Consider the following 287653-nt stretch of genomic DNA (forward strand, 5'->3'; position numbering starts at 1 on the left):
AGCGGTCGCTCTTCGGAGAAAACCACTCACGTAGGCGAGCTTTTTAGTCTTATGCCCGCGTGTAGTGGGGCATTGTGCAGCATCCTCTGAAAACGCTCACCCAGTCTTCTGAGAACTTGTTACGGGATGTTGTAAATTGATAAAGGTAAGTTTCTGTCACGTTAACTTGCACGCAGTGAGCGTTAAGTCTGCCTGATTCATCTTCAACTTCAAGTCACCCTTACAGTTCTGAGCACCACCCGCTTTAACATAGGAACAAGAGGAAAATACCGCTTCAGCTGAGAATTCAAACTACTTCCTCCTTACGCATTTAGAAAGAAAAATGCGTGTTAATTGAGATGTCGTCACTGGAACACTACCAACTACAGAAAGCAACCTCAGGCCTTCTCAGCGTCTGGAAAGGCGAGGATAACAAGGAAGTACTGCGCAGAACCTCATCAATTAACGACGGCCAAAGAACGCGGCTTTCCTTCCCAGCATCGCATATCGCACCGTGAGGCCAAGTGAGAACGCCTTCGAGACCGCGGGAACAAAAAGAACAAACGAAGATCGCGATGCGAACGCGCGAGGGTAATAAAATAACGATCATTAACGTCGCATTTAAAATTACCTTCTCCGACCCGAGCCGCGGATCGACACAGTCAGCGCCGCCGCGGTGTACGACCTCAGCGCCGCAATTAAAACGGCACGCGCTCAGGTTGACCCATAATCCGAACGAGCTCGCTACACGCTATTAGATTACCGCCTCCGAGACGAGCATCGCGCGGCGCGCGTATAATCGATGACGTGCCAATCCGCGGTACGCCCACGCCGGCCGCGCCGGGAGGACGCGGATGATGTTCTTCTCCCGGTGTGTGCCGTCGGAAATGAAGACTTTGCGTAGCCGACCGGCCTTCGGAGGCGCGCACACAACAGCCACGCGCGTCTCAGACGGCTGCGAGGTAGGCGTGACGGCGGGGGTGAGTCTTGTGTGTGCGGCGCGCGGTTGCCCCGCTAAGCGTATTCGTAAGCAAATAGGGCACACGCTCGCTTGTCTCCGCTCGCGAACGTACGCATGCCTTGCTCGTGCGCGCTTGCGTGCGTGTAGGCTCGACCCTGCGGAAAAAAGGCGCGTGGTTGGGCGAGCGTGCGTCGCGTGCGACACCATTGTGAGTATGCGCGACGCTTTGCCACCTGCCCCACAACCGTGCGCCGTATGCCTTCGTCGTTTGCAAGGCGGTTCCTGCAGCAGTAGAGTGCATGGCCTCCGACATCGTTTCGTGCCCGATCTTGGAGTCCAGGCTTCGCGGTCCAGAAACTGCCGCTTGTCCGAGTGCTACGGTGGGCCTATATACCAGAGGTATGCCGCTCATCAGGCCGTCCTTCCGCCTTGTGCAAGGTTTCCTTTTGGGGTCACCGTGGTACGGTGGTGCATTACCGCTACCCTACGGTGCTCAACAACTGCAATGTATCTACGAGGCACCGACGCAGTAGAAAGTCCAGCGAAATGCGGAGTGGCGCATATTAGAGCAAACGAATCTTTCTCCGAATCTTCGTCCCGCTTTTCAGGTGCCGTGTTGTCGAGTAGACAGCTTGGACCACTGGGTATGTGCTCTTGCTTGCCCAATGCCCGAGAAACGGTATGCACATCTGCATCATGGATGCGATGGCAGACAAGGAACCAAGCTGCCGCTTCGATAGACCGTCTCTAAAACACCGGAGGGAGAGAGGCCTACATAAAGCTCACACGACACCTCGAAGAAACGTCACTGAAACGACCCCTGCACGAAACGCATCTACTACAATGTGTTTTTGGCCTGGAATCTACGCTCCCAATGTACACGCTGCGCGATGAGCCAGGTGGAAAACGCGGCCAACCATCGTTTCATGCAGTTGACTTTGATAGATAATACGCCATAATTTTCCCTTATGCGATGACACCAACGTGGTTATACTATACGCCGAGTTAGACGAACACGCAAACGCCGGACGACGTCGCGCTCAAGGAGGGTCGGAAGTACATAGCGCCATGTGACATAAAGAGTAAAGGCGCTTTTCTTGTTCTACTTTTCTTTCTACAATGCAAAACCAAAAAAAACGGAGGAGAAGGGGTTTACCACCAAAATGTTGGTTGCTTGACTGCTACACGTAATGTTGTTGTTGTTGTTGTCTGCCTGCTCATGGTGCAAGAGGTGTGAATCACGGAGTATGTGCTGGTGTAATGGGACTGAGTTGTTTTGCTCCTGACGCGAAAGGGAGTGTTTCAGTGTATAGGTAAAGGCCACGTTACGTGTGACGTGGTGAAGAGTAAGTAATGGATCGAGGCTTCCTTTCTTCTGTCACCCCACCATGACCACACTAAAGACAAATTTAACCGGCCAGCTATTGCTTTACTTCTCTACTCAGTGGACAGATTTCTCTGAGTACAAAGCCCCTTGCCGTCCCACCCTCATCTTTAGCGAATGTATTTACAGCACGATGCAGGCATTATTTGGCATTGACGTCAGTGTACTTAAGTAAATAAACCCTGTGAGCGGGAGAACCGTATTTCAAACACCTTGCCTCAGCTAGCAGGGGCAGAAATGATCTCGCTGGCTGTGCCTTCGCCTTTCAGTATTGAACAATTCGCTGTCATTGAGTTCGACATGGCATAGGTGCTGCTGTTGTGAATGATGGTCAATTACGTTTGAAAAAGATAAACTCTTCATGCGAACGCCGCTACAGGGAAGAAAGCGGTGTACCAGAGGGTTTACGATGCTTTGTGTTCACCTTTGATGCTTCACTTCCTCCTGTAGGTACAATATAACCAGCCAAGCGGAAAGTCATACTAAAGTACAATGCCGTCTTTTAGAGCTATTTTCCGCCTACCAAACGGCAATTGTAACGATGTGGCCTGAGGACAAAAGCTCCAGATAAACAGCCCACTTCCGTCAACAAAATAGATCTCTTATGGCCGAGAGAGCGAGTGAAAGAGAGAGAGAGAGATCTAGAGATTTATTTCACTTGAAGTCTGGATTATAGATATTGGTGTAGTCGTCTCAACGAAGTCCCTTTTTGTGTGCTGAGCCAGAAGGGTTCCACAATGTTCTTGATAAGCTTTCAGTATAGGAGTGATCGATTCACCACGAATTAGGCTCCGACGTTGAGGACAGGAAGCAAGTCTCGCCGTGTAAGTTGATATGGGTGCAAACGCTCAGCTCGTGTTCAGTGTTGATACAGCCCCGGTAGTGAAAACAGTGAAAACTGCCAGGGATACTGAACAAAACCTTCTCAGAAGCCCCCGCTGGGAGAAAGACACCTTGCTGAAAAGTGAAAGTGTCAGCCCTGGTACGTGCAAGCAAGGCTTTCTGCTTCGGGCGGTGGTGATTGAAATGATATGAAAGGAACCCGAAGTGAGCAAAAACGAGTAAACAAATTTCAGTGCCAACATCACTCACAGCGCGTACATAGACGGGGACCAAAAGAACGCCGAAGACAAGCGCTGACTTCCAACTGATTTTTATTTTGAGTAACACGCATATATAGCAAGACACCAGGACAAAAGCGCTCCCCCCCCCCCCCCCCCAAAGCCCAAAACCGACATAAGTATGCATTCAAAATTCAAAGGAACCATGACCACCTCCTTAAGATGAAAGAACGCGCATGTGCGACCTCAGAAAAGCAAGTTCTTTTTCTGTTAATGCAATTGACGGCTCCCTAACCGAGTCACCTTGAGCGATCACCTGCAGTCACCTGCGGTGATGTTTGCAATGGAATACCAACTAGATCGTACCCAAAACCCTGCTGCAGTAAACAAATTCCGGCAGAACCTATCTCACGACGAATGCCGAGGTAAATGCGATTAGCATTAAGGCAACGTGACAGCACTCCGTGTTGCCAACGCCGACACGCGTCATGCACGAGGCACGTGTGCAACTGGGCTCCTCTCTCGCGCTTCACACTTTGGGTTGCCAACCGTCCCGAGTTTACCGGCACTGGTCCGACATTTAAGTAAATGCCCCCTTGTCCCGACATCATGACCAACTTAGGACGGCAAATGTGCCCACTATTATTTTATCGGATAGCATTAAATAGATCAGATTTCATCTTTACAGTGCTTGACACCTCATTCTCACATTCGATTTTTTTTTTTTTGCTGCATTGTCATGAACCTAAACGCGGTTTCGCTTTTGTCGTGGTTCTACCCCTATGAAAATGATCATTGCCTTTATGTTTCTTTTATGTTTCCTTCTTGTGCCCTATGTGACCTTTATGATTCCTTGTCCTTTGTGTGACCTCCGGGACGCCAACTTTGTGTGTACCACATGTTTACTCATCCTAACGTATACCTCGAGGAAGTGACCTTTATTATGCCTCTAGGATGTGTCCTTTATGTTTACGGCAGGATGTTAACAGGGTGTGTACTATGTGTTACCTGAGTGTACACTTGAGTGCACATGTAGGTGACATAGAGTGCACATAACAACTGCCTGTACATATAACACAGGCAGATATATCTGTACAGCGTGACAGCCATTGATACACTCTGCAGAGTCATTGTAATACTAAATCTTGACTTATCCTTTCATTTGCCCCAAGAAAACAACCCTTATTATAATTATTGTAGGGTGTGCCCTTTGTGTTTACGGCGGGATGTTACCTAGGTGTGCACTTCAGTGCATACGTAGGTAACATACAGCATTAATTCATGTATGGTGCGCATGCACTCTATATATGTTACCTACATGTGCACTTGAGTGCACATGTAGGTAACAGAATGTGCGCAGTGAGCATCTTTTGCAAATAGTACAGTTAGATCTATCTGTACTAAATGTTAGTCACTGGCAGATTCAGGGAAAAGGCACTGCTTGCCCCCCTCACACTAGACATGCCGACCGGCACTAATTGTGCCTATATGTGCGGAAAATTGAGCATGCCATGAAATAGGATGGTGTATATAATGATTTATGTTATGCATTCTCTTAGTATATAAAGTATTTCTTACATTTTCAACCTGCTATTCTCCAGTAGCAAGCCAGATGCAGAAATCTGCAGTATTTAACCTAATATGCAAGAATTTTATGAAAGTTTTGTGCCAGCTAGACCATCAAATATAGTTGATTGAATGTTTAAGACGCTTCTCATAGCAGGCGTCTTTCAGATGCTCCGCTTCGCCTCCAGTTTGGGAAATAATCTGCGTAATTTATATATCTGGCTTATATATAAGCACTATGTTACCTGTGTGGGCACTCTATGTTACCTAGCTGTGTACTCCCTCGAGTGCACCTCCAGGTAACATAGAGTGCGCCCAATGATTATCTTTTTACACATGCTACAGATAGATCGTCTACATGAAAGATGTATTAACTTTAACTACTGGCGTATCACAGTAAAAGAAATGGGGGGGGGGGTGCACCTGCCTCCCCCTCCCTATCTATCTTGGCTGTATTGATCACCACGCGCCATCAACAGTACATACGTACACCAAAGACTCATGCAGCGAATAATCTCTCACGACAAATAACAATTGCGCGGCGGCTGGAGACGCGGTGGCCCGACGCGCAGTGTTCGATGGCTTGCGCTACATGAACCGAAAAAGAGGCGGACGCCTCCGCGGCCAATCCGCCGTTTATATATATGATTATACAACCATTTAAGTAGCTGTTCGCGGTGTTATATTGGCTTCATGATAGCCTCATTACACATAAATATCTAATACGTACATTACGATTGTCTCTATAACACCCTCGTAAGATTTCTTTGCAGCCGTCAGCAGGAAATGCAAGCGCTGCCACCTCCAAAGCTGAACTGGAGCTGCCGCTAACTTTCATAACGCTTAGTTCGAAAGAATGCGCTGAAATTGATTATCTATAACGTTTCTGATACTCTAAACTGAAAAAAAAAAAAAACTCGAACATTGGGAGACGCTGCCACTGCTCCACCTCAAAACCATGGTCTTCGAAGCACTTTTTGACATGTTGCTTTTTCTACGCAATTTTTTTTTCAGCCCTCGGCCTTGTCATGATACCTTTCCTCTACTACTCACACAGATTATACACAAAAGTATGGTCACTAACCAATGCAGAACCGGCGGTTGATGCTAAAAGTGCCTTTCTTTTCGAAACTGCGTGTGATTGCTGTAGCGAGATAGCAAAGTGGGCGAGTTGGTTACGATTCATCGTACCTTTAGCAACAGCACAAAAGCAATGCGGAATCAAGGAACAAACACTCCGAAGAAGCAGCGCCGTGTTGTTGTGTTTCTTCCTTTTGTCCGTGTCGCTTTCGCGCTGACCACAAGTACGAGTAACTGCTGTGTCGATATTAGCACGCGTAGAAGTAGGGCAGCGCGGATTCCGTAAATGCTAGCTTGGGCGTACAACTGAATAACTTATAATTGTGAGTTAGCTGAGTATGAAAGTTGTGTGCGGAGTATGGCCGTATTTGATTACGCGAGCATGCAAGCAGTACGCCTGTTTCACTTTGGCCGAAGTTCCGCTGCCGCTGCAAGCCAGCCATCGCCACATTTTGTCGCCTTTATTCCTTACGCTACGAGGAAATATGGTTCCACCTATTCAAGATAAGGCCTGACATTCTCAAGAACACGCCACTGGGCGCCATAAGAAGCGTGTATATGTGTGGTGATTCCGAATTTCTGATCGGTGGGTCTCACAGCTATCGCGGCTGCCCGCACACCGTCCGCCAGCGCAAGGAGACGGAGCTGCACATGATGCGCGCTGATTGGCTCGTGTCCGTCGGCAAAAGTTCGCGCATAGTTCGTCTGAAATCTCTGTATATACTTTAAAAGAACAAGGCAGTGTACCAAGACACTTTAAGGTCAATAATTTGTGTTTAAATACCAGTCTTCCTTCCAGCTACGACTTTTTTCAAATCTCGAAGGCCGTGCTTTTACGAAATGCCCACTCTAAAAGAAAATGTAGATCTCGGAGGCTAAATTCACTTGTTAACCGCAGCGCGGCGCTGCCGCAGTGTGACGGTTGGGCCACGTTGTGTTGGAGTGCGCGGTGAGAGTGCTCGTTGCAGTTACACGGTAATTGAATCATATTTTCGAACTGGCTAAACAAACTGTGATCCGTATCGTGTGCATTAACCATCAGGAAACCTCTGGACTCGTGTAATGCCATTCATTCGCCTTATGTTTCCTGTGATACGCCTGTCTTATGTGCACTACAGCGCCCGTCCGAGCTGCCTTTGTTCTCGCCTGTCCGCGTTCGCTCGTGAAATACCTGGTACTGTGGCTTCGAATTCTGGTGCGTGAAGAATTTGTTGAAAGTTGTGCTTTCGTGCGCTGGTGTTCATCGGCAATTCGACCGGATTCGCGCCGGGAAGAGCGTCGTCGCGTGGTGCCTGCGAGACAAAGGAGCCGTTCGCCGACCGCATTGAAGGTAAGCAGGTCTGACGCTTGCGCGCATTCTCGCAGCTTATGGTTCATGTAGTAAGCTTTGTGGAACGACAACAAAACACTTTCGTAGCGTATGTTGGCCACGTTGCTGTGCACATTGAGCAAAGCGTTTCACGAGGGGAATTTCTGTGAAATGTATTATTTCTCACCGCTTACTTGCTTTATGCAGTGATGTGCTAACACCGCCGATTGTTGGGACTCAATGGGCAAATATTTACGTAAACGCTGAAAGTTACTGTTTCCTCGGTAGTTTCCCAGCACAAAATTCTTCCGTAGATATGCATTTCCGCAAGTTACGTGTGTAATGCATGTCGATGTGTCACGGGCATCGCGAGTTGGCACTCGACTGCGGTGTTTTACACTTGAGCAGATGTTAGCTTATGTGAAGATTATTTTATTGATGCAGTTCAGTTAGAAGTTCAGCTTCGCGAGAACCTGTCTGCATTGTTTCTGTTCTTCGGCGTGTTCGCTTATTTGTCTTCTATATTGCACGGCAAATATAGACCGATATTACAACAGCGAAATTTCTTTTTAATCGAGGCATGTCAATCAGACGCTCGTTTTCATCAATATCTTGATCTGAAGAACAGGATGTCAGCTCCTGCTATTGTTGTGAAAGTATGTGGGTTGTAGCACTGCGTAAATAGGGCTGCGATTTTGTTGCGATGCTTTCCACTCGATGTTTGCCTCTTTTATAGCCCACCATTCACAGCTGGCGGTTCTAGTCAATAACGATGGCGGAGTGTCAGTCAGACCACTGAGGAAAAGGAGTAGCATAGGAAAGGGCATCGCTACAAAATCGCGGCCTAGGTTTTAGACCGTTCATAAACGATTGTTTTGATTCTCTACATATTTAGGTTTTGGTGATAATTTCACAGATATTCTGATGTTTGCTGCTGGTTTTATTCCCGCCTGAATTTCAAAATATAACAGTGTAACCTCGTGAGATATAACTACGAGACATCTGTACAAGCAGGCACAGATTGATGTGAGAGTCCCTTTTTTTTTTTCAATTCCACATGACACTAAATCACACGCTTGAAGTTTCACGTCGGAATAAATTAAACCTTTCTTACTGCTGAAGGTTATGCGGGCTCTGGAGTCAAGCCTACAACCTGTAGGAACCTGCTGCACTGCTACATACTGGATCGCACAATGATGCACTTGACCTGCATGCTTTTACAAGGTGAGTAAAAAAACTAGCTGCACTGTGAGTTGTAGGATATGCTTGTGTAATATGCAATCATTTTACTGTGTATGTGTGCCATTTCCAGGATTTCTAGTAGCAGATCACTTGCACAATATCTTTTATTTATCTAGGGAGCCTTCAGTTGAAGCAATGTAACCAAATTAAATTCTTCTGAGATAAATATAAACAGGGCTGGAGTGACTATGCAATGTATACGCGATACAGACGGTATATTATTCGAGCCAGATTGCTTTTTGAGGAACGTCATTGAGGAACACGAGGGTGTCTATGAGCCACCCGAGAGAAACGGAAGGCTTTGGTTACCTTAATTATTATTAATCACTTCTCACACTAATACCTGCACACCTGAATTCTTCCCTTTTTTCAGTCACAATTTTGTATTGCATACCATAGTTCATCTAAAAAATACCAGCATGAAGGCAGTAAAATATTCTGATTTATTAGGTAGCTGCCAAATTACTAGTCACAGTATGAGTGCTCAATTTTTAAAGCAAACAACAAGCCATTAACCTTTTAATGTGGCAAGTTCAATATGTGCCTCAAGAGCTCGTGGGCTTCCGGGTGGAAGCGGGTCTCCTTTATAAGTCACAGAAGCTTAATTGGTGATAATGTGGTGTAGAATGCTGCTGAATCATAAAAGTCAGCCCAGTAGACTAGTTGCAAGCCCACCATGGCAGCACAGCTGAAAGCAGAGCATTCTCTGTTGCATTGCATTTTTTTCTCCGTTTCGCTGCACTGGTTCAGTTGATAACACAAACTTGTCCTATGCTGTCATTTATCTCAAATCTTTTTTACCTTCTCTTCTTTATTACTTGTCAACTGCCTAATACACAAGCTTCCCGTGACACGCAAACAATGCGGAGTACTACCTAGAACTTATGCATACATCTGTGGTTTGTGGTACCATACGTTTACCACCTCAGGTTTTCGATATGTTACAGGGAGGCTTGCTCCACACTCGAGCCACACTGCACTTGGTGCAATTTTGAAACAGCCACTTTTTGATATAGTGTAATTATTTGTTGCACTCTCACTGAATTGAGGTTTTCTACTGTGAATAATGTGCTCTCGATGGTTGTACGAAAAGGTTTTAACAACCTGGGTTCTTGGGCCATTACTATTTCTAATATACATTAATATACCCAATAACATTTCCTCACACGTGCGCATTTTTGCAGACGGCATTCTCTATCGTTCCATCAAATGTGCCGATGATCATGCAATCCTCCAAAAAGATCTTGAACTTATTTCTATTTGGTGTAACACTTGGCTAATAAAGCTTAAAGTTTCTAAATGTAAAATTATCTCTTTTAGCCGCAAGCATACTAAACCCACGTTTCCTTATCACATAAATAACATCAGTATTTTGCATGATAGTCAAATAAATATCTTGGTGTTCATATATCTTCGACTCTTTTATGGTCAACCTACATTGCATACATATGCGCCAAAGCATCAAGATCATTAGGGTACATAAGACGCAAGTTGCATAATTCTACTAATCACATTCGTAAATTGGATTATCTAACATTTGTTCTACCTCAGCTTGAATACGCCGCATCCGTCTGGTCTCCCCATCAGAAATACTTGATCGAAAAACTCGAATCTATCCAGAATAGGGCTGCGAGTATTATTTCACGTTGTTACGACTATAACAAAAATATCCTTGTTTCATAAATATGTCCCTAATACACCACCATCTGTCCTGCCTCTTGAACCTCCTCATTACAGGTCACACCGGCTGTGCAGTCAAATTTTATGCGTATCTATGAAACGACTAATTCATTTATTACTCCGCTCTTCCAAGAGCCATTCGCCTTTGGAACAATCTTCCTAATGACATTGCTTATGAGTGTGACCAGGAAAAATTCCGACATCTTCTAGCATCGCATTTTTTTAAGCTCTCCATAACCTAACATGTTATATTTTCTTTAGTTTCCTGTTATTATTGTGCTACTACCCCTTAAGTACTGTTTCATTATAGCCAAATATTGTCCCGCTCCCTTTAATTTTATTGGTCATATTTTACTTTGTGAAAATTTTTTGTTCACTGACCTCTCGCATTCAAAAGCATTCAGTTTGTCATTTGCACGATTTTTTAATGCTACCTTACTGCACGTTAGCGTATTTCTTACAGTGTATATTTTTCATATGTATTCACATATGTATTCTAATTATTGTATAACCTTTGAGTGTACTCGCCCCACTTACACAATGCCTCTAGGGTCCTGTAAGGTATCTTTAAATAAATAAATAAATGGTTTAGGCAGAAAGCCTCCTAAGTAATGCTGTCACACAAAAGTTGTATAACAGTGCGGTATGTCTTAAGATTAATCATAACTAAATTTGTGGCCTTCAAGCCCTAGCTTTTTCAACACAATTGTGTGTCCAACAAACACCGTGCTTTTTAACCACTATTCTTATGGTGACAGACTTCTGTCTGTTTAAAGTAAGCGGTCCAATATGTCTTACTATTTCTGGTTAATGCCACTGCATTCTTGACTGTTGCTGCAATGATGGCGGCTTCAAGGCCAACTAGCCAGACTCAGCTGAAAACATGGACACAGTGTTTGTTTCTTTTGATGATGGTTGTATGTGTGACTAAAGCCTAAACAACTCGCCACACGAATAACACCTTTCTTGCTTGTGAAGCAGATGCTGCTACATACACAGAATGTTTGCCTCCCACCTTCTGTGGCATGCTGAAGGTAGTAAAGTGTTGTGCTAAAGGTTCAGTAGAATGCACACCTACAGCCTGCAACTGACAATAAAGATGTGTAAGAACTACAAAAACTTTGTGAAAATGTGAAAAATGCACAGGATATTGTAACGCCTTTCAATTTGGCATTAGAATGTGTGCGCGGCTAACTTTTAACCACATTACCTTATGGCATCGACAGTAGCGTTGCGCAATGGGAGCTTTCCTGGTAGATACTGGCAAGTTTTTGCTCGTGGCATAGTGAGGGCCTCAACTTCGGGAACCTCGATACTTGAGGTACCACACAAAGGTTTATTGGCCAGTTGCCTACTCGTACAGTTCATGTACTACTTAGCAGCTGCTGCAATAATGATTAAAATAATTTGTGAGCAGTTTCATACCTGAGTGGACTGGCAAACAGTGCAGTCTGTTTCAAACAACTAGTTAAAAGCTTCTGTGTTGCCCTGATGTTTTTATGAGCTATTTTTGACTGCTGCAAGTTTCTTAGCTGTGCATACAGGCCAAGCTGTTCTTGCTTATATGAATATTTTTGAATAAGTGAGAAAGATTGGCTTTTGTTTCGTTTTTCAGGTGCCCTGTGAGCTCTCATCCAAGCACCGCATTCCAGAGGTCTGCTGTGAGCAGACGTGGCAAATTGAAGTAACATGCAGATAGTCCAATAAACTACTCGTAATTTCAGACTTTACAAAGTATAGTCAAAACTTTCTTTTAAAAGTGTAAGCACTAATATAACCTAATTTTCCAATCAAACATTACATTTTATATTAGTAAGAAAGACATAACTAGAACAACAGCAGCACTGCAGTGAAGAACGTACAATGGTACTCAAGTGTTATACTGAAATATTATATGAAGGCCAATTAGTTTGTAACTTTAGAACGAATTGGCATGAATTTCTATGCCGTAGCAGTGTTCCAATCCGTATACTGCATCATGTAGGGAACAGTAACCTTACAATGAAACCAATGCAAAACTTTAAAACTCACAAAAAGTGCATAAATATAAAACGGGCACAGGGAACTTCATCTATGCATGTCTACACAAAATAGAGGATTTAATCACTGGGGCTACATTAAGGATGCATAAAGGTGGGACATACGAAGGAAACATAAAAGCAGTGGCCAAATTTCAACATGGAGGAAATATAAAGGACGGTAACGTAAAGGATGCACAAAGGAAGGACACATATAGGAAACATAAAAGCAGTGGCCAAATTTCAACATGGAGGAAACATAAAGGACGGCAACATAAGGGATACATAAAGGGAGGACACATGAAGGAAACATAAAAGCAGTGGCCAAATTTCAACATGGAGGAAACATAAAGGACGGTAGCATAAGGGATACATAAAGGGAGGACACATGAAGGAAACATAAAAGCAGTGGCCAAATTTCAACATGGAGGAAACATAAAGGACGTTTCCTCATGTGAACTCCGGGAAACATACAGTAAACATAAAGGACATAACCATTTTCATAAGGGTAGTTCTGTTGTAGGCAGTGCCTAAAATACGGTGGGGGGGAGGAGGGCTTGGGAGGGGGGCTTGCGCCCCTCTTGGCAGGTCAACTGTAGCGCTAATTGGCACCCATTCAACTAGTGCTGGAGGTGATTCTGTCACCAGTGTAATGTCTTGTGCGGGGCTATTCTCACGCTCCAATATTTCAATTAAAGATTTAATTGTAACGTATCGGTTGATCTGGCACGCCATCTTCCCGCTTGCCCTGTGTTCAGCGCAATAAGGGGGAGGGGTGACCTGCGTCTCCAACTCCGGCGGAGCCACCACTGCGCGTGAAGCGTTCGAGCACGGCCTCGCACGCCCTATCTTAAAGTTAATTTGCGGCGCGGTACAATGGCTAGTGAGCAGATATCTCTTGTGGCTTCATGCGCGCTTTGTTCTCGCGTCTCTAGTGTAGAAAGTTGCGTAATCTCGAGCTTCAGAGACGCCTTAAAGGCATAGAGGCAGCATGAAGTGTTCTTTCCCCACTGCTTCCACTCTTCACTACGCCATTGCGCCGACAGAGAGTTTCCACGCTCATCTAGTAAGGTGCGTTCTGGTTCGCCTTTGCGCGCGACTGCATGCTTAGTAATTTATTTAGTAAGGGAGTGCTTACTGGAATTTATATGTCCGATAAAACCCTACACCTGAAAGATGTTTAGTAACGTGATATTGGAGCCAATGCTAAGAAACTGCATTTTTTCCCCTACCTACTTTTTGTCCTTTTTGCCTCCTCTACTGCCGCAATCCTTTGATCCGCAATCCTTTGAGTACGTGATCTCAGAAAGGATGCTCCACATCCGACACCAAGGTTTGTCAGTGGTGGCGCTGGCTAACACTCCCAGGATTCTAGTAAAAAACATAAATACCTCAGAAAGTAGTTGGGAAGACGGCGCCGCGGTAGCTCAATTTGTAGAGCATCGCACGCGTAATGCGAAGACGTGGGATCGTTCCCCACCTGCGGCAAGTTGTTTTTTCACCCCCTTTCATTTTTCATTAATTTATCATTTCTTTAATTCATTTAGTAAGTACAAGCAATATCCCCTATGTTATCCTTGGTGTTAATGTTTGTTGGCTTCTTATGATGCTTAATAAAGATCGGGCTAATTTTTTATTAGGTGAACTTATGCCCACAAAAGCAAGTTACACTCAAAACACAACAATAGCGGCGAACACGGTCGGCGATGATCGAAATCTGATCAGCAGATCAAGCGCGTCGGCTTCTATACATCGATCATTGAAGGTTCCAGGTAATCGCTCGTGCCCGCTAGTCATCAGAGAGTTCTACACCCTTCGCGTCGCACAGACATGTAATCAGATTACACAAGGTTCGGTGACAACTGACAGCGGGTAGAACCATGGATAACGTTCACCAGAAGCTTCTGATGACACACACGCGCGTCTTACGCTGAGCGATAACATTTGTTAGACGATGAATCGCGGTCACCTGATAATCAAGTATTCACGTGTCTATACACACACACACACACACACACACACACACACATATATATATATATATATATATATATATATATATATATATATATATATATATATATATATGTATATATATGTATATATATGGTGGCAGTGTTTGTTGGCTTTTCATGATATGACTAATAAAAATCGGGCCCCTCGGTTAACCCCCCTTCTTCTCGTTTATTACATAACGAGGGTCTCGAATCCGGCAACATTGATGCCTTCAGGTAGCATGCGTGGGTTTATTGACCAGTTGCCTTCACCCAAAAAGATCACGTTCTCGTGACGCCTGCCGCAAAAAGGGAGTTCCACGTCCGCCGCCAAGGTCTGTGAGTGGTGGCGCTGGCTAACACTCCCAGGGGTCTACTAGGACACAAATACCGAAGGACAGTGGATGGGGAAACAGCGCCGCGGCAGCTCAATTGGTAGAGCATCGCACGCGAAATGCGAAGGTTGTGGGTTCGGTTCCCACCTGCGGCAAGTTGTTCATTCATCCAATTTAATTTCCATTAATGTATCGTTTCTTTACTTCATTTATTAAGCACAAGTAGTTTCCCCTATGTTGTCCTTGCATGGTGACAGTGTTTGTTGGCTTTTCATTATATGACTAATAAAAATCGGGCCCCTCGGTTAACCCCCTTAATTCTCGTTTAAATATATATATATATATATATATATATATATATATATATATATATATATATATATGTATGATAAAGGCCGGACCCGAAATGACACTAAATCGCTGCATAAGCGCTTTTACTTCGCTGTGTATATACAGGGCGTTTAAGCGACCACTTCAAAATTTAAACAAAGAGTGCTTGTGACAGATAGCACAATTCTAGTCCATCAGCTGGTTTACTCGTAAAGGGGGACATTACTTGAAAAAAAATGCAAATGCATATAATTGACAATTAACAAAAATGTACTAATTTGGTTTGTGACTAATTGCCTCATAACACACATAAACGTCAATGAAATCCTGCTATTTTTCCTACACACTTTTATTCTTTGACCTGATTCGCTGCCGGATCCTGTGATTCAACGCTTCACTGATACACGCACATATGAGCGTGTGCGAGTGCACGCCTGCTATACATGGGTGCCGCCCTACGAGCACCCCCCCGCCCTCCCCCTTTACTGAAGAGAGACTTTAAGGTCTGGTTGTAGGCACTAACCGTTCACAGTACATCTATCCGTACTGATATCCGTTTTAATCAGTGAACGATAGAGCACCTTTCTTGAAAATCGTAGCACGTTATGACCACGACAATTATTTTAAAATCTTTGTTGCACTTAAGGTCTCGAGGTTCTCCCAGCACATCCAGCCTGATACTCTACCCATAAAACTATGGACTATCCAGTGACCTTTGTTGGCCTGAAAGAGGTTAGTCTAGGACAAACGTACAAATAGACATACCTCAAACTGAGTGAAGTTGCGAAAGAAAGCTAATCGCTTAAAAAAAAATCATGTCCAGGCATTCAGATGCGAAGACGTAACCACAGTCCTCGCCTGCTTGGGCAAAGTTGGAAGATTGTCTTTGTGCCTGCAGAGTATACCGCTTGCGTATCTCCACCTCGGGGGCCCAGAAAATTATTCAACTGAATCTGCCTGCTACTTCGCACACCGAGCAATGGGCGAGTTGGTTCGCATTTGCAATGCAAGGCGCGGTGCCAGACATGGTGCAATCCGTGAGCTTGTGCCGCTTTTTCACGTTTCGTCGAATCTAGCAGCTTCCGGGCAGCACCCCGTAGGCAACATAATTGCAGTTTTAGTTCCTCATCGCCCGACAATACTAATTAGTCTAGAAAAGCCACACTGATAGGGCATTTGCTAGGCAATCCTTCCTGGTTCCAAACACTTTTCGTCTCTTGTTTCTTATTCTCCCTGCGTTCGTACGCTGTCGCTTCCCTTGAGTAGCGCGGAAGCTATGCTCCTTGCGCGGAAGTGTTCTTTCCGTAACGAGAATTCCGTAAATTCCGTAATTTCCGTAAATTTCAGAATTCAGCAATCCCGTAACGAGCGTAGATGTGGTCCGGACATCACTTTTAGCTTCTTTTTACTTTCTTCTTCTTTTTTTCCCATCCATGACTGTAAAGGGAACTTCATCACTTTCATGACGTCCGTACTCGCGGTTATCAAGGTCATTTTTACGAGAAATTCTACTTGGGCTAGTTTGTGCATCTCTTACATGAGACACGGACACACGAAGCAGCGGTCGTCGCGGATACGCTGTGCGTCAATCCGAACAAGGCAGGAGTTTCATAGGAAGCTGAAGACGACACCCCCGTACAAGCGAAGATTCAGCTCACAACGGCGCTTGTCCTCGTCAGGATGAAGACACGTGTCCATGTCGAAACGTCGTGGTCTTCAGGCTGGGGGCTTCTCACATTCGGCGATTGTAGATGAATGTGCTCGCGGTGCGCTCGCTTGCTTTGCGCTATATACCCGTCACGTAAAAGATATCGACGTCGTGTTTCATTGACAGCTGCCAGAGAAGAAACCTCAAATTGTCTCGTATCTCGCGTCGTCGTTCAAACGTCAACGCTCTCGTCGTCGTGCCGTTGTGCCCGTCACACCGTCGTCGCTAACCTTGCCGTTGCACTAGCTACCGCTTCCGTGGGTCACAGTTCAGGCTTTTCTTTCAATGGCCGCGAATTTGAATGGCCAACGGCCCCGGAGAGCGGAAGAGGTCGGGCTAATCAATGCGATCTCCGTGTGACAACTCAGCAGCGTCCGCTGCCTCCTCGACCGTAACGAGGATGACCGCAGCAAGTGTGCGTTCGGACACACAGGCACGTAGCCCGTGAAAGCGGGCGGTGTTGGGCGGTGTGGTGAGTCGCGGCACCGCGTCTCTGGCTACCCGACTGGGGCCATCTTCCTTTCTCTCTCTCTTCCTCTCTCTCACAGCAAAACCCGGTCTTCCGTGGGGGCAAGTGCGTCCTCTCCATTGGCTCAGCGCAGCTCTCCCTTTCCCAACGGGAATTTTTCAGGAGCGCCTTCGTCCCCGTCTCTGACGGATGATACGGCGGCCTGAGCAGCTGTGTCAGTTGTACCCGCCGGTCGGTCGCACAGCACGTACCCCTTAGCCGCGACGAGAGCCGGTCGCGTGCATACCGGCGAGAGGAACCTCGCAACTTACACACTCTCGCGCCTCGAGCCAAGACGACAAGGGCCGAGCAGCCGCGGTGGCAGTGAGAGCCTTGCGCGCGTACCGGCTCGCCGTGGGTGGTTTCCTTGCTCGCTGGCTGTGGTCCGCGCGCGCTCTCCATCCCGTTACTATTGCCGATGCGTCGCGGCATTCATTAGCGAGAGCGCGCGTCAAGCTAGGGCGCCCGGGAGATATCGCACCATTCGTTCATCTGTGATCGGCGAGTCCTACCGTCCCCCCCCCCCACCCGGATTATACGTGATCTTCGCAAGCTCTTCTTGCCCTTCGCCGGATGAACTTCTCTCCGTCCTTCGAGTGGGCCCTGCGTGAGTCGAATGTGTGATCAGTGAGACCACGGTGCTACCGAGTGACCATCTGAGGAAGGCCAAGCAGCGTCGTCGTGGTCAGTGGATTATACGGGTGCGTCTTTCCTTCACTCCTGCGTTCTGTTTGTTTTGGGGTCGGTGCAACCGCACAGTGCCGGGGGAGCTAACGCCGAACGCATCGGGGCGCCCTCGCCCGATGGTCGATAACGATCAGTGGCCCTCGCTATCGATCAAGGCGACGTTCTTGTAAGGCGTATTGATTTAATCCGACCCATTCAAGAAAGGACCTCTTCGGTCTTCTTCGCGATCGCCCATAGCTGCGTCAACTGACGCTTTCACCTCGGAAGCGGTGCTTGTTTACATCGGTAGTTCCGTGTACGCTGTTATTCACTGTAGCGCTACGTCTTCATCGCGCATTTTGATGCCGCTAGATTTCAATTTTTTTCTGAAGCTGCTTAGGAATGTTTGACCTTCGTGTGAAATAGATATTGCAACTGCAGCTAGAACTCTTAGGTTAATCGGGCTTAAGAACAAATTGCGACATTTACGCTTTTTACTCTCGTCACGAAAGAAGATTTTTCGCGTCGCCGGTGTACGTAGTCGCAACTTGAAGTGACTGAAGTAACGTTCTTTTGTTAGGGGTGTATTGAACTGTGGAGCACTAGTTCTGCACCGGCCTACGTAACTGACTCTGCGATTAGAGTGTGCGGGGAGCAAGTAGCTTTCAATGCATCGCAAGCCGTCTTCGATAAGTCCCTCCGCTGCACTGTCAGCTATCTTAAGCGTACCTGGGCTTGCAGTTCTGAGAACACACATTAATCAGCGCTGCGTGCACCTCCACATATAGCGTCCGGCTATCTGCAAGATAAGCTTCGAAAGTGATAGCTCTCTAGAAGTTGATGATTACGGTATTCACGAACGAAATAACGGGACACATTTTGCGATTACCATTTCCCTGTGCCGCTGTCGGACCAGTATAGGGATGGGATTCCGAACCGGCTCTGGAGACCGACGTCGGTTTTCATGCAAGTTTTCTGCACCGCGTGACCGCGGAGAGCTCAGACAAAGAATGCTTCGCAGAAAGCAGGGGCCCATCATTAATAATCGAAGTCCGCATACATTACTTGTCCAAAGAGCGTGGGGCTTCGATGATTTAGTCGTCCTTTCGTGACTTAAGCATCTTATTGCTTGGCCAGCGCTTCTACACGAAGCCAAGAACATCGCTATTATTTATCAGCTACGGGCTTGCTTTCCATGGGCTTGTTAACGCAGCTGAAAGATATTCCTTTCGCAGGATTTGTTTAACGACATGGTAAATAAAGCCCGCCATGCAAGGCGTTATTGATAAACGATTACTTCACATTCATACAATAGAGAACTGTTCGTCCACAAAGGATAGTCGTGCGCCTGTGTAATTTCTTTGGGCCAGCATTGCAATTGTTCATAACTCGTGGTGTCCGCCACCCGTTCGTAGCCAATCGGTTGTGAGGTCTTCATTTTCAGCTGGGTAGAAGCGAGCGGGAAACGTCATTACCAGGCCGACTCAAGTGCATCGCACGACGTCAGCCTTCCTCTCATATCTCCGCCTGCCCTGTCGTGTGTGAGGCGAACCAGTCCTATGCCAAAGTCGTAGCTTATTCTTCTCAAAGCAGTGATAAATGAAAGTATGTGCGGGTCAATAAAAACTCATGTGAAAGCTGTGATCGCGGATACTATATTTGGCATCCATAATAGAATTATGTTGTAAGCTCATCCACGTTTTCTCTTTCTTTTATTTTTTCTTTTTGAGACGATATACGGACATATTGGCGCATAGATGTAGCGCCGGTTACCCATATAACATATATAGCTACAACACATAACGATGTACAACGTACAGTCAAAACAAAGTTGTGTTGTCACACACAAGTCGAGATAACAGCACGACATTACACAGACACACTGAAAGCAATAATGCGAACAATATCGCATAACAGAGGAACACTCAAGCAACGATGCGAAAAGTGTACTGGTTGAACATGAACATTCAGCGTGCAAATATTTTGCATACAAAACTTGGTAAACAGAAATGTCATGGCACAACAGCGATAACAATCAGAACTTCTTTCTGACACACATACATAGTGTTGTGGTTGCGGTGTCTGCTGGTGCAACTGTAAATATCCCAATTCGATAACTCCTGTTAATCCCCCGCCTCTTTGCATTGCATTTACTTTTCCTCGGAAGTTATTCTGTTACTCAAGAAGACCAAGTGCTTACTGATATGTGTACTATGTAATACACGGACCGTCCAATTCTCTGTTTTCTTATCAAAGGTTAACATGGATATCATCTATCGCCGTTTGCGATCCAACCCGTACTGACGAATTTCATTCTCTTTAGCTGCGCCTGTCATTTTATGGGCTACCTTTGGTTTGCTTAAGAGGTCTAACCGTAGTAAGCTGCAACCTGTTTCCGTCACTTCAGAGATAAGTCACCAATAAGTTCTGCGTTATTCTCCTACAAACATTACTAAAGGAATCTGACGCTAGTGTCTACGGAAGCTGCAAAGTATACATGGCTGTTCAGTGAGAACGGTGGTGATGGGCATTGCATGTATTTGCCTGAGCATCGTCTTTATGTAAATTGATCGTTCTTAACGAAGTATTGTGTTGTGAATGGGACAACTCGCTTTGAGTACGCATGTGGGAACATAATAAATGCTTGCCGTGCCTAAAAAACTGCGAGCGTTTGTAAATTTTGAGAGATAAAGCGTAATAGATAACGTCACAACAACGTTTGAAGCGGCAAATAAGAAGATTAGGCGAATCCATCGACTAACCGTCATTGCCACGGTAGTGAAAACGATCGCAGCGCCGAGTTCCCTCTAGTGATTTTTCTAGGAAACTGTCATTATATCGGTGTTATCATCTTCAGTCGCATTGAAACAGATTATTTGAGTTCGATTGGCTTGGAACTGCCGTTTCGAATGCACTGGGAAGATCTGGCAGTTTCAGTACGCAGCAAGCGACAAGTGCGCGTGCCACAAAGCGTGCTTGTGCAGGTCGTTGCTTCATGTATGCTTGCGTTGCTTCAAGACATATAGCATAAAGCCAGAACGTGTAAGTTAGGCAGTCTTACTACTGCGTATGCGAACACACCTACGTAGGCAGGAGCATTACAGGTCCGCAGTATGTCTGCGCAGTACATTCAGCGCACGCGGGTCGGACATTTGTTGTTTTACGCGTGGACGCTATATCGCACGCTATATATATATATATATATATATATATATATATATATATATATATATATATATATATATATATGGAGATTACGAGAAATCAACGTGTATAATCGACTAATTAACGATTACTTACTAACTTTTAAATTAATTACGTTACAAACAAATTGCAGTTTGCGAATCGTAGACGGCGAGTTCTCAAGGCGTATCCACTTGGAACGAATTTTCAGGATAGAACCAGTTTCGAGATATTCATTCACAAGGTGTGCAACAAAACACGTGGACATTCCAGTTCCTTTTGTGTTTCAATGCATAAAACGACGGTTTGTTAGCGAAGTAAGTGGAACGATAAGGCATTTTCTTCGGAAGTTTCACGGCACCTTAAAGTCGTTTCAAGTGGATATATACGCTCTGCGATCTCACCGGCTCCCACCAATATCGAGTGGCATCCGCCGGTTATTCTCGCGATTGACCTTTTTTTTTTCTTACCTCGGAGGTACTCCACAGGTGTGGTTTCAGACCCACGAGGAATGGATCTGTAGCTTCATTCTTTTCGATGAGAAACTCCGCCGTCTTTTCAACGACTCGTTTAGTAGCCAGCTCGCCGCAAAGAGAACACTCTCGCTACCTGCGTGCAGGCGTCGACCGAGCCCTATGTCCCTTACATTCTCAGTGTCTTGGCTCTGTGTCGCACAGCCGACCAGAGCATGTCGCAGGACGATAAGGTTCTGAATGTCCTGAAGGATGTAGCTGACGACGCCTTCAATATACTTGCATTCAACAACGGTGCAAGCACTTACGACATTATCAAAGAATGCCGCCGCCTCTCCCAGTGCTTCACGTGCCTACCCAAAACGGCTGCGACGTCGCATCGTCTTGTCTTGCGACGAGCTCTCACACCAGCCTTTCCGATACGACAACCACAGCCACACTGTTCGTCGTGAACTCGAGGTGGCCTAGTAAGCATCCAAACCAATAATGTTACGTGTAATTCAGGTACGAGGTTATATACGAGGTATGTTTGCATATTTATTCAAAACGCGACCAAGATTGGGATCGTCATTGTTGTTGTCATTGTTGGTGTTGTTGACCTGAGTGGTCGTGGAGCATTGAAGGATTGGCCATGAATCGGGTGATTAAATTAAGCGAATTAAAAAAAAAAGAACAAGGGAATTGACAGTTTCAATGCTAGAACTTAGAAAGTGGAGTTTTTGTGAGACGAAAAAAATAATCAAAACAGTCATAAGAAAACCGCGAAATAAAATAAGAAGGAAAATAACTAATTATATATATATATATATAAATGAACATGAGAACTATGGTGGGGAAGGGGACGATGAGTCTAGCATCGTAATCGATTAGTTTCAGTGAGGAGATTTTGGATTGTCAACCACACATTTCTGTGGCTGAAACCATATAGAGGCTCCACTAACTAGTGGTACTACTTCTCGTCTTTCTCGGTGCTGTTGTAATCGCACCGCTGACTCCCGTCATTGCAATCCCACCGCTGGCACGAGTTGTTGCAATCTCAGCGCCGACGCCCGTTGTTGCAAATGGGTCGCAAGCCCCAAGGGTAGCGTTGGCCTGGCGGCCTGGGGCACAACTGGAAGCATCCGAAGGTCCTGGCAAAGCATGAGTCGACTGCTAACAGAACAACTAGTTTATTCTAGCATCGCAAAAGAGCGGGCGGTCAGGTCGACCGAAGTGGAGAGACGGGAGAGCACGTAACTCGACGGAAGAAATCGGAGCCTCTCTCTTGGCGTCCGGGGGCAGCTGCTCTTATACTCTCGGAGTCGAGGGCAAGAGGAAGGCCTCGTGACGAGACCACGTGACGGCGGGCACGGACAGGCTGAGAGACACGTTGAGACTAGTGTAGTGACGCATCCGCCAAGCCGGCGCCGTGGTCAGACCTCCTCGCTTCACACTTGGGGAGCTCCTCTCCCCGGCTGCCGCACTTTGACAAGCGTGGGCACACACACACACACGCACACACGAAGACACGTGGCACTGAAACACGCCTGGACGCGCTTGGCGGGGAGGCTTTGCGGCAGCTCCGAACGGGCCAAAATGTCCGCCGTTTTGAACGAAGCCCCGGCGTCCGTTGCATCCGCGCCGGCTATACCGCGCGTCGTAGGCGAAACGTAACAGTGCCTTCACCGCAGGCCCGCTGAGGCGGCCTTTACCTGCGGTCGTTCAGTGTCAATACACTATGAAATACGTGATGTCACGCTTATGTACCAGGGCTAATGTATTGTAGCAATAGGCAGGACAGTACGTAAGAAATGCAGACTGATGACAGAGTTTGAGATATGATGAGATTCGATTCTCCTCCGCTCATTATCGACATTCCTGCGGCTCATGTCAAATGTAGATGCACGTTTGTATCGTGGCTGTTTTTGCTTTTCGAGAAATGGAGTTCGTAGTCTTTGCGAATCCTGTTTTCCGTGTCCCTTCTGTGTACGTGTTTCTTGCGTGCTGCCCTGCGTAGACTTACAATATGAACAAACTAAATTTAAATTAAAGTCGGGTATATTACGCTCCGAAACCACGACATGATTGTCAGACGCGCCATAGCGCGCGACACCGGAATGAATCTGACCCCCTGGGGTTCCTTAACGCGCACCTAATTCTAGGTGCACGAGCACTTATCTAGTTTGTCCCGATCTAAATGCGGCAGCTGTGAGCAGGATCGAACCCGCAACTTCGAGCTTAGCAGGGCAACGACATTGCCGCTAAGCTACCACGGCGCCTAATTAGCGGCAAGCCAAAATTTTACTCAGGCTGTCGTCATGAAATTCAAAGATTTAAGCTTGATCTTCATCTACTGATGTATTAATCATCCTGTTTCCATCGCACTGTTGAAAATATATTTTTCTAAGAATACTCTACCACCTGGAAATAATTTATTGTTTAACTGAAATGTCCCGAAAGTTCAATTAATATGCTCTTGCAAAACTTCTGGCAACCATAAGCATACAGCATTCAGTCAATATTAGCAAATCGCACTTTCGTGGTGCTTTTTAGTTAGTTAGTTAGTTAGTTAGTTAGTTAGTTAGTTAGTTTGTTTTTTTGTTTGTTTGTTTCCCTCCAAGGGTGGCTCATATCCACTATGGATGATTGGCTAAGAATCGGGCGATTTAAAAAAAGAAGGATTATACGAGGCTTAAGCACTACTGGGAAATGTTTAATAGCTAAAAATAATGAAGTCTGATAAAATTTCAGAATTCAGCAAGGAACTCGTCCTGATTGAATTGTACACTTCTCAACAGCTGCACCAACATCCCTATGATAATGTCCTAAAGAAGAGGCTCCCAAAGATAGAATATCGCGAATTGTTACATTCAATCCAGCAGCATGAGATTTTCCTACGAATGTATTTTTCCTTAATCGTGAAAAACAGCGACATGACAGGAAGACGTGTTCTATTGCTTCGTCCTCACCACAGTATGAGCACCAGGAGGAGGGTGCCAGACCAGATCCACGCAGATAACAGTTTAACGTAGGTATTCGACATCGGAATTTGGTCTGTACAAGGTGCCTTTCTTCTTGTTCTTTGTTGGCTATACAGATATTTTATGAAAAGGCCTTACAGATAAGGCCGTTGGCAAGGCGAATACAGTGTGCCGCTATAACGTGGCTCTCAGAAGAACAATTACCGAAAATTCGTTCACTAACTTTTTATGGTAACTTTGGGGAAAGTTGCTTAAATTTCTACCTAGGAAGCAGTCACATTTAACATGGCCGTTCTTGAAAGCGTGCCGCAACCTTTAACTGAGCACTACTGCACTTGCATTCTTTAGCGTTCACACGTGACGTTACGTGACCTCGCCGCGGAGACACAGCTGGGGCGAACGTATGTGAACAGAACGACGCGAACCTATTTACTTTGAGTGTTCAAGTATTTAGTTGTTCTAGACATTAGCATCGCATGGCTGAAGAGACGGGAACAAGAGGGATTGCACCACAGCCTCACAACACAAGGCTCCCATCTCCCAAAAGTATATAATGTGCAGGCATTCTGAAAGATAATTCACTCGACAAATATCACGTAGAACTGTATATGTAAATGAATGGAGCTGTAATGTATATCACCATGTGTATATATATATATATATATATATCATAAGAAGCCAACAAAAATTGACACCAAGGACAACATAGGGGAAATTACTTGTACTTACTAAATGAATTAAGGAAATGATAAATTAATCGAAATGAAGTGAAAACAATATAATCCATGTTCATTTCCATTAATTTATAATTTCTTCAATGCATTTAGTAAGTACAAGTAACTTCCCCTATGTTGTCTTCGTGTCAGTGTTTGTTGGCTTCTTATGATATGCCTAATAAAAATCGGGCCCCTCGGTTAACCCCCTTTATTCTCGTTTTTTACCATGTATATATGTAAGCTATACGTTCAGCTAATGCGACAAGGATATCAATGACGTGAACGTAACAATTAACGCGTGATAAAAGAAAGCAACCACGTCTGGTACAGCAGGAAGGCACTACACTTTTAGAACAAGAAGTTTTTATCATACTGAAGAGATAGAGAGATAATTTAATTGAAAGAAGGCAGAGAGGTCGGCCTGAGCTAAGGTGCTCTAGCCTGCTACTCTGCCCAGGGGGAGGGGGAACGGGGACATAAAGATGTGATGAGGGATGATGATGACATAGCAAGAGGGATACGCAAAGATGAAAGCAAGTTCAACACTCTGATGATAAACATTCACAAATGTCATCCATGAAGCCACAATCAGGTTTCGCCTCAAGTCTGTAGTCACCAATTTGAACTTAAATATAGAGGCGTTAGGAAGAATCATTCAAAGAGCGCTTACTTAAGAGTTGAAGTAATACCACATTCGGGGGGCTGGGGGCATCCCATAATTTTTGCCTGGCCGTGGGACATACCAGAATCCTGAGCGCATGCCTTACCTGCATAAGTCACACATTCAGCAGGTAAATGTCCGTTTTTTTTTTTCAGCCGCAATCGCTAATTAAGCAAGATATCCAGGGCACAACCGAAACAGGACACGGCACCATTCACTTACTCACCAACGCTGCCACAACAAAAAAGCAGTACCGTTTATAAGTCAGCGTTATCCGAGGCGCAGCTTTCAACGGATATATTATCTCAGCGCCAACTCTCCACCGGAGTTCTCAGTTTCTCTACGTCTTCATTTCACGGGAGAACAGGAGACTCCAGCGGCCCACAACCTCCCTATTACAGCCAGCGGCACGGCGAACACTGACGTAACATATGCCGCAACAATTCTCACCATCGCATCGGCCCACGGTATCGCTTCACCCTTCCCTAACGCTCTGGCACGTGAATGAGACATCAACAGCCTCTTAAGCGCCGATAAAAGCGCATCCAGGGAACATTACGAACACGCGCCTACGACCCCGTATGGCGCGTACATTAAATACAATTGAGCTGCAAGGGTGGCAAGGCAACGAAATTGTAGTGGCAGTGCTTGCACGACTCTCAATCTCGCGTCCGCTATTTTTTTTCCCCTGCCGCGATCATCCCTCATTAACATAATTCCTCCGAAGACAAGCTCTTGAAAAGCGCTAATCGCCTTCCTATCACCTGGCGCCGCTTCATCGCTCCCAGCCATGCAGCTGCACTTACGGACCACAACAGCAAGATCGCCTTATATCCTATTGCGTCACGACGCGAAGAGGCAGCAGTATTTACGGCGCTTCCCTTTCCGCCTCATAAAAGCTGTCCCCGTTTAGACGGATTTTTTCCTGCCTTTCATCCAGGAACATAAATGCCGGCGCCGCTGCCAGCTTTCGTGTACCCTGCTCTTCCGCGCCGTTAAGACTTTCTCACTTTCTTTCAAACTGTCGTATTCCCTTTTTATTATTTAGTGTTCCTTTTTTCTTTTAGTTCTTTTTACCTCCGTCGGTGCAAGCAAATGTGTCCTCATTCGACAGGTCCTTGCGCTTGCAGGAACGTTTGAATAAGATGCGCCGTACCGCTTCCAAACGTACGCCGCAGCGCCGTCCAGGCTTTTGAGACTCCTCTCGTTTCTTTCCTTCCTTCTTTCTTTCTATCTCCCTTACTTACCTACTTCCTTTTCTCTTTCTTTACTTTTCTCTCTACCTATTTCTGAAGCAGTTGACTCCGTCAGCTCAAAGCCAAATAGCTGCTTGCTGAGCCGGCCACACACACTTAGCGATGCGCTATGGAAGTCTCGTAACCGGTGCTTCCGCCGATGCGACCTTGCTTTGCTATGCCGCGCGCGTCTCCGAATGCGTGCTTGTCAAGGACCGCATGGCGCGCAGCGATTATTCAGAGAAAGAGAGACCCCGTCCGCGCCGAAGTACTAAGTATATATACCCACGCCCGCAGCGCATCGCGCGGTAGAGGAACCGAAGAAGCCGAAAGAAGAGCGAGAGAGGTGGGTTGCACGAGGACGTCGCATTCCGGAGTCCGTGGGACCGAGCTGTTGCGTGACGACGCCGCTATGATCCCGCAGGAAAGAAGCTCTTCGAGCAGGAAAACGAAGGGGGAGAAAAAAAAGAAAAGCAGCGTGCGAGCGAAAACGAAATGGAAGGCTGACCCAGACTAATCGTTTAACGTGTCACGAGTCCGCAGTTTCTCCGAAACGCAGCTTGATGTGCCGCTCTTCCTGCGTCTCTTTCTTTTGTCACTGCTCTTTTCTTGTATCCCTGTTCGTTTTTATTTACTTTGTCCTTTTATTTACTTATTTCCTTGTCGATGTGCATTTTTTTCCGCGGGCAGCGTAAATGCATTACGTGCGTCTGCCAGCAGGGTCACGAGGGAGCGTGCCCTTTACCCAGAAAACGAAAACTTGCCCGTTTGCTTGGCTAGGCATTTAATTATTGTTATTTTTATTACTATTGTGATAGCAACTGCACGGACACTCGAGGCGCGTTGGCGCCGCCGCCGTCGTGCTGTCCTGGTATACCGACGGCGCATGCGCAATGCGCGCGTGTGGAGGGGAGACGCGCCGTGGGTTTGACTGTCCAAAAAACGATGAAACCAAGTAAACGCACCGTTTTACGCTCTGCTCTCTGGGCTCTGCAGCGGAACCGAGGCAGCGTCCCGGCTGCCATCGTGAGCGTTGCGCGCACACAGATTGGTGTTTCTGCCGAGAAGTCACGTGCACATCACACCGTAATGCATATACACTAGATGAACGGACTGGATAGTAAACGTCAAGCTAAATCTATCAACATTTCCCTGCTTCCGGCGCAGACGAGTGCCGACGGTTTATAAGTCGGTATCATCCCGTGCACCACCGAACCGCGACCCCTGTAAGGCCGCTGCCGGCGTTCCTCGACGTGCAAGCGTTGTGAGGCACCTGCTGCTTGTTGTTGTTGTCGTTGTTGCGGTCAAAACGTCCACCTGCTGGTTTCTGCCAGGGCTCTATACTTGCTGCAAGGGAGCAGTTGCCCCGCGGGCTGCATCACCCCGTCGCCTCGGCGTATTGTTAGAACACCGCGTGAGGAACTCGAGCGCAACGCCTAAACCTTGTCTAGCAAAACTGCACATATTGAGCAATCGCGTCTGTCAGTGCGCGCGCGCGCGTGTAGAGAAACAACGGAGATTGAGAACACAGTGACACGTAAACGATGTTGCGTATAGTAGGCCGTGTTGCTTTGTACGTTTCGAAGGGCTGCCAGTTTTGCGTTCTCTCTCAATCTTCCTCTCGTTGTTGAAAGACAACCTCTATACTCGAGATGGTGGGGCGCGAGAGACGGAAGTCGAACGAAAGCAGAGACCGCATTTAACGGCCTCGCTTAACTGACGTATTTCGAAAAAAGAAGTTGGAGCGACGAACTATATAAAGTGGGCACCGTTTCTGAGTGGCTATGCGAAGCGTTTTAGAATAGCCTGTAGTAATAAAAAAACAAAATGTAACCAGTATCCGAGCCCAGGAAAGAGAATCGGACGTTTTCAAAGCAACACTTGAGGACTGTACGTGGTAGGGGGGAAAAAGGAGGGGGGAAGTGTCCTTTCTTGGTTTGCAGATTCTGCAAGCCAAGTGGCCATCTTAATTTCGCTTCATGTCGCAAGTTGGGATCCGAACTTCGTGGCCAGGCGTATCCAGCGGCAGAAAACAATGGTGATCAAAAATGTCATATACAACACACAATCTTCAAACAAATTGCAGCGCTGTTTAGTGAGGCAGCCTTGCAATGGTAGTTCGACGAGCATGGTAATGCCACTGCTGTTCACATCGACGGTGTAACCGGGTAGCAAACCGGTTAGGCTAAACTGGTTAACCTCCCTGCCTTCCTTCTCCACTTTTTCCTTCCTTTCCTTGACGGTGTGAATGAGATCGGTAAGATTCAGGCTGTCGCCGTGTATGATACGTACATGATAATCCGCCGGCTACGCGTCGATGCCATATCGCACTCTCAAGTAACCGCACTTAACATATATTATAAATCACTGGTTTTCCCATTCGCAGCAATGTTACCGATGCTGGCCCATTGTCTCCAATAGAAGCGGCTTCCCAACTTGATCTGGGGTTTTATACTAAGCGCCTCGAAAGCAAGTAATTTGCATTATGTTGCTTCGACAGCCTTTGAAGAAGCCACCTTAAGTCCCTAAAAAACAAAGTCCGATAGGAACCGCTGAACTACATATCGGATTGCGTAGCACAGAATTAATACAAGCTCATTTGTTTTGATCTGCGGTGAAACATCTAATGGAATGGAAGGGAAGCTATGACGCAGACAAAAAAAAAAAAAAAAGCCATAAAGGAGGGCTGTAAGAAAAGTCGTAAATGCGTTCTGTCTGAAGCCAGGTCAACATCGCCATAAATCGCTGGTACACGCCTAGATAGAACTCTTAGCTATAGCACGTAAGCAATTACTGCAGTGTAAATTAAAGGCCAAATATGCCAGTTTTGTCGCGAGTTCATATACCGGGTGTTGCACGAAATACGTTGAAAATACGTTAAAAAATAGTAAAGCCGTGATAATTAAACGATTTCCTCTGGATTGCTTTTACGACAGAGTCATACGTTTGAAAATTACTCAATTTAGTAATTAGGCTAGCACTTATGCTAATTAGGCTAAATAACATTTCAACCAAGGGGGATGCATGGTTGATCCCAATGATAGACTTGAGGCGTGCCATCCCAGGAGCTCGTAACCGTTTCCAGAAATACGAGAAGTCCACGCTGTTCATTTTTACGGCGCGACGGACACATTGACGGTGTGAATGACACTGCACGTAGATTACCTGCAGTGTCATGTAGTGATACCGTAGTGTCACGCTGTCAATTTGCTGGCGCGTTCTGCAGTTTCTTTTCCTTTTCTGTTGCACAGTAGTGCGTACAGCTAGCTACCATGGAAAAGATATGTACATAATATGTCTGGATTTGTCTCGTGTTTGTGGCTTCAGATGTCCACGCGTCGCTATTTATTGCGGCTTGTCTTACTGAATTACCACGGCAACTATACAGCTTTCCAAACACAGCAAGGCAATCAGTCTGTTGCGCGCATGCGTAAACATTTCGAATTGTTGCGGTTATGGCGTATTGTTTTGTTGAATACATATGATCAACTTGCAAAAGTCGCAAAGCCGTTTCAAGCCACAAGGACGAAGTTGAGGCATATCTATGTACTGTCTCATGATTTCCACGCTGGTGCGCCGCATACTTGAAGCTGCCGAAGACACTATAGCACGAGTGCGCCCTCTGGTACTTCTTGTAGGAAACTCTATGACAGGTAACGCAGGTGGCGTTGGTAACGTTTGCAGCGTTGGTAGCATTGGAAGCGTTGATAACGTTGATTGCGTCGGTTTAGCTTTGTTGGTTGACATTGTGTCTAAGGGGCATTCGTCGGTTGCGTGCTCGCGTGTGTGGTGTGCCAATGAAACTCTTCGAAATGAAACACTGAAACCTTCCTAAGTGACCACAGAGTGTTTCAATGTGAAAAAAAAAAAGAAAGCGAGAAACACTGCATATGAACCTCGTTTGACCGACCAAAAAAACAAACAAAAAAAAAACCGATGGAAGTCGCAAGTGGTTAGCAGTTTAGAAGTATTTTCTTCAAGTATGGGCCAAAATTTACGTTCTATCGTATTCATATGGCTGTTGAACGGTCGGACTGCCGCAGTGCTATCCTTATATTTCCGCGGAACTATACGGTACAAGGTTCTGTGTTTTGTCTATATATATTATTCAGCACTATAGCCCCCTCTATAGCAATCGTTCCAGGAAACTCGATTATCGATCCGCAATCATGGTTTTTCGCTGAGCCGGGCCGCTCGGTTTCAGGCACGTGATGAGGGAGCAAGTCGGCACCGAGACGACAGCGGCACGCTGGAGAGGTCGAGAGCAGAACCGCCTTAGACTTTTAAATCACAACGTGACCGAACATCTCGGGCCGCGGAGTAGTGGACTTGTACACACGCCTGCAGTTTTGAAAACATGCGGTTGCTCAGGCATGCAGCACGCGTCGCCGCCACAGGTGTGAACTAGGATATGAACAACACACTCATTGCTATCAGCATTGTGCATAAAGCGCGTCGTGACGAAATTATTCTCGATGATAATCTCGACAGCGATTTAGCCCGAATGTAGAGAGGGTGAAAGTTTAATGATGATCTGGAGAGGATGTAGCCAAGCGATACGCTTTGCATGCTGGCGCATTTCGCATGCGTGTATGCATTAGCCGAGTAGTAGCAGTAGTCAATCCAAACTGTCAGATTAATTTATCTTGGAAAGGATCAGCGTATTCGACCGTCTTAAGGGTAGAGGGGGCAGGCTTTTATTTCTCTGTGATCGCTTCCACACACCAAAATGTCTCAAATGATCGCCCACCTGAATGACAAATCGCCCACCCCGCTAAAGCTGTGACGGCTGATGTGGACACATTAGCATCGGCCTAAACGCTGCACCGGGTTTGCTCCAGTCCGAGTTCTTACGTGAAATTGAAATTATGGGGTTTTACGTGCCAAAACCACTTTCTGATTATGAGGCACGCCGTAGTGGAGGGCTCCGCAAATTTCGACCACCTGGGGTTCTTTAACGTGCACCTAAGTCTAAGTACATGGGTGTTTTCGCATTTCGCCCCCATCCAAATGCGGCCGCCGTGGCCGGGATTCGATCCCGCGACCTCGTGTTCAGCAGCCCAACACCATAGCCACTGAGCAACCACGGCGGGTAGTTATTACGTGAAATGCTGCTTTCGAGGCGTTTGAGGTAAGCCACTACGAACATTAGTTAGATTTGTATCTTTAAAGCGAAAGCTTTACTAACCGCGTCAAGCCGAGTTTCGCCGTCGCCAGCAATTTGACCTTCATTTGACCGCAGCTGCACCGTAGCTTTGGAAACGCATCACGTGACTCGCCGCGCCGAGCTCCACCACCGCCACTGGCTTGGCGCATGCGCTTTCCGCGGCTGGGTCGCCGCCTGACCACGTGACTCTCCACGCACCTGGCTAAGAGGAGCGCCGCGCTCACCTAGTCAGTGCGAGCTTGGCCATGGATGACAGCAAAGCCTCGCCGTCTTCTCTGATTGTTGCGTGGGAGCGCGAGGCCGGTTGCCTCGCCGTCGTCGTGAAGCGGCGTCTGACCAGCCCGCGGAAATCGCCAGGCGAGCTGCTTCACTGGAGAGGGTCCGGAATGCAACAGGCGTCGCACCGTCGAGATCAATGTGGCGACCGCGTTCGCGAACACTCCGTTTATGCTTCGACGCTTGACATGTTCGTGGAGTCTCTTTGCATGTCTAGCACTTGCGCTTTCCCTGTGGCACAACAGGGCTGGCACCGTCGAAGGATGCGTGTCTACCCAAGCCTAATCAGAGTCGTGTCTAGCCACCGACCTAGGCCCAGCCGTCATAGCTGGCTTCACGATGATTGTGTACCTAAGTATAATAATTACAGCTAAATTAAAGGTTAACCATGTGAAACTAAGACTTAACCAGGCTAAACCAAGCTTTCGCTTTGCATGTCCAGGGTTTGCTGAGCTAAGGCGTTGCCAATTTTTTTTCTCGATCTCCGATCATAGTTCGCTTAAATCCTCAGAACTTCTTATTTACCTTATTAGTCTTACTAGAAGACATATGTAATTACGCTGCACCAATGGTAGGAACTTATGCTGGTTTGCTTTCTTTGTCCTTTGTTTACTATACCTCGACGTGAACCATAGAGGAGCTCATAGACCTTAATGTCCAGGCGGTGTGCAAGATGCAGAAAAAAAAATTGAAACGTCTGATAAAACTGTGAATATAATTTACGACAAATGATAAGACGTATCCGTGCACGTGCGGAATGTACGTGTTCTGTTTGTTGAAACACGAAAATTGCCTTGTAGCGGTCAATAAAGCATTCACAGAAGCATTTTGTTCCTGTGATTATACGCATTGAATGCCTACAATCTCCGTAAGTTTCTACCAAATATTTATTGGGGTACCCTTAGTCTCCCTCCTGCCTTTTTAAAAAAAATGATATTCAGTTTGTCAAAAGCAACAAAGTTCTATGCACGAAGGAGTGAAAACGTTTCTTGGGTGAGATGGAGCAGTAAAACATGGCCTCCCCGGTTCGTATGAAATTGCGCGTCTTGTGAAAGTGACGGTGTATAGGATTTGCGTTATACATAAATTATTTTAGTGTGCTTGCGCTGTCGCTTCCTTATGTTACTTTGCCCCTCAGTATGTCGGTTACTTTCGAGTCTGTGGGCGCCTATCGCCTTTATTACATCATTGACGCCGTGATCTGTGGTCTTTAGGCGATGCAAAGGACGCATCCTCGTAGTAAAATTATTAGCCTCCACAGTATAGTGTTCGAAGTTTTGTTTATAAGCCTTCCTCAAGAGCTGTTTATACGCCCTGTTCATTAGCTTACATTACCTTACAGTGAATAGTTGCATACCGCCCATCAAGCGTTCGATCGTCCTCAGTGTCCGTGCCAGTGAGACCTCGTATTGCTCATATCGGACGACATACAGCGAAAGGTGGGACACACGCCTGAAATGACCGTGACCTGAGCAAGCCATGCGAGAGCGCGGACACGGCCGCTCTTCCGCAGCAAGATGCCGTGGCATCGTCAGCAGCAACGCAGATCAGCAGAAACGTCCTCAGACGCCTCCGCAAGCAGCAACAACCAATCAAAGTGGCATTTTGCCGTCTCAGGTGTCGCTGCTTGAGCAGTCGTCAGATGTCGGTGAACGAAGATCACCCTGAGGTTACGGCCCATCTCTATTCTTTCTTTTTTCAGGCTAGCTGTTTCTATGCATTAAGCGGCGCGAAGACCGAAAACTGTTTTCTCCGGCAAGCGTTAAGTGCTGCTCAACATTTGGCCGATTTTCGTTTTCCTATCAAGCTTGGGCCATGCCAGCCGTGGCGGCGCGGTTTGGCATTGCGCTGATAAGCGCCAGCGCATCGGGATGAAATTCCGGCAGCGGCGACCTCATTTCGATGGGGGGCGAAACGCAAGGACGCCCGTGTACGGTGCAGTGGGTGGATGTCCCAAAACCCCAGGTGGTCATATTAATGCGGAGTCCTGCGCTACGGCACGCCTCACAATGATATTGTGGTTTCGGCACGTAAAACTCCAGGATTTCATTAATTTTTTTTTCCAGGCAAGCTCTCCCCATGGCCACGCGCTGCAAGGAGCGCATGCGCTCCTATGTTCTGGCGAGCAGGCGCCAAGTCAGGTGGTAAGCTGGACATGTGAGTTGTTGAGTTGAGTTGTTGTAGGCTACTGGTGGGATTAGCCTTGCAGTTGCTGCCGGCAATTGCTCCACCGTAGCGACACTTAAAATAAATAAATCGCATAATCAGACACAGACCTCCCAATTACAAATGGTCACTCCTCAGGACACAGATTTGGCTGGACATGTGCTCCGCAAGATGAGCTGTGAATGTGCTGATGCGAAATCACAGCACGTGCTAATGAAAACTGATTTTGTAATTATTTTTCCCCTCGCTAGGTAGTGTGCTATGATGTTCCGGTTGGCGCGCCAAGTTTCGGCGCTGGTTGCCCATAGTGATACCAGTGCGACAAGTTTTATTTTCTATATTTCAGCACTTTAAATAAGTTTTCACGCACGTGTGCGAGGCAGCCCGACGCTACAGCACCCAACTACAGTCATCTTCAAGTTGGTATATAGCGGGGCCCGATGCGTCGTCTCAGCCAGACGGTCTAATGGCGCTCGATGAATCTCGACCCGCTTTGATAAGGCGCTATGCACGGTCAACGGCAAATCAAGGTTCCTCGTTCCCCCCTCCTTCTCTCGTTTCCCGGCTGGGCCTCAACGATGGTCCGGTCGGCCTTGACGTCTCGCTGGTCCGTGCGTGTCCAGGCACGTCCCCGACATCGCTCGGTTCGCAGTGAGGAAGCGACGACGACGCGAGCCATAAAAAAAAAAGTGGAACACCCCGTAGAGGAAGAGGAGTACAGAGACGAGACCGACAGGGCTACACACAGAGCGACCTCGACCACTGGTAGCTAGCTGGCTGTCTGCACGCAACGAACGCGCACGCCGGACAGAAACAGCGCTGCATCCACGGCGATAAGCGTACGACGACGGCGTGCTCCAGGGGGCTTCGCGACTCGTGCACGTTAAGTGTCACGGGAGTTTGGCCGCACCGAGAGGCACCGCGTGCGTGCTTTGCGTGCCCCACGCTGTGCGTGACGCGCGCGCCCGCAGACGCGAGCGAGTGCGAGTCACGTGTCACGCGCTTGCTTTTTGTTGAAGTTCACCGTCGTGAAGGCGCATCGTAAGGTCCATACAACACGACAATTGTGGGCGCGCAGAATCAGAGCGGAATTGTTTGAGAACGGACGCGAGGTGGTAGCGTCATAATCAAATTAGGGGAATGGGCGGGGATTGTGGGGGACGTGTCATGCGTGGAACGCACATCGTCGCCGGTAGGGTGGATGCCAAGGGCAAGAAAAATATAACCAATTGTAGCGACTTACGATTTGTGTAATGATGACACTAGACGGTTTACGCGTCTGAGGTGGTTTAAGTTGGAGCGGCGCAGCAGTAAATAGACGTTCCTGCGGCAGGCCCTTCTTCTGCAATGAACCGAATGATGGTGTTAGGGAAAAGATCATAAACTGTAAAAGAAAAAAGACGTCTCTCACACGGCGTGAAGGATATTACGTAAACGTGCTCGGATATTGCTGTGAAAATTATGAATGTAACATTCTGGTACAACGAAAAGCTTCTACCCCCCCCCCCCCCCCCACATATAACCTTTAATCTACGTAAGTTTCCCAGCTCAATTAAAATTTCTTTTGATGTGGTGGTGGCACGTTTATGAAATCGTCAACTGCACCTCCCAAAGTGGTAGCGTTTGTCAAAGGTGTCATTCCTGCAGCGCATACTCTATGTCAACGAATGAATTGAGTAACCTTACACCAACGAAATAACATATTAAACATGGTTTGCCGGCACTGAGGGGAAACAGAAAGTACGCCTCAACATGTATATTTACTTTTGATCCACGTCAGGTGCACTGGAAGCACGAATGCTAACCAGGTTGTCGCTTCTCGGCCTTTTCGCTAAGATTAAAGTGCCACTTGAGCTCATTCGGGGACGCTAGCTACAATCTCGAGGCGCCGCACCTCGTTTGGGTCAACAAAACTTATCGGTACTCAAGTTCGAAGCTACAGCATTTGGTCGTCTATTGGTAAATTTGCAGGCATCGGATGGGAGTCGGATGACCGAACAAGGGCTAATCATAGGTCGCTAGGACAGGATTTCGTCGTTCATTGAACTGAATGCTGAAGCCTGACAATGATGAATCTACCTATATGCTCATCATCGTGATTTTGTGGAAGAGGTAGTAGTACTCTATCAGAAAATCAAAATGCCGGCAACGCCCATTATGGCAAAACCCGCTCTCACCTTATCGCCGTTGGGCGGATTCCACTTGGCGAATATTATGGAACAGCTTTCAGAAAGATTCTGGGGTTTTACGTGCCAAAACTACGATATGAGTGCGAGGCAAGCTATTGTATCTGGTATAATTTTGACCACCTGGAGTTACAGAAGGTGCACCGGATGCACAGTAAAAGCGGGTGCTTTTGCATTAATTTCGGCTCCATCGAAATTCGGGCGGGATTAGAACCCGTGACCTCTAGCTTAGCAGAGCAACGCCATAGCGGCTAAACCATCGAAGCGCTTTCAGTCACAAAGCTTAGCTTGCTAAGCATTTAGTGAAATAACTCATTCCTACAGCGCTTTCTGAAGTGGTATCATCTTTTACAAATACTTCTCAAGGGCTGTCCTAGAGATAGCGATGATATGTACTCTTCCAAAAACACTCTTGATATTTGTTAATTGAACATCTGATGTTCTGTGCACGCAATAATCCTTTGCTGATATAGCTATAATCATGAAGATTATCACACCAGACGATCCCCGCAGAAGCATCAGGCTACCGGATGCCTGTGACCTTGCAAGGGTGGCCTACAGCAAGCCATTCCTTGACGGCTTCATCACATTGCGGTTCAGACTCATTCGCTCATGAACTGCCGGTGAAGGCTATGCATAAATTGTCGATCGTTTCTCCGCGTAATTAACTCTCTGCCTGACCTCGCATGTTGAGATAGCCGCATGTCTTCCTCCGTGTTCAGGAACAAGGCAGTGGCTGGCTGGGACGACTGCGTTGAAATGAAACGGAAACCTCCAGGAGGTGGACGTTGGGGAGCGCAAGGTCGGGGACGTGAACTTCGGAAGCAAGCACCTGCCACTTGACTTGTTCATCACACTTGTTCAGACCCGTCTCTTATACTGTAAACTGGCCTCCGCTGCCACGATCGGACATTATCGCTGGGTATACATGACAACAGTTAGCACAGAGCAAAACACTGAATAAATTCATACACAGAACAGATCTTATGGCACATACTGCAAGATAAACATTATGGTTTTGGGACAAGTATCCATCGCGATAAAATAATTTAGATTTCCTTCAATTTTCGTAGCTGCGAGTGGTGTTTCGGTTCAATCTTTCTGTCCTTTTATAAGCATTTGTTCGTGGGGCCAAGCAAATCTCATTTGTGGTTTTTTTTTAATGTTTAGCGTAGATCTGCGTAAATTAGGAAAAAAATAAACCTTTTGCATGTCACCCAGTATGACGAGCACAGAAACACAAAACACGGGCCAAATTTCAAGGCATTTAGTAGGATCTTCCTGTCGCGAAATGTCTTTAAACCGATTTGCACGTTGCTTTTCAAAATTCGTGGAAACGACTGAGAGGTTCTTCTCATGGACACCTCAGTGACTCAGCAGCCACCGAACCGGCACGTGATATCTTTAGTGAGCTACGCAATTACGTTTCCCCCCCCCCTTTTTTATGTGAACGAAGGCTAGGTCATGGGATCGCCTATCGCGGGGAGCCACAGATTAGCACCTAGTATTAACAATATCTATATTTACAGAAGTTCTCTAAATATTTTGCATAGATATTCTGTACGCTTCAAAAGATGCATTTTATTTAACACAACGCAGTACAAGTAATGTTGTTCTTTTACTTCCTTTTTTTTTGACGGCACATTGTTGGCAGTGAACAACGTCAGTAAATTTGCTACAAAAAAAAGAAAAAGCTTTGCAAATGATTGCGTTAGCGCACATTATTCCACTGTGTAATCTAAGCCAGTCACCGCAACGCGCATGTCCACTACAATCAGTTCCGGCTTCGAGATATATCGCGGCCAGACTTCGAGACATGTAGGTACTTTGGCCCTCGTTCTACTGATTATCTCCTCTCAAGACGTCTGCTTGCGAACTGCTGCATAAATCTGCGTGACACAACTGCATAAGGTCGCACATCTTGGAGGCACACTCTCGAAACCGGTGGTACAGTCCCATAGACTCCACCTAAGCGGGCATGCCCTGAACACTGAGCAGTTGCGATTCCGCAATCGCAACAGCTAATTTGCAGAGCTGTAGACCCAACTAGCTATTTCGTTGGTACCACACATTTACCGCCTCCGACAATAATCTGCTACCGAAAAAAATGGCGTCATCACGTTCACCGAAGAGACATAGTTCAAGTATGTCAGCACAACCATTTATTCTTGCAGTAGCGCTAAACAAAGAGAAAGAAAGAAAGAGAGAGATGCAAATGAGAGAAAGGCAGGGAGATTAACCAGAGTTAAAACCTCCGGTTTGATACCCTGCACTAGGGGAAGGGAAAGGCGGAAAGAAGAGCGTGACAAAAATAAAGGCTGAAAAGAAAGGGAAAGGGACGAAATGGGATCATTATAGTCTTTCTAATAGGCCACTCTCTCGTAAAAAGGTCAACAAAGGATGACCGACTTTCGCTGCGACGACAGTTCATGTCGGCATTCCAAGACTGACTTTTCTGAAAGTGGCCCGTCGTCAAGGTGTGCCAACGCGGTCGCTAGTGACAGCCGGTGCGTGCTATATTGAGGACAGTGGCAAAGCACGTGTTCGATAGTCTCCTCGCCGCCGCAGTGACTGCATGGCGCGCTGCCGTCCATACCGACTCGGAAGGCGAATGATCTTGTGTAAACGACACCAAGCCACAGTCGGCAAAGTACTGCTGTCTCGAGTCGAGAGAGTCCAGATGGGGGTCGAAGTCGAAGGGATGGGTCCAGTCGGTGTAGACGTGTGGGCTTCAAGCTGGGTGTGTTCCATAAAGTTCTGATGGCTTCATTTGCAAGCACACGAATTTTCATTGCAGCGTCTGTTCGCTAAACAAAGCGACGAATCGGGCTAGTTCGTGCTCGTTCATCGTCCTCGGGCTCTGTACGGCACACACTAACGGGTCCAAGACGCCACCAGCCGACTAGGACGGAAGCCACAAACGGACGAAACTGACTTCTCCGAGACAGTCTGTGTCTTGCTGCTTATTAGTCTGCGTTGCTTTTGGCTCCGCTATAGTGTGCGCCCTACATAGAGCAATAGCGATAAGTGAATTTGAATTAGCGCGCATATGACATGTACTTAGCCCAGCTTCCTCCGCCCCATACATGCCTTTATATATATATATTCCACGGCGGAGGTATGCACGGGGCGGGGGAAGTTGAGCAGAACAACAAAGCAGGAATTGCCGTAGGATCCCACTAACGGCAAGGCAGGTCGAGTGAATGAATATGAAAGAGCACGCATCGGATAGTACATCGAGAAAAAAAAATGCTTCGCGCAGGACGAGGCGGGAACAGTGGGGGTCGTCACGTCCGACGCGCACGCGCGCGAATGCTGCCGGGGTCAAGCACGAATTCGTTTCCCGTTGATAATGAGCCGGATCACGTCGTTAGAGGTCAGCCGTTGCATAACGCCCGGGAACGACGGCGCGCGCTGGTGGACGCCCGCACATTGAACGCCGCGGCGGTCGCGTGGGTTTCCGCACTAAGCTTATACTGCACGAATACCTGGTCCTCGTACAGTTTAAATGGCGTGGGAATTACGGACAGCTTCATGACTTTTCTCTATGCTGGCAAATCTTGCTCGAGACAGCATGGATTGTGCTCCTGTAGCGTTTGAGGCTCGTGGCCAATAAACGTCCGTCGGCGGTCCGTCGTTCTATCTATCTATCTATCTATCTATCTATCTATCTATCTATCTATCTATCTATCTATCTATCTATCTATCTATCTATCTATCTATCTATCTATCTATCTATCTATCTATCTATCTATCTATCTATCTATCTATCTATCTATCTATCTATCTATCTATCTATCTATCTATCTATCTATCTATCTATCTATCTATCTATCTATCTATCTATCTATCTATCTATCTATCTATCTATCTATCTATCTATCTATCTATCTATCTATCTATCTATCTATCTATCTATCTATCTATCTATCTATCTATCTATCTATCTATCTATCTATCTATCTATCTATCTATCTATCTATCTATCTATCTATCTATCTATCTATCTATCTATCTATCTATCTATCTATCTATCTATCTATCTATCTATCTATCTATCTATCTATCTATCTATCTATCTATCTATCTATCTATCTATCTATCTATCTATCTATCTATCTATCTATCTATCTATCTGTGCGCGTGTGTGTGTCTCTCAGTTAGTCAGTAAAGTCCGTCAGTCATGCTAGTAATTCCAAACACGAATATTGCAGGCCCCGCAGGACAAAAGCATTCACGACAACTTCAAAGTGCCTCACATATTATGAAAATGTTGTGTGCGTATTCAAAACATATCGTAAGGCAGAAAATACATTCCAGCTCTAGACTAAAGCATTCTACTGATTTGTTCTTCAATAAACCCATCAATTTGGCCCCTGAGGGCATGCTAGTCGCTATATATTGAGAGAAATCAGACTGTAAACTTAGGTAAATGATTTCGATATCCATTGCATTTTCCTCCGTAATGTTCTAGAAGCAGTAGAGAGAAAGAAGCTATAGGTAGAGTCTAACACTGCTATTCAACGAATTTCCAATGATAGTTCATCTTCAGTATCCTTAACGTAAGAAGTCACGAGGACGTTTCTAAGCCACAGGAACAAAGTTTAATCTAGTCTCTCTATCTTATCTTACGCTGATTCAGCCGCAGTTGTCATATCGCATGCAGACGCTGGATTTCCTTCTGAAGTAAGCACAATGTGAAGCTATTTACTGTCTGCACGTGGTCAATAAAAAAAAGAACTAAACTAGAAGGTCGTGCAATCAAGCTTCCCGGTATGATATAGTTTGACGTCGCGTGCAGTGAGTACACCATGAACACGGAAGCTCAACACTGGCCGGCCCGTATAACGTCTAAGATCCCAGGCGATGCTTACATCTGATTGCACTTCAAAGGAGCCGGCGCTCGTGTCAGAAGAAGGCACTCAGATCGGTGTGCATTGATTGCAGCGAGCTTCGTACACGAGTGCAATAGAAACGCCATCAGCAGGGCTTCGGCGAGCGATGGGGTACGAGCATGGACGGTGGTTACCACCTTCCACTTCACGCCGTGTACACACACACAGATGGTGCGTCGATCGACCTCTCTGCCCTCTCTGTACGAATGTCTGCTGCCCCGAGAATGTCTTCCTGGTAGCAGAAGTGGTGTTGCTGACATGTTTTAGCAATGGCTCTGGTAATTCACATCTAGTACCCACAGAGTAACAGACGGCGCGCGAGAGACAAGTGGACGGAACGTAGAACTCTTCGACTCGAATATCGTGTTGCGAACATCATCGGGCCTCTCGTTAAACGTAACCACGTGGTAGTGCTAGGTGCGTTTGCTGCTTGGAAAAGAATTATTATACTTTGTCTTACAGGGCCGCAAGAATAAACGCCACGCAAATAACGTGACACAGACGTGATCTTGCGTTCGTCGTGTTTTATGTGTGGTGCCTGTTTTCGGGCTGTGTAAAAACGAACGCATAATCAACTCCCCCCCCCCCTCCCCCAATTTAACTAGCAAGAAGTCCCTTAGAAAAAGATAATTTTGCTAAATGATGATCAGAATTTTTTGAGACAGAACGCGTCGGCACAATACCACCAGGATGGAACAATGCTTAAAACCGGGCACTGCATACATTATATTCTTCAAGTCCATGGGTTGTTCTAGCCCGCATAGACGAGAATGCGGCATTGAGCTCAATACGGATCGAGCTCAATGCGGATCGGGCCTGTTCGCGATCAAAATTGACCCTGTGACACCACTATTAATTGCACGGTTTAGACTGTAGTCGTACGTCACCTACGATATACCCCCTATTTCAGCTAAATACAAACAAGGCGCCTTCTTTAGATAACCGCATAGAGCCCGAAAACCTACTATATACGTGTTATTTTGCAAGAAAATGTAAGGGAAATAGGTATTCAGTAATTATTTATCAAATCTAAATTTGCCTGCGAACTTGAAACTTTCGACGCATATTACCCCGATATAATATTGCTAGCTGTGGCCTTTGTTTCTCCCAGGGCTGCGGGATAACTCGGTAAATAGTCGCGTATAATGGCTCCAAGGCAAAAAATGAGCGCTTAGAAATTTTCGCCTAACTCCTAGTGAGTTATTGCTCAGGCCCTTCAGAATTTGCCGTTACATCACCCAGGCACCAATTTCGTGATGTATCATTACCGTACGGAGCAGGTAGTAGCGTCTTATTATTTTTTTTTTTTCGTTGGAGTGCAACAAATAGCTCCCCATGACATGCTGAAATGAAATGCTCCCCATGAAATGCTTCCCTTGACATGACATGACATGCAATAGCTCTCCGTGACCGTCGTACTACGGTTGTCGTCGTCAAGTCATCGTCGTCATTGTTGAGTTTTCGCGTTCACATCAACGCCACAAACACGCTGACGCCCCACACACAGCTGTTCGCCTTTCACTATTTTATAACCATTCTCTTTAACCATGCGCTCATTATCTTATATATGCATGCATGCCTAACGTCATCTGGTAACATTTCGCGCAGTTGCAAACGACGCTATCTACAAAATTGTTCTCCATATACTTATTGCCGCAGTATGTTGGACCTGCATTATTTTCTCCAGTGGATTTCTTGCCGAGTTCGCAATCGTGCTCAAAAGAAAAAAAAATAGAATGTGAAAAACCAGTGAAGGTGATTTTCACTGCACGCAAATTATCACCCGAACGCTAATGTTGTCGTTCGGCGCAACGTTTCGCAGCACGTGTCTGAGCCGTTCTTGCTCGGCCCGGTGAGCAGAACGTGTATTCTCAGGTCCTGCTCTTCACAAAATGCATGTTACCTCTCTCCGTCTCCTGCATACAAGATAGCGTCGGCATATCTTAATTGCACGCTCAGGCTGGCCCACAGCCCCTCCTGGTCAATGGTGGTTCGCCAGATTGGCTTTGAACTAAAAGGAGGAGGAGGGAAACGAGGCGCAAGAAGAAGAAGATTTACGCTTGTTGACGACTTGGTCTCAGCGGGGTTCCTCCCACGAAGCCTCACGACTGCTCCACCGGCCCCCTGGGGCCCCCGAGGTCCGGAATGCAATTCCCGAGCAGACGACATCGAGCGAGAGTAGCAGGCAGCGTTTTGATCACTAATCAGCTAGTAGTGCGTAAAAAAAGCTGACGAATACAACCGGAATTCATGTCCAGAGCCAGGAACCGTGATACAAGCTCTGTTTCTGTGCGTCATATCCGAGGGCTTTTGAACGTTGCGCCAAACAATCACGCCGAGCATCGGAGGAGACGCAGTTAGGACACGTAGGTGCCGCCACTGAACTGCTTCGCGGGAAGCTCACAAAGCGACGTGCTAGACAGAGTCTTTCTTTTTTCCTCCCTCAACTGGTAACCGACAATATTTCTCGTTCGAAATGTTTGCGGAAATGTAGAATCAGAACGCATATCCAGCACACACTCTCGGAATCTTTTCGAAACTGAAAGTTTTGAGAAGCGGCTAATTAAACGCTGTAAAACTGTTCCTTTTAATTCGTTACGGGGCATAGCAACAACGTGCCAGTCCGGCAAATCAGCAAGACGCGGAGACCCTCACCAAGCGACCCACTTGGTCCACGCGACCGCGTATTACCACCTCCGGAATACCACCTCCGGAATCCACCCGGAATACCACCTCCGGAATCGGCAGCTTACGCCCTATCTTCAGGACCGGCTTCCTTTCGATGACGATCTTGGTCGATCTTGATCGCGATCGTGGGCTGACGACCGTGTAGTCCTGAGAGTTGCAGACGATCAGCAGACGATGACAGCCTTACCCGCAATGACGAAAGAAATAATATAGTATTGAAAAAAATTATGTTGGGATTTTTACGGAATGTTTGATAAGTGCTTTGGACCGACGCCAGTGCGCTAGTGCTCACGCAGACTGTAGATGCCCAAACTCAAACCGGATCGTTGTTGGACTGTGTAGCAGCGATCATTGTCGATCACGATCGTGAAATTCGATCCGAATAGGGCCCGATCGCTATGAGAAGTGACCGTGTGACACCGGTGTTAACTTCAGGCTTTTTTTTTGTCAATATTATTTATATGAAAGTTCCAGAGCACTGGATTTGTATTTACAAACACTCTAGGAAGTTTTTCCCATTGTCATAGAATAACACAACGCGCCACAAATTTGACAATGCAAGAAAATGGAGGCATTTTACTAGTGAACTGTAGGGCACACTTTCAGGAACATCAGATAACTGATGACATTGTGAATAAATTCCTTAAGAAAATGCTCGAAAGTGTTGCATTGTATTTATCCACCGCATTCTGGAGGAATGCGTAGGATGATAGAGCTGGTGCTTGAAAAAGTTTTGCGTCCTTGTTTTACGTATAAGCGTTGCAAATAATTACTCAAGACTAGTTTCTTTTCCTATTCTCAGGTGGTCCCTATGATTTTTCTCCGGTTTCGTCGAAGAACTAAGGAAACGTTAGGTTGGCTAAGGGAGATGGGCGAACAAACCTCAAAGTTGGCGGGTTAACTATAGCCGTTGTAGTAAATTGCTTATTCTAGTGCTCCAGGGGGTTATGACGCGTTTCACGAGTGGCGTATTACTTAGCCAGCTGTCCTGGAAAAAACAATAGTAGCCAACGAGATAAAGTTTCGTGAAAATTCGACCATTATTAAGGTTGACATGCATGCAAAGATAAATGCGTGCAGGCGAATCGCGAATTGCGCAAACAAAAATTTTTTTTTCTTGAACAGCGGCTAGAAACCAGCATACGGCCATTATTCGCAGTATTCGCATTGGTCATACCAAGAAACCAACAATGGTTGTACCTGCCAAAAAATCGAGCCACTCGGAATCCCTTCGTCATTTCGCCAATTGTCCTGAGACAAGCTTACGTAAGGGAAAGTTCAAGCTCAGTGGAAATGGGAGGCATGTTAGGGACAATGTGTGGCAAAACTTTAGTGCTTCTGGCTCAGATGTGCGATTTCCAAAGAATTATTGTATATTCATTTTATATATGCATTTTCAGGCGGTCTACCAAGCGTTTAGAGTGGTACACTCGCTGTCCCCGGAGAACTGAGAGTAGCCCCGATTTCATTCTTTGTGAGAAAGGTGGGCTTGGTATGCCAGAGGGTCGTGTGAAGTTTATTCTGTATACGGTGATTAATTACAAACACAAGCGTTGCACGGTGTCATGAGAAGGCGAAGTGCGAAGCCGAGTTTAAGTTAGCACGAATTGGAGTCCACGTCACGACTCATATGCGAAAAGCGTTTTAATGTCCTTGGTCTGCATCAGAAAACTGAAATTCCTTAATGAAAGTGCTCAAAAGAAGAAGTTTTCTTGGAAATTTGGCACGCCAGTGTGCGAGGTCGCTTAAGTCTGCCATTTTTCTTTATTGAGGGACAGCGGCTGTGACACCCCTGCCGCCTTGCGTGGACTTGGCAAAAACAGCTTGCAGTAGCCAGCAACTGCTAAGTGGGGGAAGAGGTGAAGAATTTTTCGCCTTATTACACGGCGAAACTTGCTTTACTGCTCTAATTGGCCTTGAACCCTAATTACAGCGGCATAGCGGGCTGAACTATACCGGTATTGTATTTGCGTCAAGGCGGAAACGCATGCGCTGTGGATGTGTTGAGGCAACGAAAATTGTTCATATCTGAAGCGTTTTGAAATTTGACCTTACGCGAAGGCACCTAGGTCGACTATCCAGCATCCTTTGGGGCTGTGTAAAGCGTAACCAAATGGCCCCGCGTGTTTGTGCAAGGCGACCGAATGTGTGTGTGCGTGTGTGACGACAGCGGCTAAGCGGCAACGATAGCATCAAGGTGACGGCGATGGCATGACCACGGGCTTATTGTATTCTGGCGAAGAAGCGTTACAAACTGTACGATGTGGGGGAAACCGGCGTGCCGGTTTTCGCTTTTTGCAAGCAATTTGTTGCTACGTGGACGAGACACGCACGCGAAGGACAAGGGTTAGATCGACAATTATCTCAGCTTTCCATTCACACTTCCGCGTACCAAGCAAGCGCGCGTGCTCTCACATTCCTTTCTTCAAAATGAAATGGTTGCTATGAAACAAAAAGCCCTACAGTTGGGAAAGAGAGAAAGAGAAGGACAAGAGTTGTCAAGAAAAGAGTAAGCGTAAGCGTATAGCTGGTGGTGTAACGCGTAGAGTATAGGCTTTCCTTGCTGGAGATATCGACTTCGTTCCGCCGTTTCGTTCGTTCCTTAACAAACCTTCCCGGTCTTCGCTGACCGTGGCTGCTGCTACTGCTGCGGCTGCCTGCTTTGCTATCCTACCCTTGCAACGTGCTCGTTGCAAGCTTCAGAACGCCGTGCGCGCAAGAAAGAAATATGTGCCCATGAGATCGCAAGCGAGACACGGTGAACCCATTCGCTGCGCGCACGCCGGCTTTGTCGCTGCTATGGGTACTGCGCAGGTCAACAGCAGCATATGCGGAAGTGATCCAGTCGCTTCTCGCGTTCGAACGCAACGGCAACGCAGACAGACTGGATGTATGGCTTGTCTATCCATCGCCCATTGTCTCTCGGCAATTGCACCGGGTAGCGTCTCCGCGCCAGCTCAACCCTTCCGCTGAGACGGCCGTCCGACTCGTTCCGACCAAGCCCAACGCTAGGTCGACGCCGAAAGAAAACAACAACACCGCTCCGAAGCAAATGCCCACGACATTCAAAGCACACGTGCGCGGCTAAGGTGACCTCCAAGCACGTCGTTACACGCAGTCGAACAGAGACGCGGCTAAACGGCTTAGCAGCAACAACAAAGCGCACAGCGGCGGGCAATGAAACAAGCGATCATTCGGGACCGATCGTAGCACACGCTACACAGCCCCAACTCAGTCGATGAGATGGCCGGGCCTGATTGGCGTAATGGTGTCGGAACTGCTCCCCGCGCGATCAGCGACCGCCCCGCGCTACTCGAGCTGTAGTCTCCCCCCCCCCTTCGCTCCCCCCCCCCCCCCTCCGCCGGCGGTGGATCACACACCCGAAAACGTGACAGACCGTAGCTGTGATACGCAGAGCAGCTACTTCTTTTTTCCGTCTTCGTCGTCTTCTCTATTATCATCATCTTCGATTTTTTTTTTATACGCTTGTTCTTCAATAGGGGTGGCGCGCAAGTGGGCCGATCGTGGCCTTCTGTGCACGGTCTGACACGTCGGTCAGACCGGCGAGACGAGACGAGCAGAGAGATGAATCTTGGCGGTTGGTTCCTGCCACCCTCCTCTCCTTCCATCCTCTTCCTCGTAGTCTCTTTATCTCTATCTTCCCTTTTTTTTTTTTCACCCAGTACGCCGCATTGCACTTACCTCGTTTCTGGCGGTCGGTCGGGCGGCGCTTATTAGGAGGTTGCGCGTTGGGGAGCCCTCGCCCACCGCTGCTGCGTAATTGAGCATGGCTCGTAGACGCATGTTGTTCGTACACTACGCGAGTGTGGCTTTATCTTTCTGTGTGTCTGTGCGCGTGTATGCCGCGCGTACGAGCTACAGACACTGCGGAAGGGGGGTGTCCACGTCACGCGGTTGGCTGTCGTAGATTTATGTGGGGGGGGGGGGGGGGCGTTTTTCATGGGGGGGCTCGTAATAGAGCATCGTTGCTCACGATCGCGAAGGAAAATAACTGAGGAGTGGCACGGTTTGAAGACGAGAGACGGACACACTTTTTTGTACTTTTTTTTTTGCTTTTCTGCGTCCACTACCGGATAAGCCGGGCGATAACGCGAGATCAAAAGGTGTCTGCTCTACGTCTCACGATATAGGGATAAAGAGCCGGTGGTCAGTAACAATTGCGCAACTCATTCGGGATGCAAACGCAGTACGTCATCATCATCATCATGTCGCGCGCAGCGAGCTTATAGCGGCAAACGATTAGTTCTGTTGAGTAGACGGCGTCTGTAGTCTTCGCAGTGGGATTTCATGCGTTACAGAGTGAATGCATTGTAGCTAGATACTGGTTCCTAGATTCATTCATTCATTCATTCATTCATTCATTTCTAGTGATATGTACGCAATGCCTAGCGCTGCTGTCGCAATCTGTAGTCATACGTATAGAAAGGAAGATTGCTGGAAATAAGCAAGCGCTGTTAAGACGCCAACTTTAGCATTACTTCCACAACACACAGTAACTTCTCTGTTATATTTTCGCAGGAAAATTACCTGCACAATTTCTCCTGTGCAGTCATTGGAACTTGCAAGTTGGTAATCTTTTACTAGGATCTCAAACATGTGAAGCTTTATGCCTACCATACGATTATACCATGTGATTGAAACTGCTAATGTCATATAACCTAATCGGATGTGGCGCTGTGTGCTGCATCTTTTTACAGATAACAGCAAAGAAAATGTTGAACCCGCTGCATAAAGAACGTGGCCGCGCACTTTCCTAGACAAAACCGGGTCAGTGCGCTACCGTAATTCGTCAAATAGCCCGTCAAACATTTTAGGGAAGCATATACACATCTGTTATCATACTTTTGTAAAAGCTACCAGCGCCCTGGTTCATCGAATTATATCTGTGATTGACCTTCATGCACTTTGTGTCTTCGCTCCCCATTATTATTTATTATTTGACAAATGCCTCATGGGAGCCGCTGCATTCTGACCTCATGACATATTAACAGATATAACAGTGGCGATGGCATACTAGCGTAGACACACCCAATCCCCGGGAGCCGTATCGCATCAGAACCATCTTGAAGTACTGCGCAACGGCGCGGCACAACAGGAACGAATACGAACACAGGCGCACGTGTGTTCGTCTTCCTTTCTGTTGTGCCATCCCGTTGCGCTCTACTTCAAGATGGTTCTCACGTCAAGATACCAACTAGCACGATATTCAACTGTTTATGTATCGGATAGCAGCACCGTATAGCAAACAGCGACGCCTTAAGATGCTGTGACAAACCACAATGTGAAAAAAAAGAAGACAGAATGGAATACGTTTATGTCCTGCACGACAATTCGAAACAAAGCGACAAATCATTTTCCTCTCGTATAGGCCGCCATTGATACGTTTTTGTCAGCAAATAATAAAATACTGTAGGCCGATATAATAAGATTAAAAACTTGGAAGACGATCAAGCTTCGCCTTTAGGAGTGGAACGCCCGACTCACGCTTCCCGGTAACTGCAGCTTATGTAAACGCTATGTTTACCGGCAAACGCTAGCGGCGAATGCTATATGCACGAAGACCATCATTCAGGTGGAAAAGTGGTCTCTTACGTGGATCGATCCCGGACGCAGTGCACAGCCGCGCAAAAAAACAAAATACATAATTTTCAGGCTTCCGTTATTGTTCCGCACTTTTAATATTTAAACCTGAGAAGATTTAACATAAATGTCATGCGTTATGGGTGCGTTTTGTTTCATGAAATTTGTTTGTGGGCTGTCATCCTCAATATTCCGAGTAATAACGTTGTGGAGAATTTAAGACAAGGCATGAGCAACTTTAGCGATAGAATGGTGTGGCAATATAACACGCATATGCCGCACGTCATACAATAAGACGTGGCATATACGTATACCTAAGCATATACGGTAATTTTCGCTCACGGACAACTCCGCCGACGCGGATGCCGACACCAGGTTTTCTGCGACACGGGGACCTTAACGATAACGATATCGCGTTAATAAACCGTGTGTGCATTCCTTTGTTAAATTCATGCGTCGGGAGATGTCGCCACCATCGTTGTTGCCCCTATCTGTCTCCCAGTGTATTTCAGAGGTACAGCACGCCTCTGCGCTAATCTCTGGTCGTAGTGGACCGGTACATGATCTGGGAGAGTTTCGATTCCCTTGGTCTCCAAATTGCAGAATGCCACCTGGTGGACACCCTGCGCACTCGTCCCGTCACCGCTATCTGAGCTGCGTCTGAACTCGAGTGCGAGCATAAGACAACCCCGAGGCGTGCGCGACTTTGAGGTGTTACGTGGCCGGTTGCAAGGCACTCCGTGTGTGTACGTAAACTTTCCTATGCCAGTCGGGCATTTGCTCTGCTCCAACCCCCTTCGTGGCGCGGAAGGGAAGCAACAAGCTGCACCCACATCCTGGTGCCTAACGTGGGGACTGAACCCATGATATTGAGTTTCAAAGGACACTAAAGAGAAACACGAATTCAGTTTATACTCACGAAGTATGCTTTAAAAACTGCGTTTTAATTCATTTCGTCGTAAGATAATGTTTGTTGTAAAAGAAAATGAAGGTGAAACTTCTATTTTCTTTTCTTTTTTCTTATGCCATCTTCGGCTGGTCGTTTCTGAGCGCTCTGGAGCGCTCTCGCGAGCGGCGTTGTCTTCGGCTGGTCGAAAGAGGGCGCGCGTCCTGCGTTCGGCTGGTTCTTCTCGATTGCTCTCCTCCATCTTCGAGCGCTCTGAGGCGCTCCGAGCCCTGTCGTCGGAGCAGTCGTCGAGATTGAAACGTCATCGCAGCGCCGCGTCGCTGCTGCTGGCGACGGCCCACCGTAAGCTAGGCAACCTAGGCCGCTGCATGCTGGCGTCTCGACGAACGCTCGTCCCACCGGTGCGTCCACCGGTTTTCCCGGCGGACGCACCGACGAAACATCGGACGTTGGCCGTAGTCACGTGGTCACGTAGTCACATCTGCCATTTCGTCCTCCGAGAGCGAGTCGCACGTCCACGGCTTGCGCGTTTGTCCTCTACCTCTGAGCTCGAAGAACGCCGTATCTGCCCGACTCTGCTTCGGGGGATGTCGAAGATACCAGTCGAAGATACCATTAATTTCGCTCCGACACCTCAGCGTCGGTGCTTCAGTGTGGCGTCACTAAGTTCACCTTATTCTCTTACTTGGGACGTTGTGGTGCAGTAAACTATGGGGCAGAATAAATAAATAAATAAATAAATAAATAAATAAATAAATAAATATTGCCGCACGAAGTCGTTGGCGATAAGTTGACGCCGCGCGCGTCGAATTATAGAGGTGATGGCATTTTGGCTGGCGCAATGCAAGCGGCGTTGCGTGACTAGCCGCAAACGACGCTTGCCCGCGCGCCGATAACGTGGGACTTGTAAACACGCCTCACGTGCCGCTCTGAACCTATGTCCCCGCTCTTCAACGAAACTCTTGAAGGCCCAGGTGGGTCACTGGGGATCATCATCAGCCTGGCTACGCCCCACTGCAGGGCAAAGGCCTCTCCCATACTTCTCCAACAACCCCAGTCATGTGCTAATTGTGGCCGTGTGTTAAACTTCTTAATCTCATCCGCCCACCTAACTTTCTGCCGCCCCCTGCTACGCTTCCCTTCCTTTGGAATCCAGTCCGTAACCCTTAACGACCATCGGTTCTCTTCCGTCCTCATTACATGCCCTGCCCGTGCCCTGGGCATGGGCAGGACACTGGCGATGCGGCACTGCATATGTGGCACTCAGTATGAACCGCTCTTCAATTATCCTTTTGGCACGACATGCGTCACTGCGTATGTGCCACTCGACCTATGCAGCTCTTCGATGAAAACCTCTTTGATACAAGCTTGGGTCACTGCAGTACGTGCCAGTATGTGTGTGGCGATCTTCAATGCACCTTTTATGACGCCCACTTAGGGTAGTTAGGCATAAGCCACTGGCCATGTGGCCACTCTATAAGGACAAAAATGATCATTTAAATTTTTGCTAATGCTCGGCGGAAGTGCAATCCACGCCACGCTCGGTCCTTACGGTGGCACCGCTAGGTCGCGCAGCGTGCGCAGTAGTACGCGCGAGTCGGAGGAGCCTGCCTGCGTACATTTTTCGGCGTTGGCAATACTATGCGTCGCTGCATTGCTACAACGTTATTCGCATGTATCGTGAGATGAATTCTGCGGAATGTTTCCCTCTCATTGCTGTTGAATTTCAACTGCGCTTTGTTGCACGTACACCGTCATTCTCTTAATTGTACTTTTATTTTTAATGCGCTTCTTTCTTCGCAGTGCGCCCAGCTTTCTTCTATTTGTGTTCATCCTCTCCCTTTCTTTGTCCTTACATTCTCTTATAATTGTTTTTGTTTCTTTCTTTTGTTTTAATGTTTGCGTGCGCCAGCATGTATAGACCTTATCCATGGTTGTTTCTGGGCACGTTACATATATTATTAATTGATTCCTTGATTGATTCTTGAACAGTTGAATCCAGCGACAGACCTCGTTCTCAACATCAGTACGTCACAGCTGAATCACCGCGGCGAAGGGCTTTCTGCATGTCGACAGCGTGACCGCCGAGAGCGTACAACGAAAAGAGGGCTCACCGACTACGAGGCATGCGAGGAAGAAGTACGCGACTGTCCCAGAAAACGCAAGCGACGCACCGACTGCGCTGCCAGCTGTTTTTTTCCCTGTCCCCTAGTCCTTTGTGCTCTCCGGGCTTCCGTTGTCTTTGTCATGGTGACACTTAACTGCATCGCTTCAAATTGATTCGCTCGAAGCGCTCGACGCTGAACTCTAGTTCTTTCTTTTTCTTTTGCGAACAATGGCCGCAAACGCTCCGGCGACGTCTTAATCGAAAACCGACCAACGATTGCGTTGCTCGTCACAACGCAGTCGCAGGCCCCATCTCGAAGTGAGCTGCGCAATTTCTCAAGAGTGAAAGCACAGTGGTGAAAGGGTTCCGCGAATCAGAACGTAATACATTCAGACAAGTTGGAATCGGAGTTTATACATATGCTTGTTTTCGTATTTTTTTTTTTTAAGTTTAGAAACTGCAGGCTGATTTTCGCTAGCGAGAAAAGTGCGGGCTACTCGTATAGGTACTGCGCTTGGCGAATGATGCCGTTTCTCCCGGTTGCAATGTCTGCGCATCTTTTGCCGTCACGTTCAAGTGCTGTCGACAGCTGCCTCTATGAGCGCTGTGTTATTGCATCTACACTGACGCAGGCAAAGATTTTAAAACGACGCTTTTGGAGCACGCCAACGCATGTCGTCCACTGTCTTGCCGTTCAGCCACCATGGGTATGATAGTTATAGTGAATGGGCTTTTATTATATTCGTGCTTGTGCCTTCACACGTTCTTGTGGCTTCGTTTATTGCGCTTTTTCTGGGCCTAAATTGGCCTAAATTTAAAAACAATATGTATTCTTTTAAGTGTAAAAGGTAATACGACTCTGTTAACACGCACAATCGCTACTAATTGCGGTCGTTCCATTCGCGTCCATGCGCCCGTGGCGTAACGGCTTCAATATTGGGCTTCAGAGGCAGGGGCTCTCTGTTCAATTCCTTCCGTCGGACAACTTTAATAGTCGTTATTTTGATAAGGGGATTTATCGACGGCAAGCGGCAGGCGAAGAGCCAGCACAGCAACAACGCAACCACGGTCTCGGCGCCACCAGCTGGCGATCTACGCTTGCACCTTACATCTATGATAGCGCCCCACTACTGCTTGCTCCCTGTTCTTCTTCATTATCGCTAATTATTTATAACGCAGTACTCTCTTTAAAACGAACGCTTTGCAAAATCACGAAGACATTTTTAAGGCCGGTAGGACGAAGTTTAGGCAAATCAATATACTGCCCCTCATTCGCATGCTGCCTGAACCTTGCCGCTTGCAGCTCCCCCGTAGACACTAGCGCCGCGTACACTTCCCTCTAGTAATTGTATGAAACCTTACGCCCGGCAGGCGCAAACGACACGCGTCGCCGACGCAGCGTTTCCCTAAGTAAGCACATTGTCGTCGTCTTTCGGTCGCACTTTCCTGCGGCACCGTTATCGGAGAGCACACAACGCAGCACACACACAGAGGGATTCCGACCCACCCGACGCTCTCCACGGCTTCCGCATAACACGAGAGAAATGCGGCGCGACTGTGGGAACCTGTTTCGCGTGCGGGCCACATCAACGGCATACACACACACACACACACAGCTTTCACAGAAGGCCTGCGGGCCGCACCTCGCACAGAATGGCGTGTTGCCACTGGTCGCGATCACCTTTCCTCTTCATGACGCGCCAATATACCACCGTCGTCGCGGAAGTGCGAAAAAAAAAAAAAATCGCACGATCGCCGTTGCATACAGACGGCCCAGAATGCGACAACGATCGTGCACTTTAATTGAGAAGATAATGCGGGCATTGTAACTCACTGTCGTTCCAGTGCCGGCCGCGCGCTTCTCTGGACGCTGTTGAAGTAAGAAACGCGGAAGATCCAAGAATGGTGCCTCCATCCGTCGTAGTGGCTGAGTAGATATCACGCTTCATTGCTGAGTACGAGGTCGCACTCTTGACAGCCGGGTACGATGGACTCATTCCAACGGGCTCAGCATGTAAAGACACTCATGTACTAAGGGCGTGTTCCAGTTCTTGCCAGCCGCGAAGACGCTGTACGTATTGACCCTTTCCACGGAGCAGCTTCTTCTAGAGAATCGAGATGGCGCTTTCGGCGGCCCGCCGCACGTTGCCCTATAGCGACAGCGCGCGAATACGACACCATTACCGCTTCTCCCTTGCTTCTGGGCGATCAGCTGCCGGAAGTGCAACTTAGTTTTCCCTAACGCACTGTGCTCCAATCGTGCTGGAAATCGTGGAGCGGTAGATTGAAGATGCGTGCATTGGTTGGCTGCGAAAATAGTGACTGGCATATTAAGGCATGGAGTGCATCTGTGCGACCAAGCTCACGGACCCTTGCTGCATAAGGACAGCCTGTGTTGCCGGCCTTTCGCGATGCGCGATTTTCTCCGAGAGTAAAATACTTCACTGATCTGCCAGCGCTTCATCGCTAACGTCCAAATAAAGGACTTCAACCGCGAAAACTCGGCAAGAGTGAATGTACCGCTAGTTAAACATGGACAAAGGGAGTAGCGCCGCTTCCTGTCATAGTAAGTTTCGCGCATGTTATCTGCACACATCTACCACAACTGGCACGCAAACTCACCCACGACCACCCTGTCGCCAACGTATCAAGAATAAGTGGATTGGTGCGTACTTGAATATATGCACAATATATACGCACAATAAGTGACGGACTACACTGACAGCATGCGAGTGGTCGAAGCTGAATGTTTCGTGAGGGTGCACAAGAGTAATCGAGTTACTAGCGATAATAGATGTTTGCTACAATGTCTTACAATGCAGAGGACAGCTACGTTTCAAGCCTTGTGCGCAGTAAGAACAAATCTATCGGAACTGAGCATACCCGTGAGGATTAGGCAGAAAATAATTAGATAGTGACCTCACCGAGAAACTCTGCTGAGTCAGAAACATGACAATCCGCTGCTTCGATGTGTTTAAGAACGAAGAGGAAAACGCGCTGATCTTGATTCTATTAAAAAGAAAGTTTTGATAGCTTGGGACACATATTTAACCCCACTTTTGGAACAAGCACCATATACCTGCTCGCGCCGTTTGGACATAGCTTAATCAGCTCCGGAAACGCTTTCACGTGTTCTCTGAAGCGGTGGCTAAAGCTTCGTGTCGTCCACCCAGCCCACCGTCTACGATATCTCTCGAAACGGAGGTTCGCCAAGCCGCAGCAGTGTCATACACATCCATTGTAAACGCGGAGGCAACGGAGGCAGCTAAGGCAACCAATGGACGCGTCACCGCGGGATCGAACATGGCAACGCCTGGATCGCAGTGAAAAGGGTTAGCAGACAGCTAAGGAGACGTCTTCGAGTCCACGAAATGGTACGCGTCCAGAAGACGATGACTGTGATGATTCATCGGTATCTCGTTTGAAATGACGTCAATGAAAAATATTCACCTAGCCTACTTGACCTAATCATGTATGCTATACATGCCTTTCAGTCTAGCATTTTGTCTGAATCTCCTCAATATCTTTCTTTTCTTCCTTAAAACTTCTATATCAACCTTGTGTGATTTCCTATTCTTGTAACGGATCCGATTCTATCAATCTTTGTTATGCTCTTTTTCCCCTACCTTGCCGCCACACGGCGACATGGAAAAGCTACGAAATCACAATATATATGGTAGTTTACCTCTTTGTGTGTTTGAACCCATGAAAAGCAAAACATAGTTTACATCAGGCGCAAAGGACAGTGTGCTACGCTGTCTTGTCCGGAGACATGTTCCCCGCCGAGATTTCAAGCTTCCTGATCAGTCGCCAAATTAAAATCAAGAGTTCGACGAAAACTCGTCTGCTCGGGATTGCTCATAGTCAAGGGTAAAACGGACGCCGACCAAAAACATTTAAAAACAAGAAACCAAAACTTTTCAGCTCCCATACGGGGGCCTTATTCACAATGACAGTAAACGAAAGGGGGGAGATGATTATGTATGTGTGAATAGATGGCGCAAACAGCGGGCATAAACGGAAGGAAGGCTGCCGTCATTGCGGTTCACTGTGGTATCAGTAGTTTGGATTACTAATCACTCGTGATATATACGTAAGGTTAGATTACATTCAGTGGCTAGCACATGCGCCCTACTCCAGTCAATATCATTTCCTACTATTACAGAACGCTCGGCAAGAGCGTTAGAAGAGACTTTTTGTTTTCTCACATCATGGCAGTGTTCCTTGATGCGCCTTTGAATATTGCCCCTCTCGCAGATGTAGACAGTCTACACAAGGAATACTTGGGCCCCTTTCTTTCGGAAGGTTGTCTTTGACATTTACAAGCACGTTTTTCAGCTTTTTCCCTGGCCCATGCGCGACGTGCACGTAAAAAGAACGAAGTACACGGGCTAAGGCTTCACTAGTACCGGGAGCATAAGGTATCGCAGCACGTTTACGAGGAGCAAACGTGGCGGGGGAAGGAATAGGTGGGCGGGCAGTGGCGTAGCTAGGTCATCTGGCACCCGGGGCCCATAGGTCTTCTGTCACCCCCCCCCCCGGGTGTAGCCGGCGAAAGGGGTATCTTCAGACGTATATGACACCCCCCCCACTGGCCCCTTGCACCCGGGGCCCACGGCCCCCCGGCCCCCCCTGTTGCTACGCCACTGTGGGCGGGATAGGTGGCACTGCACTGAAGCCACAAATAAATCCCCTTAAACTTCGTAAAGTAGCGGCACGCTTTGCAAAATGCTGCCTCCTCCTCGCGCGCTCTGCCCGTGGCCGACGCCACGTCGCTATTGGCCTAATAGCATCACGTGGGCCCTCGTGCCATGCATCAGCGCCATTTTTGCTCGAGAAGCGTCTACGGAGTGGCGAGGAGCGCATGTTGGCGCCGTTGCTACGCTCGAGCAGTGTAGGCGGCGCCACGGTCGAGGAGGGAGCGTGAAAGAGAGGAGAAACGAGGAAGAGAGTGTCGCTACTTTACGAAGTTTAAGGGGTTTTAGCGACAAATGAAGTAGGGTAGCTGCGCCGTGAAACTTCAAGATGAATAGTTTCGAAATCTTTTTCTAGGTCTTTAGGATAACTGCAGGTTTGTTGCGTACGTTGTATGAGCGATGCGGCGACGGAACGTTTGTGGCAAGCAGGATGAATTGACATGAAGTTGAAGTAGAGTTCCGTGTGCGTGGGTTTTCTAAACACATTAAAATGAAGTCCTGTTCCTTCATGTTGCACCATAACATCCAGAAAGGGCAAGCGATGATCCTCCTCCAATTCAACGGTACAACTTATGGCGTGTTCTATCGAATTTAAGTGCGACGAAAAAGCATCCAGGGCATCATTCTTTATCACACAAAAGCAGTCATCCACATATCTAAGAAATATTCTTTGTTATGGCAGGAACGCCCCTATAGAGCTCCGCGTTCTACTGCTTCCACCGTGAGGTTTGCAGCGGTGACCAACAGGGACACACCCATCGGCGTTCCTTGAAGTTGCTTTACACGACCCCATAAAACAACCAGCCTTAATTCTCATAGCTATCCACTAATCTGCAATTGCAGTCGATGCTCCGGCTTTTGGGCGAAACTGCGACTTTTTTTTACAGCACGAGACAGCCAAATGCTTTTTTTTTCTTTTGTCATGCCTATTATCCGTCTCTTAGGGTGAAATATTGTCTTTGCGCGTATAGCAATTTTCTTTTAGTGGTATCGATGATGTACTGATGGATGATTGCCCGCTGCTGCCAATGGCCATGATTTCTAAAATTTCGCGCATCCGCTTCTCCTTACTTTCTTTCTTAAACGTTGATGTCGTGAAATTGTACAGTGCAATTGAAATGGCGAATATGAAATTTTTGTTTAAAGCATAGTCATCGACAGAAGCGGGCAATCATGGATCAGTACACCATCGACACTATACTAACAGAAAAGCCACAGACCCGCGCGACACAGCCAGCACCGCTACAGTGATACTGGAGGAGAGGCTCCATAGGAGCTCTATTTGCGGGAGCACACCCTAGAGGGTCTTGGCGGCGAAGCCTCTTTGGTTCGTTTTAACGAGAACGATCTTGAACTGTCCGCCCGGCGTTGACGGTGGTTATCGGCTTGTGCTGCTCTCTGCACCGCGGTCTGCTGAGCCCGACGTTGCCTGGTTGTAGCCGCGCGCGTGGCTGTACGATTCGCTTCTTCAGCAGCGGTTCGTACATAGAGAGGAGGAGCCAATAAAAAAAATTAAATTATGGGGTTTTACGTGCCAAAACCACTTTCTGATTATGAGGCACGCCGTAGTGGAGGACTCCGGAAATTTCAACCACCTGAGGTTCTTTAATGTGCACCTAAATCTAAGTACACGGGTGTTTTCGCATTTCGCCCCCATCGAAATGCGGCCGCCGTGGCCGGGATGCGATCCCGCGACCTTGTGCTCAGCAGCCCAACACCATAGCCACTGAGCAACCACGGCGGCTGGAGGCGCTATGAAGTGTACCGAAGAGTAAACACAGGTATCGAGACTATGCAGCGCATTTTTTGATGACCTTTTTGATGACCTTTTTGATGACTTGTTTGATGACTTGTTTGATGATGATGCTGACGATGATTTATTGGCATCCCCTTTGATACGGGGCAGCACGCTTGAGTTAACCAGGTCCAGCTACTTGCAATATGCAACTGCTACATGTCGAGATACCTGGTGGAATACAACGTAACATTAATGCAAAGTTTGCCCCTATTCACGCTACGCGGCGTGCCTGCCACATTGCATGAGAAATGGCACGCTTTGATGCTGATGATGGCAATGATTTATTGGCGGACCCTTTGAAATGGGCCGGTGACAAAGAGTCACCTAGCTTGCTTGATGTAATCAGGTATGCATACAAGTTTTTTAATGACCCAGTGCTTTCTTTTTCATGCCCTTCTTTCTGTCCCTGCTATTCTTTCCGTTTTTACTTCTCATTGCCCTTCCCCTAGCAAACCAGATGGTTTAACTCTGGTTAACCTCCCTGCCTTTCTGTAATTTGCATCTCTCTCTCTCATGCATGTTTTTGAATCTAGCATTTTTTGTTTACATCTCCTTAAGATTCTTTTTATTCCTCAACACAATCGCTCCATTTCTTCGCCAATCCTCCATAATGGGTAAGAGGCTCATACTCGATCGGCAACACAAACTGTGCTGTACCGCTAACTATACAACTGTTACATGGCGTGCCGCCTGGTGTAATAATATGTAACTGCAATGCAAAGTGTGCACGTATGGACGCTACGCCGCGCGAATCCCAGATCGCGTGAAACAAGTGGTACGATACGATGCTAATTATGATGACCATGATGATTACGATGATTTATTGATATCTCCTTTGAAACGGGGCGCTGACAAGCAGCCCTAGCCCGCTTGATGTAATCAGGTATGTCATACATATTTTATTGCTGTAGCAATTACATGATCAGTCCAGGCGCATTCCTGCCTTCGCCGTTGTCGTCGCAGTGGTGTCCCGCATAAAGTACAAGGGTAATAATACCGTCGCCGCGCGGCGCATGCTGTAGGTGGGAGTGAAAGAGCGCGAGATGAGCCGACGACCCCGGCTCAATCCCGCGCGTTCAAGGGAGGAAAGCGGGTAGAAAACGCGCCGTCTTCCGTCGCGCGACAGACCCGGGGGAGGGGAGGGAGGGGGAGCGCCGTTGTACTCGGGCAACAACTGCGCATTGCGCGGCCGCACGCGCCCTATCTCGGAAGCGATCTCCATCGCGGGCTGTGTCTAGGCGCGGTGGCTGCTCAGACCTTGCGCCTACTGCGTTCTCGCCGCTCAGTTAGCGTTGAAGCGATACACAGCACGAAGGTCACTTCTCTCGCTGCTGCTGCCGTGCTTCCTCACGCCAGCGTTTTGACAGCGAGCGTCAGCGGTCATCGAGTGTGATGAGTTCATGTTTGCCTGTGCGCGCTGACTGCATGCTTCTTAATTTAGAAAGTAAGAACATGTTTGCAAGTTTATACGGCCGGTAAAGCTACTATCCTTATTTCGTATAGCTGTCTACACATTTGCTATCGCAATCGAGGGTTCGCCTTTTGGTCGAAACTGCGACTTCTTTCATTCTAGCATTTTTATACATCTACTTAACCTTCCTTTTCTTCTTCGAGACAATATAACCACTTCTTGGCCAATCCACCGCACTGGGTAGGAGCCCAGCGATAGCTGCGACGGACACCAAGGCGGCCGAGGGGGCGGCAGACAACATCGGCAACCGAAAGGGCTATTGGAATCAACCCACAACATTTTACGCTGTAAAACGAAAAGGGTTACTTGTGCAAACAGGATCTTTCAATATAAGAGACGGACAATCGGCATGATAAACGAAAAATAACCATTGGCTACCTCGCGCTATAAAAAGCCACCTAGGGAAACGATTAATAAACATTCAACTGCTAGGCCAGCATGTGTCGTCGTCCCTTTCTGTCCATGTCAGTATGTTCTGCTGGAAACAATTTGTGCTACGATAGCCTACAAGCTAGGGCAAACACTATTCTGAATAAAGGCATACACAATAGAGACTTCTGTCTCCGTCTTCCTTTGTGTTGTCAATTTCTCGCACATGTTTACAACTGGGCCACCAGTTGGGCTTTAGCGCTTGCTTTCTTATCCTATACCCGCGACACATACAGTGTCGTTAGGAAATGTTCAGCGCTCTGAAGAGCGAGCTACGCTGTTCGGTGAGCATATCGAACGAGGCGCGCTTGAAGCCTTATTTTCTAATGTTGTGCATGCATACTTCTATGTTCTATTCTTTTCTATTTTTGTGAAGTCTTGCGTTATTCCTATGCCTACGTAGTGACCATGCAAAGCTATCTCTCAAATATACAATGCATCCGCTCGGTATTCGCTTCAGCTTCAGTTAGCCTGCGATCGCCAATATATCATGCTGTTTCACGCTGGTAAACCGGAAGCTTGGGCGAGTCGATAAGCCATACAGGGGATTCTAAAGCTACGGAGAACGGCGGGAGCCCAGCCTAAGAAAGACACAGCGCTGACTGACAATATATACGACAGTCGTGGCGGGATGGGAAATGTTGCCTGCTCCGCTTGTGTTTGCGAGCCTCGCGAGCTTGCTTGCGAGCCTTCGTCTCGTCGGCACTAAGTGCGCGCTTCGGCGCCACTCTGGGCTGTACCGTTGTAGCTCACGAAACTGCCTCCCCCCTATCTCTCTCGCTCTCTCTCTGTATTCCCTCGCCAACTAAGCTTTATTCGTCGCAATGGCGCAATATATACTTGCGCCCTCTGGTCCTTTTGGCATTCATTATCGTGACTGCGGCTGCGTGCTTTGGTTTCGATAATGTCAGGTTCTTAACGTCACTGGCACCAGATAACACAAGAAATTTTCGACGCTTCTGAAATGGCCAGGTTAGGTTCCATGTTTGCCAGTAGGCTTTAGGCTTTTGGGTGAAACAAACCGATAGATTTTTTTTTTAATTTCCTGACCTTGCTTGAATTGTGCGTCCGCACTGTGCAGCTATATCGCAATGGTGTTTTCTTATTAATTTTACTTTTCTTTCTTATCTTGATTTGTCCTTTTGTTGGAGAGTGCGGAAGCATATATTGCGCTCTTGCGACTAATACACCATCGTTTAGAGTAACACATTCCCAGCGTTACATAGCTAGCTACTCAAGCTGGCGTCTAAGAGATTCACTGAAAAGCGGCACACACTTACTGACACATGCCCACTTACGCAAGTAGGCATCGAAGAGGTTAATTGAAGACCAGCACAGACCGAATGGCACGTATACCCAGTGCTCAATGTTGGCGTCATAAGATTTCTTAGAACAGCGGCACCTACCCCATGCCGGCGTGAAAGACGTTTGTTGAAGACCAGCGCATGTGTATTCATCGCCAAATGCTCCGTGACCCAAGTTGGTCGGACGGTTCATTTCGAACCCTGTCCCGTTATCCCAACAGCCCGATGCGCTACCCATTCGACTACGGACTACCCGCGATCCAGGTAACTGGGAAAATGGTTAGATACAAACAAACCAATATGGATATATAGATGGCCCCCTGAAAGTGCAAGAAGTACCCTAATAATGCTAAAGAATTAAAAGAAAGCCCTTATAGCGATTTGCGCCAAAAATGCATCGAGTATGTGCTGCTTTTAATTGAACGTCCCTCACGCCTACTTGAGCAGCCGGGTATGCGCCACTGGGTATATACCGCACCCCCCCCCCCCCAAAGAAAAAAAAAAAGAAATACGCACCGGCTATGCATTTCGAAGCCAAGGCCCGGACTTCGCATCGGAGCCCCTAGATGGCGCAGCGTGTCCAGAGGGACGTGGACGTAAGCGCCAACCGGACAGCAGTCGGGATAAGCAAGAGAGGTTTAGAGTATTACTGAAAAAAAAAAAGCGAGGAAGAGACTGATACGACCAGATCCGTTACAGGCATAGGTAGTGCTTTCAAGGTAGGTTATGAAGTTTTGAGGAAGCTAAAGAGGATTAAGGAGATTCACAGGAAAATGCTAGAATGAAAAGCATGGATAGCATACCTGATTAACTCAAGCAGGCTAGGTGGCTACTTGCTACCTCACCGTTTCAAAGGAAATGTTGATAAACCATCATCATCGAAGTGTCATAGGAGAGGCCAGCTGAAGTGAAGACCTCATGCATGACGCGTTTCTCAGTGTCCGCACGCACCGGCGCATCCCGCATCTCGGAAGCCACGATCGGGCTTCGCGGTGGCACCACTAGATGGCGCGGCGAGGGCAGAGGGGAGCATGACAGATGAGTGCGGATGCAGTACACGCCTTCTACATGACTCGTTTCAGTGATGGCAGTATGGTGTGGGTGTGTAAATGCATTGCTTGATTGATAATCGCATCAAGGTCGGTATTCATTGCGAGATGGGCTCTGGCGAAGTCGTTAGTGTCACTAATATTCACAACCGACTAACTCAAGTTCAGTGCGCTCCTATCTTACCGTTATCTGGTTCATAACAACGTTCATTTGGGTTAGATGGTGCAAACTTGAATTAGGAAGGAACAGCGCCAAATAAGACGATCACGAGAGGGAGGACGACACTGGACAGCACGGCGCTTTTCCTGTATCGTTCTCCCTCTCGGGATAGTCTTAGTTGGCGCTGTTCCTTCCTCATTCTTACCGTTATCGTATGCCTCGTTCAAAAAACATCGCCAGCAGTTGGCTTCGAACCTGGTTCCCTCAGCACAGCAGCCCGCAGGCCTACTTTTAGGCCACGGACATACACCTAGAAATTCTGCAAGTTACAAGCATCCTGTCGCCATGATACCGTCACTGCCATGCCATGTCGCCATGCAATCTTTGTATTGTGGTAATTCCATCGTCGTCATTCCAGCTCGATCATCCGATTCACATCATGTCTTCGTCATCACGACGTGCCGTCGTCACCGAATCGTCATTCTATTGTCTTCAGTATGCCACCATCACGCCGCCTTTTTTTGCTCCAGCGACGTCATTCCTTCTATTTCATCGTAATAATATTGTCGCCATTCTATCCTGATCGTGGCGCGTTTGTCATGCCGTCGTTGTCATTGCCTCCACGTGATACAGTCGTCGTAATGCATTCGTTGTCATACCGTCGTCATGGTGCCGTCATCATTCCAGCTTCCTCATGCCATCCTCGTCACACAGTCGTATTCTTCCCACTGTCCTCAAGTCGTCGTCACCATACCGGCTTCGCCGTTCGATCGATCGGCCGCCGTCATTCCTTCTTCATAATTCCATCGTCATTCATCCTATCGTGGTCATGCCAGGCCTAGGCGAGTGAGTGTCGTAGCAAAGTAGGCCAATCCTGGAAAAAGCGTACATCGCATTATTCAAGGCAATATTATTCTGAAAATGATCTCAGCGGACTGTAAGTAAAGGTGCCTTTAATGTGTTTTCAACAATAGGGTGCGCTGCTACATTGCTTGAATGCTAATCGCATTGACGTCAGCAGTCATCGAGAAGTGAGTTGTGCCGGAATCCTTTTTAAGCGAAGGTTTCTTTCTTTCTTCCTTCCTTCACTTTGCGCGTGCTAGCATGTTGTCTTGCAAAATGGGCCAGTACCGGAGGTACCGGAGCCCTGCCAGCTCGACGCGGCATTTGATGTAGTGCACGTAATCACATACGCAAGCTCAAAGACAAACATGCCATCGTCGTCATGCTATCATTCCATCACCTTCATTTCATCATCGACAAGAGCAGGGTTCCTCGCCAGCAACAAAACAAGCTTCGCTTAAACCGATTACCATAATGCGCTTGGAATAGGCATACATTTTACAAGAGTCAACTTGAGAGATGGTCACTTTATTTGAATGCATGGAGACATAAAATGCGAGGCATTTCTTGGCGAACATTTGCCACTTTGATAGTACCTATCTATCTGGCTAGCCGCCTACACCTTGGTGCTCTCACGGTCTATTTGTTGACTTTGTATGTACCAAAATTGGCATAGTATGACAAGAGTGTGTGCCGAACATAAATCATAAGTCATGACTCGAATGTCATGAATGTGTGTCATGTAGGTTATGAAACAGCCACCCACGTCTTGGTGCTTTCATGTTCGTTTCGTTAAGTTGGTAAGCTCCCCGCACACTGCTTCGCATAATGTCGATTCCGACAGGGCGTGGGATTTGCCGTCTTTTTTATTCTGCGCACGTATTCGTAGCTTACATTCAAACAATGGCCTTTTGCTTTTGAGATTCGTACCAGAGCGCTTTGGAATAACAACGGACAATGTCGACTTCGGTGTCGCGAGACTAAACGTACTGCCTTTGTGTGACACATCAATGCCTATTGCTTTTCACCCAGGCATTTCCTCGCCGTCGCTGCTTCGTAGCTGAACCGTCCTTCGGCAACGGCGATGCGCTGCCGGCTACTGCTCGCGGCTTTTGCGACGCTCTGGCTCGCTTCACTGCTCAACACCGATGCGGTCAGCGCAGCCAACGTCTTCTCGTCGGTGGCGCATATGAACGACCTGATGTCCCTGGAGCAAAGGCTTGTTTACAAGGTCAGCGACTTCCTACACCGCATGGAAACCAAGCTGGGCTACCTGCGCAGGTGAGAAATTGCCAGTGTATCTCGATGTGCGCACTTGTCTAGTTACGCACGTTCCTGTTTTACTTGACCGTCTTCGCCGAAGGTTTTGCGAAGCTCTACACTGACTTTCTTCAAACCGGACATTAATTGAAGAACAGGTCTGTCCCCTATTAGTTGGTGGCACAAACTAGAGTGGCGAATATCGCTGTTTATTGAGGATGCGACATTGCTGAGACTTGAAAACAAACGCCGAAGCTTCATGAACCTCCGCTCGTATTTTTGACGCTTTATCAAAAACGTTGCCTCTGTCATCACGCCTTTGACTCGGCTCCGGGGCCCCGCCCTTCAACAACTGGTGCAGAATACACAAAGCTTTTCGATCACAATAGCTCGTTTCCATTGGCTGACAGCGTTCGCTAATACAGTATGTCCAGCCATAGGATTGGCTGGACTGTGCTCTTACGACCAATTCTAACGTAAGAGCTTTCTGTGAATACGCACTCACGTCTCAAACGTGGGTACGTCTTCCCCAAAGCGTCGAGACGTGCTCCCTAAAGAGCTCCCTGAATTGCCACGCGACTGACCGCTCGAGGCACTTTACGTGCATTCGTGGGCTTCTTTCACGCTCGGAAAAACACTTTTATGTAGCACGTACTGAGCAACAGAAAGCTCTGTCGGGAGTTTTTCGTGTTGCTCTACAAATTTCTCATTGACACTTTTCACCTAACTATAATAGTTGAGAAGTTGAATCATTAATTTAGACTAACTATGTCATTAGGCGGAATGCAATAAATAAGCTGAGTATCTCCAAGCGACGGCAAACAACTTTACCTTGGTTCTGTTCAGCTACATGACATTTTCATGTATTAAAATCTTGATGCATGATAGTTGGGACACCCTATAGAGCTAGTAAAGTATTATAGCTTTAGTGGCCTACCATCTACCACTTCTTTTCCCGGTATCTCCTTGTTATCGCTATGAGGAGAGGAAGGCTAGAGATACGCTTTGCCTGCCAACCTCTTCTTCTTTCTCTTCATAAAACCTCCTTCATCCTCCCCCAGCTGAATTGTGTGTTAAAGCTGAGACCCTGCGACGGCCAGTTTCATAAAAGAACGGTTCGTCTGAAACCGCCATGGTCATGCACTTAAGTGTAGCACTACGCGAATACATTCTAAGGCGTTTTGAACACAATGCATTTCCAGTGATCATTTTTTTACCCTTTTTTGTCCCCAGAAACTCCCTTAAATCGGGCCGACGTTAAGTTCATTACGATGATTCGCGGTTTTCGTCACGTCATGCCGCATTAATATATGTGCCGGGCAATCTTGAACGGCACTTTTGTTAAATCAAAAGCTCCGAAAACGTGTTTCTGCACATATGAGCGTACTGCCCTATTCTCCATCGACTGCAGCTTTCTGAACGACTACTACGAGACGACGGCGTCCAAAGACCGGCAGCTCACGCACTCTTCCGCCGACCACGAGTACGACACCCGCACGGCCAGCCCCATCGATGCGTACAACACCATAAAGCGGCTGTCGGTCGACTGGAACGAGATCGTGCACCAGTTCAGGGAGCCCGACTGGATGGGTGAGCAGCCCATTTATTTTATTCATTTGCAGGAGTGACTGTACCAGCCTTACACGAAACCTTCTGTGGGAGTGAGCGGCGATGTCGTACTCGTTGTGACAGAATTGCGAAAGTAAGGAAGTACAAACTATAGAAGGTCTCGAAGGTCTCGCATAGCTAGCGGTGGCGATACGTGTTCCACAGTAGATAAGCGAAATGCAAGCATAAAGCGCGAGCCACAGATAATAACAATAAATAAGTAAAGAGAATGCGAACAACACAGTTTGTGGTTCTCAACAGAGTTCCTCTCGCACAACTACCGGCGATAAATTTTGATTAAAGAGAACTTTAATGGAGGGGGAGAGAGAAAGAGGTATACGCTGTAGGTCTCATGCATTCGGAAGTACCATACTTAAAGCGTTTATGAAAAAGTGAAAGTGAATAAAAACAAAAAAGAACTTGAGAGTTTGGCCAAGTTGGTGTTTACCGCATACCATACTGACCGCCACTAAAGACGAAGACACGGGAAGAGAACACAAATCGACGACATCGGCGGCATCTGGAAGGGAATATTGCCATTTGCTTCAAAACACATCTTGACCGCAACAAACAGGTCTTTATGAGAAATGGAGTAAAAAAAGGTATTCTACATCTACCTAAAAGGCTGGGCCTATGTCCTGGTTAGCCCTTTGAAAGTCAACAACATCGTCAGAGCTTTCTGTAAAGGAAGGGGGTCGGATATAACAAGTGTCTTCAAACTCTTTAAAATGAAGCGGCTATAACTTGAACCTGCCACGTTCCACGCTGCCTAACAAATGTCCTGAACAGAATGCCGGGCTTACGTGTCTTCGTAGTGGAGAAATGCAGGGAAGACACGGGGAAGGAGGGAGATGGAAATCCTAGACGAAGAGCAGAACGAGTACAAGGTAAAAGCGGGAGCGAACGTTCCGACAAGTGGACTTGTCTTCTTCAAGGCTTTAAATATACAAGTCCATTTGTCGAAACGTTGGCTCCCGCTTTTACCTTGTTCTCGTTTTGCTAATCATTTCGCAGTAACGAGAACACTTAGCGCTGCTCCCGAAGCGCTAATGATGTGCTTAACTAGCCTATCAAGAGCAACCCTGTTTTTTACTCTGGCTTCAAAGTTTCTAATAGGTCCCGTGTCGTCGTTCTGTGTTCTCTTCCCCTGTCTTCATCTTTATTCGCAGTCAATACTATATGCAGCGAAGACAACAAGAATATAACAGTACGACAGAGGGGGACGACGAGGACAACATAGCAACATCGCTCATTGCAAAACGAAAAAGAAACAGAAAGGACGGGAAAAAAGAAAATGCCGGAAGGCCAAGCAAAACAGTAAAGGATTTCTGACTGATAAGGCATTATTTCGAAACTCTAGCTTCGGTATTCCATGGAGAAATGTTGGCGACAAGATGTTATTCATCGTCACTACAGCGGAAAACACTACAACAACGCCAACAACAAGAGCCAACAACAACACACTACAACGAAAAAGTGGATTTGCTCGATTCCGTGCAGGACTGTTAGATTTCATGAAAACACCGTCTATAGTCGGCAAGGTGTTGTCACGCATTCTGCTCGAATTTCTGCGAGAGTTCGAACCGATCGATTCATGGTGACACATATTCATGACACGCACAAAAAAAGAAAAAGACACGCTCAGGCGCACCGACTCCCTGCCCAAACGGCCGGGAAAATTCGGCCGGCAGCGAACTTCTTAACAAAATTGCCTTCGAACGCATATAATGATGCAAATTTAGAACCCGGTTATGCAACGTGTGCAAGGCGATGTGTCACAACACCTTTTAAACGAATTAAAAAGCCACCACGAGCTAAAAACCTTTGTTCTTTCGACAAGCAGGGCGCCTTTAAAGTAGTGGCATGAAAGGCCTTGCTTACAAGGGCGGTAGATTTTCGATTAAAAACAAACAAGAACGTACACGCACGAGGTTGGGGAAACAGGTGAACGCACTTGGCCACCGGCTCCGTAACAGTGCGGCATACAAGAAAGCGGACGTGCCTCCTCCCTTCCTTTACGACATTTTAATGGCGCGAAACACGTTCAGCGATTGTGTTCCCGACCTCATCACCAGCACTGCGCGTGAGCCGCGGGCATCGTCAATTCACTCGATGGGCGACTGTGCGAGGATTGATGCTCGATGAAGCACTATACTCACGTCCGAGACCTGCGTATGCAGCAGCGTTGAAACGATGTGGCCGACTATTAAGCAGCGGTGGAGCGTGTATCTTTCTATTCGCTAATGAGTAACGACAGCGTAATTCGGTAGATGTAGGACGGAAGATTGAGGAACTCGGGCGTACTTGCGTCGGTAACGTTGTTTCCCAAGCCCCTCACCTTTGCCTCTCTTGCGAAAAATGACAAATAAGAAAAGGCTTGATCCGATGAGCGAAGGCCTAAGACAAACTGAGTGCTCCAAGGAAATGTCAGTGGTCGGATCATTCCCATGGAATTTGATGAACATACAATAAGCCGACGCGTGGATTGAATTGAATTCTGTGGTTTTGCGTGCCAAAACAGCGATTTAATTATGAGGCATGCCGCATGTGGGAGACGCCAGATTACTTTTGGTCCCCAGAGAAATCTTTAACATGCCCCCAATGGACGGGACACGGGCTTTTCTGCATTTCGCAACCCATCGAAATGTCGCCGCCATGGCGTGGATTTGATCCCGCCGTCTCGTGCTTAGCAGTGCAACAGCATAACCGCTAAGCCACCCCGGATGGCGACCCCACTCGTGTTAGAGCGCACGCAGGGTATCGATAAACGTGGCGGTCATTTAGACCGTGCAAGTGTATATCTGTCTTTCCGTTAACGAAAGGGGCAACTTAGGTCATCAGATCTGACAGGACGTCCCCTGGTATGAAAACAAAACCAAAAACAAAAGAAAGAACTTATTTCGATAAAGTTGCCTACTCACTCACATTAGTGTTCCCTCTTTTCAGCTATAGGTGATCTGTCGCGCAAGCCTCAAGCTGTCGACAGTTCAACGCTTTGCCTCAACCTTCTGCCCATCCATGCCCTCCCGATTCGAGCAAACAACTTTCATATAGCCAGCAAGAAAGGTTGGAAGAGTCACGAGAGCGGGAGGGAAGACAGCCGTGCGGACTATATAGGAGGAAGTTGACTGAAGTAGGTTGACACTAGGAGGAAGATATGGAGTTTGGCAGGTCATATGATGCTTAGGGCAGATGATAACGGGGGCTTAGGAATAACCGGTGGTCTACCGCAGTTACACAATAGGTGTCACGACAAGAGAAGCGCAGTCGAGAATGGCAGGGAACTACGCAGATGGTGTGATGAAATTAGGAAATTCGCCGGCGTGAGATGGGGTCAGCTGGCGCAAGACAGGGTTGGAGGTCGCTGAGAGATCCCTTTTCCTTGCAGTTGGCAGACTACTACTACTACTACTACTACTACTACTACTACTACTACTACTACTACTACTACTACTACTACTACTGCTGCTGCTGCTGCTGCTGCTGTTGCTACTACTACTACTACTACTATTACTGCTACTACTACTAATAATAATAAGAAGAAGAAGAACAACAACAACAAGCAAATTATTGATGACGACGTACCAACGAAAGCGTTGGATATGTTTGTGGAGAAATTTTCGAATGCCAGTACCTTAATTCTACCTTGCCGACTCGCATTGTATTACAACGGCCATACATTGCGTTGCTACTTCCATACGAAAGCTGAGGTTTGAAGCTCATGTCTCGCTTTTATAAACAAATAAAAAATAATAAATAAATAAATAAATAAATAAATAAATAAATAAATAAATATCCTTCACAACAAGATAACGCAGTCACGCTGCGTGCGAACATTACTGCGAAACAGCGCAGAGCTCGGCGCGAACAGCCGAGGTCTTCGTCTTTGTTTCGCACGTACTCTGTCATGACGTGAGCTGCTTTGAGCGCGGCCGCGGAAAGCCGTTCGCTTGACCGAGGGCTTGTATTGTATGAAAATCTCCCACTCGAGTACAATCCCAGTTCTAGTGCCATACGTAATCCACTGCTTTTCCTCTGACGTGATGGTGGCACTGAACGCCTGAAATTTCTGAGCCTCGCTAACGACTCGCCCACCCTTACGTCAGCGGAGCCGGACGGAGGTTTCACCATTCAATAACCTTCTCTCTGTCTCTCTCTTTCTCTGTTACGCATGTTGCTTCATAATTAAGCATGTTTTCTGTGAAAAGCAGGACGATAGGTACTCGTTTATTATTATTTTTTTGTTAGACAACCGCATAAAGATAACGGGCAATGAAGTCATGGAAATCCGTAAGGGAAACCACCGCGATATTAATGTAGAAGTACTACTTTTAAGGTAAAGGGCAGTGAAAATGGACGAAGAAAGAACTTGCCGCCAGTGGGAGCCGAACCCACAACCTACGCCGCCATGTCCCGGAGTGACGCTGGCTAACACTCCCCTTGTCAGATCCTGTGCACCGAAGAAAGTGTATGGAAGAACAGCCGTCGCCGTAGCTCAATTAGTAGTTGAACACACGCGTAATGTGGAGGTTATGGGTTCGGCTACCATCTGGGCGGCAAGTTGATTTTTTTCGTCTGGTTTCACTTCCTATAAGTAGCTTATCATCCCCATACTTCAATTAAAACCATTAAAACCGTAGAAATCTCCCTGATGCTTTCCTTGCCGGAATTGTCTGTTGTCTTCAACTGGACATATCTTCTGTACCACCCTTACTGAAGTGGTAAAAATGTTGGTGACAGACCTTTTTTTTAGTGCAGTAAGAAAATATAATCCGTGATTTTTCTCGTCACAAAGAGCGAATGCAGACAACAAGAAAAAATAGAGTACCCTGACATATCAAGTGCTCGAAATGGGTGCTAGGTTTTTTCGCTTTCTTTTTTTTGGATGGGGTGCCGCTCTTGCGGAATTTCATTTTTCTTGTCGCGATAATTTTAGGGGGCAAAATTAAAATAACTACAGAGACGGACTAAGTCGCCTCTTGCACTTTAACAACTCCCCCTCAACCCCCACCACGCGCACACACCCAAATGCCGTAACAAGTAAATAAAAAGTGTCTGTTCAAGACCAGCGTCTGTGAAAAAAACTAAATGGCGCCTTCTTTTCGCGCAAGGCACTTCCAGCGCTGCTCTGACGCCCAACTATACATGGTGCAACTCTAAGGAGCTGGCACGTGAATTTAGGGCGGATACTTCAGAGTACACCCCCGTGATGCCGCATAGCGCGTACAGAAGCACAGAACTTGATTTAAGTGACATTGCACGCATTTCACGGTGGCAAACGCGTAAAGTTTCGGTTTGTGCAAAACAAAAAAAGACGTACACTAAACGTCTTGTTCGTCAAGTGCAACCTCTCACAGCGACGCTCTCGGGCTATGCGAGACGCCCGATATGCATCTACGGATTAATTTAGACCGCCCTAGTGTTGTGCAGCGTGTTCCTAAATCTAAGCCCACGAGCTTGTTCTTTTTTTCTTTTTTCTTTTTTTTTCCATCAACTCCGGGCTGTCCAGAAGGCCCACGATGCGGCTGCGAGGCTTGGCCTTCCCGCCCCAACGTGGGAGCGGCCCGTAGTCTTGCCCCTATAACAACGGCGTGGAGATTCTTCCGGACTTGTGTAAAGTTTACTACCTACCTACCTATCCCGTCCCCTTCTAAACGCGGTGGCCGCTGCGGGCATTCGAACCCGCGACCTCGTGCTCAGCGGCAGAAGCACCAAGCAGCCACTGAGCTACACCACGGCGGGTGCATAACGTTAAACCGCACACATGTGTATACACCAAGGGTGTGCCTGTGTTACTCTCTCTTTCAGCAATATTCCAGCAGCATATCGGCCTTACCGTATTGCATGCAACAAGTGCCAGAGATAGCGCGCCTTGACTTTTGGCGTTCCTATCGTCCCTCTCTAATGGCAGAGATCGAGAGGCTGATGGTGGAGTCGAACGACACGTTCCCGCGCCAGAGCGACCTGCTGGACGCCGGCGAAGCGCTCATCCGCATCCAGAAGACTTACCGGCTCAACCTCACCGACATGGCCAAGGGAGTCATCATGGGACACAAGGCGACGGCGCAGCTCACCGGTACACATGCCATAACCTGGCCGTCGATATATTCTTTCGTAAAGCCCTCATAAATAAATCTAACGTTCCTATGGCTCGAGTGAAAGAGCCTATTTTTTCATGTCTTAATTTTTTTTTACCGTAGCGTGACTACATGTTTATTAAAAAAATTTCCTCGTTGAGTTACCGGAGATTCAAAAGTGTCTCAACTAAGAGATTACTACGTTATACTAGCATGCTTCTTTTGCAGTTGTCTGTTTCGTTTCGAGTTGTTTTGACCTTGCATTCTAGATTTTCTTTCATTCCCGATGAAGAAAGTGTGCAGGGCTTCTCGAGGACTGAGCCTGGCTGGCTGCGCTACGCGCAGTAGTCTGGGAATCGGTAGAAAGATAAGAAGAGAGACGATGTAACCAAGCAAGCCGTACGTTCAACTTTTCATCCAACTATCGCAGACGCTCACCCAGAGCGATTCGAATCATAAACCGCAGCGTTGCTGTAGTAGATATTTGCAGCATCAGCGTAGGGTCGATCAGCGAATGTCCCAACATCGCGTTATAGACCTTTTCATCGGGCGAGGAGGAAAGGGCTCGCGTCGGCGCTGCGTCAATGTGTTGCCATCGCGTGCTCCGGAACAATTCGGAGGTGCTTTTCTCGATCAAATCGACCAGGCTTCAGTTGACACAAGGTCGTCGAAGAAGCACTGCGTTTCAGTGCAGAATTAACTACAGCACGAGGAAATTTCTCTTGGCCACGCAAGCATGCGACGCGCATCCGCAGCCGCGGTGTGTGTGCGTGTTGAGAACTATTTTGGCTGTATCGGTTATTTTTTTACTCAACGAATAGCAGCGGCGTATGCAAACTGCCGGCGAGAATCACAAAACATTCTCACCATCTCAACGCTTTGCGTGGAAAGTGAAAGAAAATATAAGAGGGCATGCTCGTGTACGGCCAACCCAAGGCAACCTTGGAACATCTAAGCGTCAATCGTTGTAAGATATTTGCGTCAGCCACTGGCCTCGTTCTCATGCATTTAAGATATCACGATCACAATGCTAAGTTTACAATCGCAATGTTATGTCGAAATCACAGTGCTGTGTCTACGCTGGCCTCCTGTATGAGGCCGATGGCGTTGCTCAAGACAGTGGTCACTGCGGTTGGCCAAACATGATTCGTGTAAGCTTTGTGCTTCGGCATTGCCTTTGTGCTCTGTGAACCAGTAATATCCAAAGGGGATCACATATAAAGAATCCGATGGCTATTTGTCTAAGACAGGTGAGTGCGTCTTATAGAGATCGGGACGAACAAGACAGAGAAAATAAGAACACTGGCTAACGACAGCAATGAGACCTCGCGTGGTCATGACGCAGGGTTGGGTGACGCGCTATATAAAACAAACAAATTTATAACCCAGCATTTACGCCTGCTTCGGACGCTCGCATACTTCAGAGACAGTCGCTCGACCACTCCTCAGGTGTGATTACCACTATACGGTATGCTGTTAATAATAACCAAAACAACTTTATTCATGGGCGGACTCTTCGTTCAACAAGCGACGTAGTCGCAGAACGTATCCTCAGATAACATTTTGAGCGCTTTTCAAAGTAAACAGCACAACTTATTCCGCTGCAGAACGGTACCCACTCTGTTGGAATCGTCATATGTTTCACAACTACTCATTGCTGCAAAACCACGGCTTAGAACTACAGAAAGAATGCTGCAGTTATGTCACATTAGTGAGCGAACTTTCGGAAATACATTAATAAGTGGAAAATGAGACATCCACCCAAACGTAGCCAAGTTCTACAAAGCTAACTGCTTTGTAGCACTTGGCTACGTTTGGGTGGATGTCTGGTTACCGCTTTATTAATTAGTTCTCTCCACCTTGTGGGTTCCCGCAGAACTATTACTTCAGAAATACAGTTGAAACACGATTCAACGAAGTGATGACCACGTTTGAATTATTTCGTTAAATCGAGAAAGGCATCTTTCGGTCCTTCAAAATCTAAAATTGTAACGTAGAGACATGCAAAGTCTACCGCGGCATTGTATTTGCCGCTAATCCAGCCATCTGTCCCATAAACCATGAAATAACGAAAGCAACCACCACGCGCAGCCTCGTCAAAATAAAGCTAGGGATGTGACCATGAAGCGTAGATGTTCTAATGCGATGGCTTTAGAGCGCCTGCCCCATGATGAACCCGTCTGTGTCAAAATTAGAAAGAAATCACCGCTTTTTTACTCATTTATTTCAGGAAAAACTTCGTTAAATCAAGTTCGGCCAAGTCTGTTTCGTTAATTCGGGTTGACGACAACATTGAACCGTATGGGTACCTTCCGGTGAATGGAGATTTCTTCGTTGGATCGCGAACTTCGTAAAATCGAGTTTCCTTACGTCGAGTTTTAACTGCACACAACTGATCTCAGAGACGGATTGCAAGCTCAAACACGCGCGCACACCTAGTGCTTGGTGCTCCCTGCGCCTCAACGCCGCAGAAACTCCGACCATGCTGGCATAAATCGCTTTGGCGCGCCCCACAGAACCACTTCCCAGGCAGAAGACGGCACATAATAAGGAATAGACCGCGCGACGCCAAAACAACCACAGGAAACTGCCGCCGAGCGGAGCCGAACACAAAGCGCCTACGCAAGCCAGCTTGCCGACTGCCCAAAGATGGCGCCACTGCCTATGCATTATGGCAGCGCCCATGAAAAAATGAAATAAAATAAGAATAAAAAAAAACGGTCTACAGTAATTTTCATGTTTGGTATTTTCATATTTTGACTGGTGGGAAACAGAAAAAGTAAAGGAGAATGTTTAGCAGTATCGCACTTTTCCAATAGCATACACTGGCCTCTGCAATGCAAGGTAAGTATAGGTTTCTCTTTAATTACATGATCCCCAGGAGACGTTGGTGCCTCTAAGCCACGACGGCTCCTGCATTTCAAATAGAGCGAATGTATTCAACAAACCTGCACTGAAAAAAAAAATAGAGAAAGGTAACAAGAACGAGAGAAAAAGAAAGAAAGCTTTGCCTTCTACTTTTTACCTCCGATGCGCAGCGCGAGACTGCCTGTACTTCGGCCAGCTGCTCTACAGCAAGTCTGACTTCGAGCACGCCACCAAGTGGTTCGAGGAGGCACTCACGAGGCTGAGCCTCGAGAAGCAGCCGTCTATTACGCCGAAGACGGTGCACGCTTACCTCGCCAGCAGTCTCGAACAGGTAGGCCCCATACGACACGTGACCGTGAGTGTGCGCGCATTCGCAAGGAACACGACGTCGGAATCTCGGGAGTGGACCTGCGGCAGAAACCGAAAATATTACTAATTCATATTTTAATCGTGTAAGCGCATACAAGCGCCACAAAGAAGTCGAAAAACGGGCTAGCAAGTGTCTCTTAAAAGGGACACCACGCCCATCTGTTGGAAGAGATATCGTGCCGTTCTGTCTGAAAAAAAAAAAAAAAGGAGGACAAAGCCAAGAAGGAGATCAAAGAAGAAAAAAGAAAAAGAGAGAGAAACAAACGAAACTTAATTCACACAGTCACACGCAGAGAACCAGCTTTACAGACGAGAGTCAAGTCCTCGGGTTGGCAAGAATTCAAGTGCAGCTTTGCGAGCCTCACATCAACTTCAAGCACGACCTCTTGGGAAACAAATTGTCATAAAACGCAGTTCGAGGAAGATTAAGGTGTTGAAACGTGCTCACCACACAGGGACAGCCGAGGACAGTTGGATTGAACACTCTAACAGCAAGTGCTCAAGCGCTTTGCCGAAGCCAGACATTTGAGCATAAACCCACATAAAAAAGACGCAAAGCAAAGAACTCCATTTTCTAACCGACTTTTCTCTTTTCGAACCTAAAGCAGTCACCATTTTCTCACGAAGAAAATTGTTTCCGGCAGATGCGCTCCTAAGTTCGGCCTACAAGGTTCTACTAAGTAAGTGGTACATTTGCTTGCAAAGTTATTGAATTAGTTGGCGTAATCTGTGTAGAACAGGATTAACACGCTGCACTTACTTATGTTATGCGGAACGATATCAAGAGTGGTGTACAGTAACAGTGGCGAGAGGTTGGACAGAAGGAATGGCGACCCTCAAGGCCGTTCGTTGCACAGAGGTTTATAAGTAAGCGTAACATTCCTATAAATATGTTCCACTTAGGGCAACGTAGACTGAACGTGCAAGAAAGAGTAGAATGGGTTAAACTTTTTTGGTTAAGATCGAGCACATTTTGAGCAAACGACACCGTTTTTGACAGGATTGTCGCGATTTTTGTTAAACTTAAGAGTTTTGATGTAATAACCGTCGGCGAAGTGATTTTCTTTCTCCCTAATCTTGTTGTTACAGTTTGTTGCTACTGCGCAGCCGATTCTTATCACACTTGAGCAAGCGCTGTGGACCTTGTGCCTGAAGTCATTATCTTACGGTTGTTTGTTCGCTCCTGTGACAGTATTACGTGCATGAATTTATTTAGGACTGAGAAACATATAAAAGGTTTATTTGGAACCGTAGGCACCTCGAAAAAGCAAGCTGGTTATCTTGGACGATAAGGGACACGTGTGCATGATGATAGGAGTTGCGTGGTGCAGTTTTCTACCCTCTGTAACCTCTTGTCTAGATAATGAAAGTTGTAGATGAATGTTCGTGGCAAGCGCTTGAAGTATCTTTGCTTTGTTAAATTGTAATAACCACTATGTTTCACAGCTCTGTCATAAGGCTAGCTTGTCTGCAAGCATTAGCTGCGTTCAGTTAGGTAGCTCTTGTCGCAACTAACCATTCCTGACCTCCGCGACTCTCAAAGGGATCATTGGTTGTTTTCTAAGTTCTGGATTTCCTGGGTGTAATACAATATATAAAGAAACATTTCATGTAAACCGAAGCAGTAAGGCAGATTGTGCACGATGAGCTGTCACTTTAAAGAATTATGCACATCCTAAATAATTTGTGGCGCTTCTTCTAGTGTATTGTGCAAATAAATAGCCACCTTTCTCTCGATAATGCTTAGCACTTGTTTTATCACTGAGAACGAGTGAGCTAACCAAGATTTGGACGAAAATTCGTCAGGTCCAGTAACTTGTTAAGGGTTGCCGTGATGGGTTGCGGTGGTGTATAAATTCTGAATGCAGTCAAACCATATCTTATGTTTTACGAGCAAGTATACGAAATCAATTATGTATTATTGAACAAAAATTTATCGAGAATCACATGGAAAATGTAGGTATGAAATGATTTCAAGGCCGCACGTTCACGTTTCAGTGCATTTTTCTTGTTGGTTGATGCATGAAACTGCTTGCAGCGCAATTATTTAAACCCTGCCATGAGTCTGATATGTTCAGTCTTGTCTAGCTGGAGGAACAGCAGCGGCTGCAAGAAGAACAGCGCTACAGCACGGGTAAGTGGCACTATTACGTCATCATTTCATTGTTCGAAAAGGAGCAACTGCTACACTTTGCACTTACACAGGTCTGTCTTTGTCTTGGCTTTTCCATTTAGTCGCCAGAACGGCGTTCGATCAAGAACTGAACGTAATTAAATTGGCGAGCGCAGTGAGATATTTGCTGAACTCTTCGCCATACAAACCTTAACTGCATTATTGTCATGTTCCCTATATAGGAGATAGATTATCTGAGATATATTTCTACCTGAATTCGATTTATATCCAAACTTAATAGAACCCATTTTATAGCAGTGAGGTCTGTTTTTAAAGAATATAACAGGGCAAAGCTTGTGAATGAGGGAACTGGGCGTACTTATTCTGGGAAATGGAAGAAATTTGCTTTTTTATATTAACCCTGCCAGTTAACGCCAGGTATCTACCATACAACGGGAACTCCTCAGTTTTTAATGTTTTTGGCGGTGCTCTTCCGAAGATTTTCTGACCTTCTCCATACCTCCCCCCCCCCCCACCCCCTCCGTCCGCCCTTGCATTACAGCGAGCCATAACATATATATGCTCCATGGTAGTTGCTACCTTATAAAAAAAAAAAAAAAAAACTGTTGCACATGACGCAGCGTGAAATGCATACACGAAAAGTCGCGAACGACTGAACCTGCGTTCATAACTTTGTTAGCGACTTTTCTTTAAAACCATAGGCCCTGCCTTCATTAAGGTTTTTACACAAAATAAAGGAGGGGGAAAAGTCGATAAAATTGTGTTAGGTGAAAAATTTGCTTGCCACAACTCCAGTTGAGCGCTATACGTAATGCGAAGCATCGTTGTTTGGTTGTATAGAAGGGCATTCACGAAACGGTGCTAATTTTCGGAAGCGAAACATACACAGCAGGTTGAGAAAATGAGATCTTTATATACCATTTCATAGTTACAGATGATGATTAGGCAAAATTTTACAATTTTGCATTGTTAGAGCATGCACAATTAAACATATGTATAGAGTATTCAGAAATTCAAGCCCGATACCCAGCTCACGTTGGGGCCGGCCCTTTTTCAGCCATCAGTGAAAGCTGGGCAATCGCTGCGGGCCCAAATACACTGCCAATGCGTCGCAAAGGTTCTCCCAGTTATCGTATATCGTAATGCGCCAGCTCGGTGTCCCAAGATTCCATTGATTGCGCGAAAATCGCCGGCAGCGATACCCTCCGAGTGTCGTGTTTGATCCAGTGAACGCTGTACATCACATGACGTACTCAAAATCCCTCGGTTCACTTATTGTGGTTTCGACCGTGTCTTCACTGGTGGATTCATGGGCTAGGATGAAGCAAGTCCAATGTGCATCGCTGCTGACGTCAATGCACACTTGTGGAAGAACCCAAGCGTGCTACGGCTATAGAATTCAAGAGCAGATGTTTCGGGCCATAAGTGATTGCACATTGCTTCGTCGGCGTCATACCGCGCCCTACAGCTGCGCGCTGCAAATGCAGTTTTAAGTCCCTGTTCGAGAAGCGGCGTTATGCCGCACTGCCTCTGGGATTGGCCCACGATAACAGTCACATACCTGGCAGGAAAAACCGGTCTAGATTCACCGAGAATGGTTCGACGTTTAAAATAAAGGAACAAGATATCTGCGAAAAAGCAACACCTACCCAACGACTTACACCTTTCCCGCGCCGGTTTAGCGCAGTGATTCTGATACGATGCGCTAATTTCGTTGGACAGCGCATGGCAGAACCTTCTTTCACTTGACGCGCCTCATCGATGTGCGGCAATGAAAGACAGCACCTCCTCTAATAGAACACAGCGCGTCGGTAACCATCTTGCCCATCCTCACGTTGCCACGTGCAGCGCCCAATCGAAGGTCGCTGGTACAAGAAACGACACTTTTCAAGCAGCAGGTCGACACGACAGAGCGTGACTGGTGGCACAAACACAGGAAGAATGCGCTACGAAATTAACTATACAGGTCATTCTTAATTTATTTCAGTTTAAAAAGAAATATAAAAGACGCAACAGAACGATGACATGTTCGGTGCCGCCGTTCCTGCAACATCCATCCTATTCATTATGTCATTCCTACACGGATCCTCTCATTAATACATTCACAGCCGTGAACGCGGCGCATCAAGGGTAGAAATTTTTGTTATTCATGTACTAAGATATAACTTTAAAGACGCTCTCGTAACTATGCTACATTAGGAAGGGGCAGGGAGGAACAGTGATAGAAGTTATGACATAGAAATGTTACATTGATAACGCTAGGTCGTATACACTGGCCTAGTAAGAGTACATGCGGTTTCGGATACATTAAATAGAGACGTGTCCACTAATATAGGGTAATAAACAAGGAGCTAGGCTAACCTACAAAACCTTTAGCAGCGTGCTAGAAAACCATCAAAGTAATATAAGAGGGCATCGACTTGTATATGCCGCCTGCGTGTAACGTGAAACGATAAAAAATCATTTTATTGTGCTTCCCAACAACATGCAAAAGTTTCACATCATTAGAGTGCAATACAAAGCAAGAAACAGCGATTTACTGAGTGACTAGGCGAAGAAAAAAAAAAGAACCGCAGTAAATCGGGAAAAAGAAAGGCGAACATAAGTATTACACGGTCTCAATAAATTGTCTCGTTGTGTTTTGAACTTATACCGATCGTGTTGCTTCTGTTGCCGCGCGTATGCATTGGTGCAACCAAGAACCTTACGCTGAAGTCAGCCCGAAGACACCCAGCCTTGCAATGCCCTATGCCGAAGGATACCTGGAGACGTACAACAACCTCTGCCGTGGAGACAAAATCCGGGTGAGTCGCTTAGAAACTTTCTTGTTGCGCTCGTATTTTTTTCATGGCTTCCTTGGTATTCGCGCTTGCTGCATCTTTCTTTGTATGAGCAGCGCCGTGTCGTTGCCCCGTTTAACATACCCCGGCCGGAGATGCACATCAAGTGGCGAAGTAAACCAAATTATACAATTCGGCGCCAGCCAATAAGGCAGGCATGAAAAGAAGTCTTCGCAATAAAGCGCGCTTTAGCAAGTGACAGTGCGATAAAGGCCACGCAAATGACGGAAAGTAATAACTTAGAGAAAAGAGCTAGGGATGGCACTTGACCAAGATATCGGCGTATCTTCTTTAACGAAAGTTTGCTGGGACTTGTGCAAAGGTAGTAAAAGTTTCCCATAAGCTGTTCCTCGTGTCTGTAACGTTTTAATCGGCAAGTGCTATGGTTTATTCATTCAGTGCACTGATGTCGCCACCAGTCTCGTACAGTTATTCAAGTGCACAGCTTAAATACAGTAATATATGCGAATACCAAGCCTGTGCTTCGAGATGCCGTTTGTTTGAAGGCCTGGTGGTTTTTATGGTATAGCTAGTGATGGGGAACAGATTGTAGCCGCAACCTAGTTGTTAGCAGTAGCCCTCCTCGGTGTAAGGAGAGTTCGAGGACCTTCTGCCGGCCTCGGTTAACACCACGCAGACAAGCCTATACTGCAATTGTATACGCAGAGAGACACCGATGCGCATGCATGCCTTCTTGAGACCACCTCTCGAGCAACTCTGAACGCTTCTTCTCAACTACTAAAAGTCTGCGTTGCTAACAACGAAAACAAGACTTTTCACTGTCTAACTCTCTTCTCTCTCTGTCCGCCCCATGTTCCTTTGTTAGGTTTTCTACGTAAAGTTAATAGCTGAAAGGGAAAACAAGCAATTAATGCGAATAACTTTTGCTGATGGTATGCGGCGGCTGAACAAAGGAAGCCTTAGCCCCGGAGCCTTGAAGTCAGGGCAGCACTAAATTGCTGCCCTGACGAATACAATTGCCCTTGTCCAACCGAAGGTTGTACGCAGAGGTTTTCATTGTTCGGCCGCTGTTAGTAAACTCAAGCAGACTCCTTCAATACGTACTTCAAGTCTTCAATACAAGTGTGAGCCTTTTGTGCGTTTTCGGGATTTAGTAATGTTTTTTAAGCGAGTGCGCCATGACGTATAGCAAATAAATTTACCAGGAAGGCTCATACCTACGTGGGAGACCACGACATTGAACAAAGCCAAACAACACGTTGTAGCCAATTTACTGCAGCTGAATGTGGTAAAGGCTACGATAGTTAATGAGAACCAAGCCATAGAATTTAGAGTCCGTTCGTTGTAATTGTTCATTACTGTTCGTTGTATATTATTCCCAAGGAAACTAAGGCCCCAGTCTGGGTCTCCTGCATGGTAGGCTCATGTCTCTTTACTCATCCCATTATTGACGTGCTGCACCAGGAGTGGCCACCATAGTCCGTTCATTGTGTCACGAAAAAAGCACAACAGACGACGAGCGTAGGATTACGCATGACGAGTGTTGTTCTGTGTTTTATGTAGCCGATGCATATTATAGGATCACACGGGGCAGGGCTAATCTTGCCTTTACAAAGGTCGTGTGAGAAATTTTGTTGCCTTTCTGATTACGTTTCGTAGCCTTCACTAAACTATCTGTTGAAATGCGAATGATTATCATGTGTAAGTTTTAGAAAGGTGTGTATTCGCGTTGCTATTCAACCACAATAAACAAAACTCTTCAGCATACATGGAACACCCCTAGAGCCTATACATAGCTGACAGCTTGCGTTCCATGAAATCGTGCTACAGAGCTTATACTTATTCTGCATTGTATGCACGTCACCCTGACCCTGTGCCCAGAATGCTACCGAAGAGAAGGACCTGCGCTGTTACCTGAGCGTTCCGCACCCATACTTCCGAATCGGCCCGGTCAAAATGGAGGTCATGAGCCTAGACCCCTACATCGTCCAGTTCTACGACGTCATCTGGCCCAAGGAGATACGAGCAATTCGCAGCATTGGAGATCCCATAGTGAGTCAGTTTCTGATATTCCGCGGAGTTAGTGTCACGCCCGCCTGTAACGAACTGTTTCGTTTTCTCGACAAAAATCAGCGGAGGCAACTTTCTTGCCACTAGGCAGCCTCAGGATGCCATGGCATCGACCGTCTCTTCACCGCATTACTGAAAGAAACTTTATCATTGAAGTGTCATGCACAGCGTTTTATCAGTAAAGCCGACGAGAAAACTTGTACCGCTGCACTCACTTCGTGGTCACAGTCTCTGTCAAAAGTGGCCAGTTGCCCCTGCTTGCGTCGCCAGTCTGCAAGCTTAACTTGCCAAACCTTACCAGTGCATGTTTTGTTTTTCTCATTGTTCCCGAATCTTAAATGAAGAGCACGTTCCGAAGTTGCTTTGCCGAGGCTATTATTTTGCCACCACTACCCTTCCAATAAATTATTAGAAAGTGTAGTAGGCGACCTTGCTGATACATCACCGATGCGAGCCGGCATAGACATTCCCACTCGCTGCTTGCTTCTATAATTCTTGGGAATTCAGAGTTCTCCTCAAGGGCATTATTCAAGTAAACTCCGAAACTAAAGGGACGGGTTCATATACTGATATTCTCAAACTAGCAGAATCAAGCAGCACGTGTACTCAAGCACGAATCCGGCATAATTCTGGAGTGAGCATTTAGGCAGCAATTTCCCGGATTTTCTTTCTTGTGCATATGGAAAAATCCGCTCAGTGTTGCTGGTCCGCGCTAAAAAGCTGTGCCGTCCTGTTCCCACAATCCCCTCCAATTCTCACATACTCATAGGATATCTCATCGCAGTCGCATTTTCATACATTTTAATCGATCTCAGTTGCATATAACCTCGCGTCCAGTCAGTAACACCATGATCACCGACGCTGTAAGATGAATGAAACTTCTCAATAATGGTGGATCGGCTTGCATTTCTCGCTCAATGGAACGACTTCATCTGCAACGAAAGTGAATTCACCGCAACTCATTCATCTGTAAGCGGGCACAGGCCGTTTGCGCACAATTGCGATAGAGGAGACACGACTTAGCCGTCTTCTTTAAGTAGGGCTACTCAGGTCTTCTCCTTTTGCATCAGACCCTGCTACTATCTGTGTGTTTATGTGCCGAGGACGGACGCCGCAGACGGATCGTGGGATCCCGTCCTTGCAGGCGTTATAGCCTCGCGTTCACGCGTCCATTGTGCCCGGTTAAATTCAAGCCATAGACTTCCGGAGGTTAATCGAAGCCCACCTTTGTGCTTGTCGAGGCGCTCCCCCCATCGGCGTGACCGACGTCCGAACGAAAGCCTATCGCGAGCTCACGAAGCTCGCGATCTCGCAATAGCGAGCGGCAACGTCCTCGGCGTCGCGTTATTACGAGGGCCGCCGTCAACCGTGCCAGCTTCACGCATCGTCATCGACAACGATGGCACGTCGATTACCGGTGGCCAGTCTTGGCAGAGCGTGCCCGTAATAACGGTCCTGTAAATTGGGATCGTCGCCATCTTTGAGGAACGCTTGCCTGCGCACTCACGCACACAGGCACGCGCTACGCAAACACAAGCGGGCGCGCACATCTTGCTGCATGGCACGAAGCAAGTGAGCACGTCTGTAAAAACCGTTGGCAAACTGGGACGCCTGATGCCAGGCTCTTCTATAGACGCTGTTAACCCCTTCGAGAAACTACCAGTGACTGGTAATGACTGAGTATACAGCGAAAACGCAACGTAGTTTTGAAATTTTATGGTAGCTGGGGTGAACGCTATAGCGCTGCACTGTACTTCAGAGCCATTGCGCGTGCGTGACCTCTCTCTATTTTTTTTTAATTTTTAGTTGGCTTCTTTTACTTCCCCTGAATTTTGAGGTCCCTTTTCGTTGATGCCATGTGGGCGATGGGATTGCGCAAGACTCTTTGTGCATTTGTTACATCACTGTGTCAGAGCGCTTCAATAACATTGTTTGAAAAGCAACCCCCCCCCCCCCCCCCTACCCTCCAGTCATATATGTTTCACCCATATGTGAGGCAATAACAAATTAGGTACTTGAAACGCAACCACCCGTGGTCTGTTTTCACAATGAAGAATAAGCTCATAAACTATTGACTCATAAACTCCTAATGAATAAATACATCGTTGAAAATTTTCAACCTGCAATGTCACAAAGCCGTCTCAAGTCAGAAGGACGACGTTTAGGCAAATCTATGCGCTGTTCATCATCCCTGTACTGCTATTCTAGCAGCATCCTGTAGACACCAGCGGCAGAGTCACCACCGGTAGTTTTCTTCTTTTGTTTTGTAGGAGTTTCTACGGTCGTTGTATAGCGGACACAAAATATAGGCTGGCGATGATATTGTCAAGCTGTCGTGGAGCTGAAGACCGAGACAGCGGCACAGACTATAGAGCCACGAAACTATCTATATAGTGGGCTGAACTTGTGACCACAAACACAAGTGGCGCTCGGGCAGAAGGACAGAGGCGAGGGGGATAGAGAAAGTAGGGGATTCTTCGCAGATGTATGCCAATGGAGGGAACTTTTACATCAGAGACAGCGCAGCTCTACGACTTCTCACATTCCTCGGAAGTGCTGAGCGTTTGTTTGTCGGCAGTCCTTACTGTGAATCGTGACTGGTCCCCCGGGGTTATACCACTCTGCACAGTGTCAATTTTCGCCACGTTGTCAAATTGTATACATACGACATCTTCAGTCAATCGGAGAAGCCATAGTAGGTCTCTCGGCCAATCAGAGCTGACCAAAGTGCAAATTCCACAATATAGCGGAATTCTACAGTGCCCGAACAGTGCTCCTAGTCGTACGGCCGCATCGAGAATCCCACTCCCATTATTCACCCGTTTCGTCAGGACGTTGCCTTTACGCCTTCTCTGGCTCCTCTTTCTACCATACTGTCTCTCCTCTGGGCAGTTGCATGTGAGTACAAAAGTAAGCGCTGCAGTTTCTAAAATGCCTTTGAGAAGGGATAACGGATAACTACAGCCGTCCAGAGGACATTGGGTCGATAGCCAGGGACTTCTAGAGGGCATTGTGACAATAACCAGAGAGCTCCGGAGGGCACTGTGGCGATGCCACAAAGCCCTCTGGAGCCCACAATGCCCTCGATGCGTGCAAGACAGCGACAGCGGAAGCCGCAGCAACAGCAGCAGTGGAAAAGTCGAGAGAAGAGTCACAGAAAGCTTCGCTTTAAAATTAGCATACATAGGTTGTTGCCTATTCAACTGATTTATACGGAAGGTAACTTTTTATATTATAATAACTTATTACTACGTTTCAAAGCGAATTCGGGGGTATATACGACACGCGTTTGCGTTGCGCTCACATTTGATACCAACCACGCCGTCTCAATGCGGCCCTTCACCACTGCGCGAATACCGTTGCGGATTTTCACAGCGCCACGAAACCCGGTTTCTCCCCTTCGCAGCTGGCCCGTGCCACAGTTCGCGAGACGACCGAGAACACGGTGTCCCACGGCCGCATCAGTCAGGTGGCGTGGGTGAGCCCAGACACCCACCCGCTGCTGGAAAGGGTCAACCAACGGGTGGCCATGCTTACCGGACTGTCGACTGACTACGAGCGCGGAGACTCCGAGATTATACAGGTGAGCATGCATTAAAAAAAAAAAGATGCATTTTCGCATGTATAAGCCAATGCGAGCAACTCGTACATCAAAGGCAGCGAGGCTGCGTAAGGAAGTTCTCGTACTCTTGGAAGCCCTAAGAATTTAGTTTGTATATGCCGTCTATCAACCCAAGACTTTTCTTGGTCCTCTTGTCTCTACATCCGAGCTCGCTACTTCTATAATCACTCCGCTATGTCCGACGCAAGAGTCGCGAATGATGAAAACAGCGAGAGAGAAAAAAGGAATGGAGCTGTGCAGACCATGTAATGCGTAGGGTAGATAACCGGTGGACCGTTAAAGTTACAGAATGGGTGCCAAGAGAAGGGAAGCGCAGTCGAGGATGGCAGAAACTAAATGGCTTAATGAAACTAGGAAATTTGCACGCGATCATGGGAATCAGCTAGTGAGACAGGGGTAATCTGAGATCGCCGGGAGAGGCCTTCGTCCTGCATTGGACATAAACAATATACTGATTATTATTATTATTATTATTATTATTATTATTATTATTATTATTATTATATCCGATGATTTTGATTATGATGTTGATATCCGATGAATGTTCCCTGTATGCTTCACCGGTTGTATATATCCTTTCGAACATCGCATGCCATACGCTCTGCCTCGCTCGCTTCGAGTTCTCAACCTCCCCTTGCTGTTGTGTTTTTCCTGCACGCTGTTCCCGACGAGCAGTACAACTCCTACGGACCCGGAGGCCACTACGAACCGCATCACGACTACCTGCTAGAGGGACTCACGAAGGAGCAGGTAAGCTGGGGACCACCGCAGTGGCGCTTGATATGCGTGCTCGAAATGATGAACATAGTGAAAGGTGTACGCTTCAGCATTAAGACGAAAACATAACTGCCGCATTGCAGGATGAAACATTTTAAAATGTAATGCATTTTAGCGTATCGTTACCGTTATGCCGTTGCCAATACCGGTTGCCACTAAATGTCCATGTGCATTGCTTTAGTCCGCATGCGCGGGGCTTACAGCGCGTGCGCAATTCTGACGAAATGCTCGCAGTAACGGCAATGGTAGCACGGCAACGTTACGCAATAACGTACTACTAATGGAGAAGCAATTAGGATGTTTCTGATTGAGAAAATGACACAAAGAATATTCTTCAGATAATCATAGGGTCTAACGTGTCAAAACCGCTGTGTCCTGATAACGCAGGCAGTAGTGGGACTACTTAACTAATTTTGACCGCCTGGGGTTTTGTAACGTGCGCCTAAATCTAAGTACACGAAGGTCTTTACATTTCGATTACATCTAAATGCGGCCGCCGCGGCAGGAATCAAACCCGCGACCTCGATCTCATCAGCAAAACGTCATAGATGGCGGCGGGTAACCAACAATAATCACACATGTGATTGTGAACATGGCACATTAATTAAGGGAGGCATAGTTTGGCGGCCGTCTAAGCCCAGAGGGCGCAGCCGAGGCCGCATACCAGGCGTCGTTTAAGGAATTTCAGGCTGAATTGCCACATATTACGCTTGCATGCTTTGCATGGGCTTCGACATTTAATGTCATGCTGCGTTCATTGCGTAACTCTGAAATCTCCGCGACTTTCACGATTTCAAGAATTTTACTAATTTAAAGAACCCGTGAAAATTCTTCGGCAGGCAATATCGACGCTCTATGCCAAAAATAAAAAAAAGAAACTCGATATCTATGAACCGTGGCTGCGGCCCAAGTGCCGGTTTTATAAACCCGCAAGATGCATGAGTCAAGATGCTGTGCGATTATACAGTAACTAAAAAAAAATCGCTACCGAAAACCGTATACGACCCGATAGTAGCGTCATTAATTGCAGGCTTTTCATGTATCCACGCTGGTTAATCTATGAGACTTCTCAAAAGAAAATGTTTGAAACATTCGAGACGGCGTACGACACTTACCCGGAATTTCGCACCGATGGCTCGAAGACGCTCATTTATGTCGGAAGCAGCGTGGTTGAAGGGACGTGGGAACACACAGTTAGACTACCACAGTTTGCATCAATTTTCACTCCTGAGTGTTATGCCTTGTGGATGGCAGTTCAAAATATTAAAAGCGCCAAACATGAACAATCAAATTTATACAGATTCTTTAGGCGCACTTAAGGCCCTGAATACACATTCAGAGTACAAACCTGTCATAGGCGACATCCTAGACATAATAACACATCTAACTAAAGGCCCGATCATTCGTTTCTGCTGGGTCTCAAGCCACGCGGTAATCCCCGGTAGTGAAAAGGCGGACCAATACGCAGCACCGGTAGGAAATCTGAATATTTCAAAGTTAATACACCTGTTAGGAATGGGATTCAAGCTGTTCGCAAGGCACTACTCCCTAAGTGGCAACGCGAATCGAGTTTTGAAAGACAACAAACAACTTCAGCTAATCATACCTGCCCTTGGGGAGTGGAAGACATACTATCATCAAGAACGTTTCGTCGAAGTAATTCTCTGCCGACCAAGGATAGACCACACGAGCATGAAACATAATTACTTATTGACAGTGAACGAACAACCAACATGTGACAAATGCCATGAACCTTTAACAGTAATGCATATATTAATCGCGTGTCCACATCTCGAAACGCATCGACAAATACACTTCGCCGTATTGTATCAATCACACACTACGCTTGATCCAATACTGATGCTGGGAGAAAATGCACTGGTACCTCTGATTGACGTCATCTATTTTTAATGCGAAGCGGGTTTTTTTCAGGTAAGCTTTAATTAGTGCAATGTATGCTGCATTTACCAACTAAATTTTATCGCCCTGCATCTGGCGTCGCACAGCGATAGTCGCATTTGCGCCAATAAGCCCAATTTAACTTACTATGCAATTATGCAAAGTGCCTCTGTCCCATCATCACATCATTATTGTACGTAATTTTCAAGTGCTCGTACAAGTTCAACATCACCGTATATATTGTAACAATTTGTTTAGGTGTAACCGTGTGTTTTGGTAGGTCTAAGTGGTGATAAGTTAGTGAAGCCATGTGGACTCACACATTTCTGTGAGAACTTGCCGTGTATATAGTATAAAATGCTCAGCAATTTCTATATGCAATCGTCCTGATGGAATTATTCAGTCATTGTGACTCAGGATATTTGCCCACACTTTTATTGAAATAAACCTTTTTCTAAACACGCGACATTTGCATGTGACCAGCTGACTGCGCTAGACGGTTACTGTGCGGTCAGTAGCATCTGCCTTCTTTCCGTCTTCTTTAGTTAATTACGTCAATATGCAACGCTCCAATTGCTACAAACTACTATTTGCAAATTCCCTAATTCCATGTTTGTAAAACACAGAAATATGTGAGATTATTGGGAAGCATTCGAAAATCTTTCGGAAAGTTTGTCAAGTATACCTTGAGTGTACCCCTTTACCTGCAGTATACCCCTTTAAGCACACCCGTTTAAGTATACCCCTTTACCTGCATCGCCTAGGACAAAGGATAGACTATTCCCGAAAAAGCCAAGCGCGCGAATCACGGCTACCTGTTCCAATTATTTCTGGGTTTCGAGGTGTTCTGAAGCCATCCCTCTATTGCTTACTATAGACGAGACTTCCGTGCAATGGCACAAAGAGGGAGTTTCGTTGTTTCTGCACTAATACATATAGCATTCTTTCTTTCACTTACTTTTTTCTTTGAGCTACCCCGCGAGCACGTCGCATGTTTAGCGCAGTTCAGGATCTGCAGCTCCATCTCCTTGCAAGAAAGCAAGAATAAATAAAGAAACAATACCGGGAATTCGAGGAAACGAACTGAGACGCGAGTACGCTGAGTGAAAGCGACGGCTGCGTCATTGTTCATGTTTTTTTAATGTTGATTTTTACTTTCTGCCTCAATGACCCCAAACGTGAATAGTCTCTTCGTTTTTCATTACGGCGTGCCGGACTGCGCCAGCATGAAGCTAACACGCTTTTGTGCTGGGTCTTTTTTTCTTGTTCTTTCCACCCGGTTCGCGCAGCAAGAAGAAGTAGACGAAGAGGACAAAAAGTCCGGAGACCGCATCGCCACCTTCATGTTCTACGTGAGTTTACGGCAGCCAACATCGCACTGCTGGACGTCCAAGACGAAAGGCGTGAAAGTGTGCGGTTTGGTTTACTTTCTCGGAATCTTGGCCGAGCCATTTTCTTTCTTGCATGCACTTTTCTTTACAGTTTGAAAAAAGAAAAGGCAGCATTGCGGCTCTGAATTTCCGGACTTCAATGATATCGCCCGAGACAGCGGCAGTCAAACAGAATGACTTACCGGTGGCACATTTCTGAGCAAAATTATTTAATAGACGGTTTTAGTTTGTGCGTCAACGTATTACTGTTCGCGCAATACCTCGTACCGGAGTGAGGCATGCGGCAGCAACAACGCTGGTGGCGACATCTCTTGACGCAGAATGTAACACCATGGTGCCCATAAAGCTAATAGCGCAATGACCTGGCATATTCTACTTAATGGCTGGTGTAAGACATCAGTTAGAGTTACATAACCAATTCCTTTCCGTCCCTCTATAGCTTTTATTCTACAAGAACACTCACCGAACACCAACAGGTTTAAATGCATTATAGTTGGGCAAAACGTCACGAGATGTCTCTACCGAATTTGCTGCTGCCGGTCATGGCACCTGAAACCCGGTAATCCGCAAACGGTAAGAAGTTTATGGCAAGAAGTTTATAAATTCAAACTCTCTAATACGGAACGAAATTCAGGTGTGGGTGGAATATGGACAAAGGAATATGGAACACGGTACTTGCCGGCGTTGCTGCGGACACCTTCGTGGAGTTCAGCATTCGTAGTTAAAAATAATGTTTCGCTTATTCCACATTCATAAACCTCGCCTATGCGGCAGTGCGGATTGTAATGACGCCGTTTCATTTTCCTTTTTAACGTAGCTTTGAAGGGCTAGATAAGACTTCAAAGAGCCGTGAAATACTAGTTATGAAAAGCGCCCAAGTACAAATGATGACAGTGTTGAGTGGTGCATTGAACCACTTGATTACGTTCATTTCTAAAAGTGAGAAGCTTCAGTGCCTAACACGAACGGATAAAAAAAAATGGTCTTCCAGAAAAGGCGTGGTTTAGCAAAGTCAATGGATTTATTTTCCTATATTTTTTTTTTTTTTGGGGGGGGGGATAAAGGCAGTACTTTCCTGCACAATTTATTTAGTGGGATAACTTTCCGCATTATAAACAATGCGCAAGAGATGTTGCAAAATAAAATATCTGTTTCTGTTAAGCGTATATGGAATTGTTTGTTATATAGAATTCCTAGATTTCCACAGGGTGCGATATTTCGTCTTTGTTGGTAAATTAACGAGTAACGTTGATAATTACTGTTTATCATTTAAGTCAAAGATTTCTTCCCACTGCAAGGCTATATCTTCTTGTTCTACAAACGTTCGAATCATCGCGCAAACATTTCACCTCAAAATTCCTAATTTTAATACCTTCCGGCTATTTTTTAAATAAAAACATTTGCGTACCAAAATTCCTGGCACATCTGGCACTATATTTAGTCCTTTTGTTATCAAGGGGTCAAAAATACTTTCACACAGTGCACTTATTGCTTAATGATGTCATTATTTTCTTCCCAATATCCGTGCAAACAAGGCTGGAATTGTTTGCGGTGCAACTTTTTTCATAAAAAACGCACGTATGGTAAATGATTGCGTTACATCCGAACAGAAAAGTACCTAGTTCTCTTAAAGTCATCACGTGCTCCTACGAAGCTTTCTTCAAAAAAAAAAAAAAAAAAAAAAAAAACACAACAAATAAGCGAAACATTGTCTTTTATTCTGAAAGATAAAGACAAAAAAAAAAAAGAACAACCTGTTGCAATTAAATGAACAATTCACCACGTGACCATTATTGTGGACCTGATGGGCGACTTTAGTTCAAGTAATGCCTGAACACTTTCTTATTCTTGTGTCCTAGAGTGAGCACCCTGTTCTAGCCATACGTGCTTTCTTCTAAAAGTAGAGTTAATTTGCTTAAATCACTGCAGTATCAAAACTTTGTACTGCAGAAAAATCAACCTAAGGGAAGTGCAGCTCCGATATGCGTCAATATTCTTAGTGATCGTGAGCGCGAACGTTCCATATCACGAATGACCTGCATCACTATATTTAGTTTTAAAGTGGGCACCGAAAAAATAAATAAATAAACAGAAGAAATGGGATTCGAATGTTTCGATGTTTTCAGTTTCTATTCTATTTTAAATGTGCTTCACATTGCTTCGCGCGCCCTAAGAACGTCTGCAAGAATATTCGCTCCATCGGCAGTGGCCGACCTCAGATTTCTTTATTACTGTAGGCGTAACACAAGCGTTTAGCAGTTACTCCCTAAAATATCTCAACTTACGTTGTTAAAGACGAACAACTTACGTATTGAGGAAGTCAAAGCTCATCCGAAAAGAGGAACAGATAACTCAGCATACTTCTTTAAACATTCCAAGCAAAAGAAATGTTCACAGGGCGATGAATGCTTGAAAGGGTGAACACTGGGCAAAAAAAAAAAAAAGATGTCGCTTGAGCCAAGCTTTCGACAAGGGGACTTGCCTTGATCGGGGCAGAAACTGCTTTCCTTAGCAGCGCTTTTATGCACACGAAGTTCACTCTCCCCCAGCGTCAAACGGGCAAGAGGCGTAGAATAGGCTTATGCGTAAGGTAGCAGGGAAGTCGAAGTGTTCAAAAAAGAACAAATAAAAATGTATTTCTTGTTTAGTTTTGACAGAGACGGGAAAGGCAGGGGTATACTGCGCTTCTTTTTTCCAACAATAGTGCCCCTGGAGCACTTTTAGCACTGAAGGGTACTGCTGTTGGTTATACCATGTTGTAAGCTGGGGAAAGTTCCTCGACAGGAGTATACTTACCTGTGCGATACCCATGGCAACTCAACACCAACACCCTATCACCCCCGTTTTTTTTTAGCACTTCGAATTTCCTCTTCCTACACTACGCACCGGCCTAATCTCCACCTCATCCCCCTTGAAGGTAGGGGCGAGTGAAGTACGCGTACTTAAAAAGAAAAGTCGTATTTTCTCCCGAAAGGCGAAGAATAGATTGCGATAGCAAATTAGTGCACAGCTATACGAAGTAAGGATAGTAGTTCTGTGGGCCGTATAAACTTGTAAACATAGTCACACTGACTGAATTAACAAGCGTGGGGTCCCGCGCGCACGAGCAAACATCAACACATTTCACTCCATGACCGTGGAAAGTCGCTGTCAAAACGCTGAAGTGAGGAAACGCGGCAGCAGCAGCGAGCGAATTGAGCTTCGTGCTGGCCGTTATCGCTGGCTAACCTTTGCACGCTTTCACTCTCACACACAGCACACGGCGCGCAGCGACGGTTTTGTCTCCCTTGGGACTTGATACGGAACCTCACGACGACGCGGATGGCGCAAATGTACCTGGAATGTCCATACAATTTCTGTCAGAATAAAGCTCCGCTATGAAAAGAAGTTGCTGCTCTGACGAAGACAAGTGTCTCCTAGTCGAAAGACTAGCTGTAGCGACATTCCTCGTAGTACCATTGTTAATCACTTCCTTAATCGCTGTTATAACATTACATTCGATAAATCATCTTTACCAGAAGTATTAAACAATACTTAATTTGTTTTCCCGTTGTCGCTTCCCATTCTATTTCATGAAGGTGGTCCTTGCCTTTTGATGATCGTTATAACTGTGCTGACTTAATAAATCGCATTTTCTTTTTTTTTTCACCGTGACAGCTTTCAGACGTGAGTTTGGGAGGTTCGACTGTGTTCCCCTACGCCAAGGCGGGTGTCTCTCCGCGAATGGTAAGAGTCATGTATTCATGTGAATCGTAATGTGAATGAGTCGTGTGAATGGTAAGAGTCATGTGATCAATCTATTTTACGTGGCAAAACCAGGTCGTACGAAAATGTTTGCAACACACCGGGACTCAAAGAACAGAACCTTCGTAGATCTGGAAATGTATCAGAGGCCTCCCTAAATGTATAGGAAACAGCAGAGCTGGGAGATGCTCCTCAAAGAAATGCGTAACTCAGCATTGCATTTACCATCAACTATAATATGTTAACAAAGTACGTAGTCAGCTGCACAAGCTCATTGTTTTTTTTCTCTTACATTTCTCTAGTATGATAACACAGAGTTTCCTTTCATAACGCGACGCACAATTCTTCCTATCACGTATTCAAGACAACTTTAAGCTTGAAGTAAACGCCGCATGTAGCGCTTATTTCTTCTACTGGCAGCGCGAAATTTTAAGGTAACACCAATCCTTAAATATGCAAGTGCATGGCGCAGTTCGGACGCAATAGAAATGTACCGCGTAGCTTTACACATAAGGATCGCTTGGAAGGATCGCTTGGAACCTTGTAGGAAATAAGACGCCTCGTGATGCAAACTGAAGTGATGTTTACGGAGTGCCCTTTCTGTAAGGTTTCTACGGCAAAGGAACAACCATGTCGTAAAGAACGACACAGCTGAAAATTCGAAGAGTCAGTTCACGTGCGCCCGGCGACAAAAGTTTACGGACCACGCGATCTGCGAAGTGGCTCAATTCCCGAGCAGCCTCTAGCAAAATCCAGTAAAACTGTGTACGACAATGTTGTTAGCATATCGAGGCCCTAAATGCAAATACGAGACTGCATTGTGAGGCTGCAGAGATATTCAGCTTTTTCTAAGATCTCGTGCACCGCAATATTTTGTCGCTGTGCGTACGTAGCACGACCGCGCGTTGGAAAACAGGGAGCAGTGAAACACACAGGGACAGAAGAGCGAAGTCATGGTGACAACCCGTCTTCATGCTTTTTCATATAGAGCCGGCTGTCGGACCGTGTGTCCCGGCTAATTTTATTCAAGCTGTTCGACGAAAAGAAAAATTGAAAAAAAGAACACGGTACAAGATGTGATTATAAGACATACGTTGTTCTGTCGTCAGAGGTCGGACGATTTAACACCACCGTAGGTCTTAAAACCGTATCTTTCTTTTCCTTAAGCAGCTTGGCTAACGTTAGTTGGCGGGCCACGCTGTGCATTTAGTCTATAAAAAAGCACAAATAAAAAAAAGTTCCAAAAATTTAAACGAAGGCAACGCTAACAAGCGAAAGACGGGATAGGAAAGACAATGAAAAGGCTGGCGTCAACTCCACTTAGAATGAAATGCAGTGACCGATCATGTCAAAAAATACAAACATGATGTTTCAATTTTCGTTTCACCTCCGCTTGCTTTCCAACAGGGAGCGCAGCTCTCCACAAAAAAGGAGGATCAGTCGACATTGAAGAAAACGTTTTCTAGTCGACTGTTGTAGAAAGCGATACCAGATGAAATAATGCAAGACCTGCAGCTCTTAATATTGCGCCAGATAAAGCGTCACTGCTTACGATTAAGGGTGAAGCTGCATTCTTTTTTCGTATTCAACAGGACTGTCGACATAGGTTTGCGAAATTGCCTTACATTTCTGCGGTTCGTTCATTTCTTATCACGTTATCACTGTTGATGCGTTCAACATTACATATAGTTTCCGGAGACGTCAGGAAAGAAACAAGTCCGAAGTTTCCTATTATATCCAACTAAATCATTCACCCATTTACTCCGGAACAATGATTTCTATAAATTATAACACCCATTTCTTTATTTAGCATTTACATTTTATATTTCTATTGCGCTGACTCTCATACTCACGACATGATGCTAATTTCAAATTACACCGGCGATCTTCAAAGCCATTCATGGCAGCGATTGTAACATTGCTACCTTTCACTGATAATAACCCTGCTGATGCTAATTCGCTTGCGTTTATGTTACGATGCCTAAGTATAAAGCGAGCGGCCTAAATAAGCTTGGCTGAAACCTGACAACAGAACTCCCTGTACCCTACTAACTTGACTGCCCATTCGTGAGCTAAGTGTCCTTCTCGGCAAGCACCCAAATTGGTAGGGCCGGAAATCGTCGAGGTCAGATTGAAACTAAGAAATCGACTACCGTCATCCGTGGGTCTGCGACACGAAGTCAGCAGGCAAGAACTGCCGATGGTAATTATGACGTCTAAACTGTCAAACGCTCCTCGTGGGCGCCTGGTCTCAAATCAATAGTAGCTATTACACAAACAAAAAACAATGACACCAAGAAATGAGCTACATAGGAATTCAAGGAGCCAGTATGTACAAGGTGAAAAGCGATTTTAGAATCCTATGGCTCGTTTGACTGACAGCTGACGCACCAGAAAGAAACGCGGACGACGAGGTTGACACACCCTGTCAGACGGCGCTAACATGGCGAGACCTTTCACCTTCATGGTCCTTCACTTTCCGGTGTTTCCTCTTTATCGTTTCCTTATCGCGATCACTGTGCCAGGAAGTTCACATGATGACCTCCCGCTTCACGAAATTCAACGAGCTTCCTTTCCGTTTTGTACGGTTGCTTTTTTTCCTGGCGTCTGTGTCCAAAGCTATTACATTTCCCATTACCATCCGTACTAAATAATAGCAGGCACACGGGTGTCGGGTTTTTCGAACGCTTCCTTCGCGAATGTGTTGCCTGCTTTCATAGTACTAAGAAAAATAAAATCCGCCTTCGTTCCACTCCGTGAAAGCGGATGTACAGCGAAGCTGCTGCGGACGTTAGACACGTGCCACCGCCCCATCTGACCTTAGACGACGTCAGATAAACACCAACACCACAAGCGACGTGCGGGAGTGCGGCATACATCCTCAATCTTCTATGCCCTCCGGCAAGCGCAAGTGCGTGCTTGAACTAAATGAATTTTGCAAAGCGAATTTCGAGAGAAAATTCATCAAGTACGACTTACACAAGCTGCATACATGATAGCTTCAGAGTGTAAATCGAATGTATGATAAAACATAATTCTGTTAGGCGGAAACTGAAAGCCCTTTTCAAGCTGCCGTTTAAAGTCGGTGTGAGTTTTTCGATGAGCACGAGCCCAGAAAAAATCCCGAACTAGAAGCTAACAGCTTAGCTGTAAAATCGTTGAGGCTGCATCAGGGAGGCCGTTGCAGTGGAGTATAAGAAACGTATTGCACGTGCTACAGAATAGCGTACGGGCCTGAGGGTACAGAAATGACGTAACCAAATGTACAATTCACATTTATTCACGCATTAGCAAGCTTGCATACCTAATTTATGTTACAGCTAATAGGCGTACGTACGGTCTCCTCTTACCAATTTAAAGTCGTTTCAGGTCAAACTGAAAGTGAATTCGCGTTTTTCACGGTGCGACGGCGCATGCGCCCTGCTCTAGCGGATTAGTCGCGAAACATTTAGGGAGGGTCACGCGTGCGCCTGCGCGGCCTGACATCGAGGGAAAGTCTCCAGAACAAAGAACGTGCATGGACGCGCACTGCAGCAAACACTCGTGCCTTGTACAGCGTTGGAACTCCAGCGGTATATAGCTCTACGTCGGTGCGTTTCTGAAAACGTGCGTAGTATGAGACTTCAACTCCACTTAAAACTGAAAGGGGCCAGGGCATTGGCCAGACTGCACCGGGAACCACATAACTTCCGCCTTGCATTATTGGCTAGCAAATTTATCGACAAACCCCTGTGTTACACTTGGCCGACACTTCAAGAACATGACGTTGCTGACGAAGCCTTCTCGCAGCGTCGGCCCTCTCTTGCTGATGGTGGCAGCGCGTGCCTGACCGGACGTACTCGTTTGTGGCGTGGTGACACTGGGTCGATACGAGATCGACAAGACACTGACGCCAACGGGTAGCCATACTATTCAGCACAGTGTTTCGTTGAGAATGTTTTATAATAGGCGGACACCGACTCAACCGATGTGCACGAGTTGTCGTAGCGCGACGGGCTTTCTTGTCGACGGCACAGACAAAATCAGCGTGCCGACCATGATTGTTCGACTCAACCCCACGCAATCGGCTGTCCAAGAAATAACGCGATAACCGTAGCGCCTTCGCTTGTACCTATAATTTAATTAGTCGCGCTCAACATGAGTCGAAACAGGCCTTAGAAGTTGAAATGCACAAGCTTCGGTGCTGACAAGCCGCGCACATGAAGTTTGAGCCAATGTTGATCCTGTTTAGCGAAGGTTGGATTAGGCCTGACCCCGTCGAGGTCCTGCACCCGCTGCCGATGGACCTGAACTTTCAAATAAGCAGTTACAACGAAGGAAACTGCCCTTATAGTTCAGTTGTGGCACTATAACGATTTGGTATCAACTACGGTTCACTTCGCAAGGTGCGCACACAGTAAGTGACAAGCGGCGACAAAGTTCTGTGCCAACATCTGTACGTCACCGTTCCCGAAGGCTGCCGGTCGCATCCGCTACGTATATGGGTGGGTCTGTACGTGTTAAAAAAATTATGGGGTTTTACGTGCCAAAACCACTTTCTGATTACGAAGCACGCCGTAGTGGAGGACTCCGGAAATTTCGACCACCTGGGGTTCTTTGACGTGCACATAAATCTAAGTACACGGGTGTTTTCGCATTTCGCCCCCATCGAAATGCGGCCGCCGTGGCCGGGATTCGATTCCGCGACCTCGTGCTCAGCAGCCTAACACCATAGCCACTGAGCAACCACGGCGAGTTGTACGTGTTGTTGTGCTCACACATTTTTTTTAACTCCAGAGAAGTACTGTTTACATCTGCGTCAAACGGGAAGCAAGAGGCAGTGCCTTCGGCACAGCAGCATAAACAACCACCTCGCTAGGTTACCAACCGTGTCAGCGATGACATCCGCGTTTTCGTGAGAGCACTGCACGTCCTGTAAGTGAGCGCCTATGCCAAACACCGTTTTCTCTAATAATACTGTATGGCACTCGCGAACTATAAGTATGGTGAAGCTAAAGAAAAGCGAGAATCAGTAATAACAGCCCGTAATATGTGTGTCTAGATCACATGTTCCCGTTGTTCAAGTGGCTCGGTGGCTCATATAGACTCGTCTCAGGGTGGAACAACACGGCAAATGTGCACACATATGTATGTTTTGCTATGTTTTGACGTTATTTGCGTTATGCTATATTTTGACGTTATGATCCACAATATCAGGATAACAGTGATTTGTGGCTGCAGATGTCGATGCAAACAAGCACACCACTGTGGCAAATCCGACGCGGAACGCTGAGCTCGAAGACTTTCTTGAATATGCGAAATGTGTAATGAATGTGAAAGAGAAATGCAAAGAGCGAGGTGCAAGAGCATACAACAGCGACAACAAACTCAAAGGTAGCCGCGACGGCACACAGAACTCAGAGTGCCTTTATCGGCCGTAGTGTTAGCACAACAGCGCACTAAGACCTGCGCGCACAGTAGTTGGTGAGCGCTGGATCACTTCCAGGAACGACATGCTGCCCCGGAGAAGCCATTATAATTTATTGCAATCCACTTGATTTTAAAAAAAAGCATGAGCCTGGACTGTAGGCTTTAAGCTGTCCAAACAACTTACTATATGCTTTACATCTTTTCTCATCATCGTCACCCATCAGGCGCCTTTTCCTCCCTCTTTCTTTCCCTCTTCCCCTTCCCCCAGCGCAGAGTAGCTGGCTAGAGGAATGTACCTCAGGCCAACCTCTCTGCATTTCGTATCATTAAACCTTTATCTATTGCGACCACGAAACGCACAGCCGACGCACGCTCAACATGGGCGCCGATACAAGTAGGGGCGAAATGCGAAAACACCCGTGGTACTCAGATTTAGGTGGACGTTAAAGAACCCCAGCTGGTCCAAATTTCCGGAGTCCCCCACTACGACGTGCCTCATAATTATATCGTGCTTTTGGCATGTAACACCCCATAATTTAATTTTTAAACAAATCAACCGATGAAAGCCCCGGCACCCTTCCAAAACGTTTCCTGCGGCGCGCGGTACAGGGCAGAGCAGGGGCCCTATAACGTAAAGCTATTCCAATATGTTTCTATTCCAATCTCCTGACGTCAAATTTGCGTAACCACCGACGCAAGCACTGGGCGGTCACCCAGAGGGTTGTCTGTACAGACCAATCAAACACTCTTCTCGTTCATAGGAGGTCACATTTGTTTGCTTGATAAACGAATAACATTGCCTACACTGAGCGGCTTGTCGCATCTAATTGGCTGACAAGAGGAGAGGAGAACGCTCAAGTGGAGAGGGATCCGCTGGGGCAGAGCCAGTACACTGAAAATCGATACCCGGATGAAGAGGGTGGTGCAGGGGTCTGCGATTAGCCGGCTTTCCCTTACTTAGCTTGTGGTGGCTGGTCGAAAATCGCAGCGGCATGCAACGGAAGCTTAAGAATGACGCTAAAACTGACCCTCAGCAAAGAAAAGTTCGCAGAATGAGGTGGTAAACGTATCGAAAGTGCTCGAAAACGTTACACGGCCGCACAAGAAGTTTTATTATACGCAAATACACTCATGCTCTCCGGCAGGTGCGAGTAGCCAGCGTCTCAGCGATCGGTGGCAGCCATGTTTTATTCCTTTCGGAACGGGGCAGCCTGCGGCTATTCCGAAGAAAATTCAGTTTTTTTCGGCATATTAATGCATCTTTATCGCGTACACGTCACTTTGACGCGGTGAGTTTGTGCGGTTTTGAGACGTCGCGTGACAGGCAGGTGAAGTGGGTGCAGCCCGAAAACTTTTACCAATAGCCGAGGGCTAATGGCGCAGAGGGGTCGAATCAGAAATAACTATTTCTTTTTTCTGTTAAATCATGCATAATCAATGTGCACGCATCATATCAGATGGGGGGCTATCGCGGTTTTCGTGACGTCGCGTGACAGACAGGTGAAGTGGGGGTGGTCGAAAAAAGTTTTTGACCAATCTTGGAGGGCTGATAGCAGAATTGGAATAGAAAAGTTTGGAATAGTTTTACGTTATAGCGCCCCAGGACTATGAAAAAGACGGATTTTATAATTTAAGGTGCCGAAATAGCACACTGGCTTCTGAAAGGCGCGGTAACGTGGGGCTCCAGACCATACTTGACCATCTGAGTTTCTCTAACGTGCGTCCAAAACGCGATACCCGCGCGAGCGTTCTTGCGTTTTACCCCTACAGGAATACGGCCTACGTGGCGGGGATCAAACCTACAACCTTGCGCTCAGCAGCTCGACGCCACGGCCACCGAGATACAGCGGTGCATCATAGTACTGAGGGGTCGCTGTTTGGTGTCAGGGTGAAAATGCACGAGGCGCGGGCACATTTCTTAACATTTTACTGTGTCTTGCTATGCGAACATCACCAAGTAAATCTTGCTGAATCAGGATGAAATGAAGCTGAAACGGAAATTGGGATCACCATTCACATGTGCGTGTCCTTTCTTGCAGGGCTCGGCTGCCTTCTGGTACAACATGCGCGAGGATGGCAGCTACGACGTGCGCACATTGCACGGCGCATGCTCCGTGCTACATGGCACAAAGCACGGTACGTTCTACGCGAGCAGCGATGTATCTCTTCGCTCTACAGTCGTACGGCCCGCAGTCATTCGACAAAAGCTTACGGACCATGGCATATGAAAAAAAGAAAAAAAAACAGAGACGAGAAACTGGCCGTTTCCTCCTTTTTGGCATGTATGCAGCGCGGTTTTCGTACATTCAGCTTGTAGTAGTGTGTGCCTGCAACCAGCATAGTGCTTTATGGATTTACTGCTTACGCTCGCGAACTGCTCCGAAATCGAATTCTTTCTCACGTCCCGTGGTCTCCAAACTTCTGAGGGCGACTGCACCTATGGGCTTTCAGAACCAGAGGCGTACTTTATCGTGAGCAAGTGGAATGTCTACAGGAAAATTGAAACGCTAACGCAAATTGTGAAAATATTTTTTGCTAGCAGAAACCATAAACGAGGTGGAATGTACGCCAAGAGCTCCGCATGGTCCAGATAGCCAACCCCCGTTTACCATTACAGCTAAATATAGCGTGGGTGGCGGCGCGAAGAGGTATCTGCCAGTAACCACGGTTTATTTAAGTGCAGTAGGACCTCGGGTGCGGCCGACACCACTCAGGTCGAGCGCACTAGCGTGTTCTATTCTCGCGCTATCTGCACGTGATCCTATCTTCTTCGCCTACTTTGGAGGCAATCGTCGCGCCGCTACAAGACCCCCCTCTTAGTGCGAAGTGCGATTGAAATAAAGTCAAATGGTAAAGTCCAGGTAAAATGTGCAGATGGTGTCGTTGTTGTTAGTGTCGGACTCACGCAATCCGAGAAAGATGTACCAGGCAGCAGCGGCAGCGTAGGTTGCGAGCGAGGCGCAGCCACAGTGATAACGTAGTGTGAAATCGCGAGCTGCCGCAGGTTCTCGCAGGTGCCCGGGCCTGTAGAAATCGGAGCTCTAAAAGTAGACAGTCTGGAAGCTCTGGACTTGCGTGGAGATAGCACTATAGTGTCGGTCACTAATGTTGGCATGATGTAGAAGTCATTCTCGAGCTCAAGAACCCAATGACAGAGCTGCTCTTGCAAAACTTCTGTAGGCCGTGCATCCGCGGAAGGTGTGAACACCGAACGTAGGAAGGCTCGCCTGCTGCTTGAGGTGAAATCGCGAATGCCGATAGCATCAGGGCTGCAGTGGTCGCTGAATGCCTCGCGAATGTTGTGGTTGTGGCGTCGCCGTGTCTGCGAAAGTGAAGGTTGCGCCTAGTGGAGCCGAACGCAGAGCCTCTGTACCCGTGATGAGTGAGGTGACCCCGAACGGATAGCGGACAGCTTCTGGGAACGTCCAAGGAATGAAAGCGGCGGGCCGTAGAGTAGCCGAAAGCGCTTACGTTTGACCCAATGAATTCGTCGGAAAGAGTCGTCGCGCAGCTGCTTTTGAGCTGGGGATGAGGCACACGAACCGAGTAGAGGTCTGATGCTGGGGCCGGCGAGTGATGACGATCGGCACGGGTGGACGCAGGCGATGTGAGAGGACAAGACGCGGAATGACGCGACGGCTCAAATGGCAAGGGCAGTTATGACTGAGTGCTCGAAGTTACTTAGTGAGCAAGGACGGCTGCCCCTAATTAGGTACCGTGCTGTACTACGATTACTCCTAACTGGTTAACGGTAGCACATCCTACACCATAAGTTCCTGAGGGAATAAAATGCACGGCTTACTAAACCTAACTATTTCGTTCCGCTTATCGATGTTAGCTTATATACTCTGTTGCACTATCTTTGCTATTGCAGTTGCCAACCTATGGATTCGAACCAATGGCCAGATGTTCAAGCGACCATGCCCAGCGGCGAAACGGAAACGGACGCTAGATTCTGTGAAGCTGTGATAGTTGTTACCTGTGTTACTTTATTTCTTGTTCCTGCTGCTTATTTGTTCCTCCTCCTTGTACTTTTCTCCTCGCGATTTTTTTCATTGGGAACGACGGGTCGTCCCTGTTAGTGTCTATTGTTTTTATTTTTAAATAAAGAGAAAAGAAAATCAAATGATTGTTTATGTAAAGGAACGCACGCCACCTTGAGGGTGTTAAGAAGAAGGTCAAGGTGCGGCACATACCAAAAATAAAGCACACGACTTTGAGCATGTTGAAGAGTCAAAGGATGGTCCGTGCTTTCTACAGCACACCACCTTGAGGATGTTGGCCCTCCACCGACAGTTGATATCGCTAGCGCTGTAATTTGCACGACTTTTATTGTGACACGATAAAAGCTTCCTGGCAAATACAGTAGCCACGTACGCTGAACTTCAATGTCTCTGTACGCACTTTTTTATTGCTTAACAAGGAAACTCAAGCTTGGCTCCGACACGACGCTGTTTACTATGGCCGAATGCACAGCAGTATGGATGCAAAGGTAAAAGAAATGCTGCGAAACATGTCGCGTCCTTCTTCATCGCTGAGTAAAAGGTAAGTAACTGTAATAGAAAAAGAAACGGCGTGCTTCAAGAATAATAATGCTGAAGTAAGTCTAATAAAAGTACTAGCGCCAGTACTATGATGAATTATGATGAATGTGACGGTAAGTTGTTTCAATGCTATAAAGAGTCGGTATCGTATGGTCGATGAACCCTTACGATGTGCGTTGCCTTGGATTCCTTGTGTGAAGGGCTTGTGGTGCCTTAGGCCTGTAACAAGATACATATAGCGCAAATATACTAGAGCTCGTAAACTGCATGACGTCTGCGGATTACGATAACAAAAAGAAAACGCAAGAAAGCAAGAATGCTTGCAGTGAGCGGATGAAGAAAGTCGACAAAAGAGCTCACATGTAAGACTAACAGCTACCTGTCAAATACAAGCGGTTTACGCCGAAGTCGACACAGTGGCTTCGATCACCACTACGCACGCGTTAAAGCGATGGGTAGGAGTAACTTCGGTGCGTCGATCAAGTTTGTGAAGCAATGGAGCGTTAAAGTTATGTCTTGGACCAGCAACGCTTCAAAAGTATGCATCGACTGAAAAGTGCACCAGTGACACGCTGCTCAACGGCTCAAACCTCGACTTCATGACCGTGGCGAGGAAAGTAACAAATGAAAACGAACAACGGAAGGTAGTCAGGTGCACGCAGGTCGCCCACTTCAAACGATGCATATCATTAGTTGAAGTGAGCATTTCTACAACTGATCGATGAGGGTTTCGTTCAACGAGGTACTTATAATTATCGGGTGTGCACATTCATGATATCCGCAGCCACTGCGCACCCTCGAAAAACATTATTGCTGAAGCTTCGTAAGCTCAATAAAGTAGATATGAATTGTACGTTGATTTTCTTAGGCAACACAGTGTCCGAATATGCATATCTCATTTTATAATTAACGAGTACAGAAGTTTGACAATAGCGTGAACTGTATGTCTGGCGCCGATGCGCCGATCGACAAGCCAAAAAATGTCTGTGAAAGTAAAGCATCCACAGTATGTCTTACTACTGACAGACGATTCCCCACTTTCATCATATTTTTTACGACTACTCTTCATGACACATAGTACTAGCACTTAGTCCTTCGCGGGTAAGGTTGGTTGATTTTATTGGACCACTTGGCTCAGCATAGTTCTTTGATTCCACAGTTGCTCCTGACGACACTTTCAAAGGATACAAAGGAACTCGTTGTACGCAGGACACAGGAGGTCTTCGGGATGGCATTCTCAAGAAGGTGTGAATTCTTTGCACGTGCGCTTCAGTTTAAAACCAGATGGCTAGAGAAAATCTCTCAATAAATCAAAAGACGCGTAGTTGCAGCAACTGTGACCAGGACAAGTTTCGCTTAAAACCCTGTGAGCCTTTCCTGACACCACCCATACACGGTCAACTACAGTGAGCAATGGATGATCTTCAAGAGCAATCGGCACCGTAACGTGGCCACTCTACTTCGTGCTCATATTCGTCGAAGTCCAGGAAGTGTGCCAGTCGGTCCTTCTGGCAATCGACGTTTTCTCCGACAGCGCTAAAGTAAACCTCTCCTTCCCTCAGGTTCAGCTCCTCACCAGCCTGCTGGCGAGTACGCTAAGCGTCCACATCTTCATGTCGTCGGTTGGCAAGCTCCAGCCCCTCCGGCTGAAAAGTCACGCCGATCTCAAACCCAGCGCTAAGCATCAGTTTCGAATGCCCAGTCTCAGCAGAGCACTCCTAATCTGTTTCTTCATCGTCTTCACCATCCTCGACGTTTGTACCCAATCCTTCAAGCCATTCAAGTATGCAAGTGCAGTACGGTCCAGACGCCCAAGCCCAGCCAGCAGCGGCGAAAACGCCTTGATGCGCGTGTTGGCGCTCGCGGCCAGGCGGTCCGTGCACTTGGACGGAATGTTCTCCCTGTCGAGCTGGCAGCTGGGAGGCCTCGTCTGGTTCTAGGTGGCAGATCATGGTCAGTTACGTGCCGTTAGCGGAAGACGTTCAGGCGGCCACACGCAGTCTGGCCCTCATATCGCGAGAGGTGGGGACCATCACCGCAAATGAATTAAGGGAGTTCGGCGCTGCTCTTCTCGATGTCTTCGAGGAGGTGCATTCCCTTGAAGTGGCCTTCTCCCTTGTGGTACTCGGAGCCCATGCTCGCCATCGTGGCGTCTATCAACAAAGGGTTCAGGGGATAGGGTCGGGGGCTGCTTCTTGAACTTCAGTGTGCGGGGCGGTTAGCATGACCATGAAAAAAAAAACTTTGTAGGAATGATTGAACGACTGGGTAATTTCAATAATTTATTGAAAAGAGGTAGTTCTCAGCACAGCTTGTGGAAAGGTTTTCTAAGTTCAGTATTAAATTGCTGTGAACTATGGTCATTACAGCCATCGTAGTTCTACATATGGCCCAGGTCACAGGTATTCAAATCTAGTTCTGATGATTTGTCGGGGACGTTCGAATTTTACTTTCCTCAACTAACGTGGATATAAAGGTCAGTGTGACCATCCTGTTTTGATTGTGTTCACTGTAATCGTCAAAGTTCACAATAGGTTTCAGTAAAATTTGCCGCCGCACGCACATGCTTAGACTTTTATGCAAATCTCGCTCTCGTAATAACGAAATCAGTGACGACCCTATAGAAAATTTTCTTAGATGTTTAACTAGCAAATTGCTGATCTTAGCAAATAGCCCTCTTATTTTTTATGGTGGCTTCGCTTCTTCGCAATATTCCCTAGTAGCTAACGCTAAAATCACGCAGCCGAAGGCGCGGTGCGACTATGGGCTGGCTTTCCAATGCTCGACTACAGTAGATAGCTAAATGGACAGCGGCCATCTCAAGTCTCGTTCCAATCCTGACGAGGATGTCAAAGTAGACAGCCTCGCAAAGATAGCATCAAAGTCAAAAACTCTGCAGGCTACATTGTTCTTCATGGAAGATAGCGGCCTGGCAGAATGTGTGGAAACTCGACGTGAACGTCATCAGCGCACGAGAAATCAAATACGCTCAATAGCAGTCACGTTGTGTACATCATAGATTCATAAGCGCAAATAGTTAAAATACAAAAACAATATGTACTTTCCTTAGCTTTGTCTTTCCATCGCGAGGTGGTGTAATGTCGCAAAGGCACCTGAGACGTGACGCCACGTAGCTGTTTATGATGAGCATGGTAAGGATGGAAAGGGCGCTAGAAGGAATCAATATTGAATTTAACGTCTCCTACAAACAAGCTGGCACAATACTTGAGCAGCAGCTACCATGTTTATTTAAACCGGTCGACATTGTGCTTCTTGCTAACGAACAAAGTAATATGCAATGTTTGGCTGATATCTGTGGACAAGAAGGTGAGACTTTAGGATGAAAATTAAGCGTTAAAGAAAAAGGTTTTATGATATTCAACGAAAAAGTGAGCAGACAGTATTAATCCAGGGCCAGGAAATACCTCTGGTAAACGGGTTCCAGGACTTTCACTCAGAAAATGCAGTTGTTTGGTCAGGGGTGCAATCACGACTAGATGAAAACCAAAGGTCACTGGCAAGGCTCGCACTGGGCGCTCACAGGAAGGCTACTAAAGAAGCTGTGCAGTGTGATTTAGCGTTAACTATAAGGTTTCATGGTATTAGGTAAAAACAATAAAGAGAGAAGGTTATTACCGGACCAGGGCAAAATAATACAAACATTTTGGTGTATGGATAAACGAAGGCGATAGATATCTGGATAAACAGAAAACGAAAACAAACCGGCAGATGTCACGCCCTGTGGGAATCAATGTTATGCGAAGCAGTGTGCGGGTAACCTACCAAGTTAACGAAACGACCTTGAGAGCACCAAGACGTAGGCGGCTGTTTCACAACCTACATGACACACATGTCATGATAATCAAGTCATGACCCATTATTTATGTTCGTCATACACTCTTGTCAAACTGTGCCAATTTTGGCACATACCAATTTACCGAAACGACCATGAGAGCACCAAGACGTAGGCGGCTATGTAGATACTCTCAATGTGGCAAATGTTTGCCAAAAATTGAAAGGCATTTCAAACAGCAATAGCAAAAGGGAAGACAAACGCGGCCATAGCAAAACACAGAGCGCTATGGGGATGCAATAGGTACGAGGTGCTCCGGGGTATGTGGTAATGTGTTACGTTTCCAGTACTTACATTTGGAAATGCGGTTGTTTGCTTGAAGTCGGGGGTCCATTCAGGACTCAATGACAACCAAAGCTCAGTGGGACGCCTCGCATTGGGCTATCACGGGAAGACTACTAATGAAGTTCTGCAGGGGTGATATGGGCTGGACAAGTTTTGGAGTGAGGGAAATTCAATGTAACATTGATTTTGAAGAACAACTGAGGAATATGGACGAAAGTAAATTGGTTGCGAAAGTCTTCTGATATTTGTGCAGGAAAAACATTGACTCAAAGTGGAGGAAACGAACTAGGAAGCTTACCAGGAAGTATGCGAGCGGTATGGTCCGCAACGTGGCAACAAATAGCGTAAAACGCAAAGTGAGAGGCTGAGACAATTTCATGGGTGGCCGAAATGGAAAAGAAACCTGCTATGAGTAACTACCTTAGAGGTAAAAAAGAAATCAGGGAAAACACTTGGTAATAGTTTAAAGAGAAGCTAATTTTCGAAGCGAGATAGGCATGCCTTAGAACGCGAAGTCATAAAGTGAGGTGCACCAAGGACGAAGAAGCATGTGCTTGCTGCGGTAAAGCTAGAGAAACGAAGGAGCATGTTTTATTAGAATATGACGAGAACTGCAGAGCGGTCGATTTAGGCACCACTGGCCTCCTTCAAGCCCTTGGGTTCGGCGAGAGCAGGGCAAAAGTAAACATGTCCGCAATAGAGGTTAGTAAGAGGCGATTGGAAGATTAGTGGAAGAAAAGTAGGGAAACGACAAAAGAAACGTAGACGTACAGCAAGAAAGTTCAGAATAGGGTGAACTAGGGTGGTTGCTTGGGCTTGTTGGTAATTCATGATAAAAAATAACGTACAGCGCGAAGGAGAAGGAAAAGAAAGGACAAGGAAGGACAAGGAAAACTGGGTTGTATGTGCGTTAGTGCCCCCTCTATCGCGCTGACCCCTAGTGAAGTCTCGTATCTAAGCAGATAGAAATCGTAATGTTCGTTTTTTTTTTGACAAGTGACCATGATCTTAGTGCAGCGACTTACTGTTGGAACACCCCTTGTGACTGCCTTTCATTTTCTGCGCATGTCCCCTCTTGTATATATACACGCGATGTGGAAATGCAATAAAATATTGTTGGAAGTCAGCGCTGTGTATGTCGTCTCTCGCAGTCCTTGTCCTTGGCGCTGTACGTTACTTTTTATCACAATAGGTGGTCAGAAAATTTGCTTATGGGAATTCATCGCGGGCTTAGTTGCCCTTTTCTTGTTCTCTTTTTTAACCAAGCTAGGATAATTAGGCAGTATAATAGCAATAGTTTGGCGGTGCAACCCACCGCTCACGGGATGCTCACAACATCGATCCATCGTCGTCGTCCCTTTCTGTCCATGTCAGTATGTTCTGCTGGAAACAATTCGTGCTATGATAACCAACGAGCTCCGGCAAACACTATTCTGAATAGAGGCCTACACAATAGAGACTTCTGTGTCCGTCTTTCCTTGTGGTGTCAGTTTTGTGCACATGTTTATAGCTAGGCCGCCAGTTCATCTTTAGTGCTAGCTTTCTTATTATATCTTCGACACACACGCACACGCACACGCACACGCACACGCACACACACACACACACACACACACACACACACACACACACACACACACACACACACACACACACATTCTCCAGCGCTCGGAGGAGTCAGGTGCGCTGTTCGGCGCGCACATCGAACGAGACGCGTTTAAAGCTTGACTTTCTAATGTTGTACATACATACTTCTATGATCTATTACTTTCTATTGTGGTGAAAGCCTGTGTTATTTCGATGCCTACGCAATGACTATGCAAAACCATCGCGCCTATATACACGGTATTCCCTCGATATTCGCTTCAACTTGAGTTAGCCTGCAATTGTATATCTGTCGTGCTGTTTCACGCTGCTGAACCAGAAGCTTGGGCGAGTTGCTAAGCCATACTGCGGAAAACGACGGGAGACCTGCCTAAGAAAGACACAGCGCTGACTGACAACTAAGCTTAATTCGGCGCAACAGCCCCATGTATACTTGTGCAGCCTGGTTACCTTGGCATTCATTGCCGTGACTGTTGCTGCGGCTGTGTGCCTTGATTTTCATGATGCGAGATTCTTAACGCCAGCGGCACCAGACAACACGAGAAATGTTGTCTATCTGTTTTTCAGTTAGTTTCCGGCTTTAAGGTCAAACAAACCTATTGATATTTTTTTTTTCATTTCCTAACCTTGCTTGAATTGTGCGCGCGCTGTGTACGTACAACTATATCGCAATGGTATTCTCTTAGTCAGTTTACTTTTTATTATGATCTTTATTTGTCCTTTTGTTGGAGAGTGCGGAAGCATGTATTTCGCCGTTGCGACTAACAAACCTTAGTTGTGAGTCAGCGCGGTGTCTGTATTTTTCTTCGTCTTGCGTCCCGACGTTTTTCATCCGGTGGCTCATCCCATGTACTGCTTCACCTTTTCTTTTTCTTTTCGCTCTGCGCGGGCTCTGTATGCTAGCGCTCTAACCTGGTTCAAACTTGTTACAGAACAACTGAGGCCGGGCCAAATGCTGGCAAGAGTGCTGCAATGTTAGCACTACCTGCGCCAATAATTGCACAGCCCCCTTAGCCTCCCTAGATGACACCCATCTATCTATCTATCTATCTATCTATCTATCTATCTATCTATCTATCTATCTATCTATCTATCTATCTATCTATCTATCTATCTATCTATCTATCTATCTATCTATCTATCTATCTATCTATCTATCTATCTATCTATCTATCTATCTATCTATCTATCTATCTATCTATCTATCTATCTATCTATCTATCTATCTATCTATCTATCTATCTATCTATCTATCTATCTATCTATCTATCTATCTATCTATCTATCTATCTATCTATCTATCTATCTATCTATCTATCTATCTATCTATCTATCTATCTATCTATCTATCTATCTATCTATCTATCTATCTATCTATCTATCTATCTATCTATCTATCTATCTATCTATCTATCTATCTATCTATCTATCTATCTATCTATCTATCTATCTATCTATCTATCTATCTATCTATCTATCTATCTATCTATCTATCTATCTATCTATCTATCTATCTATCTATCTATCTATCCTTACACGCCAATCAAGTGACCCAATTAAGTTGCCTACCAGCTTGGGCCACTAGGTATGTGATCGTGGTTGTGATGCCGTCATGGTCGTCTGATCGTCGTCATTCCCCCGTCGTAGTTTCACTCTCGTCATGCCGTCGCCGTCAGAGCTTGTGCGCCGACCAGTGCTCTGAATTGTCCAATAGCGTGAGCAACTATAGATATGCGCTCGTGGTCGTGATGCCGCCATAGTCGTTGTATCAGCGTCATTCCCGCATTGCCGTAAATGTACCTTCAACATTACGGTGAGTTCCTACATTGCTTGACGGCTCATGACATTGACGTCAACAGCCATCGTGGAGTGGGTTCTACAGGAATCTACTTTTAGGCATAGCTTTCTATCTCTCTTCCTTCACTTCGCGTGTGCTAGCATCTTCTCTTGCACAATGGGCGACTACCGCAGATAGTGCAAGCCCAGGCAGCTCGAGGCGGCAGTTGTAGTATACCTGATCGCTGACGCGAGCCCCACGACAAACATACCGTCGTTGTAACGCCATCATGCCATCGTCTTCATTTCATCATCGATACGAGCAGCGTTCCTCACCATAAAGAAAGGAAGTTTCCCTTAAACCGATTCCCCTATTGCATTTGGGTACGCATAAATTGTACAAGAGCCGACTTGAGAGATGTTCACCTTATTCACATGTATAGAGATTGTCTTCTGCGCACTTACTAGTAGCATTTGCTCAAACAATGGACTTTTGCCTTTGACGCTCTTATGAGAGCGCTTTGCAAAAACAACGGACAATAAAAAGGCACTTTGTCGCTAGGCACTACGTTCTACAGAGACTAAAAATAAGGCCTTTTTGTGAAAGAATGACTCCTTTCTTTTTTTAACCAGGCATTTCCTCGCCGTCGCTGCTTCGTAGCTGAACCGTCCTTCGGCAACGGCGATGCGCTGCCGACTTCTGCTCGCGACTTTTTCGACGCTGTGGCTCACCTCTCTGCTCAACCCTGATGCGGTCAGCGCAGCCAACGTCTTCTCGTCGGTGGTGCACATGAAGGAGCTGATGTCCCTAGAGCGAAGGCTCGTTTCCAAGGTCGACGACTTCCTACACCGCATGGAAACGAAGCTGGATCACCTGCGCAGGTGAAGAATTGCCAGCGTACCTCGCTATGTGCACTTATCTAGTTACTCAGGCTCGTGATCTATATAGTCGTTCTCGTGGAGCGTTTTTTTTATAGCTTTATACTTACTTTCTTGAAAAAACATTAATTAAAGAACAGAGATGTCCCCTATTAGATGATGACACAAGCAAGAGTGACAAATTTCACTGTTTATTGAGGACGCGAAACTGCTGAAACTCGTAAACAAAATGTGAGGCCTCGTGGACGTCCGCTCGTATTTCTTACGCTTCATCAAAAAAGTTTGCCTTTATCATTGATAGCGAATCTGACTCGGCCTTTGAGCCCGGTCCTTCCACAAATCGTGAAGAATTCACAAAGCTTTTCGATCGTAAATGGTCTGTGTCATTGGCTGGCAGCCTTCGCTAATATAGAATGTCCAGCAACAGGACTAGCGGGATTTTGTTCATACGAACAACTGTAGCGTAATAGCTGTTATAACGCAACGCTTAGGCGCCCGTTCTTGTGGCCAGCGTCGGCTTCCTCGGAGTAACCGATCCAACGAGCACAGCGAAGTATGGAAAATGGAACGCGGAGCGCAGCGGAGTTAAGGAGGTTCTTAAAGAAGGGAGGTGAAAGTGGGGTAAAGTGCAGCGCGGTAACTGTCTCTCAGTAGAGGACACCTCAACCGCGCTGCACAGGGGGAGGGAGGGGATGAGAGTAGTTGAAGTACTTTCTCGACTTCGTGGAAAGGTAATTAAGTCCCCTTTAACGCATCCATTACTGCTACAACTGAACCTCGACTTAAAGAACTCGAAGGAACCCAAACATACATCATTAAATTGAGAACTAAAACCCCTCTTGCAGTTAACGTTTATAATAATCAAGAGAAAGACAAGTGAAAACTTTTCCCGAGTGGGTATAGTCAGCAGAAAGAGTAATCAGCTGTCATAAAAAGTGGACGTTTCCAACACAGATTTGAACTCTGCTGGGACAGAGCGCCTGGAGCCCTTTGGAAGAGCCGACGTTGAGCTTGTAATGTTGAGCAAGGCCGGACTGAATCGCGTACTCCAAGTTGGCATATTGTGTGGACACTCCTGCGGGCGCCGTGCGTCCATAGCACACGTATATATAATGCTGCATTATAACAAAGTCACCTGCCATCTACCTCTTCTTTTCCCTGTCTCTCCCTCCTACCCCGATAAACAGTGGTAGCAGAGACAAGCTCTCGCGCTCGACCTCTCATCCTTTCTCTTTGTGAAACCAGCTCCTCCGGCAACGGGCAGCGTCGAAAGAGAACGGGCCCGTATGGAACCGCCATGGTAAAGCTTTTTATGTAGAACAACGTGGGTCAATTTCAAGATACATTGAACATAACGCGTTTACCGCGATTGATTTCTTTAATCCTTGTTTCCTATCCAGAAACTTTGTTAGACAGGGCTGACGTTGAGTTCACACCGGTGATTCGATGTGTTCATGCCCTTAGTTTCCTCGAATATTTGTAGGTGGATTTCGAACGGCACTCTGTTAAACCGAAACTTTCGTAAAATTTGATTTGTTGAATCTATAGATATCAGCATACTACACTTTTCTCTATCCACTGCAGCTTTCTGAACGACTACTATGAGATGAAGACGTTCAAGGACCAGCAGTTGACACCCTCTTCCGCCGAGTATGAGAACAACACCCGCACGGCCAGCCGCGTCGACGCGTACAACACCATAAAGCGCTTGTCGATCGACTGGAATGAAATCGTGCACCACTTCAGGGTGCCCGACTGGATGGGTGAGTATTCCATTTATTAACGTGATAGCGTTAAGGAGCGAGCAGAGCGAGTGTCGGAGAAAATCTGGCGTCCCACGTCGAGGTCGTATGGGCAAACTGTTTTAAACCACCCATAACCAGGCACTCCATGTGACGCAAGGAATTTACTGAACAAATTGAATTTCCCAAGCGAAACTACGTGGAAAAATCGTAAACTACGACTTACACACAGCCTACACATATGATACCTGTCGGCTTGTAATTTCGCTATACAAGAAAACGTAATTCTGTTAAGCGAAAATGCAAAGAAACCCCTTCACGCACACAAACCGGCCACGGCGTACCGACTTTTGCGGGCTCCGGCGCGATGGGTGTCTTGTGGGCCGAGGGAAAGTGGCGGGGAGGAAAACTGGCGGAAAGTGGCGGGGAGGAAAAGGACTGATGAACGATCATGATATGTGCAGGAGGTGCATATACACAAGTTGGCAACGTTGTGACATCCATAAAGCACTGCGTCCAGCCAAGTGGCTTGTACAAAGGCTATAGCGGCGCTTGTTATCAGGGCTGCACTGTTTGCATTAGGCCAAGGGCCTAAAAGAAATTTGTCTGATAGTGACCTCTTATCGACCTTTGCGGTGGAGGAGACCAGTTGCTGTCGTTCTTGCACGCACGTGGGACAAACGAAAAATATACGAACAAGTGTTCCTGGTAGCTGACAGTATTCGCAATTCGGGATAGAATCATTGCAACCTATGGGGTGCCGATAACGCTAGGCGGGTGCGACACCAAGGCGAATCCGGTGCACCATGCTTGTTTGGCTTCTTTTGAGCTTCTGAGGCACACGGAATTTTATTTCTCGGTCCGACACATGCTCTCGCTTATGTCATCGGTCTGACTGGGTCCAGTGTTCCAATATGCGGCTGCGCATTGCGCAACGAAGTAAAAAAGTGTTTTTGCCATTTCGTGTGAGCGGAATGCGTACTTGAGAAGCATTAAACCAGTTTTCGATTCAGCGTCTGCCTGTTCGGTCCCTATCATGCCGAAGTGGGAATGTATCCTGTAAAAGGTGATATCGTGGCCATTTATTTGCGCATGGTAGAGATGGTCTGCAATTTGTATAGCCCTTCAATAATAGGGGCCCTGTCTGAGGATGCAGTCAATCGTTTGAAGAGCTGGTTTGGAGTCGCAGAAAATTGACCATGGGTGAGGAGGCCCCTCGGTGAGACATTGAAGTACCTCCCGGAAACAGGTTCTGCTGCAGTTGATGTTAAACTATGGTCTAGCTTAAACCTCCGAGCGATGATCATATGCCCCATGACGAAGGCTGCAGTCGAGGCATATGGTGTGACAGAGCCCATAGGTATATACATGTCTAGGATCTTCGTACTCTACATAACTGTGAAACAAGGTAAATTGCTTGAGGTCAATGGATGCAACGGATATTTTTTTTTTTGTAATTCCGGGGATCTGCAGCATAACGTAAGATTTAGGGAGGACCAACGGGGCTGTTCTCGAAATACAGGCGGGAGGAAATTTTGACGGTAGGATGTTCTGATGACGCGATATATTGCTTCAAAAGCTGCAACCTGGGTGGGTGGCAGGGAGCAATGATAAATCATGGTATCTGAGCAGAGTAAACATGCGAAGAGGCTCGCAGAGCAAGTATACACTATTGGACAAGCATGACCTTCCGCTATTGTTCCATTCGTTGACGTCCATCGGGGGAGGCCCAAGCATGTGCACAATGCTTGAGCTTGAGCGCTCTCCAGCGTGCGCACACACCTGAGTTACATGCTTGAGAGCGCCGGAATGCTGTACCGCATATAACCCAGCGAATAGTGCTTAGTACAGTTGGAGTAATCATGTCTCCGTGGAGCCCCATCTTGTTCCTGCAATGACGCGAAGGACATGAACGAAACTCCTCAGCTTTGATTTCAGTGCGGCGACGTGTCTTGACAAAGATAGTCACCGGTCTATTACTGCGCCAAGGAATCTGTGGTGCGTTACTTCAGGGATCGCAGTTCCGTTAACGATTGGTGATCTGGTGCCTGCGTGCACCACCGATTTATTTGGGGCCCAGTAGATGTTGCTTCATCATCATCCGTTAACGATTAGGTATACCTGGTCCTCCATTTCCCCGTGAAAGCAATCACAGAAGATTATTCTGTTGAGAGCTGGAGGCCTTGACGCCGCAGATACACTTAGCTGTGATTGTGACTGATACATGCATACGTCGTCCTCAAAGGAACTAATCTCCAGCATGTTAGGAGGTTCAGATGCAAAGCCAATCAATGTAACAGTGAAGAGAGTTATTGAGAAGAAGAAGGATTTGCTCAAGGCCTTGCAGGACACTTGCATTTCATGAAAAGACTTTCGATAGTTGACAAGGAGTTGTCGGGCATTCTGCTGGCACTTCTGCGAGAATCTGAACAGATCGATTCATAATGACGCATATTGACGACAAATAAAAGAGACGCTCAGGCACTCCGAGTGTCTGCCCAGACGGCCAGGCAAATCCCGCCGGTAGCGAACTTCTTAACAAAATCGCCAACGAAAGCACATAAAAAGCACATTTACAAGCCGGTTATCGAACCTCTGCAAGATGTTGCACAACACATATTAATCATATTAAAGGAAACTACCGTGAGCATAATGACCTTTGTTTTTCTGACAAACTGCGCCTTTAATATACTGGGGGGAAATGTCTTGTGCACAAGTGGGAGCAAAATTTTTGGTCAACAAAAAAAAAAAAGAACGAACGTACACGCACTAGGTTGGGGAAACAGGTGAATGCACTTGGCCACCGGATCCGCAATAGGGCGGCATACAAGAAAGCGGACGTGCTATCTCACTTCATTTACGAGATTTTAATGGCACGAAACACGCTTTGTGATTGTGTTCTCGACCTCACCACCAGCACTGCGCGTGAGTCGAGGGCATCGTCAATTCACTCCATGGGCGACTGTGCGGACACTGATGATCAATGAAGCACTATACTCTAGTCCGAGACCTGTGTATGTAGCAGCGTTGAAATGATGTTGTTTACAATTAGGCAGTGATGAAGCGTATATCTTTCTATTCGTTTATGAGTAAGGACAGCGTAATTCGGGAGATGAACTTGAGCATACCTGCTTCGGTAAAATCATTGCCCAAATGCCTCATATTTGCCTCTATAGCAAAAAATTACAGATACGAGTAAGAAAACGCCTTAATCCGGTGATCCGGTGATCAAAGGCCTAAGTCAAACTGAGTGATGCAAAGAAATGTCATTGGCCGCAGCATTCGCGTGGCACTTTATGACCATAGAAGAACCCGAAGTGTGATAAAGTACAGTGTATTGATAAAAGACGGCTGTTATTTATACCGTGCATGCGTGCCTCTGATTCCGTTAACGAAAAGCCGCAACTTCAGTGAGCAGACTTGGAAATACGCCCTAGGTAGGAATAAAAAAAGAACTTTTATTCCCGCAAAGTTGCCCTGTCAGATGTTTTACCCCTCGTTTAGCATATATGAATCCTCTGTCGCGAAAGCTTAAAGCTGTCTAGAATGTGCTGCGTGGGTGTATCCCATGTTATTCTTCTGTCCGTGTGCGTGTCAGCCCTACAACTATTTCTCTAACAACAAGCCCGCATTGCTTCTCTTAGAGAGACAACGCTTCGCATCTACGTTCTGCCCATCAATTCTATCTGCACTCAAGCGAAAAAGTTTATATATTTAACAAGGAAGATTGTAAGTCATGAAGGAGGGAGAGAAAACCATCTGCGCTGTATATTGATAGCAAACGGTGGCCGATCATATTCTTGTATAGGGAGAATTGCAGGGAAGATCATGTAACGCGCAGGGCAGATAGTCGGTGGTCTATTATAGTTACCGGATGCGCGCCATGGGCACAGAAGCGCAGTGTTGGACGGCGAAGAACTAGGTAATCTGATGAAATTAGGATATTAGCTTGCACAAAATGGGGTCAGCTATCGCACGACCGGTACAATTGTAGATCGCTCGGAGAGACCTTCCCCCTGCAGTTGTCATAAATAGGCTCCTAATAATGATGATTGAGGAAGAAAAACCTATATATGTTTGAGAATAAATTTTCGATTCCCATCGCCTCAGTTTTACTTTGGCACTTCGCACTATACAATGGTCACAAGATGAGTTAATATTTCCCGCCGAAAGCAGAAGTTTTAAAAATCTTGTATTCCGCTTCTTTTTGTTCTTTTTTTCTGCAAGAATATGATGCAGACACACTCTATGCGAACACTATTGGGAAAGAGCGCAGCGCCCGGTACGAGCAGCCGCGGTCTTTGTCTTCGTTTCCCACGTGCTCTGTGATGACGTGAGCTGCTTCGAGCGCCGCCGCACTAAGTCGTTCGCTTGATCGATGGTTTGTATTGTGTGAAAATTTTTCATTTCACTACAACCCCACTTCTAGTGCTGTACACCATCCACTGCTTTCTGCTGACGTCATGATGGCACTGAACGTCTCAAATTTCTGAGCCTCACCCCGACCACCCTTGCCTCCGTGTAGTCGGACGGGAGTTTCAAAATTCAATAGCTCATTGTTATCTCTCTCTCTCTCTCTTTCTCTGTTACGCATGTTGCTTCATAATTAGGCCTGCTTTCTGTGAAAAGGGGAACGAGAGGGGCTCGGTTATTATTTTTTTTTGTTAGACTAAACCGCATAAAGCTAACAGGCAATGAAACCAAGGGAAACTATCCGGGGTTTTATTTGAACTGTAGATAAGGAGAGATGCAAATGGATGAATGAACAAGTTGCCGCCGGTGAGACGCGAACACACAACCTACGCTGCCATGCCCATGAGTGACGCTGGCTAACACTCGCATGATCACATCTTGCGCACATGCAAAAATAGCCAAGTAGACGGCAGAATATCCTGCCCTGTAGATAAATTGTTAACAGCATCGTGCGCGTAATGCAGAGAACGTGGGAATGCGGAGAACCGTAAAGGCCGCCTCAAATAACCCCCTCCCTACAAGTCTCTCAACAAGCATAAATCGACCACGTGGCGGCTCTTACATACTCCCATCTTTATTACACCTTCCCCTGTATCATCACATCTACCCCGATGCCTTCACACTCAGCTGCAAAACATGCTACGCGCCACGCGCAAATCTCGACCCCATTATTTGGGCATGCCCCGCAGCACCTCACACCATCAAACACAACAACAATCCTACATTTAGAATCCCCACGCCCAACCAGTGGGAGGCCATGCTGCTCAGTGAATGCTTGGAGGATCAAATTTGGGTAGCCCGGCTGGCCGACGACGTCGCCAATTAAGACTCAAGGTCTGGCCGCCGCCTGAGGAAGGGAGGCTCCGGTACGGCTAGGCTCCCGGCCTTCCGCCTCCCTTGGCCCCAGCAAGGACATTCAATAAAGTTATCTCTCTCCCTCTCGGCAACACATGAAAAGTAGCAATTCGTTGTGCTTGCAGTCTCAGCTAGAAATTCCGCATTGTGAAATCATGCCGGGAAAACTCTTAATGAACCTTACAATGATACTGCGGGACTCTTTTCAGAGTGATGACACAATCAGCTATTCAGACCTTTTAGGTTTCATTTCATTAGGAATATTAGCGGTGGTTTTTGTTTGCTCATATTGAGCCAGATGATCGATTTGATAACTGCCCTGATGCCGTGCTACGAAAGGATTCTTTTGCATGGATGTCATTCATTTCTTGTCATCCTTCCGCAGCGAGCGGTCGATAATTGCGATAACGAATAAGTGGCGCCATGCCAGCAAATGACTCCAGGCAAAAAAGGAAAGGGAAATGGAACTTATCTTTGCGTAATTCAAGTATCAATCATTACGTCGATGAAAAGCAGCGCTGGGCCCGTCACTGACGTTTGCCCTTATCACGCGCAGCGTGTAATAGCAGGCAGAGAGAATGAGAGAGAAACATTCTTCATTGGATGTAGGAGATGTTAACCTGGCCGTACGCCTCGCGTACTATACGCCGAATGACCAGGGTGACATATGAAATTATGCATTAGTACACAGTAAATACGCAACCTATACAAGGCCACACAGTAACAAGTAACTAAAGCGTCTGAGAAAGGCTACGAATGCCTTCGTTGCGCGCTAACCAATAGAATCTACGACGATTTGAGGTCTAAGTATACAAAGCGTGACTCTAAATAGCTGCGGCGCAAATTTAACGTCGATTTCGAGCAGCCACTAAGGCCGCACAGCAGGTACAGAAGCATAAAACGTGACTTCAGACATCGAACACGTTGAACGCACGGTGCTGATAACAGCACGTCAATAGCATGCAGCTTGAGTAATTATATTAAACCGCACGTGCACGTATGCTTAACCTTAGTCCCATTCAGCCATGGTGTCCACATACGTCTGCACGACTTGTTCTAGAGCGCAGTTAGGTGCCCGTTACTGAGGCGAGCGTCGGCGTCCTCCAGCGTAACCGAGCGAACGAGCACAGGGAAGGATGAAAGAGCGAACGCGGAGCGCAGCGGGCCGTGAAAGATAAAGCAATTTAAACTTCGTAAAATACCAACACACTTTGAAGAATACCGCCTCCCGCTCGCGCGCTCCGCCCGAGGCCAACGACGAGTCGCTATTGGCCTCATAGCATCACGTGGGCCCTCGCGCCGGCTTCGTTTGTTTACAGTCGTGCTTCAGCGCTATTTCCGCTCGAGCGGTGTAGGCGGCGTAAAGTCGAAGAGGGAGAGTGAAAGAGAGGAGAAACAAGAAGGACTGAAGGGCGGAGGAGGCTATTTTACGAAGTTTAAGGGGCTTTAGTGAAAGACGGTGATAGCGAAAAGAGCGCGAGGAGGAAACTGGAGGAGGAGGCTATGACGAATGCTTGAGAAGAAAAGCGTAGTGTCGGCAAGGCGGGCTCCCCGGCGACGACGGCTACGACATGGCGCCAGAGTAGCGCACGTCGTCTAAGGCCCGATGACCGGTACTGATGGCTTATATGGATGACGGTACTGACGGTACTTGTTCACCGATGACGGTACTGATGGCATATATGGAAACAAAGCGCTGCATGAGTGGAGGTCCGTCTGCGCTAGCTGCTGTGTATCACGCCCACGCATCACTCACGCGCTGCGTCTCGCAATTTCCCGATTAGCGAGGCCGTCGTTCCACACTTGGCTCCGTTTGCAACGCGCCGCACGAGACATATTGTACGCGCCAGTCAATATATCGCGAAATAAAAAAGAAAACCTATAGAGCTGCGCCCACATTTGGAATTAGGAAGTATCGTAATTATGGGTGAACTTTGTCATTTTTTCTTGATGGTGGAAAGAAAAAAACAACAACGGACATTGAGATTCTGGCAAATTTAAGCCTCTGTGTACTGAATGTGGGTCGGCTTTACTTTAATGTCTTAACTAAACTAGTGTTACACACGACCTCTGTGCTGAAGGCACTAGTTCAGATGACGAGAAGCTCGGTGTGTACCGCTCGCTGAGAAATGGTGAAAGAAACATTTTTTTCTTTCCTTTCTTGTAAAGCCTGCAGCCAATATGTGCGCAACATGTGCATGTGCACTGCACCGGTAATTGAATTATTTATATTAAAAAAAAAACGCAACATGTCTGGCTGTACAATAAGGCGATCTTTCATTAGTCCTTAATTATTAAAACTCACCAGAATATGCACCAAGCGCCTTCCTATTACCTAAACTGTCTCTAAATAAAGCGAGCAGTGTTTCAGAATGACATCATGCAACTTCCTCACATTTATCGGCAGTTCAGCATAACTCACGACTCAGGGGGGGTTGATGTTGTGCCTGTGTTACTCGTATTTTTCTGAACATTCCCCGATGTATGTGCGCTTTGCCGCAATGCAACAAGCGCCAGAGTTCACGTGCTTGACTTGTCGCGTTTCGTGCCTCTCTAATGGCAGAGATCGAGAAACTGATGGTGGAATCCAACGACACGCTCCCGCGTCCGAGCGACCTGCTCGACGCCGGAGAGGCACTCATCCTCCTCCAGAAGACGTACCATCTCAACCTCACAGACATGGCCAAGGGAGTCATAATGGGACACAAGGCGATGGCGCAGTTGACAGGTACGCGTGCCATAATCTAGCATCTTGGTTTCGCTAACCAGTTGCTGGGTTCCTGCAGTTGAGGTGAATGACATTGTTTTAACTCTTTTTGTTCTTCAGAACAGGTCAACATTTAAAATTGTGATTAACAATTCATTGCTAGAACACTCCTCTCTCTAATACCCTCGGGTCCTGAGAGTATGAAAATAAATAAATAAATAAATAAATAAATAAATAAATAAATAAATAAATGAATAAATAAATAAATAAATAAATAAATAAATAAACCATTCTTCCGTAAGGAAATGTTCTCGCTGGGATACAAAACGCCTATTTGGAGACGTGCCCGAGCTAACGGAATTCTGCTATGCGGCATACCTATTGCAACTTTTGTGCACATTGAATTTTCCATAGTTTTGACAGCACAGCTTAGATTTCTTTTGGTTCCCATTAGAGAGAGCACGTGCATAACAAATGTATAGAAAATATCAAGGACTGAAACTGATTAGCTAAGCTTCATGGAACAATTATACTCAAGATATAAAGAAAGTAAGGTAATTCCGGAGAAGAAACAGAACCAGAGTACGAAACACTAAATTTTTCATCGCTTCATCATAGGCAGTCAACCAGGGCGATTAGCTTCAAACTCAGCAGCATCTTTCTGATAATTTCTTTTTCTCTTGACCAGAATATACTTCTCCAGCGAATGTCTAAAAATCGCGCTTTCTTACAGTATGTTATTTTAAAGTGTCAGTGTGTGGAGATGGTGAGGCCTGTGCGAAACACCAAATCAAATGAGTAGGTAGTATCCATGCAAGTTAACGCAATAAATGTGCTTCAACAGTGTACGCGCAGGCTGTTTTACGCATTGCGTTGCTTTCCCCTTTTCACCCCCGATGCGCAGCAAGAGACTGTCTGTACTTCGGCCAGCTGCTGTACAGCAAGTCTGACTTCGAGGACGCCATCAAGTGGTTCGAAGAGGCACTCGCAAGGCTGAGCCTCGAGAAGCCGCCCTCCCTCACGCCAGAGACGGTGCATTATTACCTCGCCAGCAGTGTCGACAAGGTAGGCCCCGCTCAACACGCGACTGTGACTGTATTCGCATCCTCAAGGAACGTAACACCATTCCCTAGTGAAGGAACATGTGGCAAAAAATAATTAATAATAAATTTAGGGATACTCACGCACAAAAAATATTCATCAGCCCTTCGACTCTGTGAAGCAGGACAAGCAGCGAACCTGTGCTGTGTTTTACCTCAATCGACGCACCAATGTGGTGCATGATGGAAGACGGTGCATGATTACCTCGCGAGAAGTGTCGAGAAGGTAGGCTGAGCTCGCATTCTGATGAGACGCCACTACCTCGTGAAGAAAAATGTGGCAAAAATTAGGTAATCATAAATTTAGGGATAAACACACACATCCCAAAAAAAGCATTGTTGGAACGCGCATGAACCTGCTCTTCAAGTCAATAAAAGATCTAGTGTCTGTGAGCGAGTTGGGGTTGAGAATTGGGGTTGGGCAAGTTGGGGTGGCGTTTCATCAGAGGCGCAGCGTTTTAACGACTGCATCTAAAAACGCTAGCTGTGAAGAGAGCAAAAGTATGCGAGAACGTACAGCTTATCACGAGTGCCTCTACAATCGGTACCGCTGGTACCACCGCTAGCAGGTCTATTTTCGGGTCATTTTTTGTCCTTGAAGTTTCCGGGATCAGCCCACGAAATAGACTAGAAACGTGCTCAATACAAAACAAGAAGGGTAGCTTGCCAAGAAAAGATATTTCTTTTAAAAGTAACACCGTTTTCCATCAGAGTGCTATCTTAGATAAAGCATTTATTATTTTCTTGCGTAGAAAATTGCTCCCAGAAGTCACTTAAAGTCACCTAATGTCACTTAAAGCACCAGCACACAAGCGCGCTGAATACTAGATTTTATTTAGCTCACTCACCGCAGACCTGTTTGTTTTTGTTTCGTATTAGTTTTCTTATAAGCACGGAGTCCAACACGAGGTATTACCTCCATGCACTTAAGTGGTCTGTATGCGGTCGAATTACTTTTTTTTTGCGTTTTCTGTGGAGGTATTAGAAATGTATATGGCATTGCTGTACAAAATTCGTTGAGAATCCCATGAAAAATCTGCGCGATGTGTATATGAAATGCATTGAAAGCCACACGGAAACATTTCAGTGGACAAGTCTCGTTCGTTGATGCGTAAAACTGCTCGCAGCGTAATTATTTAAACCCTTCCATGAGTCTGACATGTTCCCTCTTGTCTAGCTGGAGGAACGACAACGACCACAGGAAGAACAGCTGCCCAGCATGGGTAAGTGGAACCACTACGTGATCGTTTTATAGTTTGAAAATGAGCAATTGCAACACTTCTCACTGACGGATATCTGTATTCGTCTTCGCTTTCCAGTTTAGTCGTCTGAAAGGCCTTGAATCAGGAACTGAACGGGATTAAATTTGCGAACGCAGTCGTATAGTTATTGAACTCGCCACTCGTAGAAAACTTATCTTTTCTATAATAATCTTCATTAAATATATATTGCTGTAGAAGAGAGAGAGAGGGATGGAGTAGCCATCATTTCTTTCCACCTGAATCCGGTATTAACAAAACAGAACAAAAAAAGAAATAAAGAAGAGAACTGATTCCCATTTATACTACACAAGTCCGTCTTTGAACAAGAAAAAAAAATTATGGGGTTTTACGTGCCAAAACCACTATTTGATTATGAGGCACGCCGTAGTGGAGGACTCCGGAAATTTTGACCACCTAGGGTTCTTTAACGTGCACCTAAATCTAAGTACACGGGTGTTTTCGCATTTCACCCCCATCGAGATGCGGCCGCCGTGGCCGGGATTCGATCCCGCGACCCCGTGCTCAGCAGCCCAACACCATAGCCACTGAGCAACCACGGCGGGTGTCTTTGAACAAGAGTCTCATAACAAGCAAACAGGCGTACTCGTTCAGAGAAACTGAAGAAATGTGCGTTTTAATAGAAACGCAACCAGCTAACGACAGCTAATTACCATACCACGGTAACTCCTCAGATTTTAATGTTTTTGCCGGCGCTCTTCCGAAGATGTTCTTATCTCCTTCATACCTCCTCCCCCAACCACATTTTCTGCCCCCCTTGCATGTACTTGCACCATCGGCAAAACATATGTATGCCCACGGTAGTTGCTATCTTCGAGAAGGGGCTCGCACGTGACCCGTAGTAAAACGCACACACGAAAAGTCGCAAACGACTGAACCCTTGCAAAAATGCCTATTAACATCATTCAGAACTCCCACAAACCGTCTATTTACTTTACTGACAGTCTATTTACATTTACATTCCAGTTATATTTGTTCATACACTGCCAAAACACTTCTTTCTTACTTTTGTAGAAATAATTTTTAAATACACCGTTAAAAGACTGCCTTCTTTTGTATAAAGAACATTTGTTCATACACCGGTCAAACACTTCCTTCTTACTTTTGTATAAATAAAATTTGATCATACATCCTTAAAAGACGTCCTTCTTACTCTTGCATAAAGAACATTTGTTCATACACCGTTATAAGACTTCCTTCTTACTTTTGTATAAAGAACACCGTTAAAATGCGTCCTATTTAGTTTCGTATAAAGAATATTTTAAATACACCGTTAACATACATTCTACTAATTTTTGTCTTAATAACTACTTTAATACTTTGTCAAAAGGCTTGTTAATTTTGTCTAAAGATTGTTTTACTAGACATCATCAAAATGTTGTTTTTTCTGAAGGACATGTATCCTCAGTACGTCCACAGTTCGTATACTGGTTTGCGAAAAATATTTAGAGTGGCAGGTAACTTGATGATAATTTTTCTAACACACATTAATGTCAATGCATGACATGGTCAGGAATCAAGCTCTTTGTTTTAAATCAGAGTTCCAACCCAAATCGGTGGCGAACTGTTGACGGAGTTCTACTAAAATGTTTAAAGAAATATGTTCTTAAACTATTAGAAATAATTTTTTTAAAGGTTCTGCTGGACTAAGTAAGCCTGCGGTGATGTCAGCACACTTCGATAAAATTAGCTTGCGCTATGCCAGTTGACCGGTGTGACGATAGCGGAATACTATGCAGGCCGCGCACCAGTTACACAGTTTTATCCAGGCCTTAGGGCTTACGCCTAACTAGCCCTGATGCCTTTTACCCTAACCTAACCTAACCTAACATGGACGAGACACAAAGCCAATAATCTTCACGGCGTTACATCAGACAGTCGCGTTCAGCCGTGGTTGCTAAGGCACTGTGCGTTTATTTTACTCAAAGGGGACCATTCAAAAATGCTCCTGAAAAGTATCGGACACCAGCATACGAAAATCCTGCCAAGAGCGAAGATACTGCACCAGGAGAGCAGGCCCGGCGTCTACTACGGCCCCTATTGCTGCCCCGAGAAAATAGCGATATTTTTTTCATGAGGGTAGAGCGTGGTAAGACGCAGCAAAGTTATAATGTGACATGACGGACTCAGCACCAGCTTCGCATGCGCGAGAAAGTCTGTCCGACGTACCTTTAAACACAGCGGTCACCAAATGGGGCGTCAGCGCCCGCTGCTTCACCGGTTTCACCGCGCCGGCAGCCAGCGTCCGAGCGTAAACAAGCTTGACCCCACTCCGTAATGCCGCCACGCCTAGGGACAAACGCGTACAACACGCGCAAAAAAGCTTCTCTTTCGTAGTACCTAGGCAGCGTCAGATATTCAAGGAGCAAAAGCCCCCAGTTTTTCTCTCTCGCACCAGGTCTTACTAGCGCCTGCGCAGAAATGTCGAGCGCCTCGAGAAATGCCCCGCCCCGCTGTACTTTCTAGCAATTCTAAAAATCTTACCGGGCTCTACAGTAGCGCGCTGCAAATGCCTTTCCAGGTGGCCGTTTGAGACGCTGTGCAATACTACACTGCTTCTGGGATCGGTGCACGAAAAAGTGTCAGATACCCGGCAGGAAAAACCGGTTTAAATTTACCCAGAATGCCTCGCATTTAAAACGTGGGAACAACATATCTGGAAAAAAGCAACACTGACCCAACGACTTATACCTTTCTTGTGCCGGTTTGGTGCAGCGATTCTGACGCGATGCACCAATTTCACTGCACAGCGCAGGGAAGAACGTTCTTTCACTTCAGATGCCTCATCGATAAGTTGCAATGAAAGATAGCAGTCCAGGTAATAGAACGCACCGCGTCGACGACTAACCTCACAGATATCTGTACCACAATTCCGTTGTCCCGCGCATCGCATAATCGAAGATCGCTTGTGTAGGAAACGGTACCTTTCAAGCAGCGGGCCGTCCCTGCCTATAGAATGACTGGTGGCTCAAAGGCCGGATGAATGCTCAATGAAATTAACGATAGATATTATATTCAGTTCGGAGAGCTTAAAAAGAAAGATAAAATGGGCAATAGAAGAAGGACAAGTTCGGTGCCGCCCAACTACGAGAAGAAGGTTCGTACAATATCCACCCTATTCATAGTGTCACTGACTTACAAATCCACCCATAAGTCCATTCATGGGAGTGAATCTGGCGCGTCAAACGTACAAAGATTTGTTCTTCGATATAATTTCGAAGGCTCTCATGTCACGATTCTACGCAGTTGAAGGGGCAGGGAGGAATCCTAATAGAAGTCATCCCATAGGAGCGTTACACAAATAACTATATAGGTCATACACACAAACCTAGAAAGGGAACATGCGGTTTAGAACACAATACAGACGTGGGAAGCTAGCCGCCAGAATAACTACTAGCTTGGAATATGAACCTGGCAACGTTTAATGCTAGAACGTTATCTAGTGAGGCGAGTCTAGCAGTGCTATTGGAGGAATTAGAGGGCAGTAAATGGGATATAATAGGGCTCAGTGAAGTTAGGAGGTCAAAAGAAGCATATACAGTGCTAAAAAGCGGGCAGGTCCTGTGCTACCGGGGCTTAGCAGAGAGACGAGAACTAGGAGTCGGATTCCTGATTAATAAGAACATAGCTGGTAACATACAGGAATTCTATAGCATTAACGAGAGGGTGGCATCTCTTGTTGTGAAACCTAATAATAGGTACAAAATGAAGGTTGTACAGGTCTACGCCCCTACATCTAGTCATGATGACCAGGAAGTCGAAAGCTTCTATGAAGACGTGGAATCGGCGATGGGTAAAGTCAAAACAAATTACAGTATACTGATGGGCGATTTCAATGCCAGGGTAGGCAAGAAGCAGGCCGGAGACAAGTCAGTGGGGGAATATGGCATAGGCTCTAGGAATAGCAGAGGAGAGTTATTAGTAGAGTTTGCAGAACAAAATAATATGCGGATAATGAATACCTTTTTCCGAAAGCGGGTTAGCCGAAAGTGGACGTGGAGGAGCCCGAATGGTGAGACTAGAAATGAAATCGACTTCATACTCTGCGCGAACCCTGGCATCATACAAGATGTAGACGTGCTCGGCAAGGTGCGCTGCAGTGACCATAGGATGGTAAGAACTCGAATTAGCCTTGACTTGAGGAGGGAACGGAAGAAACTGGTACATAAGAAGCCAATCAATGAGTTAGCGGTAAGAGGGAAACTAGAGGAATTCCGGATCAAGCTACAGAACAGGTATTCGGCTTTAACCCAGGAAGAGGACCATAGTGTTGAAGCAATGAACGACAATCTTAGAAGTCGGTGGTAACGCCGTTAAACAGGAAACCAATAAGCTATCGCAGGAGACGAAAGATCTGATCAAGAAACGCCAATTTATGAAAGCCCTACAGCTAGAATAGAACTGGCAGAACTTTCTAAGCTAAGCAACAAGCGTAAGACAGCGGACATAAGGAACTATAATATGGATAGAATTGAACAGGCTCTCAGGAACGGAGGAAGCCTAAAAGCAGTGAAGAAGAAACTAGGAATAGGCAAGAATCAGATGTGTGCGTTAAGAGACAAAGCCGGCAATATCGTTACTAATATTAATGAGATAGTTCAAGTGGCTGAAGAGTTTTATAGAGATTTATACAGTACCAGTAACACCCACGACGATAAGGTGAGAGAGAATAGGCTAGAGGAACTTGAAATCCCACAAGTAACAACGGAAGAGGTAAAGAACGCCTTGGGAGCTATGCAAAGGGGGAAGGCAGCTGGGGAGGATCAGGTAACAGCAGATTTGTTGAAGGATGGTGGGAACACTGTCCTAGAAAGATTGGCCGCCCTATATACACAATGCCTCATGACATCGAACGTACCGGAATCTTGGAAGAACGCTAACATAATCCTAATCCATAAGAAAGGGGACGCCAAAGACTTGAAAAATTATAGACCGATCAGCTTACTGTCCGTTGCCTACAAAGTATTTACTAAGGTAACCGCAGATAGAATCAGGAATACCTTAGACTTCTGTCAACCAGGCAGGATTCCGTAAAGGCTACTCAACAATAGACCATATTCACACTATCAATAAGGTGATAGAGAAATGTGCGGAATATAACCAACCCTTATATATAGCCTTCATTGATTACGAAAAAGCATTTGATTCAGTCGAAACCTCAGCAGTCATGAAGGCACTACGGAATCAGGGTGTAGATGAGCCATATGTAAAGATACTGGAAGATATCTATAGCGGTTCCACAGCCACCGTAATCCTCCACAAAGAAAGCAACAAAATCCCAATAAAGAAAGGCGTCAGACAGGGAGATGCGATATCTCCAATGCTATTCACAGCATGTTTACAGGAGGTATTCAAAGACCTGGAGTGGGAAGAATTGGGGATAAAAGTTGATGGAGAATACCTTAGCAACTTGCGATTCGCTGATGATATTGCCTTGCTTAGTAACTCAGGAGACCAATTTCAATGCATGCTCACTGACCTGGAGAGGCAAAGCAGAAGGGTGGGTCTGAAAATTAATCTACAGAAAACTAAAGTAATGCTTAACAGTCTCGGAAGAGAACAGCAGTTTACGATAGGTAGCGAGGCACTGGAAGTGGTAAGGGAATAAATCTACTTACTGCAGGTAGTGACCACGGATCCGGATCATGAGACTGAAATAACCAGAAGAATAAGAATGGGCTGGGGTGCGTTTGGCAGGCATTCTCAAATCATGAACAGCAGGTTGCCACTATCCCTCAAGAGGAAAGTGTATAACAGCTGTGTCTTACCAGTACTCACCTACGGGGCAGAAACCTGGAGGCTTACGAAAAGGGTTCTTCTGAAATTGAGGACGACGCAACGACCTATGGAAAGAAGAATGATAGGTGTAACGTTAAGGGATAAGAGCAGATTGGGTGAGGAAACAAACGCGGGTAAATGACATCTTAGTTGAAATCAAGAAAAAGAAATGGGCATGGGCCGGACATGTAATGAGGAGGGAAGATAACCGATGGTCATTAAGGGTTACGGACTGGATTCCAAGGGAAGGGAAGCGTAGTAGGGGGCGGCAGAAAGTTAGGTGGGCGGATGACATTAAGACGTTTGCAGGGACAACATGGCCACAATTAGTACATGACCGGGGTAGTTGGAGAAGTATGGGAGAGGCCTTTGCCCTGCAGTGGGCGTAACTAGGCTGATGATGATGATGACAGACGTCAGCACTATTACTAAGCTATGGGCAAGCAGACTAACCTTAAAAAAAATTAGCATGGTTATTGAAAACCATCGAAATTGTATAACGAAATCGTCCTCACTAACATACGTCAAGCGCATGCCATAGGAAAATATGAAAACTCATTGTGGTTCCCAGTAGGTTGACTATCATAGAGTGCAACGCAAAATATCAAACAACGATTTAGTGAGTGACAATGCGCAGTAAAAAAGAAATAAGAAGAAGAACCGTGGTAAATCGCGAAAAGCGAAAGGGAACATGAGTGTTACGCGGTCCCAATAAATTGTCTGGTTGTGCTTTGAACCTATGCCATTCGTGTTGCTTCGGTTCCGGCGCGCATCCATTTGCACAATTAACAACCTTACGTTGCAGTCCTGCCGAAGGAGCCCAGCGTTGATATGCCCTTCGCCGAAGGATACCTGGAGGCGTACAACGACCTCTGCCGCGGAGAAAGAATCCGGGTGAGTCGCTTAGAAACTTTCTTGTTGCGTGCGTATTTTTCTTTTCATTGTTTTCTTGGCATTGTATTCGATGAGTCTTTCTTTCAGTGTGATCATCAATGTGTCATTGCAACACTGAACTCACTCCAGCCGGAGCTGTATAATCAATTCGCGAAGTAAACATAATTAAAGGATTCGCGCCAGCCAGTAATAAAGGCTACAATTATCCATGACTCCCCGCACAAGCATCCCTAAAAACTGCAGCCCTTACTTTTCTACCAACGTGCAAGTTCAGAGGAAAGCTAGAAAGAATGGGCGAAGGGCAGAGAATGGATGGAACCGACGCAGTGGCGAAACGAGTGAATAACAGCCTTGCACACTTTTCGCTAGCATTCTCATACAAGGAGTGGGTCGGGGAGGGGGGGGGAGGAAGGCAGGGGAGTTTGTAACGTGAGACGGCAAGGAAATCCGACTACTATAGACGTGCACGACAGCGGCTGCGGGAAAACTCCATAAGTTTAAGTTCAAAGTACGGTAGGGAACGCCTTTGTTAGTTCTGAAAAATAAACAGCCTGCAAATATGTCAAGCCGACAACTTGCGCAGGGCATGCAGAAGCACAGCCGCATTAACTAAACGGCACCGTAGGGTCCAGGCGAATCTACAGAAGCGGTCGCACGTCAAATCAACATTCCTGCGCCCGCCGCGGTACCTTCGCGGCCATGGTGTTGCTCGAGGCCGCGGATTTGATCACGACCGCGGCAGCGCCATTTCGACGGTGCAATATAAGAAAACGCTCGTGCACTAAGATTTAGGGACACGTTAAAGAACACCACGGTGTCGAAATAAACCCAGAGGCCGCCACTACGGCGTGCCTCATAAGCCATTGTGGTTTTGGAACGTATAGCGCCATAATTGAAATAAAGTTTAATACTTCTGCCACTACGCGATGTGCCATGTGAAGCAATGACAATGCTCATCCCTCCCAGATGTTACGAAGTATGGCCCACAGCAATGCCTCAAACAAATACCTCTCCCTGTGGGTTCTGTGCACTACGCAGAAAAAGCAGTAGTGCGCGCAAGGTAATCTTAAACATTCACAAAGAAATTAAACAAATTAAATATTAAAACAAACAAGAAAATTAAACATTCGCCGTGACCATCCCCGCTGGTTATAGTCAATCAAAGCAAACCGCACAGAAAGCTTTGCTTACATTGATTCTGAAAGTCCGTGGGATACGCATAATTCTTTTCATCATTTCCTCAGTATTCATATTTGTTGCGTCTTTCTTTCAGTGCGATCAGCGCCATGTCATTTCCCCATTGAATGCACTCCGACCGGAGCTATATCATCAATTCTCAAAGCAAAATGACATTAAACAATTCGCACTAGCCAATAAGAAAAGCTGGAAAGGATTTCTTCGGAATAAGCGCGCTTTAGCAAGCGGCAGTGCGTTATGGACGCAAATGACCAAAACTAGAAACGCAGAGGAAAGAACTAGGGATGGCAATTGCTCAATGTATGGGAGCACACTTTTCAAATTTATGGTGGGACTTGTACAAAGGTAGTAAATGTTTCTCAAAGATGCTCCGGTTCTCTGGAACACTTTTAATGGCGCAATAGTACAAAGTTTGAAGCAAATTCCATTCTTTCAAGGCACCAATTTCGACAACAGTCTCTTACAGCTGCTGAATGCACAGTTTAAACAAAGTAATATATGCGAATACAAATCTGTGCTTCTAGATGGCGTCTGTTTGAACGCCACGTGGTTTTTTACGGTATAACTAATGGTGGAGGACAGACCATAGCCGCTCGCCACTGTGTTAACAGTAACCCTCCTCGGTGTACCGAGAGTGCGAGGACCTTGTGCCGGTTTCAGTTAACACCATGCAGACGAGCCTATACTGCAATTGTATACGCAGACAGACACCGATGCGCATGCATGCCTTCTTGAGACCACCTCTCGAGCAACTCTGAACGTTCCCTCTCAACCACTAAAAGTCTGTGTTGCTAACAACGAAAACAAGACTTTTCAGTCTAACCCCCTTTCTCCGTTTGCTCCATTTCCCTCTGTAAGCATCACTAAGATTACTAGCTCAAAAGAAGAACAAGCAACTAATGCGGCTAAATTTTACTGATGATCAGTGGTGGATGAACAAAGGAAACCCTAGCCGCTTAGCCAGCGGTCTAATAAATTGCTGCCCTGAAGAATACAAGTGCCCTTGTCCAACCACTTTGTTGTGTGCCGAGGTTTTCATCGTTAGGCCACTCTTAGTAAATCCAAACAGAGTCATTCAATACGTCATTCAAGTCTCCAGTACTACTGCGAGCCTTTTGTCTTGTTTCGGCTTCTCGTTGAATGCTATCCAACCACGATAAACAAAATTCTATATAGCCTACTTACAGCCAGAGCCTATCGATCACTAACAGCTTGCGTTGCATGAATGCATGCGACAGAGCTTATATTTATTATGTATTGTATATACCTCACCCTGGACCTTGTGCGCAGAATGCTACAGAAGAGAAGGACCTGCGCTGTTACCTGAGGGTTCCGCACCCGTACTTCCGAATTGGCCCGGTTAAAATGGAGGTCATGAGCCTCGACCCTTACATCGTCCAATTCTACGACGTCATCTGGCCAAAGGAGATACAAGCAATCCGCAGCATTGGAGAGCCCACAGTGAGTCTGTTTCTCATATTCCGCAGAGTTAGCGTCACACCCGTCTATGAAAAACTGTGTCGTTCTCTCAATAAAGACCAGAGGTGGCAAATTTTTTGCCACTAGGCGTCCTCACCACGACATGGCATCGGCCGTCTGTTCGCCGCATTACTGAAAATTTGTCATTGCTGTGCCAAGCACTTAGTTTTATCGGTACAAGCAGACGAGAAAGCTTCTATGCCTACACTAGCATCGTGGTCAGTCTCTATCAAAAGTAGCCAGTTTCCCATGCTTGTGTCGCCAATGTTGCTAAGCCTCACCAGTCCATGTATTGTCTCCGCAGTCCTCCTAAACGCTAAACAAAGGGTACGTTCCGAAGTTGCCTTGCCAAGGCTATTGCTTCATTACTGCTACCCTTGACAGAAAGTATTAGAAAGCGTAGCAGGCGACCCTGCTGATACATCAGTGATGCGAGCCGGCACGAGTAGTCCTACTCGGTGCTTGCTTTTGTAGTTCTCTGGAATTAATATTCCTCGGGACGGCTTCCAGCCGTTCAATTCAAGCGCATGATTCAAGTAAACTCGCAAACCAAAGGGGCGGGTTGTGCAGTGTCATTCTTAAACTAGCAGAAGCATGCAGAACGTGTACTCAAGCATGACTCCGGCATTATTGGCGAGTGAATATTTAGGATACAATTTTCCGGGCTCCTTTCCCTCTGCAAATGAAAAAAATCAGCTCTCTATTACTGGTCTATGCTAAATAGCTCCGTCTTCCTGTTTTCATAATCCATCCAGTTCTGACAGACACATAAGGACCTAGCGCAGTCGCAACTTACCGCGAAAGCATTAAGGGTCAGTGTCACAGTAAATCCGGTGTCGGGGTCTGGCGTCGGACGTCCTGTGAGCGAAACTTGTACGTATTCTATATGCCACTAAAGTTCTTCTGTCGCTATAGTTTCTTATACATTGTTTTACATTCCTTACAAAGTTATTCCTCGGTATTTTGAGAATGACAGCACATAACATATGTCATGACACAAATCGCCGACTGCGTATGGCTTTTATGTCAAACCTTATCAGACTGAAATATTAAAAGTATGAAAAAATAAGGAAAGGAAGTCCAACGCAAGAGGCCGCGTTTCTACCAGGAAGCTCGCCTTCGTGGATAGTGTTCGCCGCCAGCGTTTCCCGCTAAACATTACGGTTGCATAAGCTTCAGCTGCCAGGAAGCATTAGAAGCAGTCAGGAATCTTTCCATGCTATAGCGTTTCACTGTTAAAGGCGAAGCTTAAGCGTCCTCCAAATTTTATGCGCAATCGTAACTGGCCCGCTCGTGAAATCGGCTGTGTCGAATTGCAGCCGCGAAGCAAGGGAAGGAGGCAGGCGCCTGAAGGTGAAAGCATTCGCGTGCCGGGGAAAGTACGAAGAATCGCGCTGAGCGCGCAGCAAAGTAACCCTACCTAGAAGAATGTGTAGGTAGCGTAGACCGAAGCGGGGATGGAGAAAGGAGGCAAAATGTCGCGGAAGAGGAAGATAGATGGAGGCGCGCTGGGTTTACCTCCTCTGACAGTTGCTACAGGTTTCCTTTGCGATGCATACGTACCAGGCCAGTCCTTTGATAACATCCTCCTCGTTGGCCGTGCACTGTAAGGGGAGTGACAGCGTGCGACGGTGAGCCACCGATGGCAGCTCAATCTCGCGTGCGCAAGCGGATGAAACGCGCCGTATTCCTCCGCGCTCGTGACACCGGGGGAGGGGAAGGAGTGGGAGCCTTGTACTTCGGCTGCGCGAGGCCACGTGGTCTTTATCTTCAAAGCTACCTTCTTTGCGGACATTCTAGGTAAGCGATTTGCTCTTCAGGGCCCAGTCTAGGTGGGCCGACGGCTCTTAGCTTTGCATGCGCTGTGTTGTCAGCACTCAGTTTGCGTTGAAGTGATAGATAGCACGAAGGTCACTTCGGTCGCTGCTGCTGCCGCGTTTCCTCACGCCAGCTATTTGACAGCAAGTGTCCGGGGCCATCGAGTGTGAAGTGTGAAGGCACCATGCTAGGCAATTTAGATAGTAAGCGAATTTTTACAATCGGGCCTTCTACTCCGGCGTCTGCTGCGTATGGTATGGCCGCGTGAACCCTGTCTTCAATTCAATCTGCGATGCGGACAGTGTACGCGTGTGGGTGCAAGCGTCGCGTGCGCTTAGCATTCATATTCTTGCGCGTCACCTGCGTTCACCAAGCGAAGCGTTCACCAAGTTAAAAGTCGATGTAACAATTTCAAACATTTTAATCTGTCTCACTTGCCGGCGAAGTGGGACGCCTGATGCCAGGCTCTTCTTTAAACGCTGTTAACGCCTTCGAGAAACTACCAGTGACTGGAAATAACTGGGAATACAGGGATAACATGACGTGGTTTTCAAATTTTATGGCCGCTGAAGTCAACGCTAGAGTTGCACTATACTTCAGAGCCATTGTGGATACATGACCACTTTCTACGTTTTAGAGCGCAGCTCGTAGGCGTCCGTTGCTGCGTTGACCGTCGGCGTCCCTCGGCGTCGGTGGCGTCCCCTGGCGTAACCGAGCGAACGACTACGGCGGCGACAGACGGCGATACGGGGAGTGAATACAAATCTTTTTTTCGTCACAGAATTGAGACGCTGGTAGTCGACGCAAAACGTCCAGTACCCGTCTTTCTTTTTCACGAGGATAACCGCCACAGCCAAAGGGTTACAGAAATCTTGGACAACACCCTTGGCTAGAATGTCGTGAATCTGTGGAGCGACGATCTTGCACTCCATGAAGGATACGCGTTAAGGCCTTATGAAATACATGGACCACGTGTCGATCCTGTGGCGCGCCCGCATACTTGGAACGTGAACTTCGCCCTGCGAAAACCGGATCTTCCCCTCTGGTTAACTTCCCTGCCTTTCCCCTTTCCTCTGTCTCTCTCTCTCTCGCCCTGCGAGAAATCGAACAATGAAGCCTCATTGCTTAGGGCGCTGACCAGGGCTTAACGCTTCTCCAAAGACAGTGACTTGTTGGTCATTATGAGAAACGACAACGAATCTTCAGGAACAGCGGGCCAACGCGACGTGTCATCAGTTAACGGGTCCATGTTCAGTCTAGTATCCGCTTCAAAAGAGGCAAGTCGCATACCGCTAAATAGCACAACAGGCTCGCGGGATAAATTTGATTACCATAGTGTTGTTGTTCCCAGGCCACAGACAGAACACATCGAAGTACGAGTACACTTTTCTTCATAACGCTCGAAAGCGCAGGCTCAACAATACAATCAAATGTATGGGACGACAACACCTCAAGCAGCAACTCAAACACTGAATAAAGGACCTGCCAGTAAGACGGCATCTTCAATAACAGTGGCAGTGCGGGAAATGGTAGCAGGTTGCTCGGCAAGAGGAGGAAGGATGAAAAGCTCCTCGGTACGGCAGTTAACAGCGGCACCGCACTGATGTAATCGAGACTCAGAAATACGCTGGAAGCGGATTTAGGAAGCACTGCAATTCGCCTTGATACAGGTTACCGGAAATATAAACGTTCCCGGTGCACACAACAATAGAACGGAGCAATTAGCTCTCCACTCACAGCACGAAATTTATTAACGTTAGCCTAGGCAAACATCACTTTACGGCCTAGTGTGGTTTGGAAATTCAGGCTCGCTCCTGTGTCCAATAAGGCAAAAGTAGCAACATTGTCGACTAAAACACGGACGTTATCATGACAGATGATGACTGGCGGAGGCATACGGCCCTGTAGCAGAAGATGACTGACGAGCTCACCTCCATTGGTCGCACCGCCTAGTTTCCCAGCGGTGGTGACGTGTGACGTAGTCGCGAAGATAGAGACCAGCGCTGGCCTGAAGGCACCGGCGTCAAACTCCACACACAAGCAGCTTATTCGCTATGGTTATTCGCTTGGTGGTTCGTCCGCTATCAGAGTCGACACGAGGCCCAGCGTGTCCCGTCACCGCGCCCATTGCTACGCCAATAAAGAACAGGCGGTCACTCATAGGACGGTGGTGTCGTGCGACGGTAATGAGCACGAAAGCGGATGCCGTGGCTGTGAATGCCGCATTGTAAGCAGATGGGGCGCTTGCAGGGCGCACTGAAATGTTCAGCAGAAGGATAACTGGCACAGGCCATTCCATTTTTCAGAAACTACAGGTGGTCTTTGTGAGTAATTGCCGTGGACTGACAGCTGGGATGTGCGTTCATGATAACGTTTGGCCCTCTTCGACGCAGTGAAATGGTATAGGCATCTACAAAGGTGGCGGTGATGGATGTCTCAGAAAAGTCGCTGGTAGAAAATGGCTCTCGAACCCGAGGAGCCGAGAGGGAAGCCGCCTCACGCAGTTCAACCTCTTCGCGCACCACTTGCCGTATCACTGACGCAGGGTCGGATGGAGCTGGGAACACGTCAACACTGGCGGCGTTAGTTACGTTGGCCCGGCGGCCGAACTTAGGTGGGACACGCCGAGCTTTCAGCGCTAAAATGTGCGGCAGGGCTGAACGGCGTCATTTACGGAGTGCATGCCGATGAGGAACTGGCACACGACCTCGGCTATCTCTTTTAGAAAAGGATCAACTTTCTCTTCGTCTGTCATCTGAGGACACAAGGCCTAACACAACTTGAGGACATGCTCGATGTGCATGCGTCGTGCATACAAGCTTCACCTGGAACTTGAGCGCGTTGCGTTATCGTTTCCTCAGCAGGCTTCTTTATAGCTGCCGACTCTCCGAAGTACTTCTTGATTTCGTCTATGAACTTCTCCCACGTTGTCGAGCAAGTGGTGCTCAAGCCACAAAAACGACGGTCCCTTGAGGAAGACGACAACGTCGTTAAGCTGCTCTGTGGCATTCCATTCATTGAACCGACTTGCTCGTTAGTAGTCGCTGAGCGATCCATACAAGCCTTGACCAGTTTTTTCCGGCGAAGGTTCGTGGCTCGACGTAGGGCTTCCGTGAGGCGCTGGAAGAAGGTTGAGGGTTGTTGACGCCGGGAGCCATCTCTGATGGCAGACCGGTAATTCTTCGACTTCGGCGAATCTCAATAGATTGCGCCTCTGCGGTCGGCTCGTTGTTATTTTGTGGGCGCTGGTCTTTTACCCACCTCTTCCACCAAAACTGCTACGGCCGGGTGCGTTTAGTTAAAGATGAATGGATGATAAGGGGAGAAGGGTTGCCGGCGTCGTCACCAAGCCGCTCCAAAGACAAGCCTGCTTCGTCCTCCCCTTCTGCTGCCCTTGCTGTCGCTTTAGCGTAACAACATTGTCGCTGTCGCGAAGGTGCAGAACGAGACCGCGCGGCATGCAGTAGAGCCACGAAACTATTTACTGGACCAAACTTGTGCTCACAAACACAAGTCGCGCTCGGGCAGAACGACAGAGACGAGCGCATGCGTGGATCGTCGAAATCTGATCCAGGCTCGTCGGCAATTTTTTTACATGACTCGGCGTAGGTTCTTATGCACAACATTATTCGCGTCGACCCTGTAATTCGATTACACGATATTCGGCGACAACATAAACAGACGAAATCGGCGGCACCAATCGAGAATGTTCTGATAAATACGGGCGCGCGTTGGGCCGAGCGGTAAACCTAAAAGTTGGTAGTATGCGCAATAGCGGACACAAGAAAAAGGATAAACAATGTATGCCTGGCAGTATAGTAAAGATGTCTTCGTAAGATGTCAGCATCAGCGATGGTAGGGCTGCCTTAGCATCACAACAAGCAATTATAAGGTGACATAGAGGAGTACGCTGAATGGCCCGGATAGAGAAGGCAGAGCGCACCCATTCTTCATATCTTGCAAAAACAAATAGAGCAACTGCCTCTCCTCGCACTCTCCGTCAGCTCGCGCTGCTCAGCGCACATGACCAAGAAGACCAGAACGTGAACGAATATCGTTCCCATTTGTAGACCTCAATCAAACAACTTCGCGTGCAAAGAAAAGAAAGTGATTGGTACGAATTTACTCACAGAATCGATTAATAAAGCGCTCCAATGAGGATGAGGAACTCATTCATTTCATCAACGACAGTTGCACAAGGATCCTCTACAGTCTTTCTCAAACTGATAATTGAACTACGAGCCTTACTGTATCATAAGACGTCGCCAGAATATATTTCGTAGCAAACATAGCAAGCACTAAATCTTATCTTAATTTCTTGAGTACAGGCAAGCAATGTTGAAGAAAGCGGAGAACCCTTCGCAGATGTATTGTATGCCAATAGAAGACACATATACATTAATGACCGCTCCGTTCTACGATTTGTCGCACTCTTCTGAAGTACTAGTGTCTGTTTGTAGGAGATTCTTACAGTGACTCGCGACTCACACCCTGAGGTTGCCATTGTAGACATTGTCAAATTGCTTACTAGCAGCATTTTGAGCCAATCCGAGAAGCCATAGCATGCCGCTGGGCCAATCAGAACTGAGCAAATAAAAAATGCGACAATATGGCTGAATTTGACCCAAGTCCACAACATTGCCCCTGACCATGTGGCCACTTTGGGTGCCCCACTCAGGCGGCGTTGCCTAGACAACACCATCAGTATTCACGGCAACAGCCGTACAAGCCCATAGCCGGACTCCAACGTGGAGACTGTATACAGAGCGAAGTGTGAAAAGAAAATAACTGATTACTGGTTCAAAAAAGTTGCCTATATGAGTTACGTGCATAATTTGTACGGAAGGTAGCTTTTATAATAAAATCATGTATTATTACGTTTAAAGGCCAATTCCGGGACTCGCGTTTTTGTTGCACTCACATTCGATACCGACCACGCCGTCTCGCCCCAGTCCTTCACCACGGCATGATGACTGTTGCAGTTTTTCACAGCGCTGTGAAATCGCATTTCTCCCTGCGCAGCTGGCACGTGCCACAGTCCTCGAGTGGACCGAAAGAAAGGTGGACACCGGCCGCATCAGTCAAGTGGCGTGGGTAAATCCAGACACCGACCCGCTGCTGGAAAGGGTCAACCAACGGGTGGCCATGCTCACCGGACTGTCCACAGACTACGAGCGCGGAGACTCCGAGATAATACAGGTGATTATTCACTGAAAAAAAAAACCAAAAAGATAAACACTGTCATGTGTAGGTGCGAATCCAAGCAAACTCGTACATCAAAGGCAGCGAGTCTGTACGTGTAAGAAAATTCTCATACCCTTCGGAAGTCCAAGAAGGCTGGTTTGCCGCAGGTTACGCATACCCAAGACTTTAAACGCTTAACATTATCTTGACCCGGGTATCATATCTTTATATACGAGCTTAGTACTTGTATTCCCGCGCCGATGTATCCGACGCGTCTTGCTGTGTGCTGTAGCGGCTGTATACAGGGTGTCCCAACTAGCAGACCGCGGATAACGTGATATTTCCACGCGATTGACCGCTCAAGACATCTTGCGCTTATTCCCGTGTTTCTTTCACACTCGGAAAAACACGTTTATATGGCCTTACTGAGAAGAAAAAAAGCTGTACCGGGAGCTTTTCACGTTGCTCTGCAATTTTTCCATGAAATCTTTCACCTACCTAAAGTATTTGAGCAGTTGATCGAATAATTAGGGCTAATTATATGCTCAGACATAATGCAAAATAATCTCAGTATCTCCAAACGACGGCAAATGACGTTGCCTTCGTTCGGCCCACGCGGCATTTGCTTATTTTTAAATCTTGGCACATGGTAGTTGGGAGACCTTTTATTTCCCTTCGAACTTCGCAAGCTACACGCGCAGCGTTCTCAATCTCACCTTTCTTTTGTTTTCCCTGCATGCTGCTCGCGAAGAGCAGTACAACTCATACGGACCCGGGGGTCACTACGAAACGCACCACGACTATCTGCTGCAGGGACTCACGGAGGAGGAGGTAAGTTGAGGATCACCACGCAGGCGCCGCATGTGAGTGTTCTGAATGACGAATATAGTAGACCTCAGTTGGCATCGCTCGTGGCGTCGCTCCGCCTATCGGGCCAGCTCTCCTCTCTTGTTTACATCTCTCGCGAAACCACGCCACGCTGCGCGCAACCGGGCTGCTCGGAGCCGCGCGCTCCGCAGCAATACTAAAGAATCGCGATGTCTCGTTGCATTACCTTTGCCGAACTCGTGTTGAAAGAAGTTCATAATGAACTTCGCAAATTTGGCCGTGAGGTCGAATCGGCCGCTTTTACCGGCTTTTACTAAAATAAACATGCCTTATAAGGCTTGCCAACTGAACTGTTCTCATCAACCGCAGGTACCAGACGCTGCTCAGTTCTTGCGTGTTTTTAAAAGAATGTCACCTTTATCGCTGCCTTCCGTGCACTTGCTTTTCTCAGCTTGTGCTTCCTGGGGCTCTCAGACGGACTTGCGAGCCAGACGTCTGGCGATGTGCAAAAAATGTACGCATTCTCACTGCACTGCAAGAACGCACTGGAGACACGTACGACACACCGACCCATTTGCGATCCATTTGGAGTTTATGAGCACAAACAGATTCTCGCTTGAGGAATCGCCGTGCTTTATTGAACAAAGTTCGGGTGGCCGCGCATCACTACGACAGCGCGCCGGCGAGGAGGCAGATTACCATTGCTGACTCCGCGTTTAGATTCATTGACTGCGGCCTGAGGTGCCTTCTTAACACGGTGAGTGAAGCATCACGCAACCAACGTTTTGCGATAGCCAGCGCACGGTGCAGAACAGTGGGCGCTTCCTCCATGAACGGCTCCGAGCTGCCAAGAGGGGCGACCGCAGGTAGACGCACTTACATTTCTTTGAAGTTCTCACGAAGGACCGGATGGTAAATTTCAGCTAACGAATTTAGTTAGTGAACTTCAGCTTCTCGGCAAGATTGTGCTGCAAATCGGAATGGCTGTGGCAAGCGCAACGTCCGCAGACGGAGCGGATCATTCTGGTAAGTCCGCGTTACCTTTGCAGGCGGAAATATTGGTTCTGCGGCTATTCCACTTTGATTTGCACGTCTGACAGTGCGCGTCATGAACTAGTAAAAGCCTTGCAGTACGCGACATACTTTACCGCCTCGTTGTTGTGCCTGGAAAAATCTCGTGGCCCGCACTTTGAAAACAGGTGGCATGCCGTAGGTTAGAGTAAGCGTAGCGCACGTGCGCCGATGTGTCAGTTTTTTGCCTCGGGACGGCGGAAGAATAAATTAACATTAGTTCAACCGTGTTGGATCTACTGTGCAATGTATGCATACTTCTTTAACAAATATCGCCGCTCTTGCCATCTGGCCAGCACTTACGACAAGCAACACAAACCAGCTTTCACACGTAAAGGTTTCGAATAGTTGATGAAAGGTATTGCGAAATTTCGTGGCCACTAACGCCAGTGCACGGAATTCAATCTGTTATGCATGAGTTTGATTGTCATGAGCGTCAGAACTTTGTAGCGGTGCGAACACTTTCGCGGAATTTACTTGTGAATCAGGTGCGAAGTTCTATGGCGAGAGCCGCTGTACGAAGCCTACCTAAGGCCTTTGTGCAATCGAGGCCCGTAGACAGACGCATACACATAGCGAGACAAGCACAGATACACACATACAGAGACAAAAGGATATGTACGGCTGAATATGCCACAGCGGCACAGCTCTCGACGTACATCGTGTTCGTCGCAAACGGTGCGCTGCAATCTGCTTCGTTTTCGCTGGTTATTTGCACATCCATATATGACGCAGTGACACCCCGATGATGTCCTGCACTTGGATGTTGCGGGCACAGACATATTTACACACTGAACACCTCGTAATAGACGCACGTTACATGCACGCGAGCGCGTGTTGGCAGCTCAGGGAAGATGGAGGCCGGTCGCTGGGTTCCGGAGTATGCGCTCAGCCCATCCCGTTCGAGGCTGTCGTGTTCTGGCCTATAGCAGCAAGAGCCTGGTGGCGCAACCCACCAATGGGGACACTCGTAGCATGCATCTTTCCGTCTCCGTGTAAAGACCACGAGAAACGTGCACGTATATATCGCCTGTTGTTTGTTCGTCTTAGAGTGACGTCAGTGTCGCCTAGCGACCATATCGGCAGTTGCTACTGAGCGGTTCTATGGGGTGGAGCATATCGTGTGCACGGAAGAGGAGCAACGTGTCGGTCTAGAACGACGACCCAAGCGACAAAGTGCGCCGGCGGCATGAAGCCGCTATAGCATCGACGAGCCTGGCCCGTTGTGTTCGACGACCGACGAAGACCGGCAGCGTGTCCGTCGAGAACGGCGGCGTGAGCAGAACCGGGAATGTCAGCACCGGCGGCGGCAAAGCAGCACTGGCGAGACGCAGGCTTTAAGTGCATATATATGGTCATACACATATATAGCTTCGTTACTTTAGCAGAACGCATAACAGGTTCGCTGGTCGTCCTTCTTCACAGAGTGGAAAGGCCGATGAATGTTTTTCATTACGGCACGCGAGACTGCGTCTGCATGAAGCTAATACGCTTTTGGTGTGCCTTTTGACTAACTCTTCTGTTCTTTCCACCCGATTCGCGCAGCTGGAACAATCAGACCTAGAGGATAAGGAGTCCGGAGACCGCATCGCCACCTTCATGTTCTACGTGAGTTTAGGGCAGCCACCCTCGCACTGCTCGACGTCCGAGACTCGGGGCGTTGAAAGTGTGCTGTTCGGTTCACTTTCTCGCAGTCTTTGTCAAAGGTTTTCTTTTTGCTTGCTTTTTTTACAGCTGGAAAAAAGAAAAGACATCATTCCGTTTGTGACTTCCGCCGCTTCAGATATCTCGCCAGGACAGCGGCAGTCAAACACGACTTAAATATGGCATGTTTCTCAGCAACAAAACTTAACGGAGAATTTTATATTCTCCGTGAACGTATTACCGTCCGCGCAATATTTCGTTACCGTAGAGAGGTGCACGACGGAAACAACTCTGGTGGCGACTTCTCGTGACACAGTATTTAACACCATGGAGCACTCAAACCTAGTATTCTTCCCTGACCTACTGTATTCTATTTTAATGGTGTAAGACATTGGTTGTAGTTACGTGAGCGTTAATGTTCCGTCTCTTTATGGTTTTCCTTCGACAAGTACACTCACCCAACAGAAACAGGACTTAAATTTATTGTAGCTGGACAAATCGTCAGGGGATGTCGCTACCGCATTTCTTCCTGTCGGCCACGGCTCCTGTACCCCGGTAATCCGTTAACGTTAAGAAGTATACGCTAAGAAGCTTACAAGCTCAGACACTCTAATATAAAATGCACTTCATGCGCGTGTGAAATATGGACATTTATTTCGTAGTTGCCAGTGTTGCTGTCAGCCTTAGTCGACTTTAGCATTCGTAGTTCAGAAGAATGTTCTGGTCTTACACTACATCCAAAAATCTCGGCTTCGTGGCCGTGCGAAATGTATGTAATGAAGCCGTTCCGTTTGCTTTCTATAACGTAGCTTTGAATAGCTAGATGAGACGGGAACGAACCATGAAATAGTAGTTATGATAAGCATCGAAGAACCACTCATGAAAGTGGCAAGCGCTGTTTTGAACGTCATGACTCTGTGCATTTCTGCAAGTGAAAAGCCTCATTCCTCAAAACGAACGCAAACAGAGGCCCTTCAAGTTTAACTCACGGTTTTTGCTCGGTCGTTAACTACTTTCTTCTTTTTTCTTTTTTGGGCGGTGGAAGGGGGGGGGGGGGTATAAACGCCGTGTTTCCCTGCACAATTTATTTACTGTACAATTTACAAATATCCGCATCATAAAGGTTCCGCGAGAGATGTCACAAAATAATAAGATATATGTTGCCGTTATGCATATATGAAATTGTTATAACCAATTTGTAGATTTCTACAGGGTGCCACATTTCGTCTTTGTTTCTTAAATCAGGGGCAACATTCTTATTTATTATTCAACAATTAAGATAAGGTTTTAGTTTTCCTTGGAAGCATATATTCCTTTGTGTTCTACAAACGTACGAATTATCATGCAAGCATTTCACCTAAAAAAATCCTAATTCTAATATTTCCAATTACACTTAATAATGAATATTTGGATACCGAAATTCATGCCACTAAATCGGATACTATAATTCGCCCTTTTCTGTCGACGGCGTCAAATGTAACTTCAACTTCACTCAGTGCAGTCATTCCTTAATGATGTCATTCTGTTCTTCCCTAGATCCTTGCAAAGAAGGCCGTATATAATTGCGTGCGGTGAAAGTTTTTTTCCTTAAACAGCGCATGTATGGTACATCATTCAGTTACGCCCGAGTAGAAAAGTACCTAGTTCTATTAAAGTGATTACTTGCGGCTACGAAGCCTTTTACAAAAAAAAAAGGCAACAAAGAGGTGAACATTGCCTTTTATTATGAAAGATAATATCATGAAAAAGAAGAAAAAAAAACATGCTATTGCAATAAAGCGAACAGTCCACCTTGTGACCATTTTGGCGGACCAGAAGAACGACTTTAGTTCCAGTACTGGCTGAATATTTTTCAATACCTGTGTCCTAGAATGAGCGGGCTCTCATATGGGCATACACGTTTTCTCGGGAAAGTATAGCAACATTCTGATAGGTTGATGGTAAGGATGAGGATAAAGGTAGATAAAGGTAGGGAAGGGGAAGTATTCAAAAAAGAACATAAAATTGTGTTATGCTGTGACAGAGATGAAACAGGCCGGCGTGTGGTGCGCTTTGTTCTTCCGACAACAGTACCCCTATTTTCCAGCATTGAAAGGGACCGCTATCGCTTACACCCTGTTGTGAGGGAGGGGAACGGCTGTTGGAAGATAAACAACAGTACACCTACCTGTGATATATCTATCCCAAATCAACACCAATCCTCCCCTTCCCCCATATCAACGCTGTTACTACTCTACACAACAGCCTATTCTCCCCTCTTCCCCCATTGATGCTAAGAAATGTGAAATACGTGTACATGAAAAAAAAAAAAAAGCGCCGCTGATAAAAGCAGTTGCCGCCCAGACGAAGGCAAGTGTCTCCTCGTCTAAAGGTTGGCTGCAGCGACATTCGTTATCCTACCAGTGTTAATCACTTCCTTTGATGACTATTATATCTCCAATTTCATGCACCGTCTCTGCCAGTAGTCGTAAACAATATTTGATTTCATTTTGCCATTGTATCTTCCCTTTTTACTCTTTCGTGAAGGTGGTCCTCGCCTTCTGATGGTCGGTGTAAGTGTGCTGCCGTAATAAATGGCCTATTTGCTTTATTTTTACTTTCGCCCTGACAGCTTTCAGACGTGAGTTTGGGAGGTGCCACTGCGTTCCCATACGCCAAGGCGGCTGTCCCTCCGCGGAAGGTAAGAGTTTATGGACCAATGTATTGTACGTTGCAAAAAAAAAATAATTGTACGAATTGTTTTGAAAACCTGCGGACTCAAATAACAGAGCCTTCGTAGACCTGGAAATACGTCAAAGGCCTCCGTAGATGAAAGAAAACAGAACGGCTGGAACGTGCTCTTCAAAGACATGCGTAACGTAGTATCACATGTGCCATAAGTTATAATATGTTCGCAAAGATTCTAGTCGGCTTTACAAACTCTTCGTTTTGTTTTTGTATTTCTTTCCTTTACATTTGCGTAGTGTGACAGCGCAGAGTTTCTTTCACAACGCTACGTGCATTTTTTTTTTTCGATCACAGTCTTAAAACAATTTTTATCTTGAAGTAATCACCGCATCTAGCACTTACTTCTGTCGGCAAAGCGTGAAATTTTATAATAACACCAATCCTTCAATGTCCAATTGCATGTCGCAGTTCGAACGCAACAGAAATGAGCCACCTACCTATCCACAGAAAGATCGTTTGAAAGGATCGCTTGAGACCTTGTAGGACATAAGGCACCTCGCAATGCAAACACAAGTGAGGTTTATAAGTGCCCTTTTTGTAAAGTTTCTACGGCGAGATAAGAAACACCTGCGATGTAAAGGACGACAAAGGTGAAAATTCAGCGTCGGTTAACATACGTGAACCGACTCTGAATACTGAATGTGATACTCGTCACATAGTGCTTATATCGTGTTACACCGGTGGTCTTCAAAGGTGTTCGTGGTAGCGATTGTATTATTGCTACCCTTCACTGATAATAATCCTACTGATGATAATCAGTTTAACTTTATGTTACGATGCCTAAGTATAAAGCGAGTGGCCAAAATAAACCTTACTCAAATACGACGACACGGCTTTGAGCATCCTGTGAGCTTGATTGCCCATTCCTAAGCTCAGCGTCTTTTTCGGCAAATACGCAAATTGGTATGGCCGGAAATTATGGAAGTGAGATCAAAGTCAAGAAAACGATTACGGATGTCCTTGGGCCTGCGACACGAAAACAGTCGGCAGGACCTGCCGTCTAAACTGTGAAACGCTACTCGTGGACGCCTCGTCCTGAATCAATAAGAACTATTAAACAAACAAAACAGATTGACGATGCTAGTACCGAGGAGCCAACTCCATAGAAATTGAAGGAGCTGATATCTATGCAAAGTCACAACTTATTTTAGAATGGTAAAGCTCGTTTGACCGACAGCTGATGCACGAGGACGAAACACGAATGACGGGGTCCTGTCGTTCGCCTGAAAAGCGCGCTCACACCGTGTGAGACGGCGATAACGTGACGAGGCCTTTGACCTTCATGGTCCCTTTCCATTTCGCGGGGTTTCCCCTGTTTAGTTTCCTTGTCGCGATCACTGTGCCAGGTTCACAAGATGAACTTTGGCTTCACAATATTCCTACGAGCTTCCGTTACATTTTGCACAGTTATTTTTTCCTGACGTCTGTGTCGAAGCCTATTACATATCGTAATACCACCTGTAGTGAATAATAGCAGGCACATGGGTGTCAGGTTTTTCGAAGCATCTGTCAACTCGATGAGAGTGCAATGAATGCGCGAACGTTGTATTGCCTGCTTTCACAATTCTGGGGGGAAAAGTGGGTGGGCTGTATCACGGACGCACTCGCAGTGGAGTACAGGAAATGCCTAGTGCGTCCTGCATTATGGCGAATGGGCACAAAGGTGCAGAAACAACTTAACCAAATGCACAAGTTACATTTACTGAGGCATTAGCAAATTTATATTTCTAATTTTTGTTACAGCACGGAGGCGTACGTGTGTTCTAATTCAGCAAGCTACCTTCCCTTATTAATATTAAGATAGTTTCACGTCAAAATTATGGTGAATTGTTTAATTTAGGGTCCCGAAACTGCTCAGTGGGTTTCGAGTGAAGTCGTAGTGTGGGGCTCCGGATCATATTTGACCATCTAGGGTTCTTTAACGTGAGCCCAGAGCGCGGTACGTGAGCTTTCTTTTGTCTCGACCCCGGGATCGAACCCGCAACCTCGCGCTCAGCAGCTCGACGCCATCCCCACTGAGATACAGGCATGGTTCTCAGTATTGAGAGGTCGCTATTTGATGTCAGAGTAAAAATGCACCGACAGACTACACTTTTTACCAACTTTTTACTGCCGCTTTGCTATGCTATGTTCACCAAGTAAATCTTGTTGAATCAGCATGAAACCAAGCCAAACCGAACATTCGAATCACCACTCATGTGTGCGCGTCCCTTCCTGCAGGGCTCGGCTGCCTTCTGGTACAACATGCGTGACGACGGCAGCTACGACTTCCGCACCTTGCATGGCGGATGCTCCGTGCTACACGGCACAAAGCACGGTACGTCCACGCCTGCTGCATTGCATCTCTTCTTTCTATATAGTCGAACGGCCCGCGGCCATTCATCAAAAACTTACGGTCCACGGTATCTCATGAAAGAAACTGAACATTTCCGGATTCTGGACACGTACGCAGCGTTGTATTCGTATTTCCAACTTGTAATATTATATATAGGCGCCGACAAAAGTGGTATACTCCGCGCAGCGGGAGCCGGAGCAACGGAAAAGTGCATCGCAACGCCATCTACAGGCAGCATCTGGGATCGAGACAGCCAATGGGTGCCCTTTATTATCTGCAGGCATGTCACTCGACTCGTGTCAATGTTTCGTGCTTCAGCTCGCCAAAATGCCGAGCGACGCCGCTGCAGTAGCAATCTGCGTGGAGTATACCACTTTTGTCGGCGCCTGTACATGCAACCAGCCTAGTGCTGCAAGTTTTTACTGCTTACACTCGCAAACTGCTCGGAAATTCAACTTTTTCTCACGTCTCGCGGTTCCCGAGCTTCTGACGCCGACTTCAACTATGTGCTTTCAGAACCAGCTGCGTACTTTATCGTGAACAAGTGAAATTACAACAGAAAAATTCAATCGCAAACGCAAAATGTGAAAACATTCTTGCTAGCGCAATCCATAAATGATCGCGCATGTACGCCAAGTGTACCGCATAATCCACATGGCGGACGCCCGTTTATTATTTGACTATCGATTACTGCTAAATATAGCATGAAGACGCGCACAGTACTATTTATTCATAGAAGTCAACATAATGTGCCCAGTCAGCCACATTTTGAAAATCAAGTAGGGATGTTTCACTTGTAAAGAGATTTAATATACTGAGCCCCTCGGCCACCGTTTCTTTAATTAGGTACCGTGCTGTACTACGATTACTACTAAATGGGTAATGGTAGCAAATCCCGCAACAAACGTTTCTGACGCAATGAAACGCACGGCTTACTACCTTTAACTATTTGGTTCCGCTTATCAATGATAGCTCACATACTCTGTTGCACTGCCTTTGCTATTGCAGTCGCGAACGTGTGGATTCGATCCAATGCCCAGATGTTCAACCGACCGTGCCCGGCGAAGAAAAGAAGACGAAAGCCCTTCGCTCTGAACCTGCGTACTTTATTTCTTGGTCCTGCTGCTTACATTTTTATTCTTGTTGTGTCTTTCTCTATGGCTATATTTTTTTCAATGGGAACGACGGGTCGTCCCTATTAGAATGTATTGTTTTTATTTTTAAATAAAGTGAAAAGAAAATCAACGGATTGTTGATATAACGGAACGCATTGAGCGTGGTAAAGAAAGGGCAAGGTATGGCACATGCGAAAAAAAGAAAAGGAACACGACTTTGAGTTTGTTGGTTGGTTAAAGGATGGTCCGTGCAGTCTTAAGCACACCACCTTGAGGATGTTGGCCCTGCACCTGACAGTTGACATGGCTAGCGCTGTAATTAGCACGACTTTTATTGCGATGCGATGAAAGCTTCTTGGCAAACGCAGACGCTACGCCGCGTACAGAACAATTTAAAAGTCTTTGCACACATTTTTTTTTTATTCCTGAGCAAGAAAATTTGAGCTTGCCCCCTAGACGACTTTGATTACTATGGCCGAATCAATAGCAGTATGGATGCAAAGGTGAAAGAAATACTTCGAAACCTGTAGCGCAACACTTCATTGCTGAGTGAAAGGTGAGTAACTGCGATAGAAATAGAGGGTGGCATGATTTAAGAACGATAATGGTGAAGTAAGTCTAACAAAAAAGACAGAACGGTGACGAGTGTTACAAGTTGTGTCAATGCTATAAAAAGTCGGTATTATGTGGTCGATGAAGTCTTACGGTGTGTGTTGCCTTCGATTCCTTGTGTGAAGGCCTTGTGGCACCTTAGGCTTGTAACATGATTCATACGGCGCAAATGTACCAGAGTCAGTAAACTGCGGTACATTTGTGGATTACGGTAACAAAAAGAAAATAAAAGAAGGACAGAATGGGTATAATTAGCGAATGGAGAAAGTCGAGGAAAGAGCTCACAGGTCAAACTTTATCAGCTACCTGTGAAAAACAAACGGTTTACACCGAAGTTGACACAGTGGCTTCGACCATCTCTACGCAGGCATAAAAGCGATGAGCTGGAGTAGCTTCAGTGCGTAGAGGTTAGACAACGGCATGAAATCTGGCACCGATACGCCGAACTACATGAAAAAAAAAAAATAATAACCAGACTGAGGCATATCCGTACTATGTCTTACGAGTGATACACGATTCCACACTTCTATCGCATGTTGTCCACGCCTCGTCGTCATGATATTGAGTGCTAGCTCTAAGTAATTCTCAAGTATGGTTGGCTGATTTTACTGTGCCCCTTGACTCAGCATCGTTCTTCGATCGCACAGTTGCCCCTAACAACACTTTTCAAAGGACACAAAGGAAACCTTTGCACGCTGGACACAGGGCCTCTTCTGGGGGACATTTTTATATCCTCGTTTTACATTGACATGCTCGTGTGCTTGTGCTTCAGTTTAAAATCACATGCAAAAGAAAGTCCTTCAGTACCGCAAAGGACGCGTCACTCCAGCAACTGTGACCAGGACAAGTTTCTAAACCCTGTGAGCCTTTAAAACCCTGTGAGCCTTTCCTGAAATCACTGAGAACACAGTCGACTATATAATCCAATGGACGATCCTCAAGAGCGCTCAGTGCACGCAACATGGCGACGCTACTTTTTCTGCGTAATCATTGACGTCATGGCAGCGTACCAGTTGGTCCTTGTGGCAATCCGCAAAATTTTATCCGAGAGTGCCTACGTAAATCTTTCCTACGCTCCCGTTCAGCGTTTCACCAGCCCACTGGTGAGTACACTGCGCGGCCACATCTTCATCTCGTTGGTGGGCGAGCTCCAGCCCCGCCGGCTGAAAAATCACGCCGATCTAGACCCAGCCGCTAAGCATCAGTTCCGAGCGCCGAGTTTCACCACAGCAGTCCTGATTTGTTCGTTCCTCGCCTTCGCCATCATCGACGTTTACGCTGAATCCTTCAAGCTTTCAAGCATGGGAGCGACGCCCGTTCCAGGAGCCAGAGTCAAGGCGGCAGCGGCGGCAACGCTTTGGTGGACGTGTTCGCGCTCGCGGCCAGGCGGTCCATGTACTTGGGCGGAATCTTGTCCCTACCGAGTCGACAGCGTGGAGACCTAGCTTGCTTCTACGTCGCCGGGCTCCTCAAGCTGGCGCTCATGCTGAATTAAGTGTGGTTAGTGGAAAACGTTCAGGTGGCCATGCGCAGTCTGGCTATCAACTCGCGACGGGTGGGGACCGTCCCCGCGTATGAAGCCAGGGAGTTCGGCGCTTCCCTGCTCGACGTCTTCAAGGAGGTGCACTCCCTGGAAGCGGCTTTCTCTCTTCTGGTGCTCGTCCGGTACGCGGAGCTCATGCTCGCCATCGTGGCGTCTGTCAACATAGGGCTTCAGGTGAGCGGGTTGGGGTTGCTTTCGAACTCCAGTGCCGCGGGACAGTCACCATGGCCACGAGAATAATTTTGTGGGAATGATTGAGTGACTAGATAATAAATCACTCAATAATTTACTTGAAAAGTGGTAGTTCTCAGCCTTGTTCGTGAAGTTTGCTATTTTCATTGTTAAATTGTTGTCAACGATGGTCAATACAACTATTGTAGTTGTACATATTGCCCAGATAACAGGTATTCAAATCTTGTTGTAATAATTTATCAAGGATATTCGACGAATACGTTCCCTAACAAGCGTTGAAATAAAGGTCAGTGTGGCCGTTCTATTTCGATTCTGTTCACTGTGATCGTCAAACTTCACAGAATGCCTAAGTAAAATTTGCCACCACTCGTACATGCTTAGATGTCGCGAACTTTTATGCAAAGCACGCCCTCGTAATTACGAAATCAGTGACCATGCTAGCAAATTTTCTTAGATCCGCGCTAACCACTAGCGAAGTGGTGGAAAGAGCCCTTTTATGACAAAGAGCCCTCTCATAACGAAGAGCCCTCTTATGTTTTGTGGTGCCTTTACTTGTCCGCATTATTTCCTAGAAGCCATCACTAAAATGGCTACTAGGAAATAATGCCAGAAGTAAGAATTGCAACGCACCTTTGAGCGTCCTTCGGCTCAGGAGGCTCTTATGCATCACTGCGGAAACACCTAGCGAGCGCTGCTCCTTCCAACGTCCTTCAACCCAGCAACCCGTGTATACGTTTCCCTCTCACATAACTTCGCCGAAAAACAGCCCCTCTTTCTCGTGGAATGGTGCCCACCTGCCCCGAAACCTCTGCCTGCTCTCGGTGTACGCGCTGCTCTCGCACCGGTTGTGCTCGGTGGACGCCGAGTCCCGAAAAATGGCGACCGCGCTGCGCCCCGGGCTAAGCAGCCGCATGGACTCGCGGCGCAGCCCCGTGTCCGGCACTGCCAAAATACTGCAACGCTGTGCCTCCTCGGGCATCCAAAGCGCACAAAGTTACTGTGTTAGACACCAGTCCCCGATAGACCACTGCATGGTTTCTGAATAGGACTTTTCCGAAACCCCTCGTAGACACTAAAGCTTTCACGTGGCCTGCACAGTTAAGCCTAAATTTGTCCGTTTAGGACGCTGTAGCAGACGCCGTTTATAGAACAACGATTACTCTTAGTGGTACTTAGTTATACGCGTCAATATGCAAGCTACGTCGTTTGTTGTCCTTTTTTTGTGTGTGAAGTTGCAGATTTTCGGCAAACGTCATTAGAAATATTAAGACCTGAATGAAAATACTGATTCATACACAGCCGGTAAAATTTAACTTTTTCTTAAATTCAAAAACCTTTAGCAAACACAGTTAAGCTTCTGTCTAATAAGAATGTTTCTGCTTTTCGCATGCATTTAATACTGGAAAATTAGATATGGTCCCGATGCAAAACTTCCTCTTAACATTATAGAAATTCATTCTTATAGAAAGAGACAGAATACTCGAAAACTGCACACGCCTGGGCGGACACTGCACTTTATATCTGAAGTGAGCTGTATGGTCCGCTTTAGAAGAAAGCATTAAACTATTACTCAAACCGCATATCTTCAACTTTTCTACAAATTCGTTGCGAAGAATTGCTTGATAATGTTCTTTAGAGTAGAAACCACTCGGTAAACGAAAAATTAGCCAGGTATTTCGCATAAAAAGTAAGCTACCATCTAGGATAGACTACACACTGCACGTTTATTTAAAAACCCGATCACACTGCAGGTCCTCCTTTGTCCCGGCTGTTTCCAGAGCCGGTATGTCACAAAGCACATCACGTACCCATGGCCTCAGAGATTGCGCGCGCTGGCAGGTTTTGATCCGGCCGTCCCATTCGGGGCACTCTCCACCAAAAAATTGTAATGAGGTGCGTGCCATCGGCCGCCCCGAGATGGCACTGTTAGCGAGGGTTCGGACGGCCACGGAAGCGGCCGTAGAAGGCTGACTGCCCGATACTTCAACATGCACATTGCCTGTCTTTGCACGTTATGTGGAAGGTCTTCACTGGATATATCCCAGTCAATACTTTAGCTCTGCCTCGTGCTCTGCCTCGAACTTTTTGGAATCTAAACCACCTATCTTTTCTTAGATTTATCTTAGTATGTACCTTTCCATATCCTTATCCGCCAATTTTGTAGCATGAATATTCTGCACTTATGCTATCTTTAGTAATCTATTTTTCTAAGCTAATCACCCATGGGCCCTCAATCACCCACGCCGTTCCTTTTTTTGTGAACTTGTAACTTATCGTAAATAGCAGAGTTTAATTGCGGCCTGCCCAGTTTTTCCTTTTTTTTTGGACTTTGCGTTGCAGTGATTCGGCAATCGATATAGCTTTTTTCGTCCCTTTATTGGACCTCTGTAGTACTGTGATCTTCGTGCAGAATTACTAGTAAATTCTGGAAGTGTACTTTTCCAGTACTTAGATATCATTTCAATTTTACACTTTTCTATTAAATGTACTGATGCTACCTGTTATTGCGTTGTGCGAATAATTCGTTTGTCAAGTTGATACTTCTTTCACCTAAATAAATACAGGTTCTTTTACATTCTTATCAACGAAGTTTACCCCATATTCAATGATTTCCTGAATGCCATGTAAGGTGTTTGTCAAACATATGCTTCAATAAAGAAGGAGGTCAAAACTAGCAAACGAACCAAATAATTGATGATAAGACGCTCCGGTGCCCACCCGCAATGCGAAGCACTTTGCGCCTGCCGCATAGGTTTTACGGTGAAGACTACTGTTGCACTAGGTGCCGCGGCGACGGCAGCTTGACTATAGCATACGAAGCAGCGAGTGATGCAACTAGACTTTCGTACTTAAAAGAACCCGCATAGCAATTGTTTTGTGTTGAGAGCTATAGGAACGCCGCATATATTAAGGGCTACTGAAGAGCAGCGAGCATAATAGGCACGGCGAATTTCTCTTCTCTCCAGTACACTCTTTGTAGGTGCAAGAAGGAACGGCGCAGGTCAAGTCGAAGGCCGTGGAAACGTCTTAAGCTGATGATTAGGTAAAGCACATATGAATGTCGCAAAGTTAATAATTTGAACCTACGTCACAATGGGTACTCGTTATATCTGTCGCTTACAGCTTCGCTGTCCAACCACCTCCAGAGCGTGGATTGGAGACCGTTTTTCAAGAGAAAATTGTATTGCCTCACAAGTGGCGTTGGCGTGGTCACGCTAAAATAACCAGTTGCTCCCATAGCAGAGCAGCTACGAGAAAGGGGAGTTGGATGAGTTGACAGCTGTGCACACGCCGCACCGTCAGTCATTAGCAAGGATTCCAGCAGCATAGGCACGCGCTGAACACCATGCGCGCAACCAATCAGATCCGTTTCGCTTCAGCCGCGAAAGGAAAGGGCAGGAAAGAGTCTCGCGCGCGCTTCGTCGGCTTCGTTTACGTTCAGTTCAGTCTTGGAAAACGGATGGGCCGGCCACGCGTGGTGCGTTCCCCCGAGGAAGGGGCAACGTTCGACGAGCGGCGGCGAGAACTCGCCCGTGAAAGGGATCGCCGTCGGCGCTCCGATCCAACCGTTAGAGCTCCCTGAGCCCAGGCAATGCGATAGCAACGAGTGGATCCCGAGCTTAGGGGTCGCGAAGCCGAAGCAATCTCGCACCGTTCCCTGTGGGTTACTTAATCGTGAGGAAGGTCAGGTGCACGCAGGACAAGCTTCCTTTATTCCCATTTTCCGATAGGGGAAGGGTTGGTCATTTTCTTCGTGGCCTTTTACCTTTTCCACATTTGCAAAACAGCAGATTAGCGCGCATACAGCTTAGCGGATCTCTCTGCCTTTCTATATACAAATTCTACTGCCAACACATCCGACTGTCGAGTTTACTGCAGGGACCCGCCGCGGCAGCTTAGCGAGTATGGTGCTGCCCTGCTACGCGCGAGGACGCGAGATCAAATACCGGCCATGGCGACCGTATTTCGATGGGGCAAAATGCAAAAGTGCCCGTGTACCCTGCATTGTGGAGACGTCAAAGATACCCTGGTGGTTAAAATGAATGCGGCGTACTTCACTCCTGCGTACCTCATAATCAAATTGTGGTTCCGGCACGTAAAACCCCAGGATTCAGTTTGCTGCAGGAATTTCATGGTCACAGAAGTGGAGGAGGTGACTTCTGTTTTGGCTTGAAAAGATGTACGGCTCATAGTTTTCTGAACAATAGAACTATCCGTTATTGAGCTACCAAAGCGACGTTGCCTAGGGCTAGTCGGCGACCTTCACAAATAAACACGTTGTGCGAGAAATGGACACCATAAAGAAGAAACGGAAACACAACAGAGCCTTCAGTTCGGCCCGCCTTTCATTGAGGTGTCAACTTTGGCACAACATATTTATAAATGTGCTTGCACTTCAGCTTTAGCGCTTCCTTTCTTATTCGATCTGCGATACATACATTGTCGCTAGGAATTCTCAAGCGCTCGGAGGAGTCAGGTGTGATGTTCGGCGAACACATAGAACGAAACGCGTTTCAAGCCTTACTTCCTATTGCTGTATACACACATCTATGCTCTACTACTTTCTATTTTTATGAGGTCCTGTGTTATTTAGATGCGTACCCAGTGACCATACAAAACCATCGTGCCTATATGCACGGTATTCGCTCGATATTTGTTTCAACTTGGGTTAGCATGCGATCATATATATGTCGTGCTATTTCACGCTGCTAAACCGGAAGCCTGGACAAGTTTCTAAGCCATACTGGGGATTTTAAAACTTCGGGAAACGGCGGGAGGCCAGCCTAAGAAACACACAGCTCTGACTGGCAACTAAGCTTTTTTCTGCGCAAAAGCACAACGTATACTTGCACAGTCTGCTTAACTTGGCATTGATTGTGGTGAGTGTGGCTGTGCGCCTTGGTTGGTGCCTAGGCCTGTTCAAGCAAGCAACGGAGCAAGTCAGCAGGATGACCACGAGAGTGCCGCAAAGATGGAGCGGCATGAAGGAAGGGGACACGATCAAGCTAGTCAGGATCCTGGTTGTCAGCAGTGTCACGTACTCACTCCCGTACCACAACATGACGCAACAATAGAGAGAACAAGCCGAGACTCTCATCAGGAAAGCATACAAGACGGTGTTGCATCTGCCCAGAAACACGTCGAACGACAAGCTGCTCAAGCTAGGTATTCACAACAGATTTGAAGAGCTCAAGGAGGCACAACTGGGTGCGCAGCTGTACAGGCTCCAGCAGTCAACCATCGACAGGGCGCTCCTTAAAATATTAGGCTATAGAAACATAGAAGCAACGGAGGATAGGATGGCTAACATACCAGGCTCTTTTCGCCAGACACTGAAAGCTAGCCCCCTACCGAGGAAGATGGACCCGAATCTGCATGCGGCCAGAAGACAGGCGCGAGCAGAATACGTAGTGAAACACCTGGCCATAAAAACAATGTGGTATACACGGATGCAGCCCTATACCCGTGGGACCACAACACCGAAGAACATAGAGTTGCGGCAGTGACCGTGAATCACATAGGAGAGCTGATAAGCAGCGCAACTTTAAAGAGCTACACGGTAACAGAGGGGAAAGAAACAACTGTGGATCTAGCAGCGGTGGAGAGTTACCGTAGAAACAGATCCTTGATAATACTCACAGACTCCAAAGAAGCATGCAGAAACTACACGGCAGGTAGAATCAACAAAGGGGCGCTGCGAATCCTCCTCGAGGCAGCGCTTCCGAATGAAAAGATACTGCATACGAATTTCTGGGTACCATGTCACACCGGAATAGAGGGTAACCAGAGGGCCGACAGTCTAGTTCGCGAGCTTACATACAGAGTGGGACAGTCAATGGACCCGGATACAACCATGACGGTGGAACCAACGTACGCGGAAATACTAAACCATCACAGAGGCAAATGGATAATATATGCACTACCCCACCCATGTTTAGCACCACACGAAGCAGTCGGCTGTCGAAGGCTGCAGACAGGAACATTCTCCCAAACTACACATCCTACATAAGATGTTCCCTAGTCAATACAGGGACATATGCCCATGGTGTGGCGCCATCACAACACTATATCCTATCACATGGGAGTGTAGAAATAACTGCTCTTTCCAAAAAGAAAAAAAACCCAGTGCGGTACAGTGGGAGGGCCTACTCACCAGCGGCGTGCTCACAGTCCAAAAAGGATTGGTGCAGCACGCTCTCAAAGTGGCCAGGTTCAGCGGTGCTCTGGAGTAGGGGCGCCGACCACTCAAGAGGACGCAGACTTCAGTAAAACATGAAGACCTCTGTTAGCCGCTGAAAGCTGTAATTAGAGCAATAAAGTTTTTCCTTCCTTCCTTTAATGATGGGAGGTTTTTAACGCAACCGGCACCAGATAACACGAGAAATTTTCGAGGCTTATGAAATAGCAAGGTTAGGGTACATGTTGACCATTTAGCCTTCGGCTTTTGGGTCAAACAATCCGATTGATTTTTTTTTTATTTCCTGTCCTGGCTTGAATTGTGCGCGCGCTATGTACAGCTATATCGCAATATCGTCATTTTACTTTTCATTCTTATCTTTATTTGTCATTTTGTTGGAGAGTGCGGAAGCATAAATTGCGCCATTTGACTAATAAACTCTAGTTGTGAGTCAGCGCGGTGTCAGTCTTCGTCGGGTCTGCCAACATTTTGTAGTGTACTTACATCCCATGTACTATTTTACCTTTTCTTTATTTTCTCTGTCCTCAGGCTCTGCATGCTACCACTCTAACGTGGCTGAAACTTGTTACAGAACTAGAGGTTGGGCGAAATGCTGGCAATAGTACGGCAATGTCAGCACTACCTTCTGCTATACGGTCAAATCTCGATACAAAGAATCTCAAGGGACCGCTAAAAACCGTGTGATATCTTGAAAAATCATAATTTTGAAAAAAATCTTATTCCCATGGAAAATTGCAAATGCAACAAAGGCAGTCGCCTTCCTTTGTTGCGAACACATCCGCATACGCGTTAATGTCTAAAATCACGGAAAGAAGCACTGAGTATTCGGGAATGAATGCACGTTTATTTTAAGAAATCGAGCAATCCCCCACACCTTTGCAATGTGGATTTGCTTTTTTCCAGCGTGCACTTGAGAATGGACAACCGCATCTTCTTTCAAAGAGAATTGCTTCCGCTTTTTTTTTTTTGTGCTGCTTCTAGTGCTCATCGTGAACGTAGAAACGAATGTCTAACGTCTAAAGTGAGCAAAACAGCCCTCCGACAAACGTGCCAAGGTACCCGGCTGACGGAACAAAGACGGCAGGGCCGGCTAGGTGCTACTCCAAATGCAGGCGACGCCGATAGGGCAAACGCGCGTTTAAAGAAGGGCAGAAGCATAGAGAAATATAGGCAGGCATACTGATGATGATGGTAGAGGCAGATACGTAGCATTTGTCGTCGTTTGTGCCACTGCGAGTGGATTCTTACGTGCGAAATTCGTTATTGTGAAGTGTTATTAAGATACGATGATGAAATTCGGTACGTTATTCTGCGAAATTTTTTTATTCTGAAATCCGTTGTGCTGAAATATTTTTACATTCTACCAATGGCCACATGGTGGGCGATTTTCGAAATGTTCGTAAATTTGAAAAAAATCGTTAATGTGAGGTTCGCTCTAACGGGATTTCACTGTAATTGCACAACCAGCTTAACCTCCCTCGAAGACGTGAGATTACGCTTCTTTACCTCTTTCAGCCGTCGTAAGCCCGCCCGCTCGCCCATCCATTCACCCATACATGCATCCATCCATCCATCCACCCTTCCATCCATCCATTATTCCATTAATCAATCCATCCACCCATCCACCCATCCATTCATCCATCCATCCATCCATCCATCCATCCATCCATCCATCCATCCATCCATCCATCCATCCATCAATCAATCAATCAATCAATCAATCAATCAATCAATCAATCAATCAATCAATCCAGTCGTTCGTCGCCATTCTATTGCAAGTATGCTGTCGTCATTCAATCGTGATTGTGCTGCCGCCGCGATGCAATTGTCATGTGCCTTGTCAAACAGTCCCTATTATACTTTTGTTGTCATATCTGCGTCATAATGTCGTCGTTCTCGTGCAGTCGTCATCATGCCGGCTTCGTCATCCGACTCTCTTCTTGCGGCCGGCATGAGTATATTATTTTTGTCATACAAGCTTCATGATACATTCTTCGTCACGCGACTGTCGTCATACATTTCTCACTATGGCATTGTCCGCATACTTTTGTCATATCGCCGTCATGCATCCCTTCTCATACTGCCGTCATGATGCCATCGCGCAAGTTTCATCGTCGTCCTTCTCACCTCTACATCCACCTCTCATTATGTCGTCGGTATCACGCCATCGTCGTCGCGCAGACGTAAACATCCATTGTTTTCATGCCATCGACATCATGCCGCCTCCGTCGATCTTTTGACGACATTGCTTCTTCGTCGTTCTTTCGTAATTCTGCTCTTGTCATTCAGCCGTGATTACGCCACCGTTGTCCTACCGTCGTCGTCATGCCGTTGTGGTGATGCAAAGATCCTCATTCTAGCTTCATCATTCGGATGTCGTCATACGGACGTCTCACGCCCACGTCGTCACATACTCTTCGTTCCATTGTCCTCCTGTCGTCATCACGCTGTCGTCGATATACGAACGCTATCATTTAAGAATCGTCATCTCATTGTCTTCGTGCCGTCATCATCAGCATGCCTCATTTGTCGTTTCACTCATCATCATCATCAGCCTGGTTACGCCCACTGCAGGGCAAAGGCCTCTCCCATACTTCTCCAACAACCACGGTCATGTACTAATTGTGGCCATGTCGTCCCTGCAAACTTCTTAATCACATCCGCTCACCTAACTTTCTGCCGCCCCCTGCTACGCTTCCCTTCCCTTGGAATCCAGTCCGTAACCCTTAATGACCATCGGTTATCTTCCCTCCTCATTACATGTCCGGCCCATGCCCATTTCTTTTTCTTGATTTCAACTAAGATGTCATTAAATCGCATTTGTTCCCTCACCCAATCTGCTCTTTTCTTACCCTTAACGTTACACCCATCATTCTTCTTTCCATAGCTCGTTGCGTCGTCCTCAATTTGAGTAGAACCCTTTTCGTAAGCCTCCAGGTTTCTGCCCCGTAGGTGAGTACTGGTAAGACACAACTATTATACACTTTTCTCTTGAGGGATAACGGCAACCTACTGTTCATGATCTGAGAATGCCTGCCAAACGCACCCCAGCCCATTCTTATTCTTCGGATTATTTCCGTCTCATGATCCGGATCCGCCGTCACTACCTGCCCTAAGTAGATGTATTCCCTTACCACTTCCAGTGCCTCGCTACCTATTGTAAATTGCTGTTCTCTTCCGAGACTGTTAAACATTACTTTAGTTTTCTGCAGATTAATTTTTAGACCCACTCTTCTGCTTTGCCTCTCCAGGTCAGTGAGCATGCATTGCAATTGGTCCCCTGAGTTACTAAGCAAGGCAATATCATCAGCGAATCGCAAGTTACTAAGGTATTCTCCATTAACTTTTATCCCCAATTCTTCCCAATCCAGGTCTCTGAATACCTCCTGTAAACACGCTGTGAATAGCATTGGAGAGATCGTATCTCCCTACCTGACGCGTTTCTTTATTGGGATTTTGTTGCTTTCTTTATGGAGGACTACGGTGGCTGTGGAGCCGCTATAGATATCTTTCAGTATTTTTACATATGGCTTGTCTACACCCTGGTTCCGTAATGCCTCCATGACTGCTGAGGTTTCGACAGAATCAAACGCTTTCTCGTAATCAATGAAAGCTATATATAAGGGTTGGTTATATTCCGCACATTTCTCTATCACCTGATTGATAGTGTGAATATGATCTATTGTTGAGTAGCCTTTTCGGAATCCTGCCTGGTCCTTTGCTTGACAGAAGTCTAAGGTGTTCCTGATTCTATTTGCGATTACCTTAGTAAATATTTTGTAGGCAACGGACAGTAAGCTGATCGATCTATAATTTTTCAAGTCTTTGGCGTCCCCTTTCTTATGGACTAGGATTATGTTAGCGTTCTTCCAAGATTCCGGTACGCTCGAGGTCATGAGGCATTGCGTATACAGGGTGGCCAGTTTCTCTAAAACAATCTGTCCACCATCCTTCAACAAATCTGCTGTTACCTGATCCTCCCCAGCTGCCTTCCCCCTTTGCATATCTCCCAAGGCTTTCTTTACTTCTTCCGGGGTTACCTGTGGGATTTCGAATTCCTCTAGACTATTTTCTCTTCCATTATCATCGTGGGTGCCACTGGTACTGTATAAATCTCTATAGAACTCCTCAGCCGCTTGAACTATCTCATCCATATTAGTAATGATATTGCCGACTTTGTCTCTTAACGCATACATCTGATTCTTGCCAATTCCTAGTTTCTTCTTCCCTGCTTTGAGGCTTCCTTCGTTCCTGAGAGCATGTTCAATTCTGTCCATATTATACTTCCTTATGTCAGCTGTCTGTTTCACTGATGTCGTTCGATCGATGGCAATCGTTCTTCATCTTTCCATCGTCCTCCCTGCGTAGGTGGCATAGAACCGTTGCCATGACGCGTTGTTCATAAGGATGTTGGCACGAGAGTGCCATAGCAAAGTGGGACGATGCCGGCTTAGGTAGCACAGGGCTGATGTAACGAAAGTCTCATATTACACATCACATCACATCACTTTATTTTCCTTAAAGACCCCTTTTGGGGTGTTACATATGGGGTGGGCTTTACAAGATGCAGACGTTCACAGAAGTCGAAAATGTGGATGGACAGGTTATGGCAGCGACATAGTGGGGAAGGCCGTTCCAGTCAGTTGCTGTTCGTGAAAAAAATGAGTTCATGAAGGTAGTAGTACGGGCTCGTGGACGCAAAACTTGAAGAGGGTGACCGATGCGATGGGATCTGCATGATGGGGGTGCGCAGATGTACGGTTCTTGTCTTAGGGGCGAACAAAAAAACTTGTGATACAAAACAAGACTGGTAATGCGACGGCGAGCAGAAAGATCACACAAACCTGATTGTAATTTTAGAGATGATATACTAACGTCGTATGAGCATGAAGAGTGAATAAATCTGGTAGCTGGGTTTTGTACAGCTTCAATGGCATTTGTTAAATATGCTTGATGAGGGTTCCAGATGGGCGATGCGTATTCCAGTTTAGTCCTGATAAGTGAGATGTATGCTTGTAGTCTGACGTGTTGAGGGGCTTCCCTCAGGTGACGTTTTAAGAAACCTAATGTTTTATTAGCTGATGATATTAGGTTAGCCACAAATGTTAAGTAAACGCGACTTCAGAAGTACGGTGTGTCGGTACATTGTTCGAATTCCAATCGCACTAACATCGACAGTCATGATGAGATGAGTTCTGTTGTAATTTGCTGTTTTGAAAATAATTTAGAGACATAAAAAAACTCAGATAATACTTGAAAAATACAGGTACCTGCGCCATCACATATGAATGATTTACTCATGTTAATGTAGCCGCAAGTTCTTAAGAAACCTAACTACTTTGTTTAAGAGCACTGTGTCACTACCGATGGCGGAGAATGGCTGTGAAGCGTTAGTAATGCCATAACATTTCGCTGCTTTCTTAGATGCACTAGCACAACAGCAAGCAATTATGTTTAGCCTTCTTACGATGCTTCGAGTAATTTCCGGTATCTATGCCTGTTTCTAACCATTTTCCCCGACCTCCTCAATAAAAAAGAATACCTTCAAGTTTCCCCGGCTGTAGAAATCGCACCTGCGTCACAAGGCATCCTCAACCACAGCAGCGACAAGCTTTAATGAGTTGCGCACACAATTCCACTTTCGCGCACAAATGCACTGAGTGTTTGCCACTCTTGAATGACAAATAAAAAAAAACACACCGGCTATGATACCTCGCCAGGCAAGCAAATGCTTCGTGGCGGCACCACTAGATGGCGCAGCATGTACAGAGAAGAGCATGACAAATGAACCCGGCTGCAATACGGTTCTCATGCATTACGCGTTTAGGCAGTGCCAATACGATGTGTGGGTACATTGCTACATTGTGCGTCGAATTAACGTCGGCCTTCGCCGCTAGACGGGACCCTCTCGTGGAATAATAGAAACACTAGTATTCCTGACATACTAACCCAAATTTGGAGTGCTCCTACCTTGACGTTATCGCATGAACCTCTTTAAATCATGAGTCATTACACTTTGCGGAGGTGGATGACTAGCGATGCTGAGTAGAACACGATAAAGAGGTGGCGCAGGATCTTGAACAAAGTTAAGAACTCATTTATTGTCTTGATCGGTGGTCATGGTGACGAAGGATGCGCCACACATTTATTTTTATTCATCCACGTTTATTCGCCTCATAGGTCCGTTACATACATACTTCTTTTCATTTTGCGATATATTGATGCAAGGAACTTGAGACCGAAATCACCGCAACCGCTGGCAGTGGGCCGGTGCTGTCAGCGCCTTCGCAAAGAGAGGGGCAGTGTGGGAACACTAGCATTATGAGCGGTATCGGAGCCAGCTGTGGAAGAAGACGACGACGACGGCGCGACCGATTTATGGAGGGAAATAATTTGTTTTTCATGTAATACTTAGACATTTCATCAGTACAGAGTAGCCATATTGATTTATACTTCCAAACACTTAAATCGTTTCACGTTATTTTCCTAAAAGATTACAATAAGAGTTTTCTCACCGCCCAATTGATGACCGATCCTCAGAGTGGCTTGAACCATTTCACTGAGGAACAGGAACAAGAACAAGAATTTGAGACCGAGATCACCGCACCGACTGGCCGTGGGCCAGTGCAATCAGCGCCTTCACAGAGGGAGGGACACTGTGGGAACGCTGGAATGATGAGCGCCAACAGAGCCAGCTGTGGAAGAGAAAGACGAACAAGCCAGAAATGGCACGTGCCATTGATGATGGCGATAGTTTTCGCTCACACAGATTTGTTGGCGGACACGAAAAATGCACGGAACCCTAACCATACACCGCTTCGCTCTAAAAACGTCGCCAATGGTTGGTCTCGAACCTCGTTCCTTCAGAACAGCAGCCTCGTGCTCTTCTGATTGGACCATGGACAGAGGCCTTGAAATTCCACCTAAATACCATTACAAGCGTCATCTCGTAGTCCCACCGCAGTCATATGCTTTCGCCATTAAGTCGTGATCATCCTGCGGTTGACAAGCCATCGTCGCCGTGCGATTGTCGTACCGTCCTGGTTATTCCGTCGTCGTCATTCCAACTCCATCATCCGATTAACGTTGTGCCATCATCGTCAGGCCATCGTCATCATGGTGTCGTCGTCATAGCATCATCACCCTATTGTCGTCTTGGCTCCGCCATCACAGCGCATTCTCTGCTCTATCGACGTCGTTCCTTCTATTTCATCGTATATATACTGTCACCATTCAATCGCAATCATGGCGTCGTTGTCGTGCCATCGTCATCATTGCCTCCTTGTGATACAGACATATCATTCACTTGTTGTCCTACCGTCATTATGGTGCAGTGGTGTCGCTACATCGTCATCATTCCAGCTTCGTCATGTCATCGTCCTTACACAGTTGTAATCACCCCACTGCCCTCAAACCTTCGTCTTCAGACCGCCTTCGTCGTTCCATCGACAAATCGACGTCATTTCTTCCTGATTTCATCGTCGTTTTTGCTATCGTGATCATGACCGGCCTTGGCGAGCGAGTGTCATAGCAAAGTGAGTCAAAACCGGAGAAAGTGTACGTCGCATATACCCAAAGCAATGTCAACCTCCAGACGACCACAGCAGACTCTAAATAAGGGTGCCTGAAATGTATCTTGTCTTAAACATTACGGTGAGTTCCTAGATTGCTTGAAGGCTAACCGCATTGACGTCAACAGTCATCATGAAGTGGGTTCTACAGGAATCTGTTTTTAGACGAGGCTTTCTTTCTCCCTTCCTTCACTTTGCGTCTGCAAGCATGTTGTCTTGCCCAATGGGCCGGCACCGGAAATATTGCAAGCCCTGCCCTGGCAGCTCGAAGATGCAGATGTAGTACACGTAATCGCGGCCGCGAGCCCCAAGACAAACATATCGTCGACGTCACGCCATCATTCCATCGCCTTTATTTCATCATCGATGAGAGCAGCGTTTCTCACCAGAAAAAAAACAAGCTTGGCTGAAACTGATTCGCCTATTCCGCATGGGATAGGAATAAATAGAACAAGCATCAACTTCAGAAATGGTCATTTCATGCACTTGTATAGAGATTCTCTTCTGCGTATTTACTCGTCAAAGTTGTTCAAACAATGGGCTTTCTTCTTTTGAAATTCTTAAGGGAACGCATTGCAATAACAACGGACAATAAAAAGTAACTTCCTCGCTAGGCACTTGGCTATCGAGAGACTAAAAATACGGCTTGTTTGTCACATAGCGACGCCTGTTTTTCACCTAGCCATGTCTTCTCTCTCGCTGCTTCCTAGTTGAACCTTCCCTCTGCAACAGCGATGCGCTGCCGGCTACTGCTCGCGACTTTTGCGACGCTCTGGTTGGCTTCCCTGCTCAACCCCGATGCGGTCAGCGCAGCCAACGCCTTCTCGTCAGTGGCACACATGAGGGCCCTGATGTCCCTAGAGCGAAGGCTCGTTTTCAAGGTCGGCGACTTCCTACACCGCATGGAAACCAAGCTGGACCACCTGCGCAGGTGAGGAACTGCCAGCGTACCTCGCAAAGTGGACTTGTCCAGTTACGTAGAATCGAGAATCGTGATCGTGAGCTTTATACTTACTTTCTTGAAATCGAACATTAATAAAAGAACAGATATGTCCCCTACTAGCTGGTGCAACAAACAATAGTGACGAATTTCACGGTTTATTGAGGACGCGAAACCGCTGAAACACGTAAACAAAATCCGAGGTCACGTCGACGTCCGCTCGTATTGTTGACGTTTTATCAAAAAAAAACGTTTGCCTCTATCATCGCTACTCTGACTCGGCTCTTGAGCCCGCTCCTTCCGAAAGTGGTGAAGAATTCACAAACCTTTTCGATCGCAAGCGGTCCTTGTCATTGGCTGGCAGCCTTGGCGAATATAAAATTTCGATAAGGGCGAAATGCAAAAAAAAAAATTGATACCATTGTGTGATACCATCACTGTGTGGAGGTGGATGGCCAGCAAAGCTGTTTAGCGCGCGACACAGAGGTGACCTAGAATACTGAACAAAGGTACGAACGTATCTAATATCTGTGGTCATCGTGGCAATGTAGGTACACCCACAGATACGCGTATCACCTCTGTTATTAAATGCGTCCGTCACGTAAGGCAATGAATAGCTCATACACCCATAAACAATGGCTCATGCACCCGAAAACGCAGCCTCCCCATTACGACGACTGTAAAGAATGAAATTCTACGCTGGGATGATTAGCGGCAATGAATCCAGCTCGAAAGACGACAGCGCTCGAGACATTAGTGATGATATTTATTTTTTGACAAAGGGGGCCGCTACGGAAGAAGACAACGACGACGAATGCGCGTACAGTTGCGCAAAAGCGTATGCGCAGTTGGCGCCCAGAATATTTTAGCAGTCTTTTTCGAAAAAGTTGTACAAAACATTCTTTTCAAAAAGATCTGTTCTTAGCTTTGCGCCCGGTACCTCTTTGGGTCACGCGTGGGAAAAGGGTAGTTCGAGGGCACGTTACAGTTCCCCGAGCCTACAGGAGTATCTGCCATTGAGCTCGGACCCTTCCTGCACTATCACCAAGATCGGCCCACATGATGATTTGCTTTTATCAACATCTCGGGTCACGTTTTTGTTTTCAGATCCTATCCATAAACAGCTTTGGTGTAAAGCGCCCGTGCTCCGTGTATTAGGGGCACGGTAAGCATACCCTGTAATATCAATCCGCACTGCCCCACCAAGGCGTTCCTCAGAATCAAATCGTGGTTATGGCATGTTAAATTTCCTCCTTGCTTTGGAATCCTTCGAGCACCTGGCATCCTAACCGGTTTCGGCTAGTTTCGTAACCTTCTCGCCGCTTCGATGGAGTTGGTGTCGACCTGTGTACGGACTTAAAGGGGTTCAACAAGGCTGATTCTTGGGCTAGTTAGTAAAGTTTACTCATAATGACAAAGCCTTTAGCGCAATTCAAAAAGTAGGGACGTGACAGAGACGCTAGCGCTGTTCTGTGTCTCTGTCACGTCCCTGTCTTTTTGAATTGCGCTAAAGGCTTTGCCATCATGATTCAAGGGGTTGCAGACTTAAGCGTGATTTCCTCCTATACATCACTATTACTAGTAGTAGTAGTCTGGCGCACTGACGGTGGTCGTCGATTACTGGACGCGCTGCCCGTTCTCGGCATTGCACCGTCATTATAAATGCAAATACGGCCATGCGACACCACAGTGCGGATAAACATCATAAGGTCAACCTTTCGGTTTTGCAATACACCAGTAACCATTAAGGCAAACGATGACCGTTTCAGCGTGCTGACGATAAGGAAAATTCTTGTGCGAAAACCATAAAAAGTGATTGTCAACGTAAGCGAATAGCTTCTGCTGACCGCATGACTTTAACAGGCATTTGAAATACTTTCTAGGTATATACTACTGGCGTCGGTAACAGTGTTTGATGAAGGCGACGTAAATTATCACCATGACAGCGTGATGACAACTGCAACGAATCGTCGTCGATAGAATGTGCTCCGAGTGCTGCTACCTTCGTATATGCGCTGTGCGTTCGACGCCTAATTCTCATCGCAAAGGCAAATTCACCTTCGCAGCACGAAGGTGAATTCACTCGCTGCTGCTGCCGCGCTTCTTCGCTCCAGCGTTTTGACAGGCAGTTTCCGCGGTCGCCGAGTGAGATGTGTTCATGTTTACCTGCGCGCTCGTGAAACCGTGCTTGTTAATTTAGCTTGTAAACGAATGTTTAGAAGTTTATAGTCGGTAAATATTTTATCCTTACTTCGTATAGCTGTCTACTAATTAGCTATCGCAGCCGATGCCTCGCCTTTCGGGTGAAACTGCAACATTTTAATTATCCTGCGAAGGCCAGTATGCAATCCCAAGCAACCTGGCGTGCGATGTCAGCACGGGCACAAGCATTATAAGCATAGGCAATGGATGAGTCTGCGTGAGGATGGAGCTTGGCGTCCACGGGCAATAGTGGGTCGTAGGTAAACAGTAAATAAAAAGGTGGGTAGTCAGCTGTGTCGCGATGGGAAGAGTTGTAGGCGAGGGTCACAAACGTGAGGTTGATGCCCCAGTACCGGTGGTTCTCAGACCCGTATATAAGAAGCATATCTGTGAGGGCACGGTTGAGGCGTTAAGTGGGACCGTTTATCTGTGCATGGTACGCCGTGGTGAACTTGTGATTGGTCGAGAAGGAACGACGAATGTCATCGACTGCCTTAGACAGGAAGCAGCTGTCGCGCTCCGTGCTTAACGGCCGAGGAGATTCGTGGCGCGAGGCGACATTGTGACGAATGAAATCGGCTAAATCTATAGCATAGCTGGTGGTAATTTCTCGTGTCAGAGCGAACACCGTGTGTAGTCAGTAGCGACTGCAACGGATATATGCCCAGTGCTTGACAGGAGATCGAGTCCTACTCTGAAAAGTGGTTCATCAGAGATGCGAAGGAGGCAGTATGGCAGGTATAATGGGCCGCTGGCAGAGCTGATTAGCCGCAACGTACGGTTGCACCGTATGGCAGAGACCAGCCCAAAACGAGTACCGACGGAAGCGATCATTTGTGCGTGATACGCCTCAGTGGCCGACGGTCGGTGCGTCGTGAAGGTGACTCGAAACAGCAGAGCGAAGATGCCCTGGAACAGCACGCGAGAGCTCAGCGCCATAATCACGGCTGTTGCAGCAGTGTAAGGCGTCGTTGTCAAGCACAAACATCATTAGAAAATTAAGGGTCATGGTGTGAAGAGTTGAGACCATTTATAATAGGCTGCAAAGGTGAGTGGCGGCGCTGTTCGGCAGATTTGTGAACGAAACCTGTCATTGAAAGGACAAAGGCTTCAGGTTCACCTTCCAGTGAACCAGGGGGATCAACTTGGTTTCGAGAGAAGCATTCGGCCTTCTGGTGAAGCCGTCCAGATTTGTACAACACATAATATGTGTAATCTTGCAAACATATTTCCCAATGACCAAGAAGTCTATTGAGCTCGTTGAGTGAGAAGAGCCAGCAAAGCGGCATGGTAGTCTGTGATAACAGAAAGTCTCTCATAAAGGTACGCTAGGAATTGTGCGATAGCCCATACGACTCGAGTTCTGTGATCGAGTGATTTTGCTCCGACGGCAAGAAAAGGCGGCTTGCGTAGGCCAGCATGCGGTGTACGCCATGTTGCTGTTGTGCAAGGACAGCGCCTATGCCGTAGGCACCGGCATCGGTGCGAATGTCCGTGCTGGCTGACGGGCCGAAATGTGCTAGAACAGGTGGGTTAGGATGGAAACAAGCGATCAAAAGGCGTCTGCTTATTCACGATCTCTAGTGAAAACTACGTATTTCTTGAGTACTGCAATGACAGGGCGGGATGCGTCCGTGAAGTTCCGGATGAAACGGTGGCAGTACAAGCATCGGCGAAAAACGCTGCGTAAGCCCTTGGCCCACCGCTGAGTAGAGGACTGACTTACCACGCGGGCTATGTCAGGGTCTGGGTGCACGCTTGCAGCGTCAACAAGGGGGCCGAGTACGTACATTTCACAGTACTGAAAGCCGACACTTCGATGAATGAAGCTGAAGACGGGCACGGCGAAAAACTTCAAGCACGGTGGACAGCAATGGTCGTCCACAGCAATTTTTCTAGTATCATGAGCGCATTTCGAATAAATAGAAATATCTGGTACCGTCGAGGCAGTGTATAGCGTCACCAATAAGTGGGAGAGAATACACATCCTTCTTGTTAAGCTGGTCGAGATGGTGGTACCCTACACAAAATACCCTCCTCTTTATCAAGTAAGGCGGTGGAGGCCCAACGACTGCACGAGGGCTCAATTGTGCCTTTGCCAAGCTTTTTAGCAGGTTCCTATTGTCTGACAGAACGCAATGGAGCTGACACATGGCAAGACCGTTGGTTAACAGGACTCGCATCGTCCAACAGAGCCAACGCGGCATGAATATAGATGTATGGCTCTGTGGACTTCTCGGCACGAATTGTGAGTACTTTCTTGGCCACTAGTTGTCGTCCCATAGGTTTTCCAAATAGATCGCGTAATTTCTGGTTGGAGACTTTGAAACATGTCAACTCTTCAACAAGCGTCCAGGGGCCCTATAAGGTAAAACCATTCCAATGTGTTTTCATTCCAATCTTCTGACGTCAAACTTGTGTAACCACCGACGCAAGCATCGAACGGTGACCCCCAGTTTTGCTTGAACAGCCCAATCAAATGCCCTCTTAGTTTATAGGAGGTCACTTTTCTTTCCTTTTAAAACGAATAACATTGCCTACATTTAGTGGTTTTTCATTTGTAATTTGCTTCCAGGAGGTCAGGAGCACAAGTGGAAAGTGTTTCGATGGGGCCGAGCCAGCGCGATGAAAATAGATACCGGATTAACAGCGCGGTGCCGGCGACTGCGATTGGTTCGCTTTCCCGTACTTAGCTTACGGTGGCTGATCGAAAACCGCGGTGGCGTGCAACGGAAGGTTAAGAATTTCGCTAAAACGGATTCTCAGCAAAGAAGAACGTGCCTAAAGTGTCTCGAAAACGCTACACTGCCACGCGGGAAGTTTTATTATACGCAAATAAACCCATGCTCTCCGGCAGATGCGAGTGGCCAGCACCTAAGCGATCGGCGGCAGCCATCTTTTATTCGTGACAGAACGGGGCAGCCTGCGGCTATTCAGAAACAAAATTAAGTTTTGTTCGGCATATTAATGCGTCTTTAACGCGTACGCGCCACTTTGACGTGGTGAGTTTTCGCGGCAGGTGAAGTGAGTGCAGCCCCAAAACTTGTGACCAATAGCCGAGGGCTAATGGCGACAAGGCGTTGAATGAGAAATGGCTATTTTTCTTTTGTTCGGTCCAGTCATGCATAATCAGTGTGTACACGTGATATGAGATTGGAAGCTATCGCGGTTTTCGTAACGTCGCCTGACAGGCAGGCGAAGTGTGGGGGTCCAAAAATATTTTTGACCAATCGCGGAGGGCTGATTTCAGAATTGGAACAGTAAAGTTTGGAATAGGGGCCCTATAACGTAAAACTATTCCAATATGTTTTCATGCCAATGTCCTGAAGTCAAATTTGCGTAACCGCCGACACAAGCATCGGGCAGTCACCCACAGGGTTCTCTGAACAGACCAATCAAACGCTCTCCTCCTTCATAGGAGGTCACTTTTGTTTGCTTGAAAAACGAATAACGTTGCCTACACTGAGCGGCTTGTCTTATCGAATTGGCTCATAAGAGGCGAAAAGCACACTCATGTGGAGAGGGATTCGATGGGGCACTGAAAATCGATAAACCGATTAAGAGGGATGTGCCGGAGTTCGATTGGTCCGCTTTCCCTTACTTTGCTTGCGGTGGCTCGTCCACAATCGCAACAGCATGCAACAGAACCTTAAGAATGAAGCTAAAACAGATCCTCAGTAAAGCAGAGTTGGCAGAACGAGGTCGTAAAAGTACCGAAAGTGCTCGAAAAGTTTGCACGGCCAGGCAAAATGTTTTATTACGCGCAAATAAACACATGCTCTCCGGCAGGTGCGAGAGCCAGTGCCTGAGCTATCGGCGGCAGCAATTTTTATTCCTTTCGGAACGGGGCAGCCTGCGGCTATTCAGAAAAACAGATCAACTTTGTTCGGCATATTAATGCATGTCTCACGCGTACACGTCACTTTGATGTGATGAGTTCTTGCGGTTTTGTGACGTCGCGTGAGAGGTAGGTGAAGTGGTTGAAGCCCGAAAACTTTTGGCCAATAGCCGAGGGCTGATGGCGAAAAGGCGTCGAATCAGAAGTAAATATTTCTCTTCCCTTCAGTCAAATCATGCGTAATCAGCGTGTACACGTCATATCAGATGGGGAGCTATCGCGGTGTTCGTGATGTCGCCTGACAGACCGGTGAAGTGGGAGTGGTTGAAAAAAGTTTTTGACCAATCGCGGAGGGCTGATTCCAGAATTGGAATAGAAAAGTTTGAAATAGTTTTACGTCATAGCGCCCAAGCATTACGTTACAGCGCCCCAGTGCCAGAGTCTCGCAGTGTTCCTCAAAAGGAAATTGACATTGACAAGCATTGTCGTAGGGTCACCCTTGTTATTGTTGCCGGACCGCTCATGCACAGTCAGCCAATTATCGGTGTCCATTGCGCTAATGCCCCTGAATGTGCCGGGATCACCAAGGCGCAAGAGAATGAACGGCGGCGGGTTGGGTGGGGGTTTACACACTGGGTCGCTTTGTTGGTCACAGTGGTCGGAGCAACGTGGCATCCGCTGCGAAGCACCAGTTCTCGGTGTTGTAGCGAGCTGACCCCACACTTCCAGCAAAGATGTTACGGGGAGAAACTATATACAAAGCACATACACACAACGGAAGGTGCACAACATCGCAGCAATGACAGGGCTAGTGCTCGCACACCAAATAGCCACACCGTTGTCGTCGTCGTCATCATCATCGTCTAAGCACCGACCACAGTATCGTCGCCCGTGCCAATATGAAGCGCGGCTTCATATCAACGGCTAAATATTGCATTTTGTATATGCAGTAACAGCGCGCAGAGATAGACTAAGGCTGTTCATAATTGTTGTTCCTCGACTTAGGCATTCGAAGACTTGCTGCTGCGGTCTAAAGTGTTCGTGAAACCGTGAGAGCAACGTTTGAGTAGCTGTCGCTCGCACGGACTGCAGGTCGACTGCGCTGCAGCACACCTTTGGCCACGCCGCCCATCGCACAGAGGGGATACATCTCAGAAAGCCCTCTACAGCTCTTTTAGAGAAGTCTGTGATCACATTCAGGCTGTCCTACCCCCAACGAATGCCTAAAGTACTGTAATATATCACTGCTTCTTTGGTTTGTCGACCAGGACCGGCCAGGAGTGCAGGCCTGCGACGCTACATAAGCGAACGCTCACTGGCAGAAGGCGCCACCTCGGAAAGTAACTGGGCAGTCCAGGACGGCTAATCGAAGAGACCGATGCTATTCAGTCGTACAACGATCAAACGAAGAGTGAGCTTTTTTTTTTTGTTTGGTCGCGTACCTGTATATAGCGGCAAATAGCCCTTATCCCTATCACTTATGATTATCCTATCACTTATGATTTTTCGTCCGCTCACGGTTGGTTGCAGCCAGGCGCGCAGGAATCGAACTATTGGCCACCTCGCCTATTGGAGTCGTAACTAGTTTTGAACACTCAACTAGCCTCGAACCACGCGAAGGTTAACGCTAGACCACAAGCACGCTTGCCAGCGCGCGCTCACTCCTCGCCGCTGCTGGTTAGCCGCCATGGCAGACTTCGCTTAGTGTTGAGCTATCGACAGCGGTTGGAAATGCGCAAGTTGGATGTGGTTCCTATCCGTCGGTCAAGCCGGCGCAGGACAAAGCCGGTCCGCACCGCATAGCACGATCAGAATGGAGCATATACACGCGTACTCAAGCCGTGTGGTGCAGAAAGCAAACGCTGCGCACACACACTGAAGTTGCATGTAGTTGCGGTTTGCTACGTCGGGTAGATACCGCGGCTACACTCGGCTGGCTCAGCGACACTTCGCTGGCTCATTAGCGCCGTGCGGCTCGCTGAAGTCAACCGATTTTAACGCGTCGTAGGTTTTGACGCGTCTGCGTGAACATCGATAATGAACTTCGCGCCGCGGTTATGTTGAGTAGGCGGAATGTTATGGGCACGCCCCACTCCGCCGTAGCCTTCGCAGTGCAATGCATTCAAGAAGGAGCGGAATTAAGCATCCCGAAAGGGATGTCTGATTTCCAATAACTCTGTTTCTGCTGAACGCTTTGAAGTACTTTCTGTACTTCACGGAAAGGTAATTAAGGCCCCTTTAATGCATTCAGTTACTGCTACAAATAAACCTCCATTTAAAGAACTCGAAGAAACCCAATGTTATTTCAATAAATATAGAACTTCGGTAAACAGACAATACCTAAACCTCTCTTCAGTTAAGATTTATTTTTATGAAGAGCAAGACAAGTGAAAACTGCGCCTGAGGTGGTATAGTTAGGTATAGTCAGTAGAAAGAGCAGTCAGTTATAAAGAATAGGCAACGTGACCAACCCAGGTTTCAACTCTGCTGAGACAGAGCGCCTGGTGCCATCTGGTAGAGCGGACGCTGAGCTTGCAATGTTGACAAAGGCCGGACTGAAGCCCGTACTCCAAGTTGACATTTTGTGTGGACATTCCTGCGGGCGCCGTGCGTTCATAGCGCACGTATATAGATTACTGCATTATAACAAAGTCACCTGCCATCTACCTCTTCCTTTCCCTGTCTCTCCCTCGTACCCCGATAAAGATTGGTAGCCAGAGACACGCTCTCGCAGTAGACCTCCCCTCCTTTCTCTTTATAAACCTGCTCCTCCCGCAACGGGCAACGTCGTAGGAGAACGGCCCCGTCTGAAACTGCCATGGTAATGCTTTTCATGTAGAACTACATGGATCGATTTCAAGGTATTTTGAACACAACACGTTTACCCCAATAGATTTCTTTACCCTTCTTTCCTATCCAGGAAATTTGTTAAACAGGGCTGACATTGCGTTCACACCGGTGATTCGATGTGTTCATGTCATTATTCTCTAGGAATATTTGTCGGTGTATTTCGAACGACACTGTTAAACCAAAACTTTCTTAAAATCTGATTTGCTGAGTCTATAGATATGAGTGTACTGAACAATTCTCCATTCACTGCAGATTTCTGAACGAATACTATGAGACGAAGGCGTTCAAAGACCGGAAGCTGACACCCTCTTCGACAGAGCATGAGTACGACACCCGCACGGCCAGCCGCGTCGACCCGTACAACACCGTGAATCGCCTGTCGGTCGACTGGAATGAGATCGTGCACCACTTCAGTGTGCCCGACTGGATGGGTGAGCATTCGAGTTTACGATATGGCAGCGTTAAAGAGCCGGTGACGCAGAAAATCGGGCGTTTTCTGAACCAGCCATAACGAGGCCCTCCATATGACGCAAGGAATTTACTAACTGATTTGATTTCTCAAGGTAAAATACGAGATAAAATCGTAAATTACGACCTACATGAAACCTACAGATGCGATAGTTCTGCGGTTCTAATTTTGCCATACGAGGAAACATAATTCTGTTACGCGAAAACGCAAAGAAACCCCTTCAGAGACACACACCGGCCGCGACGTCCGCCATTTCCGCGCGCCGACGCTGTGGGCGCCTTGTGGGACACGGAGCAGCGCGCCCGGTTTTTTGCAATACCTCCAGCTGGCGCTCGCCTCCACCGCGTCGCGGCCCACGCAAGACGCCGTGTTTCTAGCACAAAGCTCGCTCTCGTGCATAGTGTTCGCTGTCAGCGTTTCACGGTAAACATTACGGTTGCATACGCTCCAGTCACCGGGAAGCGTGAGAAGCAGTCAGGGATCTTTGAATGCTATCGCGTTCCACTCTTTAAGGCGGAGCGTAAGCGTCCTCCAAATTTTACAGCGAAGCTGTATACCTCTACCGTTCAAGGAAATTTTCGTGTCGTAAGCAAAAAACTCCCCATACGTAGGCCGATCCCGGAGGTAGTGAAATACCGGCCCGACCCTCGGCGAAGGTGAAGCAGGCGTTAAGCAGTCCCCGTACGTGGGCTGAACCCGAAGATAGTGCAAAACCGGTCGGACCCGCTGCGGAGGTGAAGCAGGCGTTAAGCACTCCCCATACGTGGGCCGATGCCGAAGATAGTGCAATGCTATTTGTGAGACTATGGCTATTTGTGAGGCAAATATTTTCCTAAAACGGTTTAAATGGGTTAAAACGGACGTAGATAACGAGACGAACAAGAGCGAAAAAAAAATGGTTCTCGTCCTCGTCTTTCGCAAAAGAACAAAAATACTAGCTGTCATCACAATAAGACCAACGATGGAGATATCGCATGCTCTGACCGTGTGCTATATAGAACAGACCGATCTATAACCCAACATCTACCGCTTTGGGATGCTTGGCAAGTCCAACGCCGGTTACTCTACCAATCGCCTATTGCGACTGTATGGTATGCTGGTATTGCTAAGCACAATAATTTTATTCGTACGCAGAAACATCGTCAAACAATCGAAGTATCGCGCAATAATTCAGCAGATAACAATCTGAATGCTTGTACAGCCAACGGCACAACTTCTTCACCACCAGACCGGGACCCACGTTGTTAGGATCCTCATGTTTTGCAACTACTCATTGCTGCTAAAAGAAAGCTTAGAATTAAAGCAATAATGCTGCAGTAAGGTCACATTAGCGAAACGAATTCTCAGAAATACACAACTTGCCTCGGAGGCTAATTGTAGGCTCAAACACGCGACCAAACATCGCGCTGGATGCTGCGTCCGCGTAAACGCCAGCAGCAACTGCGTCCATGCGTAGTTAAACACTTCAATACGTCTCATAGAACTGTTAGAAGCTACAACTTTGTTAGAACATAGAAACTACTAAAACGCGAGGCGTCCTCTGCGTTTGCGTGGTCTCGTTGAAGAATTTACCGATCCGACTTCGTAAAGTCGCGCCACGCTTTGAAGATTGTTAATTGTTAATTACTCCTTAATTATTCAAACGAGAGAATATGCACCAAGTGTCTTCCTTTTACCTAAACTTTCTTTGAATATAATGCGCAGTGTCTCAGAATAACATCATGCAATTCCTACACATATTTCGACAGTTCCGCATAATGACTGATGACTCAAGGGCGTTGGTGGTGTGCCTGTGTTACTCGTCCTTTTCCGCAATTTTCGCGAAGCGTGTCCGCTTTTCCTTAGTGCCACAACTGCCACCGTTTGCGTGCTTGACTCGTCGGGTGTCGTCGCTCTCAAATGGCAGAGATCGAGAAACTGATGATGGAGTCGAACGAAACGTTCCCTCGCCCGAGCGACCTCTTGGACGCCGGAGAGGCGCTCATCATCCTCCAGAAGACGTACCATCTCAACCTCACCGACATGACCAATGGAGTCATCATGGGACACAAGGCGATGGCGCAGTTGACAGGTACGCGTGCCATATATTAGCCTCTTGGCATCGCTAACTAGTTTCTGCGTTCCAATTGAGGTGGATGAGATCGTTTTCCCTCACGGTGTTCTTCAGTATAGGTCAATCATTTTTCAGTTATGAAATGTTGTCGTTGAGTTACAAAACCCCTAATTGGAGATGTGCCCGAGCTAACAGAGTTCTACTATACAGGATATGTTTTTGGAACTTTTGTGTACATTGAATTTTGAATTGTTTTGACAGCACAGTTTAGATTCCTTTTGTGTCCCATTGGAGAGAGGACATGCATAGCAAATGAGCCTGATTAGCTATGCTTCATGGAATAATTATACGCAAGATATAAAGAAAGTAAGACAATTCAGGAGGGGATTAGGAACCAGAGTACGCAATACTCAATGTTCCATCGCTTCATCATAGGCAGTCAAGCCGAGCCATTAGCTTCAAACTAAGCAGCATCTCTCTGATATTATTTTTCTGTTGACGAGAACATACTTTTCCAGCGAATATCTAAAGATTGCGCTTTCTTACAGCATGTTGTCTTAAAGGGGAAGGATGTGGAGATGTGAGGCCGATGCAAAACACCAAATAAAATGAGTGGGTAGTATCAATGCAAGTTGACGCGATAAACATGCTTCAACAGCGTACCCGCAGGTTCCGTTTACCAAAGCGTTGCCTTCCCCTTTTCACCCCCGATGCGCAGCAAGAGACTGTGTGTACTTCGGCCAGCTGCTGCACAGCAAGTATGACTTCGAGGACGCCATCAAGTGGTTCGAAGAGGCACTCGCAAGGCTGAGCCTCGAGAAGCAGCCCTCAATCTCGCCAAAGACGGTGCATGATTACCTCGCCAGTAGTGTCGAGAAGGTAGGCCCCGCTCAACACGTGACTGTGCTCTCATTCTCAAGAGACGCCATACCTCGTGAAGGAACCTGTAGCAAAATTAAGCAATTTCAAATTTAGGGATAAACACAAACCAAATATGCAATGTTGGAACACGCTACAACGTGCAGTTGAAGTCGATAACATGCAAAGTGTTCGTGAGCGAGTTGGCGTTGAGAATTGGGCGCGTTTCATCAGAGGCGCAGCGTTTCAAGGACTGCGTCTCAAAACATTAGCTGTCAAGAGAGCAAAAATATGCGAGAACATACCGCTTATCACGAGTACCTCTACAATCGGTAGCACTGGTACCACCGCTAGCAGGTCTATTTTCGGGTCTATTTTGCCCGTGAAGTTTCCGGGATCGGCGCACGAAAGAGACTAGAAACGCGCTCAACAGAACAGAAAAGGTAGTTCGCCAAGAAAAGCTTTGTTTTTTAAAGATGGCGCCGTTTCCCATGAGTCTGCTGTCATAGATAAAGCATTTATTATTTGCTCGTGAAGGACAGTGCAACCAGAAGGACACCCATGATATCGTTTTACTTTCATTGTTCGTTCCGTTCTATTAATTTTTGTTTTGTAGAAATACGTTCGACTTGGTCGGTGCAAGCTGTATAGAACGAAATTAAGATGTTCCACTTATTTAAAATTATGTGTATGATGTTAAAAGTGACACGCAGTAACAGTAGCAAAAAATTCCGCCAAGAGTCAATGTTTAAGGGCATCCATAACACACAGAGTGAACCATTTCTAGAAATGTTTTTCACTTAGTGCAACCAATGTGGTACGAGAAGCTTCAATGCAAGAGAAAGTGGGGAATGTGTAAACATTTGGGAAATATTGAGATGCATTTTGAGCCACCGACACCGTTTCTGGCAGGGTTGTGGACGCTTTTGTTAACTTTGGAGCATTGATGTAATCACCACGCAACGGGCAAGTCACATACTTTCATATTTATCTTATTACGTCGGGTTCTGCTACGTCGCAACTGATCCTTATCACGCGTTAGAGAGTGCTACGAACCTTATGACTGGATTCGTTTGTTCACATTGCCTTGTTCTCCCTTGAGACCTTATTGCGCATATGCATTTGTTTAAGACTGGAAAATGTCTACCACATTTGTTTAAGGGGACCCTGTACCACCTCTTGGGCTTGATAAAATACCGTACTCCGCGGGTATGGTACGCTGCTGTGAGCATCTCAGCCAAGTTTTGTTGTCGTACTCGGTGCCTGGAGCTCGCAAGCGGATCGCGAAGTCACCTTTCTCTCAAGCGCTCTCTTTTCAACAGAGAGTCCTGTCCTCACTCTCTTGTAGACGAACTATTTCGTCATCGGACGCACTATTTCGTCATGCCCTTAGACGGCTGCTATCCACCGATAGCTGACGTCAAGCTGCGGACGGCTACATGGCGTAGATACCGCGGCCGCCGCGGGGTGCCGCCACCAGTCCACTGGCTAAGCGCACTGCGGCTTGGTCAGAACAAGCGTTTGGCCATAGCCTCCTATATTTTTTATATAGGAGGCTATGGTTTGGCGTAAGTTTAGCGCGTCGTGGGCACCAAAGGCGGAAGTCGTGGCGTCTACGTTAGCATCCAAAATGAATTTTCAACAGCGCGCCACGGTGACATTTAGAAGGCGGAGCGTTGTGGACATGCATGCCCCACTACGACGTAGCCTTCGCAGTGCAAGGCATTGAAGAAGGAAAGGGAGCACAGCGGAGGCCGTGTTCGATTGTCAACAATTGCGCATCTGCTGAACGCGTTAAAGTATTTTTGCGGCAAAGGATTTCTGAAAAAGGCCATTCTCACTTCAAATGTCTTTCTCTACGTCGATAAAAAGTTGTTCAGGGCCCCTTCAATGCCGTACGAATCTTACAAATAAATAAATAAATAAACGTTTATTATCTTAGATGATGCGTGACGCGTGTGTCTGATAAAAAAGTTCGCTTGACATGTTTTTCTACTATCCGTAGCCGCTTGTCTAGATAATGCGAGTTGTAGCTAGGCTTTCGTGGCATGGTGTTTCAACTCTGATTACCTTGTTAAACTGCTGTAGCAAACATGTTTCACGGTTCTGTCACAGGGATAGCCTATTGGCCAGCCCTAGCTGTGTTCATTTAGATCGCATTTGATTCAACTAACCTTTCATCACCTCCGCAACACTGAAACAGAGCCTGAAATTTCGGGTTTTACGGGCCAAAACCAGGCTTCGATTATGATGCACGCCGTATTGGGGGACTCCGGATTAATTTCGACCACCTGGTCATACTTAACGTGCCCCCAAGGTACGAGATACGAGCGCTTTTTCATTTTGCTGCCATCGAAGTGCTGGCGCCGCGGCCGGGATTCGATCCAGCGACCTCTTTCTTAACAGGGCAACACCAAGCCGCTAAGCCACCACTGCGGGTGAAGCAGATCTCTACTTGGATGACAAAGCAACACGCCTCATTTAATAAGTTTCTGATTTCATGAGTGTAATATGAAACAGAGGGAAACATTTCATGCAAAACCAAACAGCAAGACTGTTAATTCCCGATGAGTTATCACTTTAATTAAATGTTTATGGTCTAAATATTTTTTTACCGCTTATTCTATCAGGTCGTTTAAGATTTTTGTGCAAGTAGAGTTAAGGGAAGCCAACCACTGGGCATAAAGGTAACGCAGGAAGATATACAAAAGAAACCCGAAAGAGTAAAAGAGGACGCAAGCCGGGCGTTGTGCTTTGCATTCGCTAAGGTCCCTCTGGGTACCCAAACGCCGTTTGCGTAAGCAAAATCTAAAACTCCTTATTCTAATATGTAAACACCTAGCCACATTTTTCTCCGCCATGACTAGCATTCTCATTTTTTTAATTGCTTCCGCCTCCGAGCATGTGAGAGCTAACCAACAGCACGATGAACTTTCTTCTGTTCAGGTCACGTGTTATAACAAAGAAATGGTCGCGGTTATTCACGAATTAAGAAGGTAGTCAACGTATCTCGATCCCGGCGGTTTCCTTGTTTGCAACTGACTAGACAGAATACGTCGCCGTCACTTAAAGCACCAGCACATGCGCGATTAAGACTAAACTTTATTTAGGTCACTCACCCCAGACCTTCGTATATTTTTTTTCAGCACGAAGTCCCATACGAAATTACCTCCACTAAGGAGGTCTGTATGCGGTCAAATTACTTCTTGCCTTTTCCGTGCATGCAAACGAAATGTATACTGCATTGCTGTACAAAAGTCGTTCAGAATCGCATGAAAAATCTGCGCAATGTGTATATGAAATGAATTGAAGGCCACGCGGAAACGTTTCAGTGGCTAGGTCTCGTTCGTTGACGCGTAAAACGGCTCGCAGCGTAATTATTTAAACCCTTCCATGAGTCTGACATGTTCCCTCTTGTCCCGCTGAAGCAACAACAGCTTCCTCAGGAAGAAGAGCTGTCCAGCATGGGTAAGTGGCACCACTTCAGTATCGTTTGATCGTTTGAAAAGGAGCAATTGCAACACTTCTCGCTGGCGGAGATTTAGTCGTCCGAAAGGCGTTCGATCCGTAACTGAATGAGATTAAATTGGCGTACACAGTCGTATAGTTATTAAACTCTCCACCAGTAGCAAACTTATCTTTAATGTAACTTTCCTCATTATATATATATATATATATATATATATATATACTATAGAAGAGAGAGAGGGAGAGAATAGCTTACAGATGTTTCTATCTGAATCCGATATTAAAGAAACAGAACAAAAATAAAGAATTCGGAACAGATTCCTATTTATATTACAAAAATCTGTCTATTAAAGACTCTACGGGCTCAGAATGTGAATAAGGGCACAGGCGTACTCGTTCAGGGAAGCGAAAGAAATTTGCTTTTCAATATTAACGCTGCAGGCTAACACCAACTTACCACCATAAAACGGTAACTCCTCAGATATTAATGCTTTTGTCGGCGCTCTTCCGAAGAGGCTCTTATCGCCTCCATACGTCCTCCCCCCACCCCCACTTCGTCTCCCACTTGCATTACAAAGAGGCCAAACATATCTATGCGCACGGTAGTTTCTATCATCGAAAAGTCGCCTGCACGTGACGCAGGGTGAAATGTACTCATGAAAAGTCTCGAACAACTCAACTCTGCATTCTTAACTGTGTTAACGCCCTCTGTGTATATTAGCTCCGATCTCCATTGTGTTTTTTACACAGAATGAATGAAACATACTATAAAATCGTGCACAGTAAAAAAAAAATTTACTGCAGCAACTCTAGTTGAGCGTTACGTAATGCGAGAGAGAGAAAGATCGAGAGAGAGAGAGACGGATGCATAGAAAGGCAGGGAGGTTAACCAGAGGTAGTTCCAGTTGGCTATCCTGCACGGGGGGGAAGGGTTAAGTGGCATAAAACGAGAAAGAGAGTGGAAGGGGGAGATACAGAGAAAGAGACACGAGCACGAACAAACCGCGTACACTATAGAGCCGTAGGAGGCGGCGTTCTTAAAGTCTATCGTAAGCGCTGTAGACCGCAGGACCTTAAATAACGCGAGTAAGGCCGTAAGCGCGGATGGTCTGTGGGATCTCTGACCTAAAGATTTTAGTTCTGATAGTGGACGATTGCCCAACTGGTCCAGTACTCTGCACATCACTTGTCTCTGGGCACTATATGGCAGGCAGACACAGATAATGGGTGCGAGCGTCTCATCGCTGTTGCATGTGTCGCAAGAGGGGCTGTTGGCCATTCCAATAAGGAAGGCATACGAGTTCGTAAATGCAACGCCTAGACACTGACGATACAGGATATGTAATATGCACAGCACCAGAAACATCTGAAACGAATCACAGCGGTCTTATACTTTGGTGTTAAAGGTGCGTACGACAATGTGGATCATCATGAAATTCTGGACGCCTTAGAAGCTGTAGTGATTGGTGGACATGCCTTTCGCTGGACACGCAGCCATTTGAATGGAAGATCATTATTTTGACTGAAGACGGGCCAACACCGTCTAGGTATAGAAGTCGTGGTGTACCGTAACGCGAAGCATCGTTGTTTGGCAGTAGAGAAGGGCACTCACGAAAGTCTGGTAACGCCTATTGGCGATTGCAGTGTCTGTAAATAAAAAAAAAGTAATTAAAATATTCTGAAACTAAACATAAGGTGCAGTTTCGGAAGCTTAAAAGTTTATACGCCATTTCATTGTTAGAGATGATGATTTGATACAATTTTTCAATTTCACATTGTTATAGTATGTTCAATTAAATATACGCATATTGCTCAGATATTCAAGCGCGATACCTGGACCGCGTGGCTGCTGACGCTCATTGCGCCACCGGTGAACGCTGGGTAATCGCTGGGCGGCCAAATGCAGTCTCTCTTTTTTATCGTATACCATAATGCATCCGTTCGATGTCCTCGTCGCCCATAGATGGCGCGAAACGCACCAGCAGCCATGCGCCCCGAGTATTGCATTTAATTCTCCGAGCAGAGCACATCAGTTGAGATACTCAACGTGCATCGGTTCATTTATTGTGGTTTCGACCGTGTCCTCAACGGCGACATCACTCGTTGTTAGACTGAAGGCACCGGTTAGGACGAAGCAAGCCCAATACGCATACCGGCTGAAGTCAGTATGCGCACTTCTAGAAAAACGTAGGGACGGTAGGCCTACCATGCGAGAGTGCACGCGTCGAGCCATAAGTTATTGCACGTTGCCATAGAGAAACATATTGGTAAATTGCGGGCGCTCCCGTAGGGTCTTGCGGCCGAGCTATTGCACAGCCGCCAGCACGCCGCACGGCTGGTCAGACCGCTGAATTTGTCTTGCGAGAATTTAGACGCGTGGTCTAGCTCTGTTTTGGTTTCGCTTTCGATAGCTGTGCTTTCGATTCTGTTTTACCTTTGGCTGCAAGAATGTTCGGTACGTCGTCTCTAGTGGACCGCAAGGGTTCTAGTATTTCATTTTCAAGCATACCGAAAAAATCAACGTCATAAACACGCGTATCGCAAACGTTTTACTGGAAAAGCCTCCAAGCTTCTCGAACAACCAGCAAGGCTCAATGAGATCATGTAGACTGGAAAGATAATGCGGTCAGAGCTCTCTTTAGTGCAATTCTTCTGCCTTTTCTGAGCCGTTTTTCTCAGTTACACAATAGCAAGCAGTGGTTCCATAGAGAAAAGTTTATTTTCCTTCATGTTTACATAGGCGATTGGACAGAAAAGATACTGCATTACATACTTGATAAAGCCACAAACTACGAGAAGAACGTTTTAACCACGACAAGCAACGCGTCAAGTAAAAGTGGCATTGCGAACCGGGCCACGGGGCCTGCATTTCCCGTGAGGTAAACATGCTTCACAACACGGTCCCAAATGCGCATAACACTGCTCGAGCAGCGCCAAATGAAAAGTTTGTGTGATAGTGCGTGTAAGGACATAAATCCTGTGCTTTAAACCAAGGGCCTTGTCAGTGACTTTTGGAAAGTTAAGCGTTAGAAGTATTGCAAATGCTCACCCGGAAAAGATGGGTGCAAGAACAAACGGGTGGCTGCACGGTAGACGGCTCCCACGGCTGAGGTTCTATGCTACACGTGATAAATACGCTCATCTAGCATAACAAATCACCTTACCGCAAGAGTGAGGCGACGCGTGGAAAAGCGCTGTCGAATGGGCGTAACCATCGGCGCATGTCCGGCGCATGCATCGACGTCTCTATGGAAACTGGATGCGCGGACGTAAACTCCTAGACGTGTGATAAGCTGTCTACCTTTGAGATAAAGTGCAAGTGCTAATCGCTACGCCGCCTGGCGGGTGGTCAGACTCTTACTTCCTTGGCTGCGCAACGGTTCGAGTGTCCGCTCTTTATGCAGGGATGTTTCTCTATGACATTGCTTCGTCGTCGCCCTACCGTGCCCTACAGCTCTGCGCTGCAAATACAGTTTCAAGTCACCGCTCGAGACGCTGCGTTATACTGCGCTGCCTCTGGGATCGGCCCACGATAACGATCAAATACCCGGCAGGAGAAAAACCGGTCTACATTCTTCAAGAATGGTTCGCCATTTAAGATAAAGAAACAGCACATTTGCAAAAAAAGAACCCGTACACATCGATTTCTACCTTTTTGGCGCCACTTTAGCGCAGCGATTCTGACACGGTGCGCTAATTTAGCTGCACAGCGCAGGGCAGAACACTCCTTCAATTGACATTCCGCATCCATACCTGTCAGTTAAATATAGCAGCCTCTAATAGAACCCATCGCGTCGATAACCATCCTCGCTGATTTCTTTTGTAAAGATTGGTTGCGCTTTGTAGACGATCACAAGGAAGAAGACAGGACTGGCGCAAACCCGACATGACCGCTGATGCTTGGCATGATGAAGGGAGAACACTAAAGGAAGAGCCCGAGTAGAAGAAATGTAGTTTAGCAGAATGCGTTTCCGCTAAACTACATTTGCGAACTACATTTGCGAACTAAATGCGAACTAAATTACTTCTACATCGGGCTCTTCCTTTAGTGTTCTCCCTTCATCATGCCAAGCATCAGCGGTCATGTCGGGTTTGCGCCTGTCCTGTCTTCTTCCTTGTGATCGTCTACAAAGCGCAACCAATCTTTACAAATACAATGAACCAACTTGCCCAACAACGCATTCGCTGATTTCTGTGCCATAATCCCGTTGTCACGCGCAGCGCCTAACCGAAGATCGCTTGTATGAGCAACGGTACTTTTTCAAGCGGCACGTCATCCCTGCAGCCTAGATGACTGGTGGCGCAAACGCCGGGAGAATGCGCTATGGAATTTACGGTAGATGTTATTCTCAATTTCGTCTTATTTAAAAAGAAAAGGAAAATAAGCAATAGAATGATGACAACTTCAGTGTCGCCCTGCTTCAAAGAGGAGGCTCATACAATATCCGCCCTATTCATAGTGTCACTCATTCACAAATCCACTCATTAATTTATTCACAGCAGTGAGTGCGGCGCATCAAGTGTAGAAATATTTCTCATTCGTGTACTAAGATATGACTTCGAAGGCTCTCAGGTCACGATGCTACGTAGCTGAACGAACATGGAGGAAGAGTGATAGAAGTTATCACATAGGAGAGTTACGAAAATAACAATGTATGTCGTATGCACAAGCCAGAACATGCGGTTTAGAACACATGAAATAGAGATGTCAGCCCTATTATAAAGCACTGGGCAAGCAGGCTAACCTTCTAAAAATTTTGTGGGGCTATGAAAAACCATCGAAATTGTGTAACAAAATGCTCCTAACTAACATATGCCCCCTACAGGCAATACTAAACTACGGAAAATAATTCTGGTTCCCAACAGATTGACTATAGTAGAATGAAGTGCAAAGTAAGAAACAGCGATTTACCAAGTGACTATGTGAAAGAAAAAATAAGAAGCACGGTAAATCGCGAAAAGAAAACCGAACATGAGTGTTACGCGGTCTCGATAAATTGTCTGGTTGTGCTTTGAACTTATTCCGTTCCTGTTGCTTCGGTTGCGGCGCCCATGCATTTGCGCAATTAACAACCTCATGCTGCAGACCTGCCGAAGGAGCCCAGCGTTGAAATGCCGTTCGCCGAAGGATACCTGGAGGCGTTCAACGATCTCTGCCGCGGAGAAAAACTCCGGGTGAGTCGGTTAAAAACTTTCTTGTTGCGTGCGTATTTTTCTTTTTTTCGTGGTTTCCGTGCTATTGCGTTTTCTGTGTCTTTCTTTCAGTGTGATCAGCAATGTGTCACTGCCTCCGTGAACTCACTCCGGCCGGAACTGCATAATCAATTCGCGAAGTAAACATAATTACAGAATTCGTGCCAGCCAATAAGAATGGCTATAATTATCCATGACTACCCGCACAAGCATAATCCTAAAAGTGCAGTGCTTACCTTTCTACCAACATGCAAGTCCAGAGGAAAGCTAGACAGAATGGGAGGAGGGGCAGACAATGGGTGGAACCGACGCAGTAGCGAAACGAGTGAATAACAGCCTCACCACTTTTCCCTGGCAGTTCCCATAGAAGGAGTGGGCGGGGGGGGGGGGGGGGGGGGGCGTGAAGGAAGGGGCAAGGGGGTATGTAACGTCAGAAGGCAAGGTAACTCAACTACTATAGACACGACAGCGGCTGCAGACAAACTCCCTAAATTAAAGTTCAAAGCGCGGTACGGAACGCCTCTGCTAGTTCTGAAAAATAAACAGCTTGCAAATATGTCAAGCCGACAACTTGCGCTCGGCATGCAGAAGCAGAGCAGTATCAATTAAATGGCACCGTAGGGTCCAGGCGACACTACGGAAGCGGTCGCACGTCAAGTCAAGATTCCTGCGTCCGCCGCGGTACCTCTGCGGCCATGGTGTTGCTCGAGGTGGCGGATTTAATCACGACCGCGGCAGTACCATTTCTCGAGGGGGGCAAAATAAGAAAACACTCGTGCACTTAGATTTAGGGACACGTTAAAGAACACCACGGTATCGAAATTTATCCAGAGCCCGCCACCACCGCGTGCCTCATAAGAGATCGTGATTTTGGAAAGTACAGCTCCATAATTCAATTAAAGTTTAATGCTTCTGCCACGACGCGGTCAGCCATGTGAAGCAATGACAATGCTCAACCCTCTCAGAAGTTATGAAGTATGGCCCACAACAACGCCTCAATCAAACATCTCTCACTCTGTGTTGTTTGTACTGCGCAGACAAACAGCAGTGGTGCACACAAGGTAACGCTTAACATCATCTAACCACGCGCGTGTTGGATTAAACGTGGAAGAAATTAAGCATTCGCCGTGAACATCAGCGCTAATTATCGTCAATCAGAACAAACAGCACATAAAGTTTCGCTTACCTTGATTTTCAAAGTGCGTGAGATCCGCATAATTGTTTTCATGGTTTCCTCAGCATTCATCTTTGTTGCGTCTTTCTTTCAGTGTGATCATCCCCGTGTCTTTTCCCCATTGAACGCACTCCGACCGGAGTTGTGTCATCAATCCGCAAAGTAAAACGACATGAAACAATTCCCACCAGCGAATAAGGAAGGCTGGAAAAGATTTCTTCGGAATAAACGCACTTTAGCAAGCGGCAGTGTGTTATGCACACGCAAATGACGATACTAGAAACGTAGAGAAAAGAACTAGGGATGGCAATTGCTCAAAATACGGGAGTGCACTTTCAAAAATGTTTGGTCGGACCTGTACAATGGTAGCAAATGTTTCTCATTAGCGTTTCCGGTTGTCCGTAACGTTTTTAATGGCAACTGCAGTGGTGCAGAGTTCGAGGCAAATTCTATTCTTTCAAAGCACCTATGTCGGCGACAGTCTCTTATACAACTACTCAAATGCAGAGCTTAAATACAGTAATGTATGCGAATACAAATCTGTGCTTCTGGATGCCGTCTGTGTCAACGCTTCGTGGTTTTTAGGATACATTCAATGGTGGGGAATAAATTATAGCCACTCCCCAGTGTGAGCAGATAGCCCTTCTCGGTGTAGTGAGAGTGCCAGGACCTTGCGCCGGCCTCGGTTAACAGCATGCATATGAGGCTATGCCGCAGTTGTATAAGCATACAAACACCGGTGCGCATGCCCTCTTGAGGGCACCTCTCGAGCAACTCCGAGCACTCCTGCTCAATCACTAAATGTTGGTGTTGCTGAAACTGAAAACAAGATTTTGACTGTCTAGCGCTCTCCGTTCACCATACCTTTCCTTCATTAGTTTCGCTGAGTAACCTTCCTAGCGATAATGAAGATCAAGCAATTAATGTGGCTAACTTTTAGTGATTATCAGCGACAGCTGAACAAAGGAAACCTTAGCCGCGTAGCCAACGTTCCAATAAATTGCTGCTCAAACGAACACAACTGTCGTTGTGTAGCCGCTGGTTGTGCGCCGATGTGTTCATCGCTAGGCTGGAGTTAGTAAAGTTAAGCCGAGCCCAACAATACGTACTTCGTCTCCATTACTAATGTGAGCCTTCCGTCTCCTTTCGGCTTTTACTAATGTTTTTGAGCGAATACGCAATAACGTGTTGTAAATAACTTTACCAGGAATGGGAGACAACGATAGTGGACAAAGCCACGCAAAATATTCTTCTCAATTTACTGCAGCCAACTATGCTAAAGCCTACTATAGTTATTGAGAGCCGAGGGATAGAATTAGGGTCCGTTCATTGTAGAGGGAGAGGGAGAAATACCATATATTATTGCCAAACAAACAAAGGCTCCAGTCTTGGTTTCCTGCTGGACTTATGTCTCTGGGCCCAGCACACTATTTATGCGCTGCACCAGGAGTGGCCATCAAAGTCCGTTCACTGTCGCGCGAAAAAAAAAAAAAAAAGCGCAACAGACGACGAGCATACGACCACACATGTCGAGTGTTGTTCTGTGTCTTATGTAGCAGATGCATGTTATAGGCTTAGACGAGGCAGACTTGACCTTGTCCTTACAAAGGTCGTTTGAGAAATGTCTTTGCCTTTCTGATTACATTTCGTGGCCTTTACTAGAGTTTCTGTTGGCATGCAAATGATTACCATGTGTAAATTTTAAAAAAGGTGTCTTCTTGTATGCTATCGAACCATGATAAGCAAAATTCCACAGCCTACTTACAGCCAGAGCCCATCGATCACTAACTGCTTGCGTTCCATGAATGCATGCAACAGAGCTTGTACTGATTGTGTATTGTATGCACATCACCCCGACCCTGTGCGCAGAATGCTACAGAAGAGAAGGACCTGCGCTGTTACCTGAGCATTCCGCACCCGTACTACCGAATAGGCCCGGTCAAAATGGAGGTCATGAGCCTAGAACCCTACATCGTCCAATTCTACGACGTCATCTCGCCCAAGGAGATACAAGCAATTCGCAGGATTGGGGACCCCATGGTGAGTCACATTGTGATGTTCCGTTGAGATAGCGTATCGCTTGCAGACGGTTAAATTTGTCGTTTTCTCAATAAAGACCAGCGGAGGCAACATTCTTGCCACTAGGCGGCCTCACCATGCCATGCCACCGACCCTCTGTTCGCTTCTTTACTGAAAGAAACTTTATCACTGAAGTGCCACGCAAATAGTTTTATCGGTACAAGCAGAAGAGAAAACTTCTACTCCTGCACTCGCATCATTGTCAGTCTCTATCGAAAGTCGCCAGTTGCTCATGCTTGCTTCGCCAATGTGTAAGCCTAACCTGTCCATGTATTGTTTTCCGCAGTGTTCCTGAATCCTAAAGAAAGGGTACGCTCCAACGTTCTTCACCGAGGCTAATACTTCGTCCCTGCTACCCTTGATAGAAAGGATTAGAAAGCGCAGCAGGTGATCCTGCTGTTATATCAGTGATGCGAGCAGGCATATAAGTAGTCCTACTAGCCGCTTGCTTTTGTGGTTCACGGAAATTAATATTCCTCGCGACGGCTTCAGCCGTTCAACTCAAGCGCATGATTCAAGTAAACTCGCAAACCAAAGGTACGGGTTGTATCCTGTCATTTTCAAACTAGCAGAAGCAAGCAGAACGTGTACTCAAGCATGACTCCGGCAATATTCGTAAGTGAACGTTAAGCAAACAATTTCCCAGATTGCCATTCCTTAGCAAATGAAAATATCAGCTCCCTGTTGCTGGTCTGTACTAAATAGATCCGTCTTCCAGTTTTCATAATCCAACCAATTCTGACAGACACTTATGATCTCAGCCCATTCGCAATTTACCGCGATAGCATTAGTGGCCAGTGTCACAGATAATCCGATGTCGGGGTCCGGCGTCGGACATCCTGTGAGCAAAAGTTGCCGTAGCTATTCTATATGCCACTAACATTCTTCTGTCGTTATAGTTGCTCATACATCGTCTTATATTCTTTACAAAGTCATTCCTCGGAATTCTAAAAATGATAGCCAATAACAAATGTCATGACACAAACCACCGACAGCGTATGCCTTCCATGTCAAATCTTCGCAGACTGAAATAATAAAAATGTGAAAAAATAAGGTCGTCCAATGCAAGTCTCCATTTCTAGCAGAAAGCTCGCCTTCGTGGATAGTGTTCGCCGTCACCTTTTCCCGGTAAACATCACGTTTACATAAGCTTCAGTTGCCGCGAAGCATGAGAAGCAGTCAGGGACCTTTCAATGCTATTGCGTTCCACGGTTAAAGGCGAAGCTTAAGCGTCCTGGAATTTTATGCACAATCGTAACTGCCCAGCTCGTGAAATCAGCTCGTGAAAGAGGAAGGCGCCTGGAGGTGAAGCCATTCGTGTGCCGTGGAAAGTACGAAGGAGCGAGCTGAGCGTGCGGCAAAGTAGCTGTACCTAGAGGAATGTCTAGGTAGCGTAGATTGAAGTGGGGATGCAGAAAGAAGGCGAAGCTTCGCGGAAGCTGGCGGAGGCGCGCTGGGTTTACCTCCTCTGGCAGTTGCTACAGATTTTCTTTGCGATACATACATACCGGGCCAGTTTCCTGATAACATCGTCCTCGCACGCCGTACTCTGTACGTGCGAGGGACAGCGTGCGACGGTGAGCCGACGATGGCAGCTCAATCTCTCGTGTGCAAGGGGATGAAGCGTGCCGTTATCTGCCGCGCTTGTGACAATGGAGGAGGGGAAGGAATGAGAGCTTTGTACTTCGGCCGCGCGCGGTCGCGCGGGCTTTATATTGAAAGCGATTTGCTCTTGGGGGCCCAGTCTAGGTGTGCCGACGGCTCGTAGCTTTGCCGTTGTCACCGCTCAGTTTGCGTGGAAGCAATAGATAGCACGCAGGTCATTTCGGTCCCTGCTAGTGCCGCGATTCCTCAAGCCAGCTGTTTGTCAGCGAGTGTCCGGGATCATGGAGTGTGAAGAGTGAAGGCACCGTGCTAGGCAATTCGGATAGCAAGCGAATCTTTACAACGGGGCCTTGTACTCCATTGGCTGCTGCGTATGGTGAGGCCGTCCGAGCCCTGTCTTGAATACGATCTGCGATGCGGGCAGTGTAGGCACCTGGGCGCACCGAGGGCCGATAGCGTCGTGTACGCTTAGCAGCCGTACGCTTGCCCATCACCCGCGTTCACGAAGTTAAAAGTCACTAACTTTTTCAAACACATTAATCGGTTTCGGTTGCATAACCTGGTGATCACTGGTGCTGGAAGATGAACGAAACTTCTAATGAATTGCGGGTCTGCTTGCATCATCTGTAAACAGGTACAGGCCGTTTGCGCACGATAGCGATTTAGTAAACAGGTCATAGCTGCCTTCTTCAAGTAGGCCTCCTCGGCTCTTTCCCATTCCATCGGACCCTAGTTGATCTCTGTGTGTTTGTGGGGCGAGCACAGACGCCGCAGAACAATGGTGGCAGCCCCTTTTTGAAGGCATCCGTTGTGTCCGGTTAAATTAAAAACACAGACGCCCGAAGGTTAAGGGAAACTGACCTTTGTGTTTGCGAAGGCGTTCTCAACATCGGTGTCACCGGCGTCCAACGAGAAGCCTATGGCAAGCTCACGAAGCCAGCGATCGGCGAACGGTCACGTCCTCGGCGTCGTGTTATTCTGAAGGCTGCCGTCCACCGCGCCAGCTTCACGCGTCGTCACCCACGTAGATGGCACCTCGCTTACCGGCGGTCAGTCTTTTCAGAACGTATCCTAAATGACGGTCCAGTGAATTGGGATCGCCGATATCTTTGAGGAACGTTTCCCTACGCAGGCCCGCACACTGGCACGCGCTACGAAAACAGAAACGCGCGCGCACAGCTTCCTTCGGGGCACGAAGTAATGAGCACGCCTGTAAAAATCGCCGGCGAACTGGAACGCCTGATGCCAGGCTCTTCTTTAAGCGCTGTTAACTCCTTCGAGAAACTACCAGTGAGTAGAAATAACTGGGAATACAGCGATAACGTATAACGTGGTTTTCAAATATTATGGCAGCTGATGTCAACGCTAGAGTTGCACTGTACTTCAGAGCCATTGTAGATGCATGACCACTTTCTACGTTTTAGAGCGCAGCTCGTAGGCGCCCGTTGCTGCGTTGACCGTCGGCGTCCCTCGGTGTCTGTGGCATCCCCTGGCGTAGCCGAGCGAACGAGTACGGCGGTGAAAGACGAGGGTGTCTGAGGAGGAAAGCAGAGGAGGAGGGTATGGCGAAAGCCTGAGAAAAGCGTCGTGCCGCACATGATGACCTTTGCAGCGACGAGCGCTACGAGATGGTGACAGGGATGTGCGCCGTCGTCGGTTCACCGATGAAGCCATCGATAAGGCATGCAGCGAGCGCGTCCACTGATACGATATATGGAAACAAAGCGCTGCTTGAAGGGAGGTCTATCTGCGGTGGCTGCAATCAATGGCGCCCACGCATCACCAACATTTGCCTCTCGCCATACTTCTCTCAGTTTAAAACGTGCCGCACGAGACATATTTTCAAAGCCAGCCAGGCTACTCAGTTTTCTTAATGTTGTTGCGATACAACAGGTCCTTATGCGACATGGCGCAAAGGCAGGCGAAGACGGGTATCCGGGTTTGGCACGAAATGTTTAACATCTTGGCTTCTGGCTGCTTTGCTCTTATAAATACATCGCACTTAGTTCCGTTGTTTGTGTCTCTCCGTGCGTAACATTTTGGTGTAGGTTTGCGATCCTCGTACTCATCACGGAGCTGCGCAGCGATCGCGTCATCGAGCTCGCCACCACAACGCTCTACGTCTCATACATACAAGACGTACGTTTTCGCTTTGTGACGCAAAGCTGACGGTAAGATGTGCGAAAGTGGCAAAGTGGCCTACATAATAAAGGGTATCGCAGACGACACCTTCAACTGGCTGGTTTTCGGCAAAGTACCACAACTGACGTTATCATCAAGGAAACTCGTCGCTACAAACAAGCTAAGAGCGACGTATCGCGCATAACACCTTGGGCCTGCGAAATACCACTGGGACGTCGAATTGCGAGGGTCATCCCCGCCAGCCAATCCCACGTGACAACGTACCTCGCGTCATTCGCCGCGAGCTCTAGGCTACCTATTCGCCCTTCGCTTCGGCGACGCACACCGATCCATCACCGGCCACGATTGCGATGATCCAGGGAGTTGTCCGACAAGAATTTGAGAAGATGAATCTGAACTCCGTGAGCACGGCTACCCAGGTGCCAAGCGTACGGCACTTCTCTGGCGGCCCTCCTCGTCCCCGACAGTCCTTTCCCGTGAAAGCCGGCAACGCATCCGAATGGCGCACCTCAGACGACAAGCCCATCTGTTTCCACTACTGCCTCATTGGCGACATTGTTCGTCACTCCCGCAACCGATGGCCAACTCCGTCTTGGACATACAACAGTGCCTATTAACCTAACTCTACCCCTACTGCCCCCTATGCTTCTCGCCAGCATCGTGCTCTCGCTGACTCCCCATCACCGAATTTTCGCTACGGCTGATCGCCGTCCCCCCGACGTCGTCAATCACCGTCTCCCCAGTTCCGTCGCACCTCGTCACGGTCCCTTCCTTCCTACACCCGGCCGGAAAAGTAGGAACTGAAGCTTTTGCAGGTGAAGCTGCACTGTTGACCTTGGACTCAAGTGCTTTGCTTACTTTGGCCACGAGGAGCACTTTTCGAGCCTGCTCCTGCTCCTGTTCAACAGCTCCTGGCAGACAGGTACGGTTCCCCAAGAATGGAAGACCAGTCGCCTAATTCCACTGCTCAAGCCTGGCAAGTCACCTGTAGACATTGCATCATACCGACCAATTGCGCTTGCCAGTTGCATCGGAAAACTAATGGAGAGGATGGTTCTAGCACGGCTAGAATGGTACCTCGACCATTACCAGGTATATCCAGATGCAGTGGCCGGTTTCAGGCGTGGCCGTTCTTCCATAGACAACGTTATCGACTTGGTGACGTACTTCGAGCACCAGAAGTCCTGCAAAAGATTATCTGCTGCTCTGTTTCTGGATGTTAAAGGAGCGTACGATAACGTAACGCACGAAGCGATTTTCAACGCGTTAGAGGCAGTAGGACTAGGCGGCAAAGTATATTTGCGGATAAGTAGCTATCTACATAAGAGATCCTTTTTCGTACTTACCGAGGATGGCCCGACCTCCCAGCATTACAGTAACCGTGGGGTGCCTCAGGGCGGAGTACTCAGCCCAACGCTCTTCAGTCTAACACTCATTGGACTCACCGACATCCTGCCAGGCACCGTTAGGCTCTCCATCTATGCCGACGACATTTGCATTTGGACGTCGGCTGTGACGCGACTGCAGCTTCGCGCGCGGCTTCAAAAGTCAGCTACTTTAACATCATCCTACCTTAGAGAACAAGGACTTCGTATATCATACGAGAAGTGCGCAGCGGTGGCATTTACCAAGAAATCAATGTCACCATACGTGATATCCGTCGACAGACACATGATCTCGTACAGCACGAGTCACAGATTTTTGGGGGTGGTCCTTGACAAAAATCTCTCCTGGACCCCTCATGTGAATTATGTGAAAAAACGCCTGACAGGAATTTGCCATATGTTTAAGTTCCTTGCATGAAAGACCTGGGGAGTGCCAATACACTCTATGCTGCAACTGTACAGGGTCCTCTATATTGGATTCCTGCGGTACAGCCTACCGGTCATGTCCAACACCTGCAGAACTAACCTGAACACAATCCAAAGCATCCAAGCCCAAGCACTCAAGATATGTCTCGGTCTACCGCGGAGTGCGTCAACGACTGAAGTTATTGCAGTCGCTCAAGATTTCACTATTAGAACGCACATTAGCATTGAAACTGCGTGTGCACATAAGACACTTCGCCCGGACCCCTACCCACCACCTAGCAAGTCTCCCAGTAGATAGGCCCACACGACATTCAGTGCGACTGTCTTCGCGCACCGTGCCTCTTTCAGGTCAGGTTACACACCTGCGGCAAGGCCTTCTATTCCTCCATGGTGCATGCGCCGTACTCAAGTGAACCTTACAGTCCAAGGACTTCAGAAAAAGTCGGACTTGCCATCATCAGCGCTCAAGCAACTAACTTTACTTCTCTTGTACGAGAAATACAGCGACTGCACACACGTCTACACTGATGGATCAACTACATCAACCAGTTCCGGCGGCGCTGTAGTTATACCAGCAATGGGAATAACCAAGCGGTTCAGGACTTCCCATGTCACTACGTCTACAGCTGCAGAGCTCGCGGCTCTCCGCGACGCGCTTCAAGTGATAAATACTGAAAGTCCTAGAAAATGGGCAGTCTTCTGCGATTCAAGGCCGGCCTTGCAATGTGTGCATTCATTTCTCCGACATGGAACTCACGATCAGCTCACGTGCGAAATCGCGGAACTTGTCCATCACTTAAGAGAAAAAGGCCATGATATCTCTTTTCAGTGGATACCAGGTCATTGCGGTATCATTGGTAATGATGACGCCGATAACGCAGCTCGGACGTCAAACCAAGAAGACCGCTGCGTCCCCATTCCGCTCTCAAGGACCGACGCCGCGAGACAACTTGGCATTCTGGCAAGCACTATCTCCTTAGCACAGTGGAATACCGTACATACAAGGCGCACAAGACTGCACCGACTAAACCCATCACTTCCACTCAGACCTCCAGCCGGTGTGCAACGGCGTGAAGCGTCTCTTCTGTGTCGGTTAAGGCTTGGAGTTGCCTTCACGAATGCCTACTCAGCACTAATTGGAATGGCTGATAGTCCTGCATGTGATGTTTGCGCATGCGAGGAGAACATTGACCACATATTGTGCCATTGTCCTCAATTTCAAGCACAAAGACAGTATTTGTCCGACACATTGAGGAAACTAGACGATCGTCCTCTGAGTGAACAGACAATATTAGAGCACCGTCCCGACCGATCATCGGCTCAGAAGGCAGTGAAGGCACTTTTGTGTTTTCTCAGAACTTCTGGTTTGCTCGAGCGACTTTAACTGAAGTGCTATCCGTACACGTACCTACACCTTCTCTCTCCCTTCTTTCTCTTCCCCTCCTCCCTTCCCCCAGTGTAGGGTAGCCAACCAGACTATTGACTGGTTAACATCCCTGCCTTCCTGTATTCTTATCTCTCTCTCTCTTGGCCACGAACCAGAACCTTCTTGAAGTTGACGTTGAAGGCGCTGCCGTCACGGCGCTGATCGACAAGGGTGCCCTCCTTCCCATTATGAGCTCTGCCTTCCGACGACGAATTAGAAAGCTCCTTACTACTGCAACAGCATGCATCGTCCGCGTTGCAGATGGCGGTACTGTTCCTGTCGTCGGTACAGCCTGCGTAAACATCGCCAGCCATCACCCTGAGGTCATTTTTACCGTGATTGTCCTTTTCGCTTTGATCAGCCTCGATTTCCTGGTAGCACATTTAGCTCCGCCAGTACCCCAGCAAAGAGCTGCCTATTTTATCGGATACTTGTGATACAAACCCCCGTCGTTTAAGCTCCACCAACTTCATTCGACTGCCATCTAAATCATTATCATATACCGAGCTGTAGTCTTCCCCGCCTGTTCCTGATGGACAGCATCTCGTCACTCCGACGCTCGATATTCCACTGCAGTATAATGTCACCGTACCTCACGCAGTTCTATCACGGCCAACTGGACTTGCATTCCGGTCGTAAACTTTATCAAACCAGGCAAATTTTGCCTCAAGGAATTTGTTTCGCTCGGCTATGCACTTTATATGACCACCACGTGGCGGCTTTCTCATTTGCTCGTCTCGTATCTCATTGCTAAGGACACGCAGCTTGCTCACGTCGCCCGCCAGACGCGCTGTCATCCCCGTGACTCGGAGTGCACGTAAAAGTTACTCAGCCAGCGGGCTTCTTCTGTGAAGGGAGGAGTGTCACGCTAAAGCGAAAGCAAGGATGGACGAAGAGGAGGACCAAATGCGCTTGTCTTCGGAGAGGCTCGGCGTCCGCGCGGCAACTCTTCTCCCATTTAAGGCTGCGCAGTACCATGTCCATAAACTTTTCAAATGTCGCAGGCGTGTTGCACAAACGAAAAAGCATAACGTTTTATTTAAACAAACCGTCTGTTTTCACAAAAGCGGTTTTCTCTTTGTCGGCTGAATGCATCGGTATCTTAATGTATCCCGATCGCAGGTCTACAGATGAAGAGTAGGATGTGGAACGAAGACAGTCGATGGCGTCGTCGATATGGGGAAGTGAATACAATCTTTTTTTCGTCACAGAATTCAGGCGTTGGTAGTCGACACAAAACGTCTAGGACCCGCCTTTCTATTTCACCATAATGACCGTCGCAGCCAAAGTACTAGAGGTATCTTGGATGATGCCTTTGGCTAGAATGTCGTCCACCAGTTGAGCCATGATCTCGCACTCCAAAGCGGACACGCGGTATGGCCTCATGAAATGCACGGACTCCGTGTCAGTACTGTGGAGAGCCCGCGTAGTTGGAACATGAAATTCGCCCAGCGAGAAATCGAACAATGAAGCATGAACACTTAGACCGCTGACCAGCGTTTACCTTTTCTCGAGAGACAGTGACATTTTTAGAAACGACAACGACTCTTCAGGGACACCGGGGCCTGCCCCGTGCGCTCGGGCTTCGTGCGACGTGTCATCAGGTAAAGCGTCTATGTTGAGGCTAGCATCCGCTTCAAAACAGGCAAGTCGCATAGAGCAGGATAGCACTACAGCCTCCCAGGATAAATTTGACTTTCTCAGTGTCGTTTTTCCGTAGGCCACAGAGAGGAGACATCAAGGTACGAGTGCACTTTTCTTCATAACGCTCAAAGGCACAGGGTCAACAATAAAATCAAATTTAAGGGACGACAACACCGCAAGCAGCAATTCGAACACTGGGTAAGGAACATGCCGGTAAGACGGCATCTTCAATGACCGCGACATATCGTGAAAAGGTTGCAGGTTGGCCGGCAAGAGGAGAGAGAAGGAAAAGATCCTCGGTACGGCAGTTCACAGTGGCACCGCAGTGATGTAATCGAGACCAAGAAATACGCTGGGAGCGGATTCAGTAAGCACTGCGAATTCGCCTTGATACACGCTACCGAAAAAATAAACGTTGGCGCTGCACGCACCAATAGGACGGAGCAATTAATTCTACACTCAGAGCACGAAATGTATTAACGTTGGCCCAGGGAAACATCACTTTACGGCCTAGTCTGGTTTTGAAATTCAGGCTTGCTCCTCTGTCCAATAAGGCAAAAGTAGCAACATTGTCCACTAAAACACGAACATTGTTTTGACACATGGGGACTGGTGGAGGCATAGGGGCGTGTAGCTGAAGATGACTGACGAGCTCATCTCTCTTGGTCGCGCTGCCTAGTTTCCCAGTAGCGGTGACGTCAGACGTAGTTGCGGAGATAGAGAGAGACCTGCGCTGGCCTGAAGGCGCCGGCGTCAAGCTCAGCACAAAAGCTGGTGATTCGCCACGGTACTTCACTTTGTGGTTCGTCCATTATCAGAGTCGATCAGAAGCCCAGCGTTTCCCGTCACCGCGCCCATTGCTAGGCCAATAACAAGCAGGCGGTCACTCATAGGACGGTGGTGATGTGCGACGGTGATGAGGACAAAATCGGATGCCGTGGCCACGAATGCAGCATTGGAAGCAGATGGGGTGCTTACTGGGTGCACTGAAATGCTCAGCAGAAGGATAACTGGCACGGCCGTTCCACTCTTCAGAAATTGCAGGCGGTGTCCGTGAGTAATTGTCGTGGAACTCGTAACTGGGATGCGCGTTCATGGTAGGGTTTGGCCCTCTTGGACGCGGCGTGAGGTCGTAGGCATCTATGAAGGTGGCGTTGATGGATGTCTCACAAAAGTCACCGCAAGAACATGGCTCTTGAACCCGAGGAGTCGCGAAGGAAACCGGGTCGCGTCGGTCAAGCTCTTCGCGCACCACTTGGCAAATCCCTGACGCGAGGTCAACACAGCCGTCAACACAGCTGACGTTAGTTACACTGGCCAGGCGGCCGAACTTCGGTGTAAAACGCCGAGCTTCCAGTGCTTCAAAGGTGGGGAAGTGCTTAAGGACATCACTTGTGGAGTCTAGACTGTCTTTTGCGATGAGCAATTGGTATACGTCCTCGGCGATCCCTTTTACATGATGACGAACTTGGACCTCTTCTGTCATGTTAGGATCCAGTGCTTTGCACAATATGAGCACTTCCTCGATGTAAGTTGTGCAGGTCTCGCAGAGAACTTCAGCTCACTGCATTAGCGCTTGCTCTACAAGCTTATATTTAGTTGACGGATCTGCGAAGCACTTCTTAATTTCGTCTACGAACTCCTCCCACGTTGTCAAGCTTTCCTCGTGGTGTTCAAGCCACAAAAACGAGGTTCTCTTGAGGAAGAAGGCAAAATTGTTAAGCTGCTCGGCGGCATTCCACCTACTGAACCGACTTGCTGAGTAGTAGAAGCTAAGGGATCCGTCCTATCCTTCTCCAGCTTTTCCGCCTAAGGTTCGTGGCCCGATGTAGGGCTGCCATGAGAAGCTGGATGAAGGTTGAGGGTTCTTGCCGTCGGGAGCCATTCCTGATGGCATACCGGTAATTCTACGACTTCGACGAATCTCAACGGATTGCTCCTCTGCGGTCGGCTCATCGTCGTTCCTTTGCAGCAGCCGGTCTTTCACCCAGCGCCTCCACCAGAACTGTTACGACGGAATGCGTTTAGTTAAAGATGAATGGATGATAAGGGGCGAAGGGTTGCCGCGTCGTCACCAAGCCGCTCCAAAGACAAGCATGCTTGGTCCTCCTTTTCGTCTGCCCTTGCTGTCGCTTTAGCGTAACATTGTCACGCAGTTGTGAAGGTGAAGAACGAGACCGTGGCACATAGAGCCATGAAACTATTTACTGGGCCGAACTTGTGCCACAAACACAAGTAGCGCCCAGTCAGAACGACAGAGACCAGCGCATGCGTGGATCGTCGAAATCTGATCCAGGCACGTCGGCTATTTTTCACATGACTCGGCGTAGATTCTAATGCACAACATTATTAGCGTCGACCCTGTAATCCGATTACACGATATTCGGCGACAAACAGACAACCGATGGAATCGGCGGCAACAATCGAGAATGTTTCGATAAATACGGGCGCTCCTTACGCCGAGCGGTATACCTAAAGGTTGGTGGTCTGCGGAAGGGCGGACACAAGAAAAAGGATTAACCATGTACGCTTGTCAGTATAGTAAAAATGTCTTCGTAAGATGACAGCATCAGCTACGGTAGCGCTGCGTTAGCAGCACAACAAGCAAGTATAAGGTGACATATAGGAATACGCTGAAAGGCAAGGATCGAGAAAGCAGAGCAGAAGCAGAAATTTTTCATATTTCGCAAAAACAAATAGAGCAACCGCCCTCCTCCCCCCCCCCCCCTCGTAATCCCCGTCAGTTCCCGCTGCTCAGCGCACATTACCAAGAAGACCAGAGCGCGAACGAATATCGTTCCCATTTGTAGATCTCAATCATCCGAAACTACACTTCGTGTGCAAAAAAAGTGATAGGTAAGAATTTACTCACAGACCCGATTAATAAAACCCTCCAATGAGGATGAGGAACTCATTCGTTTCATCAACGACAGTTGCACAAGGATCACCTGCAACTTTTCTCAAGCTGCTAATTTCAACTACGAACCTTTCTGTATCGTAAGGCTCCGCTAGGATATATTTCGTAGCAAACATAGCAAGCACCAAGTCTTATCTTAATCTCTTGAATACAGGAAAGCAATGTTGAAGAAACGGGGAATGCTTCGCAGATGTATGGTGTGCCAATAGAAGCAACTTTAGGTCAAGGACCGCTCCGCTCTACGATTTCTCACACTCTTCGGTAGTACTAGTGTCCGCTTGTAGACGGTTCTTAAAGTGAATCGTGACTGACGAACTGGCGTAACCATTGGGGACATTGTAAATTTCTGTACTAGCGGCATTTTGAGCCAATCGGAGAAGCTGTGGCATGCCTCTGGGCCAATCAGTACTGAACGAACCGAAAATTCGACAATATAGCTGTATTTGATGAAGCCCACAATAGTGCCCCTGGTCATACGGACACTTTGGGAACTCCATTCAGGCAGGGTTTCCTGCACAACACCATCAGCATTCACGGCCACCGTACAAAGCCATATCCGGCCTCCAACGTGAAGTCTGTATACAGCGCGATGTGTGAGAAGAAAATACCTCATTATTTGTTGAAACAATTAGCATATAAGAGTTGTCTATTTGTATAATTTATGCCGAAGGAAGCTTTTATAATATAATCTTGTATTATTGCGTTTAAAGGCAAATTCAGGGGCTTCAATCTGCGTTTTTGTTACACTCCAATTCGATACTGACCATGCCATCTCACCCCGGGCCTTCACCACGGGGCGATGACTTGCAATTTTACACAGCGCTGTGAAATCACGTTTCTCGCTGCGCAGCTGGCCCGTGCCACAGTCGTGGAGTGGACCGAAGAAACGGTGGACCCCGGTCGCATCAGTCAAGCGGCGTGGTTAAATCCAGGCACCGACCCGCTGCTGGAGAGGGTCAACCAACGGGTGGCCATGCTGACCGGACTGTCCACAGACTACGAGCGCGGAGACTCCGAGATAATACAGGTGAGTACATGCATTAAAAAAAATCAAAAGGAAGAACGCTTTCATATGTATGTCCGAATCCCAGTGAACTCATACATCAAAGGCAGCGAGACTACGTAAGAAAGTTCTCATACCCTTCGGAAGCCCTAAAGGTCTGGTTTTCCGCAGTTTATGCATAACCAAGACTTAAAAAAACGCTTAACGTATATAGTACTTGTCCATGGTATCTTATGTCTATACGAGCTTAGTACTTTTATATACAATCCTAAATATCCGACGCGTCTTGCTGTGTGCTGTGGCGGCTGTATACAGGGTGTCCCAACTAGAAGCCCGCGAATACACGCGATATTGCCACATGGCTAGCCATTCGAGACACTTTGCTCGTATTGCCTGGGCTTCTTTCACGCTCGGAAAAGCACGTTTATCTAGCACTTCCTGAGCAACAAAAATCGGTATTGGCAGTTTTTCGTGTTGCTCTACAATGTTTCAATTACCTTTTTCATCTAACTATAATATTTCAGAAGTTTATCAATTAAGTAACAATAATTATATGCCCAGGCAGAAAGCAAAAATAATCTCAGTTTCTCAGAGCGACGGCAAATAACATTACCTTGGTTCGGCTCACGCGGCATTTGCTTAATTTTAAATGTTGGCGCATTGTAGGCGGGACACCCTTTACATCCCTTCGAACTTCGCAAGCTGCATGCTCTGCGTTGCTCGCTTAGCTTTCTCAATCTCGCCTTTCTTTTGTTTTTCCTGCATGGTGGTTGCAACGAGCAGTACGGCTCCTACGGACCGGGGGGCCACTACGAAGCGCACGCCGACTTCCTGATGGGGGATCTTACGGAGGACGAGGTAAGTTGAGGATCACAAAGGCAGGCGCCACATGTGAGTGTTCGAAATGATGAACACAGTCAACGTTCTGTGCCTCAGCATTGACAAGAAAACACAACTGCCGTACTGCAGAATAAAAATTTAAATATGAAATCACTGTAGCGTATCGTTACTGTTACCGGTTGCCACCGAATGTTAATGTGGATTGTTTGGTCAGCATGCGCGGGCACATTTGAGACGGAGTGGTCGCAGTAACGATAATAGTAGCACGGCAACGTTACGCAATATCCCTCTACTAATGGGGAAACAATTAGTGTGTTTCTGATAGAGAACGTGACAAAAAAATAATTTTTTAAGGTTTTAGGAGCTAGCGCGCCAAAACCACGATCTCATCATGACGCAGGCCGTAGTGGGACCACAAATGATATTGAGCATCTGAGGTGCACCTAAATCTAAATCCACGAGCGGTTTTGCATCTAGATTCCATCTAAACACGGCTGTCACGGCAGGGATCAAACCCGCGACCTCGAGCTCATCAGTACGACATCATAACCACTTAGCTTTGGGTAAGCAGCAATAATCACTTACGTCATTGCAGACATGATACATTAACTAAGAAAGGCACATGTTGACCATTTAAGACTAAAGGGCTCACCTGAGCGCCAATACCAAACGTCGTTTAAAGAAGAAGAAAAGGTGCTAACCGAGGGGCCCAATCATTATTAGTCATATCATAAGAAGCCAAGAAACACTCACGCCAAGGACAACATAGGGGAAATTAATTGTGCCTAATAAATGAAATAAAGAAACGATATATTAATGGAAATGAAAGTGGACGAAAAAACAACTTGCCGCAGGTGGGGAACGATCGCACGATCTTCGCATGGGAAGGTTGTGGGATCGTTGCCCACGTGTGACAAGTTGTTTTTTCGCAAACGAAGACAAAGAATTTTCGCAAACGAAGAAGTCGTAAAAAGATATTTGAGACAACCACCATAAGTATACAAGCAGACGGAACGCAGACGACAGGCGCGAGTCCGTGCTCTGACGTCACACGAGCGGTGCTCGCAGCGCCTCTGTGGTTCCGTATCGGGACTAAGGGGGTAGCGTTCCTTTGCCTTCTTACGTCAACCTTTCCCAATCTCTCCTCCCTTTCCCCGAACGCCTTTTATGGGAACTGCCAGTGAAGAGTGGCAAGATGGTTAAACCCCATTCATTCGCTTCCTCCTCTCTCTTTGCTCTCTACCATTCTGTCTAGCTACCTCCTGGACTTGCACGCTAATAGAAAGGTAAGGCACGTAATTTCTGCAATGCTTTTCCGGACGGCCACTGATAATTACAGATTCAAGAGGCTAATGTGGCGACGCCCACGGGCCTCCCGAGGGAATTGCGCACATTCAACGCCGTGCTAAGTTCCTAACGAGTTTCTCGCGTAGCGTTCCCTCTCTGCCGCGCTCCTGTCCTGTGTACACACGAGTTGGACCACCTCCCGACGGGGTGTGCCAGTCAGCAGCAGCAACAGCAGTGGTAAATTCGAAGGAAAAGGCAAAGAAAGCTTCGTTTTTAATACTGGGGAGTCGAAGAAACCAAACGAGACACGAATACACACGTAGTGAAAGTGACGGCTCCGTCATAGTTGACGTTTTTTGATTGAGGTTTTTTTTCGTCGTTGACCCCGAACGTCAATGCACGTTCAGCCGAGCGGGCTCTCCGTTTTATAGCTAAACAGTATATGGCTACCACGGTAAATGTTCTGCGTCCGTGCGTGTACACCCCCCGCGTCTACAAAGAAAATTTTTCGTCTCCATATTTAGCGTAAAAGAAAGTCTAGCCTTGTAGGTTCGTTAGCATAAGTGCCAACACCTATGATGGATGGCCAATTATTCATTCTAGTGCGCTCATCGCAAGTGACAAGTCGAGTGTTTGACGACCCATAGTTGCCGGCGCGGCATGCGTTTCCCGACTCTTGGGGGCTCGTTGCTATAGCAACAAGAGCCTGGTGGCGCAACCCACCAACAGGGATGCTTATAGCGTCCATTTTTCCGAGTCCATGTAAAGGTCGTAGGAAACATACATGTATGTATCGTCCAATGTTTGTTCGTGTATAGAGTGACGTCAGTGTCACCTAGCGTCCTTACCGGCAGTTGCTACTGAGCAGTTCAATGGGAAGAGCAAGAGGTGCAACGTGTCGGTCTAGAACGACGACGGGAGCGCCAGCGAGAATGAGTGCGCCTGCGGGGCGAAGCCGCAATAGCATCGACGAGCCTGGCCCGTCATGTGTGACGACCGACAAAGACCAGCAGCGTGGCCGTCAAGAACAGCAACGTGAGCAGAACCGGGAATGTCAGTGCCGGCGGCGCCAAAGCAGCACTGGCGAGACGCAGGCTTTAAGTGCATATATATTCTAATACATGTATATATAATTTCGTAATTTTAGAAGAACACATAACAGCTTCGGTAGTGGTCTTTCTTCACAGAGTGGAAGGGCTCACGAATGCTTTTCATTACGGCATGCATGACTGCGTCTGCGTGAAGCTAACACGCTTTTGGTGCGCCCTTTTACTAACTATTCTGTTCTTTCCGCCCTGTTCATGCAGATAGAGGAAATGGACGTAAAGGATAAGGAGTCCGGAGACCGCATCGCCACCTTCATGTTCTACGTGAGTTTACGGCAGCCACCCTCGCTCTGCTCGATGTCCGAGACTAAAGGCATGAAAGTGTGCTCTTCGGTTCACTTTCTCGCAGTCTTTGCCAAAGGTTTTCTTTTTGCTTGCTTTTTTAACAGCTTGGAATAAGAAAAGACAACATTCCGTTTGTGACTTGCGGCGCATCAATTATCTCGCCTAGACAGCGGCAGTCAAACTCGATTTAAATGGTGCATGTTTCTGAGCAAAATTATTCATGGAGAATTTCTTACTCTACGGAAACGTATTACCCTTCTCGCAATATCTGGTTAACGTATAGAGCTGTGCGGCAGAAACAACTCTGGTGGCGGCGTCATTGACGCAGAATTTAACACCACGGCGCACACACCTAATATACTGCACTGACCTACCGTATTCAAGTCAAGTGAAGTTTATTTACAACATGCACAAAGTACAATGTTGAAGGCGTTGGAGGAATTCTACTTAAATACTGGTGTAAGACATTGCTTATGGCTACGTAATCGTCAACGTTCCATCTCTTGCTGGTTTTTGTTAGACGAGAATACTCACCCATCACACACACACATGATTTAAATGCATTGTAGTTCGAAAAAGCGTCACGGGATGTCACTGCCGGATCTCTTCCTGCCGACCACGGCTCCTGTACCCCGGTAATCCGTAAACGGTAAGAAGTATAGGCTAAGAAGATTGCAAGCTCAAACACTCTAATATAAAACGCATTTCATGTGCCTTTGAAATACGGATATTTATTTCGCACTTGGCAGTGTTGCTGTCCGCCTTCGTCGAGTTTAGCATTCATAGTTGAGCAGAATGTTCTGGTCTTTCTCTACGTCCAAAAATGTCGGCTTCTCGGCATTGCGGAGTGTAAGTAAAGACGCCATTCCGTTTTCCTTTGTAACGTAACTTTGGAGAGATAGATGAGACCAGAACAAGCCATGAAATACTAGGTATGAATAGTATCGGAGTACTACTCATGAAAGTGGTAAGCGGCGTTTTGAACAACATGACTCTGTGCATTTCTTCAAGTGAAAAGTCTCATTCCTCAAAAATAACGTTAATAGAGGGGCTTCCAGTTTAACGCGCGGTTCTTGCTCTGTCGCTAACTACGTTCTTCTTTTTTTTTTTTGGCGGTGGCGGGAGGAGGGGGAGATAAACGCCGTGTTTTCCTGTACAATATATATAGTGGGATAAGTATCCGCCTCATAAAGGTTCCGCGACAGACGTCGCAAAATAATAGGATATATGTTTCCGTTATGCACATATGAAATTGTTATAACCAATTTCTAGATTTCTACAGGGTGCGATATTTCGTCTTTGTTACTTAAGTCACGAGTAACATTCTTATTTATTATTCAACAATTAAATTAAGGTTTCGTTTCCCTTCGGAGGCTATACGTTTGTGCTCTACAAACGTACAAACTTTCATGTAAGCATTTCACCTAAAAAAATCCTAATTCTAATATTTGCCATTATCTTTAATAACGACATTTGAGAACAAAAATTTATGTTTCTGTCATTTCTGTCATTTGCAAAGGTGGTGATAAGAACACGGCAACTAATTACAGGCCAATAAGCATCGTCCCAATCTTCTCAGAAGGACTAGAAAAATTTATGTTTTCTCGTATTACGAAATATTTTTCAACAAAGCATCGGTTCAGTCACGACTCACATGGATTTATATCCGGAAGATCAACCGAAACTGCTCTGCTAACAATGAAAGAATTTGTACTAGACGATATCGATCTCAATTACTTTACCCTTGGCCTTTTTCTGGATTTCACGAAAGCATTTGATCGTTTAAGCCATACAATTCTCATGAATTCGTGGAAGACCCCTAGAATTCATTAAGTCGTACTTAACCAACCAAACTCAGATGGTATGCTTGGGAAGTCACCAATAGAGCTTTTTAGTGGTCAGAAAGGGAGTACCACGAGGAAGCCTCCTAGGACCTGTTTTGTTTAATGTTTTTATAAATGGTATCGTACTCATCGACAGATCACTGAAATTTATCATATACACCGACGATTGTTCCATACTCATGCCAGGTCAGGATACAGATACATTAAGGAAGCAATGCGAAGATTTTCTTGTGATGTTATCCTCGCGCGCACACTCAAATGGCCTAAAACTTCGTACATCTAAAGCTAAAGTAATTGTTTTCAGAGCAAACAATAACAAATTTCAATCAAACCATGCCATAACCTACGAAGACCAGAATATTGAAATTGTAGAACCGCATAAAATACTTGGAGTTACATTTAATAGTAACCTCAACTGGAACTATGCAAAAAAGTTTCCACAGTCGCTGGGGCGATCTCTCGTTGCCGAGCGTTTCTTCCAACGCAAATAAAGTTAAACCTATATCGCACATTGTTTGCATCCCACATAAACTACTGCCATCTTGTCTGGGGCATCACAACGAAAACCAACAAGGTCAAAATCCTTGCAGTGCGAAAAATAATCATCCGGTACATTGTAAATCACCCGACTGGGGTCCTTGAACAAGGGACACCAGTTCCTTGTTCGAAACCTATAATTGCCGTGACAACTTTTCACAACTTTGGAATTTTAAGTGCGTTTTATTTTTCAAACAGCCTCTTTCATGACTTCTTAAGCGCTACCGCATCACTAGAACGCCATGAACATATTGTTTCCACAAGAAGTGCTGACAACTGGCATGTTCCACGCTTTAGAACTAATTATAAACATAAGTCACTAAGATATATTATCCCCTTCAGTGTTCAATAGCTACACATTTTATATTAGGCCTACGTTAAACCATTTGAGGCAGCAGTTTCTTAACACATAATGACAAAAACACTTAACACTGGCCTGAATATTTATGTATTGAAAAGTTCGTTGATTTTGATGAGCTTTTTGTATGACCTGCGAACGGTTCCATTGTTGTTATTTCTTATATTGTTTTTACTTTTTGTTGAACTACTTTTCTTCATTGGTTTTACGTATGTATAAAATGGTTTCATGTATCAGCCACATTAGAGTACATTTCAAACAGTGTGGGTGCCGATCACCTAAAGACATGTTGGCTACTGATACCGTATTTAACTATGTGTTCTGTATTAGCTACATGTCCTTTTTATTTGAACACGTAATTTTGTTATTTAATTTAATTTTTTACTGATAATTACATCGTGACGCTGCTCTACCTTGACGTGGCCTCTTCGGCCCAGTAAAGCTCTTTCGCACAGCTTTTTGCCCAAGAGCTCCGACCATGTGTATGGTGAAATAAATTCTTCATGATCTTGATCATGATCTGCGCTATATCTATAGCAACTCAACACCGAACTTCCCCTTAGCCCACATTTCGACACTTCAACTTCCCTCTTCCTACTCTTCGCAACAGCCTCTTCTCGCCCTCTTCTCGCCCTCTTCCCCCTTTGAGGGTAGGTAGAGGAAAATACGCGTACATAAAAAAAAATGTCATTAAGGAAAGCAGTTGCTACCCGGACGAATGCAAATGCCTGCTCGTCGACAGATTGGCTGCAGCAACATTCGTTACCCTACCACTGTTAATCACTTCCTTGATGACTGTTATAATGTCCCATATCATACACCGTACCGTCTCAGCCAGCAGTAGTAAACAATATTTAATTTCATTTGAAATTGTCGCTTCTCTTTTTACTTTTTCACGAAGGTGGTCCTCGCCTTCTGATGGTCGTTGTAACTGTGCTGCCGTAATAAATGACCTATTTGCTTTGTTTTTATTTTCACTGTGACAGCTTTCGGACGTGAGTTTGGGAGGTGCCACTGCGTTCCCCTACGCCAAAGTGGCTGTCACTCCACGAATGGTAAGAGTCCATGGAACAGTCTATTTTAAATGAAAAAATAAAGCTCGCACGAAGATTTTTTGAAAACACCAGGACTCATGTACGGGACGTAGGACCTTCGTAGACCTGGAAATTTGTCAAAGGCCTCCGTAAATGAATAGAAAACAGAAGAGCTGGAAAATTCCCTTCAAAGAAATTTGTAACGTAGTATTACATGTGCCATCAGTTATAATATGTTCATAAAGATTGTAGTCGGCTGTACAAGTTCTTCGTTTTGTTTTTGTTTTTTGTTTTCCTTTAGATTTGCGTAGTGTGAAATCACAGAGTTTCTTTCATAACACTACGTGCATTCTTTTTCGATCGCACTCTCAAAACAATGCCTCTGTCGGCAAATCGTAAAATTTTAAGGTAACACCATTCCTTCTATGTGCAAGTGCATGTCGCAGTCTGGACGCAAGAGAAATGTGCCGCATACCTATCCGCAGAAATATCGCTCGGAAGGATCGCTTGAAACCTTCTAGGACATAAGGCGGCTCGCGATGTAAACGGAAGTGACGTTTATTTGTGGCTTTTTTGTAAAGTTTCTACGGCAAGATAAGAAACACCCGCGAGGTAAAGAATGACAAAGCTGAAAATTCAGGGTCGGTTCACATACGTGAACCGACCCTGAATGCTTAATGTGATACTCGTGACATGGCGCTCATTTCGTATTACACCGGAAGTCTTCAAAGGTATTCGTGGTAGCGATTGTAATATTGCTACATTACACTGATAATAATCCTACTGATGCTGATCCGTTTACCTTTATGTTATGATGCCTAAGTGTAAAATGAACGACCAAAATAAGCTTTACTCAATTACGACGACACGGTTTTGTGCATCTTGTGAAGTTGATTACCCATTCATAAGGTCAACGTCTTTCTCGGCAAACACGCAAATTAGTAGGGCCGGGAATTATCGAGGTCAGATCGAAATCAAGAAAACGACTACAGATAACCCTGGGCCTGCGGCACGAAAACAGTCGGCAAGACCTGCCGTCTAAATTGTTAAACGCTCCTCGTGGACGCCTCGTCATGAATCAATACGAACTATTAAACAAACAAAACAAAGTGACGATGATAACACCCAGGAACGAACTCGATAGAAATTGAAGGAGCTGGTATCTATGCAGAGTGACAACCGATTGTAGAAAGGTAAAGCTCGTTTGACCCACACCTAACGCCCCTGGAAGAAACACGAACGACGGGGTCCTCGTTGGCTTGACAAGCGTGCTCACACACCGTGTCAAACGGCGCTAACGTGACGAGGCCTTTGGCCTTCACGCTCCTTCATTTCCCTGGGTTTCCGCTTTTCAGTTTCCTTATCGCGATCACTGTGTCAGGAAGTTCACACGATGAACTCCGGCTTCACAAAATTCCAGCGACCTTCCGTTCCTTTTTGCACAGGCATTTTTTCCTGGCGTCTGTGTCGAAGCCTATTACATATCGTGTCACCACCCGTAGTGAGTAACAGCAGGCACATGGGTGTCGGGCTTTTCGAAGCACGTGTCTACTACACGAGACTGCAATTAATGCGCGAACGTTGTATTGCCTGCTTTCACAATTCGGGAGGGAGGGGGGGAGTGGGGGGGGCTATTCCACGGACGCACTCGTAGTGGAGTACAGGAAATGCCTTGTGCGTCCTGCATAATGGCGAATGGGCACAAAGGTGCAGAAACAACGTAACCAAATGCACAAGTTACATTTACTCAGGCATTAGCAAATTTACATTTCTAATTTTTGTTGCCACACGGAGGCGTACGTGCGTTGTAATTCGGCAAGCTACTCTTCTCTTACTAATATTAAAATAGTTTCACGTCAAAATTAAGGTTAATTGTTTAATTTAAGGTCCCGAAGTTGCTCAGTGGGTTGCTCAGTGCTCAGGGACGTCTTAGTGTGGGACTCCGGATCGTATTTCACCATCTGTGGTTCCTTAACTTGAGCTCACAGAGCGGTACGCGAGCGTTCTTTTGTGTCGACCCTCTCGCAATGAGGCCCACGTGGTTGGGATCGAACCCGCAACCTCACGCTCAAGAGCTCGACGCCATGGCCACTGACATAGAGGCGTGCCTCATGGTATTGAGGTGTCGCTGTTTGCTGTCAGAGTGAAAATGCACCAATAGACTACACTTTTACTAATATTTTACTGCCGCCTTGCTATCGTTGTTCACGAAGTAAATCTTGTTGAATCAGCATGAAATGAAGCCAAACGAAACATTGGAATCACCACTAATGTGTGCGCGTCCCTTCTTGCAGGGCTCGGCTGCCTTCTGGTACAACATGCGCGAGGACGGCAGCTACGACGTGCACACCTTGCACGGTGGATGCTCCGTGCTACACGGCACAAAGCACGGTACGTCTACGCGTGCCGCAATGCGCCTTCCCTCTATATATAGTCGTACGGCCCGTGGCCATTCATAAAATGTTTATGGACCACGGAATGTAAAAAAAAAAAGAAAATGACCATTTCTGCATTCTGGACATGTACACCAGCATGGTAGTCGTATTTCCAAATAGTAATAGTACGTAAATGCAACCAACATGGTGATGTAAAGTTTTGCTGGCTACACTCGCAAACTACTCGGAAATTTAACTTTTTCTCACGTCACGCGGTCCCCAAACTTCTCGATGCCGACTACAGCAACGTGCTTTTAGAACTAGCTTCGTACTTCATTTATGATGAAGCAGTGAACTGTCAGCACGAAAATTCCGGCGCAACGGCTAATGCGAAAATATTTTTTCTAGCGGAAGAAACAAATTACTGTGAATATACGCCAGGGTGTGCCGCATGCTCCACAAAGCGAACTGATGTTCATTATTTGGCTACCGATTACAGCTAAATATCGCCTGAAGGCGCACAGAGCATTTTTATTCATAGAAGTCAACTTAATGTGCCCTGTCAGCCAGATTTTTATCAAATCAAGTAGGAGTGCTTCACTTGTAAAGGCATAAAAAAATGCTGGGCCTCTCGGATACCCTTATGTGATTCGATTAGGTACCGTGATGTGCTACGACTACTCCTAAGTGGTTAATGGTATCACATCCTGCACCATACGTTTCTGACGGAATAAAATGCACGGTTTACTACCCTTAACTATTTCGTTCCGCTTATCGAGGTTAGCTGACATATTCTGTTGCACTATCTTTGCTATTGCAGTCGCGAACCTGTGGATTCGAACCAATGGCCAGATGTTCAAACGACCATGCCCAGCAACGAAAGGAAGACGGACGCCAGATTCTGCGGATCTGTCTACTTTATTTGTTGGTCCTGCTGCTTATATTTGTCTGCTTGTTGTATCATTCTCTTTTGCTATATTTTTTTCAATGGGAACGATAGGTCGTCCCTGTTAGAATCTATTGTTTCTATTCTTAAATAAGGTGAAAACAAAAGCAGAGGATTGTTTATATAACGGAACGCATTGAGAGTGTTAAAGAAAGGTCAACGCGCGGCGCATGCCAAAAAAAATATAACGATGAAACACTTGTTTAAGTATGTTACAAAGTCAAAGGATGGTCCGTGCAGTCTTAACTACACCACCTTGACGATGTTGGCCTTCCACCTGACAGCTGATATCGCTAGTGCTGTTTTTTGCACGAATTTTGTTGTGACCCGATAAAAAGCTTCTTGGCAAATACAGTAGCCATGTACACTAAACATAAAAGTCTCTGCACACTTTTTGTTTTTGTTCCTAAGCAAGGAAATTAAAGCTTGGTCCCGGCGCGACGCTGTTTACTATGGCCGAATCTACAGTAGTGTGGATGCAAAGGTGAAAGGAATGCTTCGAAATGTGTCGCGTAATTCTTCATTGCCGAGGAAAAGGTGAGTAATTCCAATAGAAAAAGAGACGGCGGGCTTCAGGAATGATAGTGGTGAAGTAAGACTAATGAAAAAATCCAGATCTGTGACGAATGTGCAAGTAAGTGGTGTAAGTGCTCTGAGAACTCGGTATCATATGGTCGATGAAGTCTTGCGGTATGCGTTGGCTTCGATTCCTTGTGTGAAGAGCTTGGCGTGCCTTAGGCTTGTAACAAGATTCATATAGCGCAAATATACCAGAGGTAGTAAACTCCGGAACATTTGCGGATTACGGTTACAAAAAGAAAATAAAAGAAAGAAAGAATGCGTCAAGTTAGCGAATGAAGAAAGTCGACGAAACAGCTCACATGTCAAACTTTATCACCTACCTGTCAAAAACAAACGGTTTACACCAAAGTTGACACAGTGGCTTCAATCACATCTACGCACTCGTTAAAGCGATCAGCCGGAGTAACTTCCGTGCATAGAGCTAGGTCAGACAATGGCATGAAATCTGGCGACAATACCCCGAACTATAAGAAAAAAAAGTAACAACGAGACTGAGGTATATCCGTAGTATATCGTACTAGTCATAGACGATTCCACACTTGAATCGCATGTTGTCCGCAGCTCCTCTTGATGACACTGACTGCTAGCTCTAAGTCCTTCTCAGGTAAGGTTGGTTCATTTTACAGTGCCTCTTGGCTTATTGCATAGTTGTTGGGTCTCACAGTTGCCCCTAACAACAATTTTCGAAGGACACAGAGGAAACCTTTGTACGCTGGACACAGGGTTTCTTCTGAGTGACATTTTTACATCCTCGTTTTACATTGACATGCTCGTGTGCTTCAGTTTAAAATGACACGGAAGAGAAAGTCCGTCAATACCGCAAAAGACGCTTTACTCCAGCAACTGTGACCAGGACGAGTTTCGCTTAAAACCTTGTGAGCCTCTCCTGAAACCACCAAGGCACAGTCGACTACAGTGACCAACACATGATCCTCAAAACCTCTCGGTGCCGGTAGCATGGCCACACTACTCTGTCTTTATAATCATTGACGTCATGGCAGCGTACGAGTTGGTCTTTCTAGCAATCGACTTCTTTCGAGGGTGCCTACGCAAATATTTCCTACGCTCACACTCACCTTTTCTCCAGCCCGCTGGTGAGCACGCTCCGCGGCCACATCTTCATCTCGTTGGTGGGCAAGCTCCAGCCCCGCCTGCTGAAAAATCACGCCGATCTAGACCCAGCCGCTAGGCATCAGTTCCGAACGCCCAGTCTCAGCACAGCACTCCTGATTTTGTTCATTCCTCGTCTTCGCCATCATCGACGTTCACGCCCACTTCTTCAAGCTTTCAAGTATGGGAGCGCCGCCCGTTCCAGGAGCCCGAGTCCAGGCGACAGCGGCGACAACGCTTTGGTGGACGTGTTCGCGCTCGCGGCCACGTGGTCCGTGTACTCAGGCGGAATGTTGTCCGTGCCGAGCCGGCAGCTGGGAGACCTCGCCTGCTTCTACATCGCCGGGCTCCTCAAACTGACGGTCATGCTGAATTACGTGTGGTTAATGGAAAACGTTCAGGCGGTCATGCGCAGTCTGCCTGTCAACTCGCGACTGGTGGGGACCGTCACCGCGCATGAAGCCAGGGAGTTCGGCGCTTCCCTACTCGGCGTCTTCAAGGAGGTGCACTTTCTGGAAGCGGCCTACTCCCTTCTGGTGCTCGTCTGGTACACGGAGCTCAAGCTCTCCATCGTAGCGTCTGTAAACATAGAGCTCAAATGAGAAAGTCGGGGCTGCCCTTGAACCCCAGTGCGCGGGGTGGTCACCACGGCCATGAAAATAACCCTGTAGGAATGACTGAATGACTACACGATAAATTACTGAATAATTTATTTGAAAAGGGGCAGTTTTCAGCCAAGTTCGTGAAAAGGTTTGCTTTGTTCATGCGTTAAATTGTTGTGAACGACGGTCAGTACAACCATTGTAGTTCTTTGCACGGCCTAGGTCACAGGTATTCAAATCTAGTTGTAAAAATTTATCGAGGACGTTCGATAGTTACGTTCCCTAACAAGCGTGGAATATCAGCGTGGCCGTCCTGTTTCAAATGCGTTCATAGTAATCGTCAAAGTACACAGAATGCATAAGCAAAATTTAACGCCTTTCGCACATGCTGAGACACCGCGAACTTTTGTGCAAAGCAGGCCCTCGTAGTAACGAAATCAGCAACCATGCTAACAAATTTTCTTGGATCTGCGCTAACCACTAGGAAAGTGCTGATCAAAACAAAGAGCCCTCTTATATTTCGTGGTTGCTTGACTTGTCCGCGTTATTCCCTAGTAGTCATCGCTAAAATCACGGAGCCGATGCTGAGATTCGGCAATGTGCTGGCTTTCCAATACTCGTCTACAGTAAATGGCTAAATGGACAGTGGCCATCTTAAAGGGACTCTCAACAGAATATTAAATGTAGTTTTCTATGCCACAGCGCTGAGCTCACCCTCAGTAGTGTTTACATCTGCTGCAGTTACTTCCAAAAGGGTGTGGGTATTTAGTAAGCAGAATTTTTCGATCTGAGCAGCCTCTATAAAATGTAAGAGTCCCTCCTCCAGCAATGGTTAGAAGTGAGAGCGATGCTTATAGCCCGCCTCGCAAATGGAGAGAGCAGCCCATCGTTCTGCTTTCACAGAAGTGAAAGTAACTATGGTTAAACACCTACATTTTAACCTGATCCGACCCGTTGCGGTGTGTGCAACGGCCACAAGTGCAATTGACAATTCTAGGAAAAATAAACAAAGCTAGAGCGCCGTTGCAAGCTTTGAAACAACTTTGGAACACATTCACCACGTACACAGATACCGGCAACATGTCTACACAGATGGTTCGGTAAAATTCAACAGCTCTGCTACTGCAGTCATCATCCCGGCAAAACCTGAAGAAATCAAATTAAGAACTTCATGTTTTACGCCAGCAACGGGCGCTTTCATTAATCATGAACCACCGCAACAATGGACAGTCTTTAGTGAGTCCAAGGCAGCCCTTCAGTGCATACAAAGCTCAATGCGCCACGGACCCAATGAACAACTGGCCTCAGAAATTCGACGCATGTATCATCGCAGCCATGACAAGGGACACAACATAATCTTTCAATGGCTTCCAGGACATCGCAGCATCAGCGGGAATGACCACGCCGACGAAGCCTCCCGATCTGCACATGAAAGGGGTCAACGTGTCTTCATTCCGCTTTCGCGAGCAGACGCTGCAGCTGGGCTGCGACTGATGTCCCGTGAATGTGCTTTGCCTCTGTGGGACTCGAAAGCTTTCACCATGTGTCGTTTGCGTTCGTTGTTTCCGGACATACGGATGCACCTACCGTCTGGGTTACCACGACGTGAACAGGCCATGCTGTACCGTCTGTGGCTAAGCGTTGCATTTACGAACTCGTATACTTTCCTTATTGGAATGGCCAACAGCCCCACGTGCGCCACATGCAACATCGATGAGACGCTCGCACATATCTGTGTCTGCCCGCGATATAGTGCTCAGAGACAAGTGCTGTGCAGGGTACTGGACCAGTTGGACAATCGTCCATTATCAGAACTGAAAGCTTTAGGCCAGTACTCCCACAGAACATCCTCGCTAAAGGCCTTACTCGCGTTATTAATGTTCCTACGGTCTGCGGGGCTTCACGATAGACTGTAAGAACGTCGCCTCCTACAGCTCTGTAGTGTAGGCGGTTTGGTAGTGCTCATCTCTATTTCTTTCTATCTCCCCCTTCCGCTCTCTCTCCTTTTATCCCCCCTTCACTCTTGCCCCGTGCAGGGTAGCCAACCGGAACTGCCTCTGCTTAACCTCCCTGCCTTTCTGCGCATCATTTTCTCTCTCTCTCTCTCTCTCTTGACTTTTTCAAGCACTTTTGAAAATAAAATGCTGGTGCAATAAGTTCGCGTTGTTGTAAAGATATTTCTTATAGACATTTCTTTAAGATATTTCTACAGCGTTTTTTCCCAAATACACGCCTACCTTATGGCTGGCTGGCCGCCGACGCAATTGTTCTGTCGATAGTCGAGCCAAGCCAACGAAGGCGAAGGAACCATACAAGAGATAAGGAGATGCCGGCGCCTTCAATTGTGCGTCAACATCTCCTTCTATCATACCAATCAAAAAAGGCGAAGGCAGTGCCACTTTTCTGCTCGCTACAAACTAATAATAAATTATAATAAAAATAATACTAAAGTAATAAAAGGTATACTGCATTTCAATACTAATAAAAAGACAAGGAACCACGTACACTAGTAGAAGGTCACATGGTGGACCTCTTATGCAGCTTCATCTTTTTGCCGCGTGAGGCGCCAAAGGTCTTTTTTTGTTACTTTTAGCGATGAATGAAAAATATAAATTCACGTTTAATAAGATAAACATGGTTCGTTTTAACCACTACGATAGGAAATCATTCCATCACCGGGGTTATCTCGATTCATGTTCTCAGGGGTTGTTTTTCCCTTTAACTGTCGTTCTGATTCCGACGAAGACGTCAAAAAAGGCTGCCTCGTCAAGATACTCGTCAAGTAAAAAAAAAAAAAAACTCTGCAGGCTACATTGCTATCCAAACATAATGGCATCTGAGCAGAATGCTTCGAAGCGCGACGGGAAGGTCGTCTGTCCGAAAGAAATCCTAAGGACTTAACGTTAGCCACGCGTTTTTCATAGGTTCGCCGGCGCAGAGAGTTCAAATACTGAAATGTTACGTCGTTTTCTTAGCTTTTTCTTTTTTCCACAAGGTGGCATCACGAAGCAGAGGCGCCTTCAACGTGTCGCAGCCTAGCTGTTTATGATGTGCATGGTAATTATGGAAAGGGCACTAGAAGGAATACATATCGCATTTAACCACTCCTACAAACAAGCAGGCACAATAGTTTAGCAGCAGCTTCCATGTTTATTTTAAGCGGGCGACATTGTGCTGCTTTCTCTCGAGCAAAGTGGTATGTAATGTATGGCTGATATCTGTGGCCAAGGTGAGAATGTAGGATTGTATGTTAGCGTTAAAAACAAGGTTTGATGGTATTCTACGAAAAAAAGTGATCAGACAGTGCTAACATAGGGCAAGAAAATACCTCGGGTAAACCAATACAATAGCTTAAATACCTTAATGTATGGATAAACGAAGGCGACAGATATATCGAGGCAAAGGAAAAAAACAATATTAGAGGAAAAGGGAAGAGAAATGTGGCCGTAATGAGTCCCAGAGCGCTGTGGGGATACAGTAGGTACGGGTTGCTCCGGGATATGTGGAAAGGTGCAATGGTTCCAGGACTTAGACTCGGAAATGCAGTTGTTTGTTTGACTCAGGGGTGCAATCAAGAATAGACGGCAACCAAAGGTGAGTGGGAACCCACGCATTGAGCGCTCACAGGAAGGCTACTAAAGAAGCTGCGCAGTGTGATATGGGCTGAACAAGTTCAGAAGAGACGGAAGGTCAGACTAAAATTAATCTTAAAGAACGACTGAGGAATACAGCAGAAAGTATACGGGTTGCGAGAGTGTTCAGGTATTCTTACTGGAAAAACATTGATTCACAGTGGAGCAGAAGAACTAGGAAGTTTACGAAGAGGTATGCTACCGGTATGGTCACAGCATTGCAAGGAAGACCGTCAAACGCAGAGGCTAAGACAATCTCATCGGAGGCAGCAAAGGAAAACAAACCTGCTTTGAGTAACAACCTCAAACGAAAAAAAAAATGAAATCAGGAAAGAAACAATCTATGACAACTCAAAGGGAAGCTCCTTACTTTCCGAAGCGAGATCAGTATGCCTTATAACGTATGCTTATAAAGTGAGGTGCACCAACGAGCAAGAAGCACGTGCTTGCTACGGTAAAGCTAGGAAAACGATGAAACATGTTTCTTACAGTGTGATGATATCTACCCTGCCGTCGGTTTAGGCTGCTCTGGCCTCTGACTTCCTCGGGTACAGGGACAGCAGGGGGAAAGTAAGCATGTCCGCAATAGAGATTAGTAAGAGGCGGTTTGCTGCTGGGTGGCTTAAAAGTAGGGAGACTGCAAACAACGGAGGCGCACAAAAACACATTTCCCAGTAATAGTAGAAAAAAGCTTTATGCTAGGAATGCCTTGTTTTGTGTGCGTGTGTGTGTGTTTTGTCAAAATGATCAGTAGGACATTACGTAAAATAAGTACAAGATCTTGGTGTCGGACCCCACCACACCGCCCTAAAGGGGGCGCTCATGGCATCCATCCATACATCCAGCCAACCAACCTTGGCCGCAAAAAAGTAGGCCGACCACGAACAACTGATTTTCAGACTGTTTGATGATGGAAATTTTCTGTCTGTTAAGAAAAAGAACATACGTATGACACTCGGCAAACTCAGAAAAAGGAGCTTCGTGGCGCAACCTATCGCCTCGTTTAAATGAGAACGCTCATACCATCCGTCCATTGAGTAAGCCTTCTCATCGCCTTCGAGACGGTTCCAGACGCATTCTATTAACTGGTTTCGAAGCTGTCTCCTTAGCTGTCTAAATAGATTGTCTCCCCACCCATTAAACGTCTTTCTGCCCGGCTGGCTCACGTGTGATTGAGGAGACTCTGAATGAGCGCTACGCCTTCTAACGACCTGCATGCCAGCAAAGTGTACACGTTTCCCTGTCAGGAAGCTTCGCCGAAAAACAGCCCCTCTTTCTGGTGCAAAGGCGACCGCCTGCCTCGCAACCTCTGCCTGCACTCGGTGTACGCGCTGCTCTGGCACCGGTCGTGCTCGGTGCACGCCGCGAGGCCCGAAGGATGGCGATCACGCTGCGCCCCGGGCTGAGCAGCCGCATGGACCCACAGCGCGGCCCCGTGTGCGGCTCTGCCAAAACACCGCGACGCCGCGCTTCCTCTGGAATCAAAAGCGCACGAAATTATTCCGTTAGACACCACTCCCCAATAGACTACTGCGTGGTTTCCGAGTAGGACTTTTCCAAAACCCCTCGCAGACACTAAAAGTTTCACGTGAGCTGCACAGTGTTAGGGTTGGCGTCTGGCACCACGTGTTGAAAGGAATTTCAACCGACCATCTCACCCTACCTCGTCGAAATGAGGCGTGACTTCGCCTCCCATTCTTGGCGTCCCGCTCCACGTGCAGAAAGAACTTTCTCTCACGCGCCCTTCTTCCACCAGGCCTCGTCGAAATGAAGCATGACTTTCTAATTCATCATGACCATTTCGAGTGTCTGCCTGTCTGCCGGAAGCCCCGCAGTGTACAGGTCTCTTTTGTGCGTGTATGTATGTGTGTGGGTGTGCGAGTTTAGAGAGACCCTTTTGTCAAATTGGACCTAGAGGAGAACTTCCACGAACCCGCAACGCGCAGAAGAGGCGGACAGGCGTCTACAATTCCAGAAGGCGGGACGACCTCTTCCTCTCAGTAGGCTCGGTATAACCAGAGGAGGAGGGGCCCTCTTTCTGTGCCGGTCACGTGACTTCGACGGAAGCAAGATCCCGCCCACGATTGTAGAGAGCCTATTTAAGGGGCTCCGAAATGTACTTTTGAACACTTCATGCTCTTCTCATTTTCTTTCATCTACCTTTGAATAAACCGTGCAAGTTTCGCACTAGAAATTGTCTCGCCCTTGATTGGTCGCCATGGTCACCGGATGCCTGCAGCCCGCCGACAACGTCACGCTACCCAATAAGTAACGTCGGTCGAGCTTCAATAGGCAGGCGTTGCTACTTCTCGGCAGCAGTACGATACGCTACGCTGGAGTACGCAACAACAGTTACGCATGAATTTGTCCGTTTAAGACACTATAACGGACGCAATTTATAAAAAACCATTACTTTTATTGGTAGTCAGTCATAAATATGTAAGCTACCTCTTTCTCTGCCCTTTCTTTTTCTGTGAAGTTGCAGATTTTCCTCAAACCTCATTAAAAATGTTAAGCACTGAAGGAAAATCTCGATTTCTACGTACAACTGGTAGAATTTAACTCTTTCTTTAATTGGGAAGCCTTTCTTGATCACGGTTCCGCTTTTTCTCTAATAAGAATGTTTCTGTGTTTCCCGTGTGTTTAATACAGGGAAATTGGATTTGGTCCCGACGCAAACTTTCCTCTTAACGACATTATAGAAACAGACGGAACACTCGAAAACTGTTCACGCCAGGGCAGACACTGCATTTTGTAACTGAAGTGAACTGTATGGTCCGCTTTAGCAGAAAGCATTGAACTAGTACTCGATCAAACCGCATATCTTCAACTTTTCTACGAATTAATTGCGAAGAACTGCTTGACGTTGTCCCTTAGGGTAGAAACCACTCGGTAAACAAGTAATCATTCAGGCAGTTAATGTAGACAGTAAGCTACCACGAAGGATATACTACAAATTACGCGTTTCCTTTAAGAGTCGATCACACTGTAGGTCTTCCTATGTCCCGGCTGTTCCCAGAGCCGGTATGTCACAAAGCTCAACACGGTAGATCATGTCGCAACCTAGAGCTAAGTATAGCAGTTGAATTCCTCTACTACTGTTGCACCTCTTTTTTTTTTTTTGTCGACCTGGATGTCTCAACCTGACTAATAAATTTGCTTTCTACGAAAGCGCCCAGCGTTTCAACCTAACAATCTCTGTACTTCTGTTTTCCATGCATGAAACAATCCAACAAAATTTGGTAGGAGGCACCAAATGTTGCGGTCTGTCGTATACATTTGTCCGGCTCCTCCGTAGCTCGCATCCCTGTGCCCTTTCCTAAATCACATTATAAAATCACGCACACTTGTTCCCTGCAGAACAGTTTCTCCACATAAAAATCGTGCCTTCAATAAATAGCACCAGACGCGCTTGTTAGACCCAGAAGGAAAAACGAATCAATTGACGCTGCTCTAGTCGAACGACAAAGGTGAGTCAACCAGCAGACGTCTCTACAGCACCTTTCTCAGCGCCGCCATCAGCCGCACTCAAGGTCATGTAGTCATGTAAACTGACAGAACAGCTGTATAACACGAAGTATCTTTGTCGCAGAATTCGGGCTTTATTAAAACTACGCTTACAGTCACGGCGTCACGCGACAGCTTAGTTACTCTGTTAAATTAGTTTTGAAACTTTCCAGGAGCTCACGAAAACGGCCAGTCGAGACACTGAACTTCCGCTACACTGTTTAAGCGAGCCTGACTCTGCTGGAGGTTCGCTGACGTTCGAAGCTTACGCCGCGCTGTTTCCGAAGTTCACGCCGAGCCTCCGCGACGGTAATCTGTACCATCGTAATCTTCACACGGAAGGCTCCGATTTCCTACTTGTAACTCGTAGGAACCTCCAGTCAACCGTTCTATACGAGCTTCACGACGCCCCACCGGCGGCATTGTAATTCGTAGGCACCTCCAGTCAACCGTTCTATACGAGCTTCACGACGCTCCACCGGCGGCACACCTGAGTATCTCGAACATACGACTAAGCACGCCGCCGTTATTTTTTTTCTCGCCAGGCCTTGCCCGTTCCGTAGGATGTTACGTCGCCTTTAGCGACCTCTACCAACGAGGCAAGAAGCCATCGCAGCGCCCCTTATCTGCAGCCACACAACCTCCCGGCCGAACCCTTTCATCGCGTCGGCCCAGACTTTCTCGGCCACTTTCCGGTGCTTTCATGGCTTTTCGGTGCTCTCATGGTCGTTTCATTAACTTGGTAGGTACCACAATTGCCATAGTATGACAATAGGCTATGCCAAGCAAATAAGATAGGTCATGACATGAATGCAATGGCATGCGTGTCATGTAGATCATTAAACAACCGCCTACTTCTCGGTATGTACAAAACTTGGCACGGTATGACAAGAGTACTTGAACATAAATGATAGGTCATGAGATGAATGTCGTGACATGCGTGTCATGTAGGTCATGAAACAGCCACCTGCGTCTTGGTGCTCTCATGGTCGTTTCGTTAACTTCGTAGGCTCCCCTTACACTACTTCGCATAACATCGATTCCCACAGGGCGTGGTATCTGCCAGCTTTTTTAGTAACTGTTCATTATCCTTATTTCTCCTTTTGTTGCACAGTGCGCAAGCCTACATTGCGCTGTTGAGACTAACGAACCTTGGCTGTAAGTCAGTGCGGTGTCTGTGTCTCTCTTCGTCTGGTCTCCCGTCGTTTGGCACCGTTTTAGCATCTGATGTACTGTCTCACCATTTCTTTATTTTCTCTCTCCGCAGGCTGTGTCTGCTAGCGTTGTAAGCTGGCTCAAAATTGTTACAGCACAGCTAGCAAATGGGCCAAATGCTTGCAAGAGTACTGCAACGTTACCACCGCCTGTAGCAATAACAGCATAACCACCTTAACTTACTTAGACGACATGCGATTAACCTCCTTTTGCCTATTTCAGCCATCTTGAGTACATCTATCTATCTATCTATCTATCTATCTATCTATCTATCTATCTATCTATCTATCTATCTATCTATCTATCTATCTATCTATCTATCTATTAAAAAAAATTAAATTATGGGGTTTTACGTGCCAAAACCACTTTCTGATTATGAGGCACGCCGTAGTGGAGGACTCCGGAAATTTAGACCACCTGGGGCTCTTTAACGTATCTATCTATCTATCTCTCTATCTATCTATCTATCCTTTAACGCCGACCATGTGATCCCAGTTGTCTACCAGCTTAGGCCACTAGATATGTTATCGTGGTTGTGAGAACGTTATGGTCGTTTCATCATCTCACTCCCGCTTTGTTACCTCCCTCTCGTCATGCCGTCGTCGTCGCAGCGTCTATGTGGACCAGTGCCCTGCATTGTATAATAGCTTGAGCCACCAGGTATGCGCTCGTGGTCGCCATGCCGTTGTGGCCGCTGCATCATCGTCATTCCACCTTTGTCATTGAACTCTTGTCATGCTGACGTCGTCAGGCTATCATCGTCATGCAATCATCATGAATTCGCTATTATATCACCATCACGATGCCGTCTTGGTCGCTCCATCGTCTTCACTCGAGCTTCGTAATCCGACGTTCATCATGCCGTCATCATCATGCGGTCATCACCATGCCAGCGTCGTCATACAGGCTTCATGGTACAGTCATCGCCAGCTCATTGTCATGCCCTGCTCACCCCCTCGTTTTCCTCATAGGCTTGTAATGCCATCATCGCGACGGTGTCATCGTCATACAGTCGCCGCCATGTATTCGATTCATACGGTTGTGATGCCATCGCGTTCGTACCATCATGTCGTCATGACGTCACCGTAACGCCATAGTCGTCATTCAGTAGTCATCATTCATTATGGACACGCCGTCGTTTTACCATCGTTAGCACATTGTCACCTTACTGTCACTGTCACGGAACCTTCGTCTTTTCTTCGACGCCAGTCCATCGTCGCCATCCTATCGCGATTATGCTGTCGTCAGTAAATCGTTATGATGTCACTGCTGTCATGCAATCGTCGTCATGCGCCTTGTCAGACAGTCGCCATCATGCTTTTGCTGTCATACCTACGTCATAATGTCGTAGTGGTTGTGCCGTCGTTATCACTCCGGCCTCCTCATCCGTTTCTCGTCTTGCCGACAAGGGCATACCATTTTTGTTATATAAGCTTCGCGATGTAGTCATCGATACGTCACTGTCTTCATGCATTTCTCGCTATCCCACTGTCCTCATACCTTTTCATGTATTCGTAGTCGTTGCGCCATCATACAATCGTGACCATGCATCCATTGTCACAGCGTCATCATGATGTCGTCATGGTCGTTTCAACACCGTCATTTTAACTTCTACATCCGCCTCTCGTCATACAATCGTGATCATGCCATGGTCGTATATCTTGGTATGTGCCACAATTGGCATATTACGACAAAAGTGTATGACGAACATATATGATAGGTCATGACATGAATGTTATGACATGCGTGTAAGTGTAACTACTCATCATCCATTGTTTTCATGCCGTCGACGTCATAGCGCCTTCGTCTGCGCATCAACGCCATTCCTTCTTCGTCATTCTATCGTAATTCTGCTCTCGTCATTCAATCGACATTACGCCGCCACTGTCATGCCTTCGTCCACATGCCTTCGTGGTGATGCAATCGTCTTCATTCTAGGTTCGTCATCCGGTTGTCGTCATACCGTCGTCGTCACCCTATCGTCGTGACGTAACCGTCGTCATTTCATTCTCCCAAGTCATCTTGACGCTGTAGTCGTTATACCAGCGTTATCATTTAAGAATCGTTATCTCATTGTCTTAATACCGTCATCAGCAAGCCTCACTTGTCGTTCCATCGATGTCAATCCTTGTTCATTTTTCCATCGTGCTCACTGCGTATGAGTCACAAAGTAATCGCCTGCCACCATGTTCATACACACCTTGTCAAGCGAGAGCCGTAGTAAAGTGGGACGATAACGCTGTAGGTCGCACAGGACCGATGTAACGGAAGTCTCAGAATACTCATAAATGTTAAATAAACCCGACTTCTGAAATACGGTTTGTCGGTGCATTGTTCAAAACCTGATAGCATTACCATCGACAGTCATCGTGTGATGAGTTCTGTTGTACTTTTCTGTTTTGGAAGTAAACGAAACGGTACGTTTGAAAAAAAAAAGTCCGATCATACTTGAAGAATTCAGGTACCTGCGACACGATACATGAATTATTTACTCATCTCATTATTTTTGCGGAATTCTTAAAAAAGCTATTACTACTTTATTTAGGAGCACTGTGTCATTACCGCTGACGGAGAATGCCTGTAAAGTACTAATAACGCCACGCCATTTCGCTGCTTTTCTGGATGAACTAGAGCAACAGTAAGCAATTAGGTTTAGCATTCTTATGATACTTTACACACTTTTTGATATCTATGCCTGTTTCCAATCAATTCTCTTGACTTCATAAATAAAGAAAGCGTACGTTCAAACTTCCGCTGGTGAAATTGCAATGGCGTCAAACGGGTTCCTCAACCACAGCATCCGCACCCTTTAGCGAGTAGCGCACACAAATGCACTAGGTACGTACCGCTCTTCAATGACAAAGAAAAAACAGACCGGCTATCCCACCTTGGGAGGCACGCGCGGACTTCGTGGCGGAACTGCTACATAAATATCTTTAAAAGATATCGCCAATGGTTTCTTTCAAACCTGGTTCCCTCAGCACAATCCCATATTCTTCCCATTAGACCCTGGACATACGCCTAGAAATTCCGCATGAACCATTACAAGCCTCCTGTCGTCATGAGACCGCAGTCATGCTTTCATCAATTATTCGTGATTATGCCGCCGTTGACATGCCTTCGTAGGCATGTCAATTATCGTACCGTCGTGATTATTCCATCGTCGTCATTCGAATTTCATCATCCGGTTAACGTCGTGTCATCGTCGTCACGACATCGTCATCATGGTCTGGTCGTCATTGCTTCGTCACCCTATTGTCGTCATGGCGCCATTATCACATGGCCTTCTTCGCTCCATCGACGTCATTCCTGCTATTTTATCGTAATCGCACTGTCGCCATTCAATCGTAATCATGGCGTCGTTGTCAAGGCATCGTGATCATTGCCTCCACGTGATCCAGTCATCAGCATTCATTCGTTGTCGTTCCGTCCACATGGTCCCGTCGTGTCGCTCCATAGTCACCATGCCAGCTTCGTCATGTCATAGTCGTCACAAAGCTGTAGTGACACCACGGTCCTCAAGCCGCCGCCCTCATGACGCCTTCGTAGTTACATTGACCGATCGACGTCATTTCTTCTTCATCATTCTATCGTCATTTTTACTGTCGTGTTCATGACCAGCCTTGGCGGCCGAGTGTCACAGCAAATTGTGCCAGACCCCAAGAAAGTGTGTGTCGCATATGCGCGAAGCAATCTTGACCTCTAAATGACCACAGCAGACCGAAAAATGAAAGTTCCTGAAATGTGTAGTAAACAATACGGCGAGTTGGTGCATTGCTTCAGTGCTAATGGCATTGACGTCAACAGTAATCATGAAGTGGGTTCTACAGGAATCTTTTTATGCGAAGCTTTCTTTCACTCTTCCGTCACTTTTCGTGGTCTGACATGTTGTCTTGCACAATGGGCCGATAGCTAAGACAGTTCAAGCCCTGGCAGATCAAGGCATCAGTATTCGCGGACGCGAGCCCTAGGACAAACATGCCAATTCCGTACCGCCATCATCCCATCGCTTTCATTTGATCGTCGATAAGAGCACCGTTCCTCACCAGAAAGAAAACAAGCTTCGCTTAAACCGATTCCGCTCTAGCGCTTGGGACATTCATAAATTGTGCAAGAGTCAACTTGCGAGAGGGTCACTTTTTCACGTGCGTAGAAATTGTCTTTTGCGCACTTACTCGTAAGATTTGTTCAAACAATAGCATTTTTTTATGCTCATAAGAGAACGTCTTGCAATAACAATGGACAACGAAAAGGCACTCTGTCTCCAGGCGCATCGGTGTCGAGAGACTAAAAGTATTGCCTTTTTGTGACCGAACGACGCCTCTTTTTCACCCAGACATTTCCCCCCCCCTGTCGCTGCTTCGTAGTTTAACCGTCCTTCTGCAGCGGCGATGGGCTGCCGGCTACTGCTCGCGACTTTTGCGTCGCTCTGTCTCGCCTCCCTGTTCAACCCCGATGCCGTCAGCGCAGCCAACGTCTTCTCGTCGGTGGCACACATGAAGGACCTGATGTCCCTAGAGCGAAGGCTCGTTTCCAAGGTCGGCGACTTCCTACACCGCATGGAAACCAAGCTGGACCACCTGCGCAGGTGAGAGAGAGAGAGAGAGAAGGGAAGACAGAAAGGCAGGGAGGTTAACTAGACTGAGTCCAGTTTGCTACCCTACACGTGGGGAGGGGAATGGGGAGTGAAAGAGGGAGAGAGAGAACTTAGGTGTAGGATGTCTACAGTCTGGCACTCAAGTCTGTTTCCCTCAGGTAGCGAAAAAGCGCTCGAACTGCTTTCTGGGCCAATGAACTATGAGGCCAGGCCCCCAAGATCTTCGCTTCCGCAAATGGCCTGTCATCCAGTCTATTTAAGGCACACTGGAGAGTCTCGCGTTGATTATCGAAGCGAGAACAGTGGCACAGAAGGTGACTGATGGTCTCTTCACACTTGCACTTCGCGCACATTTGTGAATCCGCCATTCCAATACGATAGCTGTAGGAGTTGGTGAATGCTACTCCTACCCACAGCCGACACAGCAGTGTTGCGTCACGTCGTGGAAGGTTCGCTGGTAATGTAAGTTTCAGTGATGGGTCGAGGCTGTGTAAACGACACTTAGAGTTCTGAGGTGTATGCCAGCAACCTAACGTGATTGTACGAGCGAGACTGCGAAGCTCTCTTGCAGCGTCGACTCTGGATAAAGGTATAAGGAGTGTCGGTGAGCCAGCCTGGGCACGTCGGGCAGCGTCATCGGCGAGGTGATTACCAACGATGCCACAATGTCCCGGCCGCCACTGAAATATGATGTCATGTCCTCTTTCAGAAGCGCAATGGCAGGTTTCGTTGATTTGGGACACCAGCTGTTCATAATTGCCACGTCGTAAACTTCTCAAGCTCTGGAGGGCTGCTTTCGAGTCACAAAATATTGCCCATTTGTTGGGCGGTTCTTTTTCAATGTATTTCAAGAGCGGCCAGTTCAGAGCCTGTAGATGTCGTTACGTGTGATGTCATAAACTTGATGACGACCGATTGAAATGGTAGAACAACGGCGCCCGTAGAATTTTCCGAGACGGAACCGCAGGTGAGGAATTGCCAGCGTCCTTCCCTCTGTGCATTTGTCTAGTTACGCACGATCGTGATTTATTTTGCAATTTTCGTCGTACGTTTTTTTTGTAGCTTTATGCTTACTTAGTTGTAGCTTTATACTTTTAAGTTTACCTGCCTGTTCGTTAGTCCCTCTTCCCACCATGCCCTGCTGGCCGCCGTTCAAGTTAGCCGCTAAGCTAGATAGAAATTCCCTGCTACCTTTATTTGCTTCTAAATTAAAGGGGTCCTGAACCACCCCTCGGGTTTGGGGAAAAACACAGTCCACGCATTGCATACGCTGTTGTGAACATCACAGTGAAATATTGGATTCGTGCGCGACGCGTGGAGTTCACAAGCGTAGCGCCAAGTCACCTTTTTCTCATATGCTCTCTTTTCAACAGAAGCCTGTTCCTGACCCTTTTCTGAACCCTTTATTTCGTGATATATCAGATTACCATACGCGGCTGCTATTGGCCAATAGCTGACATCACTCGAAATGGGTGTTTGGAACAGTGCCCTTCTTACTTTTACTGTGTATATATACCGAAGGAGTTTAATAAGCAGGCTGAAGTAAGCTAAATTCTTATTTCAAATTTCGATAATAATTACGTACTTCCGGAACAATCCAAGTATAGTCCGCTCAAGCTTGGTTGCACCCACTCGCGTAGGAATGAAACTATTGGCCACCTCGCTTATCGGTGTCGTAGCCGTTGGGTCTCGCTGATTTCGACTAGTTTTGAACACTCGACTAGCCTCGAACCATGCAAAACTTACGGTCAGGCCACACGTACGCTTGCAATCGCACGCTCACTCCTGGTCGCTCCGGGTTAGGCGCCTTGGCAGACTCTGCTTCGTACTGACCTATTGATTGAGCTTCAAAACGCGCAACAGTTACACGGTTACTATGCGTCGGTCAAGCTGGTGCAGGACAAAGCCGGTCTGCCCCGCGTAGCCCGACCAGCCCTATCATCGCGCACTCAAGCCGCGCCGTCCACAAGGCAAACGCTGCCCATACGCACAGTTGCATGTAGTTGCCGTCTGCTACGTAGCGCAAATACCGCGGCTACACTCCGCTAGCTCCGCGACGCGGCGTTTGCTGAGCGCACTGCGGCTCTCTGAGGACAACCGCGTTTTGAATGACCTGGAGTCTTGCGTTAACATCGATAATCAAATTTGAACTGTGCGACACGGTGACGTGACGTAGACGAAGCATTGTGGGCACGCCGCGCCCTGCCGTAGCCTTCGCAGGGCAAGGCATTGAATAAGGAGCGGCGCGAAAGGGATGTTTGACCGCCAATAACTCCGCTTGTGCTGAACGCATTGTAGTACTCTTCGGCAAAGTATTGGTGAAAAAGTTCTTTTCTTTAGTTTCAAATGCATTTCTCGACTTCGAGGAAATGTACTTGGGCCGCTTTAAGGCAACCAGATACTGGTACAACTAAGCCTCTATTTAAAGTACTGGAAGGAAGCCAGAAGTTATATCATTGAGTTGAGAACTTCAGTAAATAGTCAAACAAACAAACACACAGACAAACAAACAGACAAACTTTATTAAACTAGACCATACCTGAACCCCTCATACACTTAACACTTACTTCAATCAAGAGCAAACTAAGTGAAAATGCCTGGGTGTAGTCAGCAGAAAGCGCAATGAGTTATCATAAAACATAAACAACGTTCGTAACGAACACAAGGTTTCAATTAGTGTTCATCGGCTGGGACAAAGCAGCTGGCGCCATCTGGTAGAGCCGGCTTTGAGCTCGCATTGTCTAGCATGGCGGCACTGAAGTTTCCTGGGGGAACTCCTGCAGGCGCCGTATGTAGCATAGTCGGCTACCAATTACCGCTTGCTTCCCTGTCTCTCCCACTTACCGATAAAGAGTGGTAGGCCAGAGTCCATCTCCGACCTCTCCTCCGTTCTCTTCATAAAACCGTGTCCTCATGCAATGGGCAGCTTCCTAAAAGAAGAACGGCCCCGTCTGAAACCGCCATGGTAACGTTTTTGCCGTAGCACCACGTGGATACATTTCGAGGCATTTTTAACGCAACGAGTTTCCGCGATCGATTTCTTTAACCCTTGTTTCCTATCCAGAAACTTTGTTAAATAGAGCCGACGTTGAGTTCATACCGGCGATTCGATATTTTGATCCCATTAGGGACTAGGAATATTTGTCGGTAGACTTCGACCGCACCTTGTTAAATCGCAAGTTTTGTAAATTCGGACTTGCTGAATCAATAGATGTGAGATCACTGCTCTATTCTCTATCGACTGCAGCTTTCTGAACGACTACTACGAAACAAGGGCGACCAAAGACCGGAAGCTGACACCCTCTTCGACCGAGCATGAGTACGACACCCGCATGGCCCGTCGCATCGACCCGTACAACACCATAAAACGGCTGTCGGTCGACTGGAACGAGATAGTGCACCACTTCAGGGTGCCCGACTGGACGGGTGAGTATTCCATATACTTTAGTTATTTACAGGAGGGATTGCACCAGCTCTACACAAAGCCTTCTGCGGGAATGGACCACGAGTCATACTCATTGCGACAAAATTGAAATACTAAGCATATACATACTACAGGCCTTTAATTCGGCCGAGTAGGAAAAGGGTGCACAGCGAGCCCTTCCACCTCTCTGGCTTGGGCGACCTGTCGCGGCGCGGTTTTAGTGTGTTGTCGTCGCGTGCTGTGGAACGATTTGGAGATGTTCTAGTTGTTTCATTGATGAAATTTACTTGATGTCACTTGACACGACGTCGTCGAAGGACGATTGTGTAGTCTCTCGGTGAAGCAGTGATTACAGCACGCGGAAATTTTCTATTCGCTGCTCAAACATGCACGACATGCGTCATCAGCCGCGGTTTGTGTACGCGCTGTGAACTGTACTGTCTCTGTGGGTTATTTACTCGACGAGCAGCAGCGGCGACTATGAATTGCCAGCGTGAATTGGGAAATATTCTCAATAACTGGTGGTCTGGCGTAAGAACTAAAACACAGTTGCGCGATTGTCTCTATCTTAGCGATGTTTAGTAGCGGAATTGCTTTCAAGTTTAATTGGACAATATCGCGTGCTCCCCTCACTCAATGCCTCACTGGAGGCCTGTGAGATATTTTAAAATAAAATAAAAAATAAGAGTGCTCGTGTACGGCCAACGTAACGCAACCCCGAAAGATCGAAGCGGCGATCATTACAAAGTAATTGCGTAAACCACCACCATGGTTCTCACGCATTTCAAGTATAGTAGACATGAAATCATTATGTAATGTCTTCGTTAGCCTCCAGTACGAGGCCGATGGCGTTGCTAAACATAGCGACCACTGCGGTTGGTGAACTAGCATGATACATATAAGCTTTGTGCTACGGCATTGCCATTTGGCCCCGTAAACTGCTAATATCCAAAAGGGATAGTGCAAAAATAATCCAGTAGCTATTTGTGCGGGCACAATTTCCGTAAAGCGGGCAAATGCGTCGGAGAGGACGGGATGAACGAGACCGAAAAAAAAATTGTTTTCGTCCTATTTTTCGCAAAAGAAGAAAGACACTAGCTAACGTCCCAGAGAGAGAGAGAGAGAGAGGGCTCTTTATTAGAAAAACAGGGAATTTTGCCGGCGCGTATATAACCGCTGGCATGCTACTCTGTATAGGGATGGGGAATGGGATGAAAAGATTCCAGAAAAGAGTGGGCGAAAAAAAGGATAAAAGTAAATATGAAATGTCCGAGTGGACCTGATACTAATATTCACAGGTGGCATGGCGGGTAAATTTGGGCTTTTGTATAGGAAGGATGCAATTTTTAAAGCTTTCCTATTTGACCAATTTCTGTCAGGTATTTGAACAATAAATCCAACACCCATTGCTGTTTTGAAGGGCCGGGCATTGGACCTAATATGCTATGTAACGTTAATGGTTCGTGGCAAATCATGTCCATTTGGTACTCTAAAAATTGTCTCTCGTCGCGGTGCGCGGGGCATTCTAGTAATATGTGCTCAATTGTCTCTAAGTTGCGACAGTTATCACAGTATGGGTTAGTGGTTAATCCTATGTGGTACAGATAATTGTTCGTGTATGCCACGTTTTGTCGAAGACGATGGTACAATGTCTCTAAGTATCGAGGAAGTGGTCGTGGAATTTTCGGTCTCATATCTGGGTCAATGTAACGTAGGAAGTTATCTTGGTGAAGCGGCAGATTCAAGATGCGGTCTTTTTCTTGATAGGCATATTTTTTTGCCATGTTTGAAGCGTCGGCTTTTGTAAAATATGTTCTTTTGAACTTGCGGTATTGGAGTCCATTTCTGGCAGCTTCGTCCGCTCTTTCATTTCCCGAAATGCCGGCATGGCCAGGTATCCACTGGAACTTTATGCAGTGCCCAGCAATCTTAGCCCTGTGGTGAAGATAAGCAATGTCAAATGCTGCTGGTTGATTATTGCAACGCTTGTGCCTGTTCCACATACTTTGTAGGGCTGCTTTTGAGTCTGTGAAAATCACCCATGTCATTGGCGGTTGCTGTCGAAGTACATACACAAGGGCCTCCTTAACGCCATATAGCTCCGCTGAAGTAGATGATGTCGCTCGCTCAAGACGAAACGAGAATCGTTGCCCTGTACAGGGAACAAAAAGTCCGCATGATGAACGATGTGGAGTTGTAGAGCCAGTTGTGAAAATGTGCGTTGCGGCTGCGTATTCTTTGTGCATATATTCGAAAGCTATCTGATAAGTCGCTGCTTGAGGCATTTTCTTTTTCGCACTGATTCCCGGTATATATGGCACGATTTCCAGTGGGGACAGTGTCCATGGTGAAATGTTTCGCGGCATAATTTGTGACGCCTGAGCAGGAATCGAAACAGATATGCTTCCGACGGCCTGCCCAAAGCTAGATGTAGCACGGGTTCTGGAAATATCCTTTAAAAAGTGAGTCTTCGTATGAATGACGTGGCGGAGGTGTATCCGAAGTGTCTCCTGCGAACATAGCACTTCCAGAGGCAGGCATCCAGCTTCTGCTACAGTCCCTGAGCGGGACGACCCCTTCGGAAGGCCAAGACATACGCGAAGGCAGTTGTTTCGTGCTGCCTCGGGGTTTCTCTTGCTTGTGGGAGATATTTTGTGCAGGATCGGGAGGTAATATCGTAGTGTTCCGTCGACGTAGGCCTTATGGAGGAGCACCATTGATCTACAGTTGCTGCCCCACTGTGATCCGGCTAAATATCGGAATACGTGCGACGCCGAGGAAATCTTCTCACTCAGTTTTTTCACTTGGGGCGACCATGTGAGGTTCCTATCGATCGTCACTCCAAGAAACCTTTGCGTCTTGACGTATGGAAGGGCACGACCACCCAACACGAGTGGGTATTTTTCCATACACCTCCGCGTGAAAGCCATGGCAACGCTTTTGTCGGGGGACAATTTCAGACCCCTTGGATTTAGGTAGGCCGATATATTTGCTAGCGCTCTCTGGAGGCGTTGTTGGGTGGTACTGCGGGAACGCGCCGCACTCCAAATGCAGATGTCGTCCGCATACAGTGTGATTTTGACGCCAGGGGCCAGGTTTCTTTTCAGATGAATGAGGACTAAATTAAATAATACCGGGCTTAACACAGCTCCTTGTGGCACTCCCTTCTCGACGGCATAAAGTGCCGTGGGGCCATCCGGGGTACACATGAAAAGTTGGCGTCCTTGAAGATAGTCTTCAATCCATGCGTAGAGCCGTCCTCCAAGACCAAGGGTTTCCAAAGCGTCAAGTATTGCTTTATGATAGACTGAATCATATGCTGCCTTAATGTCTAAAAATAATGTAGTAGGTATGTTTCCAAGGACCAATTCCTCTTCAATTGATGAGACCAAGGCAATGACATTATCAATTGCGGATCTATTTTGCCGGAAGCTATTAACCGATATAAGCAGGGCGGCCCGTGGGTTAGGGCCGCGGAGACCAAAGGGTACCAGGGGTGTATAAGATCGGCTGGCTGTACGCCATAGCGGACAGCCAATTTTTTATGCGAACACCCCCTGAAACGCGTCACGCGTCAATACGCTCTGGACAGCTTAGCACTGGCGCGCGTTAAAGCCGACTCTCGACGACTAGCTGAAGAACTTCAAGCGTATTCGTTCTTGTCAAGTGCTATGCCGCGCGCTCAAAAAAATTCAACAACATTGTTCAAAAGAGCAAGAAACTCTGGCGCTGGGTAGCATAACCTGCTCTTGTCTTGGCCTTGCGACAGTGCATAAAGAGGATCATCTTTGTCGCATGTTGTTACAAGCATATCACAGGACTCGCAACAAAACTCTGTTTATTAGCTTAGCTGTGCAACCTCCAACATATAACAAACCGAGTAAGTCACATACTTTGGTGTAGCGACTTGACATTTACATAGGTCGCCCAGCTCGTCGTGAAACTTTTCAGACAGTTTCATAGCCATTTCTTCAGCATCAATACCGGGTATCTTGGCTTATTTCGGGCTTAATGACTTGGCCTTCCCAGTCCGATCAAGGGCAACAGCAACGGCCCTGTCGTCCAGGTAATCGTTGCCACGACACGTTTGTCGAATTTCACCGGAAGGTGCCTCAATTTTATCGCTATTCTGCTTCAGCACATAATTGACACTTATCTACAGCAAGAAACGTGTTCCCATAGTGGACGGTGTCGTGAACGCCAAGGCTTGAAAAGTCTCTTCTGTAAGGGCGTCGTTTCCTGGGGCGACTGAACACGATTGTACATTCCTTATGCAGGCGTCGAACTCGTTTTTTAGCCACAGCAAACGATGATCATGCATGTTGCAGATTGGCGCCTTGTAGCCACATCCTGGACAGGAAGTATAATGAATATTAAGAAAATGATTTAAAGTATCCATAAAACAAATGGCCGCTTCCTCAAAATCACACAGGGCCCTATCTCCACGGTAATTATCCTAGAGATGTCGTAGTGCTGCCCAAACCTACCGTAAGCACAATCGAAAAGCGCGCAACACATTTTGCTTTTCGATATTCGACAAATGCACATGTTTCCTTGTCAGGTTTCGAGAGAGGTTCACACTCGTCGGCTTCTGGTACTGGTGCGGCTTCTGCACGTATGTACCACTTATAACGTCACAGTCATCCAAGAGCTGCCTTTCGGGGAACTGACTTCGGACATAATTTATCGCATGAGACGGGCCACGGAAGACGTGGGTTCGTGCCCCACCTGCGGCCAGATGCTTTTTCATCCACTTTCATTACGCAATATGGCGGTGCCTGTGAGAAAAAAGGTGTATATAGTCTCAAGTGTCTCGCACAGCAAGCAATGATGTGCCTTACAGCAGATATGTAAAATGGAAGCAAGAAGTGCGAGGCACAGATATAAAAAAAAGTAAAAATAAGAGAATGCTAACTACAAAGTTTCATAAGAAGCCAACAAACCAAGGCACCAAGGACAACACAGGGCGAAATTACTTGCGGCCGCAACTGTCGTCTGCCTGTCAATAATGCCCGCGTAAAATCGCTATCGCGCTCACCTATCACGATTTTCAGCATGCTTCCGGTAAGCGACTACATCCTCACTGCAGACCGAAAAATTCTAATAAAAAATATTCTACGGCGTTATCCGCGTTACCAATTCATGAGTAGACACTCTGACCGGTAAGCTTTCCATTACACTAGAAAGAATGGATACTGAAAATTGGTTGTCAGGTCCCTCTAAGGCAATTTTAGACCGCCCCCAGAGACCGCACAGCGCGTAGAGACACGTTTTATAAAACAAGATTGAAGGAATCGCACACATTGAACGCACTGCGCTGAAGCCAACGCGCCAATTGCATGAAGTTTTTGTAAGAAGTATGTTAAACGGTGCGTACAGGTATGTTCAACATTACCCCCATTGAGTCCACACATTCGCATGCGTGTAGCCGATTTGTTTATTATAATTGTTTCTTCTTCTAGTGGTGGCAAGAAAAAAAAACGTACATTAAGACTTGGGCAAATTGAACCTCTGTGAACCAAATGGGAATCGGTTTCAATTTTATATCCTAATCAGTGACCATGGCGCTCTGTGCACCACTATGGATGAATAGACGATCGAGGAGATGTTATACGTTCCGCGATCCGTCACAAATGGTGACATAACATATTTTGTCCTTTCTCGTAACGCCTGCAGCCAATATATGCGCCAACCAAAAAAAAAAAAAAACGGGCAACACGTTTGGCTGTACAATAAGTCGATATTTATTTACTCCTCAATTATTAAAACTCACTAGAACATACACAAAGCATCTTCCTATTACTTTAACTCTCTTAAGTTGTGTCTGCACTGTCTCAAAATAACATCATGCAACTTCAACACATTTATCGACAGTTCAGCATAATCACTAATGACTCAAGCGGGTTGGTGGAGTGCCCGTGGTACTCGTCGTTTTCCTCAATTTTGCCGAAGCAAGTCCGCTTTGCCATGCTGAAAGAAGTGCCAGAGTTCGCGTGCTTGACTTGTCGCGTGTCGTCCCTCTCAAATGGCAGAGATCGAGAACCTAATGATGGAGTCGAACGACACGCTCCCGCGCCCTAGCGACCTGCTGGACGCCGGCGAGGCGCTCGTCCTCATACAGAAGATCTACCGTCTCAACCTCACCGACATGACCAAGGGAGTCATCATGGGACACAAGGCAACGTCGCAGTTGACAGGTAGGCGTGCCATAAACAAGCCTCTTGGTTTCGTTAAACGATTGATGGGTTCCAGTTCAGGTGGATGACATTGTTATGCGAACATTTGCTACTTTGACAATATTTGTGTATCGATCTATCTAGCGGCCAACGTCTTGTTGCTCTCATGCATGTTTCGTTAAGCTGATACGTACCAAAATTGGCATAATATGACAAGAGTGTATGACGAATATAAATTATAGGTCACGACACGAATGTCCTGACATGCGTGTCATGTAGGTCATGAAACAGCCGCAAGGCGGATTTTAGAGCAGGCCCTAAGACCTAACAGCACGTTTTAGGTTTCTTTGTATTCTCGTCGGAGAAAAGACATGTATAGCAAATGCAAGGAGGGTATGAAGCACTACTCCTAGTTAGGAGTGCTACACGGAAAAATTATTCGCACGATATAAAAATACGAGAAATAAGGACAAGAAGTGGAACCAGAGTACGCAACACTGCAGTTTTCGTCACTTTATCACAGGCAGTCAATCAGGGCGATTAGCTTCAAAGTCTGAAGCATCTCTTATAATTTTTTTTTCTTGACCAAAATATGCTTGTCCAGCGAATGTCTCAAGATCACGCTTTCTTGCGCGAACATTTTTAAAAGGGGGGAGGGGTATTGTGAGGCTGGGGCGGAACACCAAATAAGATGAGTGGGTAGTATCAACGCAAGTTGACGCAATCAATGTGCTTCAACTGTGTTCGCGCAGGTTCTGTTTACCAAAGCGTTGCCTTCCCCTTTTTACCCCCGATGTGCAGCGCGAGACTGTCTGTACTTCGGCCAGCTGCTGTACAGCAAGTATGACTTCGAGGGCGCCACCAAGTGGTTCGAAGAGGCACTCGCAAGGCTGAGCCTCGAGAAGCATCCCTCCATCACGCCAAAGATGGTGCATGATTACCTCAACAGCAGTCTCGAACAGGTAGGCCCCGCTCAACACATGACTGTGCCTGCACTCGCATTCTCAAGGAACGTAACACCATTCCCTAGTGAAGGAACACGTGGCAAAAATAATTAATGATAAATTAAAGGATACACACACGCCACAAAAATATTAATCAGCCCTTCCACTCTGTGAAGAACGACAAGCAGCGAAGCTGTGTGTTTTACCTCAATCGACGCACCTATGTATATGCAGGTATTAATATTTCATATTTATCATTTAATCATCATCATTATTTCATTACTACTACTACTACTACTACTACTACTACTACTACTACTACTACTACTACTACTACTACTACTACTACTACTACTACTACTACTACTACAAACATGTAGTTGTCCGTTTCCCTCCCGTAGAAGCCCACGTATTAACAGCAGACAGGAATTCCACATTTACAACTTAACTGTGACTTACGTAATTAAGAAAAATAGATGAAACTAGGCGTAATATTACGAGTTGTCTTAGCGGCTAATTGTCATTTAACTTATTTCGATAAAGCAATAGTTACAGCCGTTTTCTGTAACGATACTCCCTCCGCAGACGGGCATGTATTGATAGCAGACAAGAATTCCGTAACGTTTACAACTTCTCTGTGAACTAATTATGACAAGCAAAAGAAGCTCTGCGTAATAATATAGCCCTCTTAGCGGCCAATCTCGGTGTCGTATTTTTTTTTTCAGGACACCTCGATTAGATAGAGAGCTACATAGCATTCGTGAGAAACTGGAGAAGAATATTTTTTCGTTTAGACCCGACGCGTAGACGGACGGACATCGACCACCGCCAGAGGGTAGCTATACACAGCTTCGCTCTAAAAAAAATGTTGGAATGTGATTCAAACTTCCGTTGAAGTCGATAAAAGACAAAGTTTTCGTGATCTAGTTAGGCTTGGGAATGGAGTGCGTGGAGCTTATCAACTTATTCTGAGAGGCCCGTAGCTTCTACACCAGCAGCGTCTGCGTCTTCTAGCAGAGGCGCAGCGTTCCAATGACAGCATCTCAAAACACTGCCTTTCACGAGAGAAAGGAACCCTAGAACGTGCCCCCTGTCACAGGTACCTCTACATGTAATCAGTACCCCTAGTAACACCGCTACCAGATCTATCTTCGGGACATCTTCAGCTCGTGCTATCTCCGGGATCGGCCCACGAAAGAGTCTAGAAACGTGCCCGATACAGAAAAGGAAGGGTAGCTCGCCAAGGAAAGCATTGTCTTTAAAACAAGCCGACGGCTGCAGCGGATCTCGGTGCGGCGAGTCACGTGATGCGTTGCCAAGGCTACGGTGCAGCTGCGGTCAAATGAAGGTTAAATTGCTGGCGACGGCGAAACTCGTCTCGACGCGGTTAGTAGAGCTTTCACTTTAAATATTTGGAGGTCGCTTAAGCTTCGCCTTTAAGAGTGGAACGCCCCCCGATAGCATTCAAAGATCCCTGACTGCTTCTCACGCTTCCCGGCAACTGTAGCTTAAGTAACCGTAATGTTTACCGGGAAACACTGGCGGCGAACGCTACGCACAAAAGCGAGCTTTTTGGTAGAAACCGCGGCTTCTTGTATGGGACGATCTCGTGTTACTGTTTCGCACTTTTAATATTTCAGTCTCAGAAGGTCTAACAGAAAAAGTATGTGCTGTCGGTTTTATTTTACATGACATTTGTTTTTGCTTTGTCATTCTCAAGATTGCGAGGAATAACTTCGTAAAGAATGAAAGACAAACTATGAGCAACCTTGGTTATAAAGGAGTGGTTGGGTATGCGTGCTTCGAAATAAGTTTTGCCGAAACGAAGTTTTGCTGAAAGAGATCTTGAATTCTGTGGTTTTGCGTGCCAACACCACGATTTCGATTATGAGGCACACTGTAGTGCGGGCTCCAGATTAGTTGTGACCACGTGCGGATCTTTAACACGCCCCCAATACTGTGTTGGAAAGCGCTGCTAGGCTGAGCTAAGCGAGTATATAAGCAACCACGCGTCCCACACAACAACTGAACTTTTATTCACTCCGAAGCTCACGAAGAAAAGTCACGTGGTTTCTCGCACCTGCGCTCTTGGCATTGCGCACAAAAGCGCCGTTTCGCGGCGGTACAATACTCCCCCCTTGTGAATGTGTCAACATTGAGCTGCGGTTCATAAGTCCATTCGCAACGGAGGTCTTGTGCGCCGTCCACTCCGTGTGAACCTTTCGACGACTGGTTGGGTCGATTCAGTCGGATGAGGGCTGATGAGGGCGGATGAGGGTTTCTTTTAGCGTTGCATATGCTTTTTCAGTAGGCGGCTCGAGTAAAAGATCTCATATTTCACTGGCTATCGGCGGCGGGAGACTGCTTACGACGTAGTGGTATTTGGTAAGGTTTGCTGTGATGCGTCGTGCTGCGAACTGCGCTTCTACATGAATAAACCAGAGTGCGGGGTCCACGGTCCAAAAAGGGGGCAGCTTACCGTCGACTGAAGAGACTGTCGGCGTAACGTCCGCCGTGGACGTCAAAGTCATGGCGACGTTGATGCTCAACCCAGGTGGCTGTTTATCACGTCCGGGTCACCAATGTTGGAACGCGCTGCTAGGCTGAGCTAAGCGAGTATAAGCAACCAAGCGTCCCAAACAACAGCTGAACTTTTATTCACTCCGAAGCTCACGAAGAAGAGTCACGTGGTTCCTCGCGCATGCGCTCTTGGCATTGCGCACGGAAGCGCCGTGAAACGGCGCTACACCCGGGACGCGTATTTAGAATTGCTCGTAGGTACAACGGGGCGTGCCACTTTTGACGGAGCTCGACGTTTCTGCGCAGGCGCGAGTAAGAGCGGGCGCGAGAGAGAAGATCTGGGGGCTTTTGCTCCTTGAATATATGACAGCCTAGGCACTACGGAGGAGGTTTCTTAGAGCGCGTTGTATTCGTTTGTCCCCTAGACATGCCGGCATTGCGGAGTTCGGTCGAGTTGGTTTATACGCTCCGCCGCTGGCTGCCCGCGCGGTGAGGCAGTGGGCGCGGACGCCGCTTGGTGATCGCTGTGTCTGAAGGGACAATGTTCTGACTGGTGTTTTATAAGTCGCGGGTCGCTTTTTTCGTCGTGACGATAGATCGGATTTTTTACAAGCACTGCTCCAGGAGGGCACATGTAACCGGCAAACGGAGGCCTCAGGAGAGCACCTGAGGTTATATTAAAGCAGGCGGCGCAGGATCTCCGGGGCACCCAAGCGGTAGCGGGGGGATCAAAGTTGGAAGCTGGGCGGCCCGTGGGTTGGGGCCGCAGAGGCCGAAGCGTGCCTGGGGGTGTTCGCATAAAACATTGGCTGTCCGCGATAGCGGACAGCCGATCTTATACTCCCCTGGCATGCGCAGGCCTCTGTGAGCCCCAACCCACGGACCAGTCCGGCTTCTAGCTTTGATATCCCCGTTGCCGCTTTGGTGTCCTGGAGGCGCCGCCAATAATGCGAAATAATGACACGTTGTTTTCATTACTAAAAACATGATCGATTAAATATGATTGCGTCGAGCGCCAACTTGCGATGCTATGTTCAGCACAACCGCGCCCCGCGACTTCTGCCGGCACGCCTAGGGACAAGCGCATACACCGCGCGCCAAGAAACTCCTCCGTAGTACCTAGGCAGAGTCGTATTTTCAAGGAGCAAAACTCCCCACATTTCCTCTCTCGCACCCGCTCTCATTCGCGCATGCGCGCAAACGTCCGTCGTCTCCGCAAGTTCCACGCCCCGTTGTACCTACGAGCAGTTGGAAATACGCACCCGGGACACGGGCGTTCTTGCATTTCGCTCCCATCGAAATTCGGCCGCCGCGGCCGGGATTCGATCCGAAGACCTTGTGCTCAGCAGTGCAACACCAACGCCGCTTTACAAGCTTATAGGTTATTTATAAGTTTACAGTTATTATTGGTTATAGGTTATTTTATAAGTTTTACAGCGTAAGCTGTTATGGGCTCATTCTAATAGTCGTTTGGGTTGGCGATGATGTCCGCTACTTCCGCCGTCGGTGTCCATATAGCAGCTGTCGTCTGGAATGAGAAAAAAAAAATGAGCCAGTTCCCGCTGGAATCAAACCCGGGCCCGATGCATGGGAGTCAGCTAGTCTATACCACTGAGTCACGCCACTCCTTTTTTCTTTATTTCCAGCTTGGCTACAAGCCTCAAAGGAGTTTGCGATCACAGATCACACTCGTTTTATATGTGCTAAAGTATCCAACGTCGATACCACACATTCATCGCAGTCAATCGTCTTGTACACGTCACGCACTTTCACAACCACCTCCACGAAATATTCGTACACAGATCGGCCTTTAACATCACAGTGTCTATATGTTAACGGAGTACGCCAGACTGCGTGCAGCCCGAGTAAAAGGATGACATCCATTTGTTGAAAATCGCGTTCAGGCGGTAAAAAAAAAACAAATGCCACGCGGAAATAGGGGTAGGTCTGTCTTTAAAGTTCTCTGTATTATATGCCAAAATAATATAGCATTGTTACAATCAATGAAGACGTGTTCGATCGTTTCAGCTTTGTTGCCCAAAAAGCATCTGCTTTCCCATAGCACGTAAATCCGTCTTTCTTCTAACCACGTTTTTAACAGGCAAGGTTCCCGTGTAAAACTTGAAAAAATATGTTTTATCGTTCGCCGGCATCCACCGTTCGCCACCACTTGCAAGCATACAGCAGAAAAATGTCCTTGAAACGCGTCCTAGCGTCCGACGAGACAAGCGATGTGATGTGCGCGCTGTGTAGCGTTGCTACGTGCATATTTTGCATCGCACTTGCATATTATTACAAGTAGAACGCCATGCAGCAGGTGCACAGATGGTGGTACAATGCGATTAAACAAGGTTTGCGAAAGAAAAAGAAGTTTAAGAAGATGTACACAACAATACTAGAAGTGTGTGTGTGTGTGTGTGTGTGTGTGTGTGTGTGTGTGTGTGTGTGTGTGTGTGTGTGTGTGTGTGTGTGTGTGTGTGTGTGTGTGTGTGTGTGTGTGTGTGTGTGCGTGCGTGCGTGTGCGTGTGCGTGTGCGTGTGTGTGTGTGTGTGTGTGTTTCAAAGTGGTTGCTAATAAATCATGATCATCATCATTAGCATCGCATCGTTCCACTTGTCCTGCTATGTGACATACGCGCCGCGTAGCGTCTATGCGTCCGCCCTCTACATTGCACCTACATATAGTAACAGTTACATTAAACCAAGTGACACGCCATGTAGCGCTTGCATAGGCATCGGTACAATGTATATAGCGAAGCATTAAGGGAGAAAATGAACATTATGGAGATGTACAAATAGGGATTTAATGAAAAACATGTATGGCATACCTGATTCATTCAAGCAGGCTAGGTGACTGTTTGTCACCGTCCCGTTTCGAAGGAAATGCCAATAAATCATCATCATCATCATCGTTAGCATCGTATCGTGCCATCTGACACGCGACGTGGTATGCGTGCCGCGTAACGTCGAGACGTAGAAACATTTCATCGCAGTTCCGTTATAATGTACCAGGTGTCCCAATAGGCAGCAGTTGCATATAGCAGCTGCACGCGGCATGTTAGCTGGATCTGGTTAAATCAAGCAGGCTAGGTGGCTATTTGCCACCCCCTTTTCGAAGGCCATGCCAATCAACTATCATCATCATCAAATTTGCGCGCCATGGGTCAAGAGATGTGACATGCGTACCGCGTAATATGGATACCTGTGCACACATTATGGTGCGTCTTCGCAACGTACGGGCCGCTTCTGAAGAAGCGAATCGTAGAGCTACGCGCGCGACTGCAACCAGGCAATATCAGGCTCGGCAGACCCGCTGTGCAGAGAGAGCAGCACAAGCCGATAGCCACCGTCGACGCCGGGCGGACAGTTCACATCGTTCTCGTGAAAACGACGCAAGTAGACTTCGCCGCGAAGACCGTGTAGTGCGTGGTGCCGCAAATGGAGCGCCTGTGGAGCCGCTCCTCCAGCTTAATTAAGCTGTGACCATGCTGCGTGTGGCGTGCAGGCCTGCGACTTTCTTTCAATTCGTGAGTGCAACATAAGATTAGAAAGAAACCTCGCATATAAAAGAAAAACAGTAAAGCTGTTTGTTCGCGATGAGTTGTCACTTGAATTGCTTATGACCTATGTATTTTTAGCGCGTATTCTATTAGGGCGTTTTAGATTTTGCGCAAGCAACGTTATCGAACGTCAACCACCAGGCTTAAAAAACAGGGGAAAAATATATACAGAAGAAGCCCGAAAGAGTAGAAAAGGACGCAAGCCGGGAGTGGTATTTCGCGTACGCAAAGGTCCCCTTAGGTACCCAAACCCGGTTTCCGTACGCAAAATCTAAAACTCCCTATTCTATTGTGTAAGTAGCTAGCCATAATTTCTCCGAAATGATTAGCATTGCTTTTTATCGCTTTTTCACCTGACCGCGAACGAACTAGCCAACAGCACGACAAACATTCGTCTGGTCAGGTAACGTGTTATAAGAAGGAAACGGTAGCGGTCGTGCACGAATTCAAAAGGAAGAGGAAGTATCGCAATCCCACCGGGTTCCTTGTTTGCAGCTCAGCAGCCACTACATGTCGTCTCTTGAAGTACCAGCACGACCGATGTCGACGAAAATTTATTTAGGTCACTCACCACGGAACATTTTGTTTTCAGTTCGAAATGCAACAAGAGGTATTACTTCGATTAAAGCGGTGTGTATGCAGTACAATTATTATTTTTCTTGCGTTTTCCGTACGAGAATACGAAATGTGTGCTGCATTCCTGTACAAGATGCGCTGAGAATCCCATCAAAAATCTGCGCAATGTGGGTATGAAGTGATTTCAAGGCCACACTGAAATGTGTCTGTGGATATGTATCGTTCGTTCACGCATAAGCTCGCAGCGTAATTATTTAAACTCTGCCATGAGTCTGATATACGTTTACCCTTGTCTAGCTGGAGGAAGAACAGCGGTCCGGCACCGGTAAGTGGCACACCTACGTCATCGTTTTATTGTTTGAAAAGGAGAAATTGCAACTCTCTTCACTGATGGAGATTTGTAGTTGTCTTCGCTTTCTAGTTTAGTCGTCTAAAGGGCGTTCAATCAGGAATTGAATGCGATTAAACTTGCGAACGCAGTCGTATAGTTATTGAACTCTGCACCCACGGAAACCTTATCCTCTTTATAACATTCTGCATTATATATATATATATATATATATATATATATATATATATATATATATATGTTGCTGTAGAAGAGAGAGGGAGATAGCAGCTGACATCTTTCTACCTGCATATGATATTACCAAACAGAGAAAAAAATAAACAGTACTGATTCCCATTTATATTACAAAAGCCTGCCCTTTAAACAATCCACGAGCGCAGACTTTGTGAATAAGGGAACTGGACATACTCATTCAGGGAAGCGGAAGAAATTTACATAGTTTTAAATATTAACGCTGCCAGCTGACGCCAACTAATTACCATACCACCGGTAACTTCTCAGATTTTAATGTTTTTGCCGGCGCTCTTCCGAAGACGTTTTCATTGCCTTCATACCTCTTCCCTCACCCCCATTCGCCCCCCCCCCCCCCCGCCAAGCATTACAGAGAGGCAAAACATATATATGGCCACGATGGTTGCTATCTTCAAAAAGGCGCTTGCACGTGGCCCGGAGTAAAATGCAGACACGAAAGGTCGCGAACGACTGAACCCTACGTTCTTAACTCTGTTAACGACCTTTGTGTATGCCTTAAGTTAGACTTCCATCGCGTTTTTCACACAAAATGAATGAAAAAGACTAAGATTGTGCTAAGTAAAAAAGAAATTGACTGCCGCAACACTAGTTGAGCGCTACGCAATGCGGAGCATCGTTGTTCGGTAGCATAGAAGGGCACTCACGAAACCCTATAGTAATTTCCTGAATCGAAATATAAAACGCAGTTTTCGTTGTCAGAGATGATGATTAGGTGCAATTTTACAATTTTGCATTGTTAGAGCATGTGCAATTAAACATACGCACAGTGTTCAGATATTCAGGCGCGATACCCCACTCGCGTGGCGGCCGGCACTTTTCCAGCCATCAATGAACGCCGGACAATCGTTGTGGGGCCAAATACACTGCCAATGCGTCACAGAGGCTCTCCTCTTTATCATATATCGTAACGTGTCAGCTCGGTGTCCCCAGAGCTCATTCGTTGCGCGAAAATCGCCGGCAGCGATACCCTCCGAGTGTCGTGTTTGATCCACTGAACGGTGTACATCACGTGACGTATTCAAAATCCCTCGATTCACTTATTGCGGTTTCCACCGTGTCTTCACTGGTGGATTCATCGGCTAGGGTGATGCAAGTCCAATGTGCATCACTGCTGACGTCAATGCGCACTTCTGGAAGAACGCAAGTGTACTGCGGCTATAGAATCCAAGAGCAGATGTTTCAGGCCATAAGTGATTGCACATTGCTTCGTCGGCGCCTATTTACCGGGCCGCACAGCTGCGCGCTGCAAATGCAGTTTCAAGTCTCTGTTTGAGACGCTGTGTTACATACTGCGCTCCTTCTGGAATAGGACTACGAAAGGAGTCACATCAATGGCAGGAAAAACCGGTCTACATTCACCGAGAATGGTTCGACATTTAGGAGGAGGAAAGAGAAAAGTAGAAGGCAGGGAGGTTAACCAGAATAACGTCCGGTTGGCTACCCTACACCGGGGGAATGGGAAAGGGGAAAACAAAGATCACAGGGAGAGAGAGGAGGGAAGGAAAGAAGGAAATTGCGGCGAGTTCGCTGACGCGTGTGGTCTTACAGAAATCGCGTTAATGGTCACAGATGGTCGCACAAACCCGTCGTCCTTAAGAAACACAAAAGCGCCTTCACCGCTTTATGGGCCGACGGGCGATGGGGGCGGTGTTCTAGCAGCACCTGCACAGAAAGCGGCCGATTGTCCAGTTTTTGGAAAGCTTTGGCAAGTTCTTGTCTCTCTGAGGCATATCTTGGACAGTGGCACAGCAGGTGGTCGATGTTTTCTTCGGTGCCACAGACCTCGCAAGCTGCACTGTCAGTCATTCCAATTAATGTAGAGTATGCCTTTGTGAAGGCCACTCCTAACCAAAGGCGGCAGAGAAGTGCAGCTTCACGTCGAGGAAGTCCGAGTGGAGGTCGAAGTTGCAGGGAGGGGTTTAGTCGATGCAGTCGCGTGAGTCGTAAGTTTGGTGAGTTCCACTCGGTCACTGTGAGACTGCGTGCCAGGTGTCGAAGCTGCTTTGCAGCGTCAGTCCTCGAAAGCGGAATTGAAACGCTGTGCTCTCCTTGATGTGCTGTGCAAGCAGCGTTATCGGCGGAATCATTGCCACTGATTCCACAGTGACCAGGTATCCATTGAAAAACGACCTCGTGACCTTTTTGTTGGACATCATGGTAAAGTTTCACAACTTCGTATGTCAATTGGTCATGACATCCGTGTCGGAGAACTGACTGCGTGCCCTGTAGTGCTGGTTTTGAATCGCAGAACACAGCCCATTTTCTAGGTCTTTCAGAATCAATGAATTCCAGTGCTCGACGCAGGGCCGTTAGTTCTGCCGCCGTTGAGGTCGTGACATGCGATGTCTTGAACCGCAGTGTCATTCCTCGCGTTGGTATAACCACGGCACCAGAAGAACTGCACGACGTAGTCGATCCATCGGTATAGATGTGCACGTGGTTGCTGTACTTTTCGTGCAGAAGAAGTAAGCTCAGCTGTTTTAGAGCAGGGGCCGGTAGATCTGTCTTCTTCTGTAGTCCCGGAATCATTAGATGTACTTGTGGACGGCTCAAACACCACGGAGGAAACGCTGGCTTGGCCGCAGGTGCGTACCCTGAAGTAAACGACGCACGATGTGCACTGACAATACTGCTAAAGGTCGAGCAGGGCCTTGCAGCAGTGAGGCTCGCCAAGTGGTGGGAAGGGGTCCTAGCATAATGCCTGAGATGCATCCGCATTGTCTCAACGGTAATGTGCGTCGTGATTGGGTAATCCTGCGCAAGGGCAATGGTTTCAGCCGTTGATGCACTGCGTGGTAAGCCAAGACATATCTTAAGGGCTTGGGCTTGAATACTCTGAATCGTACGCAGGTTAGTCTTGCAGGTGTTGGATATTGCAGGCAGGCTGTATCGCAGGAATCCAACGAACAACGCCATGTAAAGCTGTAACATAGCCTGTATAGATACTCCCCAACTTTTTCCTGCAAGGAACCTGAACAGGTGACAGATAGCAGTCAGCCGCTTTTTCACGTAACTGACGTGCGGAGTCCAAGACAGGTCTCTGTCAATTATGACTCCCAAGAATCTGTGACTTCTGCTGTATGGTATAAGTTGTCCGTTTATAGATACGCCGTAACCAGACATTGGCTTCCTCGTGAATGCCACCATTGCGCACTTTCCGCACGAAATTTCAAGTCCTTGTTCACGAAGGTAGCAAGATGTCATTGTGGCTGCCTTCTGAAGCCGAGCGCGAAGCTGAAGTCGTGTCACACCTGATGCCCAAATGCAGATGTCGTCCGCATAGATGGAAAGTCCTACCGTGCTTGGCAGGTTGTAAACCAATCCACTGAGGGTGAGATTGAAAAGAGTCGGGCTAAGCACTCCTCCTTGAGGGACTCCTCGGCTACTGTAATGCTCGGATGTCGGGCCATTTTCTGTGTGCACGTAGAATGGTCTCCTCTGTAAGTAGTTACACACCCACATATACATCTTACCACCAAGTCCGACAGCTTCTAACGTGCTAAGGATGGCTTCATGAGTGACATTATCATAAGCTCCTTTAACATCTAGAAACAGAGCAGCAGATAGTCGCTTACAGGCCTTTTGGTGTTGCACATAGGTTATCAAGTCAACAACACTGTCTGTTGACGAATGGCCCCGTCTGAATCCGGCCATAGCATCTGGATAAATTTCATAGTATTCTAAGTACCATTCCAGACGTGTTAAAATCATTCTTTCCATTGTTTTTCCGACACAGCTGGCTAGTGCGATCGGACGGTATGAGGAAATGTCCAAAGGCGACTTGCCAGCTTTGAGAAGTGGAATGAGGCGAGTTGACTTCCACCCTTGCGGAACTGTACCCGTCTGCCAGGAGTCGTTGTACAGGAGCAAGAGTGCCTTCCGAGCTTGGTCTCCTAGGTTACACAGGGCACGGTATGTAATGCCGTCAGGTCCTGGCGCTGAAGAACGCCTGCACAAAGCCAGCGCAGCTTCTAGTTCTTCCATAGAAAAAGGGCATTCCATGCGGGGATCGCGTGAAAACAGTGGGTGGTCGAGCGTTCCCGTACCCGTTCCATCGGAATTTGCCTCACCAGCAATCTTTCTGCAGAAAGATTCAGCGACGTCAATATCACTACATCGTAGATAAAGTGCCAGAGATTTAAACGGGTGGCGCTGACCAGAGGTTGTGCGAAGTCCACGAACAGTCCTCCATATAAGCGACAATGGCTTTCGCGGATCCAGGGACAGAAACACAGAAACAGCATATCAGGGAAAAAGCAACATCTACCGAACGACTTATACATTTCTCACGCTGATTTAGCGCTCTGATTCTGATGCGATGCGCTAATTTCACTGCACAGCGCAAGGCAAAACGTTCTTTCACTTGACATGCCTCACTCATCGATGTGCGGCAATGAAAGATAGCAGCCCCGGTAATAGAACGAGGTGCGTCGATGACTAACCTCCCAGATTTCTGTGCCACAACTCCGTTGTCACGAGCAGCACCTAATTGAAGGTCGTTTGCATAAGAAACTGTACTTATCAAGCAGCACGTCGTCACCGCCTAGAAAGACTGGCGGCGAAAACAAGCGAAAAATGAACTATGAAATTAACGGTGGATTTTTTTCTTAATTTGGTCTATAGTCTAAAAATAAAGAGAAAATGGGTAATCGACTTATGACAACTTCGGTGCCACCCTAGTTCTAAGGGGAGGTTCGTATAATATCCGCCCTATTCAAAGCGTGATTCATTCACAAATCCACTGATACGTCCATTCACAGAAGTGAATGCGGTGCGTTAAGCATGGAAATATTTGTTATTCATGTACTAAAATATATCTTTAAAGACGCTCATGTAACGATGCTACATTGAGGAAAGGGCAGGGAGGAAGAATGATAGAAGTTATCGCATGGAAGCGGGAGGAGGAAAGAGAAAAGCAGAAGGCAGGGAGGTTGACCAGAATAACGTCCGGTTGGCTACCCTACACCGGGGAATGGGAAAAGGGAAAACAAAGATGACAGGGAGACAGAGGAGGGAAGGAAAGAAGGAAATTAGCGGTGAGTTTGCTGACGCGTGTGATCTAATAGAAATTGCAATAATAGTCACAGGCGTTCACACAAGCCCGTCGTCCTCAAGCACAAAAGCGCCTACACCGCTTTATGGGCCGACGAGCATGGGGGCGGTGTTCCAGAAGCACCTGCACAGAAAGCGGCCGATTGTCCAGTTTTTGGAGAGCATTAGCAAGCCCTTGTTCTTCTGGGGCATATCATGGACAATATCACAGCAGTTGGTGGATATTTCCTTCGATGCCGCATAGAAATGTTACATTAATAACACTAGGTCGTATAGACTAGCCTAGAAAAAGAACATGCGCTTTAGAACACATTAAATAGAGACGTCAGCAACATCATAAAGCAATACACAAACAGACTAACCTTCGAAAAATTTAGTTGGGTTGTTTAAAACCATCGAAATTGTATAACAAAATGGCACTCACTAACATGTGTCATGTGCATGCATACGAAAATATGAAAAATAATTGTGGTTCTCCAATAGGTTGACTATATAATAGAGTGCAATGCGAAGACCTCACGAACAACTAGTCCTTGAAATCAGACTGCTGCTTCACCACCTCGTCGAGCAAGGTCACGACATCACGTTGCAGCGGATTCCAAGCCACTGTGGCATAAAGGGCAATGAACATGCCGACGCAGCAGCACGATCTGCACATGAGGAGGGCTTGCAAGACTCCATTCCATTCTCAAGAACAGACGCTGCAACGAAAATTCATGTGCTTGCAAATGAAGCCATCAAAACTTTATGGAACACACCAAGCTTAAAGCATACACGTCTACACCAACTGGATCCATCCCTTCGTCTTCGACCCCCATCTGGACTCTCTCGACTCGAAACAGCAGTACTTTGCCGACTGTGGCTTGGTGTCGCCTACACAAGATCCTTCACCTTCCGACTCGGTATGGACGACAGCGCGGCTTGCAGACACTGCGGCGGCGAGGAGACCATCGAACACGTGCTTTGCCACTGTCCTCAATATAGCGCGCACCGGCTGTCACTAGCGACCGCGTTGGCACGCCTTGACGACAGGCCACTTTCAGAACAGTCAGTTTTGGAATGCCGACGTGAACTGTCGTCGCAGCAAAAGTCTGTCAAGGCTTTGTTGACTTTTCTACGTGACAGTGGCCTATTAGAAAGACTATAATGACCCCATTTCATCCCTTTTCATATTTTCTTTCTCACGCTTTTATTTTTGTCACGCTCTTCTTTCCGTCTTTACTTCCCCTTTCCCTTCCCCTAGTGCAGGGTAGCAAACCGGAGGTTTTAAGTCTGGTTAACCTCTCTGCCTTTCTCTCATTAGCATCTCTCTCTCTCTCGCAATGCGAAGTTAGAAACAGCGATTTACTGAGTCACTAGGCAAAGTAATATATTTAAAAAGATTGGTTGCGCTTTGTAGACGGTCACAAGTAAGAAGACAGGACAGGCGCAACCTTCTTACTTACTTGTGACCGTCTACAAAGCGCAACCAATCTTTCCAAATACAATGAACCAACTTGCCCAACAACGCATTCTGCTAAAGTAATATATATATATATATATGAAAACCGCGTTAAATCGCGAACAAGGAAACGTGAACGACACGATTACGGCGTCCCAATAAATTCTCTGGTTGTGCTTTGAACTTATGCAGTTCGTGTTGCTTCTGTTGTGGCGCGCCTGCATTTGCGCAATTAACGACCTTACGGTGCAGTCATGCCGCAGATGCCCAGCGTTGAAACGCCTTTCGTCGAAGGATACCTGGAGGCGTACAACGACCTCTGCCGCGGAGACAAACTCCGGGTCAGTCACTCAAAAGCTTTCTTGTTGCATGCGTATTTTTTTCATGATTTATTTGGTATTCGCGTTTGCAGCGTCTTTCCTTCAGTGTTGATCAGGAATGTGTCGTTACCCCACTGAACTTTGACCCGCCGCAGCTTGTGCAAAGGTAGTAAATATTTCTCACAAACTCCTCCGGTTGTTTGTAACGTTTTTAGCGTCAACTGCAATGGCGTAGTGTTCGAGGCAAATTCTATTCTTTCAAAGCACCAGTGTCGTCAACAGTCTCTTACAACTACGCGAATGCACTGTTTAAATACCGTAAATATGCGAATACAAAGCCTGTGCTTCGACATGCGTGCCATTTGTTTCAAAGGCCTCGTGGTTGTTACGGTATAACTAACGTTGGGGGACAGACCATATCCGCTCTCCAGTATGTGAAAAGTAGACCTCCTCGGTGCACCGAGAGTGCGAGGACCTTGTGCCGGTCTCGGTTAACACCATGCAGGTGAGCCTACACCGCAAAATGTATACGCACACAGACACCGTTGCACATGCCCTCTTGGGAGCACCTCTCGAGCAGCTCTGAGCGTTCCTGCTCGACCATTACAAGTCGGTGTTGCTGACATGGAAAACAAGATTTTTACTGTCTAGCTCTCTCCATTCACTACATTTTTCCTTCGTTAGCTTCGCTAAGTAATGTTGCTAGCCGTAAAGAAGATCAAGCAATTAATGCGGCTAACTTTACTGATTATCAGCGGCGGCTGAACAAAGGAAGCCTTAGCCGCGTAGCCAACGTTGCAATAAATGGCTGCTCAAACGAATACAAGTGTCGTTCTGCAACCGCTTGTTGTACGCCGAAGTTTTCATCTTTAGGCCGCAGTTCGTAAACTCAAGTAGAGCCCAATAATACGTACTTCAAGCCTGCATTACTAATGTGAGCCTTTTGACTTGTTTCGGCCTTTACTAATGATTTTTAGCGAATACGCCATGAAGATTAGTGAATAAGTTTACCAGGAAGGCTCGTACTTGAGCGCGAGACCATGACAGGGAACAAAACCACACAAAATGTTCTTGCTAATTTACTGCAGCCAATTATGGTAAAGCCTACTATAGTTATTGAGAACAAAGCGATTGCGTTAGAGACCCTTCAAGGTAGAAGGAGAGAGAGAAACAACACCTATCATTCTCAAAGGGACTAAGGCCCCTGTCGGGACCTCCTGGTACAGGCGCCTCTTGGCCCAGCACATTGTTGACGTGCTGCAACAGGGAGGGCCATCATAGTCCGTTCATTGTGGTTAAAAAAAGCGCGACAGACGACGAGCATATGACCACGCACGTCGAGTGTTATCCTGTGTTTTATGTAGCTTATGAATATAACAGGATTAGACAGGGTAGGGCTAATCTCGCACTTACAAAGGTCGTTTGAAAAATTTCACTGCCTTTCTGATTACATTTCGTAGCCTTCACTAGACCTTCTGTTGAGATGCAAACGATTACCGTGTGAAACTTTAAAAAGGTGTGCAGTGATATGCTATCTAGCTACGATAAACAAAATTCTACAACATACATGGCATTTAGCTAGAGCCTATGCATAGCTAAGAGCTTGCGTTCCATGAATGCGTGAAACAAACCAGTAAACCGTGCGCTCATTAGGTATTGTATATACGTCACCCGACCCTGTGCCCAGAACGCTACCGAAGAGAAGGACCTGCGCTGTTACTTGAGCGTACCACACCCGTACTTCCTAATCGGCCCGGTCAAAATGGAGGTAATGAGCGTGGACCCCTACATCGTCCAGTTCTACGACGTCATCTGGCCCAAGGAGATACAGGCAATCCGCAGCATGGGAGACCCTATGGTGAGTCAGTTTCTGATATTCCGCGGAGCTAGCATCAAGCCCGCTTTTGACGAACTGTTTCATTTCTTCAATAAAGACCACCGGAGGAATATTTTTCTTTTTGCCACTAGGCGTACCATCGGAGGCAATATTTTTCTTTTTGCCACTAGGCGTCTACACGATACCATGGCATCTAAAACCGCTCAATAAAAAACTAAGGTAGCGCCGTCCTTAGAAGATTGCCGCCGTCCTACTCCCCGGCGCTTTCCCTCGACGCTCGGCCCTCCCATTGGCCAAACGCCGTCGCACGCTTTTTCCTTGCTTGTTTTTGCTTTCACCGCCATCGCGGCGCCAAACATTGTGAGTGGCGTACGTATGCTTCACGTTTCGCGACTGCTTTGTGCTTTTGTAGCGTAGTCACGTGTTCGCGATGTCACGTTGATGTGCCTTCGGGTGCAGCCCAAATGAAAGGAACGGCAAGCGACTATTCCGCATTCCATCTGCCAAGAGAGACGCGGCGCGGAGGAAGGTCTTGCTTCCAAGAATCAGCCCGGCTGATTTCAACCCTACGGGACGGTCTCGGCTCTGTGAGGTAAGCGAGCGATTCTTCGCTCCTCACTAATCTCATGACGTGCCGCCACTTGCATGCGGCTTCGTTAGTTTTTCGCTCTATTAAAGGGCCCCTCACCAGGCTACACAGCGGTTATACGCTGGAAGTTGTTACGTGTCCTCTACGGAGCGTTCGGCCGCAAAAATTTTTCAAATCAGCTATTTCATAGCCGAGATAGAAATATTTCAGTGCCGCGAACCCATGATTTCAGGAGGCGAGCTTCACCGCAAAGATAGACGCTCTCTCCACTTGCCCCGTCTAGCCTCCGCAAGCGAAATTCTTTCTCATACCGGAGTTCGTGCATCGCGTGACGCATACGTCACGGGCCCGGCCTTTATTTTTTTTTTCTCATCGCTTTTTTTGAGGCGCGGCATACTTCCGGTTATGGCGTAGTGCGCAAGCGGTTGCGATTGCCTCGCTTGGCGCAGCGCACGATTTTCCGCGCTGTTCATGCGGACACCTGACTAGCGGTTCAACTCGGTGCTGCACGAATACTGAGAGAGACACAAGCGGACCTAAGAGCATGATCGCGCGCTGCAACACTGTAGAAAATGACATAGTTTCGGTGTCTGCGCGCGCGAGTGCATGACGTGGGAAGAAGCAGACGAAACGCAAGACGATTATTTAGAGATTTATTATTTCTCTAAGCTTTAATTCGTCTATTCAAGCAACATAATACACAAGTAAGAGACGTTGCCTTAAATAACTTTCTAAGTCACGTGTTACCACGAGTGACGTCACTGCACAAACAGATGTACATAGGCGCACTAGCACGTGTACGTCACCCACCGGCTCGGAGCGCGGCGGGAACGAGGAGGAGAGAAAACGGTGTTCGGTTTTAAATTTCAGATCTTTCTGCGGCGCGTAGCGACGTAACACTTCGCAGACACGATCGTTATCGCGCATTGTATGCTCTGCGCTTGTCAGCTCAAAATGGCCCCACTTGGTGCCGCATGTTCGCACTGCGTTTATTTGCAAACTTTCTTGCCCGACTTCAATCAGGTCGTCTTCAAACACACGTGCTTTCTATCGACTCAGTCATACATTCCATGGCGTTGACTTTGTTTGGCATGAATGTATCCGAAGAGCACCTTTTGAGTGCATCGCCGTACGTAACGGTACGTAGGCAAACAGGTGCGCTGACGACGTTCCGATCATTATTAGCCGTTATCACTCTTGAGCGCCTTATCCATCCGCGTCGAACCGTTATGAACCGTGACCAAATGCACTCGGGCGGTGGCGCCTCCGCGCGGACCGCACCTTGAAAGCGATATCCGATGATCAACATAGAGCGCCGACGGCTAACATAGCTTCGCGCTTTGCGTTCTCGCCGCATACTTAGCGTTGAAGAGAGACGCGCGGAGAACACAGATTGCTTCTTCGGAAAGCGTCTTGTAGTTCAGCACCGCGTAGGGGGAGCCAGTGGCGATGCAGGAGAAGGAGAGAGGAGATGGCGCTACCTGTATTTTATTTAGGGGCATTATTGGCATTGACCGTGGGTCCACGGCATTATTGAAACTTGGTCACTGCAGTGACAAACACAGCGTTTTGTCGGTAAAGCAGACGAGCAAACTTCTACCACTGCACTCGCTTCGTGGTCACTGTCTCTATCAAAAGTCGCCAGTATGCTTGCGTCGCCAATGTATAAGCCTAACTTGCCAAACCTGGCCAGTCAATGTTTTATTTGGCGCAGTGTTCCCGAATCCTGAAGAAAGTCTACGTTCCGAAGTTGCTTTGCTGAGGCTATTACTACGTCACTACTAAACTTGAAAGGATTTATTAGAAAGAGTAGTAGGCGAGCCTGCTAATACATCAGTGATGAGAACCGGCATAAGTAATCCCACTCGCGGATTGCTTCGATAATGCTCGTAAATTAACATTGCTCGGGACGGCTTCCGGAATTCCTCCTGTAGCGCATCATTTTATTAACCACCGAAACCAAAGGCACGTGTTCATATACTGTCATTCTCAAATCAGCAGAATCAAGCAGCACGCGTACTCAAGCATAACTCGGGCTAAATTCGTGAGTGAATATATAGGCAATAATTTCCCGGATTTCCTTTCTTCTCAAAAGAAAAAAAAATCAGCTCCATATCGCTGGTCTGTGCTAAATAGATGCGTCGTCCTGCTATCATAACCCATCCAATTCTGAGTGGCACGTATAGGGCCTCATCGCAGTCGCATTGTTTGCGGGGGACAAACCGCAATCAATCTGACCTTTCTCTCTCTCACATATATATATACATATATATATATAGAAACAGTACAAAAGAGCAGCAGGCAGCGTGTCTCAACCAGAGCAGCACAGGCAATCTCGAGCTGGCGCCTCCCGGACGACTGGCGATATGGCTTGTTGTAATCGCACCGCTGGCACGAGTTGTTGGGGTCTCGGTGCTGACGCCCGTTATTGCCAATGGGTCGCAAGCCCCAAGGGTAGCGTTGGCCTGGCGGCCTGGGGCACTGGAAGCATCCGAAGGTCCCGGCAAAGCAAGAGAAGACTGGTAACAGAACAACTTGTTTATTCTAACATAGCAAAAGAGCGGCCGGTCAGGTCGACCGGAGTGGAGAGACGGGAGAGCACGTAACTCAACAGTACAAATCGGAGCCTCTCTCCTGGCGTCCGGGGGCAGCTGCTCTTATACTCTCGGCGTCGCGGTCCAAAAGGGAAGGTCACGGGATGAAGGTCACGGGATGAAGGTCACGGGACGGCGGAGCATGAGCCCACGACGGCGCGCACGGTCGAGCCGAGAGACCTGCTGAACCGAGTGCAGTGACGCATCGCCAACCCGCCCACACGACGGCGCGAACGGTTGAGCCGAGAGACCTCCAGGCTCCTCATTCGGGGAACTCCGCTCCCCGGCTGCCGCGCTTTGACAAGCGAGGGCACACACACACACACGCACACACGAAGACACGTGGCACTGAAACACGCCTGGACACGCTTGGCGGGTAGGCGTTGCGGCGGCGTCGAACGGGCCAAAATGTCCGCCGCTTTCAACAAAGCCCCGGCGTCCGTTGCATCCGCGCCGGCATTACCGCGCGTTGTAGGCGAAACGTAACAGACCGCCCCGCCGGGGGAAGGAGATCCCGATGGTCAGGGGACTGCATCCGCTGTCCGGAGGGATGTCGCTCGATGATGCTCATAACCGAAGTTGGGCGTCCTTGGGCGTTTCTTGAGCGCAGCGCACAGAGAAGGCCTCGTTCTCACGTTCAGGTGCACACAGGACACTGCAAAGTGACTTCGGGAGAGTTGACTTTTTTGTTCTCGTTTCCGGCAAGCGTTAGAACCACGCCAAAAGTCAACCGCTCAGTCAGCAAGCACGGCACAACCCTCACTAAGCCCTGCCAGGCTCTTTCCCCTTTTATACTGCTGCCTAGTTCCTTACAGTAGTTTAGCAGCACTCAGAACGCGTCCACAAATCGGAAAATTGCACTAGAAAGCACATCATCACTTTGAAACACTACACAAAAGCAATAAGTTAAAAAAAATCCTGCCTCAGGAAGAAAAACATCAGTAACAAGCAATTTTGAGGCTGATTCCCACGTTAGGGGCTTCGACTTAAGCCATCGGCGTTACCGTTGAGACTCCCCTTTTTGTAACGCACCTCAAAGGAATATTGTTGCAAAGCGAGGCTCCAGCGCAGGAGGCGGCCATTTTTGGGAGAGATGGTCTGCAGCCATTGGAGAGGGCAGTGATCCGTTTCAATGATAAACCTCGAGCCGGCTAGGTAACATGACAATTTCTGAACGGCCCACACGATACACGCACACTCTTTCTCGGTGGCGCTATACGCCTGCTCACGACTCGTCAGCTTACGACTAGCATACAGGACGGGGTGTTCTACTTCTCCATTTTCCCGTTGGCACAGTACAACGCCCATGCCTCGCTCACTAGCATCACACTGAACAACGAACCCTTTTGTGTAGTCGGGCGATCGTAGCACAGGCTGGCTTGTTAGGGCGCTCTTTAGGGCGCTAAAAGCTCTTTCCTTCGTCTCATCCCAGACGACTGTTTGCGGCTCTGTCTTTCTTAGAGCATCCGTCAAGGGAGCCGCGATATCAGAGTACCTGGGGATGTACCTCTGATAGTAGCCGGCGACACCTAAGAACGACCGAATATCGGTCTTCGTGCGCGGTTGCGGGAAGTCTCGCACAGCGGCCACCTTGATTTCAGAGGGGCGGCGACGACCCCGACCAATCACGTGTCCGAGGTAGACAACCTCGGCCTGTGCTAACTGGCACTTGGGAGCCTTGACTGTCAAGCCCGCATCGCGCAGGCGGGTTAGCACTGCCCGCAAGTGCGCCATATGCTCAGGCCAGGATGCGGAGAATATCGCTACGTCGTCTAGATACGGTAAAGCGAATTCTTGCTGTCCCCGCAACACTTTATCCATGAGGCTTGAAAAGCAGTATGGCGCGTTCTTCAAACCAAAACTCAAAACTTTAGGACGGAATGTCCCCATTGGTGAAATGAACGCCGCATACCTACTAGCCTCTTCTGTAAGTGGAACCTGCCAATAACCCCTGACAAGATCTAGGGTGGAAATAAACTGAGCGCTACTCACTCTCTCAAGGCGCTCCTCGATGTTAGGGATCGGATAAATTTGATCCTTAGTGATGGAATTAAGCCTGCCATAGTCGACGCAAGGACGAGGTTCCTTGCCCGGTACCTCAACTAAAATCAAAGGGGAGGTATAATCACTCTCACCCGCTTCAATAACACCGAGCTGTAGCATTTTCTTTACCTCAGCCTCCATAATATCGCTCTGGCGGGGTGACACCCGGTACGCCTTGGATCGTACTGGCTCTGGGGAGGTAAGTTCTATGTCATGAGTAAGGACAGAAGTCCTACCAGGCCTCTCAGAGAACAGACCTTGAAACTCTTGTAAGAGCTGGTGTAGTTCGGTTTTCTGCTCAGGCGACAGCGATGCTTTACTTATTAAGTCACTAATGACTTGATCGGTGTCTTTCCTGTTTGTCACTGAGCCTAGTCCCGGAAGCTCGACCGGAAGCTCTTCTAACTTTCCCGCATCGGGAATTTCCTCTCCAGTATCTGGTGCCTTTAACGCTACAGGCTCAATTTTATCCCGTTCGGGCGTGCTCTGAATACTAGCTTGCTGCGCCTCTGACCCTTTCTCATCGTTCAACAACGTCGGCCCCGCAACTACCGCCTTTGCAGCGAGCTCCCGAACCTTCGATCTGGTTAAGGCCTGAACGCTAGCCTCACCAAACAAAAGCCCCTTCTCGCGCAGGAGGTGATCGGACCTGTTCGAAAATAGGTACGGGTACTGGGGGGGCAGCATAGATGACACTGCGGCCTCCGTCTCAAGTGCTCCGAAAGGTCCTTCAATAAGCACTTTTGCTACCGGCAGACACACGCTATGAGCTTCCACTGCTTGCTTGATCCATGCGCACTCGCCCGTGAACATATCGGGTTCTACGTAAGAGGGATGAACTACATCCATCGTAGCTGCGGTATCGCGAAGCACTCGGCACTCTTTCCCGTTCACGAGGAGGTCTCGCATGTAAGGCTCGAGAAGCTTGATGTTCTCGTCAGTGCTGCCTAATGAAAAAAACACGACTTTTGGTTTTGTTTCTGGGCACTGCGCCGAAAAGTGACCCGGCTTCTGGCACGTATAACAAACGCGCGCTTGCCTCGTCTCGAACCGCTTTCTGCGTTCGGCTTCGGTTGCCGCCGTCTCCTTACGTTCGGTCGGACTGCTTTCACTCGCATCCGCACTACGTGTATCCCCCTTTGCTCTCATGGGTGTGAACTTCGGCCTCTCAAACTTGGAGCCAAATTCACCCTTTTGACCGTCCTTAGCTCCACGAGCCCGACGCGTCACAAACTCCTCGGCTAACTCAGCGGCTCTAGCCACCGTACTAACGTCTGGCCTATCCAAGACCCAGTACCGCACGTTCTCAGGTAACCGACTATAAAACTGTTCTAGCCCGAAACACTGCAGAACTTTCTCGTGGTCACCAAACGCTTTCTCTTCTTTGAGCCACTCCTGCATGTTTGACATAAGCCTGTACGCAAACTCTGTATATGACTCACTTCTGCCTTTCTCATTTTCCCGAAACTTCCGACGGAACGCCTCCGCTGACAGCCGGTACTTTTTTAGCAGACTCGATTTCACTTTGTCGAAATCCTCTGCCTCCTCTCTCTCCAAGCGAGCGACTACGTCGGCCGCCTCGCCGGGTAGCAAAGTGAGCAAGCGCTGTGGCCACGTTTCCCGAGAGAACCCCTGCTTCTCGCACGTTCGCTCAAAGTTAACCAGGAACAAACCAATGTCCTCTCCAAGCTTAAACGGCCGCATCAGGTCAGTCATTTTGAACAATACTCGTTCTCCTGCACCGTGTGCCTGACTTCCATTACGAGCGCGTTCCATCTCTAACTCGAGACGCTTCATTTCCAAAGCGTGTTCGCGCTCTTCTTTTTCTTTCTGTTTTTTTCGTTCACGCTCATCTTTCTCTTTCTGTTCTTTAAGTTCGCGCTCCTGTTTCTCTTTTTGCTCTTTAAGTTCGCGCTCCTGTCTTTTTGCCGTCTCCCTCTCCTCAATGGTCTCAAGGCATTCCGACAGCTCGTCATCCTCAGCTTCTAACTCAAGAATAGCCCTTAGCAGTTCTGGTTTTCTGAGTTTGTCTGAGACATCCAGACCCAACTCTCTTGCAAGCTCCAGCAATTTCGGTTTGCGCAACGACTTCAAATCCATGGCTGCTCTGAATGCTGCTTTCTCTACTGCCTACTATTGTCTTGCCGCAAACTAACCCGGCAGCAACGACAACCACAATTACCAGCTCTGTTTCTGACACTAACAAAAGCCTGGCAAAACTCAGAAGAAGAAAGTCCCGCACTCACCAAACCTCGCAGCCAAGAATTCAGCGCAGTCGTTCCGCTGCAGGCAACCAGTCATCACACAGGGCTCGTTGCGCTGCTCCCGGATGGTCGTTGTGCTGCTCAGCATACAGTCAACCGCATCTCTTCGCTGCTGGCCTCCGTTGTCGCGATCTCACCGCTGGCAACCAGATGTTGTAATCGCACCGCTGGCACGAGTTGTTGGGGTCTCGGTGCTGACGCCCGTTATTGCCAATGGGTCGCAAGCCCCAAGGGTAGCGTTGGCCTGGCGGCCTGGGGCACTGGAAGCATCCGAAGGTCCCGGCAAAGCAAGAGAAGACTGGTAACAGAACAACTTGTTTATTCTAACATAGCAAAAGAGCGGCCGGTCAGGTCGACCGGAGTGGAGAGACGGGAGAGCACGTAACTCAACAGTACAAATCGGAGCCTCTCTCCTGGCGTCCGGGGGCAGCTGCTCTTATACTCTCGGCGTCGCGGTCCAAAAGGGAAGGTCACGGGATGAAGGTCACGGGATGAAGGTCACGGGACGGCGGAGCATGAGCCCACGACGGCGCGCACGGTCGAGCCGAGAGACCTGCTGAACCGAGTGCAGTGACGCATCGCCAACCCGCCCACACGACGGCGCGAACGGTTGAGCCGAGAGACCTCCAGGCTCCTCATTCGGGGAACTCCGCTCCCCGGCTGCCGCGCTTTGACAAGCGAGGGCACACACACACACACGCACACACGAAGACACGTGGCACTGAAACACGCCTGGACACGCTTGGCGGGTAGGCGTTGCGGCGGCGTCGAACGGGCCAAAATGTCCGCCGCTTTGAACAAAGCCCCGGCGTCCGTTGCATCCGCGCCGGCATTACCGCGCGTTGTAGGCGAAACGTAACAGGCTGCAGCGCCGGGCATTCCTCTTCACTGCAATCGCCCCAAATAGGAAAAGGAGCCATCCTGGTGACTCGTGGTGAACATAGAATCATGGGGTCGCATTACTGCTTTAGGCGTTGTACGTGGACGGTTTCACGACCACGACAGCGTTGGCCCGTAGGTGGCGTGACAGGCTCGACAATATAGTTCACAGGCGATGTCTGCGCTACAGCACGGTATAGGGTCCTTGATATTTGGAGACAAGCTTGAATGAGACTCCAGCAGGAACGACAGTGGCGTCGTAACTTTTCTGAGTGAACGGCAAAGGTTTGCACTAATAACTGAAACTACGACACCAGTGTCAACGAGGGCGAGTGCAGCGACGCCGTCCACATATACGTCAATAACATTAGTCGGAGAAGGGAGAGGCCTTGGTCTGTTCGTGGGTGACGCAGTTCTTGCCTAGGGAAGTGCGACGATTAGTTTTCCCGTCCCGACGTAGATTGACGACGACGACGCATCGGCGAAAGCGAGCGGCGTCGAGGCGATGGCGAACGGCGGTCAACAAGAGGGCGGTGGTCCGAGGAGGAAAACATCTGGCCAGGGTTCAGAGTCGCGGAGGATGACGGGTATGGGAAAACGTATGTTGCGGCGTCGAAGCTACGGCGGTAGGACATTGCGCGGCGACGACAAAGTCGTGCAACGCGGCCAGGTATACCACACGCAAGACACATTGGCCGGTTGTCAGGAGTGCGCCATTGTCCACTGCTGTGTGGGTAGCGCGGCTGAACGAAGTGAGGAGCTGGACGGAGTGGCACGACTGGTGGGAATGGCCACTCAGAACATTGCTTCACACTTCGAATAAATGCATACGCTGTGCCCAGCATATTTTACCTAGGATACCGGGGATAAAAATAAATGTCGTCTATAACGCACAAAAATTTGGTACAATGCGACTATTCAATAACTCTTTTCAGAGCACATAGACAGCCTACGATGTGCAAATTTTCAGTACACGTCACCAAAAATCGGCTTTCATTTTTTTCAAAATACGGTATATCTGCTGTTTTTTCTCTTGTCGGCAAAGACGTAATAGTGTAGCTCTTATTCAGAAACAGCCTGAAAATGAAATCGTCAAAGTGGGAAGTGATACGTGCTTTTAGAAAAAATTTATGTCAGTGTTTTATTGTTATTGAAATGGCTCTGCAGGTTAGACCTAGGTCATTTTCACCAGCATATCTACGATAAACGGCGATCGCTGGCTTTGCAATCACCTTGACCTTATCTCTCTTCTCTTCTTTCTTTCTAATTTATGTCCCCCTCCCCTTCCCCAAGGCGCTGAGTCGTGCTCCCTATAGGGCTGCAGAAAATAGCGCCTCTTCCTCTTCACGATCTCTCTTTCTCTCTCTCACCCTCGCACGCTTTCACTCGCACATACATATACGGCGCGCGGCAAAGATTTTATGGCCCTTGGACTTTAAGCGGAACCTCACGGCGACGGCAGAATCGCAATAAAATGAGCCTATATGAGTTGTCTACTCGAATGGTTTATACAGAAGGGAACTTTTGTATTATAATCACGTACTATTACGTTTCAAAGCAATCTCAGGGGCTCCGACACGCGTTTTCGTTGCACTCACATTCGATACCAACCACGCCGTCTCACCCCGGGCCTTCACCACGGCGCGATGATTGTTGCGGTTTTTCACAAGGCTGTGAAATCGCGTTTCTCCCTGCGTAGTTGGAACGTGCCACAGTCGTCGATGTGTCTAAGGCATTGGTGGACCCCGGCCGCATCAGTCAACTGGCGTGGTTAGATCCAGAGACCGACCCGGTGCTGGAAAGGGTCAACCAACGGGTGGCCATGCTCACCGGACTGTCCACAGACTACGAGCGTGTACACTCGGAGTTAATACAGGTGAGCATTCATTGAATAATAATAATAATAATAATAATAATAATAATAATAATAATAATAATAATAATAATAATAATTTGAAAAGAAAAAACTATCATATATGCGTCAGTCCAAGCCACTTATACATCAAGGGCATCCAGGCTGCGTAAGGAAGTTCTAAAAACCCTTCTGAAGTCCTAAGGGTCTGGTTTGCCGCAGTTTACCTACCCAAGACATTAAGAACGCTTTATATGGTACTTTTCCCGGGTATCTTATCTCGGTATTCGAGCTTCGTACTTCTACATACACTCCGATATATCCGACGCGCCCTGCTCTGTGCTGCACCGGCTGAATACGCCCTTTCGAAGTATCGCAAACTACAAACAAGCTCTGCCTCGATCGCTTCGCGTTCTCGATCTCGCCTTTCTTTTGTTTCACGCTGTTTGCGACGAGCAGTACGGCTCCTACGGACCCGGAGGCCACTACCTGCCGCACCACGACTACCTGATGGGGGGACTCACTGAGGAAGAGGTAAGTCGAGGATCACCAAGGCAAGCGCCAGATATGCGTGCTCGAAATGACGGACAGGGTGAAAATTCTGCGCCTCGGCACCTACAGGAAAAACAGAACTGCCGCGTTGCAGAATAAAAAATTAAACTATGCGAGCATTTTAGCGTGTCGGTACCGTCCTACCGTAAGCGATACCGGTTGTCACCAAATTTCCATTATTTTAGTCCGCATGAGCGGAGCTTACCGCGCGTTTGCAGTTCAGACGAAGTGGTCTCAGCGACGGTACTGGTATGTAGCACGGCAGCGTAACGCAATACTCTAGCAATAGGGAAACAGTGTGCTTCTAATTGAGACTCGTGAAACAAACAATATATTTTTGTATTATAGGGTCTAACGTGCCAAAATGACGATCTCGTCATGACGCAGGCCGTAGTGGGGCTTCTTAATTAATTTTGAGCACCTGCGGATCTTTAACGTGCACTTTAATCTGAGTACACGAGCACGTTCGCATTTCGATTCCGTCTAAATGCGACCCTCTTGACAGGGATCGAGCGCGCGACCTCGAGCTCATCAGCACAGCAGCATAGCCACTGGGCGGCGGGTAACCATCAATAATCACATATATCATTGTAGACATGATATATTAATTAAGGAAGACATACTTTGGTCATTTAAGCCTAGAGGGCACATCCGAGCCCGCATACCAGGTGTCGTTTAAGGAATTTCAGGTTGCCTTGCCGTACATCACACTTGAATGCGTTTCATTGGCTACATCGCTTACTGTGTAGCTGGGGCTTTTATATCGTAACACCGAAATATCTCCGAGTTTTATGATTTAAAGAATTTTGCGAGACTAAATAACATGTGAGAATTTTTCGTCCGGCAGTATCCACTCTCCTCGCCAGAAAAAGCTAGAAATTTACAAACCGTGACTGCGGCCAAACTGAAGGTTCGAGAAATCCGCAATATATCCAATACAGCAACTTATAAAGAAACGTCGATTGAGGAGCATATAGGACATGACCGTAGCGCTATTATTTGAAGGCTTCCTATAAACCAACGATGATTAACCTATGAGCCATCTTAAAAGAAACTCTCCTCAAACATTGTAGGCGGTGCCCCGCATATTCCTGCAACATTGTCGCGGAAATCATACGAAATTTACGCTTTAGGTGGCTGACCATACTTGTGCAAGGCCGTGAGCTAATGAAGTGAAGGCGGTATTGCATGAGTTCGTTCGTACGCACCAATGGAGGCCACTCACGGTTCTCAACGTTGACTACAAGACCTTCGCAGCTGCTGCCACTCCGCGCTTGAAGTGATCCTTCATAGGACGCCATCAGGCCTTCTCAGTTACTGATGGAGGAATACGTAGTCTATCGTTCACTACGCACAATATAATGACCAACACGCTGACAAGATCATGCAAGTCGTCTCTTGGTTTCACTAGATAAAGAACGGGCATTCGGTCGCCTTGAACATAGCTACATATTTAGCGAACTGACAGCGCTCGACTCTTCGCCAAATTTAGATTAGCTTCTAAGGAATCCCCATTGAGACATTCGAGGTACAGTGTTTCTTGATGCGCGTGAAATTGCGCCATTTTCCGTTATCCATGGTGTTCGTCGAGGGTGCCGTCTAACCCCAGTACTATTTGTGCTTGCGGCGCCTAGAGTGGCTAGTACTTCCAACGTGTGACAAGCTAGAGCGACGAGGTTCAATCGCATGTTCGCTATGTCCCAGTTGCCCCCTTCAAGAATCCGCCAAGAATGTGCTGCTGCAATGCGTCGCTGGCAGGGTATTTTGGAGGGCTGAGCATGCTGTTTTGCGTGGCCTTGGAGTTAACCGCTTTATCACATCTAGTCACTGCTCACGTGGCCGCTTCGCGACCTTTAATTACTGCGCGGGCCTTTTGTCTATGGCGCAACCGGTGCGAAGCAGTTTGCAGCGGCACGTCGTCGCTGCGCTCTGTTTCCACTTCCGGAGAGGCTCTACTTTGGGCTACTGTCGTTTGTCAGAGCAGTTGTTCCTTCTTCGGGAAGAGGAGTTCCTTCGACAGAGATCGTGCCGTTTGCGGTCAGTGGCTTGGATGCGTATGGCTTGGTTTTTTATCAGCCTGGTCCCTGTAGCCCGGCCATCGAAAGCATTCATTGAATGTACATAGTATGTGCGTACCCATGATTTTCGTGTATACATGCTCTCGTGTTCATGGGAATTTTTGTATATACACATCTCATAGCATCGCTACGTAATTATGTAAATCGCCTTTTTTACGTGATTACATCATCATTCTACATAGTGTTCATGTTCTTGTATACATGCGACGTCATTGTATATATTGTAATGATTTGTTAATGTGTAACTGTCTTTCTGTAGGTCTATGTGGTGATATGTTAGTGAAAGCATGTGGCCTCAGACATTCCTGTGAAAACGTGCCGTGTGTACTATATACAATGCTCAGCAATTTCTATATGTAATAGTCCAGGTGGCATTATTCTGTCATTGTCACTCAAAATATTCGTATTATCTTTTGTTGAAATAAGCCTTTTCTAAACAATCGAATTACCATATCATCAACAGACTGCGCTTGACGGTTACTGTGTGGTCAGCAGCATTTGCATTCCTTTTTTTTTTTTTTTGAAGTATTTCAATATGCAACATTCCAAATGATAAATATTATGAACAAATTCCCTGATTCCCTTTTTTGGAAAATACAAAAATGCCTGCAATTATTGCGAAGCATTCGGAACTCTTTCGGAACGTTACCCAAACATTCCCTGCATCGCCGAGGAAATAGAATATACTATTCCAGAAGAATCTAGGATCCAAATCGCGGCTAGCTGTTCCAACAGTTCACAAAAAACAACGAATAGATTCTCGTATGTCGCGATCAGAACGCCACCCGTCGATTGCATCTATTTTGGCAAAGACAACGATATCAAGATACTACAATAAAGTATAATAAAATAAATGAAGTATATAAAGATACAATAAAGGCAGACTACATAAGAAGAGAGAAGATTATAGGGTAGACTAGAAATGTCAGGAACTGCAATATATTAGTATTTCAATTCGTTGGGAACCAAGTATGGTTTATGCGACACTTAAACGACACCTGGCTGATATGAGATAAGACAAAGGAGGCCGTCGTTCCGCATGCAAATTGCTGCAGTAGAATATTCCGGAGGACTCTGCAAGGCACTTCATGACAACCTATTCGAAATATTCACGAAACAACACGTGAGAAAGGTCACGCAGTTGTTCGTGCTTGATGCCATCAGTTACGGAAAGCTAGCGCCTATGGAGTACAGCCACGATGTAGTTATTACGATGTAAAAAAAATTCACTCAGAACCTCCTCCAGGAAACGTCTAAGTATGCGTAATGCGTAAGCATCGTGGGACTTCCTCATCTGCACGTAGCCCGGTGTCATTATCAACGTTACGAAATGTGACTCTACCAGCATAAACCCTTATCAACCCTCATCGGTAGCTATCAACTTTATCCAACATGATCCGATCTTTATGAACTATTTGTGATCACTTTGTCATGTGCTCGAATAGGGCAAAGCCAACTCTGAGGGTGGGCCACCCAAACTTTCGGGATGGGCCAAGTCAATTTTGGGAGGGAGTGGGCCAAGTCGTTTTTTAACGTGGGTCAACTCAGTTTTCGAATTGCTCGAAGTAAATTTTGGGAGTGGGCAAAGTCAGTTTTGAACATGGGTCAACTAAATTTTCGAATTGGGCAAAGTCGATTTTGGGTGTGGCCCACCCAAATTTTCAGGGTGGGTCAAGTCAATTTGGGGAGTGGGTCAAGTCAGTTGTGAACGTGGACCAACAAAATTTTCGAATTGGGCAAAGCAAATATTTTGGACTTAGGCAGCCCAAATTTTAGGGGTGAGCCAAGTAAATTTTCGGAGTAGGCCAGGTCAGTCTTCAACGTGGGTTAGCTCAATTTTCGAATGGGGCAAAGTCAATTTTGGGAGTTGGCCACGGTGTCTGACCGATGCCGTCCATCCGTCACCGACCCTATGTCCGCGCGAATAGCCACGGAGTCCGTCCGACATCGTGGCTGTTCACCGTGGGATTTCGCGGTATACGAGCCACAGCAGGTCCAGCGCCGGGAACTTGATGTCATCACTTGGTCACGTGGATTAATTTCCTTGCCATCAGATGTTAACGCCGGACGCTCGCCAGATTTCCCGCTTCATGGGGCATACAAGGTTTTCGCCTTAAAATCTACGCACGCACGCGCACGCACATGCAAATGCACACAAACACGTGTATGCTTCGACACGCATACACGCGCTCATGCGCACGCAAATTCAAATGCGGACACACAAACACGCGCCCACACGAAAATACAAGTACACACGCACGCACGCACGCTCAAGACGTGCGCAGGCGTATACAATCCCTCTCCCTCTGTGCTGCCTCTCAGAAACCCGAGCATGCTAACGTATTCAATGACTCTCGCACTACGATTAACGTTCAAACTCGAGCTGTAATAAATTGCTTAACGCTTTAAATTTGCCGCTTCTTCAAACTTTTTGATATTCGGCCGATATATCGAAATAAAATTTTCTGAAAATTTCGCCCATTCCATTAAGCTTGTGCATGCATTGCCGTGAAGTTCCACAGCGTGGTCGCGGATTTGACGCCGACCGCGGCAGCCGCATTTCCATGGGGGCGAAATGCGGCTGGACACCATGGTGCCAAAATTAATCCGGAGTCCGGCACTACGCTCTCCTTCATAATGTGATTGCGGTTTTGGCACGTGCAGCCCCGTAATTCAACTAAAGTTTAACATTTCTGCCATGATGCGATGTGGCATGTAAGGAAATGACAATGCTCAACCCTCTGAGAGGCTATGACATATGGCGCACAACAATGCCTCAAGCAAGCACCTCTCCCTGTGTATTTTGTGTGCTACGCAGACAAACAGCAGGGGTGCACGCAAGGTAACGTTTAACGTCAACTCACCACACTCGTGCAGCACTGAACGTTGCAGAAATTAAACAAATTCCCGTCAGCATCAAGGCTAATTATCGTCAATCAAAGCAAGCGGCACAGAAAGTTTCGCTTACATCGACTCCCACAGTGCGTGGATCTAGATAATCTTACAGCACAGCTGGTAATGGCTGCTTTCCCCACTATTGTGTCCGCGTGTAGAAAAAAATGCCGAAGATAATAAAATACGGGGCCGACCCGCGGCGCAGGTGAAGCAGGAGTTAAACACTCCCCATACTTGGGCCCACTCCGAAGATAGCTCTTCGTTTTCATTACGGCATGCCTGACTGCGTCCGCATGAATCTAACATGCAATTGTGTGTGCCTTTTTACTAACTGTGCTGTTCTTTCCACCCGGTTCACGCAGCTAGAACAAGTAGACGAAGGGGAAAGAATGGCCGGAGACCGCATGAATCTAACATGCAATTGTGTGTGCCTTTTTACTAACTGTGCTGTTCTTTCCACCCGGTTCACGCAGCTGGAACAAGTAGACGAAGGGGAAAGAATGGCCGGAGACCGCATCGCCACCTTCATGTTCTACGTGAGTTTACGGCAGCCAACCTCGCGCTGCTCGACGTCCGAGACTCGTGGCATGAAAGTGTGCCGCTCGGTTCACGTTCTCGCAGTCTCGGCCGACGGTTTTCTTTCTTTCTTGGTTTTTGTTTTATAGCATGAAAAATAAGAAAAGACAACATTCCGCTTGCGACTTCCGGCGCTTCAAAGATCTAGCCTAGAGAGCGGAAGTCAAACACAACGATGTAACTGCAGCATGTTTCCGAACAAAATCATTTAACGGAGAGGTTTAGTTTTTCCGTTAACATATTACCGTTCGCGCAATATCTGATTACCGGAGAGAGGTGTACGGCGGCAATAACTCTGGTGGCGAAATCTTGTGACGCAGAATTTAACACCATGGCGCACACAAACCTTATATTCTGCACTGACCTACCGTATTCTATTTTACAGGTGTAAGGCATTGGTTATAGTTACGTAAGCGTTTTTTTTTCGTCTCTTTATGATTTTCCTTCAACAAGTAGATGCACTCACCTGACTCAAACACGACTTAAACTCATTGTAGTCAGAGAAAGCGTCACGCGATGTCGCTACTGGATTTTCTCCTGTAGACCGCGGCTGCTGTAACCCGGTAATCCGTAAACGGTAAGAAGAAAGGGGTAATAAGTTTACAAGGTGAAACATTCTAATATAAAATACATTTCAGGCGCGTGTGAAATATTGACATTTATTTCGTACTTGGCAGGCAGTATTGGTGTCCACCTTCCTCGAGTTTAGCATTCGTAGTTGAGAAGAATGTTCTTACACTAGATACGAAAATCTCGGCTACTCGGCAGTGCGGAGTGCGTGTAAAGACGTTGTTCCATTTTCCTTTTCAACGTAGCTTTGAAAAGCTAGATGAGACCAGAACGAGCCATGAAATACTAGTTACGAATAGCACCGAAGTACCTCTCATGCAAGTGGTAAGCGGTGTTTCGAACGACATGACTCTGTACATTCCTGCAAGTGAAAAGCCTCATTCCTCAAAACGAACGTACAGATATAGGGGCTCCCAGTTTAACGCACGGTCTTTGCTCACTTGTTAACTATATATTTAGGATGGGGGGGGGGGGGGGGGGATAAACGCAGTGCTTTCCTGTACAATTTCTTTATTGGGATAAATATCCGCATTATAAAGGTTCTGCAAGAGGTGTTACAAAATAATAAGATATATGTTTGTGTTACGCCAATATGGACTTGTTATAACAATTTTCTAGATTTTTACACGCTGTGATATTTGGCCTTTGTTACTTAATTCAGCACTAACGGTGTTAGTTATTATCCACCACTTAAATCAACGTTTCGTTTCCCTAAAAAGGCTATACCTTCGTGTTCTACAAACGCTCAAGCCATCAGGTAAATATTTCACCTCATAATTCCTAATTACAATAACTCAAGCTATCTTTAACAAAGACATGTGAGTACTCAAATTTGTGTCACTACATCGGAGATTAGAATTCGCCCTTTTCTGTCCAAGGCGTCAAATATAACTTCCCTCTGTGAAGTTCACTGCTTAAAGATTTAATTCTTTTCTTCCCCAATATCCTTGCAAGCAAAGCCGAGATTGGTTGCGGTGCAAAATTTCCTCTTGAACTAGGCACGTGTGGGAAATGATTGTGTTACGCCCTAACATAAAAATACCTAGTTCTCTTAAACACGTGACGTGCTGCTACGAAGCTTTCTTAAAAAAAAAAAAAACAAATGAGCGAAACATTGTCTCTTAGTAAGAAAGAAATGCCATGCTGTTGCAGTGAAATGAACGGCTCATGGCGTGACCATTACGTCTGATCTGAATAACGACTTTGTTTCCAGTAATGCTTGAGCATTTCCCAATTCTTGTGCCCTAGAATAAGCACCCTGCTCTAGTCATACACGTTCTCTTCGGAAAGCAGAGTGACATTGCTTAAATCACTGGATGTCAGGAAGCATTGTGCTGTAGAAATATAAAAGTCAAGGCAAGTGTAGTTCGAAGATGGGTCAATATTTTCTGTGTTCGTGGTTGCGTAAGTCCCATGTCACAAATGAGCTGCATCACTTTGTTTCGCCTAAAAATTCGTCCTAAAAGAAAGGAAAAATGGGATTCTAATGTTTTAATGTTTTCAGTGGCGATGCTACATTCAACAGAAGAGCGCAACTATTATAGTCTCTATGTATTATCTTGATGTCTATGTCGTACAGCTTGAGCAGACGTATTTAAGTCAATTCTAAATGTGCTTGCTCTTCACATTACTTCGCGCAACCTAAGAACAACTCATTTGCAAGAATATTCGCTCCATTATCAGTGGCCTAGCTCAAGTTGCTTTGTCATTAACGTCGGCGTAACACAAGGGTTTAGTAGTTACTCCCTGAAATACCTAAAGTAACGTCGCTAAAGAAGAATAACTTTGGGGTTCGGGAAGTCAAAGTGCATCCAAATAAGGAAAAGCTAACTCAGCATACCTCGTTAAACACTTCAAGCAAGAGAGACGTTCGCAGGGCGACGAATGCTTCAAGGAATGAACACTCGGTGAACTAGAGGTGACGCTGCAGTCAATCTTTCGACAAGGAGGCTCGCCTTGATCAGGGCAGCAACTTCTTTCCTTGGCAGCGTTTTTATGTGCGCGTAGTTCCCCCTCCCCCACCCTCAAAGGAGGAGGATGAAGGGAGAATAGGCTAGTGCATCAGTTATGATGAGGGACGTCGAAGTGTTCAAAAAAAGTGAGGAGCCGTTCTACCCTGCGAAAGTGGTCGACCGGCGAAGCTCCTATGGTGGTATAAATTACGTTGGTAGAGAGAGAGCAAATGATAAAGGAAAGGTAGGGAGGTTCACCAGGACTGAGCCCGGATGGCTACCCTACACTGGGGAAAGGGAAAAGGGTAGTAGAGATCCAAAATTAAGAATGTGGTTGACAGATGGAATAGCACACCTTGGTGTAAAACTCCCTTTTTACCACGATTTCGGTAGAGAGTTTTGTTGGTGTGTAACTATACGTATAATTATGTTAATGTAATTTATGCGAAATACAAATAACTATCAGGCGCGTACTAGGTCACGCACTACGTCATACATACATACAGCTACCGACGAGGGGCTTTTACGACACCGCTCTAGAGAAGCAGGTGTTGTCGACGCAGCTTCGACGGGATGCCGTTTAGACGCTGGTGGCCGTTGAACCGAGCCTCGACGCGAGCGACAATAATGCGTTGACCGGGGCGCAGTACAAAGGCATGCACGAAACAAAGCACATTTGCTTGTAACTTGTGATTGAGCATACTTCCTAGTAAATTATATGAATGAAGCTTGGAAGAACTGGAGTTTTATTCCAGCGGACCAATATGGAGTTGTCCGTTTCCCTCCGGTAGAAACCCATATATTGACAGTAGGCGGTTATTTCACAATATTTACAACTTCACTGTGAACTACGTAATTAAGAAAAGTAAATGAAACTCGGCGCAATGTTAGAGTCGTCTTAGCGACTAATTGCAAAATAACCTGTTGCAGGATAGCTTCGACAAAACAACCAGGTACAGCCGTTTTCTGTAACCATATTCTCTTCGTAGATGCCCATGTATCGACAGCAGACGGGAATTCTGTAACGTTTCCAATTTCACTGTGAACTAACCAAATAAGACAGGTAAATAAAACTCGGCGTAATATTAGAGTCGTCTTAGCGGCCAATTTCAGTCGAATTTTTTCCAAGATACCTACATGAGAATGGCTTGTCGCGAGGAGTTTTCTGTTCGCCGCCATGATTTTTCCCGCAGGGTAGCCACAGACAGCTTCGCTGCAAAAAGAACAGAAAATGGTGTTTGTTGCTTAGTAGCGACAGAGACGGAACTGGCTGAGGTATACTGCGCTTCGTTCTTCCGACAACAGTACTCTTATTTTCCAGCATTTACGGGTGCTGCTGTAGGTTACACCCTGTTGTGACGAAGGTGGAACTGCTTTTGGACTATAACCAGCTGTACACCTACCTGTGCTATATCTAACATAACTCAACACAAGTCTGCCCCTCCCTCTCTCCTTTTTTCTAACACTTCGACTTCCCTCTCCCTACTCTACGCACCAGCCTATTCTCACCCTCCTTCCGATTTGATTCTGGGGAGAGGGAACTACGCGTACATAAAAAAACAACGCCGCTAATGAAAGCAGTTGCTTCTCTGTCGAAGACAAGTGTCTCCTTGTCGCAAGGTTGGCTGCAGCGACATTCCTCGTCCTACCATTGTTAATCACTTCCTTAATCACTGTTATAATGTTCCATTTGATGGACCGCCTCCACCAGTAGTGGAAAACAGTATTTAATTTTCTTTTTCTATTGTCGCTTCTCTTTCTAGTCTCTCACGAAGGTGGTCCTCGCCTTTTGATGGTCGTTATAACTGTCCTGCCGTAATAAATTGTCTTTACTTTCTTCTTTTTTTTACTTTCGCCGTAATAGCTTTCAGACGTGAGCCTGGGAGGTTTGACTGCGTTCCCCTACGCCAAGGCGAGTGTCCCTCCGCGAATGGTAAGAGTCCGTGGATCAGTCTTTCCTACGTGGGGAAAAAAAAAGGTCGCACGAAAATGTATGCAACACACCCGGACCCACCGAACAGAACCTTCGCAGATCTGGAAATTGGCCAAATGTGTCCGTAAATGAATAGCAGAGCTGAGAATTGCTCTTCAAAGAAATGCGTACCGGAGCATTACATTTACCATCAACAATAGCATCTTCCCACAAATCGTAGTCGGCTGTACAAACTCCTTATTTTGTCGTAATAGTTCGGCGGAAACTCGCAAGGTGGAGAGAATTAATTATTAAAGAGAAAATGAGACTTCCACCGAAACGTAGCTAAGTGCTACAAAGGAAACCCATGCGGGTTCCTCGAAAGAAAAGCCTTGCAGTTGAAGAAAAATTCGTCCTGGTCCGGAAGAGGAACCCGGGACCACCGCCTTTCCGGGGCAGCCGCTCTACCATCTGAGCTAACCGGGTGGCAAGGAGACGGCAGTTGAAGAATTTTTCCTGAGCTGCGAAGCTTTTCTTTCGAGGCACCCGTACGGGTTTCCGTTATAGCACTTACCTACGTTTGGGTGGAAGGCTCATTTTCCCTTTATTAATTACGTCTCTCCACCCTGCAAGTTTCCGCAGAACTATTACGTCAAACTCTTGCATTTCCTTCGAGTTGTTGACGAATTCGACTTAGCCCTACCATCTCCTAGCCACCTGGCTAGCTCATATGGTAGAGCGTCTGCCCCGAAAAGGCGGTGGTCTCGGGTTCGAGTCCCGGACCAGGACAAATTTTTCTTCAACTGCGAGGCTTTTCTTTCGAGTAACCCGTATGGGTTTCCTTTGTAGCACTTAGCTACGTTTGGGTGAATGTCTTTTTCCCTTTATTCTATTTTGTATTTTTTTCTTTTACATTTGCGTAGTGTGAAAGCACGGAGTTTCTTTCATAATGCTATTTGAATTTTCTTCCGATCACATTTTCAGAACAACTTTAAGCTTGAAGTAATCGGCGCCATCCAGTGCTTACTCCTTCTATCGGCAAAACGTGAAATTTTAAGGTTACAGCATTTCGTGAACATGGGAGTGCATGTCGCAGTCCGGACGCAAAAGAAAAGTAACATGTAGCTACACACTGTGAAATCGCTTGCAACCTTCTAGTCCACAAGGCGAATCGTGGTGTAAACTGAAGTGACGTTTACATCAACAGTGACGCTTACGCCGTGCTTTTTCCAGCGTTTTAACAGCGAGTGCGTCTGGTGATCGAGAGAGATGCGTTCTCATTTACTTGTGCGCGTGACACCGTGCTTGCTGATTTAGTTTGTAAGCGAATGATTAAGTTTACACGACCGATAAAGCTACTATCCTTACATGGTATAGCTGCCTACTAATTTTCTATCGCAATCGATGCTTCGCCCTTCGAAAGAAGCTACGAAGCTCAAAATAGCTCAGGCCTCGCCTATACGGGCATAAAGACAGAATGGAACAGTTTTACGTTACACCGGCACTGGCAACAGATCGACACGTACAACCGCTGAACCCCGCTGCAGCCCGCGCCTCCCTAATATCAAGTAGGGTGCCTGGAGGTCCTCCTCGCCCTCCGTTCAGTACAGAGTACTCTACGTAGCGGCGGGTGAGGAGGTCAGCGAGGCGCCCTAATATAACACACTTCGTTCGCAGCACCCTGAGCCTAATTTTCGTTGTTTCGCGCCTCAGGTAGGGCGTACCGCGCCGCTCGGCCCACCCAACCGTATTCTAGTGCACTGCGAATGCAGCCGCCCCTGGCCGTTCTAACAGCAGAGACGACAGCCGGGAGTGGCCGCGCGCGCCCGAGGCGGCCACTTGCCGAAAACCCCGAAAAGTCCACTGTTATAGGCGCTCGAATTTACGAGAAACTATGCGGGAGGCGCCGTCCCTATAGGTGTGTGGAATGTGAACCACTGGACCCTTTTTCGGCGAACGAATTCACTCGCTCTTCGCGGCCACTGCTGGCGCACACATGCCGAAGCTGTTCTGGCGAATCGTGGCGCGAAATGGATCAATTTTCCGCGTTTGGCGCAGCAATTTGCGTTGGTATCAAAGTGGCGCAATCGGCGCCGGAATCGCGGAATAAAGTACAGCCAATAGAGAAGTTGGATATCCATCGTGCACGCCCTTCCAGAGACTCCCAGTTCAAGCTGTCCACACAATATACGAGCATCGCTGACTTTGTCCAAGGCTCGTGTAATGACTAGAAAACGCTATTGCGACATTTCCCCGCGCTCGTTCGTCCTCAGCATAAGTGACAACATCCAAAATTACATCCACGGTGCATCGCCGCCTTCGAAATAATGACATGTGATCGGGAAGTGCTTCTGTTTGCTCGCACGACCATTGCAGCCTAGTGTCAATTATTTTCTCCTCGATTTTGAATAAACAGCTCGTCAGATTCACAGGATGAGAACACTGAAGAGAAGGACGAGTTTTACCGGGATTTAATGTAGGTACTACACGTGCTGTTTTGCAAGAGTCAGGGAAACACCCCTTTTTTTCCATAAGTCATTGAATAACTCCAAAAAATGCCAATCTACCATCAGTTCTCATGTCTTTCAACATGTTGTATGATATGAAATGTGGATCTGCATCAGTCTTTCGGTTGGTTGGGTTGGGCCTTGCAAGATCATCGCAATCATCGGTTGGGTCTTGCAAGACCCAACCGCACATTTTAGCCCAGTTATAGAGAATTCGTAATCTAATTGTACATGCTTCGATTGAAAACACGCAATAACGTTTCTTTTGTCATTTCAACCGAATATTGAAATTCTCTACAATAGATACACTTGTTTTATTTATAACTTCGCAGAATTCCTCAGCAATCACGAATTCTGAAGTATCTTCGCTATTGCGAGAGCCCGATATGGTTGTGTTTCAACAATAGGGCCGCTTAATGCACGAAAACTCATCCATACTCGAGGAACTGTCATTAGGGAAGAGAACGTATCGCAAATTTCAAGCCATCTCTTTTTCCCTAATTTTTCTAGTCTATTACATGTCATATTACCATGCGTAGGGAATAGTAGCAGGCACACGCGTGTCAACTTTTTCGAAGCATCTGTCTACTCGATGAGACTGCATTTCCTTCGCGAATGTTGTATCGCCTGCTTTCACATTAACGAGGAAAAAAAATCGGGTGGGCTGTAACAGGGGCGCAGTCGCAATCGGTCACAGGAAACGTCTTGCGCGCTCTGCAGAATGGAGTATGGGCACGAGGGTAGAAAATTGACGTAACCAAATGCCAAATTACATTTATTCACGAATTAGCATGCTTACATTTCTATTGACGTTACAGTTAGTAGGCGTATACGTATTCTAATTTAGCAAGCGACTTCCTCTTGCCTATATTAAAGTCATTCACGTCAAAATTAAAGTGCATTCTTTAATTTATGGTTTTGAAATTTATGGTCTCGCGTCGCTTCTTGCAGGGCTCGGCTGCCTTCTGGTACAACATGCGCGAAGACGGCAGCTACGACGTGCGCACCTTGCACGGAGGATGCTCCGTGCTACACGGCACAAAGCACGGTACGCCTACGCGTGCCGCAAACGCATCTCTTATCGCTATAGTCGCAGGGCCCGCGGCCATTAGTCAAATGCTTACGGTCGACGGAATCTAAAAAAATAAATAAACTGAACATTTCGGTATTCTGGGCATGTACGCAGCGTGGAATTGGTATTTCCAATTTGTAATATTGTCTACATTCAACCAGCATAGTGTTCTACGGTTTTACTGTTTACACTAGCAAACTGCTCGAAAATTTAACTTTTTCTTACGTCCCGCTGTCCCCAAACTTCTGACGCCGACTGCACGTATGGGCTTTGAGAACCAATTGCGTACTTTATCGTGAACAAGTGATATGTCAACAGGAAAATTCAATCGCAAAGGCAAATATAAAAATATTTTTGCTCGCGGAAGCCATAACTGATTGTTAATGTACGCGAAGTGTACCGCATGGTCCACAAGGCGAAGCCCCATTCATAATTTGGCTACCGATTACAGCTAATTATAGCATGAAGATACGCAGACTATCTTTTTATCCATAGAAGCCATCATAATGTGCCCTGTCCACAACATTTTCATCAAAATAAGTAGGGTTGTTTTAATTAAAGCATTGAAAGTACTGAGCCCCTCTGATACATATTTGTGTCTTGGTTATTAGGTACCGTGCTGTACTAGATTACTCCAACTACTTAATGGCAGCACATTCGGCCCCATACGTTTCTGACGAAATCAAATGCATGGTTTACTACCCTTACCTATTTCGTTCCGCTTATCGAAGTTAGCTGACATAGCCTGTTGCACTATCTTTGCTATTGCAGTTGCGAACCTATGGATTCGAGCCAATGGCCAGATGTTCAAGCGACCATGCCCGGCGACGAAACGAAGACGGACGCTGCATTCTGCGAAGCTGTGATAGTTGTTACCTGTGTTACCTTATTTCTTGTTCCTGCTGCTTAGAGTCTCCTTCTTCTTGTGCCTTTCTCTTTGCTATTTTTTTATTGAGAACGACGGGTCGTCCCTCTTAGTGTCTGTTGTTTTTATTTTTAAATAAAGTGAAAAGAAAATCAAAGGATTGTTTACATAACGGAACGCATTGAGGGTATTAAAAGGAAGGTCATGGTATATGGCACATTAAAAAACAAAAAAACAAGACTTTGAGTATGTTGCAGAGTCAAAGGGTGGTCAGTATAGTCTTAAGTAAACCACTTTGAGCATTGAGGGTGTTAAAAGGAAGGTCATGGTATATGGCCCATCAAAAAACAAAAAGAAAACACGACTTTGAGTATGTTGCAGAGTCAAAGGGTGGTCCGTATAGTCTTACGTAAACCACTTTGAGCTTATTGGCCCTCCACCGACAGTTAATATCGCTAGAGCTGTAATTTGCACGAAATTTACTATGACGCGATAACAGCTTCCTGGCAAATACAGTAGCCACGTACACTCAACTTCAAAGTCTCTGTACACACTTTTTTATTCCTTAAGAAGGAAACTCAAGCTTGGCCCGACACGACGCTGCTTACTATGGCCGAATCTGCAGTAGTATGGATGCAAAGGTGAAAGAAATTCTGCGAAACATGTCGCGTCATTTTTCATTGCTGAGTAAAAGGTGGGTAACTGAAATAGAAAAAGAGACGGCGGGCTTCAAGAAGGATAGCAGTGAAGTTAATCTAAATACAAAAATCCAGAACTGTGACGAATCTGGCAATAAGTGGTGTCAGTGCTGCAAAAAGTCGGTATCATATGGTCGATGAAATCTTACGGTGTGCGTTGCCTTTGATTCTTTGTCTGAAGGGCTTCGGGTGCCTTGGGCTTGTAACAGGATTCATATAAAGCAAATATATCAGAGCTAGTAAACTGCGTAACATTTACGGATTACGGTAACAAAATGCAAATAAAAGAAAGGATACTTGTAGTTAGCGAATGAAGAAAGTCGAAATAAAGAAAAACAAACTGTTTATGCCGAAGTCGACACAGTGGCTTCGATCAACTCTACGCACGCGTTAAAGCGATGAGCGGGAGTAACTTCAGTGCATAGAGCTCAGAGATGGCGTGAAATCTGGCGCCAATACGGCGAACAAGAAGAAAAAAAATATCGCTGCGAGTAAGGCATTCGCAGTATGACTTGCGAGCGACAGGCGATTCCACATATTCATTGCATGTTGTTTACAGCTACTCTTCACGACACTGAGTGCTTGCACCTAGTCTTTGGCCGGTACACTTGGTCGATCTTATTTGGCCACTTGGCTCAGCATAGTTCTTCGACCCCACAGTTGCCCCTGAGGATACTTCTTGAAGGACACAGAGGAAACATTTGTACGCCGGACACAGGAGCTCTTCTGACCGACAATCTCGAAAAGGTGTGAATTCTTTGCTCGTGCACTTCAGTTTAAAAATCACACAGCTATAGAAAGTCATTCAATATCTCTAAAGGCGCGTCACTCCAGTAACTGTAACGAGGGCGAGTTTCACCTAAAACAGTGTGAGCCTTTCCTGAAACCACCCAGACACAGTCGACTACAATAACCAATGGATTATCCTCAAGAGCACTCCGCGCCCGTAGCATGGCCACCCTACTTTGTCTTCATGATCATTGACGTCATGGCAGCCTACCGGTTGGTCTTTATGGCAATCGACATATTCTCCAAGAGCGCCTACGTAAATATTTCCTTCGCTCACGTTCTGCTTCTCACCAGCGTGCTGGCGGCTACGCTAAGCGGCCACATCTTCATGTCGTCGGTCGGCAAGCTCCAGCCCTGCAGGCTGAAAAGTCATGCCGATCTAGAGACAGACGCTAAGCATTAGTTCCGAATGCCAAGTCCCAGCAGAGCACTCCTGATACGTTCGTTCCTTGTTTTCGGCATCGACGTTTACGCCCAATCCTTCAAGCTTTCACGTATGGGAGCGACACGCGTTCCAGGAGCCCGAGTCCAGGCGGCATAGGCGGCAACGCCTTGGTGGTCTTGTTCGTGCTCGCGGCCAGGCGATCCATGTACTCGGGCAGAATGTTGCCCCTGTCGTGTCGACAGCTGGGAGACCTCGCCTGCTTCTACGTCGCCGAGCTCCTCAAGCTGGCGGCCATGCTGAATTACGTGCGGTTAGTGGAAAACGTTTAGGCGACCATCAACTCGCGACCGGTGGAAACCGTCACCGCGCGTGAAGTGAAGGTATAAATGGGTTCGACTTCGCCCAGCCATCTGCTAGCTGCCTGGTTGGCTCAGATGGCAGAAAGGCTGCTCAGGAAAGGCGGTGGTCCAGGGTTCTAGTCCCAGACCAAGAAGAATTTTGCTTCCCCTATGAGGCTGTAATTATTGTGACGCACCACAAAAGCATCGCGGAAACTGCAGCGCTTACCGGTCTACTAACGTGAGCCCCTGTGGAGAGGTAAATAGAATGGTAGAGAGGGAGCAAGGAGATGAGGCAGAGAATGTGCGGCTGGCATCGCCCGACGTCGGGATTTCGATCCCTATACCGCGGGACCTGAATTTCGACGGGAGCGAAGTACAAAAACAGTCATGCACTTAGATTTAGGTGCACGTTAAAGAACAACAAGGTGTGAAAATGAATGGGGAGTCTGCCACTACGGCGTGCCTGATAATCTTATTATCAGGCACGCTGATAATATTATCCCATTATCCCATTATCGTTTTAGCACGTAGAGCTTCGTAGTTCTGCCTACACGTCTGCCGCGATGCGATGTGCCATGTGAAGCAATGACAATGCTCAATCCAACATATAGGTTATAAACAATGGAGCACAACAACGCCTCGAGCAAACACGTCTCGCTGTGTGTTGTGTACTACGCAGACGAAAAGCAGTGGTGCACGCAAGGTAACATTTGCCATCAACTCGCTACTCTCGTATTGCACTAAACGCTGAAGAAATTATACATTCGCAGACAGGATTACCGCTAATTATTGTCAATAAAAGCAAACCACACAAAAGCTTCGCTTACATCGATTCCCACAGTGCGTGCGATCCGCATCATTTTTTAGGCTGTGAATTTATATGCTTAAGATCGGCGCTCGTTATTACAATATTTTCATTCGCAGTGCGCAAAAGCAGCTGTAGTGTCCACGGTAGAACGGCTTCAATCCGATGGCCATTACATCATTGCCAAATTCCGTGGGATCGTAGTCGTCAAAATGGAATATAAGTGACAGGGAAATCAGGAAGTTGATGAATATCAAGAAGACAGAAGCTTGCACAAGACCTCAGGAAAATAAAATGATTTTTTGAGCAGCGTGGTCGGGGGGCCGTGCTATGGTTTCAACGTCCATTAAAAATCCCCCGAAATATGAAAAGAGGCCAACAAAACTGCAAGCATTTTGGGAAAGGTGAACCCGCTGGAACTCTGAGGACAGTACCAGCTTAAATGTAAAAGATGACTTAAAGATAAAGAAAGCCATAAAGTTGATAGCCAAAATTCTGGACAAATAAATTCGCTGTTGAAGGAGTTCAGCCGGAACCCGATGGTGCGAAATAAGGCGAAAATGTCGGCAAGTGTTGTAGAGAGGTCAAGTAGGTCCTTTGGCCGACGCCCAGCGCCCGGCAACTTTCAGGTGACGGCACATATAAGCGAGATGCCTGGTCCTCACTCGTTACAGGATGATTCGGGTATAAAATTTTGGGCGAGGACTACATCACATTAAATACAATGCACTCTACGGTCATTCTCCGACGGCTCGTACCGATTCTCGTGCCATGACGATGCAAACAAATTGTCTCACGTGCCGACTGACACCTTCCTCGAACTGCCAACATTCCTTACCCGCCGTAGTTGCTTAGTGGATGTAGTGTTGGGGCATCTAAGCACGAGGCCGCGAAATCCAATCCTAGCCACCGCGGCCGTATTTTGATAGGGGCGAAGTGCGAAAACACCCGTGTACTTAGATTTAGGTGGACGGCAAAGAACCCCAGGTGGTTAAAATTATAACGGAATCCCCCACTACCGCGTACCTCATAATCAGATGGTGGTTTTGGCACGTAAAACCCCATAATTTATTATTTACCATTCCTTAAGGGTGTCCTTGAGAGTCGCACAACTCTTGAATACAAGTAAGTGTCAGGAGTTGTGCGCGAGGTCTTTGAGTATGTGGGTAGCCATTTTGGCGTTCGATATCTGCTGGTCTACGTGGCGGCTATATTATATAGGAGGAACGGAAACAGGGTAGACAATATGGAGAGCAAATTCCGCATATGTTATTGAACAATAATCTTAATGGTCTTGTTTCACGCACGTGGATAACCGTGACAGGACAGTATTTTTACAACTAACTGG

At 46.9% G+C, this 287653-nt stretch overlaps 3 protein-coding genes and 1 long non-coding RNA gene across 6 annotated transcripts; all 4 read left to right on the plus strand.

The window, feature by feature from the left end:
* The first annotated feature begins 17360 nt into the window (after positions 1-17360).
* LOC126528089 (prolyl 4-hydroxylase subunit alpha-2-like) lies at positions 17361-104948 on the plus strand. 2 transcript variants are annotated; one of them, XM_050175952.3, is made up of 14 exons: positions 17361-17856; positions 65826-66074; positions 67465-67643; positions 73573-73737; positions 76777-76937; positions 79064-79109; positions 81810-81913; positions 83792-83962; positions 87387-87563; positions 88278-88352; positions 91568-91630; positions 95327-95395; positions 102862-102958; positions 104697-104948. In XM_050175952.3, the coding sequence occupies exons 2-14, from the start codon at positions 65878-65880 to the stop codon at positions 104789-104791; spliced, it is 1599 nt and encodes a 532-aa protein (XP_050031909.1). In that variant the 5' UTR covers positions 17361-17856; positions 65826-65877; the 3' UTR covers positions 104792-104948. The 2 variants fall into 2 exon arrangements, with proteins under 2 accessions (XP_050031909.1, XP_054925090.1); XM_055069115.1 differs by lacking the exon at positions 17361-17856 and adding an exon at positions 61627-61721.
* Positions 104949-113429: 8481 nt separating this feature from the next.
* LOC126528088 (prolyl 4-hydroxylase subunit alpha-2-like) lies at positions 113430-216822 on the plus strand. The gene is made up of 13 exons (XM_055069116.2): positions 113430-113767; positions 115349-115527; positions 123398-123562; positions 124446-124606; positions 125819-125864; positions 132505-132593; positions 135081-135251; positions 205628-205804; positions 206564-206638; positions 209215-209277; positions 213024-213092; positions 215366-215462; positions 216267-216822. Exons 1-13 carry the CDS (start codon positions 113571-113573, stop codon positions 216458-216460), a joined length of 1683 nt encoding a protein of 560 aa, XP_054925091.1. The 5' UTR covers positions 113430-113570; the 3' UTR covers positions 216461-216822.
* LOC129384041 (uncharacterized) lies at positions 150620-152121 on the plus strand. The gene is made up of 2 exons (XR_008611791.1): positions 150620-150858; positions 151885-152121. It is a non-coding gene; the product is annotated as an uncharacterized lncRNA (long non-coding RNA).
* Positions 216823-231407: 14585 nt separating the features above from the next.
* LOC126528091 (prolyl 4-hydroxylase subunit alpha-2-like) lies at positions 231408-283441 on the plus strand. Of its 2 annotated transcripts, XM_050175954.3 has the most exons (13): positions 231409-231628; positions 234885-235063; positions 241094-241258; positions 242039-242199; positions 249134-249161; positions 256183-256271; positions 257938-258108; positions 268156-268332; positions 268768-268842; positions 274307-274369; positions 278796-278864; positions 282302-282398; positions 283194-283441. In XM_050175954.3, exons 1-13 carry the CDS (start codon positions 231432-231434, stop codon positions 283286-283288), a joined length of 1566 nt encoding a protein of 521 aa, XP_050031911.2. In that variant the 5' UTR covers positions 231409-231431; the 3' UTR covers positions 283289-283441. The 2 variants fall into 2 exon arrangements, with proteins under 2 accessions (XP_054925092.1, XP_050031911.2); XM_055069117.2 differs by lacking the exon at positions 278796-278864 and having other exon boundaries at positions 231408-231628.
* Positions 283442-287653: the final 4212 nt, after the last annotated feature.

The sequence above is a fragment of the Dermacentor andersoni genome, chromosome 9 (assembly GCF_023375885.2).
Source record: "Dermacentor andersoni chromosome 9, qqDerAnde1_hic_scaffold, whole genome shotgun sequence".
In the NCBI taxonomy this organism is placed as follows: domain Eukaryota; kingdom Metazoa; phylum Arthropoda; class Arachnida; order Ixodida; family Ixodidae; genus Dermacentor; species Dermacentor andersoni.

Excerpts from the sequence above, each read along its gene's own strand:
- LOC126528089 (XM_050175952.3), top strand. The coding sequence starts at position 65,878 with ATGCGCTGCCGGCTACTGCTCGCGGCTTTTGCGACGCTCTGGCTCGCT. Across the intron at positions 88,353-91,567 it reads AGGGACTCACGAAGGAGCAG|CAAGAAGAAGTAGACGAAGA; the intron begins GTAAGCTGGGGA and ends CGGTTCGCGCAG. Across the intron at positions 102,959-104,696 it reads GCTACATGGCACAAAGCACG|TTGCCAACCTATGGATTCGA; the intron begins GTACGTTCTACG and ends TTGCTATTGCAG.
- LOC126528088 (XM_055069116.2), top strand. The coding sequence starts at position 113,571 with ATGCGCTGCCGACTTCTGCTCGCGACTTTTTCGACGCTGTGGCTCACC. Across the intron at positions 123,563-124,445 it reads GGCGATGGCGCAGTTGACAG|CAAGAGACTGTCTGTACTTC; the intron begins GTACGCGTGCCA and ends CCCGATGCGCAG. Across the intron at positions 213,093-215,365 it reads TGGCTGTCACTCCACGAATG|GGCTCGGCTGCCTTCTGGTA; the intron begins GTAAGAGTCCAT and ends CCCTTCTTGCAG.
- LOC126528091 (XM_050175954.3), top strand. The coding sequence starts at position 231,432 with ATGGGCTGCCGGCTACTGCTCGCGACTTTTGCGTCGCTCTGTCTCGCC. Across the intron at positions 268,333-268,767 it reads TACACTCGGAGTTAATACAG|TACGGCTCCTACGGACCCGG; the intron begins GTGAGCATTCAT and ends TGCGACGAGCAG. Across the intron at positions 268,843-274,306 it reads GGGGACTCACTGAGGAAGAG|CTGGAACAAGTAGACGAAGG; the intron begins GTAAGTCGAGGA and ends CGGTTCACGCAG.